This window comes from Heteronotia binoei, chromosome 6, assembly GCF_032191835.1.
Source record: "Heteronotia binoei isolate CCM8104 ecotype False Entrance Well chromosome 6, APGP_CSIRO_Hbin_v1, whole genome shotgun sequence".
Taxonomy (NCBI): domain Eukaryota; kingdom Metazoa; phylum Chordata; class Lepidosauria; order Squamata; family Gekkonidae; genus Heteronotia; species Heteronotia binoei.
Window position 1 is genome coordinate 101,470,861 of NC_083228.1, and position 288,358 is coordinate 101,759,218.

The window sequence follows — 288,358 nt, forward strand, 5'->3', positions numbered from 1 at the left end:
TTCTCTGCCAGCCAGCTGGCTAGCAGTGAGGAGAAGCCTGAAAAACCAGGGGATCTCCTCCTCGGACCTGAACTGGCAAGCCTAGATGACATGGGGGCATCACTGGCATGCCACTCCATGCTGGATGTGTGTGGCTGGTGTGACCATGGTCTCTGGTTCCCTTGCTATAGTAGGCCTGGCTCCTCCGATTTGGGTTTGGGAGCAGGGTTAGGTTTCCCAATCCCCTGGTATCAGTGGGTGAATCCCCAGTTTTCCAGGCTCCACCCTGCAGGCCAGAGGAGGAAGTCCCACCCCGGCAGCCACCATGTGCCTTTCGATCTCTACAGGTTTAGAAGCATACAAATACCTTGTGTTTTAAAATGTGTGTGTGCATCTTTAAATTTGAGCAGGAAGTGAAAGCTGCTTCAGGAGGGGCCAGCAGCAGAGCCACGTGTGTGTGTGTGTGTGTGTGTATGAGAGAGGAGTCTCTTTGCTTGCTTTCGTATCAGATGTCTTTGTATAGAAACCAGAACCAAAAATTGTGTGTGTGTGAGACAGAGCAAGAACACAGTCTCTGTGCTTGTTTTGGATTTGTTTAAGACGTCTTTGTATAGTAACCTGTCCATGGAATGGAGGAAAACTATACCTCTCTCTCTTTTCATTTGCCTGTGTTAGTCCGAAGAACTTGGTTGGAAATACAGCAGCTCCTGTGAATAATCCTGTGAGATCACAAAAGTGTGTGGTTGCAAACTTTGTTTATTTTGGCTGCTTTGTGTTCACTTTCATTTACTGAAATTGCAGCTGGTCTTGGGGACAAGGAAATGAGTATTCAGGGGAATTTCACTGCTGTATTTTTATTTATTTTAGGGAATGGAAAAGTCTCTTGGCTCCACCCCCAAAGACTTTGGGCCAAAGTCCCCAGGTATTTTCTGCGTTGGACTTCACAACCCTAGGCAGGGGTTTGGAATTTTTTCCCTCTGCTGAATGAGCATACCATAATTATTAGCTATAAACGAAGACTGTCTAGCTACATCCTTGGTCCTGACCTCAGCATTGCATCAACATCCAGGATTTAGGATAGTGCTGAAAAAGTTCTGGGTCTGGTTTACTTAAAAAGCCACTTACTTACTCCCATACATGCCTGCCTGCAGGATCAGAGTAATGGGGAAGGGGAGAGATTTGGAAACAGCATCTGTTAAAATCAGCTGTGCCTCCCAGTTTTTTCTTTCTTTTTTTTTTTAAAGGAAAGCCTCTATGTGTTTTTGGTTGCTGTGTTTTGTTCTCCCAGGAAGGAATGGGGCTGAGGTACCTGCAAGCCAGCTGGAACCAAGTCTGTTAACCCTATCCTTACTGACCAAATTAACTCTAATCTGCTCTATCCAGAATCTTTTCTCCCTGAGTCTTTTCCTTCATTCATGTTTCTCTCTTCTTTGACATCTACAGTGACAACTTAAAATTTTGAGCAGAAGATCAGAGTAAGGTTTACACTATTTTGTGGTTGCTGCCCGGGGTTGCGGTGGGAAAATTTGCTTTTGGAGTACCTAGGGCCAGTGGAGGGAGTCAGCAGCAGCAGAAGAAATGAAGAAAGAGGAGGAAGGTTGGATTTGTACACCATCCTTAAAAGAATCTCAGAGCTGTCACAATCTCCTTTCCCTTCCCCTCTCCACCCCACAACAGACACCCTGTGAGGTAGGTGGGGCCAAGAGAGCTCTGAGAGAACTGCTCTGAGAACAGCTCTGCTGAGAACTTGTGGCTGACCCAAGGTCACACCACCAGCAGCTACATGTGGAGAAATGGGGAATCAAACCCGGTTCTCCAAGATTAGAGTCCAAGCACTTAACCACTACACCAAAATGTCCCTTCTCATTCAGTCTGGTATCTGATTTTAATAATTAAATTGTTAGCTTGCCTATATATGGGAATGCATGCTTCTGAGCACATGCCAGATACCTTTTACTCACCAATAAATGCTCTGACCTGGATAGCCCAGGCAAGCTCAGTCTTGTCAGATTTCATAAACTAAGCAGTGTTGGTAAAGTCAGACTTGGATGGGAGACCTGCAAGAACACACAGACAGGCAACAGCAAGCCAAGTCTCTTGCCTTGAAAATCCTACAGGGTTACCACAATGTTCCCTCTAAGGTGAGTGAATGTGAGCTAGCTCACAGATTTTTAGCCTCCAGCTCGCACATTTTTGTCTTAGTTCAGGAAGGATGACCCCAGAGCATACTAATTTATGCAGTAGCTCACAACTTTAATGCCAGTAGCTCACAACTTTAGTGCCAGCAGCTTACAATGTAAAATTTTTGCTCACAAGACTCTGCAGCTTAGAGGGATCATTGGGTTACAATAAGTCAGCTGTAACTTGATGGTACTTTTCACCACCCAATACCCACTGCTTGCCCTTTAACAACAACCCCCCCCCCCGCCCCCAATTTTGGGATTAGAGCTAAAGGATTGAAGAGAGATAATGCTGAGGCAGGTTTAAACTCCAGAACTGTTCACAACAGAAAAAGTAGTACTTTGCTGCAAGAAGGCCAAAGAGTGGAAGGTCATAATATCCAGGTATTCTTAACCATCCTCCTCCCAAGAACATGATGAAGGGAGGGATTTTGAGCTGTCAAAGCAGAGGGGGGAACTGCAAAAACAGAAATCCTTGCACCGACTGGGGGGAAGAAAAACCTTTGGTGGATCCAGGCCACTTGCTTTACCTTGCATATTATTGTCAGTCACATTTTTGCATCAGCAAACATAATTTTCTAATTTTGTAAGTGTTCATTTGGAACTGCACGCTTTGTGTCTGGTTGCACATTAAAGGCGGGGGGGGGGAAGCTCACGTCCAGATCTTAACCGCTTTGTATGTCCCATTGACTTCAAGAGGGAACTATTACCACAAAAGCTGTCATTTGTCTGCCAAATGCATATAAAAATCAGGCACGAATCCAGTCAGCACAGAGGCTCCTTCGTAATGAGACACTGTTGAAATGGCCTGGGAAATGGCTGTGTGCACAGCTGGCTCAGTCGACTGCCTCTTTTGCACTCGATTGCTGAAATGCATTATTGTCATAGTTTCAAACTGAATGTGAGAGAGGTCATATTTTGGTGTTTTAACCAACATGGTTTAGTTATTTTCACAATCAACATGACCAACGGAAGGGTAATTTTTCCTACTGTCAGTCCACCCGGGCCATCAAATTAATCTCCAATATTGTTAATATAAGAATGACCATGTTTTCTCTTTGGTCTCAGTCTTTTAGGGAAGCTGTATATCCATGGCCTAAAACTTTTTTCTTTTGCCGAATCCTTTAGTTTTTCAAACATCCAGCCTCATAAAGAGTTCTGGAAAACACAAAAGCTTGCTCACTGTTTTGTGTCATTTTGGTTGGTCTCAAAAGTAGATTTTGTTGAGGTGGTTTTCTCTCACCCAGTGTGGTTACCTGGAAATTTTGTCCTCACTGCTTTAGAGCCTTAGAGCTTCTTGGAGCCTTTCTAGATGGTACATCCCCCTTCTGCCAATCTTCATTTTGCAAGTCCTACAGGAATGCAAACTCTGATGTATTGCCAGCGGTTTTACTTCTTTTCCCATGTAATGGACTCAGAAAAGCCTTGTTGCCAGGTGATGACATTGCTAGAGACTGGGAGATGTATTCTAGTACTGAATATCTGGATTTCCAAAGTCTATGAAAGTAGTAGATAAAGGTAAATAATCCCAAAGGCAGAAGAGCTGAAATAGTAGAGCATTAAGAAAAAAAAATCTTTCTCAAAGGAGCAGATATGATAGATTTGACCATCATTACAATGATGTTGCAGGCACTATTCATCAGTTTCCCAGGAGACTAGCACAACTATGATTCAGAAAACAACTGTCACCCCTTACAATAGCTGCTGTTTTATGGGGGACCCACCATTTTCCCAGCATTTCAGTGTTGGAATTTGAGTGCAGAACAAATGCAAGCGATGCATTACTGTGGATTCACTGCCAGGAACTGGTGGCACTTACAAAGACACTGCCACCCAGTAAATGATAGATATGTCAAATGTAGTTTCCAAAACAAGAGAAAATGGAATCAGGATTAAAAGGAGGATCTTTCCAGGGAAAGATGGTGGAGGACTGATTTTGTTTTATGCAACCATGAAAGAAGATAACCATAGTGTGTTCCTGTCAAGGAAATATATGAAATGGTTTGCTGGAAGGTTTAGAGTTTTTGTTTCTATACAGGGTCTTGATCATATCCCCAAAATGGTGCTGTATAGCAACAGATATTACTCCAGCTGCTCTAATTACTACACAGAGGAGCCACACAGAGACAATGGTACCTCTCTGAGCAGGTAGCAGACCTCCCTCCCCCCAGTCCCTCTTGGTGAAAGTCTTCTCTTCCACTCTCTCCTCTCAGGTCTGTCACACTGAAGAACATTTATGCATTTGAGTTTGGGAAACTTGCAGATTCTCACTGGTATGGCATGCTTGAGTAGTGGAAAGGAAATGCCACAAATGAAATGTAAATATTACTTCTAGCTTGGTCACTTGGTATTAGGTTGAAGTAGTTGTGAAGTTTAAACATTACTATTAAGTGACTGTTTACTTACTTTGTCATCATATCAGGTGTGGGAACATGGCTTTGAACAGGGGGATGCAAATTTTGATCCCAGACAATGTTCACAAGGCCAAGTAGCTGGAAAGTACTTTCTTTGAAAATAGCCTCTGTTTCTATGCTAAAGGCTTTTCCTACTGTGATTTCTTTTAAACATTTGCCAAATTTATCACACAAAAAGGCATATTGGCCATTAATATAGGTAAAATGTAAAGGCTTTAGTCAGAGATAGTCATTTTGCAAGGACCTTAAACATATTAAAAAGCATTTTTGCATGGCAATCACTTTGACATATACATATTCTAAGAACTAGAGTATGGTTCCTAGGATATATGTATTTCAAAAACATTGCCATGCCAAAATATGTGATTCTACCAGCTTGCCTTAGTGGAGGAAGTTTGGTTTTATGGAGGACGTAGAGTATCAACATTCAAAAGTGGATTTAGAAAAGGCTTTACTGTCATGTTCCCCCCTTATTGCTAACCGATGCACAAGAAGTGGACAGGGTGACCTAGCAACCAATAGAAACCCATGTCAAGAAGAAAGCAGAAAAGACTAATGGCAAACTGCCACGGGTGGAAAAGATAATGAACAGAAACCTTCATGAGGCCAGGTAATTGCTGCCTATTTCCAGCGGGGTTCTGATTAATTCAAGTTCCAGCCAGGTCAGGCTTCATGCTAGTGCTTTGCCTTTTTTTCTGTCAGTTTTCTGTGTGGTGCTGATCTTTGAGAACAACTGGGATTTTGATAGTTTATAGTACTGTAGTGAGTACATGGGAAAACAGTATGTAGTGCTTTCACCAGACAAGTTGTCTTTGAGACTACTGATGAATAGTGTATCAAAATATCATTAAATACAGGTATCTGTTGCAGGGGGTTAGTATTTTCTCAGCACTCAAAACAACAACACATTGTTGCTGGAAAAATGTGATATTATTCTCTATGAATCTAGTCCTAAACCTGCTCTCTGAACTCTTAAAGTCCAGTTGGATTCCTCTAAACAACCCTGAGTTTAACCTTTTACATTCTTAGTTATAATAGACAAACAAATCTTTTGAAAGTGGAAGCAGCTTAACCATGGTGATCTTAGGATCTCAGGTTAGAAGATGATATTTCAACAGTGTATTTAATGAGAGGATACAGGTGGCCTGTATAATTGCTGACATGAAGTTGAAGAGTCACACAGTTGCTTAGAAGATGAACTAAGACGAATTAACAGACTTGTGCATACCTATGGGTGGTGATGAAGACAGAACAATTTATAACGTTCCTTAGTTGAGAGTGATGGACAAGCAAGGAGTTCTCTTAGGAGATACCAGTCATGTTGAACCCTACCAAAGAAAATAATTGGATAATAATTGATAATTAGGTAGGCAGTAAAAAGTTGTCACTTCTAAGAATGGGAGGGGCTGCCTCTGAACAATGAAAAAGAGTGAAAAGACTAAGTCAGAATAGGCTTAACCAAACTTTCCTTTCTGAAGTTCTCGAATATTATTCTATCTCAGACTTAGTCATATTTGCCATGCTCCCTTTTCATACTGCTTATATTGCCTTACTGCTTTGCTTCTATTTTTGTATTCCAGTCTTTTGAAATACCCTATTGCTTTGTTTCTTTTTTATTTCACTATCTTTGTCTAAGAGTAATTGTACTTTCCCTTTTGTCCATGATTTTCCCCTGTTGGGGGTTCCCCCACTGGAAGGCTTCCATCTAGGAATTCCAGGGGAAGAAAAAGTAGCTATGAAAATTTCTTTAGAAAAGGGTATAAACATAGTGTAACAGAGGGCTTAGCTAAGCTTTCATCTAGATGGGTTAGAGACAGAATTGAGCAACCAGTGAGATATGAGGGAGGTGTGGACTTATGTTGTTGGCATATCATGCCTGTCCTAGAACCAGGAGGCATCTATGGTTCAAAAGCAGCTTTAAACCGGAGTCCCAGCATTCCAGTTATGGGTCAAACAAAAGTTATCAAAATCCTACAGGGAAGCTATGCCCTCCCTGTAGGTCAAAGGTAATTGCCACAAGGCTCTAAGACTATGTTCCCAACAGCAATAAAGGCAGAGTATACTTTCAAGCTTTTCCGGGAGACTAACAGTAAGACCAACCCTGCAAGGTTGTCTTGCAGCACTGAGAGTCAGAATAACAACTTAAACCTTGGATGAGCAGTTAGGTCACTGGATGTAGCTTTGAGACTTGAAAGAGAAAAGACTTCACGACAGCTTAATAAAGATAAATGATTTATTAGTGTGCAATATAATAAAATAGACAAGACTTGTAGGAAGGGAACAAAACAAGAAAGCCTATTCTTCACCAGACTAAATAACACAGTTATACATAGTTACCCAGAGTTCCAGCAGGCAGGCATGAGGACAATGCACAAAGTAGTCCAAAGCATTCAGCCAGGCACAGAGTCTTGATGACTGGTCGCCACTGACATGGAGCATCAGAGGTTTAGATCACTGGGTCATAGAGTGAAGACTGAGGTGTCTCTGACATGTGCAAGTTAAGACTCATCCAACAATGGTCACAGCATAGCTAAACTTATGCAGGGGTTTGATTAGCTGCTGGGCGCTTAGCAGCCTATCAGAACCAAGCAGGTGATGTAATTCCTTCATTAATTGCTATATAGTTAATTGCTATAGAGGGATGTGTGGCCTAGGAGTTCCTGCTACAACCCCCCCCCCCCCGTCCTTATTAGAACTCTTGTCTCAATTCTGCTTGCAGCTGAATGCAGGAAAGGATTGATTCAGCAGTGCAAAAAAAGGTTGTCATGTTAGTTTCTGCAAATGGGTCAAAAGTCCCACACAAAAGCACAATTTTAAAGAGGGAAACTTAATTGTTGAGTCACTTTCTTTGCCAATCCTCCTTTCTCTTTGTGAAACTATGTAACATTTATAAGCAGCTTGCAAATGATACCCTTCAGGAAGTTGTTAAAATTTGTAAACAACTTCCACATTATATTTCTATTCTCCTTTTTCTCAATATACAAAATATATAGTACTAAACTAACACAGTGGAGCACTAGGATGAAGTTTTCCAGCATGGCAAGACAAGACTTTTTGAAAAGGCACAGGGGAGATTTTGAGGAAATTGGCCATACTCTAGATTACATCAACGGAGAATCACACAGCAGCATGCTTACATTGTTCTCTTGGCTGCATTCCTAGCTTTCCTCCCTCCTTTGTGCTGCACAGCCTGTTTCAAAGTCAGAAATTACACTAAGGACTTCTCCCTTCCTGTTTTCTATCGTCCTTCCTGGTACACGCCTTCTGAAAGGGTTTTCCCATAATAATCTTGAGTGTTGCAATAAAAGCTCTCTTACTTATTGCTAATGTTAACAAATCAAATACAAATTCCACAAAATCTAAAAACCTATCACATGCACAAAGAACTAGCTGGACTCTGTCACTATTATTTGTTTTAAAAGTCCTTCACTTTTTCTTTATTGCCTCATAACAAAAAAGGGTGGGGTAGGAGAAATGGAACCTGGCCAGTTTATATAAGTCAAGTTTCTGACCCATCAAAATGATCTACTGACTTTAGCTGGTGGCTAAATCCTTTGTAATGGTTCCAAATAAATGTCACAACTAAATCACCAACATAAACAATCCCTACAAGTATACATAGTCACTGGGACATTAGTAAGCCCTTTGTTACAAAGTTTAACAATTCCACCTGTTAATCCAAAATGACAGAAACCACCAGGTCATATCTTCCCAGGAAATTTTTAATTAAAAAAAGATTCTTAGCTAAATCTTCAAAGACAATTTTAAAAGACTCTGATCTGGATCCATGAGTTAAGTAGAACTTAGAGAGTGGAGGCTTCCTGATTTCCCCTCCAGCTGTAGCCCACTGAACCCCACAACATTTTGCTCCTGAGGATCAGGGGACCTCATGAACAACATAGAGGATAAATTGCAGGTCTGCAGGTGGAGGATGGAATGTGCAGAAATGGCTCTCCATGACACAGATGCTCTTCAGTTGCTGGAGCCTTTCATTTGGCTTCTGGTTTCTGGCTGAGAGGGGTTAGACCAGGGTTGGCCAAACTTGCTTAAAGTAAGGGCCATATAGAATAAACACCAATGTTTGAGACCCTCAAGACACGAATAACAGATGTTTGAGAGCCACAAGACATGGGAGGAAGGGAAGGAAGAAAAGACTTTCCCAGTCCCCAGCTGGCTTGGCTTGGAGAAGTGATTTAAAGAGACAAATGTGTTCTCCAAGCTGGCTGATGGGATGGTGGGGGCTTTGAGAGCCACACCATGGGCGTTTTCCCACAGAACTTACCTCGGAGCGATGTTCCCCTTCACCGCGCAGTGTCTGCGCAGATTTCTCACCAACTGCTCCGCATAACCAGGAAGAGCTGCAGCTTTTGCGTTGCTAACGTAAACTGGTTTTTAGCGGTTTACATCTGCGATGCAAAAGGTCCGACACTTCCTGGTTATGCGGAGCAGTTGGTGGGAAATCCGTGCAGACGCTGCGCGGTGAAGAGGGACATCGCTCTGAGGTAAGCTCTGTGGGAAAACGCCATATGTGTGAAAGAGCCACATGTGGTTTCTGAGCCACAGTTTGGCCACCCCTGGATTAGATGCTTGTGGGCTGTGCTCTGCTTAGAAAAAGTTTCATTTTGTTTTAATTTTGTTTTCACTTTAATATTTTTATATTTATATTTATTTTGCTTCTAACTTCCTCCTTTCTCTATTTTAGGAGGTGGGGGGAGGTAAGGGTTTTAATAGGCAAGAAGTGCCTGGAGCATTCCTTCAGGATGTTATGAGAGTGCTCACAGGCTTGCAGCCTATAAATTGAATATCATAAATAAATCTCTAGGGCTTTTATTTTTATCTTATGCTATTTAAGCTTTTATCTATTTATTTTATTTCCTTTTGTCTATTTTAATTCCTTTTATTTCAGCTCTAGAGTTTTACTTTTGCTCCATTTTATTGAGCTTTTATTCTGGCTTGCTTTTTCCTTTTACCTCTGTTTTGTAGGTTTAGTGTTGACGTCTCCCACCCCTTGCCTATGGGAGATGGGCTTACAAGTGCCTTCTATCCCCCACTCATGTTCCTGCACTGTCTATAAACAAACAGCAGTGGTTCACTTCACATGGAATTATCCATAAAAAAATGTTTCCATTGTCTCACACCACTACTTTTTCCCATGAAACCTTCCTTTAAGAAACTTATGGCAAATCTCCTACCAACAAAGGGGAATAAAATCACCCTTAGGCATTATACACAGCCTTTAATTGATCTTTCCTCAGTAAAAATTGATTCATGTCCAAGCTTGATTCCAACAGCTAGGAATTCAGGCATAATAAAGAACTGCCTATGACCTAAAAAACTCTCCCACATTATCAAACTTGTTGAAGGATGAGTCCTTGGATAGGGCAGACTCCAGCCTAATGCAGTCTTTTTGTGTTTTGCCAAAAGTGGAACAGATTACCATCATTGATAGGTTAGAGAATCTTAAAAGAAAATTTGATGCTGATTACTAACAACCAGACCACTGATGGTATGGGCAATTCAATTCACCTCACTCCTGTAGAGAAGAATAGTAACAGTGATTTCTAAAAATTGAAAACCCAGCCACAATCTAACCTTATGAGGGAGACTAATTCCTGCCCAGGTAAAAATTCCTCCTGTGAAATACCCCCACATAAAGAGTTATCTCCATGTATCTTGTCTGGAAAGACAGTGGGAACTCACACTGTTCGCCTGGAACCCACCATCATAATTCACTCAGTTAACCCCAGTGTTGACTGAATTAGCCAGCCCTTGGCTTGACTATCTCCTTCCACAAGAATGTTAACCTAGAATGTGGCGGGCTGGGCTTCCAAGGTTTCCTGTGAGGACACCAGGACATTCTTATCCACTTTTGATATCATATTTATCCAGGACACCCGGATGGTGGAGGAGATACTGGCGTGTGGAGAAATGCCATCCTAGGCTAGGGTTATCTGTGAGTTGGCAGGAAAAGGCTGTCAAACTGAAAGAAGGTTTTGGGCCTAGTCTCTTCCTCTGGGCCCCTCCCCTCCTGTCTGGAAGCAGCAATTCTGAGGAGGCTCCCTAGAGAGACAGGATGTCTTGCAGGCTGGTCTCCCAGAAGGCTGCTGGAGGGAAAACCAGTTCCTTGGCGGGAACTGGGTTTTATATTAGTGATTTCTGGCGGGAAGCCTTCGGTTTGAGTTGGGTTTTGAGTTGGGTTGGTGAGTCTGTCTGTGCTGGATGGTATGGTCAGGGCAAATATTGTATAATAGGGAAAGAAGGAGCGTTTTCCTCTAGTTTTATTTATTTCTTCTGTTCACTATTTTAAAATGCCTGTATATAGTTGTAAATTTGAAATAAATGTTTTGTCTTTTTAAAAGGTAGTCCCTCTGTACCACATAGTTTCTCCAACCGCCTTAGACCACGCTACTGCAAGAGGGGAGTCCAGGGAAGGGGAAGGCATACAGTTGGCAAGGATGCCAATCCTCCAGGGGTCTCCCAAAGAAGAACTTTGGTCTCTGTCATAACCAGGTGCTGGGTTGGCAGAGGACCTTGAGGCCAGGCCTCAGAACTGGCAAGGGGGATTGGGAGAAATGTTCCTCTCAGTCAGAAACCCCTAAATTGAGCAGGTGGTGGCAGCGAGCCCTAGTGGCGGGAAGAGGATAAGCTCCCTTCAGGAGTTGGCAACTCAAAAGGGAGTTGATGGGACCGGGTCAGAAGGCAGAATTGGGCCAGTTCCGTCACATAGCTATTTAGCTTTCTTTCAGAGTGCATCTGTCAAGCATTAGATCTCAAAATAACCAGTTGTTGATTCTGAAACAAAGTATTGGTTTATTGATAATCCATTGTGCTCGGGTAGGCACCAGATTGGAAGTGATACAGTGTAATTCAAGAATATTAATTTTAAGGGGGCACATCAAAGGAATTCTAACACAGACGTGTGAAACTAACACTCTAGCTACTTTATCTGTTCTTGCGGTTTAGCAACATCCTGGGTCCAGGTTTAGCCCTGGGAAAGTATACCAGGAGACCTTATCTTCAAAGCCGACATTCCTGCATCTGCTACTAGTGAGAACTACAGAATAGGTTATATGGCTTTGATGTGCAGTACACTAGAATAACAGTTAAAAATACAGTTTTACAAAGAAAAGAAAACACATGCTTGACAGCATCAAAAGCCCTTTGGGCCATCGTTGAGGAGGGCTAGCATGTCCAATCTCTACAGCATTGCCCATCCATGATTCCAAAATGATTATGGCACAGGATTTTTAGTAGTAAAGCTGATACTGGGGTCCCATTCTGTAATTTTATTCACAGTATATATGCCACTTGCAACTTCACATGAATTGAATGATAACTGGGACTTGCTGGATGAAATAGTCAATAAAACTAAAAGCAACTTCCCAAATAGCTCATTCCTCTTAGAGGGTAATTTTAATTCAAGAATAGGGGCTGACAATGATAATGTAATCCCAAAAATGTATGGTCCTAACAATTCCTGGTAGCTTTGTTGGTCATTGAAAGTTGTAACAAATGCCAATGGTTCGAAGTTGGCCACTTTCACTATCCAAAGGAATTTAATACTTTTGAATGGCCACCAGAGAATCAATCCAGGTGGAGATTATACTTTCTTGGGCTTCAAGGGAGCTAGTGTCATAGATTATTTCATTGTTTCTTTTGATCTCAGCTCAATGACCTATTTCCTGGCAGGGCTGGATCTACATATTTTTTTGAGGAGGGGGGAAGTAAAAAATGGCACCCCCTTATATTTGGGAGGGACATCAGTGGGGTCAAATGCCATAGCATCCACCTTCCCAAATGGCCATTTTCTCCAGATGACCTGATCCCTGCCAGATGATCTGCTGCCCTAGGCAAGGCTAACTGCTGCCGCTCCCCCCCCCCCCAACACTGATAACCAATTTTTGAAAACAGATGAATTGTCATCATGACTTCCAGGTATGACACACACACACACACAACCAATTTAAAATCACTATTTTTATAATAATTGTGAGAACAAGTAAGACAACCATCCTTCATTTGCTTTCTCAACAGAAAACAGCTTTACACACAAATCACTTTGAATAATCCTGTGGAATCACCTTTCACATATAAACTTAAACAAATACAATCATGCTTCTGAATTGCAATCCCAGCCATTTCTGGCTTCAGTGGAATATATTTACTTGAAGGAAAGAACAAGGGATAAAAAAGAGTGCAATGAATGTTTAAAAGTCAACTTATTCAATTATTGCCATAGACCAAGGTCAGGCTGCTACATTCTAGAAGGCTGGCAGTATAATTTTTCCATTTAGAGATTTATTCTCTGAAAATTAGCCCCATTACTGCATATTCTCTCTCATACCCACCCACCCACCGAAAAGTGTGTATTCAATATCAGTATCTCTTTCTATACTGTTTCCTGCACAGAAACTCAGCATTTTCAAAATGATCCCAAAGCTGCTCCAATCCCTAAAGACTACATAATCAGAGTTGGAAGGGACCTCCAGGATCATCAAGCCCAACCATGCTGTGATTTGGACTGCAGCCAGCCCCAACTAACATGGTTCCTTGGAAGTAATTCCCACTGACATCAGTGAACTATTCCCACAGAAATATAGAGGTACAAGGGACCCCAAGTGTCATCTAGTTCAACCCCCTACACAATGCAGGGAATTCACTGTTATGCCCTTCCCTCACTGCCCAGCGGAAGGCAAAAAACAAAAACCCAAAAGGGTGTGTGGGAATCCCTGGATCTTAAGGAAGCTTTTTTTCTCTCTCTCTGGGGCATAAAGATCTCCTGAAATTTCAGCTGATCTCCAGATTACAGAGTTGAGTTCCTGTGGACTGTATAGCCTTATATCCCATAGAAGTCCCTCCCCCAATTCTGTCCTCCAGGATACACCCCCAAATTTCCAGATTTCTAGCCCAATGTTGGCAATCCTAAGCAACCACTTACTCACAAGTACATTCCTTATTAACCTGGAAAAGCTATTACTCCACTTCCATTTTTGTAACCAGCAGGGTGAAAGAGAGTCCTCACTTTGCCCTCAGTATATACACGGGAAGAGTGGGGGTGGGGGGCGGAGCAGTTGTGGAAATCTAACCTTTTACCCTGCAACAGGGATATAACTCATCCGTGACAAGTGATCTTTTCAAGTGCAACCTTGGAGGTGCTTTCACTGCTCTTTTACTCTCCTTGGCTGCTCCTTTTTTTTTTGGAAGTATCTGCTGCGCCCAAGCCAGAGAGGTCATTGAAGCCAACTGGAGCATGGAGTCGCAACCAGTTTATATTGCAGAAGGAAAGAGTGCTGGACAACTTGAGGCCATGAGCTGAGCTGAAAAGCCCCAGCCAGGATCCAAGAGCCTGGAGCAAAAATGGGGTGGGCACGGCCATGTCAATTTCCCAGTCCCTTGAGGCTTTCTTTGGCTTCAGCTTGCTGCCTTCATTTGTCTCTTGCTGCTCTTGGAGAGGGGGCAGGAGTCAATGGGGGCGGCCTCCCTAAGACGTAGGTGATTACCCCCCCCCTTGCATCTCTGGGTGGGATACAGGTGGAGGGTCACTCCTAATCACTCCTGCCTGAGGCTGGCTGCCCACCCGGTAATGGGCCCTCGTGGAAAACAAATCTGCCCACCCGGCCCACCAGTCTCCTGTGTCCAGAGTTATTGTACCTATAACCTTAACTATTCACATGTAAAAGTTAGCTCTATAACAGTGCTGAATCATATTAGTAATTGTGTTGTTTTGTTGTTGTTGTTGTTTTTAGTTTTGTTTTTATTCTCTATATGTATGAATCTGTAACTTGTGATAAGTATTCCAGCATAATTTTATTTAAAGACTGTACATTATAAGTGTTCATTATGTTGTTTGTATTGCAATATAATTTAATAAAATCCCTTTGATCTTCTTCGTGGTCTCTGTGCATCACACTTGTGGGATACTGCGCCTGCGCCGGTCCCCGATCGGTATCTGTAAGAAGGCCCGGGAATTTTCCGTGGTCGGCGCCACTGGGCATGCACAGGCGTCCCATTGCGCACGCCCAACGGCGCCATCGCGGTAATCCCGCCAGTTCCTTTCTGACCGCTGCGCGAAGAAGCTGCGTTTTCCTCGTGTTCCCGGTCGGTGAGCTTCGGGTTTTACCCTTTTTCCCCCTAGCCTCTGTATATATAGCCTGTTTGTTGTTTTCCTTAGAGTAGTAGTTAGTTTCTTAGTTAGTTAGTTAGTAAAAAAAAAAAAAGACTTTGTATTTTTCCGGGTGCGTGTTGTGGCGGGTCGCCCTCCGGGGCCTCCCCCCTGTTGTTCCCTAGCTTTTTTTCCCCTCTCAGAGGACTCTGAGAGGATCTTCCCAGTGACGATTGTCTATGGACAGTCGCTGGGGTTTTTTTAAGAGGTGCCAGGCCTGCGGGAAGAAGATCGCCCCTCCCGACGGCCATTCCCTGTGTCTTCTCTGCTTGGGTGAAGCGCACCGTGTGGAGGCCTGCCCACACTGCCTCCGCTTCTCCAAGCAAACCAGGAAGAACAGGGCGGCAAGGCTCTCGGCCGCACTGACTGCCTCAGCACTTCGTCCTCCGAAACCAACGGCGGGCCCTTTGGCATCGGTACCGAAAATGGCGGCCGCCCAACCCCCGACGGTCCCATTGGCCGATGCGATCTTGGTCGAGGCGGAAGCTCCGAGGGAGCAACAGCCCGTGAAACGAGCCCTCGAGGTGTCGGTCGAGAGGCCCGCGAAGAAGCGACGGGAGGAGGCGGGCCGAGAATCCTCCAAGAAGGTGAAGAGCAAGGAGAAGCGAAAGCGACCACGCTCCACTTCACCTTCCCCCGGCATGTCGGCACCGATCGCCATCGAGCCGCCAAGAAGGGTTCCTCCCTCTCCGCTGCGCAGCCCACCGACTCCAGGGGCCAGCGCGCATCGGCCGCGTAGCCCTTCAACTCCAAGGGCTAGCGTCCATCGGCCACGCAGCCCTCTGACTCCAAGGGCTAGCGCTCATCGGCATCGCAGCCCGCCAATCCTCGGGCCCAGCGCTCATCGACCGTGACCCCCAGCATCGGAAGTGGAGATCGACCTAACCCGTCGATCTCCATCGGTGGCATCCCGTCGACGGAGCGTCGACTCGGCATCGGATGTTGAAGCAACGACATCGGCCGATGTGGCGACGCCCGCAGCGCCTAAGCGCGTGAGAGAGAGGGAGCCGTCGGTCGAGCCTCGCCGCTTCCCACCGATACCCCCCTGGGAGCAGCATAGATGGCAGTCGACCTACCCCTGCTGCCCGCAGTACCATTGGTACCAGCCAGCGGAGCACCCGGAGTGGGAGCATCGGTCCGAAATGTCCTCGTTCTCCAGGACATCGCACCGATCCAGACGACCATCGGCATCGGTCTCGATCCCACCAGAGCGACGCGTCGCACCGACAGAGCCCCCGCACCGACCACCGCCGCCGATCCAGTCGCTACAGAGGGAGCCAACACCACCCCTGTCGGAGCGCTCAGAGCACAGAGAGTCTTTGCCATCGGGGTCGGAGAGCGACGGGGAGAGAACCTGGGAACCCTCGCCGGATCCCAACACAGCGGAGGACCTCCCAGTCTCGCCCTCTGAAGACCTGCGGTCCTATGTGGAGATGGTTAAAAGGATGGCAACCACCATTTCCCTACCCATCTCCCAGCCCAAGCCAGTTGTGGACGATAACGTTTTTGATATCGTCCAATGGGACACCTCCGCGGCTGTAGCCCTGCCAGTGACCAGGGTCATACTACAGGCACTCAAGGACCCATGGAAGAAACCATCCTCGGCACCGGTGTCCTCGAGGAAGCTGGACCATATGTACAAGGTCCAGGAGACGGGGGCTGAGTTTCTCTTCACGCACCCAAAACCGAACTCAGCCATCGTCTTGTCTTCCTCGAGGTCGCGCAGGGTGCATTCTGCCCCCCCTGACAAGGAGGGGAAGAAATTAGATACCATGGGCAGGAAGATCTACTCGGCGGGATCCCTGGGCGCGGAGGTAGCGAACTATGCGGCCTGCATGGTGAGATACCAGTACGCCATGTGGGAACAGCTGTCCCCCCTCCTGTCCTCCCTACCCGAGGACAAGAAAATGGCTGCCAAGAGACTGCAACAAGAAGGCCTGATGGTAGCCAAGCAGCAGCTAACAGCAGCGAGGCACATGGTGGACGTGTCTGCCTCGGCCATCATGTCCGCCGTCTCCATCCGTAGACACTCCTGGCTGAGGTCTACCGCCCTACAGCAAGACACCAGGGCGCTCATCGAGGACTTACCCTTTGAGGGGGACAGTCTCTTTAGTACCACCACGGATAACGCCCTGCAGGAACTGGATAAAAACCTGAAGATCTCCAGGAGCCTGGGGGTTCAGGCATCCTCCAGACAACCCAGGGCCAGGCAGTGGAGCAGATCCTGGACCAGGAAACCTACCCACAAGCCACCCTCAGACCAGCAGTGGCGCCCTCGCTCCTCACAACCCGACAAGCAGGCCTACTCGGGTAACAACAGAGGTCGCTACAGCACCCAGCCCTCAGGCAAGCCTAGGGGGGCCCGCCCCTCCAAGCAGGGACTTTGACTTTTTTGTCCCACGCATCGTCGCCCCCACCCATTCCACTATCCGCCTCCGCCCCTTCCTGCCTGCCTGGGAGCGGGTCTCCTCAGACAGGTGGGCCCTTTCCATCATCAGAGAGGGCTACAAAATAGACTTTGCTCAGATTCCAAACCAGTCCGTAGTGATTACCACCCCTCCCTCCCCGCCTCTGCTGGCGGAGGTGGCCAACCTCCTACAGAAACAAGCCATAGAGAAGGTTCCCTCAGGGGACACGGCGGGTGGTTTCTACTCCCGCTACTTCCTGGTTCCCAAGAGGGATGGAGGCCTGAGACCCATCATGGACCTTCGGAATCTGAACAAATTCATCCTTTACCAGAAGTTCAGGATGTCCACACTACAATCTATCCTGCCCCTCATCAACCAAGGAGATTGGATGGCCACCATAGATCTCAAGGATGCTTACTTCCATATCAGCATCCACCCAGAGTTCAGAAGGTTTTTGAGGTTTGCTGTGGGCCCACAACACTTCCAGTTCACAACCCTACCATTCGGACTCTCCACAGCACCCAGGGTGTTTACAAAAATGATGAGCGTAGTAGCTGCCCACCTCCGGTTGCAGGGAGTGATAGTCTTCCCATATATAGACGACTGCCTCCTGGTGGCCAGATCAAGGGAAGATCTGTCTGCTCGCATTACATCCACACTACGCCTTCTCAAGGCCCTGGGTTTGCAGGTCAACCTAGAGAAATCAAAACTCACTCCATCAAGGACAGTGCAGTTCATTGGGGCAGTACTGGACACAAACCTGCATCGGGCGTTCCTGCCCGCCCAGAGGGCAGAGGACATCATCAACACAGTGCAGTTGCTTCAAAGACAAGGGTGGGGCACAGTACAACAGCTTCAGCGGATGCTGGGGCTGATGGCGGCGACGACAAGCGTGCTACTCTTCGCGAAACTGAGGATGAGAGACCTGCAGCTATGGTTTCTCCGTCAGTTCCGCCCAACCAAAGACTCACCTCGAAAGAGGTTCACTATTCCTCCTACGATGCTCCAATCGCTCCAGTGGTGGGAGTCGAAGGACAATATCTGCCAAGGAGCGCCCTTCCATCTCCCGGCCCCCACAGTGACCATCACCACGGACGCTTCCCTGTGGGGTTGGGGGGCCCACATGGACGGACTGTGTGTGGGGGGCCAGTGGCCTCCCAAGCTGGCCCTGCACCACATAAATTACCTGGAACTGCTGGCGGTACACTTTGCCCTTCGTTCATTCCACCTGAAGCTGGCGGGAAAGACAGTGGCACTGCTCACAGACAATACCACCGCCCTAGCTTACATCAACAGGCAAGGTGGGACGGTGTCCCGTCGGCTCTGTGCACTCGCGATGGACTTGTGGACGGAATGCATCCAGCACGACATCTTTGTGAAGGCTGCACATCTCCCAGGGGTCCTCAACATACAGGCAGACTCCCTGAGCAGAGGGGGGGCCTCACCACATGAGTGGGAACTTCAGTGGTGCTTCCTGCAGCCAGTCTTCCAGCTTTGGGGGTACCCACAGCTGGATGCCTTCGCCACAGCAGACAACAAGAAGTGCCCCATGTTCTGCTCCAGAGGGGGGGGCTGACCCAGCATCCCTGGGGGACGGACTCCTCATCCCCTGGGAGGGCTGTTTTCTTTACCTGTTCCCGCCCCTCCCCCTGTTGACGAGAGTAGTCAGCAAGATAGCAACGGAGAAGCCACGTTGCATCCTGGTAACCCCCTGGTGGCCTCGCCAGAACTGGTTCTCCTCCCTACTACAGCTGTCGGGGGGGAACTTCTACCACTTCCCAGCGGAACCAGACCTCTTGTCGTCTCAGGGGGGGCACGTGCTGCACCACAACGTGCCACACCTGAAACTGACAGCGTGTCTTATAGACCCATAGAGTTCTCGGGCAGGGTCCAGGAGGTCCTACTAAATAGCAGAAAACCCTCCACCAGAGCGTCCTACGATAGGAAGTGGAGGAAGTTCTCGAACTTTATGGCTGACCGGTCAGGCACACCAAGGGAGGCAGGCCTGCCGGCAATCTTTGACTTTTTGCTGTCCCTAGTCGATGCAGGCCTAGTCTTCTCTTCCATTAAAGTTTACCTGGCAGCCATTTCTGCCTTTCACGAACCTGTGGGCGGATATTCCATTTTCGCCCACCCCCAGTCCAAAAAGTTTATGAGGGGGCTGTTTAGACTGCATCCACCATCTAAGCCTCCCACTCAGTTGTGGGACTTGACACTGGTCCTAGACATACTAACCAGGTGTCCCTTCGAGCCTATGGCCACATGCTCCCTGCAGCTCCTGTCCTGGAAGACTGCCTTTTTGGTGGCCATCACTTCCGCACGTAGGGTGGGGGAGCTCACGGCGATGCGTTGTGACTACCCTTACCTAGCCTTTAGAGAATCTGGTGTCTCCCTGGCCCCAGACATCAGCTTCCTCCCTAAGGTGGCCTCCCAATTCCATCTCAACCTAGAGGTTTGGCTACCAAGCTTTTTCCCTAACCCCTCCTCGGACGAGGAGCGTAGGTTGCACGCCTTAGACGTCAAGCGTGCCTTGCTCTTTTACCTAAAGCGCTCTAAAGCCTTTCGCAGGGACCAGCAGCTATTCGTCTCATACACTGCGCCCAGACTGGGCTCCAGGATCTCGTCACAGAGATTCTTGAAGTGGCTGACAGAGACCATCAAGATCTGCTATCTCCTAGGAAAGAGGCCGCTGCCGGGACCTGTCCGTGGACACTCCACAAGAGCGATGGCGACATCGGTGGCGTTCCTGAAGGGTGTGCCCTTGACGGATGTCTGCAAAGCTGCTACCTGGTCTTCCCCGCATGCCTTCATGAAGCACTACGCGCTGGACGTGCATGCTCAACAGAGGACTTGGTTGGGGACTGCGGTTCTACAATCTGCTGTTTCCAGTTGACCGTCTTCCCACCTCCAGGTATGCCTTGCTTGCTAATCTCCCACAAGTGTGATGCACAGAGACCACAAAGAAGATAGACAGGTTGCTTACCTGTAACTGTAGATCTTCGAGTGGTCATCTGTGCATTCACACTACCCACCCTTCTTCCCCACTGCTGACGGTCTCCCTTCAATAGGAGCTTTCAGCGGTCACGAAGGAACTGGCGGGATTACCGCGATGGCGCCATTGGGCGTGCCCAATGGGACGCCTGCGCATGCCCAGTGGCGCCGACCGCGGAAAATTCCCGGGCTTTCTTACAGATACCGATCGGGGACCGGCGCAGGCGCAGTATCCCACAAGTGTGAATGCACAGATGACCACTCGAAGATCTACAGTTACAGGTAAGCAACCTGTCTTTATTTTTTTAAAAAAAATAAAATAAATGTGTGGGGTCATAAAATAGTTGTTATCTTCAAGAAGAATCAACACTCCAACCTGAGCTGCTATCATCCAATCTGTTTATTATCTTGTTTGGGCAAATCATACTCTTCATATTTGCTAGATGCCTTAACTGACTGGCTTGAAAAGGGTGATATTCTGCTCAGATAGGGGTCAGGAGAAGTAGTCTGACCTTGAACCATTGTCTAGTTCTATATCATCTGATAGAAACATACACCCAGGGCTGGTGCCAGGCTTTTTGGTACCCTAGGTGAGGCTACAGAGGGAGAAAGGGAGTGGCAGTCAGAGGCAAAAATCCTAAAGAGGTCAAACTGTAAAGAGGTCAAATGTCCGAAGTAAAGTGAAGGAGGTGTGAGCAGAAGTCATTTCAAAAAAGCATTTTAAATGACAAGAGGTGGATGTCTGGATCCTGTGTCTAATCTTATTATCACCGCCAGGTTCAGCGTATTCCCTGGTGTGGAAACTGGGGGTTGCTCAGCTGCAAAGGAAGGCAAAGAGGACACTAGAACACAGCTAAATCCCAGACAATAAGCAGAGGAAATAACATTCAGAGAAGCTAAGGTGTGAGCCACCAAAGCAGTGAGGGTGAGCCATTTCCAGCTCTGTTGCGGAGCCCAAATGTAAATATCCCCGCCCCATTTCCTGCTAATCCCTGGCAATATCCAGTGCCATTTCAGACTCCCTTTCCTTTTTAAATAAAAGTTTGCCTTCTGCTGAAGAAAGAAAGATTCTCTCAGTAAATGAAAACATTGACCATCTTCTTTTATATTTTCTGAGAAAATTACTAAATATTCCCCACTGTGCGACTAGTGTGGCTCTCTATTCAGAACTCAGTCAACCTTCCCCTGAGGCAAGGGCTCGATTTCAAACATTTAGAATATTCATCATCATACTTGAGCAGGAAGGGCTAGCTGGCACTCCTGAAAGAAGACTCTTAAAAGTCAATGTGGTTTAAGACTGTCTTTGAGAAACTGATAGCTTTTGAGGCTCTGGTTTTCATGCAGCACTTGTTTTGGTGAGAAATTGCATAAAATCAATAGATCACCAAAGCTTGCCTTAAAAAGCTCTGACTTTAGAGCATGCCACATCTGTTCATCACAATTTTTTGGGATTCTACCTCCAAAATCTCTTCCCTGCAATTATTATCTGTTGTCTTCCCAAAGCAAGTTCATTTGGACATATATTCCTATGGCTTAGTTACCTTTTTACTTTCTGACAGGGATTCAAAAAGAACTCGGTTCCAATGCTCAACTCTGAATCAATGCCCAACTAGAATTGATTCAGATTATGATGTGTTTATGAGAGGCAGTTGCATTCTAATGTAAATTAGGTCTCCTTACTCAGAAACCCTGTTCAAGACTCTAGAAGATTTGTCTGCTCTTGCGAAAGAGTTCTACTCGAAACAGGCTTTATATCAATTGCCCGTTCAGCTGATGATGATTTTGAATGGAGTCCTACTTTAAGCTTTAGATGAATTTTTTCAGAATTTTTCCTGTGGATATTGAACTTCTATATCGTTATTGGAGGACTGCTCTTTGTTCATGTCCTGCAATGGCTTCTTATTGTTCATTTTGGAATTGTCCATGATACTGTTAAAGAATTGATATTTTTCTATCCTGTAGATGATTTTTACTGTATAAACATTGTTTCTATGTATTATTGTTTTGATTCATTGTATTGATTTATTTGTTCACAGTGCAGTTTGTGGTTTGCTTCTGAATTGGTCCTTAGGTAAATGATGGCAGGAATATTGGAAAGAGGGAGAAGAAGCTGTTGTGGAAGAAAAGAGTAAGAGGAACTTAAAACTACTATGAGGCACCTCTTAATCCATCAAGATGAAGGATCACTGCTATAGCTTGGGGTCTGCACACAGGAGGAGGCAATGTGGTGCCTCAGTTTATGGCACTTATTTCATGGCTGATACCAATATCATAGAGACTGGGTTGCTATCAAAGGCACTGAAAGGGCATGAAATAGGCTTGTCATCACAGTGTTCACAAATAACCTTGTGTTCCAATAAAACAAGAGACCTTTATGCAAGTCCTTGTTTGTTTGTTTACTGGATTAATACATCTATTTTTAACTGGAGTTAAGTGGCTTACAATATTTATAAAATACAGTATTTAGAAAGCATCAGAACCACAGGGGCTGATCTGTATAAGCATGCTATCTTCCCGCACTCTGACACAATTTTGCAGTAAAGTTTAACATATAAGGATAAGTAAACTGACCAACTGGAAATTATTAATCTGATCTAAACTGTCACTATTTTACTGCTTAGTTATAACCAGGCAGGTAAAAATATCTTAACTTGGCATGAAGCCTATCCTTCCTTGGTTTACTCAAGTTGGGGATTTCCAAATTCCCAGTCCAGACAAAAGGGATATTGTAGTACAATGCCTAAACTGTACAAGCATACTGGAAGGTACACTGTACTCTAAAATCTCTGGGCATACGCAGCAATACTTAACCAAGAAAATGGAACAAAACATAAGATCTGGGACATAAAACAATAATTAACAATGCAGCTTAACAACTAGCAAAGTTATAGATAAAGGGTAAAATAACTATTAGCTGAGGGAATCGTGTTGTGGGATTTCAAACAGAAGATGTTATTCACAGGCTACAGAGAATGGCATCCCTTTTTGGAACAAAGTAAAAGTTCTACACACACATGCATATAACAAAGGACTATTTTAAAGTAGATATGACAAAGCAAAACAAAGAAGTGAGGAGGAGAGAGATCAGGCTGCTTAAACTTTTCTGGAGGTTGAGATTTTGCTCAAACTCATCTTCCAGCTGCTTTCCCCCAGGTTTCAAATGCATGTTTATATGTGATGTAGCAGTCTGTGAGACCAATTTAGGCATTGATTTTGAGTGGGAAATGGATGATAAGGAAAGGGTTACAGCAATGTTTCCTTGTTCTTTTTCATTCTGGTGCCCTTCTTCCATATAGACCGAGAGCCAGTTTGGTGTAGTGGTTAAGTGCATGGACTTTTACTGGGAGAACAGGGTTTGATTCCCCACTCCTCCACTTGCAGCTGCTGGAATGGCCTTGGGTCAGCCATAGCTCTCATAGGAGTTGTCCTTGAAAAGGGCAGCTGCTGTAAGATTTGTCTCAGCCCCACTTACCTCACAGGGTGTCTGTTGTTGGGGGAGGTGGGGATGGTAAAGGAGATTGTGACCGCTCTGAGACTCTGAGATTCAGGGTATAGGGCAGGATATAAATCCATTATCTTCTTCATCTTCTTCTTCAGTAAGGTATGCAAAACTGAAGACCTTCACCGTATCAGAATGTCTCTTTGTATGATATATGCGTGTATACATCTATATCTATATATAGATATATATATTTTTAAAAAACCTTCAGGCAGCATGTTTCAGACGGGAATGTTCTTGCAGCTCTTGTAATCAGGACCAAGAGAGATCTTTAATTTTGCCATAACTTCAAGGACAAGTAGTTTAGTCAGCCCCATCACCTATCTGGACAAGCATTTAATGGTAGATATTATATACCTGGACTTCCAGAAAGACTTTGGTAAAGTCCCTCACTTCTGAGTAAACTTAGCACTTGTAAAGTAAGAGGATGGGCTATCTTGTGGATCAGAAATTGATTGAAGAATAGGAAGCAGAAAGTAGGAATAAAGAGATAGTTGTCATGATGGAAAGTAAGTAGTGGGATCCCATAGGGCCTGATATTGGGACCAGTGCTATTTAATTTGTTCATGAATTTTGTTTTGTTTTAAATCGACTTATTTAATTGTCATTCTAAGTATGGTAAAACTGTTTTAAAACCTTGTTTTAAAGTTTGGTTGAACAAGCCCCTCTCCTTTGTATATTCATTGATACATGAAATGTTGAGTCTCCTTTGTATCTATCATCCTCAGTGGCAATCTGGAAGCCTTCCTAGTTTAAGTGATAAAGCTCATTATATATCTGTTAAAGCTACTGGAAAGAACTTCCTTTCATTTCAAAGTAGCAAGTTGACAGCTACAAATAGGAAGACAGCCAGTATGGCACACTTCCTATTCCCTTTCAAACTTGGAGAACAGTCCTGGGCCATGAACAAGCTCTGTATATAAGCTCTGAACTTTGCTTGGAGATGCATCCAGATCCAACCAGTGTACAAATTATTGTATTTTTCTGTTCCTGACATTTGCATGTTTTCTGCATTAAACTTTCTAAAATGCTAAGTACATTTTTGATTTATCTTTTACAACAAATAACCTTTACTTTTAAAAATTATAAATATGTGCTTTATTCTCCACCTTACTGCTTCACCACTTTGGTTATGTATACCAGGTTCTTCCTGTTACCCCTGGGCTGCTCTTTTTAAGCACTGTTTTGGATGCTATAAGAGCCTTAGACAGGTTTTCTTGTGCTTGAAACTTAGATGGTGGTGGCTCATTATTGTGTTTTAAAGGATATGGATCTTGGTTGGGCACAGGAAGGACAATTTCTCTATTAATACAAAAATTTGTCCCTGAAAGTATTTTAGATGTTTCCAGAGGCCCTCATCACAATTCATAAATATTTGGAATTAGGGATGAACAGTCAAGAGGCAAAGTCTGAAAAATGCTAATTATTCAGGATGGTAAAAATCAAAGTAGATTGTGAGGAGTTCCACAAACACTTCTCCAATTGAACTTTAACTTACATATAAAACAATACAATAATTTGACATATACATTGATGGGATATGAACTGGCAGTGACTGATCAGGAAAGAACTCTTGCATCATAATGGAGTTCAATGAAAATGTTGATCCAGTTTGCAACAGTAATGAGAAAAAATGTTTTCAGCTTGGAAAGAAATGACTTAGTGGAGAAGCAGAGATTTACAGAACCATGTATAGTGGAAAAACAGAAACCCCCCCCCCCCACTCTCATAATAGAAGTCAAGAGCACTCAATCAAGTAGATTCATGATGGACAAAAAGAAGCACTAGTGCCTTGTGGAATTCACTGACAACAGCTTTAGTGAAGGTCAATAACTTTTATGGCTTTAAAACAGAACCAGACAAATACATGGAGGATAAACCCATCATTGGCCATGGTGACTCAATAGAGCAAATTAAAAATTGACAGGTCACCAGGCACATATGGCTTATACACAAATGTTCCTAACTTTAGTTATTTTATTTATATCCCACCCTCCCCGCCGAAGGCAGGCTCAGGGCAGCTCACAGGTTAGGGTCAAAATGACCAACAAGATAAAACATCGATAATACATAAAACATAAAAACAATATTAAAATATCAGTTTAAAAACAATATAACAGTAGATGCTAGTACAGTAATGAATTTAGATATGAAATGATTGATGTTATAACAATAATATTCAATGTCACTAAAACTGATCTCTGTATTAGAGGACTAAATTTTTACACATATACTAAAATAAGCCCTAAAGAGGCTTCAGCAAAGGGTAGTCCGCATTTATCAATCCTATAGAATGTTAACAAGCTTAAGGGTGACCTGGTAGGCATTGAATACTTGTACTTCCAAAAAGTACAAGTACTTTTGATAAAGTCCCTCACCAAAAAAACTTCTGAGGAAACTTAGCAATCATGGGTTAAGGAGACAGAACTTGTTTTTCAGAAAGTAGTGAATTGAAAAGAAACTAAGAAGTCATAAACCAACAGTTGTCACAAGAGAGAGAAGTGGTATGGTCATCTAGAAATCTGTATAGGCACCAGTGCTATTTAATTTATTCATAAATTATCTGGAAAATGTAAGAAAAGTAGCCAAGTTTGCAGATAACACCCAATTATTCAGAATGGTGAAAATCAAAATGGATCATGAGGAGCTTCAAGTCAATCTCTTGAAATTAACAAAGCAGTTAACAAGATTCCATGTAATTAAATGTGAAGTGACACACATTTGAGATTAAACAAAAATCCTTATATCACTCTGGTGGAGTCTGATTTGACCAGAATACAAATCTTGGGCTCATGGTGGATAGCTCGCTGAAAATGTCAACTCAGTGCATGGCAGTGGTGAAAAAAGCATACTCCATACTAGGATTTGAGAAAGTGACTGAAAACAAAAGTACAATTAAAATGATTAAGAGCTTAGGATACTTTCTTTATGAGGAAAAACTGAAGAATTGGGAGGTTTTAGTTTATGATGGATTTATGAAATTCTACAAAGCTTAGAGGAAGTGGTTAAAGAGAACTTTGCCTCTTCTTGTAAAATGCAGAACCCAGAGAAAATGATGAACAGCAATTTCAGGACAAAGGTAATACTTCTATACACAGTGTCTCCTTGTGGAGCTCACTGACCTCAGTAAGATGGCAGCCATGAACTTAGATTACTTTAAAGAGGATTAGAGAAAACCATGTCTCAGGCAAATTTTGGTGTGCATGGGATAAACCAATGGTCCATCAAGAATATCAGCCATGATGACTGAAAGGGACCTCCATGTTCAGAGGCAGTATACAAGTTGCAGGGGGAAAGGCAACACAGAGGAGGCCTTTTTGTCCTTGCTGTAGACCTAATGGGGTGGTTGGCTATTGTAGGAAGCAGGATGCTGAACTAAAAAGACCATTGTTCTAATCTAAAGGACTTAGTTTTTTGGATTTCCCTCTTCTTGCCCCTTCACACAACTTCACCTGTTTCACTTAATGGCATCACAGATTATTTTCACTTCCTCTTCCATTTGTCTGAACTTCTCATCATCTAGAAAGACAAACATTTCCCCAGTTACCTATAGCCCATATGACATAATCAAGCCCATTTACCAGTTAGCTGTATGCTCAGGTGTAAATTCTTGGGGAAATCCCCATAATTGCAAAATAGACCTGTACACACCCTTTGGTAAATTCCCTGAGATCTCCAGCAGGTGTTATAAGCAGGATGACTGAAGCTCAATTGATCAGATCAGAACAGCTACCTTTTACAGATATTCACAAACGGCAGCATGGTATTGACTGGCTTGAACAAGATTAATTTGCCCTTGGGTGTTTTGCTGGGCTTGGTGCTATTATTGGGCACTGGTAAAGGTGAGTAGTATTTCTGGAATCCTACTGTTCAATAAATCCCTGTAATTCTGTGGTATATAAACTGAAACATAAAATAGTAGATTCTCTGAGAGTTTTTAAAAATAAGTTGTTTATAACATTCTTTGCAACACTGCAAAGTCCAAACAGTGGAAAACAGTCCAAAAAGTGTACACTAGACAGGGCAAGAAATATAAATTAAAATTGTATTTGTTCTTAACTGCATATTTTCTCAACTCCAGCCCAAAGTAACCAAGATTGCTGCCTCTCTTATACCAAGGAACCTTTGCCTCTCAGGATTATTACTGGATTCACAAAACAGCTTTCCAGTGAAGTTTGTGACATCAATGCAATAATGTAAGTTAAATAAATGAGAAAAATGTATCAGTGAAGGATAATAATAGTAGTAATATCAGTGAAAGATAATAAGATAATAATTCACCAGTATTCTATGTAGCCCTAAAAATGGTAATCAAAAATTCATCCAACGAACTCTCCAACAGCCATACAATCCATTTTAAAACACACTTTTTGTGGATAGTCCTTAAGCCCCATATTGCCAGTGATTCTCAAAATGTGAGAAAGTATGTAAGCTGGTATTTCTCACAGTGTGAGAGCTCTGCTTGTAGTTTAACCTCTTTGGTATCTATTAAAACATTTGGTATATTTTATAGGTGTATTATTATAATCAGCATTTTTAGTATCTATCATTTCAGCATCACATTATTGTTCTTTTAAAAAAGTTGAATTTAGTAACTTTAAAGGACTTTCACATGATCACATATATGAATAGCTAGGCAACAAACTATTACACTGTGATGAATTCATGGCTGTTGTTCATTTGTCATATGGGAATTCTCAAAGAAGTACTTCCATTCCAAAGAGATTTTTCCAGTCCTCAGGCCACAATGGGAAAAATACAACTATTTCCCAATGTATAGCGGGGACCCATGTGATTTTCTGCCCAGAATGTGCAAGTGTTATTGAAAAACATTGATGACATCTATGATGAAAAGTAACACAAGTTTGTTTTTCTCTATTCATTTTGTGAAGGTTTTTAAAAATATTGTTTATATGGAGAAAGCTTTAGAACGTTTTCTCCTTCGTGATTTGTAAAACCGCCCCCCCCCCCCCATGCTTACCAAGTCACAGCTAATTTAAAAAATGAAAAGTGGTGATATTACCTGAACTGTCCTGACATTTTAAAAGTAAGGGAGAAATTCTTTAGGGAGGCATATATATTTCCAAGTGAGCTTATGAAATGAATGAACAAAAGTCTTCTGCCATTTTCAATCCACGCTATGGTGAGTAGACACTATGCCACAAGCCCTGGGTTAGTGCTATGCATCAGATCAGGTTTTTCATCTTCATGAAAACACCCTAAAAGCATTTTGAATTTTATTGAGCAATACAAAGACATCCCTTCCCATGTGCTCTACTAGTTAAAGCTCTGTAGAAGTATTTTTATGGAACTTATTATAATATCTTTTCTCCTACTGTGTAGTTTTCATCTTAAAAAAGGATGGCGAGCCTGTGCAAACCCTCAAGATGGTTGGGTGAAGAAACACCTCCACCGACTGAAGTAAGTTTCCTTGGCAAAAGTATGAAAACACTTTGTATACTATAACGTTAACCACAGAAGGTTGCCTATAATAGAGTGGTTGCCCACAAGGAGAATTGCTCTGCACAACTTTGAGATGCACTCTTCCATTCCTCACCTCTCCTTAAGCTCTCTTTTGTGACACGGGTAGCGCATCCCGTGGCAGGGGTTTGTGCTGTAGTGAAAAAAATTTATCATTATTTTTCAGCAAGAAGAGGAAAATGTCCAAGAAAATGTCACAGTTAAATGGTTTCTGAAATGGAGCACGAGGCAGAGCCTGAACCTAAAACAGGTTGGAATTCTTTCATTGTACACTGTTGTGTGCTTGCTGATTGCTAATCCCTGGATTGTCTGGAGCCTCCAAAAGTGATTCATATTGCATCATTAACTGTAAACAAAGTATCACTTAAAAGCTGCTTTGTTCACTAACATAGGGTCAGATTTTGTGACAAATGGATGGTTAAATTATATTATATACAGTATATGCCCTACTAAGGAAAAGTTCTCACCCCTTTTGTCATGTGATCCACATCTCAGTGCCCATCACCATTGCAGGCCAATGATAGTAAAGTATGTATTAATAGTAGTCATTCATAACATTTGATTGAATGTTACTATCTCTAGACTGAGCCTAATGTTTTTACTTACTATTCATATAAGAAATATCTATGTATTCATACTTTTGATAACAAGCTATACTAAATAAGACTGTTCATACAGAAATACTGGATGCATGTAGTGGAAGTATTTATATTAGAACATTTTATGTAAATTTGAAAGAGACTGAAATATGAACAAATAAACTTTTTAAATGGTTTGTGTTTTATTATGAATTCAGAAATTAAAGTGCCATCTCAAACAGGTCTGCTCAGAATCTTACCGTGGTCTATATAATGAGGCATACTCCCAGGAAAGTGTCATTAGGACTGCACTGCTAGGCCTCAGAACCAGGGCCGGCCCTGCCACTAGGATGCCGGCCTGTAGGGGGCGCCAAACTGGACGCCACTTTAAGAAAGTTTGAGCCGGAAGAGGCAGGTGGCGGGGTGCGTGAAAGGCTGGCAAAGTATCCAAAAGGAGGAAGGGGGAGCCGGAAAGGGAAGCAACACCTTCAGGGCTAAACAAGGGAGCCGTCCTGCTCGCCCAGTCCAGGCTCATCACCTTGTAGGGGGCGCGGTTGTGAGTTGAGGGCTCTGGCCCGCCAAAGAACAGCGTGGATGGACCAGGCAGAGCAGCGGCTTGACCATCCATGCAGCCGCTGCAGTACAAGGCGGAGAAGCTTAGCTAGTTCCGAGTACGTTGATAACTGCTGCCCCGCATGCAAAATTAACCTCCCGCTTGCAGGCCCGAAGTACTGAACCACTCCCCCGACCACAGAGCACCTTTTGTGCCCACCCTTTCACCCCTTTCCAAGCTCAGGTTCTACGCCTTCCCCTGCTCTGGTGGGGGGAGGGGAAACTCCGAGTCAGCTTCATGCCACACGCACTTTCCCCCCCTTTCCCTCCATCTACATGCAGGAAGAACATCCCTCCACGATCTCTCCCCCACCCCTTACTGCCAATAGATGAGCACCTCCTCCACTGACTGGCTTTTCCCGGTAGCTGTGCTCAGCTACTTCCTCTTTTCCCCCATTCAAATCCCACCCCCTCATTGCTTGAGTCCACTTCCTTCCCTCTGTGTGACTCTGAAGCAATGACTGTGCCCAGTGGCATCTGTATGCTGCAGATGTCGTGGAAATTCACCCAGCACAAGTGGGTCCACCTCTCCCTTCCCCTTGCCTTCCTAACTTGCCTGTGGCATCTAAAGACCAAAACAAGGTCTTATTCAAGGTATCCGCCTTGCTTCCGCCCCCCCCCCCCTTCCGTGCGTGTTTTCTGTATGCTTCAGATCTCCTGGGAGCAAATGAGTCCATCGTCCCCCTCCCCCTCTGCAAACTGCACAGCAACGTTTGAGTCCAGTCAGTGGCATCCAAACATCAAGGTTTCCTTAAGGTATCAGCTTTACTGTGCCTTGTTTCACCCCCTTTGTGTGTGTGTGTGTGTTTTGGATGCTGCAAATCTCCTGGGAGCAGCTGGGTCCTTCTAGCTTGTGTCTGTGCAAACTGCAAAGTTTGAGTTCAGTGGCATATGGAGAGGTTTTCTCCAAGGTATCAGCTTTCCAGTGCCTTGCTCTCCACCCCCCCCCCCCTTTCTGTATACTGCAGATCTCCTGGAGCACCTTCCTCCAGCAGCTTTCCTGTGCCTTGTTTCACCCCCTCTCTGTATTCTGTATGCAATACAACCTTCAGAAGTATTTATTTAAATGTAAGTTATTTCATTCTGCTCTAAGGTTTATGATTGTAGTTGCAGAGAGCCAGTTTGGTGTAGTGGTTAAGTGTGCGGACTCTTATCTGGGAGAACCGGGTTTGATTCCCCACTCCTCCACTTGCACCTGCTAGCATGGCCTTGGGTCAGCCATAGCTCTGGCAGAGGCTGTCCTTGAAAGGGCAGCTGCTGTGAGAGCCCTCTCCAGCCCCACCCACCTCACAGGGTGTCTGTTGTGGGGGAGGAAGGTAAAGGAGATTGTGAGCCGCTCTGAGACTCTTCGGAGTGGAGGGCGGGATATAAATCCAATATCATCTTCTTCTGCAGAGCACTGATTTTAATCACAGGGACTGTTGTTCCATTCTATGAGTTGTTATTTCCAGTCCCAGGTCAGTTATGCTACTCCCAGTGGCTGTCATTCCAGGCCCAGAGCATTTTATCTGGGTCCAGAGGCACTAACATTTATTCCAGCATAAATTTGCCTGAGCCAGTTCGAGCACACTTCACCACAAAAGGGCGAGCTCCGGTGAAAACAGAGCCCTGCTCAAACCATCCTCCTACATAGTTTGCATAAAACCTACCTGCCGCTACACTCCTGTTTATATTTGTCCCAATAAACTAATACGGCTACCCCCTCTGGAATCATAAAAGCGACAAGTTTTTTCCTTAGCTCCTGTTCTCCTCCCTTTCAGCCTCTGAGGCTGCACTAGACTCTGTGGGGCTTCCTTTCTGCGGCCGCAGCATGGGAGCCATCAGATGGGCACTTTACCCTGGAGTAAACCGTTACTTACAATGGGACTTATTCCTGAAGGAAAAAAACGCGCATAGCCTTACGCTGCAAGCAGCTGCTGTGTTTTCTTTGCTCCTCTATGATGCCACGGAGCGTTTTACCACTGAGCACCCCCTCCGCTGCCATAGCAACTAACAGGGGAGCCGACAACCTTCCCCCTGCCCCGGCTGCCTCCACACAGACAAGCCATTCTCATCTGCAGCCCTCTAAGGGCGGAGCCGGGTGGTCTCCAGCTGCGCCTGCGCGCTGTCGCGAGTGTCGGTTTGCTTGGTTTCTATGGCAACGTCACCGGCTCTGAGGCCTGGGCCGGTGGGGACAAGATGAAGCTGAAGCGGTTCTTACTCCGATATTACCCGCCGGGTGCGGAACGACGGTTCAAGGGTGGAGGGGAGGGAGGCTACCTGGGAGGATATTAAGAAGTGGGGAGGAAGAAGGATGATGAGGTGGGGGGAGGGCTGGAGAGGCTTACGTACTGGTTTTGGAGCAAGCGAAGGCAGGAAGGATGCGGATGGACAGGGAGATGAAAGAGTGAACTGTATTTTTTAAAAGTAACATTTATTATTTTCTTATTCTGATCTTCCTCCAGAAAGCTGCTAATAATCGGGGTTGGAGATCTCAGTATTACAGCTGCTCTCCAGACTACATAAATTATGTATTACTTATTTTAGAGCAAAGTAGGGGTCAAGTTGCACCTTTAAGACCAACAAAGTTTTATTCAGAATGTAAGCTTTCGTATGCATGCATACTTCAGATGAGGGGATAGGGTACAGTGGGCTGAAATACATGGGATACATGGGTTAAGAGTGAAAACTGGGTTAAGAGTGTAAACTGATACAAAGGATCAAATGGCAAAAGAGTGTAATAAATTGGAAGACCATTTGGTCTGGATAGCAATAAATGGTAATAAAAGTTGCCTGTTAATTGCTGTTGCTGAAACTCTAGGTAAAACAAAAGGACATGCATTTCCTAGTTCTTGTTCATCTAATTTACTTTTTAACATCATTCTATACGTTATAAGCATCACTCTAGTTTGCCTTTAGAAAAAAAGGATATATAAAATGAAAATGGGTTAAGTATATGTAATGATATAAACAGCCAATATCCCTTGAGTATGTCAATACAAAAAAAGTATTCCGATACACTATTATTAAAGAGAAATACATTGGAATACTGTGGATGTGTAGCTATACTCAGTAAGAGTTGGTTTAGCGTATGCAATGAGAAAAAATCAGTATCCCTGTTCAGTCCTGGGGAGGTGTTTGTTCCAAGTTTCATAATAATTTGTAATTCAGCAATTGCTGAATGGTCTTCACTATTTTGCCATTTGATCCTTTGTATCAGTTTACACTCTTACCCCACCAGCTACATGTATTTCAGCTCACTGTACCCTATTCCCTCATCTGAAAAAGTATGCATATATACGAAAGCTTACATTCTGAATAAAACTTTTTGTTGGTCTTAAAGGTGCAACTTGACTCCTACTTTGTTCTACTGCTTCAGACCAACACGGCTGCCCACTTGGATCTATTACTTATTTTAAACATTTGTTCCAATTCTGAGGGCAATTGCTGCTTTGGAAGGTGGGCTGCATGGCATTATGCCCTACCAAGGTCCCTCCCCTCCCTAAATCCCACTCTCTCAGGTTTCATCCTCAAGTCTCCAGGTGTTTCTGAACCCAGAGATAGAAATCCCAAATTAGGGTGACTTGCATTGTTCTCCCCACCTCCATTTTATTCTGACTATAGTCCTGTGGGGCTGGTCAGTCTGAGGCAATGCTGTAAATACAAAGAAAACAAAGAGCAAGAGTCACATAAGGTGAAGGGTTATTGGTGGGATTTAAGAGCTCACCACAGAGTCTGTTTCCAGTATAAAAGTTTACAGCCCTAACTAGGAACGCCAGTCTCAAGATGGGGCCTGGGGATCCCCCAGAATTACAGCTCATCTCCAGCCTACAGAGATCAGTTCCCCTGGAGAAAATGGAGGGTGGACTCCATGACATTTTACCCCACTGAGGTCCCTATGGCCTGATTAGTTGTCTTCCATCTGAAATGGAGCAACTAAGTACCTTTACAGTATTAAACCAAGATAAAAGCCACAAGTTATTTACACTGAACCATAGCAATTGCAATAGAGATAATAGAGTCGTTGGCTTGCTTCTATAAGCATCTCAGCTACATTTAGTAGGGTGACATGTGGGGTAGAATAAGTGGAAGGTATTTGCATTTGGAAATGAAATTTCAAATTAGTAAACAAATTGTTACGATGGTATTTCCTTTTGTACTCCACCAGTGGTTTCATATGTGAACTTTTGAAGGTGCCAGTGCAAACTTTAAGAAACTTTGATTTAACAGATACCTTTCTCAGAACTTCTTCATATCTTGATTTGCCTGTATCTTGTGTTGAAATCACTTAAATTACTTTCAACTCCCCTCTGAGCACCAGTTGGGATGAGAAAGTCCAGCCCCCCCCCCCAAGTTTACCCCCTCACCCTCTGCCCCCATATGCACCAGTGATCTGGGTGAAGGACAAAATCACCAGGATGCCATCGAGCTTTTAGAAATCTACTGTTTTAATCTGTATTATTGTATTGTTTTAATTCATAGACTGTTTTTATTTGTTCTACATCGCCCAGAACCTGGCTTAGGCTGGGATACGGCAATTCAGTAAATTGAATGAATGAAAAAATAAATAAATAAGTGGTTTAGGTCCAAAGCACTAGCTGCCAATATGTTGATGAGTAAACTAGGAATAACTTCAGTACTTGCATTACAGCTGCATTATGCTATTATTTTTCTGCAGTTTCTTTTCACATGTAAGAACATTCAGTTGGGGACATTAAATTGTTCTCATTATCTTCAGATTCTAGGCATTTGCTTTTTGTGGTGGAAAATGTAGTCAAGGGGCAACTGACCTATGACAACCTCATAGGGTGTTCAAAGCAAGAGAATGAGGTGGTTTGCCATTGCCTACCTCTGCAAATCAACCCTGAAATTCCTTTGTAGTCTCTCAACCAAGTTCCAACCAGAGCTGACTCTGCTTACCTTCCAAGTTCTGACAAGATTGTGCTAACCTGGGCAATCTACTTATAGCTTAGAGCACTGTGCTCCTATAATAACATGAAAATAGTCTAAACAATTATTTCTTTGTTAAAGATGCAGTGTCAGGAACTGATACAGTATAGTAACTAACTGTCATTATAAACATTTTCTGGGAATAAGCCTGACAGAATAGACATGATAGGAATTTGACCTGCCCAGGACTAATGCCTTACCGTTTGTAAGCCAAGAGTTGCAAAGTTCATTGTTCAATTAGCATTATTAATTAAGTGTCCTTAAGGCATCACTATCTCAGCTCCCACTTGCCAGGTAGAGATCAGTAAGTATTTTGTAGATTTAATATATTGCAGGAAGAAACTGACTTTTCCTTATGTAATATTTCTCTTTGAAGAATTCACATATCCTAATGCTCAAAGAGCAATATTTTGTCTCTAATAAATTGGATTTTCTACCCAAGCAGTACTTGTTTGGATTGCCATTGGATGAATGTTAGGCTACTAGAGTGGACTAACGCAATTTTACAATGGCTTTAAAGTTTTTTTAAAAACCAGTCTTGGTATCTAAGTTCTTTTTTTATTCTACTCAGCCTAAGAATAATTGTGTAGCTCTTTTAAACCAAACATTAACATAGTGTCAAACATCAGTAAAACTACCTCCTCTGTATAAATACTTCTGTTACTTCCAGAATCCTTTCTTAGTATAATTTTTCATCTTGTGAAAGTGAATTCCATGCAGTGTCATTGAGTGCTGTATAGTATATATAATCAATCATGTGTCAGTATTTTTTCATGCAAACAGTAAGCTTGGGATCTAAACTAGCTTCTTTTGGAAAGGCAAGCACTACATCCTGTGGCCTATTTGACATTTTTCCTTTGTATAGCAGGTTCTCAAGTCTTATGATGAACACCCTCAGTCGTTCGCTATGTGTTAGAGGGGAAGGCTTCTGCCTGAGGAACAGATATACAGAGATCACTTTCCCATATGCACAGTTCTGTGGGTCCAAGCCTGAATTTTGCAGCATGTCAGTAGAAACTGATGTGCTATCTGCCTGGGTCTGCTGATGTATTGAAATCAACAATTTATGAAAGTCAACGTCCCTTTTGCAGTGTTTGTCTGTTAGTAGTGTTTACTAGCCAGCTTGACATTGAATTAATAATTGTCTTGTTCTGCTTCTTTAAAGGCATTATTTTGGAATATGTTCAAGGTGGGGAAGTGAAAACCAAATCTATAGATTTGCTGGATCTAAGTGCTGCGTGAGTATTTTCTCTTAGCATAGATAACCAAACTGCATATTGGTGAACAACAATTTATTTTACTGATACGTACAAGTGTGCTAAATGTCTACAAAAACAGATTAAAGTCTTTTAAATCATAGTGCTGTCTAACCATTCTGTTCCAGAAAAGAGACATAAGTGTTTGTTTTCCTTGGAGAACTGGCAATATGACCATTAATTTCCTTGTTATGGCTGAAAATTCAAAGGCACATGGTTTGCATTTCACAACTGAGATAAAAGCATTTTCGGAAGCCATTAAATTTGTTATAATCAAGAACAGGATAGCAACAAAGGCCTCTGTAAGAAGATCTCTGGCACTGATAAGACATTTGAGATTTAAATATGAAGATACTAGTTCAGGGGTATCAAATGTCCAGCCAGTGGGACAGAACTGGCTCTCCTAGAACTTTAATCAGGCCCATGGGGCACTTTTCTCCCCTTCCTCCCTCCTGTCTTCACCCTTTGAAGCTCTGAGGTTGCCGAAATTCCCAGCTCCTTCTTTCTTGTCTTTGCAGACTGAAGCAGGAAGCAATTCTGGGGTTGCAAAGCTGCAAAGAAAATGTAGAACGGACTTTCCATTAAGGTAACTGCCCAGATAGACCACTCTGGGAGTAGTCTCTCTGGGCACAGAGACCTTAATGGAAAATCCATTCTGTGTTTTCCTTGCAGCTTTGTCTGTGCTGCAGTTTTAATGGAGTGGAGCTCAGTTTCACTTTTCAGTGTTTATATGGCCAGTTAGAAACTCCTTGCTGGAGTTGTGTGACCTTGCAAATAAAGGGTTGATGCTTTGAGCCAGCATGTGTCTGCTGAATGGACCTTAGAATTGTTTCCTAGTGAGTCCTCTAACCTGGGAACCCACAGCCAAAGGGGGATATTACACTGAAGAGCCAATGCCAATCTGAGTAGACCCCTGGGGTCATGGGGAGAAGCTTACAATGCCCAGCCATTTCATGTTTTCCTAAGCCCAGAGCATTTTATATCTTTGGTCTATATTTGTAGTTTCTGCTGTGATTTTTACGCTTTTTCTTGATGTTTTATTTTTAAAATTGCATTGCCATATCCCATTATTTCCCAACCTTTTCATTTTAAACAAAACATTACAAGAATTTTAAGTATGTTTGTATTTTAAGTTTTAAAAAAACCCTTTAGTTGTGTTTCTCTGTATTCTTTATAAAGTTTATATCTCCACTAAAAAGGTAAAGGTAGTCCCCTTTGCAAGCACCAGTTGTTTTTGACTCTGGAATGACATTGCTTTCACAACTTTTTCACGGCAGACTTTTTACGAGGTGATTTGCCATTGCCTTCCCCAGTCATCTACACTTTCCCCCCAGCAAGCTGGGTACTCATTTTACCGGCCTCAGAAGGATAGAAGGCTGAGTCAACCTGGAGCCGGCTACCTGAGAACCAGCTTCTGCTGGGATCGAATTCAGGTTGTGAGCAGAGGGCTCCAACTGCAGTACTGCAGCTTTACCACTCTGTGCCATGGGGCTCTTATATCTCCACTACCTGGCATTATATTTTATTATATGCATGGCATGGCCCCTCAAAGTCCCATTTATGTCAGATTCTTGTAACAAATGAATTCAACATCCCTGTTCTAGTTAATCTTGGTGCTGATATTATGGAGATATAATATGCAACTACATGATTCAAAGCCATGAAGAGTATCATCTATTGCTGTCCTGAAAGCTTTTCTGAGTTATATCCAAGGTGGTGTGGTAACCACACCAGTTCCTTGACCAGTTCCTTGACCAGTTCCGCGGGGCCTGCAAGACCGCTCTTTTTAGGCAAGCCTATGCTGATATCTGCTGAGTTGCTAAGAATAAGGAGCCGCCATCTACTATACGATTATGGAACCATCTAAACTGGCAGAACCAGCGCCAAACAAGTTTACTGCTGCCAGATTTATTCTATGTAATGAATTATGTATTTTAAATATTTTAACTTAATTAACTGGTTTTTATGTTTAATTTCTTTAATTGTTAAATTTTAAAGTTTTATCCTTTGTTAAATATGTGAAATGTTGTTAGCCGCCCTGAGCCGCCTAGGCGGGGAGGGCGGGATATAAATGTAAATATAAATAAAATAAATAAAAATAAGTAATGTCATGGACGAAAGAGAATTATTTATGTATTCTATTATAAGTATACCTAACGATGAGATCATTGATAATCTCATTGTCCTATAATAGGGAACAGGTGTACCACTCATAACAAGTCTTTGTTGGCTCCAAAGAGATGCTTCACCAACATAATTCTTGCAAAAATACTTCACAAACAAAAAGCAGTTTATAGATTTTATATTTCCCTTGTGATATTGATGTGCTTTAAACATACCAAAAAACTATTGTTATTTTAAGACTTCAACTCTTACCCTTCCATAATGAATCAAGAGAAACATAATTATAGGGTGCTGCAGTCACTCAGGCATATACTGAGGCTTGTCTTGAGTAAACCAAATATAACTTTATTCAGAACAAATGAAGAAAAGAACCCAAAGCCTTCACAGCAGTTTGCCAGCTAGTTTGCCCAGAGTTGTAAATAAAATCTGGTCTGGAACTGTTCCAGATTCTGGTACCCTGCAACTAATATAGAACATTTTTATTTATTTATTTAATAATAATAATAATAATAATAATAGATTTTATTTATATCCCGCCCTCCCCGCCTAGGCGGCTCAGGGTGCCTAACAACATTTCACACAGTTAACATAAATAGATAAAACTTTAAATTTAACAATTAAAAAGAAATTAGACATTAAAAAACCAGTTGATTAAGTTAAAATACATAATTCAAATTACATTAAATATATCTGGCAGCAATAAGATTGTTTGGCGCTGGTTCTGCCAGTTTAGATAGTTTATTTTTATTGAAATGGACTTATGCCTATTATGGTAACACCAAGGTATACCTTGAAGGACAGGTAATATTTTTGATGAAGTGTGAATGCACACAAAAGCTTGTACCCAGAATTAAACTTTGTTGAACTTAAAAGTGCCACTGAACTCAAACTTTGATCTATTGCTTCAGACCGACCTGACTATCTACCTGAATTAAACTAATCAATATTTTTGTACACGCATACTGAAGCTAATTCTGTCTTCTAATACAGCCCCTCTACATGGGGCTGCCTCTGTACCGAACCCGGAAGCTGCAGCTGGTGCAGAATGCAGCGGCTAGACTGTTGCTGGGGCTTCCTAAATGGGAGCACATACAGCCTGGACTGCGCGAGCTGCACCGGCTGCCAGTTATATATCGGGTTCGTTACAAAGTGCTGGTCATTACCTTTAAAGCCCTATATGGTCGAGGACCTGTCTACCTTAGGGACCGTCTCTCCCCATATGAACCCCAGAGAGCACTGAGGTCAGCCGGAAAAAACTTGTTGACTACTCCCGGACCGAGAGAGGTGAAGCTGCAATGTACCCGTAACCGGGCCTTCTCCTCTGTAGCCCCGAGCCTATGGAACCAACTTCCAGAGGAAATGCGGGCCCTGCGGGACCTTGAACAATTCCACAGGGCCTGCAAGACCTTCCTCTTCCGACTGGCTTTCGCTGACGAAGAAAGAAATTGCTAATGATAACCGCCATCCTAAAAGAACAGTATTAGCACTTTTATTAACTTAATTAACTAATTTTTAAACCTAATCAGAATTTTAATGTTTAAATGTAATTTTGTGTTTTTTGCTTTCTTTGTATAATTGAAATTTGTATGATGTTGTTAGCCGCCCTGAGCCTGCTCCGGCGGGGAGGGCGGGATACAAATAAAATTATCTATCTATCTATCTATCTATCTATCTATCTATCTATCTATCTATCTATCTATCTATCTATCTATCTATCTATCTATCTATCTATCTATCTAATAGCAAACAATGTTGCTGGTCTTTGAGAATACTGAAGTTAAAATTCCAATGTAAAATCTGCTGCTTGCTTTATAGTGTTCAATATAAGTCACCCATGTTTAAGCAGAAATGGTGACAATGAACCAGCACAGCTACTTCTCCATTGGTATCATTTAAACTAAGTGGCTTTAAGCTCTGTATATTTATGTAGTGTACACTTTTGCCAGACAATAAATTTACGGGAAAGGGTAGAATATAAGCCTACTAAATAAATAAATAAAAGTGGTACTTTATTATTGTATTTTAGTACAGACGTAGATGCCCTAGTAGAAGACATTAGAAAGGCAGAACCTCTTATCACTGCTTCACGGAAAGATCAGATTGTGCATTTAATACTGCGATTACAGGAGAAACTACGGCAACAGGTGGACCACAAGTTTTATCTTTTTAAGGTAAGAACAGTGTGAGAATTTTTGATATTTGTTATAGCTGTAGAAACTCCATATTCTGCAAACACTTTAAATATTGATTGAGAGCCAGTTTGGTGTAGTTGTTAAGAGCATGGACTCTGATCTGAGAGAACTGGCTTTGATTTCCCACTCCTCCATATGCAGCTGCTGCTGTGACCTTGGGTCAGTCACAATTCCCTTGGAGCAGTTATCTCAAGAGCAGTTCTTGAAAGAGCCCCACATACTTCACAGGGTCTCTTTTGTGGGGAGGGGAAGAAGGAGGTTATAAGCTGCTCTGAGTGAAGGGCAGGGTATAAATATAACCTCCTCCTCCTTTGATTTTACTATAAACATTGTTACCACATCTTTTGGTTTCATTGTACCTATTTCCTAGGTATTCTGCACACTGAATTAAATAAATAGGAAAGAATAGAGGTTTCTATGTGATTTGATTGGCAAATGATTTAAATAAAGCTGACATTTTGACAGGTGTACAGAAAGTAATGGATTTAATTTCAGTGTGTTATAAAGTTAAATTAGTACAGTCAGCCTACTCTGTTTGTACAGAGTGCTGTACTTTCCCCACTGGTTCAGTAGTCAGCTTGTCATGGGCCCTGTAATAGCCACAGCCTACATGGTTTAAGTTCACATATTTTTTTCAGCACAGAAAAAAAAATTCTATGGCCAGGGTCCACTGAATCATGCAATTAGCATGTCCAAGATGGTGCCTGTGTGTTTTATACTTGTGTTATTTGAAGAGCAACTCTCACCCCTGCTGACATATGGTTGATTCCCTTATGAAACCAAGGGCACTGTCAGAAGCAGTGTTTTCATGTCATGGGGAGGAGAAGTCCCTGTTGTTCAAAGAAAAAGAAATAAAAAATTCATCTGAGTATGCCCATCAGTATGCCTGAAGAGTAGGTCTTTAAATTTCAACCTTTTTTCACTTTTCTTCAGGTACATGGATCAGGAAGTATTAGTACACTTGTAAAGCCCTTTATGTGTGATACCCCTTCCCCATCAAGAATATTAGTTTTCATGTTGAAAAATGTATGACATATCACCAAAGCAGCCTGGCAAAGCGTGGCTGTTGGGGAAACAGGTATTTTGCTGCTGCTAATTGGGGCACATTTAATATGGCTGATATAAGTGTTTATTAAAACAGCTTCTGTTGTTTCTTATAAGGGACGCTTAATTTAATTTTTAATTTGTTTAATTTTTTAATGCAACCTATCCATATATGGGTGAGCAGGCCTAAACAAATTCTGACCTTTCAAGTGAAATGCAGCCTGATCAGCAGTATAGTGTGGACAGTGTTAGTATAAGCTAGTTCACACGTTTTTGTCTTAGCTCAGGAAAAATGGCCCCAGAGCAAACTAGTGTATGTAGTAGCTCACAAGTTTAATGTCAATAGTTAACAAAGGAGAATTTTTGCTCACAAGGCTCCACAGTAATCCTGCCAGTAATCTGATACTTGTTTCCCTTTGCAGTTTCAAACAGGCTATATGAGTAAGTTTACGGAATCCTTAGTGAGCACACTTGTAAAGAAACAAGAAGGTGGTATCTTTTGGACAAGCAACTCCTGCTTCAGTGGTTTTTCACCTAAAATTGTGTTATTCTCACATAAATATATTAATTTGAAGTCCTCTCAACAATAAAGTAAAAGAGAAGATGTGTTTTAGCTGATGGAACTGCTATGAGCAATCAGTTTTTATTTTAGAAAAATAGAAAGATATTGATTTGAAGATAACCATACCTTGTTTTTATTTTCAAAATTGTAGTATTTTAATAAATTGCAGTACCTCTTTCGTGACAGCAGATGGCACGATTGAACTATCATAACTAGCAAAATATGTGTTGATGATTTTAACAATGCGATAGAATGTTTGTTGTCTCTGCAGAATCTTTTTGATGAAAGAGATTAGCACTGTGGGTTTTTCAGTGCATGCAACAATTTTAGCATCTTAAAGATATAGTGTTCGCTGTGCATGTGGCTAAGTGGCTTATATTGGTATTGAAAGACAGTCTATTTTTATGTAACAACAAAAATATTTATATCTTGCTTCATTAATAAATAGTCTCAAAATGGCTCACAAAATTATTAAAAAGGTAAAAACAGCACATGAGAAAACAGCAGAAGCCCATTAAAACAAATAGCAGCAGATGAAATGAGAATTAAGACTTAAAATTGTATTTGGGAACAGAATGTTTATGTTTAAATCGATTTATACCCTCCCCCCCCCCCCGCCGAGGTGGGCTCAGGGTGGCTTACATTAGATCATAGTATACTATGATCGCAGTCATAAAATCAATAAAACCATTAAGCAATATAAGTTAAAAACAATATACAGTTGGTGCTAACAAATTAGATGTTACTCATATTCTCAGGACGACAGTTGTTCCAGAATTCTCCTACAGTCGACTTTCTGGGAGAGAGCGGTCTTACAGGCCTTGCAGAACTGAGTGAGGTCCTGCAAGGCTCTAACCTCTTCTGGCAATTGATTACACCAGGAGGGGGCTGCCGCTGAAAAGGCCCGATCCCTGGTGGTCGACAGTTTTGCCTCCTTCAGCCTGGGGGTCACTAGGAGATGTTGAGATCTAGATCTCAGCACTCTCTGGGGAATGTGTGGGTACAGACTGTCCCTCAGGTAAATGGGTCCTCGGCCATAAAGGGCTTTGAAGGTGGTAACCATCACTTTGTAATGAATCCGGTACACTGTTGATAGCCAGTGCAGTTCCTGCAGCGCTGGCTGTATATGCTCCCACTTGGGCCAACCCAATAGCAGCCTAGCAGCCGCGTTCTACACTAGCTGAAGTCTCCGGGTTCGTGACAAAGGCAGCCCCAAGTAGAGGGCATTACAGTAGTCCAGTCTCGAGGTGACTGTTGCATGAATCACAGTTGCCAGGTCATCACGGTCAAGGAAAGGAACCAACTGATGAAAAAAGGCGGATTTCGCAGTTGCTGCTATCTGGGCCTCCATCGTCAGGGAGGCCTCCAATAGCACCCCCAAGCTTCTGACGTTGGGCACCATTTTCAGTGGCACCCCATCTAAAGTAGGTAGGGGGATTTCCCTGCCTAGGCTGCCGCTACTCAGGCAAAGGACCTCTGTCTTTGTTGGGTTCAGCTTCAGTCGGCTCAGCTTAAGCCAACCAGTCACGGCTTTCAACGCCTGATTCAGGCTTTCTGGGACATCCTCAGGTCGACCATCAGTAGATAGAGCTGGGTGTCATCAGCGTACTGATGGCAACTCAGCCCATACCTCTGGACAATCTGGGCAAAGGGTTGCATGTAGATCTTAAACTGCATTGGGGATAGAATTGTCCCCTGAGGCACACCGCAGTTAAGCGGGTGTCTCCGGGACGACTCTCCCCCAATTGACACCCTTTGTCCCCGATCACATAGGAAAGAGGAAAGCTACTATAAGGCTATCCCCTGAATCTCTGCGTCAGCGAGGCAGTAGGTTAGCAACTGATGGTTGACCGTATCGAATGCAGCCAATAGGTCTAACAGTACCGTCAAGCTGCCTCGATCCAGATGCTGCTGGAGGTCATCCACTAGGGCGACCAGAACTGTCTCCATCCCATGGCCAGGGTGGAAGCTGGACTGGTGGGAGTCTAGGACGGAAGCATCCTCCAGAAAACTCTGCAACTGTAGCGCTACTGCCCTCTCAGTAATTTTCCCCAAAAAGGGTAAGTTCGAGACCGGTTGGTAGTGTGCCAATTCGGCCAGGTCTAGGGTGGACTTTTTTAGGAGAGGGCGGACCACTGCCTCTTTAAGAGACATTGGGAAAAGCCCTTCCAAGAGAGATCCAATTCATGGTTGGAAAAAGCCCTTCCAATTTACGATATCTGTATAGGATATCGGAGCTCTCCCTGGCATGCTTTAATCAGCCATGATGGGCATGGGTCCAGATCACATGTTGTCGGGCGTACAGTGGAGAGTATTCTGTCATCTTCCTCCAAACTGAGCGTTTTAAAACTATCCAAAGCTGGTCCGGAAGACAGGCATGGAGCCTCGAGTTCACATACTGTTTCAACTGTAGCAGGAAGGTTGTGTGTCATGAACTCTGATGAGGGGGAGCTGGAAGGGTTAACAGACCTGGAAGAGTTGCCAGCCAGTTCCTCATCTGAACAAACAGCAGTTGGCCCATCAATCACTCTGCAGGCACTCTGCAGGCCCATCAATCACTGTGTGTCAGCTGTTGATGATCAGTTTCCTCCAAGCTCTCCTCCCATCTCAAGAGTTCGAAGCAGGCTCTGGAAAGAACTTTCAGAGCAAAGACATGAGGCACGCCAGTGCTTCAGATCTCTCATCCCTGAGTTCTAGCAGAGTCACTGCCACCCAGGGAGCAGGCTGATTGAGACTCCCATATAGCTCTCACCCAGGACCTGGTAACCTTGTGGAAACAAGTCTATTCTCTGGCTTGCATACACGCTCCTTCCTGATCCTGACCTTGATTTCCTTGGCACCCTGACCTTTTGGCTTTTGGACATTGACTTCTGGTTCTGGTTTGTGATTCTGCATTGGTGACTTGGCTCCTGCTTGACTTCCTGGACTTTGACCTTGAACTGGCTTTGGACTCTAGCCTGCCTACACCCTGAGAACATGTCAGATTGCTTCCACCCACACACTCACTCCACAAGGTGGATGAGGAGGCAAGTGGAGGCTCTGGGCAGCTAGCAGCCTTGCTCACTCAGGTACAGCACCTCACTCAAATGGTGGCTCACCTGCAACAGCAAGCCATTGTCGCTGCCCCACCCAAGTGCCCGGTGCTTCCCCCAGAGAAGTTCACTGGGAAGGTGGAGGAGTTTCCTGCATTCCTGGCACTGTGCAAACTGTATATTGAATTACGTGCCAGAGACTTCCCCAACGACAAGACCAGCCCCAAGTCTGAGTGCACCCCCGGACTTGGGGCACCTAGCGTTACTGGCCAGGGCCCGTTCCTTGTACCGGTCACACTCAGCTTGCCAGACGGGCACTGGCTGTTCGTCTACGCCATGGTCGACTTTGGGCTTGCCCGCTGCTTTGTCGATGTGGCCTTTGTGAAGCAGCACAGATCCTGGTGCAGGACAAAGACACCCCGACCCTGGTCAAAGCCATTGACGGGTGCCTCCTCTGCTCCGGTTTGGTGACTCCAGATCCAACACCATCATGAGCAAGTACAATTCGATGTTGCTCGCATGCCCCGCTTTCCCCTCATTCTGGGACTCTCCTGGCTTGTAAAGTACAACCCCTTCATGGAGTGGGCACAGGGAAAGCTGAGCTTCAAGGACTCTTGTCCTCACCAGGCCCAGTTGGCTACCCTGACCGCTGCCACCCCGGATGCTGGTCCTCTACTTCCCCCAGCCTACACAGACTTTGCCGATGTCTTTGAGGAAAAGGGGGCCGACCAGTTCCCCCCGCACTGGCCTTATGACTGCGCCATCAATTTAGTACCAGGGGCACCCCTGCCCATGGGGTGGTTCTACTCCATGTCTGAACCGGAGCTAGCAGCCCTGTGGGACTTCATCACCAAAAAACCTGGAAACTTCATCGCCAAAAACCATAGCTATCATAATTCAGTTTAGAATACCAGCAATGACACCCTGATCTGGATAGCCCACTCAAGCCTGATCTCATCAGAAACTAAGGCCGTTTTCCCACTCACGTTTTACTGGCGCCACGACCATCCTGACGCCGGCGAATCTGCCTGGATTTCGCAACAGAAGCGCCGGCGCTCCCAGAAGCGCCGTCGCTTTCCGTCGCTAAGCCAGCGCAAACGTTTTCCTGCATCTTTGCGATTTCCGTTTGCGCTGGCTTAGCGACGGAAGTAGCCGGCGCTTCTGGGAGCGCCGGAGCTTCTGATGCGAAATCCAGGCAGATTCGCCGGCGTCAGGATGGTCGTGGCGCCAGTAAAACGTGAGTGGGAAAACGGCCTAAGAAACTCTCAGAAACTAAGCAGTGACAACCCTGGAAAGCACTTAGAAGGGAGACCTTCAAAGGAATACCAGGGCCAGGACACAGAGGCAGGTGTATCAAACTACCTCCCTGAAAAACATCCAGGCCCCAGTAGGGGGTTGCCCAAGGTCACATTACTTCCAGGCATGCAAGCACGTACTCACACTCACAAAAATGCTAAAATAAAATAGCAGTAATGACAACAACTTGGCAAGAACAAAATTAGGGTGTTGGGAAACAAACTAAAGCCCTGATACATTTGGGGAGTGAAGAGAAAGTCTGTAGTTGCCTAGCAATCACTCATTCTAGAAAGAGATATTTGAAACTGGCTGAGAGTTGAGGTCTTGGGAAGATTTCTTTTGGAGATGCCTTACAAAAGCTCCTTAAAGACTATGAAAACAACCTCTCTCCCTCAGTGAAGAATGTGCTGTGTCTTTCTAGGCCAGGTACAATAAACTAAGTTAGGCCAGGTAGCTCAATTGGATGGCTTTGCATAGACACGGTGGTGGCAAAAAAGTATCCATATTTTATCTCCATTTATGTTACAGATTTATTCAACCGCTTCATTGCCCAGAGGACTTAAGAGTATCCAGAGAGCTTAAGGGCCAGGGGGCAGGAGTGATGTTGGGGGCCCTTCTATTACCCCATATAAAGAGCAAAAATAATTAATTTAACCTGTTCCAGATTATATATAACCAGTACTTTAAGCAATTACTTAGCCTCAAATTAGCATGTTTAGTTTCTCACACAATAATATTTATCTCATATGGTATATTTACTTCATATCATTGTCACAATTACATGTTGAAATTCAGTGTCACCTTACATTTTTAACACATCATGTCCTCTTTTAATGGAAACGTTAAACAAAATATCAAGTATTCTGGTAAACTATGTGTTGGGGCAAAGGCCACTATATGCACTGGAGCAAAGGTGGGAGCCCAAGACAAACAGTCCATGTTGCTCCCTTCTACTGAGACTGTCCTGTCATTGCCTCTAGCTCTTTGGTAAACCACCGAGCAAGAATGTACTTGATGGGATAGTAAAGGATATTTGGGAATAACTGTGTGAGTTCCCAGGTCATCTCCTGTTTATTGGGAAATTTTAGTTCCTTCCTTCTTGTCTACCCAGCTCTTGATGATACTGCCAGATCAATTTTCTTGTCCTACATTAAGAACGGCCTGTCATTTAGCAACAGCGATTTGCTAAATGACGTGGATGGCTAACAAGACTGCTAAACTCCATTTTTTGATGGAATGGCAATGAGGTACCACTATTTCTGTTTGACCTTTCCTTTTGCTAATTTGGCCATCCTACTGCCACATTTTCTTCCCAGTAGTCACAGAAATAGTGGCACCAGTGTCCTCTTTGGGACATATCACTTCAAGGCACAGATCAAAAACACAGTTCTCCTAACCAACCCATCTTCCCCAATCAACTGAATCTTAGGAAGTAGAATCATACTTATATGATGGACTACTTAAAGCTTGTTTCCAGATAGCGAAGGACAAAAGTGAAATGAAATTAACACTGGTGGTGATCAATCCTTAGTACAGTGAGTTAATATAGTGATTTCAATTATTTAATAACTTGGGTCACACAGATCCTTTCAGTATTATTTCTTATTGATCAGGAATAGTTAAGGTTGTAGTTAATTGCCAAAAGGGCTGTTGTTACACTTTCACTTCACAGCACATTGATTCTGCCTGCAATAGCTCTTAAATAGGAGCATTTGCCCAAGCCAATGCTTTTCTTTGCAGTTGTTGGTTAATAATGTTTTCTGTGTCTCTAGCATAATAATTTGTTAGCACAGTGAGTATTTAGCACTTAGAGAAGCAGAGCCAATTAAAGAAAAAATCTTTAGGAGTTAACATTGCTTGCGGGGGGGGGGGCGGGGAGAGAGAGGCATCCTAGTTACATGGCTGGTGAGAGGAAGGGGAAGAGAAAAGTGTGAGAAGGTGCAGGAAGCAAGCCTTGGGGACCAAATAAAGAAAACAAGTACATGGCTTTCATGTATGATGCCCTCATAGGGATTTTTTCTCTTGTGTGCCGGACATCGCATATTCAACCCAGTAAGCAATTCTAACATAACTTGCTTGGGATATCAGTGTTTTATAGCTAAACCATGTTGCTATAGTGCATTGATTTTATCAAATTGAGCATGATTTAGCAAAAAACTCAGTGGGAAACTTATTTTATATTGAAATAAACAAACCACAACTATTGGAATCCACAGGACTTAAAAGTGCTTAATAGGGATGGGAATGAACCAGGCCCAGTTCATGGTTTGTGCACCTTGGTTTGTGCCATCCTGCTGTATGAACCTCCCAGGTGACTTTGGGAGGTCCATGTGGTTCGTGTTGACAGACACGCTGGTGCCAGTGGTGGTGCTTGGAGAAGGCATTTAAAGAGACCGTGGTCTCTTTAAATGCCTTTTCCAAACTGTGCTGTGATAGTGCAGCTTGCAAAAGCCATTTAAAGAGATTTCTTTAATTTTTTTGGTAAGTTATGGCACTACCACTGAAATGCCTTCTGAGTTCTCATGTAAGTTGAGTTGCAGTGGTGGTGCTGCTTGCAAAAGCCATTTAAAGGGAACCCTTTAAATGGCTTTTGCAAGCCGCATTGCATAACAAACCATGAACTTTGAAGCAATACTTTAAATGAAAAGGTTCATGGATGTTTGTGGTTTGTGAGACCCTACAAGCCACGAATCTTCACAGATCTCTATTTTCCTGGTTTATGCCCATTCCTAGTACTTAACTTTGATTGAATCATGCTCATTGATTGCAATATTCTGTATATAAAAAAAGTAGTCCCCTTTGCAAGCACCAGTCGTTTCCGACTCTGGGGTAACATTGCTTTCACAACGTTTTCACAGCAGACTTTTTACGGGGTGGTTTGCCATTGCCTTCCCCAGTCATCTACACTTTCCCCCCACCAAGCTGGGTACTCATTTTACTGACCTTGGAAGGATGGAAGGCTGAGCCAACCTGGAGCCGGCTACCTGAAACCCAGCTTCTGCTGGGATCGAATTCAGGTCATGAGCAGAGTTAAGGACTGCAGCTTTATCACTCTGCGCAGCTCTACTATTCTGTATACAGCTGGGTAAATGAAGGCAAAGGTTCTTAGGAATAGGAAAAAAACCACAGTAACAATTTTTATATATTTCAGGTACTTCGGGCACATATTTTGCCTCTGACTAATGTTGCCTTTAACAAATCTGGTTCCTGGTAAGTGCTGGCATTTAAATGCAAATTGTATCATCTACAATAGGAATGGCACATTGAAGTGTAAATTATATTTGGTGTGTTTTAAAGGGTCTCCTATACAGACATTCTAGTTGCTAAAGAGCAGTCAGTACGAGGACTGGAGAAGTTAAGAAAGACAATTTCTTAGTAAAACCCTCCTATTTTTTTTTTCAAATATCTTCATAGCCAGTAATATAGAATAATTTAGCAGCAATTCTCTCGAAGCTGTATTTATTTATTTTTGTCTGGGAGGTTCTTTCCCCTCCCACTTACTTAAACTCTTAAGTGTAAATTACCACAAAAACTCCCTTTGTATCAGAGTGATATATCACCATGGGCAGAAAGCAGATATAATAATATAGTTAAGACACAGAAGTACAGTGGAGCCCTTGGAGACTTTCAGTTTCCTGTAAATGGAGCTGCATTATGTCTCACTTTCAACTGTTGTTGGTGAATTTTGCTCCAGAATAGCAATTATTCTTAAGTAATGGTGTAATTACACCAAGCATTGGAATCTCTTATTTTCTAAAATGTTTAGAAGTACTGTTACTCTTTGCTACTGTCACTGAACTTGTAGACAACATGATAAAGACAAGAAGTGAGTTATAAAAAGATGCAAAGGAAAGCCATATAATACCTTTTGTTAGGACCAGTCAGATTGACACGTAGTGCAAGATTTTGAGATCAGTGTTAAGCTAGATGTTACAAAATTTTGAAAGATAAAGCGAAGAAAACAGATTTATTTATTTACGTTATATTTATATCCTGCCCATTCTATGCAGACTCAAGGCGGCTAACAGCATAAAATACACAATAAACAATAAGCAATATTAAAACAATGAAACAACCAAATAAATTGCAATGGTGCTACTTAGGCTACGGTGCTAAGGTACGATCTCGCATGCATTGTCTGATAGGTGCAATCAGGTAGTTAGCTTAGCTTCATTCTCTGGAAAGCTAAATTCTGTCAATTTCATTCATTCTTTGTTCCTTTGCAGAAATACAAGAAGCGCACCAAATCCATACAAAATTGTCTCAAATGCCATATAAGAAGTTCAATTCCTTTGCAGACTGAAAGCCATAGAAAGCATGCTATAACCTCTGTATTAACAATGTTAGAAATAAATTTAAGATGTAGCACAAGGCAATAAAGTCAAAGCCAAATTAGGTGGTATAACCTTGTTTTGAGAACACAGGCTTTACCCAAGTCTGCTTTTATTTCTTGGCTGAAATTAGGTATCCTTGAAGTAGAAAACATGATACAGTCGTATTGATCAATTCAAAATTGCCTCCATAAAGTCTGCGTAATATCTTTTAATGATGTGATGACATACCCAATCTCCAGACCTAGAAATTAGGGAATTAAATTTCATATCTTATGCATGTCTTTTGGGTGGTTTTCTTTTTTGTACTTTTATTTTTATAATTGAGCTTTGGGGACTGCTTAGTCTTCTAGTTCTCAGTAATGGTCATGTCTGGACTCAGGGTGCTACCTGGCATTTACTGGGCCTATTATGCGGGGATTATAGATCTGAAGGAACCACACAGTATGCTTGATGAAATCAACTAATGAACAGATTTGTTTAAGTGGTATGTGTGGCTTGGTTCTTTTAACTATTTTTGATAGGAACAACACCCAAATCTTTATAACACAGAGCCAATAGGCTTCTCCCTTTCTGGTGTTTTTGACAGGAACAGCATCCAAACTTTACCTACCTTCAAAGTACCTAGAGTGTGCCTAACCAGGAGAATGCCTAAGCTTTCTTCCATCAAAATTCAATGAACCTCAACTGTCAGTTGGCCAGCAGTTAAACTGCCAGACTCTTTCTCCCCCGCCCCCCTTCAGCATTCCAGTCCACAGTATGAAAGTGATAGCCTCAGGCTCTGGGTAAAACTTGAAACTGTGCACCACAGTTATGACCAACCCTATTGAACAAAGTAGGAGTCAAGTGGCACCTTTAAGACCAACAAAGTTTTATTCAGAATGTAAGCTTTTGTGTGCTCTAAGCACACTTCATCAGATGAGGAATCAGGTACAACCCAATTGACACAAACATAGTTCAAGCTGTCTTAAATGATGTTTTCTGTCAATTGGGTTGGTCATTGATTTCATTCTTGTTTTTTGGATTTTGCATAGATCAATATGGCTGTATAACTTTTTCTAGAAAGATAGCTATTGACTTCATTCAGCAATGGATTAAGTTGCAGGTTAAGGTACAAGAAATTGGGGTTTCTTAAAAATTAATAGTGATGGACAAACATCACCATGTTTCACTTGAAACTGTTCACATTTTATAAAACGCTCTGCAATGCTTGGCTGAAATTTGTAAGTGATTGATGGGACACTTGCAAACTGTGAATGTGTGCGCATACATACACAGATGGCCTGTCTCTATCCTTGCCTGACCCCCCCCCCCTTCTTTGTTAGTTCTCCCTCTCCCCAAGGCCTTATCTTACCTTAACTTTCTAAGAGAGATAAGAGCATTGCACAGTGCTCTTTAAAATTAGGATATCCATGCTTTGTTTTTTTTTTTTTCTGGTGGTGGTACTTACCAGTACTGTGCACTGGCACCTGGGGAGGGGGGATTCCCAAGTCCTAAGGAAGGAATCGGTGGAAATTGATGCAACCTTATGAGTACTGACATTTTTTTTACAGAAAAAGCACAGTGGATATCTGTCTTCCTGTTAGTTATTCTTCCCAATTTCCCTCAGCATGATTTCTTGCATGAGTTAAAGAAAATTATAATTTTGTGATCTGCAAAATGGAATCTGCTGAGAAAACTATAGTTCCTATCAACTCTAGCAGTCCAGTAAGTTCTGAGAATGTACACAAAGTGGCTTTTGGCTGGTTGCCTATGGGCAATGAATGCTGACAACTGTGCAGATGCAAATTCACTCAAATAGTGTTTGTTTTAAATTGCAAAATGATCAGCAATACAAGTGCTCAGGATGCTTGACTCAAGAGAAAGCAGACATTGTAAGAAGTATAAATTTGATTTTTTGATATGTTATTTGTGTGGATCACAACATTGCTAAAATAATTGGTGCTTGTACGCTCTAGCTTTATCACTGGAAGTTATGACAGAACATGCAAACTATGGGACACAGCATCAGGAGAAGAGCTTCGTACTTTGGAAGGACACAGGAATGTGGTTTATGCAATTGCTTTCAATAATCCCTATGGGTATGTAACTTTTCAGAATCTTTGAAATACTTTAGCAAGGCTATAAGTGGTGTGAGGAATGGGAATAGCAGTGCCTAAGAGTTGAAAAGAGCTTTCTGCTGGGGGGTGGAAATCCTAATTCCAAAGTTTGGGTTGCCTGTAGTTTTCTTTCACTTCCATGCTGGGGTTACATCTCTCCTCACACCTAGAATTATTGTTCCAAACTGTACAGGGTTCATTTATTAAGAAAGGGCATCACAGGTTCTAATCTATTTTCTTCCTGTTGACAGCATATAAAATTGACTAGGCATATGCTATGCTGAGAACTAGTGACAACTTGTTGAGTTCTTTATAGCCACAGATTGCTGGTATGGTTCATCAGAAATCCAGTAGACAAAGTTGTGAATGGTAGAGAAGCAGGGTATAAGATCTTACACAAATCTCTAGCAAACAAACGTGGATTCTAGAGTCAAAGCAAGCTTTCCAAAAAGTAGTTTCAGCCCACTGAAATTAATTGAAGGAATTCACATTTTGGAAATAGTGGCTTCCTCTGTTATCTAGCCAAAGTGATTTACATTTTGTAACAACAAACCCTAAGTCTGGTTAGTAAGTCTTTGCCAAGATTTCAAGAAATCTTCTAGAACTTCTTCCAATGACAGATGGGTAGGAAAATGGCCCTTGGCTGATAATGGCCTACCTTTTGTGTACCTTGTATTCTAATACAATTTATTAGATTGTCTGAAAAGTGTTATTTCTTTTGAAATCCATAAATCAATTTAGCTCTCTCAATAAATTCCATTTTACTTTTTGTTACTATTCAGTGGACTTAATTATTTTCTTCTCAATTAAAACATTTTTTTTCTTTTAGTGACAAGATTGCTACTGGGTCATTTGACAAGACCTGCAAATTATGGAGTGTGGATACAGGGAAATGCTATTATACCTTTCGAGGACATACTGCAGAGATAGTGAGTAGGCCTTTGTATAGCCAGTAGAACATTTCATTGTTATTTGTAGAAATACCTCAGTCTTCTGTATCTCTCTAAAATGGTCTGATTTTGTCTCTATTCCTTACTGAAACAACATTAGCAGGAGCAAAACCACAAGTTGTTATTCCAAAAAAAATACAGTGAAAAATGTAGCCAATTAATTAAGTTGAATTTGATAGATGTATTTTTGTTTTTAATTAGTGGTAACCTTTTAGCTGTTGCTAAAGTGTATTTTTTCTGGCTTGCAAAACTGCCTGATTTTAAAAATAAATTTCAAATTTTAAAAAAAATTGTCACATTCTGCCTTGACTTGTTCAGAAGTAAACTAGCTTCAATCTCCCTTCTCCGCAAAGCCAGATATTTCATATTAATTCTTACTTATTTGTAAAATTACGTAAATAATAATAATAATAATACTTTTTATTTGTATCCCGCCCTCCCCGCCAGGGCAGGCTCATGGGCAGGCTCAGGGCGGCTCACAGCATACGAATATAAAATACAATAAAACCATACATAGTAATTACAGTTACAATTATAAAATCATCATTAAATCATTAACAAATTACATTAAAATTAACATTGTGGTGCTATAACTTAGGTCTTTAATAAAATTCAGTGGCTAAAACATGTCCAGTGAGACATTCTTGACTCGGTATTAGGTGAAGGCTATTTTGAAGAGGTAGGTCTTACAGGCCCTGCGGAATTGGTCTAAACATTGCAGGGTGCGTACCTCCTCCGGGAGTTGATTCCACAGCAGTGGGGCTGCAATGGAGAAGGCCCGATCCCGGGTGGTCTTCAGTCTGGCCTCCCTTGGCCCAGGGATATTCAGCTGGTTCTTTCCAGCTGACCTCAGCGCTCTCTGGGGTTCATATGGGGAGAGACGGTCCCTCAAGTAGGCAGGTTCTCGGCCATATAGGGCTTTAAAGGTGATAGCCAGCACTTTGTAACGGACTTGGTACACCACTGGCAGCCAGTGCAGTCTGCGTAGACCCGGCTGTATGTGCTCCCATCTTGGGAGCCCCAACAGCAGCCTAGCCGCCGCGTTCTGCACCAGCTGCAGCCGCCGAGTTCGGCACAAGGGCAGCCCCATGTAGAGGGCGTTACAGTAGTCCAGTCTCGAGGTGACCGTAGCATGGATCACCAATGCTAGGTCCCGGCGGTCCAGGAAGGGGGCCAACTGCTTCGCCCGTCGAAGGTGAAAGAACGCGGACATGGCAGTGGCCGCTATCTGTGCCTCCATTGATAATGAAGGCTCCAGAAGAACCCCCAAGCTCTTGACCCTGTGGGCCGCTTTCAGCAGCACACTGTCAAAAACCAGAAGGGGGATTTCCCTTCCCGGGGCACCGCGGCCCAAGCAAAGGACCTCTGTCTTCGTTGGATTCAACTTCAGCCTGATTTATGTAAAATCAGTACATAACAGTATACCAATGTTCAAATAAAAATTTGTTTTGTGTATTTTTGATTCAAGAGTGAAACAGCTCAGATTTGAGCTGGAAAAAAATACAGAGGGCAACCAAGATGATTAAGGGGTTAGAGCACCTTCCCTATGAGGAACTTTTCCATTTAGAAAAGAGATGACTAAGGACAGACATGATAGAGATTTATAAAATTATATATGGAGTGGAGAGAGTTGACAAAATTTTTCTTCCTCACCCAAAATACTAGGATTTGAGGGTATCCAATGAAGCTGATGGGCAGTAGGTTCAGGACAGATGGAAGAAAATAATACTTTATACAGAGAGTTTTTAAATGAGGAATTTGCTGTCAGAGCATGTAATGATGGCCACAGGAATAAACAGTTTTAAAAGAGGGTTAGATACATTCATGGAGGATAAGTCTATCAATGATTGCTAGTCATGGTGACTGAAGGGAACCTTCACTTTCAGAGGCACTAAGTCTCTGAATCTCAGAGCCAGGAAGCAATATCAGGGGAAGGCCTCGGTCTCTATACCCTGTTGTTGGCCATCCTGAGGAATGGGTTGGCCGCTGTGTGAGACACGATACTGGGCTAGATGGACCATTGATCTGATCCAGCAGGGCTCATGTTCTTATGAGCAAGCATCTTTGCGAGCTTCCCTCATGGCCTCACATTACGAGAGATTTGAGCTTGGATACAGCAATGCTCAGGTGGAAACATAAATAGATTTAATGTAACTCCACTTGTGCAAGGTCTTGTGAAAAACCAAGGGCTAGCTTGAGGGTTTTTTTTTTCATGCTTCCACTTGTACAAGGATGCTACCGCATATGGAAATCTGTCAAGCAATAAAGTTATCGTTCCATGTTGCCTTTCCCCTTTCTTCATAACATCAAATTGACGTGTCATGATGCCATTAATGTCCCCCTATCCTGTCACAAACAGCCAGTGATGAGGAATTGGAGTATGGCAGTATACAGTACAGTATATGGCAGTATGTGATATCATGGCTTGTGTTGTGTTCATCTAAAAATTACAGGGTAAAACAGATCAGTGACAAAGGAGTAGCAGTTCCATGTTTTTTTGCAGTATCTAGACTCTCAGTTGTGCAATGAAATCACAGAATTCCAAAACACCCATTTCACACAGTTAGGTTCACTTGTGTAGTCTTACTCATCAGCTGTCATAGAACCTCAAACAACAAGGTCTGCAACTTCTTCATGCTTGAAGAATAAATCTTGGAGTTCAGCTACTCCATTGCAGTGATATGCCTTGTTGCTTACTTTGAACAAGATGAACCTTCCAGGCAGTTTTAATTAAAGTTTTTTTTACTGCCCTGGGTAGAGATAATCCCCATGCAATATTTCATTGTTTCAGTGTGCCCCCAACCTCTGTGATATTGCATAGAAGGCTAATTTTTCATGCTGGGTTAGCAATCTTTTAAGTAGTGCAAGAGCTCAAGCTCATACCCTGCTTCCAACATGAGGATCATTACTGTGCTTAGCTGAAAAGATGACTTCCAGTATTGCTTGTGTTTTAAAAAATCTGCTATCTCACCAATAAAGGGTTAAGTTGCAAAACAAAACAGTGGTGCTATAAACCACTTGTGAAAAATCTGCCATCTCAGGGTCTAGTCTGGAAAGGAAAATTCCTTTCTGATTCCTCGTCTGCACCACCAAAGAAGAAGGTAGGGACTTTGATCCTTTACAGATTTTGGTTTTCTTGAGAAGATATTTGAACTTCTTGTGTGATGAATGGGTATGTCCTTGTTGCTAATTATAAACCTGTGATTGGCTTAATTTTAGTGGTCTAGAATTACTAGCTTTGTACTGAAGCTATCATTCTTCCATTCTGTGCTTTCTACCCAGGAGCAAGGAGAAAAGCAAACCTAGATATTTATTTAAATAGTTTTCTTTCCTTTTTTATGTAACAGGTTTGCTTATCCTTTAATCTTCAAAGTACCCTGGTTGCTACAGGAAGTATGGACACCACAGCAAAACTATGGGATATACAGAATGGTGAAGAAGTGGTCACATTAACAGTGGGTTGCAGCTTTTTATAGGTCTTTTGGTGGTTTAATTGAAATAGCTATCATAAGCACATTTATTAATTACCTCTTGCAAAAATTAGAGGCTTAAAATTTCTTCCAGTGATGAGATCTCTTTGCAACTATGAAGCAGTAAGAAAGCATAAAGGAAGACCAAAAGCTGTGATTTAATCAAATATCTCATTTTAGCTAATTTAATGCATTATCACTAAATAGTAGAATGGACTTCTTTATTAATTAAAATGGTCTTATCATAATATACTTTAATATGTTCTCTGTACTCAGAAGCACTGTAAAATTACTTCAAGACTGTCTAGGATTACACAAGTGAAGGTCCTAGTAAATGCTTTATAGCTTATTTTTTAGATTACTTATTACCAAATGGAGCTATCCTGCTTAGAGAGAGAGAGAAGTCTCTTCTCAAAGAGGAACTAAGTAGTAAAGTGAAACCACTTTCTCCCATTACCTCTCGGTTCAGATGAAAGCGCTCTCATGCCATCTGTGCACCAAGTTAATGACACACAGTACAGTTCTTAGCAGAGTGACATCCTTCTAAGCCTTTTGGTGTAAACTAATGTGCTTGATCTAATGTACTCCCATTCCCAACAATCAGGAGGACTATGGTGGGTGAGAAGTAGTTGCTGACTCAAGTCATCTAGTCGTGACTGAGTGATGATTTGACACCCATGTCTCCTTGGTTCAAGTCCAGCATTATCAGTTATGTCAGACTTAGGGATGGGCATGAACCAGGAAAATGTGGTTCAGTTTGTGGCTTGTGACATGTCTGGTTCACAAACCATGAAATCACAAACTTTTAGGGGCCAAATGAACTGGTTTGGTTTGTGAGGTTCATAACCTGGTAAAATGGCCTCCAGCTGACTCTCCTCTACCTGCCCCTCTAGCATGGTAAGGATTGGATGTATGGGGTCTAAGTTATAGCTCACCAAAGAAGGTGCCCCCAGGAAAGTGCTTTCTTGAGAAATGACCAAACTAAAAAGGATCCATTCTTTATCCTTGTGTGGAAACTCAATTGAGATAGTAAAAAATTTCAAGTACCTCAGGGTTATGTTTACACAAAATCTCTCTTGGGATTTGCATATCCATATGTTAATGCAGAAGTTAAACTCCTCCTCTATTTTATTTTAAAAATCCTTTTATTGTAAAGGAGGGCAGTTTGTTCTAACACTTATGATCCTTTAAAATTTTTTTTTATTAAACTCAAAGAAAACTATTACAATTTTATATAGCGTGAGTATAAACAAAGTATTTGAAAAAAAAAAGTCTTGGATTCACATGCAAGATAGCATGAGTATTTAACATCACTTATGACCCTTTATAGAGCATTTATGCAATCAGTTGTCAGATATGCTGCTCTTGTATAGTATATACTGGTCATATAGCATGTCTTGATTTTTTTCAGGTCAGATTCTTTAGAAACCTGTTGGGCATTACATGACGTATCTCCTCCACACTGCAATCACAGCTGGGGTTTCCAAACTTGTCTACTATAATTTATCAGTCTATCATTACATTTCAGTTTTCCCTTTTCAAGCTGTCAATAGCTCCTGTTTTGTTTCAGTTGCTAATTTCAGATACCTCTATGTCCATCTGGAGTAGAAATGTAGATAAAAGACTTTCCCTCCCAATAGAATGACTTAAGGCAGCAAGGAACAGTACTAGGAAAGTAAACTGTAAAAAGTTTCAAAATAGGATCTTAAATGAAGATTGGTCCTTGGTATTAAAAGATGCAGATCATAAATGTTCTGCGCTCTTCTTCTAGATACTCTTCCGTGGTAATTTAGACTCAGCTGAGGTACAATGGAGATATAATACAATTCCAGCTGAGGAACACAAATGCCCTTATTGTCCGGATCAAGTAGACTCCATAGCTCATATTATTTTAGTATGCCCCCAGAACAATACCATACAAAACAAATATATTATTCCTTGGATAAACAGCTAATGACACTTTCTGGGCACTGCACTATCTGCTATCAAGTAGATGGATGAACTGCATGAGAGATGTGGAAGTTTTTCTCTTTATAGTGTTGAGGGAACTGACTATTCTCACTTTTTTAAAAAAGAACTGGGTGAATAGCTGTTAAATCTAGGGGAAAGAAAGAAAGAAAATATCTGAAATCTCCTTTCTATAACTTTCAGGGGCATTCTGCCGAGATTATTGCATTGTCGTTTAACACCACAGGAGACAGGATCATCACAGGTTCCTTTGACCATACAGTTGCTGTCTGGGATGTTGGCACAGGAAGGTACTGCCTTAGACCTGTTTTTTCTCATATATTGAGCATCAGAAAGTATTTAAGGCATCACAAAGCTTAGTTAAGACAGAAAGTGATCACTAAGCATATTACTTCTCTGTGGTACTTCCTAGCAACACATCTGGGCCTCTTTTGTTGGAGACATAACAAAACATTGATAATGTGAAACAGCATAGGAAAGCAGTGGTAGTTGATATATTCTGCTGGATTATACTTTCAGGTGGAGGGAAAGAGGAAATAGTAGGGAGAAAATACAGGGGGAAATGAAATGCCCCCCATAAGTCTTTGTGGGTCCTCCACTTGTTTTTATATATTACTGAATGATCAATATAATTACAAGTACACAATATGAATTACATAAAGTAATTATTTAGAATTGTTAACTGAGACACCTCTGTGTGCAGTCTATTAACTGAACATGAAATAAAGTACAAGCCTTCCTTACTAGATTCGTTTCATTGATTTCTTGATTGCTGCACTGATGGTTCTTTGTTGTAATATACATACACTTTACTTTATGGTCCTCTAGTACGTATTTAGTATTAGTGCTATATAGGGTCCAGTGCTTTGTAACCTATTAACCGGAAGAGACATCAATAGCTAATTTTCATGCTTCACTCAACTGAAAGCTGCTCTAACAGTTAGCTTTGGTGATATGTTAAAATTATGACTCTTGAACGTAGGCTCACTAAAATACTTGTTACATTAAAGAAAGCAGATCTCAACTGAATAGTCCTCAATGTGTCAGCATATATCACAAATCCTGATATGGGTATATTTAGAGCATGATGCCAAAATAAAATGACTGGAGTATTAGTATAATTTTAGGTCCTTTTATTAATAGTATCTGTATTAAATATTTTAGATTACTGGACGTTTGGGGAACTGATATGTTGTATTAGGCAGTTATCTTGAGCTCATAGAAATAACTGTCAGAGTGGGCTGTAAAGTCATGTCATATTCAACGTTGGTTAATTTCAGGTTACTCAGATAAAATTGGGAATTCCTTGTAATCGTGATATTTAGTAATGTATTTACTAATGTATTTAGTAATGTATTTACATGAAACAATTATACACCCTGATCCAGAGTCTCTTAGCAATGTAACAACAGGAGTGCTTTCTTATTGCCTGTGCTTTTGTGTATATCCAGTGCTTAATAATCCCTTTTGGTACAGAGAGGCTGCTCATTGGATAGATTATTGTTCTTTTACCAAGTTAAGAGTGTATTCAGTTTTTATATGATTCTTTCTTGTACCTGCATTGTGTTTGAGTAGAATATGTTTGACTAAGATCTGTTTCACACTTGGAATGCCATGAAGTGAGGTTGAAGTGTATGATTCAAATATGCAGGGGCTATGAGTCTGGAAGCTACAACAAACTGGAGATTCCTGGCACCTAGGTACGAGGTATTCCAGTGAATTGGATCTTCAGACTTGTACTGTATAAACACTGGTGTATCTATGGTGAATACTCTTGCTCTATGGTGCACATCAGACCTGTTGCTCTTGTCTTTAAACTTCTGGAAGGACAGACCATGTTTGTATGGTATGTGTGTATCTTTGATTTGAAGCAGATACACCATTTGAATTTTTATCCCCTCTTCTAACAGGAGAATGCACACTTTAATTGGCCATCGGGCAGAAATAAGTAGTGCACAGTTCAACTGGGATTGTACTCTTATTGTGACTGGATCAATGGACAAAACATGTATGGTAAGAAAGTGGGATTCTTATAAAATATGTAATTTGTGTGTTGCTGTCCATGGTGCGGAATAGACACACACACACCCTTGATGAAAACATTACTAAATAAATATACATAAGAGGCTCTCTCAGTATACAAAGTGAGAGATTTAAATACTTAGCATATCTGAAAATCAATTTATTGGTACTTGTTTATTGAGCTACTATTGAAATTTTTACTCCTGGGCTGCTCAATGTGTGTCAGAGAGGCATCATATGATCAATTTTTATTTATCTAGTTCATTCACTGTTTGAAAGTGAACCATGCATTTGTGGTTGATTAATGACACATTGCTTTGTCATCTAAATGTATAGGAGCCCTGGCACAATTATAGTGTTATTAGAACAAGTTTTTCTTGTTGCAGGTTAGCTAATGTCAGCAGTTTTGCTACAGATGAGGAGATTCCCACATTTCTATTCTGTTAAGAATTTATTTCCTCTCCTTAAGATTATATTTTGTTAAAGTTTGTGAATTTTGACAGTGTGACATCTGAAATTGAGAGGGAACACTCCAGATCCAGTTTTTCTCAGGGTTTGAAAAACTGGAAATAATGGAGGGGGAAAAATAAATCCAGAGATGGTTCTATAAGTGCCTCAATTAAGTCTCAGAAGTTTGTATTTCTGGTCTCTCAGTGAAGTGAGTGAAAAATGGTTCCCTGAATTTCTGGATTGCTTCTGAGAGCTTGAAAGCGTACACCTTTATCGTAAAAGTAAACCAATCATGTAGAGAAACTACCAGGTGCCTGGATTGCTTGTATAAGAAGTAGTCTAGTCTTTACAGAGACTTAAATGCCAGGATTGAATCTCAGACTCCAACTTGGTTGGCAACATCATTGTCAGTTCCTTGGAATGGGATTTGATCCAATGAGCAATTGGATTTTGAATCATTCCTAATATTTGCTGGGGAAACATATTGGGATATGAGTTGCCTTCTTGTGATTCTGGGTCAGTGTAATATGTAGAGTGATCAGATGCAAGAATGGAAGGGTTTCCTGAATTCAAGCCAACTGAAAGTTTGTTCTACCCATAAAGGATTGAGAATATGCCCAGAATCCCCTGCAGAAGGTTCTGAAATCTACTTTCTGGTTGAGTATGTGGAGCTATGTCAGAAGTCAGGTCCCAGACATGTCCTGTTTGACACATCGAAGTTTCAGGAGGCTCATTACTCTAGCATAGTAATCATTGTCAGCATCAGTATTCTCTTGTCATTCTTTGTTGGCTAACCTAGGGTGGCCAGATCGTCCCGGTCACCCGGGAATGTCCCGATTTGGGGCCCCAATTCCCGCCTCCCGGGCTGGCTATACCGGGACCATTCAAAATCCCGGTTTAGCCAGCGGGAAGGCGGCGGGGAGGCGGCAGGCCGTGTGCTTGGGCAGGGAAGGCGGCGAGGGAGGGAGCGAGAGTCCCTGCGCCTGCGCACGGTGGTGTGGCGGGCTCTGTGCATGCGCGGGGCCAGGAGAGTGGGCGGCGAATGGCCCGCCACACCGCCGTGCGCACGTGCAGGGACTCTCACTCCCTCACTCGCTGCCTTCCCCGCCCGTGCGCGCGGCCCGCCGGCTCCTCTCGCTGGCGTAGGGCCCCGGCGGGCGGCGGCGGGACAATGGAGGCGGCAGCGCTGCAGCGGTGGGCGGCCATGGCCGGAGCGGGAGGCAGGCCAGCGGCGGCGGCGTGGCGGGAGGCCCCGGGTCGGTGGGCTCGGCCGCCTCCTCCTCCTCAGCCGCCGCCAGCAGCAGCACCAGCCGCCGCTGCGCCTCCTGGCCAGCCCGCCTGGAGGAGAGGCCCACCGCGCCCTGCGAAAAGGTAAGGCCCCCCCCCCGACTCCGAGGCAGGCAGGGAGGGAGGGTCCGAAAGCGGCGGGGGGGGGGCGGCTGGCGGGAGGGGGCGGCCGGCCTTCCTTCCTCCCTTCCCTCCCTCCTTCCTTCCTCCCTTCCCTCCTTCCTTCCTCCATTCCCTCCCTCCTTCCTTCCTCCCTTCCCTGCCTCCTTCCTTCCTACCTACCGGCCCAGAGCCGCAGCAGCAGCAGCAGAACGATGCCGCCTCCCGGGCCCGCCGCGGACGCCCAGCCGCCCGCCAGCAGGAGAGCAGCGCGCCGCCACCGCTCGAGCGATGGGCCCCGCAGCCCCCCGAGGACGCCGCCGCCTCCTGCCAGGCTGGATCGGGGCCGGTCCCTGCTTCTTGGAGCATGTGCAGAGTGCCGGCGGTGGAAGGGAGGGAGGGAGGCCTCGGCGGTAGCGAGGGGCGCCGGGCGGCAGCAGGCCCTGCACGATCCAGGCGGCGGCGCCCCGGGCTGGCTGCAAAGGGCCAGGGTGGCCCAAGCCGCTTCCGGACCCCACAGACGATCCCAGAGCCAGGACACGCCAATTTTGCAAAGAAAGACTCCCAACTGCTTAAAATGGAACAAGATGCCTTAGCCAAATTCCATGGGTCTTTCTGTGCGACTGGGTGGTTGGGGGGCGGGCGAGCTGTGTGTGCAAAGCCGCATTTATCGAAGAAAATTCTTCCGCCCGATCCCCTTCTCCCCCTTCCCCAATTCCGCCTTTGCAAGACGCACGGGGGAGAAAAACACTCACCCACCCCTAAATGTTTATTTGATAAAGTTTCCTCCACCTCTCCCTTTTCCTCCTTCCCCACTTCTCTCGCGCGTGCATGCATCCGGCCAGCAGCCCGGGGTTTTTGCATGCATGCTCCCTTGCCCCCCTCTTTCTCATTTCCATCCGTGCCTCTTCTTCGTCTTAGTCCTGGAAAGCACAGAAAGGAAGAGGGGGACGTCTCTGGGCGACAGCGGCAGCTCGCTTTGCATTTCCAGCCCCCCCCCTCCACTTCTGCAGGCTTTTCTTCTTCTCCTCCGCTCCGCTCCCCCCCTCCCCCGCCTTCCCTTTCTCCTCCTCCCCCCTCTCCATTGAGAGCCCAGGGACGCTGCCTATGCGGGGCTTTTGTTGCTGCCGAGAGCGCAGGTTCCCATGCGATGCCGGGGGGTGGGTAGAGCAGAGGGGTTCCCCGGCATGGGCCTTTCCTAGCCCCCCCCCCGCACGCCCCCCTCATGAGGAAGCCCTTTCTGGAATCTCCCCGGTTGAATCGGTATGCACTGCCGAGAAGACTTTACTAAAACACACCCCTTTTTCTACTGGAATCCTGCAGCAAGGATTCTCTTTGAACGCTACCATCTATGCCTTGGGGGCACCCAGCCCTGGAAATGCAAAGTTTGGCAAAGGGAGAGAAAGAAGCCAGGCTTCTCTTCCTTTACGTTCATTCCAGGTAGAGAAGCGGGCATGCGAAAGAAAGGTGGGCTCCCAGTTCCTCCTCTGTCTCTTGCCTCCTCCAGCCCTGAAGGTTCTTCTTCTTTATCTGCCTTCACCAGCTGGGCTTCTCCTTCAGTCCTTCTTACAAGGGGTGACTCTTGCATTTAGAGGGTGGGCTTTTAAAACTCATGGGTGGCAGGTTTGGGGAGGGGGGTCTTTCTTTTCTTTATATTTTAAAATTCTTGTTAAAAAAACTTTTGTGTTTGGTAAAAGCATTTGGCTTGTTGGGATTTTGAATTGTGGCTTGGATCTCTGGATGTTTGCTAGAAAGGTGTGTGTGCGCGTTTGTGTAAATGAGAGGCATAGGAAGCAACCAGGGATCATGCTTTTGGACAGGGGTTGGGGTAGGCAGAGAAGATTGGGAAGAGAAGACAGTCTTGGTAACAATTTTTTTTTGTTTTTTTGGCACTATTGTTCCATTACACTTGAGATGCTGATTGCTATGAATAATGATGTCCAAAGTGGAATGAATGAATAATGTCCAAAGTGGAAGCAAATGCATTTTGAATAAAGAGGTGTGCATTTGAGTCCCCCCCCCCCTTTTGGACACCAAACTTCATCATTTATGGTTGCAGTTTGGTCAAGAGCCATAAATGGCTCTTTACGGATCAGGCTGTTCCAACTCTGCGTGCCATCAGTGACATATGAGGAAGTGGGGGTGGGAGACTGACTTATTTCCACAACTGTCTGGAGTTTCTTCGGATTCCTATCTATGCTTGCGTTAGAAACCATGAATTGCATTAATGCCCCAATGTTATAGGTTAAGCTATAAATCAGCTACTTAAACTGATTTACTGGGTGTAATCAAACGCGAGTTCCTTTTGAAATACATGGCTATGGTTCTCTTCTGTGTTGCATGGGCACAAATCCTGATGACTCCATAGGGACCTATGGCTGCTGTATTAATTATAGAACAGAATTAGAGTCCAGTGGCACCCTTAAGACAATCAGAGTTTTTTATTCAAGGTATATAAGCTTTTGTGTGAAAGCACACTTCTTGGTTTTGGCATTTAGTAAGAAAGGCAATAACATCTGTACCTGTGCAAGTTTTTTCTTCTCAAGGCTGATGGGATTCCATTCCATGCGGCTTAATGAAGAGCCTTCCATGAAGATAGATCCAAGTGGGCAGCTTTGGTATGGTTCTTATAGGGTTGCCTAACTCCAGGTGTGGCCTGGAGAACTCCCATCTCCAGACTATCCCCAGTTGAGGGCAGGGGATCTCCTGGTTTGGAGGACCATCCCCTGCTTCAGGGCTATGAGAAAGGGGGGAGGAGGGAAATGTCTGCTGGGCATTGTATTATGCCCTGTGGACACTGGTTCCCATAATGGAGTATAATGGGTATAATGGAGAATCGATCTATGGGTATCTGGGGCTTGGGGGCACCTGTTTTTTGAGGTAGATGCACCAAAATTTTGGCATAGCAGCTGGTGCTATGGAGGGCGGAGGGAAGGGTGGCCCCCACCCGGCTCCGTTGCAAGAGCCCACCTGGCCCTGCCTTTCCTGTCAAGGTCACTCAGCCCCCACACACTCCTCCTCCCCCAGGGAGCCCATTTTGCTGACACAGGCATTGATTTTAAAAAATGTATTCCCATTATGCTGCCCACAGTGACCTGGCTACTAAGTGAGCGGTTGAAGTGGATTGGGAACCAAATGACCAACCCCCAAACAAGAGAGGCGAAAGGTGGTATCGGGAAGGAGCTCTACAACTCAGCACCAGGAGAAAAAAAAGACAGAAAGAAATTGGAGTTGTCGTGTGCCATAGAAATGGGGGGGGTGATGTGATTTGTTTGAGAGGGCAGCTGTATTGGTCTGCCAAAGAACAGCTAGAATCGATTTGAGCCCAGTAATGCCTTAGAGAAGAAGATGATGATGATGATGATGAAGATGATATTGGATTTATATCCCGCCCTCCTCTCCAAATCTCACAATCTCCTTTATCTTCCTCCCCCACAACAGACACCCTGTGAGGTGGGTGGGGCTGAGAGGACTCTCACAGCAGCTGTCCTTTCAAGGACAACCTCTGACAGAGCTATGGCTGACCCAAGGCCATTTCAGCAGCTGCGAGTGGAAGAGTAGAGAATCAAACCTGGTTCTCCCAGATAAGAGTCTGCATACTTAACTGTGACACCAAACCAACAAGATCTTGGCTGGCCCAAGGCCATGCCAGCAGGTGCAAGTGGAGGAGTGGGGAATCACACCCACTGGGGGATCCACACCCCGAAAGTGATGAAGGTGGCGCAGATAGAGCCAACAGAGCAAACAGGACAAAATAAATAGGCTGCATTATGCAGCACAGTTGAGAAAGTGCCTTATCCCATATACTGATGAAGTATATACAGGATTTGAGAACAAAATTGTTTCCGGCGGTGATATTTGGGGGATTTTTGGGGACGTCACAGGAAGTGCTGTGAAGTCACTTCCTGTTTCCGGCAGTGGCATTTTGGGGAAATGATGTCATTTGGGGGAAGTGATGTCACAGGAAGTGATGTCACTTCCCGTTTCCGGCAGGTGACGCGGGGGAAATGATGTCACAGGAAGTGGTGTCACTTCCTGTTTCCGGCGGCGGCATGGCATCACCGGAAGTGACGTCACCGGAAGTGACGTCACTTCCTGTTTCCGGCGGGGCGCGCGCGCTTCGCGCGCGCACCCCTGCCTCCCCCCCTCCAAGGTGTCCCTGGCTAGCCTTCAGACATTATGGTCACCCTAGGCTAACCTCTTATCCATTTCTCCATTCAACTGAAAATATGTGTTGTTTGCATAAGAACATACTAAGCTCTGAGAACATCCAACATGGAATACTGCAGGGCAACTTTGTCTGAAATAGAAGCATAAGTATTTTATTGATTTTTGGGCTGTTGATCTTGACCAGATGGCTCTCCAAAAGAGCCACTAGAATTAAATAAATTTCAATTGATACCTGACTTGGACTGATATCATTTAGCATGAAATATTTGTTATTCTACTCTGTGCCAGCCATGTGCACATATAGAATAACAACCATAATGATTAGAAGAAACATCAAATAGTTTGGTCAAATAAGCCTTTGTTTGCTAGAATAATTTAACTATATAGTTGCCTTCTGCTCTGTCTAAATTACAGCTGTGGAATGCTTTGACTGGCAAACGTGTGGCAACTTTAACAGGTCATGATGATGAAGTGTTAGATGTTTGTTTTGATTATACTGGACAGCATATTGCAACTGCCTCAGCTGATGGTAGGTAAATTAATTCATCAATTATAACTTTGTAGCTTGGTAGCTGGCTAAAAAAGCAACTGTGGGAGAACAAAATGGCTCTTCCTTTCTGTGCTGTAAGATTCCTTCAAATGGTAACTCCCAGTAATTTGCATGGGAAGTTGCACCTGATCTGTCTGAAAGCTGATTTGAATATTATGGGCCCCCTGTAGAAGCCCAAAGACACCTTTTGAAGCAGAAACAGTTTGACAAGATGTTGGGAACAGGTTTGGGACAAGCAACATGGAGAGTCTTCATAATGGCACTAACAGTTGCTAATAATGTTTTAGTCTTTGTCCCTTTTGTTCAAAGAGTACAGAGCTCCAGAATCTTTAGAGCACATTTGATATGAACATTATGTTAGTAAATTTCTGAGCCTTGATTTCTTGTGTCCCCTTCAAAGTTAGTTACCTGTGATAGGATTAGGACTAAGTCCTCATTATTGAGGAGGGTGAATGCTCCCAACAGAAAAACCCTGTATTAATTTAATTTCTTTTTGTATGAAAGCATCAGCAAGAGTTTACAGTGCAGAAACAAAAAAATGTATTGCAAAACTTGAAGGTCATGGAGGAGAGATTTCAAAGGTAAGCAATATGATCTTGTAGTTTTTTTTCTCAATAACCTTAGTTTACTAGTATGAGATTATAGCATACTTCATGTGGGACTTCTGCTGGTTTATAAAATCTCCTGCCAATTGAGGGAAAGTTTTACCATTTGACTTTTCCTTGTAGTGTTTTATTCTTATATGAATCCACATGGTAGAAGAGCGCAGGGATTGACAATTCTCTGATTAAAGTGTTAATTCAGAAATAGTACCCTTGCTTTTTGTGGCTAAAATTCTACCATTATTTATATATAGATGTGTCTGAGTGATTTTGGTGGAATTTTAACCTGAGTAACTAAGGTGAGAGAGCAGGGTCTGAGAGTTACTGTAAATTGCTGCATTAATCAACTAGTTTTGTTTTATAAATATAAGACAGACACAGGTATATGACACAAGTGTAGCATCTTTGTTATATATGTTTGCACACACACACTCACACTCCATGCATGGAAGCTGGAACTAAGCTAGTTGACAAAGCATTACATATATCTATTTTATTTTCTTTGAAGCATTTTTATCCTGCAACTGGCCTCCACACTCAGTTTTTAAGGTGGCCTAAATAGTTCAATTTGACCTACAAAGAAGTAAACACAAATATTTATATCAAATAAAATATATGCAGAAACCTCAGGAACAGGAAGGACAGACTTGTTTCTGGAGTTCAAGAGGCAGTACCCCTCTCTGTATATTTGCAAATTTTTAGAGATTTGGGCTTGTGCTGGTTTGCATTTTAGATGATACAGACAAGTTTTAATACCTTGCTGAGAGAGTAAAAGAAATGTTAGCATCTGTGTAATGAAATTTGTTAGTTACATAATCAAATATTGTAATGCCGAGCTAATGAAAGTATTTGTGAGGAATTAAAAATGTTAATATAGCTTATATTCATCTAAAGACTCTAAAAATTCATGAGAACCATTTTATATAAAATATTCTCTGTGAATTGAATTCAGTGAGGAGAATTGCCACATGTGCTATTAAAATACAGACTATAAAGAGATGGTTGTAGAATACAGGAAGTGTCTAAGGTTTTTTCTCTTTCATATGTTTTTTAAAATTGTTTACCAAAAGTGATTAAGTCACTTTCTGTATCTGTTCCAGTACTATATTTGTATAGAGGTCAACCAGATGTTTAAAATACATAATTGTTTTCCAGTAATCTGTAAATGAATGTAAATGTTGCCCTTCCCATGCCTTTGCAAGATAAGTGAGTTTTATCAGTGCCTCTCTTAGCAACTCCTGCATTCATTAACCAATTATTGTGCATATAAACAAATGGAAGGCCAAATGGAATTCAGGAGCTGTTATCCCAGGATAACTGACAGGGCCTGCATGAGTCATGGTGGGCAAACTGAAAGAATGTGATGGCCCATCTTGCCACTGAAAAATAATTGTTGTCTCTTTTAAAAGATCTGCTTCAATCCTCAAGGCAGTCGTATCCTTACAGCCAGCTATGATAAAACTGCTCGGCTTTGGGATCCTCAGACAGGACAGTGCATTCAAATACTAGAAGGCCACATGGATGAGATATTTTCATGCGCTTTCAATTACAAAGGAGATATAATAATTACAGGTAATGCTTCAACTAGAAATGGTCTTACCAACTTTGGGGTTTTAGACCACAAAAGCAGTGTGGAATAAGTTGAGTTGCTCCATCTGAAATTGGTTCAGATCTTTGCAGGGATCTGGAGAACTCAGAATTAAATAAGTAGAAATTTATTTTGGAACAGGGCAGTAGCCAAACAATTGACTGTATAGTTTTTGTCCTATTGTTTGCACACTTTTAATGAGAGGATGCTGAAGATTCTGCAACTGCTTTTATTTGTGACCTAAATTTTAGCAGTATCTCATTAATCCAGTGATTACCTCTTAAGATTTTTGGAAGTAAATAACAAAACTGTTTATCAAGATGTCTTCACTGGAGATATCAGAGACTGATGGTGCAATCCTATGCAGACTCAATCCAAGTCAAGTCCCATGGTTGACTGGAGGGTAGCCATGTTGGTCTGCAGTAGAACCAGCTAGATTTGAGACCAGTAGCACCTTAGAGACCAACAAGACTTTGGGGATATAAGCTTTTGAGAGTTAAAGTTCCCTTCTTGAGACTGACTGGAGCAACGGTGCATAGGCTTGCATGTTAATCTAGGACTATCTTCACCCAAAGCATATACTCCACTATCAAACTAGACCATTTTTCCCCAAGAAAAGATGTAGCACATCTAGGTGCTGCAGCAGTGGAACCTAGAAAATTGGTTTCCATTAGGAGGGATGGGTGTAAATATTATTGATCCAGCACATTGCATAAGGGTTCTGAGACCCATAGTTTCTCTTCTGTGTATTATGTGGGGACTCAAAACAAAATGTTGCAGATTGTTCACAGGATTCTCCACATGTACCCCTTAAATTTAGTCCTATAAGTAAATTGCAGTATGGGGAATTAATTATGAAGCTGACTGAGAGCAAGCTTTTAAAAAAACCCTTGCTTTTAGATCTCTGCTCCCCTGTAGTTCCTTCTGTAATGTTCCACCCCTTTATTCTTTAACTTTGCTTTTCCCTTTTATTTAATTCCGTCCTTCTTCCCCCTCCATGTGATCACTTCATCATCCCCACTGCATCCTTTATTCTCTCCACATCCCTATCATGCCATCTCTTCCCTCTCCCCCATTGCCCACAACACTCCTATTACTTTCCAGATTCTCTGGCCCCATGCCCACCATTTGTGTTCCCCTCTCATCACTCCATTATCATTTTTTTTGGCAACATTCCTTTCCTTTAGAGTTTTCTACCCACCATCGTCATCTTCCCCAAACTCCCTGAACATATTTTCTGATCTCACATACTTAGCACTGTCCTTCCTGTCTTTCCCCACAGCATCACTTTCTTCCTGTTTCTTGGTTCCCCCTTTTTAACTTCATCCATCCATCTCTCCCTTCAGCTGTTTTTCAGTACTCCTTCCTTAACTGCCTAATTTGATTTCCAGCCTTTGAGTGCTTTCACATAGTGACTGCAAGTGGATTTTGCTATTCTTACACAGTAAAAATCCAGTTGGAAAGCACATTATTTAATGTGTGTGAATGCACCCTTTGTCTTCAACCACCATTCCCTCTGTAACCTTTGCCTCCAATCTTCTTTCCTCCCTCTTTCACTGGTTCTCGCCATACTTCAATCCTTTAACTTCTCCACCAGTTGGCTCCTCCATCCTTCATGTTCCCTAAGTCCAACACTTGCTTCAATTACACATAATTTCCCCCATGCCCCACACCGTTACCTCTCATCACTTCTGAGCTTCTTTGACATCTGAGGTAGTTTGGATGACTAAAAGGGCTGAGGATAACAACTGCATATCTTCTGTGTCAGAAGAGGCACAGGGGACTCTTCCAGCAGCTACTCTGAGCCCTGAGGATGTCTTTGCAGTGCGGGCATCACTGGGTTGTAATTGGGTGGGAGTTCTTCTCTAGGATCACTTCTGTGGCTCTAAAGATTTAAGAAACCAGTTTTCATCTACTCTTAGTGCCACCTCATTAAGGCTCCATTCTTGACTTTTGAGGCAATTGAGATCTGGTGCCATTTTGGTTCCCTGAGCCATTAAAACAGATGCCCAATATCATGGACCTGTGAAGTATCGCTGACACATATGCAGGCTGGACTAAACCCTTTCTATAAAATAATTTCCTAGTATTAGTGTGTCTGTGTGAGGGTGAACTAGTATTTTCTGCATTCTGTGGGTTTCCCCTGTATATGCAGAAACTTCTCTCCTTGTACCTGGCCCTGTTTTTCTGATTTCGTTATCCACCCTGACACTAGGGCCGTTTTCGCACTTAGCGTTTGCTCCCCTTTTTCCGCGGCGCAATTATGTCCAGAGCATTTTTCTCGTTTTCCCACTAGTGACTCTTTGCGGCGTCGCCTTCCCTGAAGCCCCGGCTCAAATCGTTTTCCCACTGGCATCGGCTTGAGTCCGATGCCCTGTCAATCATTTTTTTTTTAAGCGCAAGTCTGGTCGCGTAATGACGTACTAACGTACTAACGTAACATCGAGCTGCTGCCTCCCCTTCATTTCTTGGACAAACCGCATCACGTGTGCTGCTGCTGCTTATGGATTGGCTGCAGCTGTAGAATCCTCCACAGCCCTTTATGTATTAACGGAAGCATTCACAGTGGAGAATCCTAGCACTAGATTCCCCCCCCCAAATTCTGAAGCACTAGATCCCCCCCCCCCAAATTTCCTCCGCTCTCTTTCCCCTCCCCGGCTGGCGCTTGCAACGGGGACCTGACTGATTCCTGCTGCCAGAGCTCCCCCCCCCCGCTCCATTCTCTCCTTCCCCTTCTGTGGCGCGTGTGAGGAGCTCGGTCGCGTCTACTTTCTAACCGAGCGGAATGTAGCCAGGGAGAAGAATGCAGGACTCCAACCTCCCATTTTATACATGGCGATTTTGTGCAGGTCCAGAAATCCTGGTGGCACAGCTGAGGGAGGCATTCCCTTCTTAAAACACACACACATGGACGCTGTGGCCCGCACCGGCACTACATTCCCCCCCCCCCAGCAATGGTCGTTTTCGCATTATCGAGATAACGCAACAGCGGAATAATGCAACTAAAGTCAATAATAAAAAAAAATTCTAACGAAACCAATTGAAGTGCCAATTGAGGCTATTCCAGGAGGGTTTTTTTTTTTCTATTTGTTAATTTCGAAATATCGCTATTACGCAAAACTGTGAAGTTTAAAAAAAAAAAATGGCCGTGCCGGCACTTTGGGGAAGCGCCGCGAAATGCTGATGATTGGCCAAGCGGGTGGATGGGGTGGGAGGACGGAAAGGGAGAGGGTGACGCCCCCAAAGCAGTCGATCCGGCGTGGATGGATTTCGCACAGGAAACTCCGCTGAGTGGATCCGGAGTGGATCCGGAGGTTTTCGGAAACTCCGGCAACTTGCTGAAAAACATACTCCGGCGTAAAATCCCTGAAGCGCCGGAGCAAAGCGCAGCGCCGGAGCAACATGTGCGAAATCCAAGAGAAGATCCGGAGGTAAATGGGGCGCTACGCCGGAGCAAACGCTAGTGGGAAAACGGCCTAGGCCTTCAAATCAGATATAGTAAAACTTACACAAATGAAATCCATTGCTAATCTATTAATTCTTCTTCTAGGGAGCAAGGATAATACATGCAGAATATGGCGTTAATTAAAGATGATATCTGATCCAGCTTCCTAGCAGCTTTCATGTGATGAATTTCTTACAAAGTCAATAACCAATTGAGGCCTTCAAAAACCAGTTTTTGCCTTTTAAAAACTTGCTGAAGTAGATGTTTTACTGCATTCATTGATGTTATCAAACTACATTGCATGAGCCATTAGTTAGCACTGAAATATAGGCTAGTGGTTAAGTTGTGACAAGCAACATTGCTTTTCTTGTAATGTTTGTAGGCCAGATGGAATGGGTGGGAGGTAGGAGATGCATCATGCTGTTATTAACTGTGTACTATGTATTACTTGGATACCTCACATTTATGGTTGGATAATTGTTCTTACTATGAATAGTTTTGTTTAATAAATATGTTTGAAACATGGCATATGAAAAGATTGCATCATTATATTTAGGATTTGGGGAATTAACACACACTTTGAAAGCTGATTTACTTTTGTTGCATTATTCTACTGTGTTATGGAAAATTATTAATTTATTAGTACTTGCATAATGGATTTGTAGCATGCCCCAACCTGAAGGCTTAGAACAGGGGTGGCCGAACTTGCTTAACATAAGAGCCACATAGAATAAATGCCAGATGTTTGGGAAGGGAGAAGCAAGGCAGGCAGGCAGATAGATGGGAGAGGGAGCGGTAAAAAGAAAGCAACTTTAACTTTAATGCCTTTTCCAAGCCACCTGCTGGCTTGGCTTGGAGAGGGGATTTAAAGAGAGAAATGCCTTTTCCAAGTTGGCTGACAGGACAGTAGTGGCTTTGAGAGCCACACAATATGTGTGAAAGAGCCACAGTTTGGCCACCCCTGGCTTAAAGTGAATTTCAATATATACAAGTCTAAATATCAAAATGAACCAGTTACAGGAAATAAGTAAAACATAGCAAAAATTAACACTTCACCCCATTCCACTGGGAGTTCACTTCTGAGAGATGCTAATTCCTCACCTTCAGATCATACACTATGAAGTGGTGTAACAGAAGGTGAATACAAAAAATAAATAAATTATTTGAACATGGAATATTTTTTGTTAGCTGTGAACTAATACTACTTCATTGAAAATACTTTTATTAACATTGTTACCAATTATACTGTCTGTTATTGGTTCATTGGAGTTCCCCGGTCCATAGTGCAAAATATTACACAGACTTATGTATGGGTGGCATCACAGTGGCATAGTGGAAGAGAGGGATAAAATCCCTCATTTCATCTGGTAGTAGCTGCCGGCATGAACCCTAAGTGCCTGATTGCATGGAGGCTGAGTTTGCTTGATCTTTCCCCAATTTTCACAGAGGACAGAATCATCAGGTGCTGAAGCAGAGAGTTTATTCATGTTAGAGATTATCTGTCTGGCGAAAAGAGGGTCTCACTGCTCTTCTGTCATACTGTTGCAGAGCTGCTCCTAGCAGAATGAATAAAACAGAGCTGTTTTTTTTAAAATCTTCAATTTCTTTTTATTGTTAAGCAAAATTACCTTTGTGTAACTCAGCAAAGCTCTTTCTAGATCCAGCACAATGGGAGAATAGGAAAGCTGACCTTAATACAGTTCTTTTGACGGGCACCATATTAACAACTTCTAGGCATTGCTGCTGCTTTGGGCCCTGTTACTCTACAGCAATGCCATTTTTTTTTAGTCCTTTGTCCTCTTCAGTTATGGTTAAGAGATTAACTCAACATATTTATCAGAATATCCAGAACCTTTTTTTTGTATGGGTATGAAAGCTTGTTTTTAAATGCATTTTTGAATCAAAAACTTCATGTACCAAGCCTGTTTGCTGTATTGCCCTGAAAATGTCAAGCCAATTGAAATATTGTCTATCCTGACTTTCCTGTGCAGTTTCCCCTAAGGATTGTCTGCTATTATGCATGGTTTTATCTCCTGTAAAAGCTGTGAAAGTCTTACATGTGAGATCTGCTTCAGAGTGAAGCATTGGCTTCATTGCTTTAGGCCCTGGAATGTGATGCTTCATTCGTTTCTACAATAGGCACTCCAGAAAGTACAAAAATTGTTTTCTTGAAAAAGAAGCCCTTAGCTTAAAGCTACTGAAACATTTGTTTTGTTAACAAAGGCCTAACAAAAGTTTGCAGTCTTAAGAGGTGTGGAAGGATTCTTCTCTCAGTTGCATAACTAGAGCCCTGATACAAGTTTTGAGTCCACTTAGTTCTTCACAGCTTGCACTATGTTCATTTCCATCAAACGCATCCATTTATTTTGATCAGAACCAGAGAAGCACCGTTAATTGTGGTGTACATGTGTTTCCTTGGCTGTGTCAGGATGCTCTAGCTAAAACAAGCCTCCAGGATGCTTGTGACCTGCTAAGCCTAACAACTAAGGTATAGTTTCCTATTAGGTGCTCCAGTTTTTACTGCCCCAAAAAGAGACAGAAGGTTTATGGAGCTCCTGGCAGGATGTCAGACATGGTTGGTGAAGTATATTTTGCTTGGTTAATCAGAGATCTGAAATAATAGGTCTTGATTCTTATATTTTAAAATATTTGACTTTTTTGTATGTCATTATATGAATGAAAAGGCTATTAATCCTTTTAAGATTCAACCTCATTTTCCTCTTAATCCCCAGCCACATTTCAGTACCGGGGGAAGGCGGGGGGGACAGTAGTTCAGATGAAAGTGTATTTTCAGACCAAGCTGATCTGCTGGCTCAACCACAATATCTGTTCTGCGACAGATTAACACAGCCTTCCGGAATTCATGTTCAGATTCTGCATTTTTTGTATTTGACCTCTTGTGTTCTAAACCGGGCCTTTCATGAATTTACCCTCAGTAACTTCAAAATGCATAATAAAGATATATTGGTAAATTTAATTACTTGTTTTATAGATAATCCAATAATCTTCAAGAATTCTGGATGTTCAGCACCTTTGAAAGGTAAAACCTTCAGGGGGGCTTGACACTCCAGTTCCCTTTATTTGTACAAATTCTGAAACAAAGTTGGCTTTAAAAAATCATTTTTGTCTGAGACAGATTTTGCTAAGTAGACGGATATTATGGCTTTATTCTTTGTTATATGCAAAGAACATTAGAAAGACAAAGGTGACACAATGTTAACACAAATTTATTTCAGGTCAGGCTGCAATACTAAGAAATGTACAGAAAGGAACTTCATTACACTGTTACACATCACCTATGTAATTTGTGCTTTGTAGGATAAGTAAACATTTATTTTACCACTGCAAAACATCTGAAAACAGACAACTGACCTTGTCCTAAAAATAAATATCCTTTCCCCAACACATGATTTCTACTTTTAATTCTCCAGTGTATTGTATTGTATTGTAGATTTCAGAGAGGTACTGAATGCATACAAGTTTTGGTGGGCAACCTAGTTGCAGTTCAGCTAAAGTCAGTGCTTAAAGTCAATGGCCTTTGTGTGAACTAAACCTTCACTATTGTAATTGTATTCTCAGCAAAGTTGCTTTGAACACTTAGGACTCAATTAAAATTCTGGCACCTGTCTTCATTGCTGAATATATGAGTAAGGGCATGCATGCATGGAAACTGATTTACTAGGAGAACTAATAGTGGTAATTATGGCTCTTATAATTTATTTGAAATTATTTCAAAAATAGATGCAAAATTATTTTATTTCTGGACATATCTCAGAATCATATAAAATAAAAGATGCTTTTTATATTTTTCAAGCGCTACACAATCAAAAGATTAAGGTTTACGTTTCTCAAAGTAGCAAATACAAAATATGTGGTAATTCCAATAGGTTAAAGTAACTGCATTCTGACTGCACTAGCAGAGGATATGGACAATCTGAAATGGAGATATTTTAGTGGCCTAATTAGCTGAAGATTTTTACAATGATGGGATTTCCTTTCTTGACTGTAAATTAAAACCAGTCTCTTCAGCAGGTACCAAAGAATATATAAATGTAAGTATGAAAACAGCTAATTATCTGACAATCTAAGTTGCAAATTGATAAACATATAAGAACTTTTGTATGTAACCTAAATATTTAAAATCCAAACAAGATATTCTCTATAAATAAATTATGCTTCAAAGGTATTATTTGTATAAAACCCCTCAGAAATTAATGCCCATACTATGAAGGTGCAATGTATTATTTTTCAGATTGGCTTAAATTAAATTTAATAGGCTAAGTCTGCAAGCCTATGAACAAGACTTGGGAGTAAGTTCTATTGAACTCTGTGGGACTTGCTTCTGGGTAAACATGCATTGGACCAAGCTGTAAACTTTTAGTAAAAATGTTGAATGCTTTCCCCCAAAACAATTATCTTTATTCAAATATTGTAAAGAACTTTACAAAGGACACAAATCATCATTACAGATGAAAATGCTTGAGGTATGAGGGTACAAATACTTCCCCATAGCATCACAACAAGTGGAGCTGCATGTGGGTCTCAGTTCTGTTAATGGGCAGTCCAGGGATCTGTTCACTGGAGCAAAGAGTCTCAGTACTGCAGGTAAAAATAACAGGCAAGTTTCAGAGACAATCTGAATGTTTTCTTTGTCTCTGTGGAACACAGATATCTGCTGAATGGCTACGGACAAGAGCTCAGATTCCTTTTTTTCTGCTCCTCTGCAGTGATTTGAAAACCTAATTACATAGAATTCACTGAGAGACGCAGCCTCCTACATAAGCATTTGGTTAGTGTTCTGCAAATCACTTCAGTAGTCAGGCTACAAATATTAGGGATCTCCTGCTTGCCTTGCTTACAGTGATTTAAGGATCAGTCAATACATATAGCTGACAGATACTCTGATGACAGGAAGTAGGCGTTTGTGTTCAGCTGTCACAACAGGTCACTCATTTAAAATGCACACCCAATGTCTTCTACAACAGTACATTCTAAAATGCAAGGTGCCAGCCCCCCAGCCTGACAGAATGGTCTTTCCCTTTCTCCGTGTGCACCTCTGAAACTGACTCATGGTGTATTGCCAGAGTTTGTGTACGTCTTGCTCAGTATATTGTGCTGATGTTTTGAAAAAGGGCCACTCACAAACCACTGCCACTTAAGATAGATCACAAATGAAAACGAGTATGATGACGGTTTCTTATCCCAACTCAAGAAGCCAGTCAAAGAGGCTTGGAGTCAACTCTCCCCTTTCTTCATGGAGCTGGCAGAACTGCACCACGGCATGAAAGATATCACCCACTTTCCAGGACTTCTGATGGACAAGCCGCACAACATCTAAAAACTGGAGGAACAGTTTTACTCTTAGAATAGGTTTTATTCAATACATTTTTTTTCCATTTTTGCAATAATGAAATAAAGCCTGCTGGCTCACATGTGACATTAATCTTTCATTGCTCATTGACTTTAAGTAAGGCCATGCCTGTGTGAATGAGTTACCATAGCTTAATCACTTTTCACTGGAGCCAGTTCATAGACTCAGCTGTTGATCAAGTGATTAATCTGAGTGGCCAAGCAATAGGAAAGCAAGTATGTGTGTATGAATCACTTTGAGAGATAAGGTATGAAGATGCTGCTACAAGGCAAATATAAAATGTTGGCCAACAAGGAGATGCTCTTGCTTAGGCTGCCCTAATATTTATAAGACCTTGTGGTTCTCAGATGACAGCGCTGGAAAGGTGCAGGTAGATAAGGACTCTGTCTTGCAGGCACACATGCTTCCAAGGGTCAGCACCGGCTGATCCGCACACTTGCATGCAAATCTAATGGCCCACACAATGCACACATCTAAATTTACACTCTTGCAGTATACTATGGTGCCAAGTAGTTAAGCAGGGAATAAGCCTGCATTGAAGCTGATCATTTGGCCACTGGTTTCCTACAAAAATTCAAATGAGGGGGGGGGGATAATCTCCCCTCTGCAAGTCTCTTGTATTACTCTTTGTAGAACAGGCCTTTGCCACTTTCCATCATCTATCTATCATCTATCTATCTATCTATCTATCTATCTATCTATCTATCTATCTATCTATCTATCTATCTATCTATCTATCTATCTATCTATCTATCTATCTATCTATCTATCTATCTATCCACTTCATTCTTTACACTGCCCTTCCTCCAAGGAGCTCAGGGTAGTGGTCATGATTCTCAGCTCTTCCACTTTATACTCACAATAAACCAGATGCAAGGAACTAATGCAAGGTCACCCAGTGAGCTCTGAGGCTGAAGAGGGATTGGAACTCGGATGTGCCCTAGTCTAACATTTATACACTAATTGTCATGCCAAATTCTGTCTGCCAGCAATGTGTGGTGACTCATCAGAAGCTCCAGAAAATCCAAGAAGTCTCTTGCAGCCAAAGTTAAATCCAGAAGGGACAATAAAGTTGTGTTATAAAACATTTTTTTATTACAAAAAATTCCTTTACATGTTCAAGCAGCTGGAGAAAATCTTGACCTGGTCCACTTTTGTGCTTTGCTATTTTGTTGAGCTGTGGGGGCGTTGTTGTGCCACACATTCAGTCCTAGCTTTTCTTCTGACTTGGCAATGGAAATCAAAGCCTTTTCATTTTTCTTGAATTTCACAATCAATATCTAATTAAGCTTCTCCTTCTGCATCACTCCTCTTCTTCAGTGTATGAGAAACTATAATGTCTTCGTAACAAGTTGGGCTGTTAGCTATTTGCATATGGCATTCCAGACTCGGAACACATATTTTAAATGCGTTCAACTAGGCATGTGATTTCCAAGGGTAGGCTTGCTGACAGGATGTGTTTCATCACTCTCTGGGGTATGTGTGTTTTGCAGTTGGCTTAGCTGTTTACAAAGGCATATGGTAAAGCTGACAGCTGCTTCTATAATGCGATACAATTTGGGCAGTTGCTACTGAATGCAGCTTAAATGATGTTTATGATTCCCAAATATTTTCCCTTGGAAAATACTAAACAATACCTCTGCTGCTCATAACGATAAGCTCAAGGTTTTATAAGACGTGGGGTCTGATTTTATGAGCTGCTTGTCTTGGCACAGGAGCACACAGGATCCTATGCAAGGTCTTAGCAGGGGTGCTACATTCTCCTCTTCTAAGATGGCAACAGTGTGGCTCCCTAGTCCTTGTGTGATACAGATGTGCAGTTTATAAGTCACCGAACTGGAGGCAAGGGGGAGCAGGCTTCCCGCTTGCCCCCTTTCATGGTGTTCTATTTGGTTATTAAAAAGCTTTACACCTCACCTTCTATTTCAGCCCACAGTGTCTAAAATCAGGGTTCTTCAACTTTTTTCAGCCTGTGGGTTCATTTGGAATTCTGACGCAGCATGATGGGTGCAGCAACAAAATGGCTGCCTCAGGAGGCCGAGTCAGCCACAAAATTATTGCCACAGCTTAACAGCAGTAACACAGTGTAAATCCTTGTGCTGTGGAAGTAGCTGATGCCAAAACAACATTTTGAAAAATCTGCATAGCCAATCAAATCTCCAATAGTTAAATAAATGACAGCAGTCTAACTCCTTGCTTGATTTACTGCAAGAAGCCAGTCTATGGGATCATTGTGTCCTGCCATTGTGACCCCCAGAGGTTTTGCGGGTATTCTTATGCAGGACAAAGTAATTCTAGATTGTTTTAATGTGAAGCCATTTCTAGAGTTTGCATGATAGCAGCATGGTTCAGTAGTCTGACTTGAACTGGGGACACCTAGGTTCAAATCCTCCCTCAGTTCCCTGGATGGTCTTGGGCCAGTCTCTCCCTTGCAGCCTAACCCATCTCACAAGTTTATTATGAAGATAACGGGATAAAGTACAGGGATGACACCTTGACCTCCTTGGAAGAAAAGTGGGATAGAGATGTGAGATGTATCTCAGTGATGGTTGGGTAGCAAAATCTAAAGATGAGAATTGTTACCATTCTGACCCAAAGAATATCTGAATACATGTTTTGCCCTTCTCATGATATCTAACTGGCTGGTCACTTGTGGATGACAAAGGCAAGGTTGGGGTCTCCACTTACTTGGATGCTCCCCAGGTATGCAGAAATATATTGTGTTGTAAATTAAGGAACAGGAAAAATAACCTCCAAAAAGTGTCATACCAAGGGCAAAAATGTTCCAGAAAAGATAAAGTGTTGAGAGCATCTATATGTAAAAGGAGGCAAAAAGTTGTGGGTGTGAGGAGGGGAGATTCTCAAAACCTTAAGAGCTTAGAGAATCTTGGAGGGGGCAATTTTCAGCAGTAGGATTTCCTAGTGGTTCCTCCCCTCCTGCAGTTTTTCACAGGCCCTGAGCTTGGGTTACCTGAATGCACATTACACAGAACTGAATGCAGTCTTTCAATTCATTTCATTCCTTCCAATTTCACAATTGCTTAAAAATTCTTATAGGTAGAATACTGCAAGATATACACCAAGAAAACATGAAACCATCATTTCCACTAGCACTAAAAGGCATTACCTTTTCAATTCTATTTTCCTGAGATTTCTTAAAATAGATAATGGGGATTCCAAGCTCCGATGCAGCTATCCACTGAAGGGTAGCACGTAGTTCTACATCAGGGCACTCTGGTTCCAGATCGAAGTTTACCACCAAGATATTCTTTTGCTTATTGGCTGTTTCCACAGATAAACCAACAGTACATTCTGAATAAAGAGTGAAATTAGAACTTGTATTCAATGAAGCCAGATGCTTGAAAGCCAATTTACATCCCCGTGTCCTATTAATGACATTTAACTTACCCTCTTCTTTTTCTGGTTGTTTATTACAGAATGTGTTTTCTTCTACTAATTCACTTGAAAAACAAAAACAACAATAAAGATTACTGTCAATCACTTAAGAGCACAGCAACACATTCTTTTAGGACAGCTGAAATAATTTCAGAAGGAGCCCTGAGATGTCACAGTCTCTCTCACCCCTTCAGTAAAGTAATGACACAACTACCACCCACAGATTCTCTAAGTCTAAGGGCTTCTGCATACCCAGGAGACAATCTCCAGCTATGTATAAAAATCTTAGTTCATAAATTGGGGGGGGGGGGGGGAGACTACCCTAAAATGGCTCAACAAAACATGACCAAGTTTATTGCCCCCCTTAAGCATAACACAATGAAGGTAATTAAACAAGTTTTTTTTGGGGGGTGGGGTGGGGAGATAAACCAGAATAGAGGGAAGGAATTGACCTGATTGAGTTTCTAACAAGTTAAGTATTGTAGGGGGGCAGGTGGAATTAGGGTTGAGGTATGTGTAATATGAAACATTCACCCCCTGTTCCTAATTCTCTCCCCCGGTACAGGATGTTAGAGACTATTAAGTGTTCAGTCCACTTTGTAATTAAGAGTCCTCAAGAGATTTATTCAACAAGAGGAAAAGTACTCCTTCCAACTAATTTTACCTCCCCAGGATGTTTTCAGTCTGTGAAGATGACAGAACTCCACCCAAACAACAGCCTCCTAGCATTGGATGTGTGTGAATTAGGGTCAGGGGCTGAACTCTTAAGTATACATCCCCCATAATTCCCCCTCCCATTTAGGATAGGCAGGAGAGTTAAAACTACTTTATTCAGTATTGCTTATGTCTGGGGGTAGTTCCTCTTTGCCCATCTCCAGTCCACAACAATCTATAGAATAACTGCACTTTCAAACAGCTGCACTATGGAAGGAAAATTTCCCAGTCTTTTAATTCTCCTCCCATGATTTATCATGAGCGCTCAATGTTTTACTAGACTAAAAGGGACTTCTATGTTGCACACAACGTACTTCAAACATCATTCAGATCCTTAGTGGTTAGGGTTAATTCCCAAATTCACATGATGGGGGTGAAACAAACTGGAAAAACATGGCTTGTTTCAATGCTCTGGCCAAGGAAACTGAAGGGAAACAATGACAAATGAACAAGTGATGCTTTCTCCCTTTCATTATTATTTCTCTTCCCATCCACCCAACAACATTTATTGTGATGAGCTGGATAGTTTTTATACTACTGTTGCTGCTTCTGTTGCTGCTGCAGGGTGGTTCCAGGCTGCTTGTTGGGTTACCAGCCAGCTTCTGGGCAGGTATTTCTCTCTGACCTCTGCCTTCTGCCACCTAGGTGCACACTGCAAAATGTAGCCACCACAATGAGCCTCACACGGGAAGGCACAACCTAGGGACTCAAGGGCTCACTGAGGCAAATGGCCTCTGACGCTGTGGGAAGGCAAGCCAGAGTTCCTCTGCTGCCCTATTAGATGGCTTGCTGGAAGCCACTGATAGCAGCCTGGAACAGCAGCAGCACAAGCAGCCACTCAATGTAATACAATAAGAATCTGAGGGTTTTTTGGGGTGGAGTGGGAGATCGAAAAGGGGAAAAGGGTGAACAAAAACAGTTGACAAAAATGGATGTGCTAGATTCAAGTTGGTAGCACCTTGGAAATCAACAAGATTTTTGGGGTCTAAGCTTTCAGGAGTCAAAGCTCCTTGCATCAGATACAAATAGGAATACAAATCTCTGAGGTGTAAAGATTCAGTCATCTCTGTTCCCACTTGTATCTGATGCATGGAGTGTTGACTCTTGAAAGCGTAGACCTCCAAAATTTTGTTGATTTCCAAGGTGCTCCAACCAAGCTCTTTGACTGCAGACCAGCACACCTACTCCTGAAAATGGATGTGTAACAAGAAAGGTGACAAAAAACAGATGACACTGTTGACCCAACAATGAAAGGGGGGAAAAACCCTGCCCTTCCCTATTTAAACATTCCTTAGCTGGGTCAAGTCTGTTCCAGCAAACTAAGGAAGAGTCTTGTGGGGCTTTCAAGGCTTTTGATTCCAGCATATGTTTTTATAGACAAAAGCCCACTTCTTCAGATACCATGAGTGCCTCTTCACTATGCAGTCAGTTATTTTATGTTAACTTGTGAGAAGAAGAAAACAGCAGGATAGGGGGACATGAAATGCAGGGAGTACATAGCAACAAATAATCATGCAAAACTATTTAGAAAATTATTTTGAAAATGTAGATGCTACCTCTACAGAAAACTGAAATCTAACCAGGAAAAACCACAGGGAACATTTATTGGTTATGTTAAGCTAGTTGACATTTGAAATGGATGGGGAATTATTTACAGACAGCTGCCCAGTAAGCAAAACTAGCAGTCTCAAAAAAAAAGGGGTGGGTGGGGAATGGAGAGGCTTCAGATTATACACAAAGCAGTCTAAGCATACCTAAGCAGTTTTTAAGATCCCAGCCTATATCTACAGTCTGTAACTACCACCATTTTCAAAGTTACCAGTTGGCTTTCTGAGTAAGACCAAGCCTTTTCTAAATGTTCACCCAGATGCATGTGCATGCTGTAGAAAACTGGAGAAAAAGTTCATCACTGGGTATATCTCAGCTTGAAAGTTCCTACACAAATCTTAAGCACTGAGGGAGTTATGCATTTCTAGAACTGCATCTGTCAGACAAAGATTCCTTGCCTAGTTTTCATGGTTATGAGCTTCAGCTCCACTGACTGGAATGGAAGATGTACACATCGCTCTGTATGGATTGCAAGGCATAAGATTCAGAGGGAGAGATGCATGGTGTATAGCATATCAAGGTTTGTCATTCTCACTATAAACCACTCACCAGTGCATTTCATCATGCTTCAGAGTGTTAGAAATTTTAGGCATGTATGCTGCACATCTCTTGAGACCACTAGCCAATGTAGTAGAAATAAACTCATATACTCTGGGAGTGTTCTGGGTTACATTTGTTTCACAATGCGAATGGAAAGACTTGCCTTTCTTCATCTTAAGCTGATTTGGTCTAATTTGATTAACATTGGTCTGCTGACATTAACATCTCTTAAAGCAGGGAAATCAATGTATTTGGTCTGTATTGTATGACCATAATTCCAGCTCTATGGGATGGTAATATGCACCCAGAATCACTGTATAAACAGAATTTCAGGTACTACAGGATCAGGATTTGTGTCTGCTGCAAACAGCTGTTGATGCCAGGCAGAAATTGGCAGCTACTAGCCATTGACAGCAATAAATGAAACTGCAGCTCAGACTGCCAATTGAAAAGCCACTGAGTTTGTATCAAATACACGAGGCGCTATTGCATTCATTTGCACTGTGGAACACACTGTAAAATTAATGTGAAAGTGATGGGTATTACTTATTTCCATCAGATGGTGATTATCCATCCTGGAACAGCCTAACCATAGGCTTGTACTTGTCACTGATGGGACTTGCTAGGCGGTTAAACAGCAGCTGGAAAGCAGCAGGATGAACAATGAAGGCATTTGGGGTTGTTTGGCACATTGTTAAATGATGGAAATGGTTTCAGCTGAAATGGAATAGCACTTCCAAAGATCAGAGGTCACCTTGACAGCTACTTACTGAAGAGTACGAGAAGATGACATGTTTTCCTGATAAATTTCCAGGTCCATAATGCCAAGACTGCTAGTGGTGCTGCTGTTGCCATTGCTGACGATGCAAAAGTTTAAGTATTAATGCCAGTCTGCACCAGCATGCACTTGAATACACTGTTAACCAAAGTGACAGACAGAACTGCTGCTGTTCTGCTTCTCAGACTGAGGGCATACAGTTCTTGTCCTAGTCTGCAAATCATTACCAGTAAAACAAAAGATGTGGACGTATTTACTAAAAATACACAACCGTTACACATCTTATGATTCTATGAACTGGCAAAGAATGATTCTATGAACTTGCTGATGGTCTGGTTATGGCAAAATGGAGATTCCATTTCAGTCCAGTCTTACACAGGGGGGAAAACACACTATGAAAGGTTGATTCATACATGCCCATGTATCACTCTGGCATCTCATCACTTGATGACTTATCACTTGATGATCTGCAGCAAATACGTGCACTGCATATATTGAAAAGCACTGTTTTGGAGGTTATATGAAAACTCTGTGATCTGTGATGGCTGTTTCACATATATGCTGGTCTTTCACTTGATCATCAAGCAGTTACCAGGCTTACATAAATTCACACTCTTACACTGTCCTCAGAGATGCCTACGAGCAAACTCTCAGAAATTTAAATACCTCTGAAAGTGGAAGTGATGAGGAGATGAGGCAAGGGACTTCATTGCTCAACTTTTTACTGACTAGGATCCTAAGACCAAAATATAACCATTTGTTTGGATCAGGGCCTTTAAAAAATTATTTAAAGCAGAAATGCACAGAAATGCAGTTTCGCCTGGTTCAGTGTCAGGGGGTGTGGCCTAATAATGCAAATGAATTCCTGCTGGACTTTTTCTACAAAAGAGCTCTGGTTTGCATGGAGTAATTAAAATCAAATGAGCATCAAAAGGAACAGTTGGCTAAATTATTAACCTACATGTGACTTCCTGACAGTGAAATTAGTCATTGTTTTCTTTGGAAGTAAATACTTATAGAGGTGGTAAACTTGGTTTCTTTGTTTAGGGTGCAGCAGCAACACAGATTTAGCTTGAATATGAGTAATCTTTACCAACTGCTGAGCAATGGGACAAGTTGCTGGAAAGTGAATTCTCTTCTACAGGCTGAGCAACTATAGTAAACTCTGTCATAATGTGGTAGCATGCATCTCATCATGAACACCGCTCTTGGCTGCTTGTGATCACAAATAAATGACAATACAGGGGTATGAGGCAGGGAAAGAAGAAACCTTGTGTTCTTCATTTGTTATTCAACATATGTTTTTCAGTCATGTCCATACCAATAGAGAAAGAGACAGGTAGCACAGAGTAAGACGTAAATGATCCAAAAGTGTGTCTATAAGATGGGACAGACAACAATGACCTCTATGTGCTTGTCTGAGGATGCTCTCCTTGAGGAAACAGGAAGCGGTTGCTTGGGACTGGGCTACAATTTCTTTGCATGGTTTCTGAATACTTTATACCTCCTGCAACATTTTGTGAAATCTAACTCCCCATACATTCTAACAACATTCATTTTGAGCAATCAAAATATTTGCAAAAGTGTTTCTATCCTTTGCAGATCAAAGGGCATGCAGCTACCTCATAGATCTCTCGCTGAATTGCAGATAGCTGCTCATATCATCAGGATTGTCCTCATCGTTTGCCAGTTGACACCAGCTGCTGCCAGTGCTTTCATCACTGCTGCTAAGAGGCACTGGAAACTCCTCCATGGCTTTGGCCTCTCCTGAGCTGGCTTCAGGCTCTGGGCAACTTCTCATACCCAAACTGTTTTGATTGAGGAAAAAAACAAACAGGAATAAGGTGCTGCTGATGAAGAAATGGAGGTTTCTAAGAAAATGTTTTCTGTTTCAAAACGCTGTTGCATCATGAACCAAATATCTTCAATTAGTCTTGATTTTATAGGTTCAAAAATAACAATAATAAAAACTACTGATTTGTAGTGCATTTTTTTCACTGGCCAAAATAACCCACGTATTCCATGGGGAATAGTCTTCCCATTAGCCTGGCCGCAAGCTGGAGACTGCACCTTTAGTCAAGTATATGTGTGGATACTTCATTATATGGTATGCTGATTTTCACTAAGCAATTACCCAACACTGCACCTTAAATTTTCCATATTTCCTAAAATGAATTTCAGAAAGGAACTTGGAGATAAATAACAACAGAAAATCAGTCCATAAAATTCACTGTATGACCTCCTACACACCGCTGGAATACAGGATGACTTCTATTTCTTAGCAAGCAAGAGAGAAGGGTGGGAGAAAGGGAAAGGACTGTTGGATGAATGGGTGAGGCCACTGCAGCTGCACTTTGTCCTGGGATATCTGAAGATTTGAGCATCATCTGTAGGTGAGGACCTGCCACACTACAGAGACATGAGTGAAAGCTGTTCTACAGAACAGGCTGCAATGCACATACTAAAAGAAGGCATGCAGACAGAATAATCAGGTCTGTCTCTTTTCATAGGATAAAAAACACAGTTTAAAAATTTCTAAGCAATAGATTAAGAAAATATTTTCTTGAACTGCCATGCATTTGAATTCACTATGCAATCCTGAGGTGTATTCTTAGCAAGCAAGAGCAAAACCTAAATGATTTTCAGATAAGAAATGCCCAGCATATTTCAATTCACAGCTTTTTTTTTTAATTTAAAATTTTATTGCAATTTAAAGTTCAGTTATAGTTACAATTACAAGTAATAACATTCACAGTTCTAAATAACTCTGGGCTGGCTCGGCTACAAGGCAAACTAGGTGATTGCCTAGGGTGCTGGAAAGTTGGGGGCACTGAATTGGATTCCCCTCCTCCCAGTGCCCCAGGCAACCGCCTAGTTTTGCCTGCCTCCTCTGCCCACCCATCACCGCCCCTCCTTCCCCTTCTTGTCCCTTTGCCTCCCCCCATCATACCCCAGGGCGCTGCGCCGAGGTGTGGTGCCTGCCTACCCCCTCCTTCCCTTCCCTTCGCCTCCTCCCCACGCAATCAGAGCACACCGTGCCTGGGCCCTGCTGGCTGCAATGCAGCACGTATCTTACCTTTCAAAGGATGCACTGGAGAGCCTTCTCCAGCTTGTTCTCTGAATGGTAAGAGACACACCATGTTGCGGCCAGCAGGGCCCAGGTGTGGCATGCTCTGATCATGTGAAGGGGAGGTGATGTGAAGGAAAGGGAAGGAAAGGAAAGGAGGGGGTGGGCGGGCGTCACACTTGGGGGTTACAATGGAGTGCGGCACTGTGTTGCGGCGCTGTGGGGAGGCGGCAGGGGGGCACCTGCCTGCCCTTGGGCTGACACTGACCAGAGCTGGATTAATAATTCTGTAATGATAACAGAGTAGAGTCTAAGACAAATTGAGGAGCCTAGTGAATAGCACTTACTGAAGAAATTACCAATAAGAACTGAATTTTATGCTATGAGGGTAAAGTGGAAGATATTGTGGCTGAATTGAAAGGAAAAGGAGAAGTATCTGTTGTCCAGACAGCTAGGAAAAATAGCATGATCTGTACCATGTTTGCTGGACATCTATCCGCATATATCTATCCGCAGCTTGTGCATAGCTATAGCGACAGATTATGATAGACATGCAAATGTGGGTTCCCCCTCCCGTATGTTCACATAAAAACAGGATATGGCCATAAGAAAACTGATAGCATAGCTAACTTGAAAAGCAGAATTCTATATGCTGCAATGATCTGGTAAATTGAATTCTGCTGTTGGGGGTGACAATGGATATATAGACAGAAATGTGGGAAGCACTGAGTATGCATTTATCTGTGTGTGTTTTTCTGCCTGCATTTCTGTGGGCATTCCCTATATACAAAGAGGCGTTGAACACCACACATTTCTCATCCAAAGGGCCCCACATCTCTAAGTGTAACATGATTCTTACCTGCTGTTTGAAAAGGACGCCGTGTGCCTTTCCATATTTGCCTCTGAAGGCTTTTCTTTGTTGAATAGCTCCCTTGTTTCCCCAGAGGAGAAGTTAACTTGAATTAGGAGATCTGGGCCTTTATCAAGGTCTTCTCTTTGATCAGTTTCTATCTGAATTAAAGGCACTTCCCTTAGGCATGCAGAGGAGCTAGTAAGCTTTGTAGGAAACATTCCAGGGGCTGCAGAATGTTGGCTTTTCACATCTAAGTCTATCCTCTCTTCTTTCAGTTTAGAGCCTTGCATTCCTTTTGGGATAGAACTGCTTTCTTCTGAACTATCTCTGTTTGTAGAATCTTGATGGATGGCAATTAAAGTTTTCCCACTTTCAACAATATTTGCAGCTAGCCTATTTGCATATAGTTGGACATGAGGTGGAGAGTCATGGGGATGCTGTTCAGACTCTGTAACCTCTTTTTCATCCACAATTATTTTGTTCTTGCACATCAGAGCTTTGATGGAGTTTGCCCAAGTCTCATGGATCAGCATGTCTGTTGCTTGATCAGACCTACATCTTTGGTACAGGTAAGAGTCTGATTTGCATAGCCCAGAAGAGGATATGGTGTTGACAGGCTGTACACTTAAAGAATCCTGGTGACTGTTGCGGGAAAAACCATCTAATGAATTAGCCTTAATGGGCACATTAACTGTTAACCTTGAAGCTGAGGATCTATCAGGCATTGAGGACTGCCTAAAACAAAAAGGGGATCGCTGGGAAGGAGGAAATAAACTGCTATTCCAGTCCTTTGAGTTTCTTGCAGAAAACACATTCTCTTTATTCTCTTTTTCTATTTCTTTAAGCATGTATCTATAAAACTCTTCCGTTATGCTTTCTGTGCTCGATTGTTTAGATGGGCAACTCGGTCGGACGTTGAGGTGGCCATTTTTCTTGGAGGCTTGTTGCAGGGCAGAAGTTAAGATGTTATTTGCATTTTTCCCAGCGTAGTAGTCAAGTAACAAATCAAACTCTCGGCCTTCGTTTTCCATCTGGTTGACCATAAATCTTGAAAACTCATCTGTAATGCTTTCACAGCTAGACTGCTTAGAGATGGAACTTGTTCTGCTTATCGGCTGCCCTAGGGTGTTCATGAGACCCAAAGTATTGACCGACCCTTTGGAATCTGAATCCTCTTCAGGAATGCTTTCACAACTAGATGCATTGACTCTATTCCACCGGTCACAGTGCAGTCTATTCCGAGGATGGTTTGGGCTCTGCCACACATTATCAGTCATAGAGAGTTCAGCTAAATTCATAATTTTAGCAGCCACTTCATTGGCAAAACTAGAATCTGGTGTGTCATCAAGATTAATCGATTCATCCACTACTCTATTCATAAGCCTCTCTTTTAGCTCAGGATGCTCATCTGTTTTTCTCTTGATTTCACTAAGCCTAGGTGGCCTATGTTTTCTCACAACTGATCCATTTGACTGTGTTGTTTCCTTCTTCCTTTTGATGGTCCGGCATGACAAAGCCTGAGGCATCAAATATTCACTTCCCCTCTTCCATGCACAGAACCAGGGTTGCTTACCATTTGAATTGTCAAGGCAAATGGCAGCTATTTCGGTTGCCATGGAAACCACTGTTTCTGCCAATTCCTCTGCAAAATCTGTTATGCAGTATTTATCTGTTGGGTGATTCAACTGTAGCAGAGGTTGGGAAGGCAACAGACCTTGATTACCCAACATGGACACACTGAGCTGGGTTTCACTCTGCCATGTTGCATCACAGGTGTGCTCTTCCTGACTGTCTGTACTGACTAGAGCACTAGAAGACTGCAATTCTTGAATACCATGTTTGCATTCATTATCAGCTGTGGTATTTCCCTGGCCAGTTAATGATCTGAGTTCTTTCTTAATTTGATTATCGCTGGGATTTGTGGATTTGGAACAATCTCTTGTAGTTCTTTTCACATACCTCTTCTTGGGGGATGTCCTCCCAGTAGGTGAACTATGACCACTAGATCTAGGGGACAGATCTGTATGAAACACAGCTGATTTCTGAGCAACTGCCGCAACTCCCCTGTTGATAACTTTAACTGAATTTGTTAAAGAAACAAGATCCTTGTCAAGAGTAGTTCCAGGGGAAGGTTCATTATTGGAGTAGTTTGGGGACTGCTGTAACACATTATTCATTGCTTCTTTTGGTTGATTGTCCGTTACTTGCCAGCTGAAATTTTCTTCAGCACAGTTATCTGAATATTCACTAAGCTGTGCAATATCACTCATTTTCTTACAAGTGAAATACAGCACATTAAAAAGCAGATTGTTTGCAGTTGCAACAAAGAGATCTTGGCTGTTCATGCCTATGCTTCTTTCTGAACTGGAGCTACACTGCTTCTTCCTGACCTCTTCCACAGAGTGCCTCAGAATAACATTAGACAAGTTCTGGGCAAGTTCATCGACGACAGTTTCATCCAAGTGTGGAATTGGTGGTTTTCTTGCCGCCTGAACTATTTTTCCATTTATGGATTCCATAAACTCCCCTATATTTTTGTACGTTTCTGGGTTTGTTAGTACTAAGGATGCCTCTTTGAACAATGCTTGTGCAATGCTACTGTTCAGGTTCTCCATGCTGCTCCCTATGGCTATACTGCAGTGGAGAGTAATGGCTGCTGACGCCTCAGCAGCAGATAAGAGTCCAGTTGAAGTGACAGGATATGTGTCATCTTTTTTTTCACCAAGACCACACACAGCAACAGCACTCGCTACCTGAGTCATGCCACACAAGGCAGATGGAAAAGAATAGTCCACAGATGTACAGTTATTGAGGCCTTGGGGAGGATATGGCTCTTCACTGCCAACCATATCATTTTCAAAGTCTATTGGTTCCTGTTCGCTGTGAAGTTTCTCTGCAGCATGTGGGCTTGAAATAGTACCAATGACTGTAGCTGCACAGGCCAAGGCTACTTCCAAAGTACTCTGCGTACTTCCACTGGAGGTGCTGTCTTGGACTGAATCTGCAACTTCAGTAGGACAATCTGTTTCAGACTCAGGACACAGATTTGGTGAGCTAGATCCAGGCCACTCAGACACATTTTCAGAACCATCTGGGCTTTGAACTATGACAATTTTGGGAAGTTGGTTCCACGGCCGGGAAGCCATGTCATCGTCTGTTGCACCTGTGGTTGAAGTTAAGGAGCTACCAACAGAGATGCTGATGGCAGCCTCTTTCGTAAAAGCAGACTGAGACAATCTGATGAAGGCATCCTGAAGTACAGACTCTGCCAAATTTGTAGCAAACTGACCTGCAGTTTCTTGTTCATTTTGCATGGAAGTATGAGGTTTTATTTCATCTCCATACTTTGATGTGTCTAAGTGACTGTTTTGTTCTGCTGTTGCATCATCCAGAGAAATCAATTTTTCCTTTGCCATTATAGCCAAAGATGTGTCTTCTGATACATCAGAGTTGTCTGTGTCACCCCTAGAAGAGTCTTCCAAGTCATCTGTATTTGAGTATGGCTTAGATTTCCCAGCTACACTAGCCTTCCCGTGTAGCTGCTTGGTGGCCTTACCAACAGTTTGTAAAGCACTGTCTTCACCCCCGACATTAAAGTCTTCCTCAGATGAACTTGAAGTCCTATCTGGAGCTGTGCTGCCTTTGTTATCACAATTTTCTTCTAAAGTGAATAGCAATCTGGCCTGCTTACAGTCTAGGATTTCAAGTCCTTCCCCTTGATACTTTTTGAATGCTGCTGAAGGTTCTGAGACATTTAGCTTTTCCTGATCTGGGAGAAAGAAAACAATATGTTAGTCTTTAGCTGTCCAGATGTCTCTTCCTGAACAGTGAGCGTTACAAAGTGACATGAACTGGAGAGTGCAGCCATCATGTACAATGACTCCACATATATGTATCATGAGCAATGATATTTAATGCCATGAAAAACTTTTATCTTGATTTCATTATATTGCTTTCAAGCAGCCATTAGAAATCTACATCAATGAACATCCAGCATTATTTCTACAAACATAGCAGCCCTACATGCTTGACTGCCAGACTTTACCATTTTTATACTCTTCAGCATCATTCTCCTCATCAAAGTGTTCTGATGCTGTAAGAAAATCTTCCTCTATTGAGGACACTGAGCAGTTGGTATCATCCTCAGGCTTTAAGATGCTGGCCTCTACATGCAGCTGCCTCTCCTGAATAAGCTCCAGCCCAATCAGGAACTTGTTTATTTCAAAGATGATGCAGCTTGTGCTGTTCTTTCGGTTTCCTCTTGCACACTGAACCAGACAGACATCTGCCGGCCAAGAACACTGGGGAGGGGGGGGATAGAGGAGAAAAGAGTTATGCAAGCAGAGAATGTTTGTTAAAAATGTTCACTCTCTCTAAACACTTCCTGCAATAAAAATACTTGTAAAATTGGCTGGATGTCTGTAGCATGCTGTGGTGTTCCACTTTACACGGGGCAAACATGAGGGTGCCAGGCTCAAGAGGTTTCAGGGAAGCAATATACATGTCTGTGTTATTTTTTTTTGTTACCATTTTGAGTACTTTTCAAGCTACAACCTTCTCCATTAAAAAAAAAATCAAAGATCATTATGTCATTTACAAACCCACTTGCCGATCATCTGATAATAAGGCCCAATCCATGTAAAGTTTGTCAAGACAAAGCCTCATTAAACCCATGGAACAAGTTACCCATGACTAACTGAAGTCCCTTTACTTTCAATAATACAGCTATCACTAACTGTATCTGGATCAGAACCATATCTGTAATTGCACTGTAATATAATTTAACAAACTGCATCGTTACAAAAAATACCAATGAGCAGCAAACCAATGTAGTGCCATCAGCCATTAACTGGCATGCTTTGATGCCCTCCTAACCAATGACTGAGGTAGAATTTGATTTTTTACACATTGCAAGAAGCTCCCTATAAAACAGATAAGTAAATTAGAAGTACACATGCATCATGCCTTATGCTTAAACCTAGCTAAAATTAGAATAAAGCCAGATAAGGAAAAGGTAGATTTGTTATCTAAAATGTAGTTAGTTGACGAAGCATATTTGTTTTATAATTAGAAGTTAATTATATATAATTTAAGTGCAGTGTGTATTTGGGTATATGTCTCTTCCCCACCTATATTTGCTGTAAGGATAAAGTCCTGTGGATTAAACCTTACATATTTTGGATTTGTGTACATGCTTATAAATCACACATATATAAGGGGGTAGCAACAAATTTGTTATATATGTAAACATGTTGTTCTCTTTTTACACACTAATATTTTGTTGTAGTCCTAATTAGAATTCATTCTTCTGTGTTACTAACATAAGAATACATGGAATGTCTGTTAGAATGTGAAGGCATCAAAAAACCCCTTAAAGTTCATACCTGGGGTACTTCAAAATCAGTCTGAAGGTTCCCTGATGTTAATCCACTCAGCAGGATAATCTCATTCTCTTTTGGTGGTTGTACTTTCATAGAGTTGATAAGCTTTGGAAGATTTGGGGAGACGCTGATCAATCTCTGTAGTATAAGAAAAATGTGACAAAGAATAACCCCACTTTTTTACCAGTTGTGCAATCATGTGTGTGTGTGTGTGTTTTAAAATGCTGGTTTCCAGTGTTCCACAAAGTTAACTGAAAGACAAATTCACAGCTCTGGACAAGACTGTTAGATGAAAATACAGCTCAGGATGGAACTCCCTTTTCTAAAACATGAATTTAAAAGAATATTTCTAGCTCTGACGTGGGCCTTTGTGATCTGGTCTACATTAAAATCTCAGTTTCAAAGACATCAAACTCTTTGGTAAAACTCAGCACAGAATGTAGCAACTCTACCTAATCTCCCCAAATCCTTTTCCTGTTCCATTAGCAACCATCATGAGATGATTCATAAGAACATAAGAGAAGCCATGTTGGATCAGGCCAACGGCCCATCAAGTCCAACACTCTGTGTCACCCAGTGGCAAAAAAATTTATATACACACATACACTGTGGCTAATAGCCACTGATGGACCTGTGCTCCATATATTTATCTAAACCCTTCTTGAAGGTGGCTATACTTGTGGCCGCCACCACCTCCTGTGGCAGTGAATTCCACATGTTAATCACCCTTTGGGTGAAGAAGTACTTCCGTTTATCCGTTTTAACCTGTCTGCTCAGCAATTTCATCGAATGCCCACGAGTTCTTGTATTGTGAGAAAGGGAGAAAAGTACTTCTTTCTCTACTTTCTCCATCCCATGCATTATCTTGTAAACCTCTATCATGTCACCCTGCAGTCGACGTTTCTCCAAGCTAAAGAGTCCCAAGCGTTTCAACCTTTCTTCATAGGGAGAGTGCTCCAGCCCTTTAATCATTCTAGTTGCCCTTCTCTGGACTTTCTCCAATGCTATAATATCCTTTTTGAGGTGCGGCGATCAGAACTGCACACAGTACTCCAAATGAGACCGCACCATCGATTTATACAGGGGCATTATGATACTGGCTGATTTGTTTTCAATTCCCTTCCTAATAATTCCCAGCATGGCGTTGGCCTTTTTTATTGCAGACGCACACTGTCTTGACATTTTCAGTGAGTTATCTACCACAACCCCAAGATCTCTCTCTTGGTCAGTCTCTGCCAGTTCACACCCCATCAACTTGTATTTGTAGCTGGGATTCTTGGCCCCAATGTGCATTACTTTGCACTTGGCCACATTGAACCGCATCTGCCACGTTGACGCCCACTCACCCAGCCTCAACAGATCTCTTTGGAGTTCCTCACAATCCTCTCTGGTTCTCACCACCCTGAACAATTTAGTGTCATCCGCAAACTTGGCCACTTCACTGCTCACTCCCAACTCTAAATCATTTATGAACAAGTTAAAGAGCATGGGACCCAGTACCGAGCCCTGCGGCACCCCACTGCTTACCGTCCTCCACTACGAAGACTGCCCATTTATACTGACTCTCTGCTTCCTATTACTAAGCCAGTTTTTGATCCACAAGAGGACCTGTCCTTTTACTCCATGACTCTCAAGTTTTCTAAGGAGCCTTTGATGAGGAACTTTATCAAAAGCTTTCTGGAAGTCAAGGTAAACAACATCTATCGGGTCGCCTTTGTCCACATGTTTGTTCACCCCCTCAAAGAAATGTAACAGGTTAGTGAGGCAAGATCTTCCCTTGCAGAACCCATGCTGAGTCTTCCTCAATAACCCGTGTTCATCAATGTGCCTACTCCCCCACCTGAATATGAAAAGAAGACCATCCTTTTGCGGTCTCATTATACACCTGGCTGCCTGAAACCTTGTGCAAGGCAAAGCTTTTTAAAAAGATTCCCAGGGGACTGGTGGTGACCACACAACTAAGCATGTGATGAAACTATTCACAAAATTCACTCATATCTGAAAAGCCTCTTTATATAGAAAAACTACGCCTTCACTACATGTCTTTAGACAAGGGCTGATCTGGGAGCAGCAGGTAGATGTGTGTGGTTTGCTGTATTTCTGTGGTTGGCTCCTCTGATGTTCTATTCCAACTCTTCATAATATCCATAGAGAACTAGGAATATATGTATTCCATGGATTGTCCGAAATGTGGGAAATTTACATATAAATGCTGACAATTCCAGGTGAATTTTGTGAAACATCTGAAGGTAAGTATTTCCCCACTTTTGGAAAGACATCACATGTAATGTGATGACTTTCCAAAAGTGGGGAAATGCTTACCTTCACATGTAATGTGATGTCACCCCAGAGTCAGAAACGTCTGGTGCTTGCACAGCCTTTACCTTTTTTGATCATTCATTGCAACATATACATAGCACCTAGTGCATTCCTTTATTGTTCGGATTGACAGCACTGTGGGGAATGACTTCTTTGATTATTGTTTTGCTTATTTTTTGAGATTTTTTTTAATGTGGGGTACAAAAGGGAAAAAGGGGAAAGGGACTATAGCAGCGCCCGCCTCACGTCCTTACTGGATCTCTTTAATTCAGTCTCTTCGGGGTATTTTACTTGTTTATTTGATGGAAATATAATTCACTTCATAGGGGACCACAGCAGCTTTGTTTGTTTTCCCAAAAATATAGGCTCTCGAGAACTTTGACTTAAACCACAGATTTATTACAACACAAAGTCTTTAAACTGGGGATATGGGAGATATTTACACAGGCTAACACGTTGCTCAGTTGTTTCAAGCTTTACATTAATTTTTTCTTCCTTTGAGTCTCTCTCAGTTACACAGTTCACAGTTTCCCTATATCTTGCTCTCTCCACCTCTAGCAAAGGCTGGCCTCTTGGGAATGATGTGCCAAGTCTCACCCCTCGACTGGAGTCTTTCTCTCAGCCCTTCTGGTGTCTCAGACCCACATCCACTCCCTCAACCACCTCACTAGATCTTCAGAGTTGTCTATAGGTGTCTGTGACCGTTCAGGTCTTGACTGACTCACACACACTCAGCCCTCTTGGCTGGTTTTGTCGAGCTTGCAGTCTCTGGAAGACTTTCCCGTCACTGTCTCAAGCTCCTTCACAGGATCAGCTGTCCCCTCAGCCTCTGTCAGGCACGAACTGACCCTCTCAGTCTCTGTCAGGCTCCACTGACAGACTTCTCTGACAGGCACCTTCTCTGTCAGAAGCCAACTTGACTGACTGCCTCAGCAGTTTCTATTCTCAACTACCCCCTCCCTGAGAGCTCTGAGCACTTTGCCCCCACCCTCAGGTCACCTGACGCAGCCCTGTGCGTCTTCAGTTTATGGTTAACCCATTGCTTTCCGTCACAGGGACAATATAAATTTATAAGTAATTTTCAAACATCACAAGTAGTTACATACAAGTAAAATCAACTGTTTTCAGTAAAAACACATATTTCAAATGTGAGAGCAAATAGTAAAACATCATTATTATAGTATTTTGAGGTGAATTATCTATTTAAAAGAATAAACAAGAACATTCTTAGTTGCAATATTTTAGTGCTGAACTGCGCCTTTCAAAGCATGGTTTTTGAAAAGAAGTCTTCAGCTGAGCCAAACCCAAACTTAGAGGCTGGAAGATTCAATACAATGTTATCTTACCCTTATATGTTCCTTTAAATCTTAGAAACAGAAGAATCATGAAAATGCCTATCACGATTCCTCAAGTAAAGTCTCTCAGTCTTGTCTCCATGTTCAAACAAACCATTTTATATGAAAGAGGCTCTTAGTTTCTGGAACTGTATATTTATATATTTGTATAGATATGAACTGCCTTGGAATAATTCTAATGGAAGAGATATTGAAGGTTTTCTAAGAAGCTTACACATTTTTCCAGTAAAATACTTCAACATTTTTACTTTAATTTCCAATTTGTAGCACTGTTACAGCTTGGAAATTTCCTTACATAAAACAAGCAATCATGGTGAAGTGGTTAGACTAGGACTGGGGAGATGCAGGTCTGAATCTCCATTTTGCCATGGAAGCTTGCTGGCTCATCTTAGGCTAATTACTCTCTCTCAGAATAGCTTATCTCAGGGGCTTGAGGTGAGGATAAAATGGAGGAGGGGAGAATGATCTTGCATGCTGTTGGAAGGAAATTAAGTAAAAATATATACAATCACAGTAAAACAATAATTTCAATTAATCCTCAATATGGGGGAGGGATCTAAAACTACTGCATTTAATGACAGTAAGAAGAGAGCAATTGAAAAAAGCCAAGAAAATGACCTCTGGGTGGTTTTGTTTAGAGTTCAATGACAGAAATGGTTGGATCTTTGTGTGTGTGTGTACAAAACTATTATTGGATTCATCACCTCAGTGGTTGGAGTGATCCCCCATTTGCAGCCATCAACAAGTGATAAAAATAATTATTGAACGAACCACACACACATAGTACACAGAAAAGAAGTTTATGAAAGGAAGTGTGAAAATTTTCAGACATATAAAAGGCCATGAAAAAGAAAAAAGAAGACAAATTACATTCACTGTATCTCCAAATGTCAGGAGAAGAATAATGAGATAAGGCAACAAAGAGATTGGTGAAACAAAATTCTGAGGAAAACTTTTAGCTATGAGCAGGTTTGGATGTAAAAGAAAACCATAATACCATCTGTCTTGAATGAATGAATTGATGAAAAGTATTGCTGTATAAATAGACTTTTTTTTGGTTAGGTCCCAACTTTGATAAAGTTTCAAGCGAAACAAGCAAGGAGTTAACAGTTTGTCTTCCAAGTCTTCCCTGGGCAGGACACTAAAATTGTATGAGTTCTTTACTTTAGTACTACTTTGAAAAGAAACAGCCATATTGAAACTTTTTCATCTATAATCTTGGCACCAGAAGAGGTTTTTTCCTCACCTTTTTTTTTTTTTTGGCATTCTGGCTTGAAGAAAATGGACTTATTTGTAATTGTAATATTCTGAAAATTTTGTATGAGACGTTTCGAATATATACTGTATTGAAACACTTAATGAAATTACTTACAATTTGTTATTGATGTTGGTATAGTCTAACTTGTTAATTAGAGTTGCGTTCCTGATAGTGTTGCAGCTCTCAGAGACCTAGTAGCGCTTCCTTCCAGTTGCCAAGATACCTGGTAGTATTCTGTTATCTTCTTCTGGGTCCTATTTTATCTTACTGGCTGCAGGGATAGGGCAAAGTGGAAACGCCTCCAGCTGCAGCACTGAGCTCCTGTTGGTGTTATCAGGCATATGGTGCCCTGACCTAAAACGATGGATTTGGAGGACTGTATTGCATTTTGGCCTTATTGGGTTGATCCCCAATGTGTGGGCCAGTTTTCATTTGATGAGATATCCATACAAGTGCCTTAGACAGCTAATGGGCTTGCAAAAGGGCCATGCTCACATTACCTCCAAGTGGGGACTGTGCACATGATTGTTGCAACCTCTGTCATCATAATATGTTATTTTCTTTGAGCCTGGAAATTATTGAGATATCTGTTCATTCTTCTGTTTGTTTTTTCTTATAAGTAATCACAGGCTTTTTGTGTACCATGAATATTATTTATGTATTAGCACAGTACTTGCCTGTTTCATGTGTTCCTCTTCGCAATCACCTTTGCCTACATCCAGATTCACAAAGCATACCTGCAAGCAAGAGAGAAAGAGGGAAAGAAAAGAATGGATAGACTCTCAAGGCCTGCTGAAGATCTGTAAAACTTCTAATAATTAAAAATATGTTTTATAAACAGGGCTTTTTTGTAGCAGGAACTCCTTTGCATATTAGGCTGCACCCCCCCCCCCCCCGGGATGCAGCCAATCCTCCTGGAGCTCACAGCAGGCCCTGGAATAAGAGCCCTTTAAGCTCTTGGAGGATTGGCTACAGCAGGGGTGTGTGGAGTTCCTGCTACAAAAAAAAAGCCATGTTTATAAATATGTTCAGCAATTTGTCACTTCTAACACAAAAGATAGGATTGTCTAAGGCAAGCTGTTATTTGTTTGAGAGAAGAGCATTGGAAAGAAGGAAACTAAGTTAAACTTTACATTTCTGATACAGGATGTTTGCCTGCCACCTAAAGAAGCAACACATAAGGAAGGTCACTTTGTATACACTAGGGGACTTTGGTGGGTGGACACTACTCTGCAGCAACATCTACTTCCAATAAGATAAACAATAATTTGGTAACAGCAACTTGCTGTTTGGTAGTGGGAGCTGACCCCAAAGTTTGAACCTTTAAGCTCCCAGGAACTGATAATTTCCTGTGATGCTTTGGCAAAGACCTTTGCTGAAAAAAACTCTCAAATTCATTCTGATTTGGATGCTGAGAAAGTAGAAACCCCCAACACAACACCTGGTCCTCTTATGGATCACTTTGAGCCAGTTACTGTGCTGGATACTGCTAGGATCCTGAGATCTGTTAAAGTCACCACTTGTATGTCAGACTGCAATGAATACTTAAAGCATGTAAAGAACACATCAGTGAGTCCCTATGTTTCATTGAAAGTTAATCAGATGCTGATGTATACACATCTTTCCTTGTGTCCTAAAACCAGGCAGTCATTCATCAGTTACTTCAAAACCCTTTGGAGAAAAATGGCCACATCACCCACTTATTTGGTGGTTTGGTGCAGTGGTTAAGTGCATGGACTCTTAACTGGGAGAACTGGGTTTGATTCCCCACTTCTCCACATGCACCTGCTGATCTGACCGTGAGTCAGTAACAAGTTCTCACAGAGCTCTTCTGCTCAAGAGCAGTTTCAGTCAGAGTTCTCTCAGTTCCACCTACCTCACAGGGTGTCTATTGTGGTGAGGGGAAGGGAAAGGAGATTGTAAGCCACTCTGAGACTCCTTTGGATAGTAAAGGGCAGGGTATAAATCCAATCTCTTCTACTTATTTAAATTAATGGAGGGAGAGGAATAGCTCCTTATCCTGTTGTTATGGCCTCATAGGATGCTTCTGGGGGCCTAGCAGCACTTAGTGGGCAAAGTCTTAAACCTGACTGAGAAGAATTCACCAGCATTAGGAGCACGGGGCTGCAGTGACTACAGAGGCTCGACCTTGCCATTTTGCCCAGGCACTTCCAAGGTGAGGCAAGAGATTCCAAGTTTTCCTTCCCTCCGCTGTGCCTAAGACAGGCAGCATGGGAAGATCTCTTTGCTACCATGTGACTCATGATATTTGCTTGGCGGATGCACAGTGGAGAGAAAGCTTAAGCCTCACTGCCCCGTGACAGTTAAATCCTATGAAATAGGTCTGAAATGCTTGGTTTGACTGTCAACATCAACTGGTATTTGAGTTTTGCCATTTACCTGTGCTGAGCTGAGCCAATTCTGAACAAAATTAGATAGAGGGCACTGGAAGATTTGAAGTGGTGCCGCCCCCAATGCCCCACCACTGGCTATGGACCTGTGCAAAGAAAACCAACTCTTCTGCAAAAAAGCTGTTCTACCAACTTGAAAACTTAGAAGATGGTCTCCTACCTTAATTCACCTAACTTGGCCATGAGGATCTATGCTATTACTACCTTCAGGCTAGACTACTGTGATGTATTCTAAATGGGTCTGCCCTTAAAGACACCTCATATTGAAAATGGCGGCGGCGGCGGTTGAAGCTTAAGACGCTGGAGCTCCCGCCGGGCAGTCAATAACAACACAATAAGACTGAAATAACTGACAACTGACAATTGACCTGACAATAGCAGCAATCGAAGAAACAGCAATAGAAACATCAACGGAGTGAGAAACGAGGAAACCTCACCGGCAAACGCGGAGGCAGCAGCCGGAGACTTGCCTGGCCTGGTGCACCGACGGAGGCGAGGCGCGGCCGCGGCCCGTCGTGAAACGCAGCCCGAGAAGACGGCCGGTGAGTCCGGAGTGGGAGCTGGTCGAGGGCGCCGTGAATGAACAGGCGCGGAGCGGGAGCCAGCTGAGGGCGCCGAGGGCGCCGTGGATGAGTTGCGGGCGTCAGTTGGAAGGGCTGGGAGTAGTGATAAGCCCCTGGGGAGTAGAGGGGCCGAGGAGAAACGAGCGGCGAGTGAACCCCAGGACGAAGGTTTGGCGGGCACCTTTAGGCACCGCCTCCTGCTCCCCCCTCCTTTTTTGTCATCCTACGCCCAACCACCCATCCATCCATCCTTCTGTCTGCAAGCGCCAAATAACACACTTGGCTCAATAGCCTGGGTATCCCCAATTAGAGAAGCCCTATACGGGGCTCAGGGGAGCCCAAGTTGCGTGCTGAGTCAAAAAAGATCAGAGGCGACACAGATAGAAGCTGTGCTCCCTGGCCGGACTAATCAAGAGATCGCAAGACGGACTTTGCCCCCCCACCCCTCTCTTCAGATCACCAGGCTCAGATGCCCGAGCGGCTGAATCAAACCCGAAGTTGGGACCATCTGCATCTGCACTTTAACATCATTGGGACTAACTTAACATCTTGCCATTACCAGCACCTGCACTTTAACATCACCAAGACCACCACTGGGACTGAAACTGTAAATGTTATTAATGAAGAACATCTATGGGCAGTGTGCAATTTGTCATCCTACCCAACAGACTATCTGGACTCACACCCCACGGATGAACGACGGCTATCTCACTAATAGAACCAATTTTATTATTGTTAATTAATTATTGATTATTTTACCAATCAATTAGCGATTGACTTAATATTTAGATATATATATATATAAAAAAAAAAATTTTTTTTTTCTTAACTTATTAATTAGGATGGGGGGTGGGAGGGATTATTTATTAATAAGTTTAGGAATTAATGAATTTATATGAATTTAAACTAATTGGTTGTAAGATGGATTGGGAGGGCTAACTAAATTAATTAATTTAAGACATAAGTAGTGGGTCTATTAGCCGGGAACCGGAGGGGTTGTGGTGAGGAGGGTAAATTGAAACGGCAGGTGCAAACAAATCGGGGGAGTGACACCGGTGGGTTTATCTTGGGTTCATTTTGGTTTGGTGCAGATGTTTGGCCAGGGGATTCCAGTGCTCCTGGGGAGGGGAAGATATGACGGTGGGAATAGACAAAAATATAAGGGAAGGAGACAGAGACGAAATGGTGCTCGGCCACCTTCCAGTCTACTTCCCATCCCAATGGTAGCAGGTAGTGGGACCAAGAGGAAATGCTCGCCTCTGTCATTGGTGTTATGTAATGCCAGGTCCATAAATAATAAGACCGCAACCCTTAGGGAGTTTCTGCTACGGCAGAACATGGACCTGGCTTGCGTGACCGAGACCTGGGTGAGGGACGGGGAGACAGTAGCCCTCTCCCAGATGCCCCCCCCGGGATACTCGGTCTTTCACCAATCACGGATGAGCGGGCGGGGGGGAGGGGTAGCACTACTCATACGGGAGGATTACTCCTTTCGGGCTCTCCCGGATCCAAAGATTGATGGGATTGAATGCACCGGTCTGGCATGGGATGTTGGAGAGGGGTTGGCGGTTTGGCTGGTGTACCGTCCGCCCAACGCACCAGCTAACGCCTTACCATCACTATTGGAGGCAGTGGCGGGCTGGGCGTTGGAGTACCCGAGGCTTATGGTCCTGGGTGACTTCAACGTCTATGCCGACGACACGGCCTCCACTCAGGCGATGGACCTAGTGTCGTCCATGGCGACACTGGGACTCTCTCAATTTGTCACGACTCCCACGCATCAGGCCGGGCATACATTAGACCTGATCTTTGCAGCCGGGATTTTGGTGAACGATATCGCCGGAGAAGCGGTACCATGGTCGGATCACCTAGCCCTTAAGGCCCGTGTGGGGATGCCGCCCCAACCCTGTATGGGCGGAGAGCCTATTTTGGCTCGCCCTCGGGGCTTGATGGACCCGGAACGGTTCCAAACGGCCCTAAGGGATCCCTGGCCCACTGGCAATTCCCTCGATGACCTGGTGGAAATCTGGCAGGGCCAGCTATCCAGGGCTATCGACGAAATTGCACCCCGGCGCCCTCTGCGCCCTTGCACGAAGCTGGCTCCATGGTATACCTTGGAGTTACGCCAGCTGAAACAAGGGCTCAGACGACTAGAGAGGCAGTGGAGGCATACTCGGGACGAAGCAACGAGAACATCCTATAGAACGTTTATGAAGTCTTATGAGGTGGCAGTCAAGGCTGCAAAGAAAGATTACTTTGCAACCAAGATTGCATCTGCAAACTCGCGCCCAGCACAATTATTTAGAATAATTGGGGATCTTACAACGTTGCCACAAGGCAAACCAAATGTTAGAGAATTAGGAATAGGCTGTGAGGCATTTGCGAAATACTTTGCAGATAAAATCTCGCTGCTCCGCCAAGACCTGCCTACCACATTAGATACAGTGAGTGAAATTGAGGCCCCGTGCCTGTCTTCAGGTTTAGTGCTGGACCACTTCGACCCACTCAGCCTGGAGGAAGTCGACAGAATCCTCTCTGCTGCTCGCCCGACAACATGTGATCTGGACCCTTGCCCCTCCTGGCTGATTAAATCTTGCCAAGGGGAGCTTAGATGCCCTTTACGGGACATCATAAATAGATCCCTTTTAGAGGGGCATTTTCCAACACCTCTGAAAGAGGCTTTGGTCCGCCCTCTCCTGAAAAAAGCTACAGCAGACCCGGCCGAATTGGCGAACTACCGGCCGGTGTCCAATTTACCGTTCTTAGGTAAAATTATTGAGAGGGCCGTGGCGTTGCAGCTACAGGGGTTTCTGGATGACGCTTCTGTCTTAGACCCATGTCAGTCTGGTTTCCGGCCGGGCCATGGGACGGAGACGGTGCTGGTCGCCTTAGTAGATGACCTCCAACGGCAACTGGATCGGGGCGGCGTTGCGGTACTGATGCTGTTAGATCTGTCGGCTGCATTTGATACAGTCGACCATCGGCTACTGACGCGCCGCCTCGCCGACATTGGGGTCGAGGGGTTGGCCTTGCAATGGCTTTCCTCCTTTCTCCTAGGTCGGGGACAGAGGGTGGCTATCGGGAGCGAGCGGTCCCGGAGGCGCACACTGGATTGTGGGGTGCCCCAGGGAGCAGTTCTCTCCCCGATGCTGTTTAACATCTATATGCGCCCCCTTGCCCAGATTGCCCGGCGGTTTGGGCTGGGTTGTCATCAATATGCAGATGACACCCAGCTCTATCTACTAATGGATGGCTGGCCCGACCCCGCTCCAGGGAATCTCGACCGGGCATTACAGGCTGTAGCGACATGGCTCAGGCTGAGTGGGCTGAAGTTGAACCCAGCGAAGACAGAGGTCCTATGCGTGGGTCGCGGCGCTCTGGGAAGGGAAATAGCTCTCCCGGCCTTCGATGGTGCGCCATTGAAAGCAGCGCGCCAGGTAAAGAGTCTGGGTGTTTTACTGGAGCCTTCATTATCGATGGAGGCCCAGATAGCAGCCACTGCCAAGTCAGCATTCTTCCATCTGAGGCGGGCAAGGCAGTTGGCCCCTTTCCTTGAGCGCCGGGACCTCGCAACAGTGATCCACGCAACGGTCACCTCAAGACTAGACTACTGTAACGCCCTCTACTTGGGGCTACCTCTGTGCCGGACCCGGAAATTGCAGCTAGTGCAGAACGCGGCGGCCAGGCTGTTGTTGGGACTCCCGAAACGGGAGCATATATGGCCGGGACTACGTGAACTGCACTGGCTGCCGATTATATACCGGGTCCAGTACAAAGTGTTGGTCGTTACCTTTAAAGCCTTATATGGCCGAGGACCTGCCTACCTGAGGGACCGTCTTTCCCCATATGAACCCCAGAGAGCACTGAGGTCAACGGGGAAAAACTTAATGACTATCCCTGGGCCGAAGGAAGTTAAATATCAGAGCACCAGAATACGGGCCTTTTCGATCGCGGCCCCTACCCTATGGAACCGACTCCCCGAGGAGGTGCGGGCCCTGCGGAGCCTTGAACAGTTCCGCAGGGCCTGCAAGACCATCCTTTTTAAATCAGCATATTCGGACTGCTAAGAAAAATGGTAATTAAAGATCCGCCAATGCGGTCCAAAGATCTATACCGCAGTATAATTGTATCTACTAGACTGGTTTTTAATTTAATGTTTTAATGTTTTATTGTTCTATAATGTAATTCTAATGTTTTATTTATTATGGTGTGTTTTTATGGATTGCTGTTAGCCGCCCTGAGCCTGCCAAGGTGGGGGAGGGCGGGATATAAATGAAATTAATAATAATAATAATAATAATAATAATAAAAAACTCCAGTTGGTATAGAATGCCATAGCCCAGTTATTATTGGCTGCAAGCAGAATCAGTATTTCATTCCGACTCTGTAGACATTCCATAGTTTACTGATCAGTTACCAGGCTCAGTTCAAGGTTCTAATTATAAACCTACAAAACCATTAATGGCATTGGACCCATGTACCTGCAAGATTACAGCTCCTGACATGCTTCTCTGTGACACCTTTGCCTTTGTGCAGCCTTCTGAAGGTGCTACGTTGCAAGGAGATAAAATTGACAACTGCTAACCTACTTTCTCTGTGGTCGCTCCCACATTATTTCACTTATTTACAATATTTGTGTTCTGCTTTTACAAGGGGAACCAAGGCCCTTGTGTGCCTTGGAAGGTCTCACAATTCTGTTGTTTCACAAAACGTACAAAATAGAATTGTTCAGAAAGGCATTTCAGTAGAGAGAGTAGAGATGTGGTGTAATGGATCAGCTCAGGAAGTGATCTCTGTTAAGGATAATGCTTTCCCCCCTCCTTCCAGCTCTTCAGTCTCAGTCCCATTACATGTTATTTTACTAAAAATCATTGCTGACTCAAATGTTACCATATTTTATAATCTGCTCGCTGTTTTACTCTGAACTTTTGACTGTTTTACTTGGAATTTTTGCTGCTGCATTCAAATGTTGTTATCTTTCAAAATCCCAGGGAGTAAGGCAGATTATAAATGAAAATAAATAAATAAATACAAATACTTGGCAAACCTTTAAAAAAATCTTGACTGCTCATATATTCTCTCTAATTTCAACGCAGATTAGTTTTTGGGAATATGGATCGTTCTGGTCCTAGGATAATGTCTTTTTATACTCTGCTAGTGCCACTGGCTTTTGGCGGAGGCAGCAGACTTCAATCATTTTGGTCTCCCCTGCTCTTGGCCCCTTTCCCAGTGCCTGCTCTAGGATATTATCTGGGCACTGGAGTCTTTTGGGCACGTCTTTTCTGCCTGACATGAGGCATGGATTTCTAGTATGTTTTTTGCTATGATCTGTTCTGCCATCTATTTTTCTCATTATGTTTTTACAGTTTTGTTGATGAGTTTTTATTCTGTAAACCACCCTGAGCCCACTCATGGGATAGGGTGGGGCATAAATTAAATAAATGAAATGAAACTGCAATCCTCTATTGTGGATTGGCATTAGAGTATCAAGTAATGAAATATTGTTAATATGGCCTAACATAACACAGATTCATAGTACAGCATGGTATACTAGGAAAGAAAGACAATGGACAAGCACAATGGGACCATGGTGTACCAAGGGGAAATCAGAATAGAAAACACTGTGATAAACAAGTTAATTATATATATCCAATAAAAACGTTTTGAAACATTATGCTTTTATCATAAATTATTGCAAATTAGTCAATCAAAAAGTACATACAGCTAATTATCAATCTATCACACACACACACACACAAATATTGCACATATAAGAGAATTCATTAAGTGAAGACAAAATCAAATCAATTAGGAAATGGTTGTTATCAGGGGTGGAATTCTAGCAGGAGCTCCTTTGCATATTAGGCCACACACCCCTGATGTAGCCAATCCTCCAAGAGCTTACAAAAAAGAGCCTTGTGAGCTCTTGGAGGATTGGCTACATCAGGGGTGTGTGGCCTAATATGCAATGGAGCTCCTGCTAGAATTTCACCCCTGGTCGTTATGCATTATTGGAAACTTGTGCTCCACTTTTCTGGTCGTGTCAATTATGGAATTAATTTTCTGTCAGGTTGTAATATAGTTTTGGGTTTTTTGTCCACGATATTGGGATGTATATGAAGAAAGTGAGTTTTCTTGTATGTGCAACATTTAGTTTATCAATCAATCAATCATCTATCTAGGTGATAGATTGATAATTGGCTATATGTACTTTTTGATGATTGTCTAATTTTGCAAAAATTAACATATGACAAAAGCACAGCATTTCAAAATTACTTGTTTATCATGATGTTTCCTATTCAAATAGGCAATGAGGCAGGACAGTCCACAGTTCAACCCTATGAAGCTATCACCCCTTTCAACAGAAACCTGTGATTAGTCATAAGAACATAAGAGAAGCCATGTTAGATCAGGCCAATGGCCCATTCAGTCCAACACTCTGTGTCACACAGTGGCAAATTTTTTTTATATATATATACACACACACACACACACACACTATGGCTAATAGCCACTGATGGACCTCTGCTCCATATTTTTATCTAAACCCCTCTTGAAGGTGGCTATGCTTGTGGCCGCCACCACCTCCTGTGGCAGTGAATTCCACATGTTAATCACTCTTTGGGTGAAGAAGTACTTCCTTTTATCCGTTTTAACCTGTCTGCTCAGCAATTTCATCGAATGCCCACGAGTTCTTGTATTGTGAGAAAGGGAGAAAAGTACTTCTTTCTCTACTTTCTCCATCCCATGCATTATCTTGTAAACCTCTATCATGTCACCCCACAGTCGATGTTTCTCCAAGCTAAAGAGTCCCAAGCGTTTCAACCTTTCTTCATAGGGAAAGTGTTCCAGCCCTTTAATCATTCTAGTTCCAGCCCTTTAATCATTCTAGTTGTCAGATTATGATATGCCATAAGAAATGTAATGACATAGTCAGAAAAGGGAGTGCCTGTCAGACAATGAAAAGGATTCATTGTGTTCACTGTGTGCCAGTGTCACAATTTAGGTTATGTGCTAGGCTTTACACAAAAGCTCAAGTCTATGTGATATGCTCCTATTGCATGCACAAAATATGGCCATCTGCAATGACAGGCTGTGTAGCAGATGGAAACATTCAGCCTTCCTAGGGAAAACCCAAGAAAGGGCAAAAAGGAATTTTATTTGTCTTTTAAAGGTTTGTTTCCCCCCTTAGTTATGTAATTTCCCTACACAAAGAGCATAACATATTCTTTTTAAATGAAATAAAATATTTACTGGTTGTGTGGTACATGCCATTGTAACTATGGAAGCTTATGTAAGGACATTTCATCGGAAGCCTTTTCCTCCCTGATAGAAATGTCAGTGTAATAAAATATTACAAAGATCCCCAGATTTATTGCTGTACTTGCCTAAGTATTCTGGGTCTGGTATTAAGTAAATTGTTCACAAGCACATAATCATTTATGGTTATCTTATGTACAAGTGTAACCATCATGAATGACAGTGATGCGCCACTTAACCTGCTTGACTACTGTCTAAATAATGTTCCTTTCCAAAATAATACATTTCTGTGATGGTTCCTCTACACTTACAAATACAAATGTGCCTTCTTCTCCATAAAGACTGACAACTACTATTCTAGTGTGTATATTCCCTAGGTGGGCAAGAGACTTTTTCAGTGAAGAAGCCACATTACCCATTTTAAATTGTACATGTGGGGTGAGTGCAATTCTGAGTACACTTACCTGGAAGAAAGCAGCATTGAACATAGAGGGGCTTCCATCAGAGCAGGCATGAATAGGATTGCACTGTAAATCATACTAACGATGTATATATGTTTTCTAGGCTTCCCAATCCCCAAGTCCCAGTGGGGGATCCCCCGTTTTTACAGGCTTCTCTCTGCCCCCAGCTAGCTGGCTGGCAGGGGAAGCCCCGCCCCCCCACAATCACCATGTAGTTTTAGAGCTCCTGCAGGTCCATTTTTAAGATATGTGCCTTTAAGGCTGAGCAGGAAGCAGGAAACAGGAAGGGCTTTGGAGAACGGCCCCTCCCTTTGTTTTGCTTTCGTTTTCAGATCAAGTAAAGTTCTGCAGGAACAAGACCCAGTAAGTATTTGTGTGTGTGAGAGAGGGAGGGGGCAGGGGATTCCCTGGTTTGGAGACCCTCCCCCTGCTTTAGAAAGCGTGGGTGGGGAGGAAAATGTCTACTGGGCACTCTTATTATTCCCTATGGAGAACGATTCTCATAGGGAATAATGGGGAATTGATCGATGGGTATTAGGGGCTCTGGGGAGGCTATTTTTTGAGGTAGAGGCACCGAATTTTTAGTATAGCATCTAGTGCCTCTTCCCAACCCCCCCCCCCCAAGTTTCAAAACAATTGGACCAGGGGGTCCAATTCTATGAGCCTCAAAATATGGTGCCCTTATCCATTATTTCCTGTGGAAGAAAGGCATTTAAAAAGGTGTGCTGTCCCTTTAAATGTGATGGCCAGAACTCTCTTAGAGTTCAATTATGCTTGTCACACCCTTGTTGCTGGCTCCACCTCAATGTCTCCTGGCTCCACCCCCAAAAGTCTCCTGGCTCCGCCCCCAAAGTACCCAGATATTTCTTGAATTGGACTTGGCAACCCTAATGTTTTCCCATATTTACACTCTCTGTGATTCAAATACATGCATATGTTTTCCCCCTCTGTCCTCCCACCTCTCACTCACCCATGCATGCAAAAACAAGGATTTGTGCCTTGACAAATATCTCAGCTAGCCTTATGAGTTTGTAGATGATTAATAAGCCAATCAATCCTATAAAAACCAAGATGGGGGCCTAGGCTGCTGTTAATAAGATTTCCATGGTAGCAGCAATTTAGTTCCATACCTCTCCACTTCGGCAGACAGGATTTTCCTCCTTAGTTTGGAAGAAAATGGGCCAGCTTCTTAATGTTCTGTTTATACACCGACAAACATTAAAAAGTCACAGTTCTTGTAGCAGAAAAACACAAACATATTGCTCTGCAAGCAAAGATATGTTCCTGGTTTCCATCTGAATTCCTCCTATACAAAAAAGAACTTTCTTGACTTCTCTGTTCTGTCACATGTATAATACCTTGGGCTGCCTTTTCTTCCTTATTCATGAATTGTTGAAATGTACAAAGAGGAAATCCCACCTTTCTCAAATCTATCAGCCAGACGCTGGAGTGATATCTGTAATCATGAAGTAGACCATATAGCATATTTAGGGGGACTTGGTAAGAATACTGTTTTGGCAATCAATATTTTGAACCACCTGAACTATTTGTGCCCCAAATGTCTGTCTGACCAAACCGAATGTAATTGCTTCCTGTCCTTTTTGGTTCTATACCACATTCTACATTTAATTAACTAGGTGATTTGTGTTTGAATCAAATAAGAGTATGTGCTAGTTCTACTCTCCTACACAAATACATTGGTCCCAAGTGTCAGAACTTGGATGAACTTCAAGCGATTCCAATACTTGTAGCAAGTTAGGATCTTTATTTGAGGAACAACAGTACTATAGAAACGAAATAACAGTAATGGCGCATCTGGGCAGTTGGTTACATTTTATGCCCACAGCAAAGCATAATAAAACAATAAGTCACACGAGATCAAGTGAGAGTCTCTTCTTCCCAGCCATCGTTATCAGCAAAGGAGGATGCCCCCCTATTGCGAAGGCCAAACGGCTTGGCTTCAAAGCGCACCTGTGACGTTGAGCAGAGACTTTCTGCCGCCTGTCTTACCCCCTGAATATTTTGCATAGCAAAGGACCTTGGGTCAATGACCGCTGTCAGGCACTCTAATTTATAACATGGAGTCAGTTCAGTCAAGCAAAGCATGTAAAGTTACAAGTTCTGACATACTGCCCCCCCTAAGCTCTTCGGCTTGGGCTTGTGTGGGTACAGTAGGTGAAACTTTCTAAGCAGTTGCGGTGCGGATACCTCACTAGCTTTTACCCATTCATCACAGCTAGGAGGAAAGTATTTCCATCTTATCAAGTAGTATAGTGCCCCCCTTTGGACCTTAGAGTCCAGGATTTCTAGCACCTCATGGTGACTCTGACCCTTCACTATAGTCGGAGGCGGCTCCGGGGGGCGAGGATGGAATTGCGTAGCTCCAGGATCCTTTCGAAGAAGGCTGCAATGAAAAACAGGGTGGATCTTACTCAGGGATTTGGGTAGTTCTAATTCCACAGTCACTTTGTTAATCACCTTCTTTATTTTGAATGGCCCTAAGTATTTCAGTGCGAGTTTTTGACACCCCTGAGGTAAGGGCAAGTTCTTGGTGGATAGGAACACAGTTTCCCCTTCTTTCAAATCCCACTGAGGGGCGTGTTTTTTATCAAAATGCTTTTTGTACTCCCTTTTCGCCTCCTCCAGGTTTTCCTGTATCACTTTCCACCCGGTTTTTATTCCCTCCCACCATTGCTGACACGAGGTGGGTTCAGTAGGTCCGGTGGGGAGGGGAAGGTTTGGAAAGGGCTTCCCCTCGTACCCATTTACTACCTGGAAGGGGGAGGTTTTGGTAGAGCTATGAAAACTGTTGTTGTAGCCGTACTCGGCGAATGGCAAGAGGTCCACCCAATTTGTTTGTTGGTAGTTAATGTAACACCTTAAATATTGTTCTAGAAGCCCGTTCACTCTCTCAGTCTGTCCGTCCGTCTGGGGGTGGTAAGCTGAGCTAAGCCCCTGTTCGATGCCAGCTAGCTTGCAAAACTCCCGCCAGAAGTTGGCAACGAACTGAGGCCCGCGGTCGCTAATGACCTTCTCAGGGAATGAGTGTAGCCGTACCACGTGATTGAAGAACAACTGGGCCAGTTTCTTGGCTGTGGGTAATTTTTTGCACGGGATAAAGTGGGCCTGTTTTGAGAAGGTGTCCACTACTACCAGTATCACCATTTTCCCTTGGGAAGGAGGGAGTTCTACTATAAAGTCCATGGAGACCACGGCCCAGGGGCGGCTCGCGGTTGGGAGGGGGACTAAGTGGCCTGGCGGCTTCCCCCCCCGGCGCTTAGACATGATGCATGTAGGGCAGGCCAGTACAAATTCTGAGACGTCTTGTTTTAACTTTGGCCACCAGAATTGTCGGGTGATCAGATGGAGGGTTTTTACATACCCGAAGTGCCCTGCCAGGCGGCTGGAGTGACTTTGCTCTAGGATTTCCTTTCTCATGGATTTGGGCACGTAAATTTTCCCTTTGTGAAGCCACAGTCCACCCTCCCCTTGTTCCAGCCCTTCCGGACGCTCTGCGCCTTCCAGCCCCGCCTCTGAGGCTAGTCGTTCCGTGGGGAAGGGAGCGGGCGCGTCGGTCTTTTTTCCGGAGCGAGTGGTGACCCCCCCCGCCACGGCTGAAGGAGGGACGAGAGAATCAATTACTTCCTCTCGCTGACTGTCATGTTGGGGCATGCGGGATAGAGCGTCGGCCAAGAAGTTTTTGGTTCCCGGGATGTGCTTCAGCACAAAGTCGAATTTTGCGAAAAACCCCGCCCACCGAATTTGTTTGGCAGTCAATTTACGGCGGCCCGTGAGTGCCTCTAAGTTTTTGTGGTCGGTCCAGATCTCAAACGGGACTCGGGCCCCCTCCAACCAAGACCTCCAAGTTTTCAAGGCGAACATTACTGCGAAAGCCTCTTTGTCCCACACTGACCAGTTTCTTTGTTCGTTTGAGAATTTGTGGGAAATGTAAGCACATGGACGCAGTTCCCCCTCTTCATTCCTTTGCATCAATATGGCTCCTACGGCGACGTCGGAGGCGTCGCATTGAACCACGAAGGGTTTTAATTCATTGGGGTGAGCCAATATCGGTTCAGAGGTGAAGAGCTGTTTAAGTTCTTGGAAAGCTCTGTGGCACTCTGGCGTCCAGACCAAGCGTGCCCCAGGTTTTTTCGCTGCCTCCCCCTTCCCTTTTGTTTTCAGCAGTTCGGTGAGGGGGAGCATCACCCTGGCGAACCCCTTAATGAATCCGCGGTAAAAATTTGCGAACCCGAGAAAAGATTGTAGCTGCCGTCGGGTTCGGGGTGGTTCCCAATCTAGAACTGCTTGGATTTTGGCTGGGTCCATCGCCAATCCCTCCCCCGACACTCGGAACCCCAGGTAGTCTAATTCCGTTTTGTGGAATTCACACTTAGACAGTTTAGCATACAGTTTGTTTTTACACAACGTGGTCAGCACTTTTCTCACTAGTGGCACATGAGATTCGAGGTCTTTTGAATAAATAATGATGTCATCAAGGTACACCACCACCCCCTTGAACAGAAACTCCCTTAGCACTTCATTGATAAAATTCATAAAGACCCCCGGCGCGCCCTGGAGTCCGAACGGCATTACTAAGTATTCAAACTGTCCCATGGGAGTGTTGAATGCCGTCTTCCACTCGTCCCCCTCCTTAATCCTTACGCGGAAGTACGCGTCTCGGAGGTCGAGTTTAGTGAAGATTTTCCCTTCGGCCACTGTGTTCAACAAGTCTCTTATCAGCGGGATCGGATAAGCATTGGACATAGAAATCCCGTTTATCCCGCGAAAATCAGTGCAAAGCCTAAGCTCCCCATCCTTCTTCTTACGGAATAACACAGGGGCTGCGTGGGGGGCCGTGGCGGGGCGGATGAACCCCCTTTTCAGATTTTTGTCAATGAATTTTCTCAGTTCCGCTTTCTCCGCCCATCCCATTGAGTAAAGCTTGGCTTTGGGTAAGGTCTGCCCAGGGATTAGTTCGATGGCACAGTCCGTGGGGCGGTGCGGGGGGAGCTCGTCCGCTTCCCGCTCACTAAATGCTTTTTTCAAGTCCCGGTATTCCCTGGGGATCGATCCCACCTCCTCAAGAGTGAGGCAGAGTCTCTCGTTCTGGGGAGGCGCTTTCGGGCCCCACTCGGGCCTCCAGTGGTGGTGCTCGCACCGCCAATCCGGGAACCTCACGATTTGTTCAGCCCATCGGATGTCCGGCTGGTGTTTGGCTAGCCATCCGGACCCCACCACCACGTCGAACGAGCATGAAGGGGCTATGACGAAAGTCTCTATGCCCCAATGCTCCTCAGTCCCCACAGGGGTTGCCTGGGTCTCTAGGGTGCACGGTTCCCCCCGCATGGTTGACCCGTCCATCTGTTCGAACTGAATGGGGTGAGGTAGGGGGGATGTCGCTAACCCAAGGGCTTCCACCAAGCGTGGGGTGATAATGTCCCTGGTGCACCCGGAGTCAATCAGGGCTCGGGCGTGCATAAATCTCTTTAAGTTGGGGTTCAAAAGTGTGACCGCCATAAATAAAAGCCCCCCAGAAACTCTCACCGTTAGTAGTGCCGGCGTTTTGTCGACCTGCTTCGCGGCACTGATTAAAGCAGGTCGCTGTCGTTTCCCGCCGACTCCTGGTCCCAGGACTCCTCACTGGACTCTTCTACGGTGGTAACTTCCTCGTCAATCGCCAAGGATGTGGCGACGGTGCCCCGACTGGGCTCTTTAGCGCGTCCGCCTTTCTTCTTCGGGGCGGTGGGCGCTGGCTTGGAGGGCGTCGGGGTTGCTGGCGGTTTCACCGGGCAGTTTGCCGCCAGGTGATTCGGGTCCCCGCATCTGAAACGCTTCCTTGGGGTGGTTGAGGGGGTGGATGTTGTGGGCCCGCGCTTGCCTTCGCCTTTTCCCGGGGAAGGGCTCGACTTGATCCCCTTCTTTCCCTGTTGTTGGCGCCGCATTCCCACATGCTGGAGGTCGGTCTCGACTTCCCCGGCGAGTTGAATCCACCCCACCAGGGTGTCCGGTCTCCCTTGGTGGTAACACCGATCCAAGATGTTGGCGTTCAGGCCATTCTTGAACGCAGTGTACTTCATTACTTCGTTCCAACCTCGGGCCGCTGTGCAGTAGCCCATGAATTCGGTGGCATACTCACGCGTGGAGCGGTTGCCTTGTTCTATTCTTTGGAGGGCCGCCACGGCTTTCTCCTCGCGCAGCGGGTCTCCATACTGGCGCAGCATTGCCTGTAGAAAATCGGCCACGGTGGCCAGCTCGGGTTTTCGGCCAGTATAGAGCCCTACGTACCATTTCTGAGCCGGTCCTCTCAGTCTGGAAGCGATGTGGGCCACCCGGCTGGCTTCAGTGGGGTAGCCTGCTCCCCAGTGCGTAAAAAAGGTGTTGCATTGAATGGTGAAGTATTCCACCGCGTCTCCGTCCCCATCGAAAGTCATTTTCAGCTCTCGGTGCCCCCCCCGTCTCCCCCGACCGGGGCGACCGGGGCAGGGATCACTGGGATGACCGGCCCACCGACCGGCGGGGCCGGAGGTCCAGCCGGGGCCCCAGCCGGCGGCCCTGCTGGCGGCCCCGCTGGAGGGCCAGCCGGAGGCCCGACCGGCGGCCCGACGGGTGGGCCCGGCGGGGGCCCGGCGGGAGGGCCGGCCGGCGGTCCGGCTGGGGGGCCGGCCGGGGGCCCCGCTGGCGGGTCGGCCGGTACTCCGCCAGGAGGGGCTTGTCCGGCCGTCACTATCCCTTGGAGCGTGCGAATCTGGTCGCGGATCGCTCCCATGTTCTGCTGCATTTCTTCGGCCATCAGGGCTCGGGATGCATGGACCTCATCGTGGATCTCTCTCACCCAATCGTACAACTCGTTGCGCAGTGTTCGGATTGGGTCCCCTCCGCCCTGGGTGCCGAGGCCCTCGTCTCTGGGCTCATCCTCGTCCCCCTCTTCCACGCCCGTTGCTAGGGCGCGGTAGCGCTGTTCTGCTGCCTCCATGGCTGCTGTGGACTTCCTCGGGCTGTAAGTCCGTTGAGGGAAGGCGTCCACGGAGAACGGCGCGGGGACTTTAATCTTCCTCCTCGCCCCCGTTACCTTCGGGTCGAGGGGTGCTTCGTCGGGTGGGAGGTTGGGCTCTCCGTTGTCTGGTGCCAGTGCCGCCATCGGCCAGGTTGCCAGCACAGATAAGTCCAAATAAAATGATTACTGTTATAATGTCAGAACTTGGATGAACTTCAAGCGATTCCAATACTTGTAGCAAGTTAGGATCTTTATTTGAGGAACAACAGTACTATAGAAACGAAATAACAGTAATGGCGCATCTGGGCAGTTGGTTACATTTTATGCCCACAGCAAAGCATAATAAAACAATAAGTCACACGAGATCAAGTGAGAGTCTCTTCTTCCCAGCCATCGTTATCAGCAAAGGAGGATGCCCCCCTATTGCGAAGGCCAAACGGCTTGGCTTCAAAGCGCACCTGTGACGTTGAGCAGAGACTTTCTGCCGCCTGTCTTACCCCCTGAATATTTTGCATAGCAAAGGGCCTTGGGTCAATGACCGCTGTCAGGCACTCTAATTTATAACATGGAGTCAGTTCAGTCAAGCAAAGCATGTAAAGTTACAAGTTCTGACACCAAGTAACAAAAGATCCCCTGTAGTCAGACATGATGATCCTAAAAAATTTATTTCCATTAGATACTGTTTACCTGATCCCAAGAAGGTGTATCCTGATTACAACGATTTTCAATTATATCAAGGCCAGTTGGGGGTTAATTTAAGAGAATCTAAAGTTTTGACAATCTCAAGAGCCTGTGCATGCTTAACAGGATTCTTTAATTGTTTTCATGGAACAAAGAACCCCATAAACAGCCTTTGACACTTTAGCATCAGAAACAAGTTGTCATGAAGGCAAGCGTTAAGAAACACCAGCATAAATCCTTTTGGAGGCAAAGGCCAACTTTCAGGGTTTTTCACATCCTGAAAACTAATTCTGAAAACAATTGCAACCACTACCGATATTTAAAAAAAAAAAATCTTGCTACAAACTACACAATAACCTGGCATGAAACCAGTCACTTGCTACCTTCTGTGGAACACTGCTTATATTAACTGATTTCATGTAAGCAGTGGCTGTCAAGGCAGTTCTTTAGTGATATCCTACCCAGCCCATTAACTTTGCTTAGGATATCCTACCCAGCCCATTAAGTGATATCCTACCCAGTGATATCCTACCCAGCCCATTAAGTGATATCCTACCCAGTGATATCCTACCCAGCCCATTAACTTTGCTTAGGATTGCCCTGTAAAAGCCTATGCTGTGGATTAGAAAATATCATCTCAGACCCTGCCTCTGTCATGGGCTCTCTGGATGGCTTGAAGTAAGTCACTGCCTTTCAGCCTCAGTCCCACAACTGTGATATGGGGATTAAAAATATCAACCTACCTTAAATGGCTATTATATGAATTACTGACTCATTCCTGGGCATTTATTTTAGGTTTTAAATACTATGTTCTCAACCATTTATAGTGGCATGACATTATGTGTAGTTCTTTGAACATTCCACATTGCTATGTAAAAATCGATATACTTTCAACCATTCTCAATGAAAAGAACAGAATGATGTGCTGGCATACTAATTGCTTTTTTCATATAAACAGTGCTTCCTAACAGTTGTTAGTTTCTTCACCCAGTTGGTTAATTTAGTAAATGTACTGTACATATGCTTAAAATAATACTGTAGCAGATACATTGAAATGTGGATTTGTGTTGCCTCTGTACCGAGTATAATGGAACAGGAATGGATTCTGTATTGCACTGCAGTACGTTGATAACAGAAATAAGTGGATCAAAGCACCCGTGGAAAGTATATCCTGTTAAGAGATTACTAGCATATATTTATCTAGGGTGCTGCACCAATTCATTTCATTTATTTCCATTCAGCGTTCTACCAAAGTACCACCAAACTATAGAAGGACCCAGTAGAAAAAAATACTGCTTATATTGGATTCTAGGACAATGAAGCTGACTTTTTCCCCCCTTAAAAGTTGATTTTTCAGGTAACTTCAGGGACCACAGTGCTGATTCAAATACTACAGACAGACACGGTTCATTTCCAGTGCTCATGGATTTCACTGGAAGTAAAGGCAGTCCCATTTTAGATATTAAAACTGAACCAGGGAAACCAAAAATATAAAACATTCACAATTCTGCTTTCCTTGGTCCCTTTTAAAATTTTGAAACAACTCTTAATGTGTCGAAAATCAAAAGCTAAAGCTTCAGAATCCAGAATGCCAAATTCTGCTTGTGTACTGGAAACAGAATAATTTATACCGAAGACAAGAACATAAGAGAAGCCATGTTAGATCAGGCCAATGGCCCATCCAGTCCAACACTCTGTGTCACACAGTGGCCAAAAAAAAATTGGTGGCTAATAGCCACTGATGGACCTCTGCTCCATATTTTTATCTAACCCCCTCTTGAAGCTGCCTATGCTTGTGGCCGCCACCACCTCCTGTGGCAGGGAATTCCACCCCGCAGTCGACGTTTCTCCAAGCTAAAGAGCCCCAAGCGTTTCAACCTTTCTTCATAGGGAAAGTGTTCCAGCCCTTTAATCATTCTAGTTGCCCTTTTCTGGACTTTCTCCAATGCTATAATATCCTTTTTGAGGTGTGGCAACCAGAACTGTACACAGTACTCCAAATGAGACCGCACCATCGATTTATACAGGGGCATTATGATACTGGCTGATTTGTTTTCAATTCCCTTCCTAATAATTCCCAGCATGGCGTTGGCCTTTTTTATTGCAAACGCACACTATCTTGACATTTTCAGTGAGTTATCTACCACGACCCCAAGATCCCTCTCTTGGTCAGTCTCTGCCAGTTCACACCCCATCAACTTGTATTTGTAGCTGGGATTCTTGGCCCCAATGTGCATTACTTTGCACTTGGCCACATTGAACTGCATCTGCCACGTTGACGCCCACTCACCCAGCCTCAACAGATCCCTTTGGAGTTCCTCACAATCCTCTCTGGTTCTCACCACCCTGAACAGTTATTTTTGCTTTATCTAATATATTATTCATTTCTGGATACAGGGTACAGTTTAGTTTTGAAAGAAGGAGTAACAGCTTATTCTGTGGACAGTGTTTTCTTTGGTTTAATAGCCTACAGGCATAGTACTGCAAAAGTTTGAGAGGACAGTGAGTGAGCTGATGGCATGTTGGAAAGTCGGTCAGTAGAGCAAGGAAGTTTGGGTGAACATAGTGAACTGAGAATCAGTGTGGTGTAGAGGTTAGAGGGTCCAATTAAGATCTTGGAAACTGAAGTCTGACCCTCCCCCCTCCTCCCCCGCAAGCTCACTGGCTGACTTTGGGTCAGTAGCTCTTTCTTAGTCTAACCTACCTTACCAGGCTGTTGTGAAGATAAAATGAAGGAGGGGGAAATAATGTTGTAAGCTGCTTTGGTTAGCAGTACAGCAGGATGGAATTATATAAATAAATAGGGGTATCAATGAAATAGAGTCAAAATAAACAAAGACTGGATATGAGGGGCACACAAAACATACAGGAAAGTTAGCCTGCACATGATATAGCCACAGGATTCTTCATACATTATAAAAAGCAAGGAAAAGTACTAGTTTATACAAGCCCTGACAGAAGAGTGGTTATGGGTCTGCCATCAAGAGAATGCAGGGAAAATGAGGGAGGCTTGAATATACCTTATCATCAGCACCAAGTCACTGTATATTGCCTTCCTCTGCAAAGTCTTCGTGATCTCCCATACCAGTATCAACCAATACTCCCTCTAAGCTGTGGAGTCTAGCTCACACAAACTCAGCTTAAAGGGAACACTGGTACTGACCCTGCTTAGCTTCTGAGATCTGATGAGACTGGGCTATACTAAACCATTTTACATCCCTCCCATCCACTTATACAAATGCTGAATACTAAGATGAATACTAGTATTCCATAAATGAACAAATGTCACTGAGGTGGCAGATTCTTTGGTGGCACTTAGCTATTTCTAAGTGGACAGAACATGGACTGAGCTACACACTTCTTCAGGGTCTGTGCAAATTCTATACTTAAATGCATAAGTTTGTGTGTGTGTGTACATATTCTTTGTTTTAAGCTAGACTGATCCTATCAGATCTCAGACGCTAAACAGGGTTAGCTCTGGTTAGTACTTGGATGGAAGACTGCCATGGAGGTTCAAGGTAGATATCCAGAGGCAGGCAATGGCAAACCATCTCTGTTTGTCTCTTTGCTAGAAAACCCTATGGAATCACTGTAAGTCAGCTCTTTCCACCACTTACTTCCCAATATGCTGAGTAGGATTTACGCTTGCGCAAGTGAACATAACATTCTTGTCTTAAAAAAAAAGAAAAAAAGAGAGAGGGAAAAGACTCATACATATCACAAGAGCAAAATCATATTGGAGACAGATACATTCATACATTTAACAAATCGGCTTCATAGCCCAGATGGCAATGATGCATCTTTTAAAGTAGTGCAGCACATAAATAAAAATATTCTACTTTGTGTGTCAGGTTTGGGCAGATAAAAAGGAACAAGTTGGTAACTTCCTTTGTGCTCATCAGGGATATTGTTCTCAATATCACTGCAACAGACACGGATTTGATCCTTACATTGGGTTGGATCCAGAGCAAAATGTCTGCTCGTGCTAGAGCTCTTGTGCATGTAGAAATGCATCTAAAAGACTGCAGTAGCTGCTTGCACTAAGACTGATTTCGCACTCACCCTACGCCGCTCTGACATTCCTCTTTTCATCACGGCGTCCTTCCAATTTCCCACTATCTGCCCCGGGGCTTCAGCTTGCGTTGCCGTTTTTGCACAACAAAGAGAAACCGCTAAAAAACAGTTTCTCTTTGCTGCGCAAAAACGCTAATCTTTGCTGAAGCCCTGTGGCAGATAGTGGGAAATCGGAAGGACACTGCGCTGAAAAGAGGAATGTCAGAGCAGCGTAGGGTGAGTGGGAAATTGGTCGAAGACTAAATTGTTGTATTCCCGCTTGCATTTTTTCTCATGCAAGATCTTCTGGAAACAGTTCCTGGGCCCCATAAAGACAAAAGGGAAAGAGCTTGGTGTTGCACATTCCAAGCAAGCAGAACTGTGCTTAGGTGCATTTAGTTTCTTGCTTGTACACTGTAAGATCCAAGACACTGGTATGTAGGCAAATTTGAAATAATTAGTGCAGAGAAGCTTCTCTTGATATGATGACTTGCTTTAATCTTGATACTTCGGTATTCCTGCCAAATTGATAAAAACTGAAAGATACAGCTGTTGATCATTCTCCTCCCCTGCTTACCATAGCCTCACGAAGGCACTGCTGGGCTCTCGGCAAAACATAAACTAATAAGCTCACTGTTTACCCTTGGTTTTAAGAAACTACTATATAATTTGTCAAACCAAAATTTATTAGCAATGAAAATAAAAAAGGAAACAACTGTATAAGCTGCTCCCCACCAAACCTTAACCCCCTACAGCATTATATCCTTGCCCCCCCACCTAATTCTTATGAATGATTTGGACCCAGGTTTTCCTGCTCCTGGTCTGAAACTATTACACCACATTGCCATTGTGTATGTGGAAAGTGCCATCCAGTCAGAGCCCAGTTACAATAAGCCTATAGGGTTTTCAGTGCAAGAGATTTAACAGAGGTGGTTTGCCATTGTCTGCCTCTCATATTCATTTTTCCTCTCCTCTCCAACATACTCTCTACACCCCAGAAATCTTCATAGAATTATTGTTTTTTCCCTTTATTTCTCATTATTCCCTCTACTAAGCCTGGCTCTACTCTCTTCTCTCCCCACCCCCACTTTTTTGCCTGGTGGAGCACAGGAGGAGAGATGGTCTCACAGATACGAAGGTCCAAAGCCATGAAGGGTTTTGTATGTAATATTTAGTCCGTTAAACTGAGCCTGGTAACAGATGGGCAGCTAGTAAAGTGACTGAAGAATGGGAGTAACATGCATGTGCCAACTGGAACACTAACTGGACTTTCCAAATTGATTCTGAGGGAAGACCAATGTTCAGTGCATTACAGTAGTCTAGTCTCAATGTCACTGTAGTATGGATGCAGGTGGCCAGATCATCTGTATCAAGGTAAAGAGACATTTTTTGAGCTTGGCTGAGTTGGAAGAAAGCCGTTTTTGCAACTGCATTAACTTGCTTCTCCAGCAATAATGCTGGGTCCAGTATAACCTTGAGTCAACAAGGGTCAACTGAACCTCATCAAAAGTGGGGGAGTATAATGTCTCTCACCTTTCCAACCAGCATTACTTTTGTTTTTCCAGGGTTTAGTTTCAGTCTGTTCGCTCTTAGCCATAGCTGCTAGGCAGCAATTTAGAAGCTCTACTGCATCACCAGGAGATTTGGATAAGGATCTATATAGCTGTGTCTGATCTGCATGCTGATGACAGCCAACCTCAAAACTATTAATGATTTGGCCTAAGGGCCTTACATAGAGACTGAAGAACATGGGAGATAAGATTGAACCCTGTGGGACCCTACAGAATAGGTCCCACGCTGATGATAACTGGTCTCCAATGGCAATTCTTTGGGTCCAGTTCATGAGGAATGATTTGAACCAGCCTAATGCACAATCCCTGATGCCTATTTTTGCCTCCAAGCTCCTCAACAAGATGATATCAAACAGCAGATAAATCAAGTAGGAGTGACAAGGAGGCCTGACCTTTGTCTAAATTTAGATGATGACCATCAACTAAAACCAGCAAAGCTGCCCCTGTCCCATAGCCATGAACATATGAAGCTGCCTTATACTGAATCAGACCCTTGGTCCATCAAAGTCAGTATTGTCTTCTCAGACTGGCAGCGGCTCTCCAGGGTCTCAAGCTGAGGTTTTTCACACCTATTTGGCTGGACCCTTTTTTGGAGATGCCAGGTCTGAAACGAGACTGAAAAGGGTCTAGAGTAGATGAGTTATCAAAAAGAAGATCCTGAGCTGGCCTGCTACTGCTCTTAAATCATTTTGCCCAAGAAGGGCAGATCAGAGACAGGATAACTGGCTACAATGTATGTTCTGCTTATTTGACAATAAACAATTCACTGAAATGAAATTTGCAATTCTGAAATAATACTGATTTTCCCACTATACAGGCAACTGTTCCCTTTGCAATCTTAATCTGACAGGATTGCATTTTAGAATGGGAGTGGCACCAAATTTCTAAAAAACATGGAAGGATGGAATATAAACAGTGCACATATGCTGAATCCTTCCTCAACATGCTTTTCCCCCTGCAACAGACTGTTACCTTAATCATCCTTCTTCCAGTGTAAGTTACTAAGTTTTGCAAGTCCTGAAGCACTGCAAGGGAAGTAGGCTTGTGAAAGAAATGTTTCAGAGCACACCCCCAAGAACCCCTCTCATACACAGCTTCTGCTCCTTGGGCTTTATTTGGCAATAACCCTACATAGGGTTACCTCAGGCTCTCATCTATCTAATTTGAGGAGCAAGCAGGCAGATTGTGTCTGTTCACACTGAATCCATAACAATTATACCATATCCATAACAATGATACTTGGAATGTTTCCCAATTAATATTCTAATCTTAATTTTGTTGATTTAGACTTGAAGTAAATGGATTCAATTTAGATATTAGAACAGAGGGAGGGAGATCAGACACTTTGTATAAAAGTGGTTTAGAATAATAATAATAATAATTTCCCCACAGTATCGTAACTAAGTACCAAGCAACTCCAAACCATCACTCCCTTGAGTATCTTCAACATCTGGATGCATATCTCCTGTAAAAGCTGAAGTCAGCTAAAGACTGGGAACAAAAATACTATTTTACATTATATTTCTTTTGGGAAAAGCAAAATGCAACTCCATGAACCATTATGGGAAAGGCAAAAGCCCAACTTTCCTCAAATTTAGTTTCAGCATTTCATTTCAGAGAATGAGGCATCATTTCTGGTGCCTCTTAGGATAATGCAAAATGGTGTCTTCAGCAGATTGTTACAAGGTAAGCCATCTGCTCCTCCAGTCTATAGAACAGCACTGTTTGTGTCGATGGGTATCAAAGTGCTGAGCCACAAACCTGTCAAGTCAAATAAAGCACACTTAGATTTTATTAAACATATTCTGCCAATTCACAGGCAAACGCTAGGGAACAGATGTGCAGGCATGTGCCCTTTGATGAATCTTGGCTTTGCAGGGTCTTGATGATGGATTCTAGAACTCCAGAAATGTGCCTGCCAGGTCATTATAGGCAAGTACTCAACACCATTTGCCAAGACTTTGTCAAGGCCAGGATGCCAAGCAGCAGAAAGATTTCCCTCTCCTAAACTCTCTGATAATTGCAAAGAACTCAGGTGAAATATTACACTGAGCTTTGGAGCAGCATTAATGGGACAAAATGAACCCATTTCCATTCTTCCACTACCCCAAGCATGACAACATGGACCCCAGAGTGGTCAGCTGCAAATTAACTTTACTGAATCCCAAGCTGTTTAACAGGCACACAACAGATTAAAGGAGTTCCAGTTCTGGATAATAACACATTTAAAAAATAATAATCTGTGGGACTAGAATAGCCAGTGCCCCCTCACTCTGGAGGGCAGTTGCAACTGCCTGGTAGTGGAAGGATAGCTAGTTTTGCTGACTTCTGGTTGCATTTCTCTCCATCTCTCTCCTCCCTTTCTTCTGCCCCACACTAAACAGCCATGGCAAGATGTTGGACCTGTTTATATTGCAGAAACCTACACTCTCCCAGCTGCAAGCTGCAATTGATGCAGTTGCATCACACCTTATGATGCTCCTGGAGTGGTGCTCCTCATGGATGGCACAGGAACAGATATGCTTATGAGCCCAGGGTTATGATAGCTGTGCTATTCACAACCATGGAGAAGAAACTCAGATATCTCCCACACTGTTTCTGCTGCTCCAAAGCTTGGAGAGACACTGTCTTCCCTTCAGGCCCTATGATTATGCCAGAAACACTGGAGAGGGAGAGTTAGGGATGGTGCCTATCAATAATGACTTGTCTATTTACATAAATCCAGATTGTAACTCCTTAACTCAGGGCTTTTTTTGAGCAGGAATGCACAGGAACACAATTCCAGCTGCCTTGGCATCAGGGGGTGAGGCCTAATATGCAAATGAGTTCCTGCTGGGCCTTTTCCTACAAAAAGTCCTATGTGAAACAATGGTGTCATCAGGGTGTGTGGCCTAATAGGCAAATGAGTTCCTGCTGGGCTTTTTTGACCAAAAAAGCCATGCTCTAACAGATACTATGGCCATTGATCCTACAACTAGTAGGTTAAATTAAGTAAGTATATGAAATTTACTTTTATGTCAACAGTAACCACAGATCTGATTACTAATTCCATAGCAGGGGTGAAATTCCAGCAGGAGCTCCTTTGCATATTAGGCCACACACCCCTGATGTAGCCAATTCTCCAAGAGCTTACAAGGGTCTTTTTTGTAAACTCTTGGAGGATTGGCTACCTCAGGGGTGTTTGGCCTAATATGCAAAGGAGCTCCTGCTGGAATTTCACCCATGTTCCATAGTAAATATATAGTTCATGCTACTAATACCCAGTTGGGCAAGTTCATATTAAGATCAAGCAGAATACTTGCTGCAGTGGTGCAGAGTGATATGCCACACAGGGCTTTTTTTGAGCTGGAACACACAGGAATGCAGTTCTAGCTGGCTTGGTGTCACAGGGTGTGGCCTGATATGCAAATGAGTTCCTGCTGGGATTTTTCTACAAAAAAGCCCTATGTGAAACAATGGTGATGTCAGGGGATGTGGCCTAATGTGCAACTAAGCTCCTGCTAGGCTTTTTCTACCAAAAAAGCCCTGGTGCTACATTACCAGTGGCTATTTTTCCTTGTCAGAAGCTGCACAGAAGCATCATTATTGCACTGGGTGAGCAGGGGTTATGGTAGACATGAGAGGGGAGCTCATTTCTGTGCAGCTATTTTGCAGTTCTAGCAATTTAAAACATTTCACTATGTATAAACATCCCCTTCATATGTTACCAAAAGCCAGGGGTTGTTTTGAAGAAAAATAGGTGGTGCTCATCCAGGGATTGTTATGCAGCTGCATATACTATTCAATGGACAAGGAGGTGGAACTCTCAGAAGGAGGAGGAGGAACTCTCAGAAAGGTTCAGGAGATACGCTCCTGTGAGCTCCCACTGAATCTGAGGCCTGCCAAAAGCACAAATCACTTGTACTCTCTTTTGTGATCCCTCAGCACCTTTTAATGTGGTATTTTTAAAAATGTACATCTAGGATTGCCAGGTCTGACTCAGGAAATATTTGGGGACTTTGCAGGCAGAGCCAGGAGCAAGGCTGTGAGAAGCACAACTGAACTCCGAAGTAAACTCTGGCCATCACATTTAAAGGGAACACACTCCTTTTAAATAAATGCCTTCCCTTTATTTGAAACAATGGAGAATGGAGGAACCTTTTGGGGGGGGGGGGCTCATAGAATGGATCAATACCCATGGATCAATTATCCATTATACTCTATGGGTACTAGTCTCCATAGGGTATAAAAGAGAGCCCAGTTGACATTCAATCCCCTCCCCCTGCTTTCTATAGCCCTGAAGTGGGAGGGGGGAGAAGGCCTCCAAACCAGGCAATCCCCTGCCCCCAACTGGGGATTGGCAACCCTATATCATAGATACCTAAAAAAAGTAATATGTGAATACAAATATGAGTTTAAGTATATAGCTATCATAGTGACAGACTTCACATTTCTGGGATCCAAGATCACTGCAGATGGTGACTGTAGCCATGAAATTAAAAGATGTTTGCTCCTTGGGAGGACAGCTATGGCGAACCTGGGCAGTATAGTAAAAAGTAGAGACATCACCCTGCCAACAAAAGTCCATATAGTCAAAGCGGTGGTATTCCCAGTAGTAATGTATGGCTGTGAGAGCTGAACCATAAGGAAGGCTGAGCACAGAAGAATAGATGCTTTTGAGATATGGTGCTGGAGAAGAATCTTAGAGTCCCTTGGACAGCAAGAAGATCAAATCAGTCAGTCCTAAGGGAAATCAACCCAGACTGTTTCCTGGAAAGTCAGATGCTGAAGCTGAAGCTCAAATGCTTTGGCCACCAAATGAGAAGGGAGCACTCCCTGGAGAAGATCCTGATGCTGGGAAAGACAGAAGGCAAAAGAAGAAGGGGATGGCAAAAGATGAGATGGCTGGACAGTGTTACTGATGTAACAAACACGAATTTGAGCAGACTTCGGAGGATGATGGAAGACAGGAGGGTCTGGTGAGACTTTGGGGTCGCAAAGAGTCGGACTCGACTGTGTGACTGAACAACAAAAATCATACTTTTAGCATGGCTCTTCTTCCAAGAAATGTAAATGGTTGTCCCTTTCTCTATTTTACCCCTGAAACAATTTTTTAAGCCTGAAAAGGAGAAGGTGAGAATAAAGTGGAGATTCAGGACCTGTAGAAGTGGGGATAATTCTGTAAAAGCAGTTTCCTTTGGCTGAAAGCTGAATCAAATGTGTTGGGGAACCAATGGAAGAATGTTGTAAACCACTCTGAGTCTCCACTGGGGAGAAAAGTAGAGTATAAAACAAACAAACAAACATTAATAATGCAAGGAGAACAAGAAACTGGCCCAGTGAGAATAATGGTTAGGGTTGTCAATCCACCAGTAGGGGTAAGGGATCTTTAGTTTCCATTTCCAACTACTGCTCTGAGTGTCAATGGAAGACAATTTTTTTTTTAGTTTAAAAAATCGCCATCAGACTGATGGCATGACATCACTTCTGGCAGGAACCTGGGAGTGACATATCTCTGTAGAAATCACTGGAAACTCTACAGTAAAACCACTTCTAACAGCCACCTTTCCATGTCCCCATGATCTCCCACCCTATTAATGATTGAACCAAGTCTCTCCAATTCTAGTCCAACCACTACATTACACCGTATAATTATCAGAAAGCCAGATTGGCTGAAACTGCCTGTGGAATACAAAAATGGATTTGTTGCTATACCAGCCCTCAACCTGAAATCCACTTCCCTTAGTGAGCTGGCTTGGTTTCCTTGTATTAGATTTTTGGTTCTCCATCGAACTTGGTTCAGCTTTCAACTAGAGTCACTTGCTTTTACAGATATCCCTAATGATCGTGAACTGACAAAAATTATTTCCAATTCACACTAAAAACTATAGGCACATGCGAAATACAAAGGAAAATTGGAGACAAACTGCTCTGAAGGAATGATATGCAGGTTGTAAGGGTAAAGGTTAAGGGTTATGCAGTTTACTGTACACTATTTATATCCTTGCTTCCTGGCAGATGGTGTTGTAACCTTGAATTGCAGGACAGGAAGACAGAAAGTCTGTCACAAAAGTGGCTTTATAGTACTTTCTTTATATAGGTCAACTGTTTCAGATAAACAGCTATCGATGCCTCTTAAGTACCGTAATAAACATTAGCCAGCTGGTCTGGAGAATAGGATTAAGTTTGTTACTAAATTAGGATTCTCTTAAGTCACAGTGCACTGAAGACAGCAAACTGAGTCCTCAAAAAGAAGAGAATCAACCATAGCAAATCCACCTATCCAATTAAGAGGCCTCCAAGAAGCATACTGTATGTTTCAAGGTCAGAAATAAGGAGGAGCTATGCAAAGCTGTGCAGTTGGATGGAGTTGATGGGGAAGTGAAAGACTAGTAAGAATTCTTGAGAGGAAACACGAGTATCTCCTTAAATCGTATCTATTTTACATTGTGGCATTAAATGCCCTTGATTTCAACAAAACATACCGCAGAGGATTAGATTGTTAGTATATGAGTTGAAGATTACTTCTTAGATATCAAGTTTATGAAGTTCTGTTAAAGTAAATGTGCCTGAGGCCAAAAGGAGTAATTATCTGCAGAAATGAATTTTATACATATCTTGCACTATATTGAGTTTTGCAGTTTTTGATTCTGGATGACCTAGGGGTGCCATCTCTGGGTTGGGAAATACCTGGAGTTTGGGGCAGGGGGGAGAGTGGCTTTCTGGAAAGGAGGGACTTCAGTGGGGTATAATGCCATAGAGTCCTCCTTCCAAAAGATCTTCAGCTACCACCTTGAGGTCAGCAATCCCAGGATGATCAGAATGGGTTTCTAGTCTATGGCACAGACATTGTTATAGTAAATATATTGTTATAAATGTGTTCCAGAGATTTTTGAAAGATTCTTTTACCAGGCAAATCTGAATCTATTATTTCCCAGTTTTTTCCTCACTATATTAGAATGCACAGAGCATTGACTAAACTGGTACAATTGGGGGAAAAGAATTAATAACAGCTATATTTATTTATTTATTTATTTATTTATTTATTTATTTATTTATTTATTTATTTATATTAAGATTTATACCCCGCCCTTCTCATCTAGGTGTCTATATAGAAGCAAGGGAAGATAATTTTCAAAAAAAGTGTTCAAATCCTTTATCTTTTATCTGTGCATTTTAAATAATTCTCTATAGGCATTTTGCGGACTTGAAAGCAATAAAGAAAAATGATAAGACTCATTTTAAAAGGCAAATGATTTCACTAAACAAAGATGTCACATGAAAACATCTCATAAGCTTGGCTGGCAGGGATGCTTAATAACCTGAAATCTCCTGCTATGATGGAATCTCAGAGTGTGCAAGTTAAGAAGTAACACTAAAGCAGAAGTACTACTTGCTTCAGCCACATCCTATCACCAAATACTAATATGAAAGCACTTATCCAAGAGCTGTAGAATTAATATGAACTATCCTATGGACAGTTTTAGGGAGCATTGCCATTGCATATCCGTTTACATTAAAAACTAATAAGTCACCGGGTCCGGATGGCATACATCCGAGAGTTCTGAAAGAACTCAAAGTTGAACTTGTGGATCTTCTAACAAAAATCTGTAATCTTTCATTGAAATCTGCCTCCGTTCCTGAGGACTGGAAGGTAGCAAATGTCACCCCCATCTTTAAAAAGGGTTCCAGAGGAGATCCGGGAAATTACAGGCCAGTCAGTCTGACTTCAATACCGGGAAAGTTGGTAGAAACCATTATCAAGGACAGAATGAGTAGGCACATTGATGAACACGGGTTATTGAGGAAGACTCAGCATGGGTTCTGCAAGGGAAGATCTTGCCTCATTAACCTGTTACATTTCTTTGAGGGGGTGAACAAACATGTGGACAAAGGAGACCCGATAGATGTTGTTTACCTTGACTTCCAGAAAGCTTTTGATAAAGTTCCTCATCAAAGCCTCCTTAGAAAGCTTGAGAGTCATGGAGTAAAAGGACAGGTCCTCTTGTGGATCAAAAACTGGCTGAGTAATAGGAAGCAGAGAGTGAGTATAAATGGGCAGTCTTCGCAGTGGAGGACGGTAAGCAGTGGGGTGCCGCAGGGCTCGGTACTGGGTCCCATCCTCTTTAACTTGTTCATAAATGATTTAGAGTTGGGAGTGAGCAGTGAAGTGGCCAAATTTGCGGATGACACTAAATTGTTCAGGGTGGTGAGAACCAGAGAGGATTGTGAGGAACTCCAAAGGGATCTGTTGAGGCTGGGTGAGTGGGCGTCAACGTGGCAGATGCAGTTCAATGTGGCCAAGTGCAAAGTAATGCACATTGGGGCCAAGAATCCCAGCTACAAATACAAGTTGATGGGGTGTGAACTGGCAGAGACAGACCAAGAGAGAGATCTTGGGGTCATGGTAGATAATTCACTGAAAATGTCAAGACAGTGTGCGTTTGCAATAAAAAAGGCCAACGCCATGCTGGGAATTATTAGGAAGGGAATTGAAAACAAATCAGCCAGTATCATAATGCCTCTGTATAAATCGATGGTGCGGTCTCATTTGGAGTACTGTGTGCAGTTCTGGTCGCCGCACCTCAAAAAGGATATTATAGCATTGGAGAAAGTTCAGAAAAGGGTAACTAAAATGATTAAAGGGCTGGAACACCTTCCCTATGAAGAAAGGCTGAAACGCTTAGGGCTCTTTAGCTTGGAGAAACGTCGACTGAGGGGTGACATGATGGAAGTTTACAAGATAATGCATGGGATGGAGAAAGTAGAGAAAGAAGTACTTTTCTCCCTTTCTCACAATACAAGAACTCGTGGGCATTCGATGAAATTGCTGAGCAGACAGGTTAAAACGGATAAAAGGAAGTACTTCTTCACCCAAAGGGTGATTAACATGTGGAATTCACTGCCACAGGAGGTGGTGGCGTCCACAAGCATAGCCACCTTCAAGAAGGGGTTAGATAAAAATCTGGAGCAGAGGTCCATCAGTGGCTATTAGCCACAGTGTGTGTGTGTGTGTGTGTGTGTATATATATATATATATATATTTGGCCGCTGTGTGACACAGAATGTTGGACTGGATGGGCCATTGGCCTGATCTAACATGGCTTCTCTTATGTTCTTATGTTCTTAAAGGTTTGGCCATGGTGGACAGAACAAGGTTTGGAGCCAAAGCAGCAAGGAAGAAGTAGTTCCACTAACCGTTTGTGATAGAATCTGTATAGTACTGAGTACTACAGTCAGGTCCGTAGCTACGGGGTGGGGCAGTCTCTCTATTGAAGCCCCCCTTCCCTCTGTAGGACCCCTCCATTGGGAGGGAGAGAAAGTGAGAGAGAGAAAGAGCGCAGGAAGAACAGTGCGGCCTTGCGTTTAAAGCCCACCTCTGTTTGTCTCAGCAATACCCTGCAGGTTCAGCAGCAGCAGTGAGCCTCCCTCGTTCCGGTGCCCCACTGTGCTCTGGGGTCCACTGCCACTTCCCTGGTTCTGCCACCATGTCTCAGCCCAGCCTTGTCCTCCTCCTCATTGTCCTCCTCCTCCCCCCAGTACTCAGCACTGGAGTGGTGACAGCTGAGTGACCAAGGAGTTTGGTCATTCTGCTGTCTTGTCCCCTCCAATAGAGCCACCAGCTGCTGCTGCCACCAGTGCTCTTTTCCTGGCCGGCAGTGAGCAGTAGTTCTAAGCTGAGCTCTTCTTACTTTGCTGCCATGGCAGCAGCCAAACTGCACCCGAGGCTGGAATGGAAACAGCCCCAGCCGCTGAGGTGAGCTAAGTGGCGGAGCTCTTCAGCCTCTGGATTCCAGCATTCCCTGCCCCCCACCCCCACTGAGGAAGTGAGTGTGACTTTCTCAGGGACCGCAGGCAGGAGGGAAGGTCAGCTGCAGAGAGAGAGCATAAAAGAGAGAGTTGGGGCCGGGTGGCTGGCTGCTGGAAGAAGCAGCCAAGCCCCATGGCCCCCCCACCCAAAATTTTATCCCCTGGGCCCCCCAACCCAAACATTTTTTGCTACAGGCCTGACTACAGTACAGTATTCTTCCATTTGTACAAGATATTATACAACTTATGACACATTTTCTTCAGCAAATCTTTTGATTTATATTAATGGTTTTGCACAGCACTCTAGTATCAAATGTAAAATGAGTAGAAGCTGTCTTCCACACGTAGAAAAGCACTTGGGGATCCAACTGACAGAACATATCAGTTATTCCCAAGATAGGCCATAGGCGTTTGGATACTTTACACAAAATATTACAATAAGGCCTCCCTTAAATTATTTATTTATTTATTTATTTATTTATTTATTTATTTATTACGTTCAACTTATATCCCGCCCTCTCCGCAAGCGGACTCAGGGCGGCTCACAACATCATGTCAATACAGTTAAACCAATAAAACATATAAAACCATAATTTACATATTTCAATTTTTAAAAACATGTTACAATTTTTAAAACTATTCTATAGTGCTGCATCCGTACAATATAGGCGGCATTGAATTCCGAACAGTGATCACTGGCATTCTATGTGATGTCCGGTGGCAGCCCTCTTTCCGCCAAGCATCGAAGGCCTGCTTGAACAATTTGGCCTTACAGGCCCTGCAGAACAGCAGCTCTTTTGGAGCTGCTGTACTTAGCAACCCCTGTTCACCTTTCCAGGTTGACCTTTGCATTTGTGGAAACACATCCTCAAACATTTGTAAAAACTCCCTACTTTTATGGTTTCCAGTTCTACCCTTATTGGAGATGCAAATACCCAAAGCGTTTACTGGAGTCTACTAAGAAAACGTCATGATGTGATTTCACCCCATGGGTCGGTAATGACTCAGTGGTTGCACACTGAACATCCATAGAGAACTGCCATAGGCATTTGCTTAACTTTTGGCTGGACTGTGGTGACCATTCCTTGCTACCATTAACTGGATTTACTGCTCATATACCCACACTTCAAGCTTGCCACCAAACTAGCAGTTGTCTTGCATTGAATGACACAGATTTTCCATGTGTACCGATATTTTACCCTGACCTGGATAGCCCAGGCCAGCCCAGTCTCATCAGATCTCAGATCACATCAGATCTAAGCAGCTCAGCCCTGATTAATATTTTGATAGGAGACCACCAAGGAAGTCCAGGCAATGGCAAACTACCTCCGCTCATCTCTTGCCTTGAGAAAATCCTACAAGATTGGCCATAAGTCGGCTGTGACTTGATGGTATTCTACCACCATTAATATTTTAAATGAATGCAAGTCACCCACCATGGTTTTGGAAAATGTTTTTTTTTTTCAAACCTCTTTCAAATATTGGGTTTAAATATGCTTAACTCTTGGCTGGACTGTGGTGACCATTCCTTGCTGCCATGAACTGGATTTACACTGCAGGGTATTAAACAGCATTGCATTAGACAAAACTAGGGCTGCCAAAAAGCCGAAGAAAAATGTCCTGTCCCTGTACTAAAGCTTAACATGTGGAAATTGAAAATTGAAACTTTTCACAGCATGCAGGTAAACAACATCCATTGGTAAATAATATCCCAATAAGCATTTATTAAAAGGAACAGGACATCTTCCCCCAAATGACTGACACCCCTAGGAAAAACAGGAATGTAAGCAGGGAACTGTATACTTCAATATACTTTTAATAATTTCCAAAACCTTACTTGAGTTCCTTTAGATTTTTTCCCCTTGTTCTGCCATTTTAGACTTTGACATTACAATTTTTAATAAAAACTGATTCAGCATCCTGCAAGTATGAGTGTGGTGACTGGTTCAATTACTTAAAAAAACTAATGCATGACCTCCCATGTTTCTGAAGGAGGAGACTCACAACATCATCCAGCTGTTAACAATGTATTATGAATGTAATGATATTTCTGCCCTTCCAGCAGTTACAATTAAACTCTTAAAATAGGTAGTGAGTCATGTTAACTATGGCTCCCAAAATGTTGAACTATATGGAGCCTCTCTCTCTCTCTCTCACACACACACACACATTTACTTACTGAAAAGGAAAATATGATGCATTAATATTCCCCCACCCATTCATACCTTAACAAAAACATAAAAATCCTGGTTTTGCTTAGGTCGCTTGGCAATGAAGTGTTTCTTCTGCTTCAGTTACTGAACCATAATCTTAGTACAATCCCCTGAAGCAATAACTAAAGATCATAAGCTTGCTGATATAAAATCATGGGGCAAAGGACTGTGTTTTTAATAAGCCAACAAGCATTAGGTTTCATTATCTATACCAGGAGTGTCAAACTCTTTTGTTAGGATGGCCAGATCAGATATAAATGAGACCTTGTTGGGCCAAGCCATGTTGGGCCAGGCCGTGTGTGTCCCTATTTAAGATTAAGTAGCAGAGATATAAATTTTATAAAGAACACAGACAAACACAAGTACATTTTTTTTTAAAAAAAAATTAAAACATGCTTAAGACATTAGAACTTGTTGATCTTAAAGGTGCTTCCTTTTATCTCTCCCATGGAATCCAGAGAACTGGGCAAAGGAAGCTCTGGCTCTTCCCTTCCTTCCCCAGGGGGCCATGAGGGGGAGGAGCCTCAGCCAATAGTAAGAATTGAGGCTTGGCTCAGTAGCTCTGCTGTGCAACTGAGGGATCCTGGCAAAGCAAGCTCTCCCTCCCCCCTTCCTCTCCAAGGGAGGAGCCTCAGCCAATGGAGAAATTAGAGACTTTACTCTGTAGCTCCTGTGCTAATCAGCAAGCCTTGCAAAGCAAGCTGTGATACAGAAGGAAAGGGGGGGGGGCGAAGGACGCAGATGACAGCCAGTTGCTTGGGGGCCTGATTTGGCCCCCGGGCCACATGTTCACCACCCCCCCAATCTATACTGCTTTCGTCTTATGTGCTCCCTTTGTTGGCAGAGAAAAACACTAGAAAGGAGTTAGCTGGTTAGTGTAAAGAAACCAGATTTTTTTCCCCTCATGACACCCTCAGTGAATTATCCAATTTGTACTGTCCCTTGTGCCTCCCAATACTTTTACTCCCTTGCCCCTACTCACCTACTGCTCCTCCTCCAAGCTAGTATTGAATCCTAACTGCCTTCAGTTCCAGTAACTGAGGAGGTAGATTGGACTACGTCACCTCACTGTAAAATTTCTTCTGTGTATAAAACTCCCCGTAAACAGAAATATACCACTGCAGGAAACTTGCTAAAATAGAACTTCCCCCCTCATATGCTAGTTGTTTTTTGTACTTGCAGGGAGAAGACTTTTATTTTTTTTAATGCAACAGAGCATTAAAAATGTCACCACTCACTAAAATGGTACATTCCAACATAAGTCAGGCTTGCCAGACCCTAGGTCCTGGCACAGGACCTCCCAGTTTTGCAGGCTCCTCCCTGCCACCAGCCAGTTGGCCAGTGGGGGGAAGCCCTGCCCCAACTGCCATGATGTGCCCTTATATTTCAGCAGGTTTAGAAACTTGCTAACTGCTTATGTTTTGAAAGAGGTGTGTGTGTGCCTTTAAATCTCAGTGAGAGTAAAGATGCAGGGGGTGGAGGCAAGCAGGCAGAGACAGGTGACTCTTCCCAGTGAGTGTGAGAGAGAGGAAGAGATAGTCCAGTCTTTCTGTTTGTTTAGCATTCCTTTCAGAAGTCTTTTGCATAGTAAAAGGGATAGTAAAGAGTTAACTAGAACCTGATTATGGGATGGAGTTAAACTCCACCACCTGCACTGTTCTGCTCAGTACTTTCATTCTCCTCTGTTAGTCTGAAGAAGTTGGTTGAAATCACACCTTGAATTCAGCAAGAGCTCACAGGAGCACAGTTCCTGAATCTTTCTGATGGTTCTCCCTCCTCCTCCTCACTTACCTTGTCCATTGAGTAGTAGGTGCAGCTTCATAACAATCCCTGAATTAGGAGAGTGGAAGTCAGCCAGCCACCAGGAGCTTTGCCACACCCCTAGCAGCCCTCATTAACCCCTGGAGAAGCCCGCACCAGCCTTTCTCTACTTCTTATGTGATTTTGGGTGGTGGGTGGCTTGCTGACCTTTTGACTGTGGAGGGGGGCAGCCAAGGAAAGCCCCAGGTGAGTGAGGCTTGCTTGGGCTGGCTGGATCTCTAGTCAGCCCAAGCAGGTCTCGCATGCCCGGAGCTCTCCTTTCTTGTGTTGGGTTCCTTTTTCCGGGGGGGGGGGGTTGTGGCATATGCTAATGAGTTATGCGAATGAGCTCCACCACCTATTTTTCTACAAAATGACCCCTAGTCATCCAGCAACTTCCCTGAAAAAAGTACTCCAGTGAGATCACAAAAGTATGGGCTTGCAAACTTTATTTTTACTGCTTTGTGAGTGTGTGTGTGTTCACTTTCATTTAGCAGAAATACAACCACTGGGGAACACTTTGAAGGCAAAAAAGAGTAGGAGGAATTGAAGACTGTATTCAGGGGAACTGTACTGCTGTATTTTCATTATTTATTTGGAATAGGAAAGTCTCTAGTTCCATCCCCAAAGTCCCCAGATATTTCCTGAGTTGGACCTGGCAACCATACTTCATAATATAAGAGTAACAACAACAAAAACTCAGAACAAAGTCAAAATTAGCATATTTAATAAAAGTATTAAAACGTTTACTGCATAAAATGTTTTCTATATCCATACTTGTTTGATAGTACACAGATAGTACACTTGTTCAGGTTGATGGTTGGCATTAAATATACACCTAATATTGGAGTTTATCTGTCATTCCTCTGATAAGGTTTTCATTTGAGAATGGAATTTCATAGTTTGCCTAGCAATTTATTGAATTTTTAAAATTCTGAATATATATTGATTTCAGGTTTGCCCTTTCCCCTTCACGGGTAAGAGATCCCCTGCCCCCAGCTCAGATTTCGCATTCCACTTTTGTGAGAGAAATATAATGATAAAAATTGCAGTTGGGCAATGGCATGTATCACTTCCCAGGAAAACCTGGAAGTGATATCAGCTCACTCTAGGAACCACAGGAAATTCTATGGTCTTACATAAAATTTCAGGTGATTCCTATCGAGGCATGGCAACACTTCCATGTCCCCTCCTTAGGGGAGGGACGGTGGCTCAGTGGTAGAGCATCTGCTTAGGAAGCAGAAGGTCCCAGGTTCAATCCCTGGCATCTCCAAAAAAGGCTCCAGGCTAATAGGTGTGAAAAACCTCAGCTTGAGACCCTGGAGAGCCACTGCCAGTCTGAGAAGACAATACTGACTTTGATGGACCAAGGGTCTGATTCAGTGTAAGGCAGCTTCATATGTTCATATGTTCCAGGTTTTTTCCCAGAGGTGATGTTACACCATCAATGACACCCCCGTCCATGTTCCCTCTCTCTCCCAGTGGCTGGAAACCCTAATTGATTTTGACCATAATGTATGATGTAGCATTATAAATTCACAATGTTTTATAACTACAATATAAACATGTGAACTCAGGATTTTACAGGGTTCTGTACTATGGCTTTAATCTTTCAAAATCCAATTCATTGGCAGGACATGCCACAAGGACCTGTGATAAGGTTGCTAACCTGAGGCAGTAATACCAACAGCTGATCTCCAGAGCACAGAGATGAGCTCCTCTGTAGTAGATGGCTCCTTTGGAGGGCAGACTCTATGGCAACATATCCCTGCCGAGCTTCCTCCCCTCCTCTTCCCAAACTCCACTGTCCCCAGGAACACCCCCAAATTTCTCAAGCTGGGGTCAGCAACCCTATTCTGTGAATATCTCTCACTTGTAACCTCTTGTTCATTTAATATAAAATTAAAGAAGAAGAAATTGGATTTATACCCCACCCATTACTACCCAAAGGAGTCTCAGAGCATCTTACAATCTCCTTTCCCTTCCCCTCTCCATAACAGACACCTTGATGTAGGTGGGGCTGAAAGAACTTTCCCAAGAACTGCTCTTGAGCAGAACAGCTCTGAGAGTTATGACTGACCCAAAGTCACTCCAGCTGTAGCATGTGGAGGAGTGGGGAATCAAACCTGGTTCTCCCACCTAAGAATCCACATTCTTAACCACTACACCAAACTGGTTCTCAAAGTGGTATTCAGTCGCTGAAATTATTCCTAGCATGTGAATTTCAGATTATTATTTTTTTAAATCTTACTGGTACTGGTAAACTTCATTCTGCTGAGGAAAACTACATACATTCCAGCTAGACATTAATTTAATTTTTCCACATTTTCATTTTAACATTACATTTGGTCTTAAATCTCAACTGGAAATGTCAAAGCTACCAGGGCATGGTAGGGCACATGCTACCAGGGCACAAACACATTTGGCTCATTGTTGTGTCTGTCCTTGCAAATTGTTAGATTTTGTTGAGGCAAGTATATTTATATCCTCACATGTCAGTTTTAAAAGATGCACACACACTAGTGTAAGTGTCTGTAAAAACAGAAGCATCTTCACACCAATTGCTATGAACATCCTATGTGAGTCGTGAATCATCAGTACTTGTCAACTTGTTCATTTGTTCTAGAGTCATCAATTCAATTAATTCAACAACTTAAATATATGTTCTCAGAGCCCTAAATACCACTATATAATTCAGAGACATGAATAAATTTTTATATCCATTTTTTCCCATCACTCCATTTTCTGGTTTTAACTATCACTATTTTAGAACAATCTTAACTTATTTATGATTTACCTCACAATGATATTGACCCCACAGATAAAGCTCTGTGGGCAAAACAAAATACAACTTCTCACTTCTTACTTAGTAACCATATTGTTCAGGAGATACTAAATCAGTTAGGTGATATCTATTTCAGCAACTTCTGTGGGTGTTGTATATAATTTTTTTACACATCCATCAGGTATAACATTTCAGAGAGTTGCTGTTTTTTTATATGAAGATTCCTCCCCCTACCCCAAACTCTAAGGTTATTCATATTGTTTTCCTCATGCAGCTGTGAAGAAAAGTCTTCTTCTCTGAGGAACTGTGTGCCTCCACAGCAGAGTGGTGAGGCTTGTGACCTGCCAGAGAAAAGAACCTATTTAAATATTTCCCTGTGGTTCTTTTGTAAATTTTTGAGACACAGCCAAACTATTCCTGTCACAAACAGCTGATCCAAATTACCTCCATGAAAGAAGACATACCCCTTGCTGAGAAACTACATAGAGCTCTTGATAATGGATACGTGCTTTGCACGCCTTTTATATTGTTCCCTAAATGCATCTTTCTCTTTAGTAGTATGCTGCAGTGTAGATACCTAGCGGACACAAACAACAGATGTGGTGTGAGCCTGTGCTTCAAGTATGTAACTTTGGAAAGCAAGTAAATAAAGGAGAAAGCTTGGCCAGAATCCTTCTGCTTGATATCTAAGCCTTTTTCAGTCATGTACTGGAAACCGGGCAACTGCACAGAGAAAGAAAATGCTATATATGGTTCTCCAACTAGTCATGACCACCATTTTGTCTGAAAGGGGCAACAGACACATTTTCAGTCTGGCCATTCGTGTCCAAAATCCTTTTAGGCACAATGGCAATTGTATGTATTAGGACAAGAGTGGCCAAACTGTGGCTTGGGAGCCACATGCTGCTCTCTCACACATATTGTGCAGCTACCATCGAGAGGAAGCAGACACAAATGTACTCCCCCCTCCCATGTGATTGCTGGCTTATGAGCATGTACTCTACACAGAGCACTATTCCTGTGATCAGGAATACTGTTGTTTTTAACATTCCAATCACTGGGATGGTGCCTGTGCACATACACTTCCAATGTGCATGGTCTCTGTGCTCATGACTTGGTGATCACTACTAGGCTTGTGGCAGGACACATTCATACTCAGTCTCCCTCTATGCATGGTGATCTCCATGTCTGCAATGCTGCACATAGAGGGCTACAGTCAGTGCTAAGATAACAAGAATTTTCAAAATATCTCATTAGCTGGGCTACTTTTTCTAAAACTTCTTTTTCCTATTGGATCTATTGTTCATGCTTTGGTAAATCTTTTGCTTTAGACCTCAGAACTTTGAGTCAACTGACTCCAGAAATATAATTTTAGAGAACACCTGTAGTAGATGAGAGTAGGGTTGCCAATCCCCAGGTGGGGGCAGGAGACCCCCCCCCCCGCTTCAGGATCGTCAGAAAGCGGGGGGAGGGGAGGGAACTGTCTGCTGGCAACTCTATTATTCCCTATGGAGATTTATTCCCATAGAAAAACATGGAGAATTGATCCAATGGTATCTGGGGCTCTGGGGGGGCTGTTTTTTGGGGTAGAGGCACCAAATTTTCAGTATAGCATCTAGTGCCTCTCCCCAAAATACCCCCCATGTTTCAAAAAGATTGGACCAGGGGGTCCAATTCTATGAGCCCCCCAAAAAGGTGCCCCTATCCATTATTTTCTATGGAAGAAAGGCACTGAAAAGGTGTGCCGTCCCTTTAAATGTGATGGCCAGAACTCCCTTGGAGTTCATTTATGCTTGTCACACCCTTGCTCCTGGTTCCGCCCCCAATATCTCCTAGCTCCACCCCCAAAGTCCCCTGGCTCCACCCCCAAAGTCCCCAGATATTTCTTGTATTGGACTTGGCAACCCTAGATGAGAGATAGTTTGAAAGAGCATTCCTGCTTTCTGGATTGCAGGAAAATTTCATTGAACTAATTGTGCCATGCATTCCTTTTATGTGTAGATCAAATATCCAAAGATATGCAATAGTATCACAGAAAGCCAGTTTTTGCGGTTGCTCTTCAAAGCTCTGACTTTGTATGAAGGCTTTAAATTACTGCCTTCTATGCAGAGCAGTGCTGAATTAATCATCAGTCATTATTGTGGCAAAGTATATTCAGGTTCAGAACTGCCCACATGCACTCCTGGAATTCTGATTGCTGGTTCCTCACAGTTGATGACTTACTGGAAACTCACATGAACACTGTGACAGCACACTTGCTCCCATAGTTACATGATATTTTTATGGGTGACTCAATCTTGAGTTATGGATAATTGAAAGACAAAAACAGAACCATGAGGCACTGTTCCACCCAACCAAGTTCCCCTCCTCAACTTATGTTGCTCCAGTTGATGCCTGTGGTCCATGAGTTGTGTGTGTTCTACAGACAGTAAATGACTCAGGGATGACTTATTTAAGCAAAATGTGTCAAGTAAAGAATTTACAGCAATATGCTCTTTGCAGAGAATAAACCAACTCGCTGGAAGGTATTCAGACTAATTAGTTGGAAGAAATTGATAGAGTGCTTGTCTCAGGCTACACTTTGTGGATGCCAAAACTGTGTTGGAAGGGGGAAAAACAACGAAAGAAAAAACAGCTACAAAGGGCAGAAATGAAAACATTGGACTGTGAGGTTTCATTTTTCTTGTAATACCAGGCTCAGGGTGGGAAGAGTGAAAATATATCGATAAGACAAAGAAATTTTGATGTTTCTCTTGGAAGCACACTCAGGACCTTCCCATGATAGTTTCAAGCCAGCACTGCATATTGTGACAGGAAAAGAGCCACCCAAATACCGTATTTTTTGGACCATAAGATGCACCCCCCCCCAAAAAAAAAGTGGGGGGGGAAAGTGTGTGCATCTTATGGAGCGAAGGGACGATAGGACGTACCTTCCTCCGGGGGGGGGGGGCGGCAATCCGCTGCCTCCGCCTCCGATCCCGGCGCTTCCCCTGCCTCTGCCTGCCTGGCTCCAGCTCTGCTTCCAGCAAGCGCTGGGATCGCTCCACGCTGCCCCACCGCAAACCTAGCGCTTTGCGAGCGCCGGCTGCGGAGGGGGCAGCGTGCTTCCTCCATGCTAGTCTGCCTGGCTCCAGCTCTGACGCTTACAGCAAGCGCCAGGATCGCTCCCTCCGCCCTCCGATCCCGGCGCTTGCTTTAAGCATCAGAGCTGGAGCCAGGCAGACAGGCACGGAGGAAGCACCCGCCCCCTCCGCAAACCCAGCGCTTAATTTATATAAAAATAGGTTTTAATTTATAAAAAATGACATACATTTAGTAAGTGCTGTATGAAATCATTCTTGTCCAGCAGCTCTGATATGTATATGGAGTATTTATGCACACATGAAACTTTGTGCACTAGAATCCCATTCCTGGAACACTCACTACTATGGGACACCATTTGCTTACACAGACTTTGGAGCTCTAGACTGCAGTCATCTCTTATATGTTCAGCCAGGAACATATATGTTCTCTTATATATATATATATATATATATATATATATATATATATATATATATATATATATATATATATATATATATATATATATATATATATATATCTTATATGTTCAGCAGGAATGCAGTTCCGGCTGGCTTGGTGTCAGGGGGTGTCACCCAATATGCAAATAAATTCATGCTGGCCTTTTTTTCTACAAAAAGCCCTGTGTTCAGCCATTACTGGAAAACATCTATGGTCCCTTTTGTACAGGCTCTTTAACTCCCTTTGGTTTCTGAAGTAAAATATATGTTGGAAGATTTCACACACTTTAAGGATAAAACCATCTTTGGGTACTGAAAAAGGGCTGCCAGATCTGGGTTGGGAAATACCTGGAGATTTTGAGGGTAGAGCCTGGGAAGATCTCAGCAGGGTATAATGCCATAGAGTCCGTCTTTAAAGCATTAGCAAGAGAGCTAATCTTGGTTGTCTGGAGATCAACTATAACAGCGAGAGATCTCCAGGTACCACCTGGAGGTTGCCAACCCTAGGCATATGAATATTTGTGATTTCCACACAAATCATGTGTTTTTTGAAGGGGGATGAAAGGAAGCAGAGCAAATGATATCTTTGGTGTACTTTACATGATTAGCAGTGAAATCCTAAGCCAAGTTGCATCCTTCTGCTAATGATAAAAATGAAAGAGAATTGGTTGGTGCATTCAAAAATGGTCGGTATGTAAGACCACCCTACTATATAAATGAATACTGTTTTCTCTGTCTTAATGAACAGAAAGTGTAAGTGGTTTGTTCTGTTTGGCACTCCCATCAAGTTACATGTGTTTCTGAAGGAAAAAGCGATTTTCCTCTCAGTAGGAATGTTTATATTCCTCAAGCGGATACATTTTAATGAGCAAGTTTCAAAGTTAATACAATAAGAAGTATTTCTATTTCCTTTCAGGGCTAGTGCTACATAGGTCCCTTGCATATGGACTCTTTAAACCTGCTCTGGCTTCTGAAGACAAACAATTAAAAAAAAGAAGAGTTTCACACCCTTAAGAATAAAGCGCAACAACAAAAAAACTTGGATCAAATCATATCTTGGAAAACCTAGATTAAAGCTTCATTATGTTGGTCAAAGACAAAGAAACAAATCTATATGATAGTGTTTACCAAGGCCTGTTTACCAGGGACAAACAAAATGACACAAATGGCATGTAACTTCTCTCAAGATTTTTTATTAATCTAGAAGAGAAAAGGGGGGGGGCACATTTCAGGTCCTTATCCCCCCCCCCCCCCCCGCCTTTCTGGTTGCGATGATGAAGCAAGAGCATTAGTCCTTTAATAATATTTGCAGGCCCCGAGGCAGACAAGTTAATTTAGGAAAAGAAGGCTGCAGAGTTTCAAATCAGCACTGGGCAGAAAAGCAGACTGATAGCAACAGGGCCCGGGATGATAAGCAATCACAAGACAAAGGTCGTTTTCGCACTCACCTCCAGCCGGCGCGACCCCCCTCTTCACCGCGCAGCATCTGCGCGGATTTCGCACTAAATGTCGCGGAGCAGCCTTTTGCACCGGAAACTCCCGTCGCAAAAGCCGCTCAAACGTAAATCGCCAAAAAACAGTTTGGCGTTTGCGCGGCTTTTGCGACGGGAGTTTCCGGCGCAAAAGGCTGCTCCGCGGCATTTAGTGCGAAATCCGCGCAGATCCTGCGCGGTGAAGAGGGGGGTCGCGCCGGCTGGAGGTGAGTGCGAAAACGACCAAAGAAACCCACAGTACTATTTGCAGTGTTTGAGACATACTGCACACTTAGAAAAATGTCTCTAACCAACATTTATTTTATGAAAGGCAGCAAGGAGTATCAGACACCATGGGGATAAGTGGATGGCACAGTTGTGCCTTGTAGTTAAAGAATATGCTTTCCATAATAGTGAAGATGTGATGAAAGTCTGGATCTTAGTGGGGTCCAATTCAAAAGAAATTACTGCAGGAGGAAGCACTAAAAGTAGAATGTGCATATGAAAAATCCAGAGTGCAAACTAAAACACTACCAAGAAGTGTATGAGATCAAGAGACAAGTGATTCATCACTAGAGATGGAAAGGCATGGCAAAAAACAGAAAAATGGGGGGTTCCCCTAAAAAAGCTGTTTTTTCCCCTAAAAAAATGAAAAAATGGATTATAGAATTTTTTTTACAATGATAAATATGTGTATGACAACGTGTTAATATATTTAATCCTCCATGTAAAGTTTCAAACCATTGCAATTCCTGTACACTGAGGATAAGCAAATGCTGGAATACAACTAAAATACCGAGAAAAGAAATACTGAGGATACAATTCTCAAATGTAAGAGAAAGATGCATTTCTGTCTCCAGAAGGCACTGCAGTTGTCACAAGAGAAGGAAAAGGTTTTCAGTTTCCTTTTTGCTTGTGGACTTCACCTTGTTGGTGTATTTGGTGAATCCAGGGCTTTTTTGTAGAAAAAGCCCAGCAGGATCTCATTTGCACATCAGGTCACATCCCCTGATGCCAAGCTAGCAGAAACTGCATTTCTATGCATTCCTGCTCAAAAAAAGCCCTGGGTGGATCTGTTTCTGCCCTCTTAGCTAGGCCTAAAAAGACTGCTGGAAAGTAAGTTCCTTATAGTTCAGGTGTTCTTTACATTCCAGGACCTTGTAGTTCCATTTGTAGGGTTGCCAGGTCCAATTCAGGAAATATCTGGGGACTTTTGGGGTGAAGCCGGAAGACTTTTCCATTCCAAATACATAATAAAAATATAGCAGTGCTGTTCCCCTGAATACAGTCTTCATTTCCTCCTCCTCTTTTTTGCCTTCAAAGGGTTCCCCAGCAATTGCATTTCCACTAAATGAAAGTGAACACACACACATACACTCACAAAGCAGCCAAAATACACACTCTGCAAGCCCACACTTTTGTGATCTCACTAAGGCACTTTCCTCAGGAGAGTTGCTGGATATAGCAGTCGGCTGTATTTCAACCAAATTCTTCAGACTAACACAAAAAAACCAAAGTGCAGACCAGTCCAGGTGGTGGAGTTTTCCTCCATACCATAATCAGGTTCTTAGTTAACTCTTTACTATCCCTTTTACTGTGCAAAAGACTTCGGAAAGGAATGCAAAACAGAGAGACTGGGCTCTCTCTTCCTCTCTCACACATTCACTGGGAAGAGTCACCTGTCTCTGCCTGCTGCCCCCACCCCTGCAGCTTTAGTCTCACTGAGATTTAAAGGCACACACACATGCTTTCAAAACACAAGCAGTATGCGAGTTTTGAAACCTGCTGAAATATAAAGGAACATCACGGCTCATGGGGCAGGGCTTCCCCCCACTGGCCAACTGGCTGGTGGTGGGGAGGAGCCTGCAAAACCAAGGGATCCTCCGCTGGGACCTGGGTCCTGGCAAGCCTATCCATTTGTAACAAAAAATAAAAATAAAAAAGTAAATCGAATCTGTTATTTTCTGAAGAAGCTTGTCACAACTTTGGGTTGTCATTTCCCAGGTGTGGGTGGGGTTTTCTCTGGTTTCCGGGGCTTTTGCCCACCACTAGCTGAGAGAAAACTCCACCCCCAAACACCAACATAATGGATCAACCCTACGCTGCTCTCTTACTTATGCAGTGACACATAGCTCTGGGATAAAAGCTGGGAAGGAGGGCCTACAAAGGGTGAGGCACTTAGTAATCCCCTCCCCTCCTGCACTGATTATTGTGCCAGGAAGGCCAGCTAGGAACATGCAACAACGCTCAGATAGAGGGAGGGGTCCTTACACTTGTCACTTTCTCCCTTATATCCTTGGCCCGCCATTGTGAGCAGTTGGCCAATTGGATGGAGGGAAGTATTCTCACCCTCAATCTTGCTCTCGATATCCCCCCCCCTTTTTTGTGGCTTGCCAGTGTAACCTGAAGATGAGCTGCATCACAGCCTCAGGTGGTAAGTGGCTGGGAACTTGGGAAGCTAAATTTGGTTATAACTATCCCCGCTTTGGCAGGCTCACCTCATGCCCTTAAGCCACCCCAGCTTCCCTTGGGCTCAGCCTCTCCTCTCCATGCTAACACCTTTGGGGTCTCTCTCTCTCCTTCTCCCTATTGCTTCAACATCTCTGGAAATTTTACATCTCTGTCCATCAGACAGACAAACACTTGGTACTAAAAGGTCTAAGCACATATTGGCCAACTGCTCAGGGAAAAAAATGTAACTGAAACTTTGCATCACTTATATTTCAGGAGTCTGTAACTCAAAAATGTCTTGGTAAGTTTACAGGTACATTAAATTCTGCCCATATTTTAAATACTGGCATGCATTGCCCAGATTCCGTCATATTTCACAGGTTCGGCAGCTGTGGAGTTTCCTTGTCCTGAAAGTGTATTCATTTTGATTTTGGTGTAATTAATTGTCACTTCTGATTTATACTAAAAAATGCCAATAAATATTTATGCCGTGCATGCCATCTGGTTCTTTCAGCACAGTATGCTAATAATTAGCTGGGAACCAGTTCTATATACCTCACATCATTCAGGTCACAGTGAGCCCTGTACTCATGATAGCAGCAAAATCATGCCACTGCATAAACAAAAATCTTGAGGAAGTCTCAATTGGGCTGCTGTTTTTAAGTGCTTTAGTGAAACTCAAGGATGATACCATTCAACCACCTGGTGCTACAGGCCTTACCGCAGCTAGCTGGCCATAGGCCCAATTCATACAGTCATGGTCATGCATGTATTATAATTCTATTATTGTGTGGACAGGTCCAAAAATGACCTCAAATACACTTTGAACAAAGCACAACAGAAAAAAAAACCTAGGTAAGTGTTATGGAAGAAAATGAAAAGTTTGTTATATTTGAAATATGTTTTCCATCATACATGCCCTCATACCCACTGTTTTGATAAATTTCAGACATTGAGGTTAATGCACAATACAGTAATGCAAGTAACACCCTAGCATGTGAAGCAAAGCTAAGCAGCTCTGCTGTATATGCTTTTTAAACTGGTTATGATTTTGGTCAGCAACTCATTTTTTTAAACAAGAGTTGTAATCCAAAAATGGGTGAAGAGACAGCAACAACAGCTTGTTCCGCTCTTTCACTAGGCTTACCAGCTCCCAAGTCCCAGCAGGGGATCCCCAACAGCCACTATGTACCTTTAGATCTGTGTAGGCTTAAAAGATGTCTGCAAACTGCCTGTGTTTTTTACTTTAAATCTGAGCAAGAAGAAAGCTGAATGGGTGGGGCAAGTAGGCATAGCCATGTGGGTCTTCCCAGTGACTGTGTGAAGCATGTGAGAAAGGAAGCGAAGCCAGCAGAGTTCCTCTGTTTGTTTGGAGGAAAATTCCACCCCCTAGGCTGCTCTGCTTTCATTTTTTTTGTAGTCTGAAAAAGTTGGTTGAAATACAGCAGATTGTTACATTGAGCAACTCCTGTGTGTAAACTGCCCCAGTAAAATCACAAAAGTGTGTGCATACTGTGTTTATTATGGCTACTTTCTGAGAGTGTGTTCGTGTGCATGTTCACTTTCATTTAGTGGAAGTGCAGCTGCTGAGGAACAAGGAAATAAAGACTGTGTTCAGGGAAACTGTACTGCTGTATTTGTATTTATTTATTTAAGGAATGAGAAACTCCCCTGACTTCACCCCCAAAATCCCCAGATTTTTTCTGAGTTGGGCCTGGCAACCCTATCTTTTATAGAACACTGGAATGACTGGACTAAGGCACACAAAGGGAGAGTGCTGACAGAACCTCTGTTGCTGCTCACAATAAAGGACATTAAAGAGTGTATTACTCAGGTCTCAGTATTCAAAAATTCTTGAAAGAGGTGATCAGTTAATAGGCACGGGGACTAGATATGGGATCAAATTAAGTCCTGCAAATGGCATTGTAGCACCTTTTTACTGACACAGAAGTATACTGACTCTGCCATGGCCCTTGAAATAAGGCACAAAGAGCCACTGGTAGATAAACTGGGCTTCTAAATATTCATCTGGAGAATAAGTACTGTGTTGACATGACTATATAGGGAAACTTTGTACAAGATGGGGTTTTTCCCCACCTTTGAGGCTGCAAATGATTAACACATGTATGGGAGCAGAGGAAGCTAGTAAATTATTGTAAGTTACAAATTCTTGTAACACTACGGACTTATTTGCAATCCTGTGATGCTACCTCTTTATATTAGAGATTTCCAGTGTGGTCTGAGAGTTACTAAGGCATTGATAATTTCCACAGGGGCAACTAAGACACCATCCTTAAGAAAGGCCTTTAACTTTATTATTGTCGCAATTTTAAATTTCCAACAGTTCTGTTCTTTTGTGAATATAATTAAGGTGTTTTAAAGACTGAGTAGTAAACTGAGGATTAGAACTAAAAATACCTCTGCAATAATAGCAGCTTATGTGCAGGGGGGAAAAAACACACAAAAAGCAAAGACTGAAAGATTTTAACAAGAGCTGGAGTCGCATTCACACTCAAAAAGTCAGAGCAACACACCCCTAATTCCCAGCCAGCTTCCTAAGTACGATGAAAAAAGCTTGAAAGAAAGACAAGGGTACTGGCAGGCCTCCAGGATGTACAGCACACTGATGGCTCCTGCCTGTAAACTTTAGTTCATTGTTATTCCTGAAATATCCATTTTTTAAAAATAAGAAATCATTATACCACTGCTTGATTATAGCTAATTGGAGTATAGCATTAAGGAAAACACATCTTAAAAATAATCATATTTGAGGCAAAATTTCAGTTCTGCATTATAAACTATCAATATATAAAATTCTCAATATGGCCCTGTTGTAGATACTTAAATCTGGAGACTGAGGCCATGGACCAATCTTTCCTACAAACATGAGAAAAACTCTAAGTTAACAGAAAAATTGGAAATATAAGAAGTATTTTCAAAATACATTGGGATTAAAACCCTTCCAAATGACAAAACCACTGTCTGTAGCTTTAAGAAACAAATTCCCTCAGTGGCCATTGCTGGGCAACCACAGTATTATTGCCAGCCTTCATGCCTTGATTTCTGTCAGTGAAAAGCAGAGGGGAAGCCACCTGGCAGCAACCACTGGGCAACTTCTTACACATGACTTCCATGTAGGCTTCCCAATCCCCAGGTCCAAGCGGGGGATCCCCCAGTTTTACAGGCTTCCCCCCGCCCCCAGCCAGCTGGCCAGCAGGGAAGCCCCTCCGCCACAGCTACCATGTATCTTTAGATCTCTGGCAGGACCTGCAAACAGGTCCAGTTTTAAAATGTGTGTGTGTTTAAATTGGAGCAGGAAGTACCTCATGGGGAAGGGTAAGCAACAGCAGACCTTGTCAGAGTGCAGCCCCTCCGTTTGTTTTGTTTTCATTTCAGACAAGTGAGTGTGTGTGTAAAAGAGAGCAGAGTAGCCCCTGTACTTTCCAGACCTTGTGGTGGAGGCACCAGAGACAGTTAAGCGTATGTGTGAGTGTGAGAGAGAAAGCGGGGGGAGGGGAGGGAACTCTTTTTTTCCCTATGGAGACTTATTCTCATAGGAAATAATGGAGAATTGATCTGCGGGTATCTGGGGCTCGGGGGGGGGTGTTTTTTTGAGGTAGAGGCACCAAATCTGCAGCATAGCATCCAGTACCTCTCCCCAAAATACCCCCTCAAGTTTCAAAAAAGATTTGACCAGGGGGTCCAATTCTATAAGCCCCAAAAGAAGGTGCCCCTATCCTTCATTATTTCCTATGGAGGGAAGGGATGTGCGGTCCCTTTAAATGTGATGGCCAGAACTCCCTTGAAGTTCAATTATGCTTGTCACACCCTTGCTCCTGGCTCCACCCCAATGTCTCCTGGCTCTACCCCAAAGTCTCCTGGCTCCACCCCCAAAGTCCCCAGATATTTCTTGAATTGGACTTGGCAACCCTACTTCCATGACTCACCCAGGCCCAGCTGTTTCAATAGCAGCTACCCCATGCAAGTTAATATGGTACAATGGCTAGAGTTTCAGACCAAGATCTCTGCCATGGAAGCTATAATCCCCATTCTGCCATGAAGGGTTGCTGACTAACTCTGGGACAGTCATACACTTTTTGTCTAGCCTAACTCTCAGGGTTGTTGTGAGGCTAAAGTGGAAGAAAGGAGAATGAATTAGGCTGATTTGGGTCCCTATTGTGCAGTAAGGCAGAATATAAATGAAGTAAATAGATAAAGTTGAAGATAGGGGACAGATGAAAGGTAGGTAAGATGGTGCGTGGGAAAGAGAAGGAAACAAGGAAAGCAGGGGCTATGAAGCTGCCAGGAGGAAGGAAAGAGAAAATTAGCATGGGGAGACGAGTACAGGGGAAAGTGAAGTGCCCCTGAAAGTTCCTACAGGTTCCCCATCACGCAACTGGGCCCAATCTGGCCCATCTGGTACTATGCAAAATTGTGCCTGGATGGCACCACACAATTGGGCCTGGTCCAGTGTGGCTGGCACAGCACAATTGGGTGTGGCCTCATTCAGCAACTGACACCATGCAACTCAGCAAGAGTTCTCCCATGAAGAGGCTGCTGGAGAGTAAAGGAGAGAAAGGTGAATGGGGGGGGGGGAGAAAATGGTAGGTTAGCTACTGGGTGGGAAAGAAAGAAAGAAAAGGGGAGAGCCTATGGTGTCTACCAGGGAAAGAAAATTGGAAATAAGTGGAGGAGGGAAAAATGAGGTTTATCCAATGAATACTCATAGGTGCCCCAATTGTTCATTTAACAGTTTGCTTTTTAAACTAGTGAAAAGCAGGCAAAGTATAAGCTCCTGCGACAGAGACTATAATGTAGAAAAGTGTTAGTTCCTCTAGGTATGATCAAGTTCTATTATACTAAGTATACTCAACCAAAGAAAAGCAGTGACATGAGAAGCAACACTGAAAGACAAGTTCACAAATGTTTGCATGATCAAGATACCACTAACCACTGGTTATCAAAAGGTTCATTAACTGCTAGTCTTATCCTTTCTCCCTAGCTAGTCCTGTTTTTAGATCAAGACCTTTGAGAACCTGCCTCATCCTCTGATCCTCCTGCCTGCGTCACCTTTTCTCCTACTGAATCCAAATACAATACTATGAAAAAGGTGCTGTTTTTTACAAACTTCTGCAATTCGTAAAAATCGCTGCAGGGTATCTCAAAATATAGCTCAGGTCACTCTGAGATTCTTCAACGTGGCCCTCCAAAATGGGAATCATGGCATGAACAAAGTTCCAGAAGACACCTATGTTGGTCCTGTAGAATCTTAAAGAACAAGATTTTCTGGATATGAGTTTCTGAGGGTCAAAGCTCTGACTAAGGGAGCTGTAACTCTTGAAGGCTCATACCCTGCAAATCCTGTTAGTCTCTAAGGTACTACTGGACTCAAATATGACATGAAGAAAAATGCACGTGTGAACCAGTCCCAACAAAAGAAACCATAAATAAATATGGATTAGATCATCCTAACCACATTTTCAATTAATAATTGACTGCTTTTTTATCTCTAAGTCATGGTTTTCAGTTAAGCTCCTTTCCCTTTCTTCTACAACAGGTCAGCTTTTCCAAGAACTTACTGAAGTGTAGTTCCTTTCTAACTTGTCTTCCACAAGGCCAATTCGACATGGTGTCCTCTGATTCTGGAGCCAGTAGTCAGTTGACTCTAGTAAGCTGTTGCTGCACAGGACCTGTTGAAACAAAACAGTGTTATGCAAGCAGGAGACAAATTTAAAATGAGAGAATTCAAAAATTGTATATAAATGTACTGCAAAGCAGAAGCAGAATGAGGACAACTTTTAAATGTAACATCATGAACATACATGTATAAGGAAGTAGATTTTGAGCACAAACATATTTTATTTTCTTACTAGGAGATATATAATAGACTTTCCTTTGTATTTTGATATATTACCTATCTGTTAAAAGTTATAGTAAGCAGGGCTTTTTTTGAGCAGGAACGCAGTTCCAGCTGGCTTGGTGTCAGGGATGTGGTCTAATATGCAAATGAGATCATTCTAGACTTTTTCTGCAAAAAGCCCTATATGTAACAATGGGGATGTTAGGGGGTGTGGCCTGATATGCAAATGAGTTCCTGCTGGGCTTTTTCTACCAAAATATGTAAAAGTGGTGAAACATAAAATATTGAATATGTAGTAACAACAAAACTAATAATGTAGTTGCAAAATATGAAGTTATGAAATTTAAAATGTTGAATATAAAAGTACTCCAACAGAAATAAGGACCATTGTATTCTATATATGATCTCTTCAAAATTATAATGAAAGGGATGTTTCATTATAATTTCAAAGGAGAAATGTTTTCTGTTTTCTGTTCTCTGTAATATATAATTACCCTTGATTTATACAATTATGCTATATAATCTCTCTTTTTCTTTTTGTATCCCCTCTATAATATTATTTTGTTTTCTAAAATAAAATATATATACAAAAAAAAAAGAATTTCATAGTCTTTCTTGCACTTAAATCATGAGGCTTGGATCCTGCATTACTGGTGGTCTCAGAAAAGTTTCATAATGACCACCAGAAATGATCAAGCAATTTAAAGGGATAATGGAAGATTAATGCTCTTGCTTTGGACTAATTCACAGACTGAGATAAACATGACAATGCTCATTTAGAATACCAGTGATTTATTACAGATATGAACAGCACTTAATGGAAATGATCCAAAGCCTTGCCAGCCTTAGACATTTTAACAGGTGAATGAGAAATGGAATACTGTCCAACCAATTCTTCTTTGGATTTACTTTTCAAACCAGTCACTGCAGTTTCCAAGTAAAAAACACTCTGATATGAAATGAAAAATGTGTTATTATGGGAATAATGTGCTAAGAAAGTGGCATCTGCTCTCCAAGATTTTAGTCTAAGGGTGACATTGATAAAGAGAAGGGAATTGTTAGTGTTTCATGTTCTCTAAGCAGTCATTAACCTACCATTATCTAGGCTCTTATGATCAGCACAAGATGGATTGTACCCTATATATCTCTAGGTCATCACCTGATCCCCTGCTGATTATTTTCCAGCTCCTTCCATTTCTACTTGTGATTTCTCTTTACACTACAGAATTGATTCTGATCCCCTTTTGCTTAGAACTCTGTCTCTATATTGTTTGAATTTAGTATTTGTTAAGAACTCAGTTTCTGCCATGTTAGTTATCTTATGCCCAGTATTCCCAAAAAACCCTGTTAGTCCTTGAGAACTGAATCACCATTTCTGACATGTACTGGGAGTCTCAGTTGCTGCTCACTCACCTTTCACAGCAGATCTACAGAACAGCAATGAGGGCATGATCTATTCTATTACCATAAACTGCCAAAACAGTCAAACCAGACCTCATTGGCCAGAGCAGGAAACAGCAATCATGGCAACACCACATTACCTGAGAGATAAGAGTATCTATCTGTGCTATGGCAAAATTGTAGTCCAGTAGCACCTTTAAGACCAACAAAGTTTTATTCACAGTGTCCCTTTGTTGGTTTTAAAGGTGCAACTGGACTCCAGCTTTATTCTATTGCTTCAGATCAACACAGTTGCCCACCTGGATCTGTGCTTTGGCAATGAGTCTTGTGATGGAAGCCATGGGAGAGCTGGGCCAAGAAGTTCTGGATAGGCCTATATAAGCCTGACTTGCAGGTGAGTTGGGGGACATAAGTAAATCCAGCTGGATCAGACCAGGGGTGCATCTACTGGTCCACCATCCTGTTTCACAAAGTGAAAAACCACTTACTTTGGAGGGCCAACAACAGGTCATAGAGGCTGAGACCTTCCCCTGAAGTTGCCTCCTGGCACCGGTATTCAGAAAGGTGTATGTATGAAGTGCCATCAATTCACTTATGGCTTCCCTATGAATTAATGACCTCTAAAACAGCCTATTGTTAACAGCCTTGTACAGCTCTTGCAAACCGAGGGACATAGCTTTCTTGACTGAGTCAATCCATCTCACATTGGTTCTTCTTCTCTTCCTACTGCCTTCATCTTTTCGTGGCATTATTGTCTTTTCCAGTGACTCTTCTCATAACATGACCAAAGCACAATAGCCCTAGTTTTAGCTTTTAGGAAGCGTTCAGCCTTGATTTGATCAAGAACTCATCTATTTTGTCTTTTGGGCAATCCATGCAATCTGTAAAACTCAGTTCCAACATTATATTTCAAATTACTTAGCTTGGTTCCACAGAGTTTTTCTCCCAAATTGCTAGAGCATCCAGGAAAACCAGAGTTTTCCTGGCAGCTCCTAGAGTGACCGGCACATGACATCACTGGTGTGATGATGTCACCGGCAACGTTGGGCGAGAATCCCCCTGCTGGCCAGGGGGTTGGGGACCCCCAAAGTGGGAGAATCCTGGGAGCTTGGCAGCCATAAAGGCAGGGGCTCACTTGACTTAGATGGCTGGCTCTGTGTCATTAAGAGGGCTGGCTTGGGTTGGATGCTGAAGTTTTGGATCTACACTGTGGTGATGCAAAGTGTGGCTTCTCAAGTTCCTGAGCAGCATTTTGGCTCCTGCAAACTTTGACTGAATTGATTCTCTGGGGGCCTTGGAGGTTCTCCTGTGGTGTCAGGCAGTGCTTTCCTCAAGGCTGGAGGCTACCTCATGTGCTGTGTTTGCAAAAGCAGCAGAGCCCAAAGAAGGATAATAGTCTTCTGAAGCTGTGTGGTTGGTTCTTTGAGCATCACAGGTTGGAGAATCAGTTTTTGGCCACTAAATTACATTTAAGTCAGGTTAAAAGGAAAGTGTAGTTGTTTGAGGTCATGAAAAGCAAACAAGCGAAAAAACATCTATGAATAAATAACACTGTTATGTGTGAAGCTGTATTTATTATAGCTGTATTTAATATTGCAATTAGGCTGGTATCTTAGGAACCAGCACTTATGTTATAATTGTTCCATATAAATCCAAGCTTGTTTGTGGTACCTTTCTATGACCCTCCTTGGTGTTTGCCCTGATTGCAACTTGGGAGGTTTAGTGGGAGCTTACTGCCCAGCAGGTTTAATTGTAGGCTTTCCTATCATTTTCTTTAAAGAGGCACAACTGGGTTTATTTGCTGCTACATTCTGTAAACTTTCAAGGTATGTTTATGAACAGCTCTTCTCTGTAAGGAATGTTAATAAATCAAAAGTACATTCACAGTTTATAAATACACACAGAGAATCATAGAGTGGGAAGGGATCTCCAGGGTCATCTAGCACAATGCAGGAAACTCACAAACACCTCTCCCTAAATTCACAGGATCTTCATCGCTGTCAGATGGCCATCTAGCCTCTGTTTAAAAACCTCCAAGGAAGGAGAGCCCACCACCTCCCGAGGAAGCTTGCTCCACTGAGGAATCGCTCTAACGGTCAGGAAGTTCTTCCTAATGTTGAGCCGGAAACTCTTTTAATTTGAACCCATTAATTCTTGTCCTACCTTCTGGGGCCACAGAAAACAATTCCACACCATCCTCTATATGACAGCCCTTCAAGTACTTGAAGATGGCGATCATATCACCTCCAGGCTTAACATCCCCAGCTCCTTTAATCTTTCCTCATAGGACTTGGTCTCCAGACCCCTTGCCATCTTTGTCGCCCTCCTCTGGACCCGTTCTATATACCTGGTCTATATTCTTCTTAAAATGTGGTGCCCAAAACTGAACACAATACTCCAGATGAGGTCTTACCAGAGCAGAGTAAAGCGATACCATCACATCACGTGATCTGGACACTATATTTCTGTTGATGCAGCCCAAAATTGCATTTGCCTTTTTAGCCACCGCATCACATTGTTGACTCATGTTCAGCGTATTATCCATTAAGACCCCTAGATCCTTTTCACACATACTACTGCTAAGACAAGTCTCCCCCATCCTATAACCATGCATTGGATTTTTCCTACCTAAATGCAGAACTTTACATTTATCCTACCTAAATACATTTAACTTTACATTACATTTACATTAAAATTCATTTTATTGATTTTAGCCTAGTTTTCCAGCCTGTCAAGGTCATCCTGTATCTTGTTTCTGTCTTCTTTTGTGTTTGCAACCCCTCCCAATTTAATATCATCTGCAAATTTAATAAGCATTCCCTCTATTTCCTCAACCAAACCATTAATAAAGATGTTGAACAAAAACAGCATACTCAGGACTGCTACAGCACAGAAATTGTTTCCAGATTTTGATGTAGTAATTCAGAGCAAGTAGTGTCAGTTATCAAATAAACAAATGTTGCAAGAGTGTTAATGTTTTAAGTATATTTGTATTTTAAGGGGGGAAACTTTAATTGTGTTTGTCTGTGTCTTTTATAATGATTATATCTCCAGTACCTGGCATTACATTTGATAACACCTATGGCCCAGCCCAACAAGGTCCCATTTATGTCAGATCTGGCCCTTGCACCAAATAAGTTTGACACCCCTGATCTAGAGTCTCCTCCTGCCATCATGACACACCACAGCCATTTTGAGATTTTCCCACCAGAGAAAATTTGTGATGAAGCATGGAGAAAGAAGTTCTGGTGGCAGAATCATGGCTGCTCTTATGGGAGCCTAACTAGGGACTATTTCCAGCACCATCCCACCTTAAATTGCTTTTGCAAGCTTGGACTCCAAGCAGCCAGTTTACGCACTTCCTTTCACCTGGAAGTGAACTGGAAATGGGTGAATTCACTGCCTGGACTCCATGCACCCACAATACATCTTGCATTCCCTTTAAATGGCTTATGCAAACTGTGGTGCATCATGAACCGCACAGACCATGACCCAGTTCATTAACTGGAAGTCTACTGAACGTTGTGAAACCTGTGAACCTTGAACCTATATGGACCTCCATTTTTTTGGTCCGTGCCCATCCCTAGTAGCATTTTTCATTGGACAAGGAGGTAACTTGACTTGTACTTTTTCTGTTCTTCTGACTGGATGATTTTTTGCCTTTTAACATTAGCCACTGTAGTGTAAGGCAGCTGCCAAAGCAATAAAGGTAACAGCAGGAATACTAAAACAGCAGCAGCAACAACACTTCATAATGTTATTTATTGTTTCCCTGCAGGCTTCTGCACTACCAGATTACTTTCAGAGAAATGGCAATTTGCATGGACCTGCATGCATTAATTCATGTAAATTAATGCATGTTTGAAATAGGAAATCACTTAACATGGAAGCAGTGCTAGAAGGAAAAATGGTCAGTTGTTCATGGTAATGAGAATAAGATGGGCTTTTTGTTAGCTGTTTACATGGAAGCAGAGTTAAAAGTATGGCTTCATTATACTGAAGGTTTGAGTTTTGAAGCAAAAATTATGGGGTTTATTCTCCTTAGTGGCACTGGGCAACCTCTTATTTCTAAAGTAGGCTAATACATACATATATGCTGGGTGTAACTGAAGTAAATAAATAAATGAACTATTGTACTCTAGCTCTGCAACCAATGCTTGGCATGTGCATTTGTTAATGTTATGTTCTCCTGGGGCCTGCTGGTAACTTTACATGTTATGAGAGAGTATAAACACCATGGATTAATGAACATAGAAAGATGATCCCATACTCCATAATGTATGAGCCACTAAAGAATTTTTCAAATGAGGACAGAAACAACAAACTATTTATGAATATAACTATGTAAATAAAATCCTTCATTATTTTAAAGCAAAATGGTATAAAGATTGCACTCACAATTTCATACACCATAATAATTGAATATTTATTTTTTAATAACCCACAGATAATGCTAAGCGTTTAAAAGCCAAACATTGGAGTGGAGAGTCTTAATTCAAAGAAGACTTTTCCTTTGGGAATATTCACTAGTCTTGCTTGATATAATCCCATAATTCCTGATTTTTATAGTGAATTCTCAGATCACCTAAATGAGAAGTTTCTTTTTCTCTTCATAAGCTACTTGTTCTTTCTTAATTGCTTCAGTAAAGGACAAGAAAGAGACATCTGTATTCCTCCTGAAACACTATTTGAGTTTTAAATCTTAAAGTTCAGCACTGAAGTGTGGTGCTCAGGATGACTGTGGAATTTACTTCCTTAAAAGTCGTGCCCAGAAGAAATCATAGAAGATTTGTTTTGCATTCAAGAGGCTTAGGCATTTTGATTTCGAGTTGCGTTCTCATTATTGATTGATTCTGCAGGTTATGAGGAAATCACCACATATTCTTATCAGCTTTTGAAAAAGGCAAGCTCCGAAACTGGCTCACTTATCGATATACAGTTAAGCTGACTCAGAGTGGACTGAAGGAATCTCTGGATAGACAGCGACTGCATATTTCTCACTTACTGTTGGACTATCCTGAGAACCAATGCTATATTGCATGCGCAATGTAACATTTGTGATGCTTTGAGCGAATGTATGGTTATGTTTTAGCAACTGCATTTGGTATAACCACAGCTTTTCGGTAGAGAAAGCCCATCAGGAACTCATTTGCATATCAGGCCACACCCCTGATGTCACCATTGTTCCACATAGGGTTTTTTTTTTTTTGTAAAAAAAGACCAACAGGAACATATTTGCCTATTAGGTCACACTCCCTGACATCAAGCCAGCCGGAACTGCGTTCCTGCTTAAAAAAAAACAACCCTGGATATAATAATACTCTTTATTTGTGCAGTGCTGGCTTGTTATTTGTTTAGTTTCCTGTCCACTGTAGCCTGATTGTTGTTAGTATTCCTTAAAAACAAAACTGCATCTCTTAAGAACTGCTTAATGGCAGGAATTTGGGATGCAATGTCTTTAGGGATACCTTCAACTTCAGGCTGGTCCCAGGATTTGACAGTCCTTTGCTAGATGACTGTGTGATGCCACACTACACACTGAGAGCCATCTTAGATCAGATGCACACTCACATATGCATACTGACTCTCCCTCTTGGAAGGGGGAGCAGAATTGAATTCTTTGTGCTCCTTTAAGTCCTGTGAGCTCCAGCAAGACTAAAGTGAACATGAAAGACCATGCTTTTCTTCTTCCCCATCCCCAAGAAATGAGGTCATGCCAGAAATCCCTGCAACATGAAATGAGGCTCTCCTCTAGAGCTCTGGCAGCTGCCTAAAGATGCTGACTGCTGATTTAAGCTTTGCTCAATCCCTTTGATTCTCTGACCATAACCCCAACCCCTTCCCAACACTCAGCAACCTGATCAGATAGGGTGATACTCTTCCCATTCTGCAAACAGGGAACTTGACTGCATGCTTTCTGCAAAAATCATCCCTTAACAGACAATTATTATTTTAGATTATGTACAGATAGTCCATTACAAAATTCATTTGCTTCTCATCAAATGTGAATGCAAACATTTAGCATAAAAACCTTTCAAATCCCCTGCTACCAATTCCAGCTAAGGTTGCCAGCCTCCAGGTGGTGCCAGGGGGATCTTTTAGGATTACAACTGTTGTCCGTGTGACAGAGATCAGTTCACCCAGAGAAAATAGCCATTTTGGAAGGTAAACTCTGTGGTATAGTACCCCACTGAAGTCCCTCCCCTCCCCAAACTCCACCCCCAAATCTGCAGGTATTTCCAACCAGGAGCTGGCAACTTCACTTCCAGCTGTTTCAAAAAAACATGGGACATGATCTAGAGAAATCTGTGAGCACAGCCCTTCCATGTATGCAGTCATACATATATGTTGACTTTTTTATTTTCAGTGACCACCCCTTAAACCTCAATGGATTGTATGATTGTTGTCTATTACAATGTTTGTTGTATGCATCATCTTGCTTTTACCATCTTCCATCTTCATATTCCAATCTCTTCATTGTTTATAGAATGCCATGGCTTAGATAGTTTTCTGATTGCACTGGAGCTTGACAATCAGGTCCATCCCCCTGGATGTGCAGTTGGCCAAATGGGTACAGGTCACAGAAAGCAAACGAGAGCCACTTGGCTGAGCCAAGGCCGGTCTCTTGCTCTCCCCTTCCCCTGACCACAATAACTGCTCCAGTTTAAGGTTATGAACAGACCTTGTTTTCTAATTCTGTAATCTGTCCTACTCAGGGCTTTTTTTTAAAGAAAAAAACCCAGCAGGAACTAATTTGCATATTAGACCACACCCCCTAATGCCAAGGCAGTCGGAACTGCATTCATGTGCATTCCTACTCAAAAAAAGCCCTGTTCCTACTGCATTGTTTATTGGATATCTAATGCTGTCTGATTAAATTTGGACATCTATATTAATCAGCCTTGAGTCCAGGGATAAATGCAGTAAACATGTAAATAACAAAGTGCTTCAAAACATCACTGATACCAGGTTTGTAAGAAAGTTTCCCAAGTATATTTAGTCTGAATGAACATTATTCTCCAGCAATCTGTCAACTGGCTTTTGGGACATAAAAGTGCTCTAAATCCTGGGGGAAAGTATCATCCAAGCTGAGGCAGAGCAAAGCCTGGATCCTTCTATATTAAAAGATCTTTAGTCCTGGGAGAAGGAATTAGAACACACAGCCACTGGGACTCATGAATGGGGGCTAATATATTGGGATTTGGAGAGGGTGAAAAAGAAGAAACCTTTCACCCTCTCCAAAATTATATTTTAAGATGTTGTAAGTGACTTTGAGCACCTTTTTGTCAAAAAGTAGGATAAATTAGTGACCCCAAACTAGGGATGCCAACCTCCAGATGTGACCTTGAGATCCCCTGGAATTATGGCTCATCTTCAGACCACAGAGAACAGTTCCCCTGGAGCAAATGGGTGTTTTGGAGGGTTGATTCTTTGGCAATATTCCTCACTGAAGTCCCTTTCCTCCCCAGACTCCACCCCCAAGTCTCCAGGAGTTCCCCAACCTGGAGCTGGTAACCCTAGCCCCCACCAGCAGACAGAGGTGACTTGACAATCCTACCCAAAGTACATTCTAGCAGTTTAGGGAATGAAAGCGCCTAGGGTAGGTGAGGGGGGAGAAAGAAAAAAGCAGCCTGTAGATTCAATACAACCACATATTTGTTAAGTAACTAATCTTACAGATGGTGTATAATGGATATATCCCTAGAGAGGCTTTACTCCACACACAAGACAGCAGCATATTCTCACAGAATAGTTTTAATTGCTATGGTTAATTACAGTTTATCAAAAAGAGATGAGCTTAGGACACCCAAAATAAGATGAGACATCAGGGGCTTGTTTATTGCACTGAAATGGGCAGTGAAGCAATACTGTAGCATCTCATAGGCTACCTAATGGACTCCATTTCAGCCAGGAATAACTATTCAAAAGTAAAAACAAATTGGATGACATGCTTAATTTATTCTCTGCCAGTGCCAGTCTATCACAAATAATGAATATATATTTGTACAACCCCCCCCCCCCCCATTAATGTACTATAATATGGGAGGGAAGGTAATGGGACAGTGGTGGCTTATAGGGTTGCCAATCCCCAGGTGGGGGCAGGGGATCCCCCGGTTTGGAGGCCCTCCCCCCGCTTCAGGGTCGTCAGAAAGCGGGGGGAGGTGAGGGAAATGTCTGCTGGGAACTCTTTTATTACCTAGGGAGATTTATTCCCATAGAAAATCATGGCGAATTGATCCGCGGGTATCTGGGGCTCTGGGGGGGTTGTTTTTTGGGGTAGAGGCACCAAATTTTCAGTATAGCATCTAGTGCCTCTCCCCAAAATACCCCCCAAATTTTAAAAAAGATTGGACCAGGAGGTCCAATTCTATGAGCCCCAGAAGAAGGTGCCCCTATCCTTCATGATTTCCTATGGAAGGAAGGCATTGAAAAGGTGTGCCGTCCCTTTAAATGTGATGGCCAGAACTCCCCTTGGAGTTCAATTATGCTTGTCACAGCCTTGATCTTGGCTCCACCCCTAATGTCTCCTGGCTCCACCCCCCAAGTCTCCTGGCTCCACCCCCAAAGTCCCCAGATATTTCTTGAATTGGACTTGGCAACCCTAGTGGCTTATGATAAAATCACAAAGACTTTTCAAACATTAACATATCTAATCTCTAAATCCTGCTACCATTGAAATGCAGGCAAATCATATGCATTTTAAGTATGTTTATTTGCGTGTAAGAACATAAGAGAAGCCATGTTGGATCAGGCCAACACTGTGTCACACAGTGGCCAAAAAGGAAAGGAGATTCACAAGTGGGGCTAGAAGCCCTTCCACTTTGCCCCCCCTAGCACCAAGAATACAGAGCATCACTGCCCCAGACAGTTCCAATAATATGATGTGGCTAATAGCCACTGACGGACCTCTGCTCCATATTTTTATCCAAACCCCTCTTGAAGCTGGCTATACTGGTAGCCACCACCACCTCCTGTGGCAGTGAATTCCACATGTTAATCACCCTTTGGGTGAAGGACTTCCTTTTATCCATTCTAACCTTACTGCTCAGCAATTTCATTGAATGCCCACAAGTTCTTGTATTGTGAGAAAGGGAGAAAAGTACTTCTTTCTCTACTTTTTCCATCCCATGCATAATCTTGCAAACGTCTATCATGTCACCCCGCAGTCGACGTTTCTCCAACCTAAAGAGCCCCAAGTGTTTTAACCTTTCTTCATAGGGAGTGTTCCAAACCTTTAATCATTCTAGTTGCCCTTTTCTGGATTTTTTCCAATGCTATAATATCCTTTTTGAGGTGCGGTGACCAGAATTGTACACAGTATTCCGAATGAAACTGAACCATGTGTTTGTGTGTGTGTGTGAGACAGATAAGAGAGAAAGACTGAGAGATTGAGATTACACAGATAATTAAGCATGCTGTTAAGGAACAGCATTAAAAGCCTGGATACAGAGATTACTTTCACGCATAAGCACTAAAATAGGAAGTGTCATTGAATCACACTTCCTATTTCCAGGCATCTTCAATAAAATTCAAAGAAAGGGGTGTGTGCTCCCAATGTGAAGACAGCATATGCATCTTCTAATGAGAGAGATATACAAGCCCTTTTTTGTTAATGCAAAATCAGAAAAATGACTCATTCATCCTTCCAGTTTCTTTGCTGGTTAAACCATCTGAAAGCATGAAGTTCTGTATAAACAGAAGATACTGCAGGATACCAGTGCAGTATTCAGTGCTGGATACCTTTATCTATGTAGCTGACACAAGCAATCAGCTACATACATAGATAAGAGGAAAACAATGCAAAGCTTACAGACAAAGTTTGATCCACTCAAGCTTGTTCTCTGGAAAAACTTTTCCATCTCTTCTTTTGAAAACAAGCCCATAGATTTATTTACCACCATCCATGGCAGCACATGCCAAAAGGGAAAGAGATCCAAGGACTTTATAGATCCTACAGGCCAAATGTTGTCTATCCTAGATGATACAAAAACAGAGGTGAAGCTTGAGTGAGACAAAACCAAACCAAGACCTTGATTTCAAGATGTTCCAGCTGGACTGGGAGGGCAGAAGCCCTGTTCAGAAGTTACAGCAAACACATATAAATCTGTACATTTAATTGTTCTGTGCATGTGCACTGAGTAATTCTCATGTTACAGTCAACACACATACCCCAAATGTGTGACACAAACTCCAGATATGTTCAGGTACTGGCCTCTGGCTTCATCTGTAAAGTGGCAGTGAATCTTATCACTCAGGACTTTTTGGGGTGGGCAGAAAAGCCCAGCAGGAACTGATTTGCATATTAGGCCACACCCCATTGATTCCAAGCCAGCCAGAACTGCATTCCTTTGTGTTCCTGTTTTAAAAAAGCCCTGCTTGAAAATATCTAGACTGACAGAGCTTGTACGTTGAAGAGATGAAAAGCCTAAAAAAAAAAATCTGTAACAGCTGGCAACCTTTTAAAAGTTTTTTGAAACAGATTTTTAGCTTAACTATAAATGTCTATAACTGTTCTTCCTTCTAAGTATTGTTTGCATTTACATACTTTTTAAATTTAGAAAATCAGACTTGCAGCATACTCCTATGCATGACTGCATAGAAGGAGAGACTCATATTGGTTTGGATCCAGACTACCATTTTGCTAGCATAAGGACTTCTACCTGCAGAGTCCTATTTTCCCAGCTCCCCCCCCCCCCATGGCAGTCCCAAATTCCAGTACTGAAACTCCAGCCTACTCATCCACATTCCTCCCTAGAATCTCCAGCTGTGTGAAATTCATGGATGGTTCTTTTACACCACAGGATTGAACATTAACCCAAAATATTTTTTTCAGCACATACAACCAATGGCCAAAGAAAGAATGGTAAATTACTGCTAGGAATCCAGATGCCAATACTGATTTTTTCATTTCATTTTTACTTTAGCTGCAGTTTGCACTTTAATTACTGTTCAAATAAGAGCTAAACAGCACGACTGAACAGCTGACAAAGAACAGTACAAGTTTAGCAGGACATTACCTTCTTACATGCTGTGACAGAGCTTCCCAGACTACTTCCTGAACTGTCTGTGCCACTACTTTGGTGCTCTGAAACTTCATACATCAGTGGGGATTCAAAGTTGCTGGAGAAACAGAAAGAGAGAAAGGACAATGATTTATAGCATAAATGAATCTAATATATACTTCATTTCTAAAGACCCGACAAGCTTAAGAATACTTCAGTTTTTGCAATTGTCCTAGATAATAGCACTAGTCCAATTATTAGATCTACTCTTTTTAGAAAGCAAGTTCTAAAATAACAACTCAATGTGCATTTTAAAAACTAGAATACAGAGACCTTCATTGGACATAATAGCATCTGCCTGCCTTCCACGGTACAGTAGCTGTGCTCTTTTCTCCCTCAAGCAAGCAGTTCTAGGGCGTGAAATGACATACTGGCTGCACTAATTCAACTTGACAGATGTCAACGTAAAAGAAAATGCATTCTGTATCTCTTCCTCATTACAATCTGTTTCATACTCAAGAAAGAAGGTAAATTTCAGCAATTCAGTTGCAAAGAATACAATGGGAGGGACCAAATTTGGGAACAGGCAGCATCTTCATGATTTCAGCCAAAGAATGCTTAATATGGCACGTATTGCACATTTGGCACATATTCCCAAAGTGTGGAATACAAGAAAATGTGTGGATATAAAGGACAAATCATTAAAAAACAATCATCCTCTGCCACAGCATCACCATGCAGTGTTGATGCTAATCCTAAAATGTTGCTACTGCTGCATTAATGAGAGCTCGTGAAAAAAAGACCTCCAGCTATAAATCATGATCACTGCCAAATTAATGAGATGTCTCGTATCTTCAAGCATATACTAATGCTGGCTACATAATGATCACACAATAGCCATGGTGGATCCGAGGAGGTAGCCTACAGAATCTTGCTTAGTGCTAAATACTCATATTCTATCCAATTGGCATACTTTTAGGATGTTCTTCCTCTTGCCCTGATATACTTGGAGAATATGTTCCATTCTTTCCCAGTCTAGTTGTCAAGCAATGTATCCCTTTGTTGCTTTACTGCTTTCTGTACTCGCTGAACACATTTGTCCATCCTCTTGTCCTTCTAGTGCTTTGAATCTTAGGTATTCATTCCTTTTCTTGACTTTTCAGAACATACTTTTTTTCATGACAGACTGAGCTATTCTCAGATCCTGATTTATACTTGGCACCATATTTCAATATAGTATCAAGATCCTAATTAGTTATTACCAGCAAGGCTCAAACCTGCTATTGTGAAAGAATCTTCTTTTTGTTGGGGGAAATCATGAACAGTAAGGGTGACCTATATGCGACAGTTTCATGGTTTTTTAAATATGGCTTGATAATACAGAAAAAGGAGAGTATCAGGTCTTATGTCCAAAAGAAAAAATAGCTATATAGAGGAGGAATTCAGAACTTTAACCAAATTTTTATACTGAAATGATCTCACTGGGGAAAAGGGTCTTGCATAACTGGCTGCAAGCAGTTACTAGCAAACCTCCTGATGGCACCTGTTTTGGGGGTGTGTTCTGGCCACTGTGTGACAGTGTTGGACTGGATGGGCCATTGGCCTGATCCAACGTGGCTTCTCTTATGTTCAGTCAAGCAGGGTTCTATACTTTGTCCCCATGTGCCCCTTTGATTGGAGCAATTGTGTATATAAGCACATGGAACACCCATAGTTTACACCCTTAGTGCTAGCCACCCCAGTTTCTTCTGTCCTTTTCAAGCCACAGAAAGTATTAATTGTGATAGGTTCAATCTAAATACACACTGCTTTTACATCTTTGTATCTGGCCAGCCACAACTACAATTTAGGATTTGCAAAAATAAATTTGATTTGTAAACATAAATAAACTAGGAATAAGCCCCATTGTAAGAATAAATACAACAGGCTCTAGAAAGATGCTCTGAGCAAATGCCCCAGCCTTGGGCACTCGGTCAATTTGCTGTGGCATCATAGCTTGATGATGATCATGCAGATGCTGAAGCTCAACATTCCTTTCATCTGCAGTGCATTGTTTCCACCTTTTCCTGTCATATTCAGCCTAGCAGCATTTAATATCAGCATGTGCTTGAGGCATGTTCTGTACTTTTTAGCCTGGCCAGGCTGTGTTATGGTATACCATAGAGTATGTGCCTCAAGGCAGCTGTTTTCTGTAGGGGAACTGATCTGACTTCAGCTTTCTATCTCCCCACCCCTGCAGACTCTACCTAGGAAAAGTATAGTCCAATTTCGCACTAGAGCTTTAATCCTGGTTTAACTCTATCCCCAAACTGACTTTCTACACTAGAATCATAGAAACCAACTTTATGACTCTATGATCCTATGGTTTTAGTGTAGAAAGTCAGTTTGGGGACAGAGTTAAACCAGGATTAAAGCTCTAGTGCAAAATTGGTCATAGTTTTTTTCCACAGTGTGGACCAAAGTAGGAGAGAAGCGACTTCAGCAGGGTATTATGACATAGAGTCCACCGTGCAAAGCAGCCATTTTCTCCAGGGGAAATTATCTCTGCCATCTGGAGAACAGCTGTAATTCTGAGTGATCTCTAGCCCCCACCTGGACATTGGCAATAATGGTTCCACAGGAAGAAATGTCTGGTTTGGAGGGTGCAGTCTATGACTTTGTACCTGTCTTAGGTCACACTCCTCCACATACCCATCCTCTCCCAGACCCACCCCTCAAATCTCCAGGAATTTCCCAACCTGGAGTTGGCAACTCTATCTCCTTTCCAACCAACCATCAACCTACCTTTATCTGCCCTTCTGATTTCAGCTTTCCATCTCTTCCCCCCTCACTGCAGCCTCTACCTAGGAAAAGGACATTCTTTCTCCACAGTGGGGACCAAAGCAGCTTACATCATTCTCCACTCCCCCTTTTAATCTGCACAACAACCCTGTGAGGTACATTAGGCTGAAAGTCTGTGACTGATACAAAATCATGGTCAGCTTCCACATCAAAAATCTGGGTCTGGCAGACCCTGCTCTGAAGTGTTAACTGCTAAGTCACACTGACTTTCATGGGGAGCTGTTGCTGAACAGAAGCAAGAAGCCAGGCCTTATTGTCATGCCAGTCAGGAGGCATCAAGTCATCCAGGCCCAGGGTAGTCAAACTCCAGGTGAAGCCTGAAGATCTCCTGGTATCACAACTGAACTCCAGACAACAGATCTCTCTCCCACTGGAGAAAATAACTGCTTTGGAGGGTGGACTCTATGGCATTATGTTCAGCTGAGGCCTCTCTCCTCATCAAACTCTGACTTCTGTAGACTCCACCACAAAATCTCCAGGAATTTCCCACCAACCTGGAGCTGGCAACACTAGTTAGGTCTGATCCAATGAGTTCCCCCTCAAAGGCCAAAATCAGCCTGTAAAGGGTCTCTCCCGCATTCTGCCTTTTACTGAAAGAACCAAGCTTGGTTGCCTAGCAACAGCCAGTGCCTAGCAGTTTCCCCAGTGGTCCTATCTTCATCTGTCCTGGACCTGAAGGGTGAGGTTGCTCTTTGAGCAACATATGGCTCAGCCAAAAAGAGGGTAGGTGAGTTGTTCCCAGTACAGCTAGGTAGATAGACATATAGATAGACAGACAAATATTGATATGATAAACTGGATATAACCACCCCCAAATTAAGAGCAATTTCTTTGTTTGCACTAGCTACCCAGAAAGGCTCCCAACACTACAACAGAAGCCACCAGAACCAGGCGGAAAAGGTGAGTGGAAAGAGAAGTGTAGTCACAGCTAGCATGGCGGGGGGGGGGGGGGGAGAATCCTACGGCCTCTTGCTGGCCCCATGGCCTCTGCCCCATCCTCTATAATGGTCCTGCCATTACCAGCAACAACAGCCATCTGCCGCCTCCATTCTCTTCAGGCCTTCCAAGTGCTCATGACAGGCCCCACAGCTCTGATGCACCCTCACACCACACCACACCACACCACACCACACCACAGGAAAGCATAAGTTGAGTGCTCTCTGCTGCCCCCTTGCCACCCACTGATCCCATCAATGAAGTTCTGCCTTCTGAACCCTGATCCTTTTCCAGCCAGACGGCCCCAGCGGACTCCAATGCCTCCTAACCCGTGCCTCTCCCACCACTACAATGGGTTTCCTGCAGGCCCATTTCAGCCATCCACCCACTAAGTCTAACAAGGCCTACCTGGTCACAGCCAAATGACCCTACACCAGGGTCTGGAAACCACATTCAGAGCTGCCTCTCTTGCTCACTGCACTGATGAACTTGTCACCTTCCACCAACAATGCTCCAAGACTGCACTCTTCACTCCTCCGTCCATTTCAAAGTTATGTTCACCATTCCTGGGCCCCATCTCAGTGTCTGGCCAATGGCCAGCAGGTGTGTGGGGGGGGCTTGACTATGCCAGGCTACCCTACTGGTTTGCAGAGTCATCACACTGGGCAGTGAGGGGATGCAGAGACTGTTATTGCCCTCCCGCTTACATTGCTTCGATGCCTTCTGACTTCCTCCCTGATATACATCCTCATGCGCTTCACAAACCATTTCAAAATTGATGTATTAACTGTGGGAGTTGAGATTATTTCACAGCTTCACATGGTCTATCCAGATCAATATTGCCTACAAGGTCTCTGGGGACTTTCACATCATCCACCACTTCATCTTTTGGATTCTCAGGATAGTTATCTGATTTCTATAACTGACATTTCCATTTACTCTGACATCTTAATTTTTTTACCCTTCTGTTATGTGACCCTTCCATGATTGCTGACTTCCTCCTATGACAGCCAGTGTGACTTAGAAGTTGCCAACTTCCTGGATGTTTGAGGAGAGGGGGACCTCAGATAGGTACAATACCATAGACTCCACCCTCCAAAACAGCCTCCTCCTGGGGAACTGATGTTGCCAATCTCCAGGTGAGGACTGGTGGTCACTCAGAATTACAATTTCTCTCCAGATGATAGAGATTATCTCCCTTTGAGGGGGGTGGAGTGAATGCCTTCACTTGGGTGGGTAGAAAGTGGGGGGGGGCACTTGCCCAGACCTTCTTTCTAGAGCCTGTTGTATTTTTCTCCACAATGGGACTTATTCCTAGTTTAAAAATAAATGAATAATGAATTACCTTTTTGTATGGTGAGAAAATAGATACAACTAATTTAATATTGTTTAGATCCCAAAGTGATAACAAAAATAATATAAATGTATGATTGTCTACTTTTTACTCTCCCAATCCTTTAAATACATTCATTTATGCCCCAAGTCTATAAAACACTGCATGGACCTCATCTCACAAAAAGTTAGTGTTGCCAGCCCCCAGGTCCCAATCGAGGATCCCCTGGTTTGGGGGGCTTCTCCATGTGATGGACAAGCTGGCTGGCAGGGGAAGCCCCACCCCTAAACAGCAATGTTTCCAAGTGATGTGCCTGATGTGATGACACCACCCAGAAGTGACATCATTGCATTGAGAAGTTTCTGGTTTTGGGGGGGCCAAACTCTATGGTTTAAGCCCAATTTTATCATAGAGTTTGTTCAAAAAACAGAGCCTCCCTCCTGTGTGACATCGTCACTCACCCTGGAATGCCTCCCAAATCCTCCCACCAGACCGATGAGGGGACTTGGCAATCCTACAGAATGTACTAGAAAGGTCTTAACACTGGTGCAAAGGATTCAATTGTGAAAGGCTAGTTCCCTCTAACCATAGCACTGATAGACTGATGATCATTTTATGCTCACTGCCACATAATTGTGTTACATAAAAGATGGATGTCACATACTTTTTTTGTGAGGTGTGTGAGTAGAGTTACCTGGAACTGCTGGGAGACTTTGCATGATGGGACATGATGGAACATTTTGTTGACATCAAAACCCAGAAGTGACATCAGTAAAATTCTAGGATTTTACTGATCTATGAGTACTACAGAGATTGACAAAATCATTGAGTACTGCTGACATCACATCCAGGTTTTAGCCAGAAGTGATGTCAAGCAGTAACAGGGTCCAAGAAGCAGTAGAAGGAACTCAACTGCCATTGTGGGTAGCTGGCAACTCTATGAGTGAGAGCTGGATAGGTAGTGTTTGTCAAGAAACTGGTCTCTTTAACCAGTTTCTTGTACAACTCAAATAATGGCTCAGGCTGAGGCCTAGAAAAGAGGGAAGTTTCTTTCTCTAAAACACAGCTCAAGCTGCTTGTAGCTTCAGAGACTCAGATAAGGGAGATAGAAGGTAACCCAGGTGCTGGTCATACCATTAAGCCTGGCAGTTTCAAGAACACAAGAGTCTAAAAGGGTGCATTCCATCTTGTTAGTGCCTGAGTTCATGGGTGGGAGGTGTTTGTTAATTAAACCCAGAACATTTGGTTTAATTGGCAAACCCATCTGACGGTCAGATCATCTGGTTAGCAACAGGCCTGATGGGTCAAGTGATAATATTTGCTATATATTTGAATAGTTGACATTTGATTGGTTGAATCAGGCCAATGCAGGTCACTGGGCATATAGGGAAGTTCTTTCATTCTGTTTCTGAATTATATTTGACTTCGGGACATTTCTTGTTTTGTGTGGGTCCAGGGTTGCCAAGTCCAATTCAAGAAATATCTGGGGACTTTGGGGGTGGAGCCAGGAGACATTAGGGGCGGAGCCAGGAGCAAGGGTGTGACAAGCATAATAGAACTCCAAAGGGAGTTCTGGCCATCACATTTAAAGGGATGGTACACCTTTTAAATTCCTTCCTTCCCTAGGAAATAATGAAGGATAGGGGCACCTTCTTTTGGGGCTCATAGAATTGGACCTCCTGGTCCAATCTTTTTGAAACTTCGGGGGTATTTTGGGGAGAGGCATTAGATGCTATACTGAAAATTTGGTGCCTCTACCCAAAAAACAGCCTCCCCAGACCTCCAGGTACCCACGGATCAATTCTCCATGATTTTCTATGGGAATAAATCTCCATAGGGAATAATAGAGTTCCCAGCAGACATTTCCCTCCCCTCCCCCCGCTTTCTGACGACCCTGAAGCGGGGGGAGGGCCTCCAAACCGGGGGATCCACTGCCCCCACCTGGGGATTGGCAACCCTATGTGGGTCATACTAACCAGAAACGTTGTCTTGGACTTTGGAACACTATTGGATTCATTCTTACTGGCAAGGCTTTTTTTTGTAGCAGGAACCCCTTTGTATATTAGGCCATGCATCCCTGATGCAGCCAATCCTCCAAGAGCTTAAAGGGCTCTTTTTACAGTGCCCACTGTAAGCTCTTGGAGGACTGGCTACGTCAGTGGTGTGTGGCCAAATATGCAAAGGAGTTCCTGCTACAAAAAACCCCCCTGCTTACTGGTACAATCTGAATCTTGAACCAATGCTTGTAAATGTGCCAAGTTTAGATTTATAGCACTGTTATTTTTATCCTCACTCTTCACTGATCTTTTATTGACTATTTCTGCACAATTTTAAAATAAAACACTCATATTTTGTGAAGTTCTTGAATTCGGGAGGCTTCAGTCTGGATCTAGTACTTTAGCTTTCATTGGCTACAGCTACTAGATTGTTTTATGAAATTTACCTTGTAAGGATCCTACCTTGCAAGGCTGACTTTCTTGATCTTGTTCCCAGGAGGGATGGAGGCTTTGTCCTTTGGTCTCTGGCTGTCTGGCTAGTGAAAAGGGGCTGGCGGTGGTGTTATCCTGGGGTGTGAGGACTCACACTTCAGCTTTTTTGGTTTTGTCTTGCTTTTTCCAAGGGATCCTGGTTTGGGGTCCCTTAACAGTGTTGTGCTATTTGTTTGCATCCTATGAACATTCATGGTCTTCAGAAACTACAGAGTATAGGTGGCCAAACTGTGGCTTGGGAGCCACGTGGCTTTCCAAGCCCCTACTGCCCCATAGGCTGGTTTAGAGAAGGCATTTATCTCTTTAAATCACTTTTCCAAGCCAAGCCAGCCAACAGCTTGGAGAATGCATTTAAAGTTAAAGTTGCTTTCTTTCCATGTCTCCCTCCCTCCCCTCATCTATTTGCTTTCTTGTCTTGCAGCTCCCAAACATGTGATGTTTATTCTACGTGGCTCTTACATTAAGCAAGTCTAGCCACTCCTGCTATAGAGGCTGGTACAAGTATCTGTCCAATTTTCTAAAATTAGGATCAAGCATTAGATGTAGTAGCATAGCACAGTGCTGGTACAATTGTTCCTTATACTATTCCACAATATCAGTGCCTATACAACTGATTGTCGGGGGGGGGGGGGGTTGTGTCTATATCCTAACATTACTGTGCAGTTTAAAAATAAACAGAAAGGATAAATTACAAAACCAAATAACTGTAGTATATCAGTCCTGAATGTGATAAAACCAGTCATCTTTGAATATATTCTGAGATCATACTATCATTTGTTTGAAATCACACATGATTTCCCTGGCAAAGTAAAATTTAATCTGAAAACAAAAATCTGCTTCTCTGATGCAGATGATCTTGTAGATGATAGGGAGCCTAAAATGTCAGTGTACATTGTGAGTGACATTGGGGGGGGGGGGGGAACCAACAGGCTACTTCTCAGCCTGAAGAGCAGACTGACATTTAATTCTCTTGTCTTCAGGGTCACTAGAGAGTTAGATGCATCTCAGATATTCAAACCCCAAAGCTATATAACTTTTAAAACCAGCTACTTTCCCCACTTGTAAGAAAGAACAGAAGATAAGAGTACAAGGTATGGGCCAAATAAGTTATTTGAGATAAAAGTTAAGACCTGAAAAGGTATAGCAGGTTTGTTATCTTTGGTCTCCAAAGGGATTAGAAGAACAGAACATTGACTTCAGATTTCACGCTTTGTGTATCCTGTTTTTTCAACTCACTGGCACTCTCTTTGCTATTTATACATGAGCTTCTAATGCTGCACTGGACAGTGGCACAGATGGGGAAAAGCAAACAAAACAGTGGCTTAAGCAGTAAAGACAGCACCACATACATAATTTTATCTATGCAGCTCTACATGTATGCCCAACTTGGTTCATGCATTATCAGCACTGGGAAGGAACATTCATGAAAAAATAACTACAAAATAGGACTCACACACTGATCTAGCATGCAAGAGAAAAGATGGTAAAGATTTTTTTTAAAAAATAATAATACATTAATTTGCACATTTATTTATTGTTGCCAATGGCTGTAGTGGGAAGAGTTGTAGGGATGAAGAGTGGGAAGAGTATTAGAACTTTCCAACCCAAATAAGATTTACCCCTATGTTGAGCTTTCTTTCTTTCTTTCTTTCTTTCTTTCTTTCTTTCTTTCTTTCTTTCTTTCTTTCTTTCTTTCTTTCTTTCTTTCTTTCTTTCTTTCTTTCTTTCTTTCATGTTGACTGGGGGAGACAGCACAAAGTCTTGACAAATGGGGTCTCCACTGTAAGTTGCTAAAGCTTTCCTTTTATTCTTGAAAAGGAGCTCCTAACATGATTTGTTTATGCAAGTAATGCAAATTATCCCCTGCCTTCTCTTTGAATTAATAATCCTTTCTTAACTAGGATTAAATTGGAGGCAACTATGTGTGAGTATTCTAAAAACAACTTGTTGAATGGATACTCTATTTTGGCAACTCTAACAGCAATGGTATACTTGAATGCAATTATATACTGCTTTTCATGCATGGTTTACTTTAATCAGAAAGTTAACTTCAACTGTTCTTTAATCATAGAGGAAATCTAAATGGTTGAGTCATTAATGAGACTTTTGCTTCACACATAACGCTCTTAATTATTCTTTAATTGATTCTTTAAATCAGTTTACAAGTTCTAATATGTTGATTTTTAAACTGAGGCAGCAGTTTCCTTAAATGTCCAAGAGAGATGACAGAAGAGTCAAGACCAGAACATTTTACAGACCCAAGGAAAACTATGCTGCACAAACAATTCCCTGTCAAAATATATATTCAACATAAAATATTTATATCATAAATCCTGGAAAAACAAAGTGGTTACATGCTTTTATAACCATCTAATATAAGAATTAAATTCTACAATGAGTAGTATAATCCAAGATTGTGTGGTCCTCAGATGGAAGTTCTAGAACATTTTGAAGGATATTGCATTATATCAACCACAAAATATCACGTATCTTATGCTGAACCTCAGTGTGCAAATTGAAAAACCCATACATGTGGTCAGATACAGAGTGTAGCATGTGCATACCATCTGCATCAACCCTTCCAGGTTAGCACAAAAATGCTACATCACACACTCTCAGCTGCCACTTTGAGTATTGCTTAACAGCACAAACCAGCTGGAAACTGTGGCCCGTAGGAGGAAAAGGGAAGTGCAGCCACATCTGCCAGGCATGCATGAGTCAAGCAAGTGGGGGTTGAGAAGTGGGTGGGAGAAGCAATAGCAGCTACTGCCATTACCCCTACCCCCTACTGCATGAGCCAGGCAGGTCGAGGTAGCAGTACTGAGCCAGCGAGCAGGGTTGGATATGTGATCTCCCGCAGACACAAGGCTTTTTTTTAATAGCAGGAACTCCTTTGCATATTAGGCCACACACCTCTGATGTAGCCAATCCTCCAAGAGCTTACAGAAGGTCCTGTAAGAAGAACCCTGTAAGTTCTTGGAGGATTGGCTACAATAGGGGTGTGTGGCCTAATATGCAAAGGAGTTCCTGCTACAAAGAAGCCCTGCATAGACATGTGACCAAGGCACTGCAGACAGGCAGACTGACCAGTGAGTGAATGAAGCTGTGTTAGGAGAAGTGGCACCACCACAGAGCCCTGTTCCATGTACCACCTGCCACCACTGCATGAGTAAATGAGCAGTGGTGGCAGGCAGTGTGCAGGGCAGGGTTTAGCAGCATTGCCTTGCCTGCTGTGCCACACAAAGAATGAGCAAGGAGTTGAGCACCAGGGGAGGCAGGCCACTGGCAAGAATGGTGAAATTGTTGGATAGGTTGCTGCACTGTAGAGTTTGGGAGGGTACTGTATGGACATTCTGCCTAGGGCCCACAAAAACCTGATGCCAACAATGCACATTTTTAAAAAATTATTTATTATTTATTATTATTTATTACTTTTGATTTCTATCCAACCCTCTCCACAAGCGGACTAAAAGCAGCTAACAGTCAGTTCAGATATATAATTACAATTTAAAACCAATAAAATATATTTATAGTTAAAACATTTTAAAACATTTTATGGTGCTGTACAACTACGATATAGGCGGGATCTTTCAAAAGGTCTGACAACTGTACATTTGTTTCATCTACAACAACAACAGATATCACAACACAAAGTCAAGCAACACCTTATACCACAAGACACAGGACTGCAGAAAACAGTGAAAATCAAGTTTATATTGGTTATGCCAACAGTAAAAGTAAAATACAAAATGCATTCCATTGTAACAGCAGCATCTAAATTCTTCTCAATGTACTCTCCTTCATTTCCCAAGCTCTTCAAGGTTTCAGTCTGTTTAGGATGAAAGAGCACTGCAAATTTATGGAATCTTTGTAATATCTCCTTGTTTGCAAGTATCCAAGTACAGCTTAGTGGAACCAAAAAGAACAGCACAACTGTTAATCCTATCACAGTTCCCCCAAAATAACAGGAAGGACCCCTAAAATCCTGCTCAAAACCTCTGTTTTCAGCCGGACTCTCATTATCTGCAGATTCAAGCTTGTAGCAAACACTTTCTGTGACCATCCCACCAACTCTGATCAAATTACAGTGCAGGGAGACTTCCAGACTATTGAGGAAAACCTATTCAGACTCCCTGTACTCACTATATCGTTTCTATGTTATTGTACTTCTTATTTGGAATAGTGAATGTAATGTAATTTGGAATGTTAGCTGGGAATGCATTTCTCTCTGGTGACAGAGACATAACACTGCACAACTAGTCACCCCACCTTAAAGAAAATAATGCTGTTAATTACCTCCATGCTTGAGAGGAGATGAATGGAACATAACTACAGGGTCTCAGTTAATTCGGCATTCCACAAGTAAAAAGGGTACATTTACACACCAACCTCCAATTCTGAAATATTTACTTGCTTCATTATGCCCCCCCCCCAAAAAAAAAAAATTAAATCCAAATACAGACCATATAATCTATGGTTGTTGTTCCTGTTTGGCCCTTATATCTGTTGAACATCATTATTATGTTGTATGCAGAACTTTTTTGTGCAGGAATGCACAGGAATGCAGTTCCAGCTAGATTGGTATCAGGGGCTGTGACCTAATATGCAAATGAGTTCCTGTTGGGCTTTTTCTTAAAAAAGGCACTTGCTAAACAATAGTGATGTCAGGGGGTGTGGCCTAATATGCAAATGAGTTCCTGCTGGGATTTTCTACAAAAAATGCTAATTTGCTGGTCACTCTCTACTTATATGTACAGTATGGTAACTTCCATTTCACTGTATCTGAAGAAAAAGAAGACTGCAGATTTATACCCCACCCTTCTCTCTGAATCAGAGTCTCAAAGCAGCTTACAATCTCCTTTATCTTCTTCCCCCACAACAGACACTCTGTGAGATAGATGGGGCTGAGAGAGCTCTCACAGAAGCTGCCCTTTCAAGGACAACTCCTGCGACAGCTATGGCTGACCCAAGGCCATTCCAACAGCTGCAAGTGGAGGAGTGCGCATAGACACAAAAGTTTATACCTTGAATAAAACTCTTTTGGTCTTAAGGGTGCCACTGGACGTAAATTTTGTTCTGTTGCTTCAGACCAACATGAATCTATTCCTGTGCTCTTGTCAGCTAAAACTACAGTGATAAGAGGCTTTGGTCCGCCCCCTCCTGAAAAAATGTACAGCAGATCCGGCCGAATTGGCAAATTACCGACCGGTTTCTAATTTACCGTTTTTAGGTAAAATTATTGAGAGGGCAGTGGCGCTGCAACTACAGGGTTTTCTGGATGACGCTTCCATCCTAGACCCTTGCCAGTCTGGCTTTCGCCCGGGCCACGGGACGGAGACAGTGCTGGTCGCCTTGGCAGATGACCTCCAGCGGCAACTGGATCGAGGTGGCGTGGCGGTGCTGATGTTGTTAGACCTGTCGGCAGCGTTCGACACGGTCGACCATCGGCTACTGACCCGCCGCCTCGCCGACATAGGGGTCAGGGGGCTGGCCTTACAATGGCTTTCCTCCTTCCTCAAAGGTCGGGGACAAAAGGTGGCAATCGGGGGTGAGCTTTCCCGGAGGCACACACTAGATTGTGGGGTGCCTCAGGGAGCAGTTCTCTCCCCGATGTTATTTAACATCTACATGCACCCCCTTGCCCAGATTGCCCGGAGTTTTGGACTGGGTTGTCATCAATATGCGGATGACACCCAGCTCTAACTGCTAATGGATGGCCGGCCTGACTGCGTCCCAGTGAATTTAGACCGGGCACTGCAGGCCGTGGCAACTTGGCTTAGGCTGAGTGGGTTGAAGCTGAACCCGACGAAGACAGAGGTCCTTTGCGTGGGGTGCAGCGCTCTGGGAAGGGAAATACCTCTCCCGGTTTTTGACGGTGCGCCGCTGAAAGTGGCGGGCTGGGTCAAGAGCCTGGGAGTCCTACTGGAGCCTTCACTATCAATGGAGGCCCAGGTAGCGGCCACTGCCAAGTCGGCATTTTTCCACCTGAAGCGGGCAAGGCAGCTGGCTCCTTTCCTGGAGCGCCGGGACCTGGCAACAGTGATCCATGCGACGGTCACCTCAAGACTAGATTACTGCAATGCCCTCTACATGGGGCTGCCTCTGTGTCGAACCCAGAAGCTGCAGCTAGTGCAGAACACAGCGGCCAGGCTGTTATTAGGACTCCCGAAATGGGAGCATATACAGCCGGGGCTGCATGAACTGCACTGGCTGCCAGTTACATACCGGGTCCGATACAAAGTGCTGGTTATTACCTTTAAAGCCCTATATGGCCGGGGACCTGCCTACCTGAGGGACCGTCTCTCCCCATATGAGCCCCAAAGAGCACTGAGGTCAGCAGGGAAGAACATGCTGACTATCCCTGGGCCAAAGGAGGCAAAATTACAGAGTACACGGGCACGGGCCTTCTCTGTTATAGCCCCGTGCCTTTGGAATCAACTTCCGGAGGAAGTACGGGCCCTGCGGAATTTGGACCAATTCCGCAGGGCCTGTAAGACCATTCTTTTCAAGCAGGCTTTTGTAGACCTTGGTAGGATGGCTATTTAATCCAGCAACGATTTATCTAGTGACCCCTGCCATAATATAAGTACAGAATAACATCAGGAAGATCACCGCCGTTTAAACTATGGAACGACCCAGACAGTTGGAACTGGTTTTTAGATCGTCGTTTTAAATTAATGTATAATTTAAATGTTGTTTTAAATCACCTTATATTGTATATTGTATAATTTTATTGAACTGTTGTTAGCCGCCCTGAGCCTGCCTAGGCGGGGAGGGCGGGATATAAATAAAATTTATTATTATTATTATAAGCTCATTCATACCAAGGATAGCAAAATCTACAATGATACTTGATGTGATAACATTTTAATCAGATTGTCTACTGTTGCCTATGAGGAAATATGAAGTGTGCACATTCATGGTTTTTATCTTCATTCATGAGTATAGAAAATATGTGTGTAAAATGCCATCAAGTTGCAGCCAACTTATGGTGACCCTTGCAAGGGGCTTTAAAGGCAAGTGAAAAACAGAGGTGGTTTGCCGTTGCTTTCCTCTGCAGCCTTCCTTGATGGTTTTCTTTCCAGGTACCAACCCTGTTTAGCTTCTGAAATCTGACCAAGATTGGGCTACACCATGCTGCCTTCCCTCTCTTGTAAAAATATCTACACATTGGAGTCTGTGTTGTAGTCAGTTTATCTTAAAACTCCTAGCTCAGATTAAAATTTGTTACCTTAAATATTTTGTGGACTATGTTGCTTGGATCTATTCCTCTATAAAAAGTAAGTTGACTCATTTTTTTAGACAAGTGCAAGGAACTGGGATAAAGGAAAGACATGGAAATCTAAAGTGTTTGGGGTATTTTTCACCGTGCTTTTCATTAAGGATGGACATGTTTATTGCTTTAGTGTTCCTATTTAGACATGTTTATTGCTTTACCCCATTAAATCTAAACAAATGGTTGACCCTATGAATTTTGCTTGTTATGCTGTTTGGTCTTCGCATATGTCAAAACATCATCATTAAGTTGTATGCTTATTTGCTGTTACCTATGTAGAGCCATCCATCTCTATATATGAACTGTTAACCTCCATTCAAACATGCCTGAGGAAGTGTGCGTGAACACAAAAGCTCACACCTTGAATTAAACTATGCTGGTCTTAAAGGTGCCACTGGACTTGAAATTTGTTCAGCCCACAACTCTGTAAGGTTTCTGAAATTCTCAGAAAGTCCAAGTCTGCCGAGTCAACATTGTTCTAAGAACAATCAACAGAATATTAATTCAAAATCTGCAAAGAATTTTGTTATGTTTTATTTTCAGGGTATTGTGTGAGTTTTAACTGTAGCATGGATTTAATTGTAAAACACCAACAGGAATAAATAGTTGCATTTGCCAAAGTATTCCCTGCATGCAGCAGCAGTTTTCTTTGTTGCAAATGTTAAGATTATGGATCATAATTAAAAGATTAAAAACAGTGGGTATCAAAGAGGGTTTATTAGCTTTAGAAAAACAATGATCTCACCACTCCCAGCACGCACTCCCTGCTGCTATTCAGCCAGCTGGGGGAGGGGAAATGGTGCCAAAATAGGGGCACATTCCCCATGTGCCTGGAAGTGATATCAGCACATCACTAGGGGATGCTGGGAAAGTTTTGGCATTTAGGCAAAACCATACAGTTTTGCCCAGATGGCAGAGCATCCTCAATGCTACACCTATGTCACTTCTGGCATGCACAGGAAGCAATGTCAGCATGTTGCCAGCAAGAGCCTCCACCACCCAGTAAGTCCCATCCCCTACCAGTTGTCGGGGGAACCTAGCAGTACTACAAAAAGCAGAAGGCTTATTCTTTTAAGTTGGTTTCAGGAAGGTAGCTATGGTAGTCTCCAGCAGAAAAGTCAGATTTCAGTCTAGGACCTTACTCACCAACAAGCTTTTCAAGGTGTAAACCTCTGAGAATCAAAGCTTCCTTTATCAGATATCAGAAAGCTTATGCCTTGAAAACCCTGTTGGTCTCTAAGTTGCTATTCGAATCTGGCTTTTTCTTATCTTTCATCTTTCTGAGAAGGAACAATACTGCTTCAACCCTATGACCACTCAAGATACCTGTCACTACATTCCAGGAGGCAAGACTTCCTGACAGTCCAATAGTCAGATATAAAACTAATATAGGTCCTATTCTAAATGTATGAGTAGGTGTTATACCTTGCTTTTTGCTACCTTAAAGAGTCTCAAAGTGGCTTACATTCACTTAATAATTCCATAATTACATCACAATCTCCTATTCACTTCCTCTCCTCACAACAGGCACTTTATTGGGTAAGTGGGGCTGAGAGAGCTCTGAGACAACTGCTCTTGAAAGACCATCTCTGAGAGAACTATGACTGACCCAAGATCACCCAGCTGGCTGTATGTGGAAGAGTAGGGCATCAAACCTGATTCTCCAGATTAGAGTTCACTGCTCTTAACTACTACACCACAGCTGGCACTGGCTCTTTGTACTGCTCTGTTTTTCAATCTGATTTGTACTTACCGTATTTTTCGCTCCATAAGACGCACCTGAGTATAAGACGCACCTAGTTTTTAGAGCCGTTTGTGTGAATTTAGAGGCATTTGTGTGATTTTTTTGCAGTATTCGCTCCTTAAGACGCACACACTTTTCCCTCCACTTTTTTGGGGGGGAAAAGTGAGTCTTATGGTGCAAAAAATACTGTAAATAAATTTTAAATGTGGTGTTAAATGTGATGCGGGCTGAGGGTTCTGAGAGAACTTTGACTGGCCCAAGGTCACCCAGCAACCTTCCTGTAGAAATCCTGGAAAATCAGACCTGTTTGCTAGATTAGAGCCTGCCGCTTTTAACCACTGCACCACACTGGCGGAGTAGGGATCTGAGCCATGACCTTGCTGGACCAGCACTCTAAGGTAACAACATCATGCTGTATCAAGGGCAAGGATAAGAGAAGAGTAAGTGTGCGCATGTTTCACTGCAGCTGCATTTGTGGACTTTTTAAAATTAACATTGTTTGGAATCTTGAGTTTTGTTCACTTCTAACGATGTGTATACTTCAATGAAGGCACAGATGGTTACTCAAATACACATCTATAAATACCTCTAGCAAATGTCTGAGGTTTGTTGTGGATGCAAACTCCACACAATGTAAATGTTAGCTTTGTCCTAATTCTGCAAGATATTTAGAACACAAATTAAGGGAGCAGAACCCTAGTTCTCAAGACTATAAAGGTAAAGGTGCAAGTACTAGTCATTTTCGACTCTGGGGTGATGTTGCTTTCGTAACGTTTTCACGGCAGACTTTTTACAGGGTGGTTTGCCATTGCCTTCCCCAGTCATCTACACTTTCCCCACAGCAAGCTGGGTACTCATTTTACCATCCTCGGAAGGATGGAAGGCTAAGTCAACCTTGAGCCGGCTACCTGAACCAGCTTCCGCTGGGATCGAATTCAGGTCGTGAGCAGAGGGCTCTGACTGCAGTATGGCAGCTTTACCACTCTGCGCCATGGGGCTCTTTTTCTCAAGACTATGTCCATGAACTAATTATGGAATTATTTAGTGGATGTGATTAATAAAAGTATTTACAGAATCCTAAGTCTTTAATTTTCCTAAAACCTTCACTAAAGTGTAACTTTCTGATTTTTTTTTTAAATGTAACATCCCATTGCCTTCTTTGGATGCACATAATGGTTTTTGTTTTTTTTAAGATCTTGCTAAAATTCTTTAGTAGAATTATGTGATGCAAAAGAACCAGCTTTATGTTAGATGTCATATTGGGGAAAATATAGAATAGTGTATATTGAACGGAAACTCGGGCCACTGGAAATGGAACTTAATATATGTTCTTTCATTCTTCGTCCTGCAGACTCTGAATGTATTTACTCTGTTCAACAAAAAAATATATAACACTCATCTTGCTGACCTACTTATTAATGGCAATAAGATACATTTTATAGAACTGAAACAGTACTAAGCAAAAGCAAATCATGAAGCACTGCTGAGTTGTTAACTCTAGGTTAGGATTCCTGGAGATTTGGGGGTAGAGCCTGGGAAGGGCAAGATTTGGAGAAGGGAGGGACTTCAGCAGGGTACAATGCTATAGACCCCACCCTGCAAAGCAGTCATTTTCTCCAGGAGAGCTCAGTAGTTTGGAGATCAGCGGTAATTCTGGGAGATTTCCAGGCACCGCTTAGAGGTTGGCAACCTTAAGAACTGCACTTTTTAACCATTTCTCAAGCCATTCTCTCTGGCCTGGCATAAGAAACATCCAGTCTACTTTGGATCCTGAAAGTTCTCTGCAAACGCAAACCTACTCATTTCAGCTGGGCTTGTGCTGATCAGTTTAAAACATCAGGAAGAAATAAAAAAGCAAGAACATGAACATGGGTAGAAGGCTAAATCCAGTTCAGTTCACAAACAAAAGAGTAGCCGTGGTTCATATAGCAATTTAAAAAACCCCACAAAGCGCAATTGGACCTTAGGTCTAGTTCTCAGAACCAGCAGATGAGGAGGTAAAACTGTCTTTCAGCTGTCCTATTTCAGCCTGTACGTGAGGATTCACTTGACTGAACGGTTCGCCACCTGCTGCTCTGCTTAAATGCTTTAGTTTAGACTGAGAGTCAAGCATTGTATACTCATTTTATATTGTAGAAGCCAGATTTTAGAATTGTTACTTTTATATTATAGAATTCAGATTGTAGAGTTGTTACTAACCCAGAATTAAATGTGGGCACATCAAAGTAGCAGCCCCCACCTTTCTTCTTTCGCTTTTACTAACAGATGCAGGAATGTCTTCTTTGAAGATAAGACCTCCTGGAACTTGTTCCCAGGCCCAGCCAGGCCTGAACCCAGGATGTGCTAGTCGCAATATAGATAAGGAACCCAGCGTGTGAATTTCACACATGAATGTAGAATTGTTTATAGAACCTTTGATGTGCCATTTTAAAGCATGTATTCTAGTGCTACAAAGTATCAGTTCCAGTCTTCAGCTCGAATGAGCCACATGGATTATCAATAAACCTAACTTTGTTTCAAAATCCAAGGACTGGTTATTTTGAAATCTCATGCTTGACACTGAGGATCATAACAGGCCCATCAACCTGTGAGCTTCAAGGTTGAGCAGATATTTAAATCTAGGGTTTCCTGGTCTAAGACTTGCACTTCAACTATCACACAGCCCCGGCTCAGAAGTATGGATTTGCATAGCCCTTACATCTAACACCACTGGTAATTGTCCAATACTGTTAACTGGAATCAGATTATACATGAAAGTTGACATCTACCTTGAGGCTGATGTATAGGTTCCTGCAAAAATGAATGCCAAAACCAGTACTATCTGTGATAAACTTTTCTGGGACCTATAAGAGGGCTTTTTCAGCTGCTGTTCAAAACAGTGAAACTGCTTCTTGATTTGTGCCATCCTTGCAGGGCTTCTAGGGTAAAGTGAAGATATTATTATTTCAGAAGGCATTTGAAATTATATGAGCGAGAGAATAGTAACTGTCACTGAAGAAGAAGAGTTGGACCAATTCTGCATTAGCCTTTGTCCTGGTCTTGTTCTCAGCTCTCAAGTTTGTGTGGAGCTGAGAGAAAGCACAGAACACACAGCCCTTTTCCAGATATGCCAATGCAAAATCCAGAAAACAGAGTCACTGTGAGGAACCCTACCGAGAGGGGAGTAGGGTTGCCAGGTCTAACTCAGAAATAGCTGGTGACTTTGGGGGTGGAGTAAGTAGACCTTCCCATTCCCTAAAATAAATAAAGAAAAATATAGCAGTGCAGTTTCCCTGAATACAGTCTTCATTTCCTTAACCCCCAGCAGCTGCATTTCCCCTAAATGAAACTGAACACAAACACACTCACAAAGCAGCCAAAATAAAACAGTTTGCAATCTCACTGGGGCAATTTACTCACAGGCAGTGTTCCCTCTAAGCTGAGTTAGCGTGAGCTAGCTCACAGATTTTTAGCCTTCCACTCACAATTTTTTTATCTTAGCTCAGGAAGAATAACCCCAGAGTACACTAATTTATGCAGTAGCTCACAATTTTAATGCCAGTAGCTCACAAAGTAGAATTTTTGCTCACAAGACTCTGCAGCCAAGAGGGAACATTGCTCACAGTAATTGTTGGATGTAACCATCTGCTGTAAGTTCTTCAGTTCTTCAGACTAACACAGGGAATTCAAAGGTTCTAGTTTACCAGATAGATATTTAAATATTTATTTAAATATTTATTTACGGAAAAAGCCAGCATTCTAAACAAAACGTATATCTATATGTATCCATAAGAACTATCTGTAAAAACATGATAAAAGTCTTATGACATTATTAAAGTTGAGAAATATGCAGAAATGGCCATTAAGACAATCATATTCTGGCATTTTAAGCTACTAATAATTTTCTCATCCTAAAGGCATACCAACCAAATTTAGCTATTTTAAGAGTTTACTGTTTAATCTCTATTTTACTATGCAAAAGACTTCTGAAATGAATGTAAAACAAATGGAGGAACTGCACTGGTTTCCCTTCCTTTCTGTCAAGCATGCGGGTTCAATGACGAGTCGAAGTTGATACAAAGACTACATTTATTGATAGACCGATATTTTCAGTGTAACAGATTCTTGAGAGTGATGCTGCCAATACGTTGATACAATACTTTTAAGGCTTACTTCAAAAGGATTCCAAAGGGTGGGGGTGAGGGCTAGCTCTCACACATAAACTATCATAAATGTCTACATTTCCATAATGTTATCAGGACTCTGTCCTTGCTTTCCCCAGATGTGTCGCACTCCCTTTCAGGAATGTATGGGAAGGTGCTGATTACTTCTTCTCAACTTAGTTTCGTTTCTCACTACTTCTACTTTGTAAGCAATAAAGCAGGAAGGGGGAGGGAAAAGAATAACAAAGCTAGCAAAGCTTGGTCCTCCATGATACTTCACAGACCAGGGTTATGGAGGACCCTACAACAATCAATTATCAATGGAATTTCACCATGCTTGACACTTTCTCGCAGCTCACTGGGAACAGCCACACTGTTCTGCCAGCTCACTCCCCCCCCCCCCATTCAGCTTGTCTCCTACAGAGATTTTAAAGGCACATCCACCTTCCAAAAAGCAAGCCGTTTCCAAGCTTCTTCTAGCCTTCTGAGGTGGAAAGACACCTTGTGGCTGTTAGGGCAGGGCTTCCCCCACCAGTTAGCTGGCTGGCAGTAGGGAGGAGCCTGCAAAACCAGGGGATCCCCTGCTGGTACCTGGAACTGGCAAGCCTGGAAGGGAGGCAAGTGCTAAATGCAGAATTGGTCAAGGTTTTATACTTCACTCTTCACTACCCAAAGGAATCTCAGAGCAGTCTTCCCTTCAACAAACACCCTGTAAGGTAGGTGGGGTTGAAAGAGCTCTGCGAGAACTGTGACTGACCCAAGGTCACCCAGCTGACTGCATGTGGAGGAGTGAGGAATCAAACTCAGTTCTCCAGATTAGAGATCACTGCTCTTAACCACTACACTACAGCTAGCACTGGCTTTTTGTACTGCTTCTGTTGATTTGTAGAATGAAGCACATGGGAACAGTCACATCAGTAATTCCCAATGTACAAGTCTCTGGCAGCCACAACGTATTTTCAAAATGTATGAAAGAATTCCTACTTGTTATGTCAACACTCAGATTTCACTCAAACACAAGCTCGAAACACAAGTTAGAAATGCTAACTTACCCATGCTAAAACTGTCTTACACTCCCTTTATTAATGCTAAGCAGCCTGAACAGAGTGGAAGAGCATTCACCAACACATTACTAGTACTACCCCCAATCTAAAAACAAGTTTTAGGAAAAGTCAGTTATCCTAAATCTGTTTCTCTATCATGTATTAGATATAGAATATTGGGAACTACCCATAACACACATATGTTTGTAAATTACAGAGCAAACTCCTGTTTAAAAAAGATGTCCTTGGCTGTCCAGTGGGATTTCATGGGGGGGGGGTAGTTGAGTATTGTGTGTGTGTGTGTACATACATGTGAGCCTGGCAGCCATGGCTAACTTCTGGTGCTTGGACACTCAGAGAGGTGACTTGCTATTGCCTGCTTCTTTGTCCCAGCCCTGGTATTCCCTGGAGGTCTCCCATCCAAGTACTTGCCAGGGTTGGCCCTGCTTAGCTTCCAAGATTGGGCTTGCCAGGGCTATCCAGGTCATGGTGGAATTTCAAGGTTGAACCAGCTATCCATCAGCCACAAGCATCAGCCTACAGATGACTAAATCAAACTGCACACTACACATGAACACAAGCAACACATCTTTCCCCAGTGTGGTGGTGATAGTTTGTAGCCAATCTAATGATGGCAGATATGGCGCATAGATCATCAGTAAAACTTACCCAGCAAACCTTCCAAGAAAAACATTTGGATGAGTAGGGAGGAATATAACTCTATGCCAACTAATTCTATGCATCGTTTTTCACTAGTTTTAACTATTATGAATTATTCTGAGTCATAGCCCATGGGACCAAAATCTAAGAAACAAACTATGTTTATTATTGGTAACAGCTTTGACTATGCATATTGTAAGCAGCACAAGTTTAGAAGCAATCAGACCCTTTGAAAAACTGATATCAAATAAACAGATTGGAATGGTTTACAATCACATTATTAATTTACAGAATCTTTTGAAAGAAGTCCATGTACCAATATAGTCTAACATCAGTTGAAGTTGTAGAATCAACCAACTGCATTCTTTGTGCAATATGTAGCAGCCTTGATATTCTATTAGAAAACTCTTCTTCAGAGAATATGGCAGAGTAAAAAATGAAATCATTATTCAAATGGTGTATCACAGTTACAACATGTATGTAACGAAAAGAGTTGCCAGGATTCAGCCAGCAACCCTCAGCAGCATTTTGAATGTGGGGACTGCACACTAGTGTCACACTGGCATTCCTATTAAAAATGGAAGTGACATCATGGGATGTTCTATGGTTTGCAAAAACTGTGGTGAAATCCCAGAGTTTTGTGCACATCCTAGAGCATCCCATGAGATCACTTCCAGTTTTCATCAGAAGTAGTGACCCAGGATGGTGTAGTGGTTAAGAGCAGCAGGCTGTACTCTGGAGAACTTTGATTTCCCACTCCATATGAAGCCTGCTGGTTGACCTTGGGTCAGTCACAGTTCTCTCAGAACTCCTACCTCAGAAGGTGCCTGTAATGGGAAAAGGAATGGAAGGTGATTGTAGAACACTTTGAGACTCCTTAGGATAGAGAAAAGAGGGGTATAAAAACCAAATCTTCTTCTTCTAGTGTCACATGCCAGCACAAAGCTCCACAATTTGCAACCATTTTCTTGTGCTGGCTTTTCAGGTGCTGGTGGGCAATGCTGAGATTTGTTGAGAGGTATCCAGGTGACCTGACAAGCCCAGTATCAAATAATTCCTCATGTGCTAAAACATGAAAAAAGAACATAGAAAAACACAGAGCTAGATATCCATAACCTGATAAACATCAATGAGAGGTCCTCAGAATTTGATTTGCCAAATAAAGTATGGAAGACGGCTAATAGAATATGAATAGGCTTTGGCAGTTGTGCAGACCTGTTGTTTAAATTGGACAAAATATTAGGACCTGAATGTGATTGTGGTGCAGCCCACCAAACTATTTTCCATCTCTAACAGGAATGTAAGTGACATGCTTTCCAGGGAGATGTGATAGAGCTCTTTGAACGTTCCTCAGCTGCAACTGAGCAGACTGAAAATCTAGATATTAGTATTTAGGGCGATTGCCCAGTCTGTCTGCATAACTGCTATATCTGCTTGGTTACATATTTTATATTATTGTATACTTCCTGAATGTAACTCTGCTATATGATAAATAAATACAGCTAAATTCAAATAAGCCATCGTAACACAGAACATAAACTATCTCTGTAGAATAACAAGGGATTTAAAAAGGCATTGCTATTTTCATTTTTAGACATGACAATTGCTGAAATCATTCACTGAGACCAGAGGTCATTAAAAATGCAACTAAGACAAGACAGAACACAACTGAACATCTGCCTCTAATTTGCACTTTGAAGATACATGTGCTCCAAGGCAAATGAGATATTGTTTCTATTGCCACCTGCAGTTCTGGTCCTAAACTATAAAGTCAGTTTTCAAACATTAGGACCAATTTCGCACTCACCTTACTCCATCCTCACGTCCGTCTTCTCTGCATGGTGTCCTCCCGATTTCCCATTTGTGTCGGGGCTGCACCAAACATCATGGTTTTCGTGCAGCAAACAGAAACCACTAAAAATCAGTTTCCGTTTGCTACGTGAAAACTGCGATGTTTGCTGCAGCCCTAACGCAAATAGTGAGAAATCGGGAGGACGCCACGCGGAGAAGATGGATGTGAGGGCAGAGAAAGGTGAGTATGAAATTGGTCATAGCCTACTATAATTTTGATTCTATAGGCAATTATCCCTGAAAACTAGCCTCTTATAATTTCCCGATTATTTGGAAAATATCCCCTAGCAATTCTGCTACACTGAAAATAATGTTATTCACCACAGATACAGGGCAGCGATATTGTGACACTCCCCTACACACCTAATCTATTATAACCTGCATGACAAGTAACTCTTTCCATCTCCTGGAGAGGAGGTGGCTGAGAGGTGATATGATGACCATCTTCAAGTACATGAAGGGCTGTCATAAAGAGGATGGTGTGGAATTGTTTTCTGTGGCCCCAGAAGGTAGGACCAGAACCAATGGGTTGAAATTAAATCAAAAGAGTTTCCAGCTCAACATTAGGAAGAATTTCCTCAGTGGAACAGGCTTCCTCGGGAGGTGGTGGGCTCTCCTTCCTTGGAGGTTTTTAAACAGAGGCTAGATGGCCATCTGACAGCGATGGAGATCCTGTGAATTTGGGATAGGTATTTGTGGGTTTCCTGCATTGTGCAGGGAGGTGGGTTTGGACTAGATGACCCTGGAGGTCTCTTCCAACTCTATGATTCTAGTCTATGATTCTTTGTAAGGGAATCTTTTTCCAGTCTGGAATACCTCCTCTTAGATCCTAGGAGTTGGAGTAGACTCATGGGTGAGGAGGTACTCTGCACATACTTTTCTCCTTTAATCATCACTAAATGCGGGCACAGAAAACAGGTACAGATTACAACCTCAATCGGCTTGATGCAAATTAAGCCCTGGCTAGTGAAATCATTCCATGAGCCAAAAAAAGTGTTCTTAGTATCATCTATTCATTTATACTTTGTTCCTATTTTAGTAAGGGATACAGGAGGAAAGCAACTCTACTGGGCGGACACAACTTGTAATCCAGCATTCTAAACAGCCTATCAACCATGTATTTGACCTCCAGATACGTGATAGTTCAACTGTTTTTGCTGCCCTGGCAAGCAATTAAAAGCAAGTTTACTGAGCCCTTGGAAGATTGACACACATGGCTAGAAGCTTGCATTCAGCTTTGGAATTACAGGTTTTATAGGCTTGCTATACACAGATTGTTAAACAAAATCATACACAGTTTCTCCAGGGTACAACTGAAATGCAGCAAACTTGTTTTCCGTAATTATTTTACATTTCCCAGGCAAGCAGTAAGAACAGGTTGATGGAGCCTTTGGTGGCCTGATATATGTCAGTGATTTGAAAAAAATGCACTCATTTTCTCTATTAGACAACTCAAACGTGGCAAACATGCTTACACTGTTACACTGCATGATAACATCTGAGGTGCCATCCTAATCACAGTTCCATGCAGAAAGGTGGGTCTGGCTTATGCACAGCAATAGGCAGGAAGAAGGTCCATATTAATATCACCATGTTTCAGGGGAGGCCAGTGCGGAAGTACTGTTCCCCTTCCCCTCAAAATCACAACAAATTCCTGCCTGAGAGTCAAATTAGATGTTACATATTTTAGAGTCAAGTATGGGTTTTCCAGGCTTGACTTACTTTCCTCCTGCAGCCACTGAGCAGCTGTGGAGACTCTTGTTTAAAATAAAGGAAAACCCGACTGAGCTGGAAACTATGACCCAAAGGGTGATTAACATATGGAATTCACTGCCACAGGAGGTGGTGGCGGCCACAAGCATAGCCACCTTCAAGAGGGGCTTAGATAAAAATATGGAGCAGAGGTCCATCAGTGGCTATTAGCCACAGTGTGTGTGTATATATATAAATTTTTTTGCCACTGTGTGACACAGAGTGTTGGACTGGATGGGCCATTGGCCTGATCCAACATGGCTTCTCTTATGTTCTTATGTTATGACATGGGGAAAGGAGGGGCCCTTGCCTTCCCCTTTATGACTTTTCCCTGCATGAAATGATACTTAGGGGGAATTATTTTCCCTTTTTGGGCTGCTCCATATTCACAGAATGCTACGTGTGGCACATACCCTCCCAAGCTATTTGAAGTCGGAAGAGGCAAGAGTACCTCCTCACTCTATGTAACACTTCTCACCTCAACTGGATTCTCCTTTATTTTTAAACAGACAGCCCCAGCAGTTGCTGTGTGGCTGCTGAGAGAGGGTAATGAATGAAGGCACTTTTTTAAAGAAAGTAGTTTGGCTGTGTCACATTTGAACAGGGACCCCAAAGCTAATACCTTTAGACAATACACATTATCAACCTATTATCAGCTCTTACATGTTACCTGTCCCTCTTGCCTGTCTGGCCCTGCTCCAGAAAAACCACAAGGCTCAACAAGGCATGAGTATTTGCACATGGTTGGCACACACCACTTCATATTCAGTATCTCCCCATTCACAAGTAGACAGATCCAAGTGAGCAGCTGTGTTGGTCTACTTTGTTCTACTGCTTCAGGAATCAAGTTGCACCTTTAAGACCAACAAAGTTTTATTCAGCATGTAAGCTTTCATGTGTGCACACGAAAGCTTACATTCTAAATAAAACTTTGTTGGTCTTAAAGGTGCACTTCACTCCTACTTTGTTCCCCATTCACAAGTGATCATTGCCATGTATGGCAACAGTACCTGTGACGGACTCAGGCCCTTAGCCTAAGTAGCTGAGAAACAGGCTTACAGCGATTGGCTGGAACATTGCCCGAGCAATGGAAAAGTATCCTTTTGAGGTTTGCTCAGCAGAAAATCACCTCAGGATTTTTAGTTTTAGCCCAGGGGTCTTTGAGAGAAGTCTTCAGAATACCAGTCTGAAGTGAAGACAGTGGGCTTAGACCGGGCAGTTGTAAAACCAACTAGACAAAGGGCTGAGAGCGGCCAGAGTGGCTGAGCTCCTTGTGGCAGACAGAGCTGAGTGGACTCTGTCTGGAAAAGGGAGTTTTCAGACGGTTTGAAACTCTGAGGGAGATTTTGCCAGCACATCAGGCAATCTCCAAGTACAAACTAGATCACACAATTATACACTGAGGGGAGAACTGGATTCTGGGGGTCAGCAGAGGTACCCAAGACTCAGCCCAGAAGACTAGCTGTGGGGCTGAGACACATTGGAATTGAGGGGTGCGAGTCCTGGAAGATAGCTAGTGTGAAAGGGTCTGTGAGGGAGAATACTGACACCAGTCAGGAGTTCTCTATGTCGGTGTGGAAGAGTGATTGAAGTTTGTTATTTATATGATTTGGCACTGTCTAAGTTAGGGTAAAACATCTGAAGAAACAGCATTCTGAGTGCTTAGAATGCACAGACAGCCTGTGTGAAGTAGAATCTAGTGGGACCCTGAAACCTGCCTGGTTTATTGTTTATTTTAACGATCTTCTGCCAAAGTCTTGTTATATTTTTACCTCAGCCTGAAAAAGTCTCTACTCTCTGTAATTATTTTATTCTTCCAACCACCTGCCAACTGATTTGCCTTTTAAAATTGAACAGTTATAATCAATATTATTTAATCCCCCTCCTTGCCTTTTGTTACCTAATAAATATTTTGTGGTTGTTAACGTTAAAACTGTCTGGTGCCAATTATTAAGAGTTCTGATAGGATTTCTGGGAGTGTTACTGAGGGACTGAGGGAAGGTGACCAGGGAGAAATTTACAGTGGTCACCCTCCCGAGTAAAGCCTCTGGCTGGGCTCCCTCACAGTACCAATCTCGGGAAATTCCCACAAGAAGGGATTTGGTGGGAAAAATTCTGGAAACAGTTGAGCTGGATTTTTTGTCCCAGCTGATGGCTGGGAAATCTAAGGAAGAAGCAAGAAAATATTGGATGAAATTTTATGCCTGGCTAGATACTCAAGACTTTTAAGATTCTTTGGTGTGAACTTTTATCTCTTTTTTTCCTATACACTGTACTATATGATAGCCTATACTGGATTTGTCAAAATCAATAGACATTATAACTAAAAGATTTATAACAAAATACTATAACGTTTATGATATATAGTTTAGATATCAGCCTGAAGGCCACCCCCACCAGCAATTCAAATTGCATGGGAAGAGTGGCAGCCACTGCCCTTCCCACATGATTTAAAGAACCCGCCGACCAGCTGGTCAGTGGGCTCTTTAAATGGAGGGGAAGGCTGGCCCAGCTGCTTCCACTGGTGCTCCATGTGATTGGAAGAGTGCCCAGCAGCAGGCGCTGGCCTTCTGAACAATTTAAAGGCCCCACCAATCAGCTGATCGACAGGACCTTAGCTGGGCATGGGAAGGGCAGCGGGTGCTTCTGGGCACCCTCCTGCACAATTTAAATTGTCTGGGAGGGAGGGGGTGGCCCCCACCCTCCCAGCCTAGGGCACCGGCCCTGGATGTGTGTGTGCACTTGTGAAAATAATTATCTTTCATTCTCATCTTCAGCTCCTTAACTATAGTAGAGTATGTGCCCACTTAAAACGAAAAAAATATCCAAAGTAGCTGAAAAAGAAAAATAATACTTCCCTTTAAAGTCCCTGATTCATAGAGAATAGGTTCATCAATGGCTACTATCCAGTGATCCAAGAAAACCACCATAGGTAGATACAGCAAAACTCTAATACCAGTGGTAGGAGGCAACATCTATACCATTTGTATAACTCCAGGGCAACAGGCTGGCCACTATGTAAGAACATAAGAACCTTTGGTGGCCTGATATATGTCAGCGATTTGAAAAAATGCACTCATTCCTTTGTCTGAAGAAGTGTGCTTTTAGTACATGAAAGCTTACGTTCTGAATAAAACTTTGTTGGTCTTAAGGGTGCTGCTTGACTCCTGCTTTGTTCTACACTAGCCTATGTTCCTCTGGAGGTCCAACAAGAGGGCACAGAGGCCGAGGCCTTTCCCTGATGTTGCCTCTTGGCTATGGGATTCAGAGGTTTAGTGCCTCTGAATGTGGAAGTTCCCCTCAGTCACTATGGCTAGTAACCACCGATAGAACTATCCTATATGAATCTGTCCCTTTTAAAGCTGTCCATGCCTGTGGTCATCACTACATCCTCAGGCAGCGAATTCCACATTTTAATCACTTGTGGTATAAAGAAATATTTCCTTCTCTGAAACAGAATACTGGACTGAATGTACCAGTAGTCCAAACCAGCAGAGCTCTTCTTATGATCCCATGTTTAGTTTCACCATTAGTCAGTTCCTTTTCCTATGCCCCATATCAATGAATAATTTGGATGGGTTGCTTGCTTGTGGGTTTCTTGTTATTCTCATTGTAAATATAAATCTAATTCAACTAGACTCATAAAATATCTAAATTACAGATCTAGCAAATTTTAAAATAGAGGACTTACTTAAATTACAGTAATGACAACAGAACGGAAAATGCCAGCCTATTTAACATCCATTGGCCCTCAAACACATGATCGATGGCTAGATTTACCTCCTTGGTCCTAACAAAAGACCACTCATTTTTACCTCTGATTAATCAATTTCATAAAAAAATTGCTTTCATAGCTCATGTTGTGAAAAAGGAACTAACAACACTACATCATTACATTTGATTTATGAGGTGCTATCCAAAGGGCCATTTACCAGAGCTTGCAAAGCAAAGAAATTTACATTGTAATCCAAGACAGAGTTATTCCAGTTTCAATTTACTGAAATGAATGGACTTAGCTTGGAGTAAACACTGCACAGGATAGCACTGCAAACGGCAGTTTAGCCATAACTTCTTTACACCTGGATGTCTGCTGATGGAAGACTATTATTTTTACTAGAACGGCTAGTTACAAAATTGTTGATGTACCTTCATAAATTCTAGTTAAATACTGCCGACAAGTCGCTGTTAACACTGCGTGTATTGTAAATCCATCTTATCCGAACCAACCTAGGGCTTGCAGGTGCAATTCACCTCCCAGTGGTGCACACTAGTCAGCATCCTACATTTCTTTCAGGATACAGCATTTGACACTTGGTCCTCCTTACATTCTTCTGGCAATACTGCACTAATGCTAGAAGGTGGGGTCTTACCGAGGTGAATAGGATTGTGTTTAACATTGGCTTCTGCCCCTCAGTCCCCATAAACAACTAATTGCATCATGCAGCATTGCATCACAATACTGACTGACTGTTTGGACTAGAACATCTTCTGTTTCTTCTATTACTGAACCTTGGTGCAAATCTGAGACATCTCTCTGCATCTATGCAATGCCATGAGTAGTGACACTACATATGATCTGACTTTTTGCCTTTCATGATAACCTGTTAACATCCTTTAGTTAAGGACAACAGCTTCCAGAGACAATAGAGAGCCAGTTTGGTGTAGTGGGTAAGAGTGTGGGCTCTAATCTGGGAGATCCAGGTTTGATTCCCCACTCCTCCACAGGCAGCTGCTGATGTGACTTTGAGTCAGTCATAACTCTCTCAGAGCTGTTTCCTTAAGAAGAGATCTCTAGGAGCTCTCTCAGCCCACCTACTTCACAGGGTGTCTGTTGTGGGGAGGGCAAGAGGAAGGGTATAAATCCAATCTCTTCTTCTTCACTTCACTGTGCAACTGGGTGTCAGTTATCCCAAACTGAACAGATAGGCAAGCATTTGTAGTATCATGGTCTGTGACCCTGTGAAGGGGAAACAGTTTATGCACCTCATGCTGTACATTTATTGGTTGCTGCAGCAAATCTTAGAATCTGGGCATAACTCATTTAAACCCTAATACTGCAACTCCATTGATCTGTGGATCCAGCAAAATTTTTTTCACCAATACCCTTGAGGAGGTATTCACTGTAAGAGACATTAAGTCTTCATAGGTCTCTGTTTATAAAATCAGTTGTAACACTTCTGCTTTCAAAGTTTATATTGCAATTAGATCTTTTCCAGGACAGGAGGAGCAAATCAATGGAATCTTGAGCAGATTTCTACCACTTTAAATCCATAGGACTACCTGGTAAATTACAGGGTTTCCCCTCATGAGAGCAAGTACAGAAAATTATATAACTCAGATTTCAATGCTGATAAAAGTTTGCACGTAGAACTATGTTACAAAGAAGACATGTATAAGCAAAGCAAAATTGCAAGAGCCTGATAAAAAAAAATGCTATTTAAGTCACCAGTGACTTTAAAGGGATTAGTGTACACTGATGTTAAACATATTTAGGGACATTAAACATATTTAGAGGGATTTGAATCCATGTAGTAAATTTATGTGCCAAGTTAGCGTAAAGCCAAAAAGTATGGCTTACTAAATTTGAATCAAGTTCTTCACAGTTTGAACAGAAGTAGTTAAACATTCACATTGTTTTTGAAGTGTATTTGTTGTACAGTTGATACACACAAGAGTCATAATGCATGATGGGAATGATTTGAAAGATAAGTACACTAACAGAAAAAACATGTATGTGCACCAGTGAGCTGATAACTGCTCAGAGTCATTCTACCATGTGTAATGTGTGAAGGAACCTGAAAGAGGGAGAAAGGTTATCTGTCCTGATGATGTATCCTATCAACAGGACAAGCAAATCATGGTAACAATGACACTTCCTTTCAAATCCATGAAAGCAAAATTTGTTTAGGATCTCCTAGACACTTCTCATTGTTTTCTCACTATTCGTTTTTGTGGTAAAGTTAATTCTAATTCTCCGAATTATTTCTAAAGAAAAGACTTATGGATAATGAGTGAACACAAATTGAAATTTCTTCATTTAAACCCCACTTTTGTTCCCTATGTGTACTCAAAGTGGCTTCTCAAAGCGGTTTCTCTTCTATTTTATCCTCACAACAACCCTGAGAGGTAGGTTAGACTGTTTGTGACACTGGTCCCAAGGACACCCAGCAAGCTTCCATGGCAAAGTAGGGGTTTGAACCTGGAGCTCCCAGATCCTAGTCCCATGCTCTAACCACTACATGAAAGTGACACTCCAATGCCTTTGTTGTCAAAGATGAAAGCTAAACCACACTGAAAAGCAAAGTGATTGGGGAAGTCTTCAACAGCTACATTTCTTGCTCCCCTTATCAGTTTTGCACACATAGTGGAAACCAACTTGAACTTATATGTTCTTCTGTTCAGACATGAGACACATTTTGTGGAGGGCAGACAGTGTCCTGTATTTACCTCCTGTTCAATGAATTATGATGTATATGAATGAGATAGATGCTGATCATTAAGAAGGAATGAAGGGTCTCAAAATGTGTTTATTTTTAACTGTTTCTCAAAGACACAACTTAACCTCATATAATGATTTTCAGGTTTGATAAGCTGTGTTATCAGAGAGGAAGGGAAATGAAACTATTGCTTTAGAATGCCATAAAGCCATCACTCTTTGTAGTGCTTACAATGTGTGTATATAGGTCAGATAGAGATGGATGTAGGCCACTCCAAAAATATGCATGCCCACTGTGTTAAACAAAAACACATGACAGATACATTCAATAACAGGTTAATGTTTCAGAATTCCTCCCTCCTCTCCTGAAACAATTTACACAAAATATTGCTGGATAAGAATAGGATATTGTAAAAAAAAAATAAAAATCACAATTTTTTTGGTGGAAATGTCTTGCATAATCATCAGAAGGAACTTCTATAATGTTGACTTTAAAATATGGTTTGCTTGAACCAGCTCCATTTTCAACAACCCATGAGAAACCATTGAAAGCTGTAAATCTCTATGAACAACATCCTGCTGCTATGCCCTTCACACTTAAAAGGAATGTGTGTGGTACAAGAACTTAAGGCTACCAAGTCCTAAGGAAGCAAGACGACTCATTTAAGAGATATCATGGCTCATTCTCTATAAAAATAAAAAGACAACGAATCGTGATAGTATGCTATACATTCCAGTTAGGGAAATGTCAGCTGCACATTTGTGATGTCCTACTTCAAAGCCATTGGAGAATCTGATAACATTTCATTTGTGTCCTTGCCTACTTAATTTTACAGCAGGGCTCATGAATGTACATCACAATTAGGCAAGCATCCTGAAAATTTATGATTCAGGACGAAGACAAAACCCCCTCCCCCAGACATTCATTTAAACAATTTGCTAGAAGATCAAACAACATCACAGAACGCAAGTTCCATATAATAGCTTAGCCATTTCCAGGAGTGCTCACCCTCCTAATAGATTATGACACATCCGCCCCCCGCAAAAAAAGCATTACATGTAACAACTACAGGCTTGCTTTGCTGAACTGTTCCGCTTAACCTGCTGCCCCTTCTCCATTTCCACGTGTTTTGCGGTGAATAATTACATTTTTCCAAGATCCTCTACAACGCAGCTTCCTGTCATCCTCACCTCATGTCTAGGTAGTAGGATAAATTAACAGATTTATGAAGTCACATTTCCCTGGAATCATCTGGTACGGTTTTTTTTTTAAAAAAAATATTCTTCGGAAGGAGAAATAGAACATGACTGGTCGGGCGTAAAAATCCCCTTCCCGTTGAAGAGCCGCCTTCTTAGCGTTGGCAAAGGAAAGAGCGAGGTCGGTATTAGCTAGCTTTTTAACTAAGAAGATGGCCGATCCTTTAAATACACCACCTTTCTCTTCCTTAAATCACATTCCCATTCACTGTTCCAATGCTCTCTCCCTCCCGTCGCCGTCCCCCCAATACACGGAAACCTTACCGTCCCCCCTTTTTCGCGTGTTTCCCCCACCGATCTCCGAAAACCTGACGAGCAGCAAAGTACCCTTTCATAAAGTCTGAAGCACTCGAAGACTTCCACGGGGGATTGAGGAGGTGGGAGAAGCCAAACCCCAAGTCCCCTCCGCCTGGGCTGATGGACAGGAATCGAGCACGCGAGGCAGGCGAGCCTCCTCCAGGGAGGAGTTGTCAGCTGCTCGGAACAGAGAAGTGGGCAGCAGGGGCAGAAGCCGCATCCTTGAACTCCCGCAGCCCCCCTCGGCTACTCTCAGGGACTGGCAGTCCGAAGCCGAAGCAAGGAATCCGGCAAAGATGAGCGAGTGGGAGGAAAGCGCAAGGGGAAAACAGAGCAGCCAGGTTCTTACCTCGAAGGAACCCTCAGCAGGGAATTCGCAGCCATGGCAGGAGGGGAAGCGCTGCTGCAGCAGGAGACAGAAAGAGCCAACTCGGCGCGCCACTAGTTTTTGTGTTCCACTTCCAGCTGCTTGGCTTTTAGTACACCTCCTCCCTCCAGTCCTGCCCTCTGCAGCCTCCTCCTCCTCTTCAGATCCGCCCGCTGCCCCCTAAATCGGAGGAGGAATCTGGCGGAATCACGTGGGGGTCGCCAACTTCTGGCTGCAGGATCCAAGGGCAGAACGCGCCATGAAGCAGAGAGTAAGGAGTGGTACACAAAGTTTGGTCCTCCTAAGATATTCTTGGTCACGCGTTCCTTTAAATTCATAGGATTTTGCTCCTTTGTTGAAAATGAGCAGATCAAAAACAAAACAAGTCTAAGGAGAGTTGTATTTGGGAGCCCAATCCTGAATAATTTGGCCTACAAAATTGAAGGGAATTACTTTTAAATGAATCCAAGCCTAGGCAAATACATTTGGGAAGAGTCCCCTTCCCAAGTGAGCTCAGTGGAACATACAAAACCTAAGCAGGTGTCTTGGGAAGTAAGTTCTGTTTTATTCAATATGGCATATTCTTTGGATTGCAACTTTACTTGTCGTTCAGCATGCTGGATCAGGTAGGCTGTATATTGATAATAGCTGTTTTATCATAGGACTATGCTGAATATTATGCTTTCTCAACAGAAGATTGAAAATATCTACCAGTGGTGGACTCAGAAAGCCCCAAAGCTTTTTCACAGTGGTGCAAAAAAGAAAGAAAGAAATTCTTATTTCTTTCCTTGGCCTCCAGTATGGCCTCCAACATAAGGAATTCCTGTAATCAAGACATATTATTTGTAATATGCTCCCTACAACTCTACAAATAATAAAGATGTGTTCTGTTACTGCTACAGAGATACAGCTGCTGCTCAGTAATTGTGTGAAACATATTGAGCCTTGCCAGACACAATAGCTGTGATTTCTTTAAGCTAATGGGATCTGCCATGGGATCAAGAAGATTGCAGACAAAGATTTAAAGCTTTACAGTACAGTGCGTTTGTATGTGTGCATGTACACCCCCTTAAAGGTTAAAAAATGGATGCTTTGAAGGCAATGGCAAACATTTTGAGATTTGTAGATTTCAAACATTAATGATTCAGCTGGATTCCTATAATATTGCCAGCTTCTTAAGAACTGTGGCTGTTGCCAATAGACCCTTATCTAGATCATAGCAAAAATATTAAAAATTGAACTGTGGGGAGGATCTAGTAATGCACAAATTCAGTATGACAGACCAAAGGGACTTGGACAGTACTCGGAGCCTCTAGTTCGCTCACTGTATCTAATATGGCTGGGCAGTCATGGCGGAGTGATTGGACCTTGTCTGCAAAAAATTTCGCAAAAGCCTCACAGCCTATTTCCAATTCCTTAACATTTGGCTTGCCTTGTGGCAATGTAGTAAGATTCCGGATTATCTTGAACAATTATGCTGGGCGCGAGTTTGCGGCCTTGATTGCAATCTCATAGGACCTCATAAATGTCCTATAAGATGTTCTAGTCACTTCGTCACGGGTGTGTCACCATTGCCTCTCTAAGACCTTGTTTTAGCTGGCGCAGCTCCGGGGTGTACCACGGAGCCAGCCTACTCCGAGGCCGTAGAGGGCGTCGAGGTGCGATCTCATTGATGGCCCTGGATAGTTGAGCGTTCCATATCTCAACCAGGCCATTGAGGGAATCGCCAGAGGGCCAGGGATCCCGCAGGGCCGATTGAAACCGTTCCGGGTCCATCTGGCTCCGCGGGCGAGCCATAATAGGCTCGTCGCCTAAACAGGTTTGGGGTGGCATATCTATACGAGCCTTAAGGGCGAGGTGGTCCGACCATGGCACCACTTCAGTGGTTATATCGTCCACCGTAACCCCGGCCGCAAAGACCAGGTCTAACATGTGACCGGCCTGGTGGGTGGGGGCTGCAACAAACTGAAAGAGTCCTAGTGTTGCCATGGATGACACCAGGACCGTTGCCTGACTAGAGGTCAGGTCATCAGCATGGACGTTGAAGTCACCCAGGATCACCAGCCTTGGGTGCTCCAACGCCCAGCCTGTCGCCACCTCGGGTAGGGACAGTAAGGCGCCGGCTGGTGCGTTAGGCGTACGGTATACCAGCCAGATCGCCAATCCCTCTCCAGCCTCCAGTGCCAAGCCAGCACATTCAATGCCTTCGATCTTTGGGGCCAGGAGCGCCCTGAAGGAGTAAGCCTCACGTACAAATAATGCCACTCCTCCCCCCCGCCCACTAGTCCGCGATTGGTGAAAGACCGAATAACCTGGTGGAGCTGTTTGCGAGAGGGCTAATGTATCTCCCTCTCAGACCCAAGTTTCGGTCACGCATGCCAGGTCCATGTCCTGTTCGATTAGGAACTCTCGAAGGACAGAAGTCTTATTATTAATGGACCTGGCATTGCATAACGGAGGCGGGTTATTCTTCCTGGCCCTACTCCCTGTCACCATTGGGATGGGACACAGATTGGAGGGAGAGTGAGCACTGACCTGTCTCGGTCTCCCTCCCTTATATCGTCTGCTCCCACCGCCATACCTCCCCCTCCCCAGGAGCACTGGAATCCCTAGACCAGCCATTCCCCACTGGTGGTTACCGCTGTCCTGGTCCACACTGATGCACAGTAGTCACAACGCTCAGCTTTGCAGCAGCATTCTACACATCTGGATGGGTGTTAGCCAGAACTACAGACGAGCTTCCAGCTGCTCCTTGTGTGCCCAGTCTTGGCCACTGCAGTGGAAGAAGCCACGCCACCATGAACTGTACAGGCAAACAGTTTCCAGCCTGTTTCCATGAACCAAAGGCTAACACCACCAGAATCCATCTTGTTTTCCTGACTCCATATCCAACAGTTGCTTCAACTTCTGCATAAGGCAATCAAGCTTATCTTAGGCATGGATCCTGCCAAACTGCCTAAGCCTTTGTCTAATGGAACTCAAGACAAAGACTGGTGCCAAGAAGAAGGCTGAACAAGAGGAAGACCATCTTCAGCCAGAGCCAAGTTTCTTTGTGTAAACCGGGTGTTTCCTTAGGTAGCAATTCGGCCATCTATTGTCACCTTTTTAGATAAGTTTGGTAAACTCCAGCACACCTCCACCCAGTAATTTCCTCCGTTCTTTTCCCCATTTTGGAGCCTCACCCTGGTTCATTGCAACCTGAAAGTCCAACCAGGTACCCCTGGACCAAGCTTGTTCATTGGTCAGACATGGGCACCCAATTAGGTGCCACCAATTAACTTGCTATTGGCTACTGCAGAAGTCCAGCCCTTATGGTCACTGCAAAGCCTCCCCTTTTCTGAGGACATGTACCAGCTGACCACCTGTCATCCACCCCTGTACCTCCCATCCCCTAAGGGCTCAAGGTAGTCTTTATAACCTGTGACACAGCTCCCCACATGTGCGCTTCTAGCAGTATCCCAATTCCGCTGTCTAGATCCATCCCCGATTCTAAGGCCAAGTTTCGGGTCCCCTCTCCCACTTCCTCGCTCATCGCCATTGGAGCCTTCCTTGAAGACTATGATCGGTAAATATCACCCTGTTCGTCTACCCATGTGTTTCTCTATCTCTCTCTCTAATTTTCTTAGGACTGTATGTATGATTTTATGAGTATTTGGATCTTGTGTGTGTGATCTATAATTTTCTGGAATAAATTGTAATTGTTTTACTTAATTAGAGTCCCTAATTTTTTTAAACATTAATTTCTGGACGTGGAATTCTGTATACACAGGTAAAAGATCCTGATTAAGCCAGGTGCCCACCTGACAATTCCCCATCCTCGTTTTGAGGGCATTTTGGCTTACAGAGCAGACACTACAGAGTTTCAATTGGCTCAGTTCTGGCTGGCTTAATGTTTTAGAATGCTTTTCTTCACATCACAGTTTGTGTGTTTTCCATGAGAATGGTGAAACCCAGCTGCTGTACACTGTGTTATTTTGAGTTGTTGTGGGTTGCTGCTGCTTGGCATTCAAACTGGTGTGCTTTGTTCAGAGCATCCTAATGATGTCATTTACTTCCAGTGTGTCCCACTCCTTTGCTCCAGTCTTCACCAAATTAGGTTTGTTCCTATCTGTTTGGAAAAACTGCAGTCAAAGTGTGTTTCATACTGGGAAGGTGTTTTGAAAATCTCACTCACATTTCCCTTGCTTCAGCTTCCACCTCCCCCCATAGCCACCATTTCCTCTCTGTCATTGGAAAGTTTTGAGGGCTCTTAGAAATCCATAATTATGGATCTCTGTGGCATTTTAATGTTCAAATGATCTATTACCAGAATATACTAATTATCCTGAATTCGCACCTTCCATTTTTTAAAAAGTAAGTCTCTGGGCCTTTTTGTTTTGAAGTTACCTCCACAATAAAAAGGATTAGAGACTTTTAAAAAACAAAAGTAAAGAATTCACAGGATATTTCCTATTGCAGATTGTTGTAACATAATGCTATAGTGCAATAACAATTGCTGGTGGCTGATAAAAAATGCATAGAAAATGGAGGCTGAGGGAGTAAAGTGCGCACAAACGTCCTGTGTAACATTTTGTTGCCAGTGCAAATTCTTAAAATCTTCTGCCTAGTTTTATTTCCTCTCTAACACAGACATCTAAAAAGAAATGAGTGAAGCAGGTTGGGAGCCTACAAAATGAAAATTGGAATGTTGTTCAGTTACTCTTTGAGAATAAGAAAGGTAATGAAAAAGAAAATGGGACAGCTTTCATCAGACAGAAAATATGAGAATATTACAATTTTGATATTTTAATTTTTATAATAGCTTTCTTGGTGATTTGCTGTTTACTTAGAAATAAATCCAAGCGAGTACATAGGATTGCAGCCTTAAACATGACAGAGCCTATGTTCATGCACTTTTAAAATAAAATATTGTGCCTCTGCTTATCACAATCAATAAAGCTAAATGACTGGCAAAACGGTACAATTTATGACAGCACCCTACTTTAATCATAAATGCTCTCTTGCATTCATTCTCTCATCCCTCCCTTAGGGCCTTTGTTAACCAGTTGTAACTTCTACTTGTGAGTGCTTTCATTTCTTCTTATGATTGCTTCAAATATAGCTTTTTCATTAGTATGGAAAAACATGCACAATGATATGGGAGAGAGGGCTAATGTGTTTATTTAGCCTCTAGTATGTTTATGGTAAGACAGGTGTTGGTCATTTATGTTTATGACAGGTGATGGAAAAGATATCCAGGCAGGAAAAACATCATGAGGCTTGTCAGCCCAGCGTCATCTTCTTTGGCAAACTATAACCTTCAAATGTTCTGCTTTTGATTCTTCCCATGCAGTTCCTGGTTATGGTTCTTCTCCAGGTTCTACTGCTTTCTCTGTTTCTGTGGATCTCATAATCTCTCCATCACTGTAGTTTGAACTAATCAAACTAATTTTCACTGATAAACCAATCCTTGCCTCGTTTTTTGGATATTTTAATCCCATAAAATGCACTTTTAAATTTTGTTTCCCTGATCTCAAAAACAGTGGTAAAGTGAAATGCTTTCCAGGGACAAGTTGACCCAAAGAAACAACTCTTTATTTGCAAGGAGACCATTCCAGCAACCAACAGCTTCAGCTGGCCAAATGTTGGAAAGAGAACATGTTTAAAATTCTGTGATATTTAGTTTAAAATGAAAAGATGGGGGAATAGTGAGATTTAGCAATGCAGTTTTAAAAATAAAACAAAAAAGCAGAAGGATCACAGCAGAAATTAAAAAATATAAAATGCTATGAGTCTATTAAAACATGGAACGGCTAGGCATTGCAATCTTCTCCCCGCCCCAGGTCTACTTGCATTGACAATGGCTCTCCAGTGTAATATGCCCCTTTGGCTGTGGGTTACCAGGTTAGAGTACTCACTAGGCACCAGTTCTCAGGTCCATTCAGCAGAGATAATCTGGCTCAAAGCATCAACCCTTTATTTGCAAGGAACTGGCCATCTCCACTTAGGCTTCCCAACCCTTCCGCCCTGGCGGGGGGACCCCGGGATTTCCACCCTCTTCCCCCGCTCCCCAAAAAAATGGAAGTGGGGGAAGGGGGGAAACGGCGCCGGGGAGCATGGCAAGCCCCTCCATCCCGGAGCGGGCGAGGCCGCCGCGCCACTGCCGCCCCCTCCCTGCCCACCGCAGCTGCTCCTCCGAGATGGGCCCATCTCGGAGGAGCAGCCAAGAGGCGGCAGCAGCGCAGGCAAAACCAAAGAAGGGAAGGGCGGAGGCAGGCCAGGAGCATGGCGAGCCGCGAATCCGGGCCCTTCTAGGACCCGGACTCGCGGCTCGCCACGCCCCCGTCCCGCCTCCAACCCCCCTCTGATTCCACCCCAGAGACGGTGTGGAGCGGGCGAGGCTGCCGCACCGCTGCCGCCTCTTCTCCGCTCGCCATGGCTACTCCTCCAAGATGGGCTCAGGTTGAGCCCATCTCAGAGGAGCAGCCACGGCGAGCGGAGAAGAGGCGGCAGCTGTGCAGCGGCGTTACCCGCTCCAAGATGGGGCGGCTCGCCACGCTCCCCGGCGCCATTTCCCCCCCTCCCCCCTAGCTCCACCCCAGTGTCTCCTGGCTCCACCCCCAAAGTCCCCAGATATTTCTGGGGTTGGACTTGGCAACCCTATCTCCACTCCATTTGAAACCATTGCAGAATACAGACAAAGCTGCAAGGAAAATATGGAATGGATCTTAAAATCCAGCAAGGAAAGGCAGGAAGAGCCTTAAAGGGTCCATCAAATAGCCTTTGAAGCTCCCAGGCTGAAACGGAAAGAACCTTAGCCTGGAAGCTTCAAAGAGCTTGGGAGCTTTAAGAGCCTGGGTGCTTCAAAGGGTAAGGACAGGAGGAGGGGGGGGGAGAAAAGAGCCCCGCAGGCCTGATCAAAGCCTTGGGCAGGCCAGATCCGGCCCGCAGGCCGAGTTTTGATGCCCCTGATTAGCCTCTGTTTGAAAACCTCCAAAGAAGGAAAGTCCACCACCTCCAAAGCAAGTCCGTTCCACTGAAAGTTCTATCAATTTCTGTCAGAAAGTTCTTCCTAATGTTTAGCCAAAAACGGTTTTGATTTAATTCCAAGCCATTGGTTTTGGTCTGAACTTCTGAGTCAGCAGACAGTGACTCTGCACCAATGTCTGTATGACAGCCCTTCAAGTACTTGAAGATGGTTAATATATCGCTTCTCAGTTGTCTCCTCTCCAGACTAAACATACTGAGCTCCTTCAACCTTTCCTCATAGGACTTGTGTGTGTGTGTAAAGTGCCATTGAGTCACAGCCAACTTATGATGACTCCAGGAAAGGAGTAAGTGACAACCAGAGGTAGCTTGCCATTATCTTGTTCTGCAGAATTTTCCTTTGGGCCTAGATAGACCAGTCTATGTGGTCTCAATTCCAAGTATCAACCTCACGTAGCTTCCGAGATCTGATAAGATTGGACTATGCCATGTTGCCTTCCCTCCTGATGAAACAGGGTTCAAATTGATTGGCCATACAGAGACAAGCAGCTGAAAAAGAAATTAAGTGGAGAGTTAATGGGTTATGTAGGGCACCTGCATTGTGTCATTCCTTGGAAAATGAGACTCAGGAACCTATTTTGTAAATTCAGACGCATAGAGGAAAGTATCAAGCAAGACTGCTTTCACTTAGTGAAGGCTTGCCAAGAAACAGTGACCTTTTTCCAGATTTGAACTTGAAAGGATAATTCATGCTTTTGTCACTTCCCGACAGGTTTGCTAAAATACATTCTTTATTAAGCTGCCCTTTAAAACTCCTAGAAATTTTTGGCAAAGCTGAAAGTCAGTGCTCATTTACCTAGCAATATTCTGCCATTTCTGCAGAACCAAATTGCACAAATGCACTATTTAATCCAGAAAATGTGGCGCAGAAACAATTGCTCTTCCTATGAAACACAACAGAGGCCAATTATTTCTTTGGAAGGAGAATCGTGAGATTTTTTTAATAAAGTGGGTTATAATGTCATTCTCTCCAAATGCAATGTTTTCTTTTTGTTCATTCACTAAACATTATTTAGTAAATATTTAGAAACTTAAATTGTTTAAGACTATATCTGCAGTACAGTCTTTAAACTGGTTAAAAATCATCCCCTTTTCCTTGGGAATGGGGATAAATAGTGATCGCCAGTAAAAAAAAAAAAACATCACCAAACTACAACTCCCTCGATTCTTTGGAGGAAACCATAACCATCAATTGATGGTGTATACCTGCACCGCCGCCGGAAACAGGAAGTGACGTCACTTGCGGTGACATCACTTCCGGTGGTGTCATGCCACCGCCGGAAACAGGAAGTGACATCACTTCCTGTGACATCATTTCCCCCGCGCCACCTGCCCAAAACAGGAAGTGACATCACTTCCTGTGACATCATTTTCCCCGCGCCACCTGTCGGAAGCAGGAAGTGACATCACTTCCTGTGACATCATTTTCCCCAAATGACATCATTTCCCCCAAATGCCACTGCCGGAAACAGGAAGTGACTTCACAACACTTCCTGTGACGTCCCCAAAAATCCCCCAAATATCACCGCCGGAAACACCAAGATTATTTATAGAGAGGGAAAGGGGGAAATAAAGTTAAATAAAACTCTTTTTTTACTTTTTTCAAAGTGAGAAGACTAGAGAGAACGGGTTCCACGCTGAGAAGCCAGTCAGATTCCAGTGAGATTCCAGTGAGACTGTGCTGCATAATGCAGCCTATTTATTTTGTCCTGTTTGCTCTGTTGGCTCTATCTGCGCCACCTTCATCACTTTCGGGGTGTGGATCCCCCAGTGGGGTGGTCTCCCGACTCCCTCCGCCGGCTGTTTCTGATAGCCCTGCGCCCCCTCTTTCATTTGATATGTGTCCCGTGCGGGTGCCACCCTCCCGCCGGGAGATGCCGCAAAATGAGCCCCCTTGAGGCTTATGGCGGCAGGGCTCGGGGGAAGCGAGCTAGACTGCTGTTCTTTTGAGGGGTTATAGAGTGTTTCGAGCCCGTCCCTGTGGCATCAGTCCCATCGTTGTGGGACCCAGGGGGCCGGCGCAGTGGCAAGCCGAAGCAGCCTGTCACTAATAACACAGGTCGAGATGCAGGACAGGAACCCGGAAGTGACCGACAGGCTGCTTCAGCGGGCCGCTGCGCCGGCCCCCTGGGCCCCACAACGATGGGACCAATGCCACAGGGACGGGCTCGAAACACTCTATAACCCCTCAAAAGAACAGCAGTCTAGCTCGCTTCCCCCGAGCCCTGCCGCCATAAGCCTCAAGGGGGCTCATTTTGCAGCATCTCCCAGCGGGAGGGTGGCACCCGCACGGGACACATATCAAATGAAAGAGGGGGCGCAGGGCTATCAGAAACAGCCGGCGGAGGGAGTCGGGAGACCACCCCACTGGGGGATCCACACCCCGAAAGTGATGAAGGTGGCGCAGATAGAGCCAACAGAGCAAACAGGACAAAATAAATAGGCTGCATTATGCAGCACAGTTGAGAAAGTGCCTTATCTCATATACTGATGAAGTAAATACAGGATTTGAGAACAAAATTGCACCAGAAGACACAAACACAAAGCTCCCTTACACTGAATCAGTGCTTGGGTCCACCAAAGTCAGTATTGTCTACTCCAGGGGTGGCCAGAGTTGCTTAACAAAAGAGCAACACAGAATAAAGGTCAGATGTTTGAGAGCCGCAATGCATGAACATCGGATATTTGAGAGCCATGGATGGAAGGAAGGAAGGAAGGAAGGAAGGAAGGAAGGAAGGAAGGAAGGAAGGAAGGAAGGAAGGAGGGAGGGAAGGAAGGAGGGAGGGAGGGAGGGAGGAGGGAGGGAGGAAGGAGGGAGGGAGGGAGGGAGGGAAGGAAGGGAGGAGGGAAGGAAGAAGGAAGGAAGGAGGGAGGGAGGAAAGGAGGGAAGGAAGGAAGAAAGGAAGGAGGGAGGGAGGAAGGAGGGAGGGAGGGAAGGAAGGGAGGAGGGAAGGAAGAAAGGAAGGAGGGAGGGAAGGAAGGAGGGAGGAAGGAAGAAAGGAAGGAGGGAGGGAAGGAGGGAAGGAAGGAAGAAAGGAGGGAGGGAGGAAGGGAGGAGGGAGGGAAGGAAGGCCGCCCCCTCCCGCCAGCCGCCCCCCCGCTTTCGGCCCCCTCCCTCCCTGCCTGCCCTGCTTACCTGCTTCCAGGGCGGGTGGAGGCCCGCGCGCGGGGCCCGGTGGCGGAGGCGGCGGAGAGGCCGGGGAGGCGGCGGAGAGGCCGGGGAGGCGGCGGAGAGGCCGGGGAGGCGGCGGAGAGGCCGGGGAGGCGGCGGAGAGGCCGGCGCTGGTCGCTGGAGGCCCTCCAGCAACCAGCGCCGGCCTCTCCGCCGCCTCCCCGGCCTCCGCCTGCAGTGGAGGCCCGCGCGCGGGGCCCAGCGGTGGTGGCGGAGGCCGGGGAGGCGGCGGAGAGGCCGGCGCTGGTCGCTGGAGGCCCTCCAGCGACCAGTGCCGGCCTCCGCCTGCATGCGCAGAGCCCGCCCACAATCGCCCTGCGCATGCGCAGGGACGCTCCCTCCCTCACTCGCCGCGTTCCCTGCCCGCGCGGCCCACTGGCTCTCTGGCTGGCTAAACCGGGACCTCTAATGGTCCCGGTATAGCCAGCCCGGGAGCCGGGAATTGGGGGCCAGAACCGGGACTTTCCCGTGTGACCGGGATGGTCTGGCCACGCTAGTTGTCAACCTCCCAATATTACAACTGATCTCCAGGTGACAGGGATCAGTTCGCCTGGAGAAAATGGCTGCTTTGGAAGGAGGGTTCTATGGAATTATACTCCTTTGAAGTCCCTCCCCTCCAGAAACCTTGCCTTGCTCAGGCTCCACCACCAAATCTCCTGGTATTTCCTAATTCAGAGCTGGCTGTACTATAATTTTAATAAGCTACATTTTATTTTTAAAAAATAAGAGTTCATTTGTGATCTCAATATTTGTTTGGTTTCAGTATCCAACAGGCAAAGTTCAGCAGGCTCATTTCCTGTAATTGAAAAACGTCATACATATATTTATATGCTTTTAAAACCATGCTGTTTTTATATACAGGTATATTTCTTCAAGCACACATCCTGTATATAAAACATAACATGGCCAAGCAACCACTCTTGCTAGTGACTCCAGGCATACTTGTTTGAAGCTTTTCTTTTTTTCCTTCTTTGATTATTTTTACTGCAGCTTTATGGCCAGCACTTTCTCTATAATCAAAAATCTTTTTCCTCAGAGATGCTAGTTGCTGTTTCCTATTTTCACCATTAGATGTTATCTCACAACTTATCCATCCTTTAGAAAGCTGCATATCCACATTCTTTTCTGTGCCTTAGCATCCAACATTTTTGTACACTGAGCAACGTAACTTGCTATCATGAAAAAATAACCAATCATTTCCCTGCAAATTCATTCTTCTGCTGTCCAACAACTGGGCCAGAAGTTTTCATTAACTTCAGAAAACGAAGTGAAACTTCCTGAGTCTCTTATTGCATTTTGAAGGTCCAAAACTGAATTATTGGGAGTTGAAATTCCAGCTGGATTGATTGATTAAATCCTTGACATTGATGAACAATCTTCAGTTGCTTTACATTTCATTTTAGCCTTCGTAAAATAGTCCAAAATCCTTTTAATGGTTCTCAGTTATCACATGGTTCTCACACACACACACACACACACACACACACACACACACAGGTGACAGCTCTCCCCCCGCCCTCAAATTTGCTATGCTCCCTCATCTGAAGAAGTCTACCATTGCTGCCATTGCAGAGTGGCTCTTGCTCCTTACAGTCGCTCTCACTAAGAGGGAGCAGCAAAGACCATGAGAATCTGGAAGCCAGAAGGCAAAAATGGTGGTTGGCTGTCCTGGTAGAGCTGTTCTGCCAGACAGAGCTGGCAAAGGGTGTCCCAAGCTCCACCCCCACCATGCCGGGGCACAATTGGGGGAGCTGGCCAAGGATGGTGCTAGGAGTGCCCTGCCAAAGCCACATGGGCCTCAGCACAGAAGAGGAGCCAGCTGGGGAGTGCAAGAAGTAGCTTTGCCTCAGGCCTGCTGGGGCTGTAGTCCAAGCCATGGTCACTTGGGAGTCAGCACAAGAAACAGCAGCCATTGGGTAGGCTACAGTTGATTTTCTCCCTCCTACTGGCATCCACCCCAGACTCTACCTGGATTTGCAGCCAGCACCTCACCCTCGATGAGAGCAACAAGTTTCCTGTACTGTCTACTGGGCATTCCTTCATTTAAATCTTATTTTTACATTTTTATTTTAATATTTTTGTGACTTCACAAGTGACATCATGCTCCCCCAGCCCCTCATGAACTCCAGAGAGTTCATGAAGAAGAAAAAAAAAGCCCTGGCTACATCATCAACCACTAATAGAGGGAAGGAAGTTCCATTTAAATCAGTAGTGCTTGCTTCCAAAAAATGTACCTGAGACTGAATGAAGAAGTGTGTTCTGCGCCTCTCTATAGACTAAAAGATGACCAATTCTCCTATCTTACTGGGGTTTCTCCAAAATCAAGGTTTCTTGTCAGGCTGAGATTTGTTAAGTCAGCATTTGCAGGAATAATGTCCCTGTTAATCATATTATGAGCCAGTGTCTTTATTCTTCAGTAAGCAGTGTCTTTACTCCTCAGTAAGTTCCAGTTACAGACAGAAAAAGATAAATATTGCAATATAGTTTATGGAGGAACTGAGCAATATTTCCCATGACTCTCCTTTTTGGCATACATAGATACATTTAAAAAAAAAATCTACCTCTTCAGACCCCATCTGTGCAGATGGTAACAAGGGACATATTTTTTGAAAGTAATCAGTATTGCTTCTAGTTCTTCAAGCAGAGAAAGGCTCCAGCTGTTCAGCCCAGGAGCCTGCCCTTGCCATACTCTTCTAGTGTCCCTAATTATAGCCTGATTAAACTTTAATGACGTGGTTACTCTGATAATATACCAAAGGCTTTAGTAGTCCCCAGAGATTATCGATTACTGACAAACCTATCTAACTGCAGGACAGTTTAACTGCTATAGGAATATAGATGAGCCCAGTGGTGATCCTGTAATTCTTCTTCCACCTGTTGTTGCCAAAATGGATGCTACTGCTTAGAGAAAATATAGCAATATTAAGTTTACATATACTGGGGGATAAGAACATAAGAGAAGCCATGTTGGATCAGGCCAACGGCCCATCAAGTCCAACACTCTGTGTCACACAGTGGCAAAAAAATTTATATACACACATACACTGTGGCTAATAGCCACTGATGGACCTGTGCTCCATATATTTATCTAAACCCTTCTTGAAGGTGGCTATACTTGTGGCCACCACCACCTCCTGTGGCAGTGAATTCCACATGTTAATCACCCTTTGGGTGAAGAAGTACTTCCTTTTATCCGTTTTAACCTGTCTGCTCAGCCCACGAGTTCTTGTATTGTGAGAAAGGGAGAAAAGTACTTCTTTCTCTACTTTCTCCATCCCATGCATTATCTTGTAAACCTCTATCATGTCACCCCGCAGTCGATGTTTCTCCAAGCTAAAGAGTCCCAAGCGTTTCAACCTTTCTTCATAGGGAAAGTGCTCCAGCCCTTTAATCATTCTAGTTGCCCTTCTCTGGACTTTCTCCAATGCTATAATATCCTTTTTGAGGTGCGGCGACCAGAACTGCACACAGTACTCCAAATGAGACCGCACCATCGATTTATACAGGGGCGTTATGATACTGGCTGATTTGTTTTCAGTTCCCTTCCTAATAATTCCCAGCATGGCGTTGGCCTTTTTTATTGCAAACGCACACTGTCTTGACATTTTCAGTGAGTTATCTACCACGACCCCAAGATCTCTCTCTTGGTCAGTCTCTGCCAGTTCACACCACATCAACTTGTATTTGTAGCTGGGATTCTTGGCCCCAATGTGCATTACTTTGCACTTGGCCGCATTGAACCGCATCTGCCATGTTGACGCCCACTCACCCAGCCTCAACAGATCCCTTTGGAGTTCCTCACAATCCTCTCTGGTTCTCACCACCATGAACAATTTAGTGTCATCCGCAAACTTGGCCACTTCACTGCTCACTCCCAACTCTCAATCATTTATGAACAAGTTAAAGAGCATGAGACCCAGTACCGAGCCCTGCGGCACCCCACTGCTTACCGTCCTCCACTGCAAAGACTGCCCATTTATACTCACTGTCTGCTTCCTATTACTCAGCCAGTTTTTGATCCACAAGAGGACCTGTCCTTTTACTCCATGACTCTCAAGCTTTCTAAGGAGCCTTTGATGAGGAACTTTATCAAAAGCTTTCTGGAAGTCAAAGTAAACAACATCTATTGGGTCTCCTTTGTCCACATGTTTGTTCACCCCCTCAAAGAAATGTAAGTGAGGCAAGATCTTCCCTTGCAGAACCCATGCTGAGTCTTCCTCAATAACCCGTGTTCATCAATGTGCCTACTCATTCTGTCCTTGATAATGGTTTCTACCAACTTTCCCGGTATTGAAGTCAGACTGACAGGCCTGTAATTTCCCAGGTCTCCTCTGGAACCTTTTTTAAAGATGGGGGTGACATTTGCTACCTTCCAGTCCTCAGGAACGGAGGCAGATTTCAATGAAATCCTGCCTTAAATTCTGTGGGGGAACTGGTCACTCTGGCTGGATTCATTTTGAAAACCCATTTTTTTTAATCAGTACACTATTATCTATATATTTTTGTTTTAAATCTGTTTGTACATAATTAATTGGAGGACGCTTCCGTCCTTGACCCACTTCAGTCCAGCTTTTGCCCGGGCCATGGGACGGAGACGGTGTTGGTTGCCCTGGTAGATGACCTTCAACAGCATCTGGATTGGGGTGGCTCGGCAGTGCTGATGCTGTTGGACCTATCGGCGGCGTTCGATACAGTCGACCATCGGTTACTGACTTGCCGCCTCGCCAACGCGGGGATTCAGGGGCTGGCCTTGCAGTGGCTTTCCTCTTTCCTTGAAGGTCGGGGACAAAGGGTCGCGATTGGGGGGGAACTATCCCGGAGGCGCACACTTGATTGTGGAGTGCCCCAGGGAGCGGTTCTCTCCCCGATGTTATTTAACATCTATATGCGACCCCTTGCCCAGATTGCCTGAAGGTATGGGCTGGGGTGTCACCAGTATGCTGATGACACCCAGCTTTATCTGCTTATGGACGGCCGACCGGTCTGCGCCCCAGAAAATCTGGACTGGGCACTACAGGCCGTGGCTGAGTGGCTCAGACTGAGTAGACTGAGATTAAATCCTACGAAGACAGAGGTTCATACCGAGTCCGGTACAAGGTGCTGGTCATTACCTTTAAAGCCCTATATGGCCTGGGACCTGCCTACCTGAAGGACCGTCTCTCCCCACATGTTCCCCAGAGAGTACTGAGGTCAGGAACTCAAAACCTCACCATCCCCGGGCCTAAAGAAGTCCGTCTTAAGACAACCAGAGACAGGGCCTTTTCTATAATGGCCCCTACATGGTGGAACCAGCTGCCGGAGGGCCCTGCCAGACCTTACTCAGTTCCGCAGGGCCTGCAAGACAACCCTCTTCCGGCTAGCCTACATCTGACTAGGAAATAAATGTAGCTTATTAGACTCTTGCTAATTATATTGTATAGATTTGATGTTAAGATTTTAAGGTTTTTAGGTTTTAAATGTTCTGACTTTTTAAAATGTTTATATATGTAAATGTCAATTTAAATTCTGTTTTATCGTTTGTTGTGAGCCGCCCTGAGCCATTTTTATGGGAAGGGCGGGATACAAGTCATAGAATGAATGAATGAATAAATAAATAAATAAATTGCTAAAAAAATAAACCCATACAGATTTTAAAATAATGTCATTCTCCCTGATTGGCTTACCTTCCCTTACAATTGAAATTTAGATTGTAAAATCCTCAGGACAAACTTAGATTATAAAATCTGCTTTACTCTTAAGCAAAATAAGTTTCAGCATGGTTTTATGCATATTTACTCAAACTCAAGTCCACTGAAGGAACAGCAAGAGAAACTGTTGAAGAGCAGAGGAACTGTTGAAGTCTCCAGGTTTTTTTCCAACACAGACCTGGCAACCCTAAGGAAAGGGAAGATGATTCTAAGCTGCATTGCGACTCCTTGGGGTAAAGAAAAGCAGGGTTTAAAAACCAACTCTTCTTTGTCTTCTTTTGAGGAAAAGGTAGATTCTCTGTTGGGTCAGATTTCCAAAGGTTCCTGACTCAGGAACCACACCATTTCTTGGCTTAAATCTCAAAACACAGCCAGGCCTTTCTCCACCCAACTACACTACTGAGAGCCCGTTTGGTGTAGTGGTTAAGTGCGCAGACTCTTATCTAGGAGAACCAGGTTTGATTTCCCATTCCTCCACATGCACCTGCTGATGTGACCTTCAGTCAGCTGCAAGTTCTCACAGAGCTGTTCCTCTCAAGAGCAGTTTCTGTTAGAGCTTTCTCAGCTCCACTTACCTCACAGGGTGTCTGTTATGGGGAGGGGAAGGGAACAGAGATTGTAAACCGCTCTGAGACTCTTTCTGGTAGTGAAGGATGTGTTATTTTTATTTTTAACTTTTTATTTGTATCCCGCCCTCCCCGCAAGCAGGCTCAGGGCTGCTCACAACATGTAAATACAGTATACAATAAAACCATGTGCAATCAGTTATAAATTCATATACAATTTCAGTTATAAAATCATCCTTAAAATCATTATCTCCTCCTCCTTCCAGTTTAACTTGGCAACCAGTTTAGTTTAGATGTAAATAAGAATGCTGACACATTTTGCTGTTATTTAAAAGCTATGCCTCCTCTGAATTCTATGCCTTCATGTTGTTGCATGTATAAAACAGACCTCAGCTGTGAACATGGGACATCCATAAGTCTTTCAGGTATCACTGCAGTTTTTATCTTTTTCTGCTGATCTGATGGTGGTTGATTTTCTGGACCTTGGCTTGGTAGATGCTTTGGAATTGGAGTATTTCCCCCAAAATCATCTTGAGCCTAGATTTCTCTTGTAATTGTTCAAGTGAGCCTTTTGAGGTCTGACGTTTGTCAGGAATTGACTGGATGCCAGCTAGAGTTTGTTGTAATAAAAGAGGGATTAGTTATCGATGTCATGAAATATTTGGATATCTGAATTACTGTATTGTGATTTTAAAGTCTGTAAGCTACTTTGAGTCTTGTAACATTGGAGAAAAGTGGCACAGAAATACGTTAATAAAAAAAATTAAATCTGAACCAGCACCTCATCCCTCTTTGTGAATGCTCTGCCTTTTCAAAAATAACTACAGAAGTTCTTACGGTTCATTCCTGTGCAGAATTACTCCAGGCTAAACCCATTGAATTTCAACTGGAGTAACTCTGCATAGGATTTCATTATTACTTTCATATATCCTTAGTCGCTTAGCAATAAATGTAGTATTCAAGTGTATTATGTAACTGTTGCTTTCAAGATGACAGCAAAAATTCTTTGTTGTCCAACAAGTTGTTTTAAAAGAAAAACACTGGAGGATGTGGTTAATGTAGCATGTAACATGGGAAACAACTGTTACATTTTCATTCATATGATGATGCTTGTGAATGTGACTATTTAATTAAATTTGGCAAATTAGTATACTGGTAATGTGTACAGATGCAGAAAATATAAAAACTGATTTAGGGCTCTGAGGGGGCGATCTTGAAAGTGATAAGGATTTACCTCCATTAGTTTTGTATCAACTAAATTATTGCTTTAAACAACAGACACACTTCAAAACGTTTGAGGAATGAAAACAAACCAAGGTGACATAATAGTTTATCTGCATAAAAATGTGTTGCCTATTGATAGTATCAAATAGTCAGCTGTTTAAAAGGTTTAATTAAGCAGGATAAAATTAGATCCTGCTTCATCCACTCATCCAGTTTCAATTCCGTGGTTAAAACAATTTTATTGGTAACATATGGTAACAAATCTATTTTTTACATCTTAATAACTTCTTTTATCTACCCCATATATTACTTTCTACCCACCCCTCCCCCCGGTACTTGACCCCCGCCGGTGTTATTTACTTAAAATGCTAATATTTAAAGGTACCCTTAACTATTAAAACAAAAACTTATATTTTTCTTCCTTCTAAAACTTAATTATTATCAAAAATTGTCCAATGTCCTTTTATTTTCCACTCTTTTTCTACATATCTTCTAAACTTTTTTCACTCCATCTTAAAAAGTTCTAAATCATAGTCTCTTAATATTCTTGTTAATTTGTCCATTTCACTCCATGTCATAACTTTTATAATCCAATCCCATTTCTCTGGTATTTTTTCTTGCTTCCACAACTGCACATATAATGTCCTAGCAGCTGAAAGCAAGTACCAACTTACAGTTCTATCTTCTTTTGGAAATTTTTCCATTTGTAATCCCAACAGAAAAGTCTCTGCAACTTTCTTAAATTCATATCCCAAGATCTTAGTAATTTCTTGCTGAATCATCTGCCAATACTTTTTTGCCCTTTCACAAGTCCGCCACATATGGTAGAAAGAACCTTCATGTTTTTTACATTCCCAACATCTATCTGGAATCTTATTGTTCATCTTTGCCAATTTTTTAGGAGTCATATACCATCTATACATCATTTTGAAACAGTTCTCTTTAATACTGTGACACGTCAAAAGCTTCATAGAATTCTTCCACAAGTGTTCCCAAGTTTCCATCTGTATTTCTTTACATTAATTGCCCATTTAATCATTTGAGATTTCACTACTTCATCCTCTGTAGACCATTTTAACAGTAATTTATATTTTTTTGAAATTAATTTTTCATTGTCTCCAAGCAGAACTTTTCCCATTTCTGTTTGTTCTTTTCTTATTCCTTCAGTTTTGATATCATTATCCACCAAACTCTTTATTTGTTGCATTTGGAACCAATCATATTTATTATTCAACTCTTCAGCAGTTTTCAGTTCTATTTTGCCACTTTGTATTTTTAATAATTGATTATATGACATCCACTTTTCTTTACCTATCTCAGCCGTTATTTTTATTACTTCAGCTGGCACTATCCAGAACGGTTTTCTCTCGTCCCCATTTTTCTTGTATTTCATCCATGTATTTAGCAAGTTATTTCTTATATAATGGTGAGAGAAAACGTCCATCTTCTTTTTTCCATAATACAAATACGCGTGCCAGCAAAATTTATTTCCGTGACCTTCCAGCACTAAGAGTTTTTTGTTTAACAGCGTTATACATTCTTTTATCCACACTAAACAAATTCTTCCTGATATAATTTTAAATTCAGTAGTTGAAATCCACCTCTCTCTTTTGCATCTGTCAAAATTTTCATTTTGATCCTTGGTTTCTTCCCAGCCCACACAAATTCTGAATTTTTTCTTCGCCATTTATCAAATTGTTTACTTTCTTTCACAATGGGAATAGTTTGAAACAAATACATTATACTTGGTAGAATATTAATTTTAATTGCAGCTATTCTACCCAGCAATGACAAATTAAGTTTGTACCATTTTAACATATCTTCATCCATTTTACGCCATAGCTTTTCATAATTATTTTTAAATAGATCAATATTCTTCATTGTTATCTCCACACCCAAATATTTTACCTTGGAGGTGACTTCACAGCCCGTTAGTCTCTGTAATTCTTGTTGCTTATTTAGTTGCATATTTTTACATAGAAATTTTGATTTTTCTTTATTAATACAAAGTCCTGCCAACTCCCCATATTCTTGTATTTTGGCTAACAACAAAGGTGTGACTTGTATGGGGTTTTCATTAATAAAACATTATATCATCTGCAAATGTTCTATATTTGTAAGTAAATCTTTTTATTTTTAATCCTTCTATTTCTTTATCTTCTTGGATCTGCATCAGTAATATTTCTAGAGTCATTATAAACAACAATGGGGAAAGCGGACAACCTTGTCTTGTACCTTTGCTAATTATCATATCTTCTGTAAGGTCTGCGTTTATATATAGCCTTGCACGTTGTTCAGTGTATATTGCTTTTATCATTCTTATAAAGCTTTCTCCCAACTCTATTTTCTCCATTACTGCAAACATAAAGTCCCAGTTTAAATTGTCAAATGCTTTCTCTGCATCCTTTTCTGGATGTCTTTCATAATATTCTACAATATTTACAACAGTTCTGATATTGTCTCTTATTTGCCTTTTGGGAAGAAACCCCGCTTGATCTTCCTTTATAAAATTTATCAAATGTTGTTTAAGCCGTTCTGCCAAGATTATTGTATATATTTTATAGTCATTATTTAATAGCGAAATTGGTCTATAATTTTTTACATTCGTGGCATCTCTATCTTCCTTTGGTATCAACGAAATAACAGCTTCCTTCCATGTGTTTGGTATTTTCCCTTTTATTCTTATCATGTTCATCAACTTCTGCAATTTTGGTGTTAACTCATCTTTAAAGGTTTTAAAATATTTAGCTGTATACCCATCTGGCCCAGGTGCCTTTCCATTTTTCATTGCATTAATTGCAGCTTCAATTGCTATTTTTTCAATTGGATAATTCAAAACTTTTTGCATATTTTCTATTAAGGGTTCTATTTTTATCTTTTGTAGATACTCATCCATCTTTTGTTTCTTTATTTTGACATCTTTAAACAACTTGGCATAATACTTAAAAAAATCTCTTTTTATTCCCTCTTGGCTAACCACCTCTCTTCCATCTACCACAATTTTATTAATAATTTTATTTTCTCTTTTTTTCTTCAGTTGCCAAGCCAAATACTTTCCAGGTTTATTTGCTCCCTCAAAAGATATCTGCTGTAGTCTTTCAAATTCCATTCCAATTCTTTATTTAACAAATGTCTCATTTGCCTTTGTAATATTGTAATTTCCCTTATAATTTTCTTTTTCCCTGGCCTTTTTCTCAACTCCCCTTCTTTTTTCTTTATTTCATTTTGAATGTCCAACAACTGTTTTTCTTTTGCTCTCTTATCTTTATTATTCAAGGTAATCAATATTCCTCTCATTACTGCTTTATAGGCATCCCAGACCGTCTGAAATTCTATATCCTCTTTGTCATTCATTTGAAAGAAAGTTTTAGTTTCATTTTCTAGGTATGTAGGCTTCCCAATCCCCAGGTCCCAGCAGGGGATCCCCCGGTTTTACAGGCTTCCCCCCTCCCCCAGCCAGCTGGCCGGCGGGGGAAGCCCCACCCCCACAGCCATTATGCACCTCCATGAACAATTCCCATAAGGAATGATGGGGAATTGATCCGCGGGTATCGGGGGCTCTGGGGGGGCAGTTTTTTGAGGTAGAGGTGCCAAATTTTCAGTATAGCATCTAGTGCCTCTTCTCAAAATGCCCCCCCAAGTTTCAAAAGTATTGGACCAGGGGGTCCAATTCTACGAGCCCCAAAAGAAGGTGCCCCTAGCCTTCATTATTTTCTATGGAAGGAAGGCATTTTAAAAGGTGTGTTGTCCCTTTAAATGTGATGGCCAGAACTCCCTTGGAGTTCAATTCTGCTTATCACACCCGTGTTCCTGGCTCCACCCCCAATGTCTCCTGGCTCCACCCCCAAAGTCCCCAGATATTTCTTGAATTGGACTTGGCAACCCTATAGGTATGTCACTATTTCTTTATTCTGTAGTAAATCTTCATTCAATCTCCATCTTCTCAACTTCTTAGACAATTTTGTAATCCACATTATTGGGTTATGGTCAGCCCCAATTTTAGGTAAAATCTCTATTTTCCTTGTTATAAGACTTAAATCTTTAGTGCCCCACAACATGTCAATTCTTGCTGAAAAAAAGGTATAGTCCCGCACTTCAGGGTTAAATTTCCTCCATACGTCCTCCAAATTTTCTTATTTGACCAATTCAAAAAAAGACTTTGGCAATTTTCCTTCTTTATTATTATTTCCCCCCCCAGACCTATCCAGATAGTTCTTAATTGTTCCATTAAAGTCTCCCATTATCAAAACTTGGTCATACATCAGTTCATCAAATTGTTGCATAATGTCTTTTTAAAAAGCATCCTTTGCACCATTAGGCGCATACAGTCCCAATAACAACGGGTTTTTTGCATTTAATATTATTTCTACTGCTACAAATCTTCCATCTTTATCTTTAAATACTAATTTTGGCTCCAATTCTTGTTTAATATAAAAAATCACTCCCTTTTTCTTCTGTTCAGCCAATGAAAAAAATTCTAACCCCAATTGTTTATTCCATAAAAATTTGTAATCCTTTTGTTTAATATGCACTTATTGTAATCAAACTATATTACAATTTTGCTTTTTAATCCAATGAAACGTTGTCCTTCTTTTTTGTGGTGAATTTAGTCCATTTACATTCCAAGACAATAATTTGTAATCCATCATGGTGCAAATTCTTTATGTTCTTCATAAAATCTACGCAGTTCCTGTGCATTTGTAATTGTGATTCTTTTCCCCTGGAGTTCAAAGCTCAAACCTTCAGGTATTATCCACCTAAACCTCATTTCATTGTCCCGTAATTTTTCTGTCAGTTTTTTACATGTTCTTCTATCATTTATCACTTGCCTTGGCAACTCCTTCATAATTCTTACTCTGCTGCCTCCCACTATCAATGTCTTTTCAAAGTTTTTATTCATGATCTTTCCCACCATTTCTTTTGTCATGTATCTTATGACAACATCTCTTGGTAAATTATTTTTCTTGGCATAGATGGAGTTCACTCTATACATATAGTCATACATATTTTTAGTCTCTTCCGGATCTTCCTCTAAAAATTCTGCAATTATTTTTATTATATATTCTTTCAAGTCACCATCTTCCTTTTCAGGTACTCCTCTCAGACATATCTGAGTCTCCATCAATTTGCAGTCATGGATTGTCACTTTTTCTTGCATTTTCAACAAGGTGGAATCATGTACTTTCATTCTCCCTTCTACCTCCTGCACTTTCTTAGATGTTTCCTCTGTTTCCTTTCCGAGATCTTCCATATCTTTTTTAATCTCTTCAATAATTTCTTTTTTTGATGCAGTTATCATCTCTCTCATGTCTTTCACCATTCTGACCTCCACTGCCTCTAATTGATCCTGTACGGGTTTGCTTGTGTTCTGACATTTAAAAACACCAAAAATTTTGATCTCACCAATTTCAAATTTAACTATCAGATTCAAAAGATTAGAGCTTGCTTTTTATAACGAGCCTGATTTCGTCGTCTTCAGAGCTTCCCAGGCCGAGATATTAATTTTTAAAATTTTTAAATACTTCAAAATGGCGGTTGTGACTTTTTGCTGCTCTCTGCAACTTTCCCCCCTTTTTCTTTTAAAGGCTTCTAAAGTCCATTACAAACAATATGTCCAATAGTATTTATCTTCTTGTCATCATCTCAATTAATTCCAACAATTTTTAATGTCCCGAACACTTTAAAAACATTATTTTAATTTTGATCTCCAAGCAATGGCCGCCGATGTTTCTCAATGGTATTATAGTCCTAGAGTAGGCTTTTCATCTGCTACTTCCTGCTTTACTTGCCACCAAATCTCGTTTTCACTGGTAAAGAGATCTCACGATGCTTGACGTACTTCCTGTGTTGATTGTATATGCTGCAGGTCTGTGACGATGGTGCTCTTTTTTCAAAACTGCAAGTAGACCAAACAATAAATTCCTTTCCACTTTTTAGCACTGTCCTTTAAATTTACAAAGTCCAAATTTCACCTCTTCCTCCCTTCTTCTTCCAAGCTTTCTAGATTTCCATTTCCCACCTTCTGAATTTATTCTGTTTAACTGTAAATAGTCCCGGAATGAAAGATAGTAATCTGTACCTTTTCTGCCAATTATCCAGATCCACACCAATCTTGTGTAGCTTTAGATGTTTAGCAAAGTCCAAGAAGGTTAGGATTCTGTCGAGCTTATGTCAAATAAATGACTCTGAGAACTTTTGCAGATGATTAAAATGCAACTCTTCTCCGGAGACCCCTCAAAGCCTCAAAGGAGCCCCCTCCCCCCGGGATTCCCTTTTAGCCAAGGTAAATCTCCTCAAAGTTTCCTGTGCATATCTTGGACTAATCTCTAACTGAGAAAAGTAGGCAGTAGGCATTAATTTGCCTTCCACTACCCCAAACAGAAGTTCCAGCCTGCTCCCCTTATGAGAAGCAGCTCAGCTCGGCATTTTCCTCCCCTGAAAGCATCCAGTTTCAATTCCGGATTGTGTGAGGCTTAAAGAACCATAAAGGAGGCCAGCATCAATGTACCTATGATTACCTGAGTGCCTACAGACTCATTCTACCAATGGCTTTTAACAGACCTGTTTTTAAAAATTGTTAGTTTGGGTCTTGGTGCACGGGTGTATGGTATACCATATACATCAGTGTGTTCACAACAGCCATAAGTCAATGAACCCTTCTCCAGTAAAACATATAAACCTTGCTTAGGTATTCATTTTGTTTAAAAATGAATACATCGAGTCTGAAATCAACATTGTGTCCACAGGTTCTCCAACCACCATGCATCCATGTGATCATTTTGCAACTTTCTGTCTGCACAAAATCTTCATTTCTGCAGGGTTAGATCTCAAATGTGGGAAGCCAAGGCAGGCTGCTAGTGAGTGGAAACCAAGTGAATACATGCCTGCCACCTTCCCCCCCTATCGTTACATGGTTAAACGCTATAACTACTAAGCTGTGGCTCAGCAGTGAAGGTCCTAAATCTAATCTTTGTTATTTCCAAATAAAGGAACTCATATAGGAGATGTACCTGGAATCTCAAAGAAGTGCTGTCCGTCAGATTAGATAATACAGAGGTAGATGGACCAGACAATATAAGGCACTCCATATGTCACTCTGCATTCATTTCATTTTGGCACGTAATGAATTTTTGCACAAGGCTATAGTCTAGTATCCAGAAGCTTCTTAAAGTATAACCAAGGAGATAATTTGTGACTTTCTTCAAACAATGGATGCACTATCACAATCAGCCAGTTCCTCTGCTGCTCAAGAAACATCTACAAGTTTCTTCGGGTGTGTGGACTTACTTGTGAAATTATTTGGATCATGGAATTTGATCTGTCTGTGTTCCTTCTCCTTTTTTCATGGACCTGCTTCCCTTCACCCTTACACTGGAGATACGTGTTTTAGGATCACTGCTAAGAAACTGGAAACATAGGTACAGTATGTTGCTTATCTCTCCCCTCATATATATTAATCAAGAAGAACAAAACTGGCTATTGTAAGTCTGCATAATTTGTGATCCACTGGACTCATGGCAAACCCCCCTCCCCCTCGCCATGAAGGTCAGCCATGTAGGTGTGAACTATGAAGCTGCTTTAGTGAGACCACTAGCCCATCTATTCCTGTATAGTGCATTTTGATTGGCATCAGCTCTAAGGCAGCTCTTTCCCAGCTCTGCTATATGAGGTACACTAGGGAATGTGGACCTTGTGAACTTAAAGCCTTGTGAATGCAAAGCCACTGAGCAATGACCCCTTCTAAATATAGGGAATTTTTAATATTATTCTGTCAGACCATAACACCATGGCTGAAAGCAGGATTGGGGCGGGGGAGCAGGTGTCATGTTGTACAGAAAAAAACAATTATTTACTAATTCATGCCAAGTATGTTATTTCTAAGTGTTTGTTCATCCATACTTTCTCCTTCCCCCCTTCTTCCTTTTCCCTTTCTTTCAGTAAATGCATAATAAATCTCACAGATTCTCACCAACAGGTCTTATCAGCAAGTAGAGAATATGTGAGAAACGTAGATGTTCACATTCCTTAGTAACCAAAGAGATAGTTGTTAGTAGCCTTTGAACCTTCAATGCAATTTGCATCTTTATGTTATTCTTTTGAAGTTATCTGTAACCCTGCCTTTGAAGTAGCCTTTAAGAGACTATGCAATGTGGAGATCTGTATTACTTCCAAGGTTTCAGTCCTTGGAACAAGTCATGGAGTTTCAATAAAACAAGTCTTTAATTTAAAACAAAAGCTTGATTATTTTGAAATATCAATGCTTGACAATTCAGACTTGAAAATGGAATACGTAAAGAGCTATACTGCACAACTAGTATGGATACAGGTTCATGTAGTCGTGATTAAACTATACAAGATTAAATAATTTTTAAATGGTTGAGGGTTGTTTTTTTTTGTCATGCCACATTTGAAAGTGAAATCAAACATTTTCACATGGGATGAAATAAATTTCTTAACTGAGGTTCTAAAAACTTCAAACAAATTTACTTGAAACTGCCTTTAATATGTCAGTAGAATAAAACTTTTGGCTAGCAACAAAGGTGGCAGACATCAGAGGTAAGCAGGGTTCAGCACTTCCCACGCTACTCTCATCTTTTCATCACTTCCAGATCCCACACACAGCAAAGTAGGCAAATATCAAAACAGCAGTCCATAAAATGGATGTAGTGCCAGTTTTGTATCAGTGCTTCAACAGACAAATCTTGCTACTTGAGCTGAAGTATCAGGAGTTCAACTGCAACACATTTTATAATTATGAATTTGCCTCCCACCAGAGGAAGCTCTTTGACTGAGATATCACCAAGGTGGTTGTTTTTCATTCAGAAACATCTGCTAGTCAGCACATTCTTCAATGAAACAGATGTACTGGCTGCTTTCAGACATAACAACAAGCCATCCATGTATTTATTTAAGGCATTTATAACTGCACACTTCCATCAATGGATTCCCTTTGGCAGTTTGCAATAATCCCATAAACAACAATAAAACAAACAGGGGGGAAATTGTATTGCTTATATGGGTTTTAATTCTGCACTTTATTTAGACTTTTTAATAGAGTTTGTATGTTGATTTTTATATTTCTGAAAGCTTCCTTGAGAACATTATGTGTTGAAAGGCAGGACAGAAGTATTTTAACAAATAAATACAAATATTTTTTTAAAAGTTTTCAAAAGACCAAGTGAAAACAAAGCAAAGAAAGATTTGTTTAGACGCCAATCAACAGCATAAAACCAACCTTAAACAAAGTTAGAATAAAACTAAAACAAGAGGCAAATTCAAGATTAGAACAAATTAATACAAAATAAGGATCATGTAAACCTGAAGCAAAATGCTGAGTCAGAAAGACATCTCAAGGAAAGGCTTGGGCAAAAAAGTATAGAAAACATAGCCCCAGTACCAGACAACAGTTGCAAGGAAGGCATTCCAGAGCACTGTACCTTCATCTCCACTCATCTCACTTGGAAGATCATTTATGCAACTGGATAAAGTATTGAATTTTACAACTCATTGTACTGGATTATTGATTTTTTAATTGTCTATTTTTATATATACAATATAGTATGGATGGATTACCTGTATCCTAATTTCTGTATTGTTATGTCTTCTGTATTGCTCAGCATAAACTCTGTTAGGATGTTGTTTTGGCTTTCAGACGTTGCTTATGCTCTGCTACTTATTTGTAGGTGAGGCAGCAAAGAAGAGAAAATACCATCTCATCTAACTTCTCTACCAGCTACTTGTTTATAACTTTGTTTTGCTCATCAATTAAGATTTAAAAACAGTATCTCCTAAGAAATGTTATTTCCTTGATAGAAGTATTCATCCTGTTTGCGTGCTCTAAAGGTTTGAAGGTAGGTCTGTTGTCATCATTCATAGTATTTTGACTTGTTTTCCCTCCCCACACATTGCAACATTAACTGTGATATTTTGTGTTCTCCTGGAGGGTGGAGTTTCAGCTAAATTGAAAAATATTTAGGCAGGAATTGAATTCTAAAGCACTAACGCTATTATATGGAAAACACCTGCATGCATATAATTCCTTTGTCCAAAGACAGTGTTGGATTAATAAATAATGGTTGGCAGAAGGCCCAAACTAGGACCTTTTTACTTGTCCTTAACATTTCACATCAAATTACAAAGACAGAAACTGATATAATCTAAAACCAAAGCGGTAAACAAAAATGGGTGCTTCTGGACAATCTTCTGGCAAATGAAGAAAGCTTAGTCAGAGCATTTCTGCAAATTTCAAAGCAAGAAAATAGTTCTACTTTGGGCATATTCCTGAAGCTAGGTATTTGAGGGCAAAAACGCTATTGCCCTTTTCTCTTTTTTGTGGTAAATTAGTTGGATGGTTCATTTCCCAAGAGTCATCATTGCCACACATCAAAACAAAGCAAAACTTTTGTGTATATGTGCTTCAATATTTGTAGCAGTTCTGATAACATTGGCGATGAATATCAGTAGATCTTGAGCAGCTAGAAGATGCTAGTGACCACAGAAAGCTCAGAGAACTCAGAAAAAAATATAACAAAGGGAGTCCTGTAAAGACTGGAGTCTTGGCAAATCTTTAGAGCAGGCATGTCCAACTTCGAACAGGTCGTGATCCGGAGGAGGTACGGGCCCTGCGGAATTTGGACCAATTCCGCAGGGCCTGTAAGACCATCCTTTTCAAGCAGGCTTTTGTAGACGTTGATAGGATGGCTGTTTAATCCACCAATGATTTATCTAGTGACCCCTGCCATAATACAAGTGTACAGAATAACATCAGGAAGATCACCGCCGTTTAAACTATGGAATGACCCAGACATTCGAACTGGTTTTAGATTGTTGTTTTAAATTAATGTATAATTTCAATGTTGTTTTAAATCACCTAATATTGTATATTCTATATTGTATAATTTTATTGAACTGTTGTTAGCCGCCCTGAGCCTGCCTAGGCGGGGAGGGCGGGATATAAATAAAATTTATTATTATTATTATTATTATTATTATTATTATTATTATTATTATTATTATTATTATTATTATTATTATTATTATTATTATTATTATTATTATTATTTTTCCAGACAAAAGTGCTGGTGATCTACCACCATGAAAATTAAGTTTCAAATTAGATTTTAACCCACCAAAGTTGGGTTCCACTCCCCCCCCCCCCATTTACAATGCACATTCTGTCATTTACTGGTAAGCAAAATAAGCAAAAACAAAACAGAGAGATGAAGATCCAGAAAGAACTGTGAACAGTTTTTCTTAAATTTTTATTGTTATAACTTTAGCTGTCTTAATAACTTTAACTTTTATTGAGTAATTTGTGTTAAATGTAGGTTAAGTATTGATCCAGGCTGATCTTACACAATCTTTAAAACTTCACTCTTGCTAAATAGTGAGACGTCTGAGCCTGCATTTCATCCACCAGCTTTTTGAAGTTGGGTGAATATTGCATGACGGCCAGTCTCAGGGAATCCTAGAGATGTTCATCTGTCATGTTGGAATGCTGTGTACTCTTTGTCATTTTCAGATGGGAAAACGCAGATTCACACAAATAAGTTGAACCGAAACAGGAGTGTACAGCTTCACTGCATCTTCTCAAGTTGGGCAATTTGTCTTTAGGCACTAGCTTCCAAAACGATTCTTGCTCAGCACGGGTCTTGAGAAAAATTCCATTTTTAAGGGTTACTATTTCATTTTCAAGAGATGCCTTGTTCAATGAGTAATTTTTACTGATAGCAACTGCAGTTTCCTTAATGTCCATATCTGCTTTGAATGGGTATGACAAGTACTCCACAACTTTTTCAATTCTTTGGAAGTCACAGAATCTTTTTTCAAATTCCTGGATAACAGAGCAGATTTCTGTCACATACTTCTCATTCTGAAAAACAAAATTTGGATATTGTCCCATATGGTCCTTCATATTAGGAAAATGATCCAAATTGTTGTTTGCAAGGTCAGTCATCATTAGCTCAAATTTGCTCTCATAGGATGAAACTGTACTCATCATCTCGCCAATGCATTTGGTTTTACCTTGTAGTTCAATGTTCATATCACTTAGTTTGCCTGTAAAGTCAGCGAGAAGTGCCAGATCACATAACCACTCCTCATCTTCCAACTCTGCTTTGTCATCTCCCCTCTCCTTCAAAAACCTTCTTATTTCATTCAGCAAATCATGAAATCTTTGCAGAAATTTGTGCCTACTTAGCCACCTTACATCTGTGTGCAAAATGATTTCCGCTGCCCCTTCATCAAGAGTAAGATTGAAAAGCCGTCTTTGAAGTGATCTTCCACGAACTGAATTTACAATTTTGAAAGTGATGTTGTGACAGCAGGCCAAGAAGGAAATATTGGGAAGAGTATTCAGATTTATGGGAAAAGAATGTATTAGGATTCAAGGATCAATAGAGATAGGCCTATAAAGACATGTCTGAACTTGCCTAGTTATTGGCTCATTAAAGCTTGCTATAATAAAATACTTTAGCTTGGGCTTCAAGCGGAGCTGGAAAGTAGGTGCAAAGATAACTTTGATGCAAAAGAGGACTTGGTAGGAACTGAGAAGTTAACATGAGCGGAACCAGCAATGGTTTGTGGTGAAGCACAGATGGTTTGTGGTTTGTGGTTAGGGTTCCACACTAAAGGGAACTAATGGATGGTTGGGTGTAGTACTGAAGGCCTTGGGTGTCTTCAGTTCCTTCAGTGTCATCAGTTCCTTAAATATAATGCCTATGCAAATGTAGAAAGTATATAGGGCCTGTGTGCCCCAATGATCTTTGCTCAGACGTCCACCTTGGTCTGGCCCCGCACGTGTGTATCAAATAAAGCTTGGCTGTTTTCCTGACTTCGCCTCAAGCCTCCTTTGTCATAGCACCGGCTTTAATTGACAAAGCGGGGTTTTCCTGCAACAATGTCCATGACAGTCTTTGTATTGAGTCTCTTGCTTGCCAAAACTTGCTGGTGAATGATGCAGTGGTAAGAAAGGAAATCTGGAAAGTCATCATGCTGTCTACAGAGGCCTATGAAACCGATAACCTCACCTGTCATTGCTCTTGCTCCATCAGTCGTGATGGAAACAGGTATATACAATAGAAGATTACACTTTTTCATAAAAGAATGGAAAGAGCTGAATATTTCCTGACCAGTAGTTCTTCCTTTTAGAGAAATCATTCCAAGTAGTTCTTCTTTAACACTGAAGTCTTCAATAACCATCCGGATAAAGACTAGTAACTGAACTGTGTCTCTTATGTCTGTTGTAGATTCAGTTGGAGTGAGAAAGCAACACAAACTGAAACATCCTCCAACAATTGTTCAGTTGTGTCTCCACACATCTTTTCTATTCGCCGCATGACGGTGTTTCTTGACAATTGTACATCTTGAACAGCAGCTATGATCTCTTTCTTATTCTTAAATCCTTCAAAAAGATTGTCTGCTGCTTCAAGAAAACAATCTTTTACAAATTCTCCTTCATTGAAAGGTTTGCATTTCTTTGCGATCAGATTGCTGACCTTGAGGGATGCCATGGTTGCATTGACCGAATGTGACCTTGGCTTTGCCATCAACTGTTGCTGTGCAGCCAATTTAGATTTAAGTTCTTTGAGCTTCAGTTTACGAATTTCACTTTTGGGTGGAAAATCAGCATCAAACATCTTCCTATGCAGAGCCTTATAATGACGCTCCAGATTACCCTTTTTGGGCAAGGATACTGTGGCATTACAAAGTAGACAACAACACTTGTCTTTCACCATGATGAAGAAGTAGTCCATTTCCCATTCGTCATGAGTGGTAGGTTTTGCTCTTCTTTGAAATACTTTTCTTCATTATACTGAGGTGGCTGGGGTGTTAAGTTAACACTGGCTGAATCTGGTCCAAAACTGTCACTGTCCCAAAGTATTAAAGATCAACAGGAACTGAAGACCTCGGGATGATGCCAAAACCACACATGCAGTTCTAAAAGTAAAAATAAGAATTCATCATACTGGCACCAATAATCAAATACCACCACACCAAACAATCATCAAAAAAACCCAAACACCTGTCCAGCAAACCATGAGACCAAGTGGGGCTGGTGATCTACCTCTGACCCCTCCGCGATCTATTGGTAGATCGTGATCTACCTGTTGGACATACCTGCTTTAGAGGCTTAGTGAGGAAACTGGAACTAAACCAAAGCTCACTCATTTTGTAAAGGTTAAAATATTCTGAGGAAGAAGCAAGAGAGGTACTGGACTTCTTCATTTGAGTGTTCTTGTCTAACAGGAGAGGTGTATGTTCTTTTACCATATAGGATATTGGAGAAACGTGCATATCCTGTGACTGAGACCTCAAAACATCAGAAAAGGGTAACATATATCACTAATGCTTCTTCTAGCATCACTTCTGTGGAACATCCAAAATGGTTTACCAGTAATAATGAGGGAAGGATTTTGTACATAATCATAACAGTTTCCATTTCAATACCTGCAGGTTTTATTTCTGGGAGGTTTGGGTACTGTAAAACTGAATTTCCCTTTTTTCCAACTTACCAGGGAAAACTAACAGCCTATCATAAGATTGATATGGGAGATTCGAGGCCTGTGGCACTTCCACCCTATAGAGTGACCGGTCCGAATGCCACATATGTACAAAAAGAGGTAGAGGAAATGTTAAAGATGGGACATTGTGCCATCTATAAGTCCTTTGGCCTCTCCTGTAGTACTGGTACCAAAGCCTGATACATCTATGAGGTTTTGTGTAGACTATAGGAGGTTGAACCAAGTTACTGTACCTGATGTGTACCCCATGCCACGAATAGATGAGTTGGTGGAAACAATTGGAGCTGCCAATTATATTTCAACTCTAGATCTAACCAAAGGTTATTGGCAGGTGGCTATGGACCCCAAAGATCAACAAAAGACGGCATTTGTAACCAAAGAGGGACTCTTTGAATTTACAGTGCTTGCATTTGGGTTAAGGAATGCTCCCTCCACGTTCCAGAAGTTAATAGATAAAATGTTAGTGGGACTTAAAGAGTTTGCGCTTGCATATTTTGATGATATTGCTATTTACAGTAACACCTGGAAGGAACACTTACAACATTTAGCAATTGTATTCCAACGAATTAAAGATGCGGGTCTCACCGTCAAGGCATCCAAATGTCAACTAGCCATGCAGGAGGTAAAGTATTTGGGACATGTGCTAGGAGGAGGTAAGATCAAAGCAGATTGGGGAAAGGTGCAAGCCATCCAAGAGTGGCCCAGACCCCAAACGAAAAAGCAAATAAGAGCATTTTTAGGAGTGGTAGGATACTACTGTAGATTTATTCTGGAGTTTAGCACAATCGCTGCATCATTATGTGAGTGTACAAAAAAGAAACACCCTGATATAGTAATTTGGACTGAGGAGTGCCAAAAGGCATTTGGACATCTGAAGGCAGTGCTCACAACAGAGCCAGTATTACGCACTCCTGATTTTGCAAAGGAGTTCATCCCATTCACAGATGCATCTAATGTAGGTATAGGTGCAACCTTAAGTCAATCTGGAGAGGAGGGACAGTATCATCCCATCCTATATTTTAGAACGGGAACAACACCTCTCAGTTATCGAGAGAGAATGCTTAGCCATTGTATGGTCCATAGGTAAGCTGAAACCATACCTATGGGGGAGAAAGTTTACAAACCATTCCCCCCTGAAATGGTTAAATCAGGTTAAAAATACCAACAGTAAATTGATAAGGTGGAGTTTACAGCTCCAGGATTACACCTTTGACATTCAACATATACCAGGGAAGCAAAATGTAATTGCTGACGCGTTGTCCAGAACAATGTAACCCTGAAAAAATTGGTTTTGTATTGTGACCTTGCTGAAGTTATGAATATTTATATGAAAGAAAATGTACATAGTTAGTGATATGAGGTTATAACAAAATGTTTAAAGTTATACCAGGAGGAAACCCAAGTAAGTGTGGCCCACATGTACCCATTGCTCAGCAAAAGACTGAGACCTTTCGCCTTGCGCAGTTGTTCAGGAGGGAGGGACATGTGACGGAATCAAAGGGTTAATGGAGAAGCTGAGGACTCAGAGAACCCTGAGTCATGTGACCCAAAGGTGGGGGCCAGGGGTGCTCAGAACTCTCAAGTCCTGAGTGACAGCTAACGGCTCAGAGGTTAACTGTCAGGAAGGAAAAAACGGTTGGAAAGAGGGAGCTGGACTCAGAGTGTGGTGAGAGAGGCTGGGTGTGAAGTGAAGCTCTACCTACACTCTGTGAAATCAGCCAGGTGGCTGAGTATGAGGCATATCTCTAGGTCACAAGTGTCCTCTAAGGAAGAGGAAGGTGACAGAGAATTTCTAAGTGGAAGACCTTAGTGGTCACAGACCTATGATACATTGCTCCTAGGAGTTTATAAGGTGGCTGAGGGAGAGCTGTGGGTCTGAGGGAGTCAGGAGAGCTGGGGCTTGTCAAACCAGATGACTCGAGGGACCAGGCACTCAAAGCCCAAGAGGCCAGCCTGATTCAAGTTTAGGAGAGTGGATGAATAGAAGAACTATTTTCGACTTAAATATACCCTGAAATACCTCAGAGCATTGCTGGAGGGTCTAGCCGACATACTGTATAGGAAATGTTATTCCTACAAGATACAAACTAGCCTCTGTATATACATCTCATCCCCCAGTTAAAGCCTATTTTGTAAATAAAGAACTATAGTTTGCTGTTACGTTCTCTGGTGCCTGTGTGATTGGGAAAGACTTTAAATCTGCAGTGGTCCCCTGCTCATTTACTGTATCAGACCCCCGAAGAGACTAACATATATTTAGCTGCCGTTGCTGAGGCAGGAGGTGATAGCCTGGCATCGCCCTAGTAGTTGTGATAGCCACCAAGATGACAGGCTGGCCTCCACTGGCTTTCTTTTCCAGCTCTGCTTTTTTTAGTGCAAGGTAAAAGACCTACAGAGATCCATGTGAAATGCAGAATCACTGTGTGGTGCAGAATCAGTTCAGGAGTTCAAGTAATCTAACTATGAAATATTAGCCAGACAGTCCTTGAATCAGCTTTGTGGCTTAGTGATCTCGCTGAGACAGAAATAAACAAGAGGCTTGTCCAAGAGCAACCTAACATTGTTGTTCAGTCGCACAGTCAAGTCCGACTCTTTGTGACCCCATGGACAAAGTCACGCCAGGCCCTCCTGTCTTCCACCATTCTCCAAAGTCTGCTCAAATTTGTGTATGTTACATCAGTAACACTGTCCAGCCATCTCATCTTTTGCCGTCCCCTTCTTCTTTTGCCTTCTATCTTTCCTGGCATCAGGATCTTCTCCAGAGAGTGCTCCCTTCTCATTTGGTGACCATAGTATTTCAGCTTCAGCTTCAGCATCTGACCTTCCAGGGAACAGTCTGGGTTGATTTCCCTTAGGACTGACTGATTTGATCTTCTTGCAGTCCAAGGGATTCTCAAGAGTCTTCTCCAGCACCACATCTCAAAAGTATCTATTCTTCTGCGCTCAGCCTTCCTTATGGTCCAGCTCTCATAGCCATACATTACTACTGGGAATACCATCACTTTGACTATACAGACTTTTGTTGGCAGGGTGATGTCTCTGCTTTTTATTATACTGCCCAGATTCACCATAGCTGTCCTCCCAAGGAGCAAACGTCTTTTAATTTCGTGGCTACAGTCACCATCTGCAGTGATCTTGGATCTCAGAAATGTGAAGTCTGTCACTACTTCCATGTCTTCCCCTTCTATTTGCCAAGGTGTGATGGGACCAGATGCCATGATCTTAGCTTAACATTAGGCTGAAGAAAAAGTACTCTGGGGTTGAAGAGAGCACAGTGCATTTCAAATGTCAACATCCGTTCTTTATTTAGCATGTGTGAAGGGGTGAGGCTTATTCACATTTTATTTGGAAGATGCATATCTAAGGTCTGACATGTTGTATTCTATAGAGCATGAAGAGATGAGAAGTATATGGAAATATAGTGGATACATTAGGATCCCAAAACAATGGCAGTTCTCCAATACAGGACTGTAGCGGGGCAAGTCTTCCCAGTGTATGGTAATGAATGTATTTACTGTCCCTAACTTGCATCAGTTTTCTGGTATTTAAAATATTCCTTACTACAGATGATTTGAACAGATTCATGTAATTTGAAAGCCTTTTCCATAATCTCAAAGAATTAGAATAAACTAACTAGCTAGCTGCTTTGAAGAATGTCATGGTGGAAGAGCAGCCTTATTATGGTCACAATGCCACCATTGCTAATCTTTGTCAGTATTGAATGTCTCCTTTTTTCTCATCTCCAGTGGTGTCTCCATTATTTTTGACATATTTGTTTGCAAATATTAAATAACATCCAGGACATACATTTCTCAATGCATCTAAGAGCTGTTCCTAATGATTTCTAGCTGAACATGTGATTGAAATGATTTAAAAACATAATCATTCAACTGGATTGACAGGTTACTCTCAACCAATCTAGAACAACAAATCCTATTAAGTGCTTCACTTACTGAACAGTTAAAAATAGTTCAGTCCAACTAATCAGCTTTTTAAATAGAACATATTAAGCTTGGGGAAGCTTGGACGCTATTTAAAACTATAATCCTAGAAGCTCAGATAAAATACATACCACAAGTTAGGAAAGGCACAAACAGGCATAAGAAAAGGCCTGCATGGTTAACAAACAAAGTAATGGAAGCTGTAAAAGGTAAGAAGGACTCCTTTAAGCGGTGGAAAACCAGTCCAAGTGAGATTAGTAAAAGGGAACACAGGCTGTGGCAAATCAAATGCAAGACTGTGATCAGGCAGGCAAAAAGGGACTATGAGGAGCATATTGCAAAAAACATAAAGACCAACAATAAAACTTTCTTCAAATATATTAGAAGTAGGAAACCAGCCAGGGAGGCAGTGGGGCCCTTGGATGAACATGGGGTAAAAGGATTACTGAAGGAGGATAGGGAAATGGCTGAGAAGCTAAATGAATTTTTTGCCTCCGTCTTCACTGTGGAAGACGAGAACTTTTCGCCCACCCCAGAACCACTAATTTTGGAAGGGGTGTTGAAAGACCTGAGTCAGATTGAGGTGACAAAAGAGGAGGTCCTACAACTGATAGACAAATTAAAAACTAATAAGTCACCAGGTCCGGATGGCATACATCCGAGAGTTCTGAAAGAACTCAAAGTTGAACTTGTGGATCTTCTAACAAAAATCTGTAATCTTTCATTGAAATCTGCCTCCGTTCCTGAGGACTGGAAGGTAGCAAATGTCACCCCCATCTTTAAAAAGGGTTCCAGAGGAGATCCAGGAAATTACAGGCCAGTCAGTCTGACTTCAATACCGGGAAAGTTGGTAGAAACCATTATCAAGGACAGAATGAGTAGGCACATTGATGAACACGGGTTATTGAGGAAGACTCAGCATGGGTTCTGCAAGGGAAGATCTTGCCTCACTAACCTGTTACATTTCTTTGAGTGGGTGAACAAACATGTGGACAAAGGCGACCCGATAGATGTTGTTTACCTTGACTTCCAGAAAGCTTTTGATAAAGTTCCTCATCAAAGGCTCCTTAGAAAACTTGAGAGTCATGGAGTAAAAGGACAGGTCCTCTTGTGGATCAGAAACTGGCTTAGTAATAGGAAGCAGAGAGTCAGCATAAATGGGCAGTCTTCACAGTGGAGGATGGTACGCAGTGGGGTGCCGCAGGGCTCGGTACTGGGTCCCATGCTCTTTAACTTGTTCATAAATGATTTAGAGTTGGGAGTGAGCAGTGAAGTGGCCAAGTTTGCGGATGACACTAAATTGTTCAGGGTGGTGAGAACCAGAGAGGATTGTGAGGAACTCCAAAGGGATCTGTTGAGGCTGGGTGAGTGGGCGTCAACATGGCAGATGTGGTTCAATGTGGCCAAGTGCAAAGTAATGCACATTGGGGCCAAGAATCCCAGCTACAAATACAAGATGATGGGGTGTGAACTGGCAGAGACTGACCAAGAGAGAGATCTTGGGGTCGTGGTAGATAACTCACTGAAAATGTCAAGACAGTGTGCGTCTGCAATAAAAAAGGCCAACGCCATGCTGGGAATTATTAGGAAGGGAATTGAAAACAAATCAGCCAGTATCATAATGTCCCTGTATAAATCGATGGTGCGGTCTCATTTGGAGTACTGTGTGCAGTTCTGGTCGCCGCACCTCAAAAAGGATATTATAGTATTGGAGAAAGTCCAGAGAAGGGCAACTAGAATGATTAAAGGGCTGGAGCACTTTCCCTATGAAGAAAGGTTGAAACGCTTGGAACTCTTTAGCTTGGAGAAACGTCGACTGCGGGGTGACATGATAGAGGTTTACAAGATAATGCATGGGATGGAGAAAGTAGAGAAAGAAGTACTTTTCTCCCTTTCTCACAATACAAGAACTCGTGGGCATTCGATGAAATTGCTGAGCAGAAAGGTTAAAACGGATAAAAGGAAGTACTTCTTCACCCAAAGGGTGATTAACATGTGGAATTCACTGCCGCAGGAGGTGGTGGCGGCCACAAGTATAGCCACCTTCAAGAGGGATTTAGATAAAAATATGGAGCACAGGTCCATCAGTGGCTATTAGCCACAGTGTATGTGTGTATATAAAATTTTTTTTGCCACTGTGTGACACAGAGTGTTGGACTTGATGGGCCGTTGGCCTGATCCAACATGGCTTCTCTTATGTTCTTATTAAGTGTTCATTGAGAGAAGATGACCTGGAACACTCAACTACCCAAAGACTCTTTGAAGAATGAAAAGCACAGAGATGATGGAGATGTCATGCCTACCAGAGATGGCAATAATTGAACTGCTTTGCAATTTACATCTACGTCACTCCCATATAAATATTTAAAGCAAACAAATGCATAGGAGACTTGTCCTATGGCTTTCCCCCAGCCATGTAAACTCTCACCCTTTTCTGTGTCATTTGATGAAGCTGGTCACACTTTAATTCAAAGAGAGCTGGATCAGAACTTCCCCTTTCAAAGAGTAACAAGAAAGAGCTAACTAATCAAAATGTCTTTCCCTGGCACCTCAATAGCTTCTGTATTTTAACTGTATCTTAAATTAACTCTTAACCTTGGAAGATGAGCCTCTTTCAGAATCAAAGCTAGAAGCAAGCTCCCCTAGAGAGAAAGTCAGTTCACACAAAGCCAGTATGATTAATTTTCTCTCGGCCAGAACTATATGAGATCAATCACACTAGTGCAAATCCTAATAGGATATAGCATTTAGGTGATCTGCAAGGGAGCAGTGGGATTAGAAGAAGACTTTTGAGCATCTAAGTGCAATGAAAGCATAGTTACAAAGGTCCATCTTGCAATATGAGGCAAGGAAGGTGCACCTAAACCCACTTGTCAGGAAAGATCTAATTGGGTGGATTGTGGGTGATGAAGAGCAAAGTGTATAACTTCAGTTTGGTAGAAATGTAGCCTGGAAGGAACCTCGAAGGAATTTTCTGCATTAGATCTGAGACTGGGTATGCACAGCATTAATGGTCAGCTTGCCTGTTAAGTTATGAAGACTGATGACTGATCAGTCAGAAAGACATTTTCCCTCCACTTGGGAAGCAATTTCCAAATTTAAATCAACAGTGGAGAGAAAAGATTAAAACAATTCAAACAAATGTGAGAGCCAGTATCATGTAGCAGTTAGAATGTTGGAACTAGGTTAGATTCAAACCCCAACTCTGTTATGAGGGTGACCTTGGCCAGTCATTTGCCCTCATCCTAACCTACCTCACAGGGTGATTGTGAGGATAAAATTTGTGGTGGGGAGAATGCCACCCTGACCTCCTAGGAAGAAGGATAGTTCAAAAATAAATATAGCCAGTGAGCTATATTTTCCTTGAGAAGGAAAAACAAGATAATGTGGGAGGGAAATGCTTTTATTCTGAAGGCTGTATATACGTCTGCTAAGGGGTTTGGTCTACATCTGAAAAACACACACAGTGCTCCTTGAGCATATATCTGTATTAAACAGAAGTAGTTTTGAAAATTTTATTCCTCACCTTTCCTACAATGTATTAGGAACATAGGTTTGTAATGTACCAACATTTGGCTGGAAAATTTTAGTGTGATGTGCAGGCAATCTATCCTGTCTTTTGCCATTCCTCCATGGCCCCACCTATGATTTTAAGTAGGGGTGTGCATTCGGTTCAGCTGAACTGCATAGACCACCGAATCACCCCTGATTCGGAAGTATATGGCACCGTATACTTCCAAATCCATTTTCAGCCCATTAAACAGCCATATACAGCTCCCCGTATACTTCCGTATCAATATTCGGAAGTATACAGAAGTCAATGGAAAAGGCGGGAAAGGAGCTTCTGCAGCCTCAGGGGAGCTGCTTGCTTCCTTTCCCGCCTTTGGAAGCCTTTCCCCGCCTCTCCCATAGCCTCCCTGGGATCAGGGAGGGAGGGGGAGGGAGAGAGCAGCCCCCAATCCAAAGCATGCATTTGCAAAATGCATTGCAAATGCATGCTTTGCAGGGCTTTTGTGCAGCTGATGGCTGGGCTAATCCCTCAGCCATCAGCAACATTGTTGTTATTTTGTTCTTTTGTTTACTTGGGTATCCAAGTAAACAGTGTTCTCTGGCCAATCACAGAGCAGTGCTATTTTTTGAAACTGCTCTGTGTAGGGTCAGAGAACCTTTTTAAGGAGTCTGCCTGCCTGGACTCCATTCCATTGCTGTTGTGTTGGTGTGTGAGAGAGATTGTGCTGCGCTGGCCCTTGGCCTCAGCTGCTGCTGCTCTCTCTCAGCCTTGCCTGACCTGTCTTGAGAAGAGAAGACGTCTAAGGTAAGACAGTCTTGGGGTTCTTGTTTTTATTTTAGTTAGTAAAAGGACTTTTTAAGACTCAGAGTCCCTTTACTTATCCAGATTTGGGTGGGTGAGTACTGGGTAGCTTATTTGGGGTTAGGGGGTTCTGCTGGGGGTGGGGGCCTAGGGTGGGGTAAGGGGTTTGCCAATTTGCCCGTATCTTACTTTAGTGAGAGGACTTTTAAAAGTGCAGTGTCCTTTTACTTTTCTTTATTTGGGTGGCTTGGATTTCTTGGGGTTAGGGTGAAGGTCTTTTTTGGGGGGGAGGGGTTGGTAAAGTTCCTGTATTGTTAAAAGTTAAGTTTTTTACTGTTTTAAAAGGATTCTGTGTTTGATTTGTTGCTGCTATGTTGTGCTGCTGTTGTTCCTTTTCTCTTCTGGTTCTTGGTGTGGGGGGGGGCTGTTTGGCCTAATTTTCATTGTTTAAAAGGCCACTTTTTTAACAGTTGCGTTTGTTGGCCTTCTGTTTGAATCTATTCTCTATTGATGCAGGTTTTGTCATCAATATGCAGATGATACCCAGCTCTATCTGCTAATGGACGGCCGGCCTGACTGCGTCCCAGGGAATCTGGTTGGCTTAGGCTGAGTGGGTTGAAGCTGAACCCGACGAAGACAGAGGTCCTTTGCATGGGTTGCGGCGCTCTGGGAAGAGAAATTCCTCTTCCGGTCTTTGATGGTGCGCCGCTGAAAGCGGCACACCGAGTTAGGAGCTTGGGAGTTCTACTGGAGCCTTCATTATCAATGGAGGCCCAGATAGCAGCCACTGCCAAGTCGGCGTTTTTTCATCTGAAGCGGGCAAGGCAGTTGGCCCCCTTCCTAGAGCGTCGGGACCTAGCAACAGTGATCCATGCAACAGTCACCTCAAGGTTGGATTACTGTAATGCCCTCTACATGGGGCTGCCTCTGTGCCAAACCCGGAAGCTGCAGCTGGTGCAGAACGCAGTGGCTAGGCTGTTATTAGGGCTCCTGAAATGGGAGCACATACAGCTGGGGCTATGCAGACTGCACTGGCTGCCAGTTGTATACCAGGTTCTCTACAAAGTGCTGGTTATTACCTTTAAAGCCCTATATGGTCGAGGACCTGCCTACCTGAAGGACCGTCTCTCCCCATATGAACCCCAGAGAGCACTGAGGTCAGTGGGGAAGAACCAACTGACTATCCCCGGGCCGAAGGAGGCAAAATTAAAGAATACTCATACACGGGCCTTCTCCATTGCATCTCCACACCTATGGAACCAGCCCCAGAAGAAGTGCGGGCCCTGCGGAGCCTTGAACAGTTCCGCAGGGCCTGCAAGACCTTCCTCTTTAGGATGGCCTTTACCTGACTGAATGACTGATGGACTCGTCTTAAGTGATTCCGCCATCATATATACTTTGCATCTAATAGAATAGCACCAGAAATGTTAATTTTAAATTGGAATGTTTTAAGATAAATGTTGATTTTAAAATTTGTTGTATAACTCATTGTACAGACTGATTATGTTGTTAGCCGCCCTGAGCCTGCTTCGGCGGGAGGGCGGGATATAAATAAAATGTTATTATTATTATATTATTATCCTCCTGTCCCGTTGTCCCTTTTCCTGGTTCTGGTTTTGGGGGGCGGGGTGTTGTTGACTGATTTGGCCTGAGGTTTCTTATTGGTGAAAAGGCCACTTTTTAACAGTTTTGTTTCTTGGCCTTCTCCTGTTGTCCCTTTTCCTGGTTCTGGTTTTTTTTTTTGGGGGGGGGGGGAAGCTGGCACCTGGGTGAGAGACCCAGAACCAGCAGACTTGTGCTTGGCCAGCTCTCCCCATGTTGTTTGGGGCAGGGCTGGAGAGCTGGCATCTGTGGATTGTGTGTTCTGTGGCAGGGAAGCTGGCACCTGGGTGAGAGACCCAGAACCAGCAGGCTTGTTGTGCTTGGCCAGCTCTCCTTGTGTTGTTTGGGGCAGGGCTGGAGAGCTGGCATCTGGGTTTGCTGCAGCCAGGTCTGCAGAGCAGACCTTGAACAGATTGTGTTTTGTGTGGCAGTGATGTTGGCATTGGCAACTGGGTTTATATCAGTTCCAGGCCTGCAGGGTTCATAGAGTAGATAGATGGATGTAGTGCATTTGGGTCATTGATTTCAATGGCCCATAGGGTATAATGGTGGGATAGGGGCACCCTCTTTGGGTGCCCCTGGAATAGGACCCCCTGGCCCAATCTTTTTGGGACTTGGGGGGTTTGTAGGGAAGAGTCCCCTGCAGGTCTCCTGCAAATTTGGGGGCTCTCCCTCAAACCCCCTCTCCCCTCTTCCAATATACCCTATTTTGCCATTGATTTCAATGGCCATAGGGTATAATGGGGCCGTATATTCGGAAATAGCCGTGCATCTACCGTATACGTGGCTATTCCGAGTACAGTAATTGGAAATACACGGTATTCCATATTTTTTGGCCCCATGTATTTCCGAATCCGTGTAATTCCGTGGGGGTTTTTTTTGCACTTTGTTCAAGTCCTGGTAGTTCATTTGATACTCCAATGCAAAGACATCCAGCATAGTTAGACTACTGCCATGTTCTTGCACACGGTTCTGATCTGTATAGAAGGATGATGATGCACTCTGGGACAACTCTAATTGCACCATATACTGAACGCTTTTTCAGTGGCCTAACAATTTGTCTAGCAATTGAGAATCAAATTTAATGCAGTATTTCAATTTCTTAACAAAGTTACTGGTAAAGTTAAAAAACTTTGGAACACTGCAACCTAAACTGATCTCTGCAGGTCTGACAGACAATATCTTTGTGTATTAAATGACTTATACAGTATACCAAATTGGTATTTAATTTCTTTGATGTATTAAAATCATGCCATTCACTGCAAACCCAGATTCCCAATTGTAGCATACGAATCCCCTGTGTTGAATTTCAAGTTACTCTAATAATTCTGCCCTCAGCATTATGTGGCACTCACCAGCAGGAGTCCTTGAAAATGACCATTTTAATTGAAACTTCCCTTGAAATGCATTTGGGTTTATAGATACCAAGATCTAGCTCAGCATGTGAAGTTCTGAAGTGCTGCACTGTGCACTATATGGAAGGGAGACGTAAGGGACATTTCTTTACTAATGGGGCAAAGTTATGTATTTTTAAACAGTATATTCTTAATAGGCACAACAAAACAGCAGGTGGTATTCTCTTCTTACTCTGAACGTCATACCACCACCTTCAAATTATACATGTTACAGATGAAATATGTGTAAAGAAACTAGAGATGCAAGAGTTGCAGTCTTTGCGCTGTTGAATCCTGCAGCACTTATGCGACTGTTAGCCCTGTGAATGGTTGTTTTTGCTGAACCCATATAGTTCATAGGTTCTGTTTGCATGATTACTGAAATACCAGAATGTATGCCCATTTTATTTTATTCACACTAAAGAAGAAAAACACAAAAATTGGCATGGAATCAGCATGCAGGAATCATGCAGGAAAACATGACTCTGTGAATTAGCCAAAGAGAACACCACAGTTGCCCTGATGAGGGCTGAGCATGCTCCTGGAGCTCACAATATTACAAGCAGCTACAAGTAAAAAAGGGAAAGGGTAATTCTCACTTTCAAAATTTTTATCAAATGTTAATGTGAATGCTGGCACTATTTCACCCTCCTGTGATGATGATGATGATGATATTGGATTTATATCCCACCCTCCACTCAGAGTCTCAGAGCGGCTCACAATCTCCTTTATCTTCTCCCCTCCCCCCACACAACAGACACCCTGTGAGGTGGGTGGGGCTAAGAGGACTCTCACAGCAGCTGCCCTTTCAAGGACAACCTCTGCCAGAGCTATGGCTGACCCAAGGCCATTCCAGCAGGTGCAAGTGGAGGAGTGGGGAATCAAACCCGGTTCTCCCAGATAAGAGTCCACACACTTAACCACTACACCAAACTGGCTCTCAGTTACACAGTTCCCAGCTTGTCTTACTATAGCATTAGACTAAAATGAAAATTTTAGGTGAAGATCAATAGGCTTGTACATGACAATTATACCTACACCTGAATTATTTAACAACACTGATTGATCAGATGATATGAATTTTCACATTCTTGTAATCTTATTCTATGTACAACAATCTCAACTGAAAATTGGGATGGAGGGTGGGTTGTAAATCAGTGCCCTGATCATCATTCTTTGATCCCTGTACAGTATATAAAGGTAGTTGTTTCTGACTCTGGGGTGACGTCGCATCATGACATTTTCATGGCAGGCTTTTCCCGGAGTGGTTTGCCATTGGCTTCCCCTGTCATCTATGCTTTACCCCCAGCAAGCTGGATACTCATTTTACCGACCTCGGAAGAATGGAAGGCTGAATCAACCTTGAGTGACTATCTGAACCCAGTTTCTGCCGGGATCAAACTCAGGTCATGAGCAGAGTTTGGACTGCAGTACTACAGCTTACCACTCTGTGCCACGGGGCTTCTTATACAGTATAATGCTGTGCAAATTAATGGATTTTTCCTTCATTCCTCTTTTCACTCAGTGGAACATAATGCAGGGAGCTGGCTAGAAATGGAGAATTGTAGAAATCATCTCCTTGCTCCACTTGCACAAACAGGGTAGTCATACCATCTTCAAATTGCAACCCCCTCACCATACAACTTTTCAGGTGTAAAAAAGAGAAGTTCTACAAGTTCTTCATGCATGGTTCTCTGTATATGGTCAAAGGCCAATAAACTATTTAAAAACATAAAGTTCTTACAGCATTTGCTCCCCAAGTCAGAATGAAGAGTCGGACACTAAGCATTGGTATAAATAATGGGCCACTTTATTAATCATAATAGCAAACGGCAAGGGCACCCAAACTGCGGCTTGGTCAGGGCTAGGGGTCTCAACAGACCACTCCCCTGCCATTCGCGGGCGAGAGACCCAGCCCCAACGCCAGAGCTGTATGACACAGCTCCTGCCAGGCCGGCCCAGCAAGGAGGCATGCCCTAGAGGGTCCAACCACCAGACGCACGTCTCAATAGAAGGCCCCCTCTAGTTGAGCCTCCAGGACGGTCTGCATTCTTCCCACCCTGGGTCACCAAACCCCAAGGTTGATCATGCCAGACCCCTAATTCCCCAAAAGGGGGATGCTTTGTAGTCCTCCCCTAGCCGCATAGTACCCTAAATCCCTAAAAACCTGCCACTACTAAGGCCAAGTCTTTACTTAGAGGCTTAGCACCCACCAGGAGACCCAAGGCCACCTGCAACCCTTGCCAAAGATCTCTCAAGAAAAGCATATTACCTTTTCTGAGAGATGTACCCCATCCTCCCTGTAGAGGTCAGGAAATTCCGTAGAAATGTCTGGATGGGGTAAATAGTGGCCCAACCCCATTTCCAATGCCTCCCTAATTTCCTTATTAGCTTTGTAGCATGCCCTCTCAATAGCTGCAGGGTCCCACGCACTGCGCCAAACAAGGCGAGGAAGCATGGCTGACCAAATTATAGTGGTCCCAGGCCATCGCTCCCTAATGCACTGAAAATCCTCCTGGGCCTGCCAGATTAAAGCCTTGCCCTTTATTAGCCCAAGATCATTACCTCCCAGGTGAACAATTAAAACCTGAGGAGGAGGACCCACACTACCCTGGAATAACAAAGGTAGAAGGCCCGGCCATTGAAGACCCCTGCGCCATTGCCACTAATACAAACATATTGGCTGAGTCCCAGCTGAGAGCCGACCGAAGTTCTCCGTGCCTGATGAGCGGCCCAAAACACGTGGCTATGGCCACAGATGAGAACTCGGCTCCTCTGGCCAGGAACAACAGCATCTAAAAAGAAAAAAACAGTCAAACAAGAACATAACCAATAACATTCCAACAAACAAGCAAACTTAGGGCCTGAGCAAAGGTTGAACATAAGACTTGCAAGCCGATGAGCGCCAACGGCCCAAGCGCTGAATGGAGGAAGAAGGATACCCCAGGGCGGCAGCTGTCAAGGCTGCCCCAATTCTAAAGGAGTGGGTCCCAAACCGCACCCCAGGCAACCCCAGCTCACCTAAAGCCCGTGACGTCACCGCCCAAAACTGATGCTTCGTCAACGGCTACCATCATTGTGGCAAAACAAAAACCCCTCCTTGGGCCCCTGGACTGCCAGATAAGCAGCCAATGCAGCAACTGGGGTCAGCTCAAGCTCTGAACAGTTACCCAACTCAATCATGGTACCTTTTAGAAACTGATCCGTCTTAGAGTGATGGACAGTAATCACCACATGACCCTCAGATAACCTCACATCCCGCAGCAACAGAGCCTTACCAGAAACATCGTTTCTGGACTGTGTCACCAGCTCACTTACTCTAAGGGCCCCGAAAAAGGCTACTAAAGACATGGCATGAAACAAAAATGCTTCAAAAGAAGAAGCACACACCGTGCCCCAAGCCCTCTTCAGGCCGCGAAGAATCAAAGGAGACATAGGTTTTCACGTGTCCACCCTAGGTCCGGTCTCTCTGGCCTACCCCTCCAGCATCTTTTGAAGACAAAAATCATCTGTTTCTTCCTTATAACCCAGGGCCTTACTGGCAAAAGCCAATGCAGACAGGCGCCCCCTAATGGATCGCATGGCCAATCCCTTACCTTGAAGTGAAACACAGTAATGGAGCAACTGCTCCATGGGAGGAGCCAAACGATGTGATACCTTACCTCAGCCCTAAAGTCTTCAAACTGACGCACAGCCCGTTCGTAAGACTTACTGGTGCTAGGTGCAATGGCTAGGCCTATTGCTCTGCAGGCCTTGGCTCTCCAATCAGCCACAGCTCCTGGGGCATTGGCACCGCCTCTCCGTCGGCATCTGGGGCCAGCTGATGAAACGTCTCCGTCTGTTTACGAGAGAGAGCGTCAGCCACCCTGTTACCCCAGGAACATGCTTGGCTAAAAACAAAATGTTAAGCCGCAGACAACGCAGAGTGAAGGCCCTCACCAACCTCATAACCCGCTGAGATTTGGATGAAAGGGAATTAATGACATGGAGTACCGTCATATTATTGCACCAAAAATGAACAGTGCGATTGGCCATATCCTTTCCCTGCAGCCAAACTGCAACTAGAATGGGAAAGAACTCGAGAAACATAAGATCTCGATTCACTCCTACCTGCTTCCAGGAGTCTGGCCAGCTGTCCAAGCACCAGTGTCCACAGAAATAGACTCCAAAACCCAAAGACCCAGCAGCATCAGACATGACCTGAAGCTCAGCTTCAAGCCTTATGTCCTCTCTCCAAGAAAGAGATTCCATTAAAGGACTCCAAAAATTCCTGCCAAACCCTCAAATCTTCCCTAATACTGCTGGTAACCCGTGTTCTATGCTGAGGCAAGCATAGTCCTGCCATAGCATCAAAGAGCCTTCGAAGAAAAGCTCTCCCAGGGGCAACCACTTTGCAAACAAAGTTAAGATGCCCAACCAGCTGTTGCAACTCGAGCAAGGTAACCTTCTTTTTAAGAAGGAAGGAATGAATCCTATTCCTCAACTCGACTATTTTTTGAAAAGGTACCCTGGACAGCTACGGTGTGCTACGGTGTCAATCTCAATCCCCCGAAAGATCAGTTTTTGGGCCAGACCCTTCTTTTGCCAAAGGAACCCCAAGCTCTGCGGCCAGCTCTATAAAGCCAGACAGCAGCTGCTCACAATGCCCAGTCCTCTCTGGACCCACAAAAAGATAGTCATCCAAATAATGAATGATCCTGTAAACCCACTTTCTCCCAAACAGCCCATTCCAAGAATGTGCTAAAACACTTGAAAGCTGAGCATGATACAGAGCAGCCCATTGGCAATGCTTTTTCTATGTAAAATTGACCCTCAAAGGAAAATCCCAAGAGCTCGAAATCCTCGGGATGTACTGATAGAAGGCGAAATGCAGATTTAATATCGCATTTTGCCAACTCTGCACCCACCCCACAGTGTCTCACCATGGCAACAGCCTGGTCAAAGCTGGTATACCTAACTGAGCATAAATGCTCAGGAATCCCATCATTAACAGAATTCCCTCTGGGGAAGGAAAGATGGTGAATCAAACGAAATTCACCCGGCGCCTTTTTAGGCACAACACCCAATGGGGAAACCTTAAGGTTATGCACTGGAGGATGGGGAAAAGGGCCCAAAATCCTGCTCTCGGCCAACTCCTTGGCAATCTTATCTCTAACAACTTGCTCTAAGCCCATAACAGAACTAAGATTCCCAGACATAAATGGAACCCGAGGCCCCTGAAAAGGGATCCTAAAACCAACCTTAAAACCCTCTAGCAAATAAACGCTGTCTGCCCTTTCTGAATACATAGACAGCCAATGCTCAAGAGGGCCCGCCTTTATCATACTGGGCCCCTTTTCCAGCCTGATAGGTTCCTCCCCCCCCTCCAAGCTTCTTTGAATTCTTGCACCCCCGGGCTTTCGGGCAATTATTAAAGGAGTGGGACCCACCACACATGGGGCATTCATGCTTGAACTGGCAAGCCTTCCTGCTACATACTCCCTGAGAGCCGAATTCCCAGCAGAGTAGGCGGGGTTGAACCGCCTGCCCCGCTGAATTGCAGGGAGAACCTGACGACGCTGAGGAGGTTGCAGATGACCTATTCACCAAATGACCGCTATCAGAGCAATCACCTAAATTTGGTCATGCCGGAGACATGACCTGCAGCCACAGCTGCTGATGAATACGGTCCCACTGAAGGAAAGGATACAAGGCCGTCCTCATCTGAAACTCCTCGTCATACTGCAGCCATGCAGGGCCGCTAAAGGTCATGTACCCCTTGTAGATTATGTCCAAGTATTGAATAAGGGCAGCTGCCCTCAAAGGCTGTGCCCGAGCAATCACCCCAGCGTAAATAAAAAACCCCGGAAGCCAATTAGCCCAGGTTCGAATCACTTTATGCTTTTTTAACTTTTCTTTTTCATTTTCATCTAACTCCTCTTTATCCTTTTTTCCCCACTTCCCGGAAAAGGAGGGAAAAAATGTCCACGTATTCTCCCTTTAAAATTTTTCCCTCGCAGGAAGCAGATGGTCTCCCAAAGGCAAGGCTACATCCCTGAAGGGCAATGTAGTAAAAGGGACCATCCCATAAGGAGAAAGGGCACCCCAATTACCCATAAAAGCACCTGCCATACCTTGCTGCTCCACACCTGGCCACGCCCCACAAGGGCCACATTGTCCATTTGGCCAGACCCAATTTGAGAACGAGCCTGACCCAGAGGGGGCAGCCAACCCAGAATTCACAGCAGGAATGCCCTGCCCAGCAGTCAAGGCAGGACCCCAAGGTCCCCACGGCCAGCCTGTCCATTATAAGATTGCCAGTTTTCCCCAGCCTTACTCACAAATCCAGCAGGAACCAGCGATGATCCAACTCATTAGGTTACCTGAAGATAACCCAGATCCCACATCTGGACTGCCGGGACCCAAGGCACTGCCAGCGACGAATGCACCAGATCTGCCCTTAAGGATAGACCAGGGGTCCTCAAACTTTTTAAATAGGGGGCCAGTTCACTGTCCCTCAGACTGTTGGAGGGCCGGACTGCCATTACTGTACAAGGCCGCGGGCCGTCAGTTCTCCGTCTTCTGCATCTCCCTTCCCCACACCACACACCCCGGCCTGGGAACTCACCTCACCTCGGTATCACCTCACACTCTGTCTCCGCCGCCTCAGCCCAGTGCCGGAAGTGTGCGTTGCTAACGCGAGTTTAGGTCGAACGTCACTTCCGGTCTGATTTTGCCATAACCCGGCGGGCCGCATAAACGTCCTCAGCGGGCCGCATCTGGCCCACGGGCCGTAGTTTGAGGACCCCTGGGATAGACAATCTGGTTAATACGTTTGCTTGGAGCCCCCTTTTTGAGGATCTATTCCCCCCCACCCCTTCTGAAGAAGGAATACCCGTTGCCTGCTCCAGAGCCTGCAGCCTTTGCAGAATATTGTCATTAACAACCACATCTTCCTCTTCGTCAGATGAGGACAAGGTGGGTGGAGGCCTCTTGACATGAGCCTTAGGGCCCTTAGGTGCCAGCTTTCCCCCCTTAGACCTACCAGACCCCTTTCCACCAGGCATCTTGATATCCTAAGACAGCACTTCAAAATGGCTTCTGAACCAGAGCCTCCTAAAATGGCTGCCCTCCCTCAAAAAAGAAAGAGAACCCAATATGGCCAACACCCCAGACGATTGCAGGGAAGCAAAATAGCTAACCCAATCAAGGCCACACTCCCCTTAACTCCCGCTGGGAGTCCCAGCCCTCAACAAAAAATCCCCTTCCCTGTTAAAAGGGGGAGGAGAAGACAGGCCACCTCCGGCAATGCAGAATTAAACTGCAACAACAGCCCTATGAAAAGCCCCACAAAAAATCCCCTTTCCTATTAAAAGGGGAGAAGGCAGGCCACCTCAGGCAATAACATTAAATTACAATAACACTATGAGAAGCTCCCTCAAGCCGCCACCGCCAACCCCAGGAGCACATTCCACTTATCCCCAGCCGAGCCAGCCTCCAAGAAGACCCCCGCCACTGAAACAGCCACTGCCGCAGCCACAGACGCCCAGACCCCGACGTCAGAAAACGAGACCTCCTTCCAGCGTGGAAAAAAGCACTGCCCAGCACACACGCCTCGCCCGGACCGATCTTGTCCGGGACTGAGCAGGGAGCGGAGGTCTGGCCATTACAACGGCCTGGCCCTGCCCCCTGAAATACACGCCCAAATGGGCCGCCGCTGTCTCTTCCCTCCAGGGAGGCAAAAGACTGTCCATGCAGCCTAGCAGCGCTGCTGCAGGCTGCAGATGTTCAATTCTCAGTAGTTGCTATTTAGTAGTTGAGAGCAGGTTTGGTGTAGTGGTTAAGTGCATGGAATCTTATCTAGGAGAACTGGGCTTGATTCCCCACTCCTCCACTTGCACCTGCTGGAATGGCCTTGGGTTAGCCATAGCTCTTGTAGAAGTTGTCCTTGAAAGGGCAACTTCTGGGAGAGTTCTCTCAGCCCCACTCACCTCATAGGGTGTCTGTTGTGGGGGAAGGAGAAAGAAGAGATTGCAAGCCACTCTGAGACTGATTCAGAGGAAAAGGGCGGAGTATAAATCTGCAGTCTTCTTCAAATCAAACTGAAAACGGAGTGTGTTATTCTAGTATTTCTTTTGCTAAATCTACTGTGCATACAAATTCTTGCCCTAAACCTGACTCATGCAAGCCAAATCAGTAAGTATGGACACCAGAACTTCCTCCTAAGGAATTACACAGCCTTCCTCCTTTTCTATTTTGAATCACAGTGCAGCAGAAAGTTTTCTAGTGTACCTCTAACTTGAGCAATTGCGCTATATCCATGGCACAATCTGAACTCTATGGGGCATTGTGTTCCTTCTCACCCTACTGCAACACCAGTGTTGATTAGTTTTAAATTAAGATTAGATAATTTTAGATCTAATTAATTTTAGATAATTAAAGCTTACTAAAAGTCCATAAGGAACAAGCCACAATATCCTAGCATGGGGATGTGCAGATTTGGTCTTTATCTTTCCCCCATAATGTTTTTTGCAGATTGCTCTAATAGAAACTGTTGAAAGTACACAGACATTGGGGGGTGGGGGGCATTGTTTCATAGAAACGGAGAACTCAATCTATAGGTCCACTTCTTGACTCAATTGCTGTTCACAGAATGTCAGTATTGAACTCTGCACATGCACACACACCATCAAATTGCAACAACCCTAGCAAGGGGCTTTCAAGGCAGGTAAGAAGTAGGGGTGTTTTACCATTGCTTTCCTCTGCAGAAACTTCCTTGGCAGTCTCCTATCCAAATACTGCCCTGGCTTAGCTTCTGAGATCTGATGAGATCAGGCTACCTTCATTCCCTGATATCAAACTGCATTGCTCCTAATGCTGATCAGGATCCCTCTTTAAGTAGGAAGTGGAATTCCAGGAGCTGATTAAATATTACTTCAGCTTCATGAAGTATCATTCCAATGTCCCAAGCACGTGGCCAAGAGGTCTTTCACAAAGGTCCTCCCAAGCACATAATGACATCTCACTAAGAAGAGGTGATGGGGGATCATACCAACAATCAAACCCTGTTCATGAGCTGGATCATATAAATGTTGCCTCAGATGCATAGGAACCACTCACAGAAAAGCAGCTCTCATACATCTGGGAGTCTCTTGGTTTTGGTTAAGGGGAACTCTGATTAGCATTAACCATATTATTAACATTATTAGCATAATTATTAGCATTAACCATATTATTATTATTATTATTATCATACTTCCTGAAAAGAAATGGACAGTAGGGGGAAAGTGTACATGTGGCTGAAATGTCTCCCATATTGTGCTACAGCTAACAAAGCTAACATCCATCACCACTCTAAAGACACCATCTAAAAGACTCACAATTTCAAACTAGTGATTTGTTGTAAAGTCACCTCTGAGACTTGCTAACAATTTAAATCAAAAGCCTAAAATGAAATCCACAAAATCTTTAATAGCCTTGAATGTGTTTTTTGTGTGTAGGTGTGAAGCAATTCTTCCTAGAAGGGAAAGTATTCATAAATAAAAATCTCTCATAATTACAAAAGCAAAAGCCATTGCTTATTACTGTATTTTTTTTAAAATAGTCCTCAGTGAACCTGATATGTAACATGCCACTGTAAAGAGAAGTGTGTGGGTGTTTTAAGATAGTAATTTATCTTTCAAAGGAAGTAAGGCTAAAATTAATTTTAAAATAAGTAAATTAAACGAGGCATCGGTGAACAACAAAAAATGTTTTTCTATGGTTTCCCATTACCTGAAAACATATATATATATCACTAATGTTTCAAGAAAATAAAACCACCATGGACTTTTTAGGGTAAGAAAGTATAATATACCCTTTCAGCAAACAGTGGCCAGTGGTTTCTATGGTAATTTGTCCCAATTGCCTGCAGTCTCACTGTAAGGATGGAGGGACACATTTGCCACCCTTGGGGGAAGAGAGGAAGATTGACAGCCCAATGGGCTTGTGCTTGGGGGCGGGTCTGGCTGCAACAGCAGTGCGCCTTCCTCGCTTGTGCCAGTCTCCATCTGGTGATCGGTCTAGGCAGGAGAGCTTTTAGCTTGCTCCTGCCTAGATCTTATCAGTTTCAGTTGTTTTTTAGGCGTTCTTTAAGTGAAGATTAGGTGGCTGGGCAGGAACATTTTTACTTGCTGGCTCTGGTCTTGTCAGTTCCCCTTTTCTTCCGGCTTTCAGACATTTTAAGAAAGATGGGGGGCTGATCGAGTTCATGATAAGGCAGGGTAGGAGCACTTTTAGCACGCTTTTGCTTCATGTCAGTTTCCTTTGGCTTCCCGGCATTCAGGCTTTTCAGTGGAGATCAGGTCGCTGATAAAGTCTGTGAACTTGATTTTAACTGCAGTGTGTTGCTGAGGTTCGGGGCTGCTGTTATGTCTCTGGTGAATGCAAGGACGTGGATTGGATTTTACTACCATAACTCAGAGCAACGTATATTTTCTCCTGAACTATTCTTTTAATTATTGTATTCTTATCTTCTTAGCACTTAAATGGAGAATGTACAGTTTTTTTGCTTGCAGCAACAACAGTTTCTTTCCTCCAGGTCCTTCAGAATTTCACAGCTTTGTCATGGCATATGTTTATGTTTAATCTCGGGAGATTTTGACAATTTGTTTGAATGCACTTCTTGTTGTGACCTCCACATTTGCCACCTCACCAGCATATGCTCATTTTTTGTTATATGACTAAAATGAGGAGATAAGAACCAATGTAAGAATTATCCTTGAGAGAAATCTAATTACTCATAGAGAAGATGATGGAGACACATTCTGTTTCTAAGTCTGTAAGAAGCATCAGTCTGCAATAATACCACCTGCTGACTACTTAAGAGTTCACACTTGGTAACACCTAGGCAGAGTTTGCATAACCTATTAAAGTAGTCAGTTGTTTTCCCAGTCATTGTTGTACTACTGTTTGTGTAAATAGACTCTGAGGGGCAGAACTAGGCACAGCTGATCCAGAATCTCCACATAGAAATAAAATGCATTACTGCATAACTGTGGCAGCCTCTCTTTGAGATGTTGTGCTTTTTGAAAATTGCCATGGCTGAATATATTGGGTTGGATCCAGCATAAAATTTCTGCTTACACTAGAGCTCTTGTGCAAATGGAAACGCAAGAAAGAGACCGGTAGCTGCTTGTGCTAAGTCAAACATCCTGTGTCCTGACTTATGTTTCCAATTGCACAAGACTTTATGCAACCAATTTCCGTGCTCTAAAATTCTAGGTTGCACAAGATCTCATGCAAGAGGAACTGTGCTAAGTCTACTTATTTTTCTACTTGTGCATTAGTGGATCCAATCCATAGGTTCCATGTAAAACCATAGATTCATAGAAGTGGCCCCTCCATAGAATCCTCTCTAGATTGCTAACTTACTGGTAGTCCTGAACATTCCTACCACATTGGGATCTGAAGTGTTAACTTTTATCCCATAAAAAGAAGAGGAATCCAAGGCATAGACAGAGGGTTCAGTAGAGTCTTCAACCATGAAGCTCTGGGGAACTTATATCTCTAAAATTTACCCCAAAGAGGATCACAAACTCTTGCCTTTGAAACTATCCTTCCCTCCTAGGGAGGCAATTGCCTTTGTCTGACTTGTTTGCAGGAATGGCCAGTTAGTTCAGTTGGTTAAGAGATAAGTGCTATTAACTGCAAGATTCTTGGTTTGATTCCTTATTTGGCAATTTTGTTTTTAGAAAAAAAATGGTTTTCTTTTAAATTGACTCTGGCCACAAACATTTCAAATGCCAGGATAGTGCTGTGGAACCTGCTCTGGGGCAGCAGCAGCCTTTTTCTTTTAAAGGTTTGGTCCATTTCAATATCTGGTTTTCCCCTTTTGTCATGTCATTTCCAAATAACAAGGGGAGGGGAGGAGTGAGCTCAGGCATGCAAAACCAGGATTTTTCTTTCTGAGCAGGAACGTGCAGGAATGCGGTTCCGGCTGGCTAAGTGTCGAGGGTGTGGCCTAATATGCAAATGAATTCCTGCTGGGCTTTTTCCTACACAAAAAGCCCTGTGCAAAACACTTGACATCTCCACCTCCCATCCTTGTGAACCACTTCCACCAAGCAGCTGCACAGTAACTTCCCAGCTGCCTCTTTGGTCAAGTGGTCAGCATCGCCTCTTGCTAAACTTTTAAAGCATTCCCTTTCAATGTTTTTTCTCCTCCAGCCATCCCGAATTAGTGTTAAATCCTTGACTACTGATAAAAGGGGGGGGGCACTAATGATGATCCCACAGTAAATTCAGTTGGAAAAATCTCCTATTTCAAAAGACACATCCAGTGCAAAACTAACCAATCAGAAGAGATCAACACCCAACACTATTCAGGTTTCTCATTGGTATGCAGCATATCGACGCCTCAATTCCCAATAGAAATCAGAGGGGGGTGGGAGTGCAGAATGCATGCACAGTGTTCAAAGTAAACCCCGACCAACTAAACTTCAGTGAAAATCAGAAGCAAGCACTGTGTGCAGAAAGGGTCAGGGAATGACTGAAGGTACCAGCCATCTCTCTCTCGGCTTGGCTTCGCGAACGAAGATTTAAGAAGGGTGCAATAGTCCACGTCTACTACAGGCTCGCTGGTGGCTGACAAGACCAATGCGGGACAGGCAGGTCCGGCCACAGTGGCTGCAGGGAAAAGTCTGATTTAGGGTTGGTGCTGTAGCAGTGCGATTCTTCCTCAATCTCCTTTTGTCCTCAAGACCAGCTATGCGTGCGTTCTCAAAAGAAGAGACAGCCTGGTGGATGGTGTGCCTCCATGCTTTGCGATCTGAGGCTAGGTCAGACCACTGGTGATGGTTGATGCGACAGGTGCCAAGGGATTTCTTCAAGGAGTCCTTGTACCTCTTCTTTGGTGCCCCTCTATTTCGATGGCCGGTGGAGAGTTCGCCATCTTGGGAATCTTGGGAAGGCGGTGGTTTTCCATCCTAGAAATATGCCCTGCCCAGCGCAGCTGCGTCTTCAGCAGCAGTGCCTCGATGCTGGTAACCTCCGCCCGCTTGAGAACTTCAGTGTTGGTCACAAAGTCACTCCAGTGGATGTTGAGGATGGTGCGAAGGCAGCGCTGATGAAAGCGCTCAAGGAGTCGCAGGTGATGACGGTATAAAACCCACGATTCGGAGCCGTGGATGAGGGTTGTCATCACAACCGCTTTGTAAACACTGATCTTTGTGCCTTTTTTCAGATGCTTGTTGCTCCACACTCTTTTGTGCAGTAGGCCAAAGGCACGGTTTGCCTTTGCCAGCCTGTTGTCGATCTCCTTGTCGATCTTAGCATCTGAGGAGATGATGCACCCCAGGTAGCTGAACTGCTGGACTGTCTTCAGAACTGATGCACCCACAGTGATACAGGGAGGGTGATAATCTTCCTGGGGTGCAGGCTGGTGGAGAACTTCTGTCTTCTTCAGACTAACTTCTAGGCCGAATAGCTTGGCAGCCTCTGCAAAGCAGGACATCATATGCTGCAGAGCTGATACCGAGTGGGAGACGAGTGCAGCATCATCAGCAAACAGTAGCTCTCGGATGAGTTTTTCCATTGTCTTGGAGTGGGCCTTTAGTCGCCTCAGGTTGAACAGGCTGCCATCGGTGCGATAGCGGATGTAGACACCATCGTCATCATCTAGATCTACTGTGGCTCTTTGAAGCATCATGCTAAAGAAGATCGTAAAGAGAGTTGGCGCGAGAACGCAGTCTTGCTTTACACCTGTGCCTATTGGGAAGGGCTCCGAGAGGTCGTTGCAGTGTCTGACTTGGCCTCGTTGGTCTTCGTGTAGCTGGATGATCATGCTGAGGAACCTTGGGGGACATCCTAAACGTTCCAAGATTTGCCACAGGCCTTTCCTGCTAACGGTATCGAAAGCTTTGGTAAGGTCGACAAAAGTCACATACAGAGCCTTGTTTTGTTCCCTGCATTTCTCTTGGAGCTGCCTGAGAACAAATACCATGTCGGTGGTGCTCCTGTTAGCTCTGAAGCCGCACTGGCTCTCTGGGAGGAGTTCTTCTGCAATGGTGGGCACCAGTCTGTTCAGGAGTATTCTGGCAAGGATTTTGCCTGCGATGGAGAGCAGGGTTATCCCTTGGTAGTTGGAGCAGTCTGACTTTTCCCCTTTGTTCTTGTATAGGGTGATGATGATTGCATCGTGAAAGTCCTGTGGTAATTTGCCTTGTTCCCAGCAGGTGACAAGTACTTTGTGAAGTGAGCTATGTAGTACTGTGCCCCCATGCTTCCAGATCTCTGGTAGAATTCCATCAACTCCTGCTGCCTTGCCACTTTTCAGTTGCTTGATGGCTTTAACAGTCTCTTCTAGAGTGGGGATCTCATCCAACTCTGTTTTCACTGGTTGAAGTGGGGTGAGGTGAATTGCTGAATCTTGAACTACGCGGTTGGCACTGAAGAGAACCTGAAAATACTCCAACCACCGGTTCAATATGGATGCCTTGTCTGTGAGGAGCACTTGGCCGTCTGCACTACGCAAGGGACTCTGAGTCTGATATGATGGACCATATACTGCCTTCAGGGCTTCGTAGAACCCTCTTAAATCACCAGTGTCTGCACACAGCTGGGTTCTCTCAGCAAGCTTGGTCCACCACTCATTCTGAATGTCTCGAAGCTTGCACTGGAGGTTGCTACATACAGTGCGAAAGGTTGCTTTTTTCCCAGGACAGGAGGGCTGAGCAAGATGTGCTTGGTAGGCAGATCTCTTTTTCGCCAGTAAATCTTGGATCTCTTGATTGTTCTCATCAAACCAGTCCTTGTTCTTCCTTGTGGAGAACCCGAGGACTTCTTCAGAGATCTGCAGGACGGTAGTTTTTAGGTGTTCCCAGAGTGCTTCTGGAGAAGGGTCTGTGGGGCAACTGGGGCAACTGGGGTCCTCAATTCTTGACTGGAGTTTTGCCTGGAAGGCAGCTTTAACTTCGGCTGACCAGCCATACTACCCTATGTAATTGCCTCTTATGGTTCTCTGCAGGGTCTTCTCTTCTTTGGACACCAGACATTGCCTGTTCCAACATACTGGAGCTGCTGGGTAGGATGATTTTTAAGACTGCATCTTCTTTTTAATTTTAAACTGAGATTTTTTTTTAAAAAAAAACTTCTTGGTTTTTCTAGTTCTACCATCTTTGTAACTACTTGAAGGATCAACATAGCAGTGTTAGAAATTGCAAACAAACCAGCAACACAATCCTGTGTAGACATATATATGCCAGAAATGCATAAAACAAGTTAGAACAGAAAGCAGTGAAGACCCCTGGGAGTTTTTCAAATGAATCTTAAGAGGCAGCAAAATAGATTCACTACAATGAATAATTCATCACATATATATGTGCGAAAGCACCTTAAATTTTGTCCATGGGAGAATATAGCTATATCAAACTGAAGAAATAAAGTACTGGCTTTTCCTTAAGTAGTGTAGTTCTCATTGTTGTGGTTAGAACTTTAATCTATGAACTAGGTGGAGCTAATTGGATTATTTACCTACTATATACTAAAATTTCTTATTTTTACAAAACTGGATGGCAAAATTAGTAGTGGCTTTTTATTTAACCAGACCAGTGTAATGAAACTTAGCAATTGTCCTTCCTCATCTATTGCACATATTCAAGATCTGTAATTTTAAATTATACCAGACTTCTCTGTTAATGATTCACTGAATGAACAAAACCCACCAGCCATGTATTCTGGGCTCTGAGACACTTGACTCCCCCCACCCCACTGTTGAAGTTCCAGGCAGGCAGAACATTCTGGAAGTTTAACAAGTGGTAGGTTGCCAGTTATGGCTGCTGGGTTGTTCAGTTTGCGGGTCATGGTATATAGGCTTGTTTTAGATTGTGGGTGGTGACAAAATCCATGTGGTATCAACTAAATTGGAACAAAACAATTTTGTGTTGGCCAGTGTTTGAGCTTACCAGAACTCTTAATTAGGCTGAATGTTACAACATTTTAAAAAGATAGAAGAGTAGAAGGTAGAATTCTTAGGCATCCTTTGTTGAGATGGCAGAAGGCAGTTACAGCATGGTGCTTTTAGTCAATGACCAATTTTATACTAGGCTTGTTCTGAGTGGAGAGCCCTTTTGCTCCCAGGCGCTTCTCTCTGTTTTCTCACAAGCTACCATGGAGCTGCAAGTTGGCACGCCCCTTTCCCACAGCAAGCAAGATCCTCTTACAAGTGGTTTCTGCTTGCTGTGGGAAAGGGGTGTGCCAGCTCACAGCTCTGCAGCAGCTTGTGCGAACATGGAGAGAAGCGTGAGGGGCAAAAGGGCTCTCCATCTGGAAGAAGCCCTAGTGCAAAATCAGTCAATATCTTTGAATTTTTCTTCTATTATTGAAATACAGAAACACCATATTCATTCAAAAATCATCTCTAATTGGACAGCAGTCCACTCTGAAGAGGGAAAAGAAAGTACCTTACTTTCCTGTCTGTCTAATATGCTTATGCTGGCCCCACAGCAACACCACTTAAGACAGCACACCATGTCTTCCAGAAGGAGTGTTACCCCACCCAGGACAGTCCTACAGATCTAGGCCACTATTTTCTTGCCTGAAGAAACTTCAACTTGTTATCTTTTATGCAGTCTGAAAACATGTCTGGTATCCAAAATATATTGTCCCTCCTGGCTTGGCCTATTTGGAAGTGCTGGAAGCTGACCTGCTTGCAAAAGCAGGTTCATTTTTCAGCTCTTGCTCAATTTGACTCTTGCTGGCAGCCAATTTAGTCCAAGGTAAAGTGGTAAAGCTGCAGTACTGCAGTTGGAGCCCTCTCCTCATGACTTGAGTTCGATCCCAGTGGAAGCTGATTCAGGTAGCTGGCTCCAGGTTGACTCAGCCTTCCATCCTGCCGAGGTCGGTAAAATGAGTATCCAGCTTGCTGGGGGGGGGAGTGTAGATGACTAGGGAAGGCGATGGCAAACCACCCCGTAAAAAGTCTGCTGTGAAAACGCTGTGAAAGCAACGTCACTCCAGAGTCAGAAATGACTGGTGCTTGCACAGGGGACTACCTTTACCTTTTTACTTCTTTCTGATGTACCTTTGTGTTTAGAATAAAGTTACCTATGATGTCCTTTCTCTGTGACCTTTCCTTCAGTTGAGAGCCTAGAAGTTATACTAATCTAGCATTATTGTCAGAGAAGCAAATTACTGCATCTGCTTTCTTCCATTTTCATTTAGCCCAAAAAATGGCTCCCTAAATTGACTTGTCTGATCTGACCCTGTGGATCCACACCATGGTAACCTCAAGGATGTTTATTGTAATGCATTTGTCATGGGTCTGCCCTAGAAGTCATAGGTCTGCCTCAGCTACTATCAGCAGCCAAGTGAAGTATGCATATGACACATATTCAGCAATCATGCCATTAGTTATCTGGTTTCCAGATTTAATTCAAGGTACATGTTATCTCCTACAAAGCCCTTCATGGCTTTGGACCCACATATCTGTTGGACCACCTCTCTTGCTGTGTTCCACATGAAAACTTCACTCATCTGAGCAAAGCCTTCTGAAGGTAGCTGTACTGGCCCCAATGGGTCTGCTGCTGGCAGCAGGTAGAAGTTCCATGGGACAAGCAGGCAGGCAGCACCAGGTAGCCACTCACAGCAAGGGTTCAGGCAATAGAGTGGTCAAGAGACAGTTCAAGGTTCAGGATTCCAGAAAAGGAGTTGTCAGGCAGCTCAAGGTTCAAGGGTTCAGAAGTCAAATTGTCCAGGGTCCAGTCTGGGTTCAGAGCAACAGAGGTTCCAGTCAGAGGGTCGGGATACAGCGTAGGTGGTTATGTAGAAGTCATATCCACAATTAGCAGGTTAGCCTTGCCTGGATTTAAGCTAGCTCTCCCTGGGCTGTTTAGCCACTGCTAATTGTGGCACACATCCCTGCAACTGCTCATCTCCTGCTTAATCTGGTGACAGGTGTTTGCGATTCATCAGACACTCACTTTGATGGGCTCTCAGGTCTGATCTCAACTAAGGGTACCAGCACTGAAGAGGTGTTATAAGAACACTGTGCCCAGCCTCGTCTTGTCGTGGGTACTGGGGACCCTGCAGAAGAAGCTGAGCCTGCGGAAGAAACTGTGCCCCTGCCACCTGCACCAGTGCCCCTGCCTCCTGCTGGAGAAGATCCAAGCCCCCCTGCCTCGCCCTCTCGGGTGGCTCGTGTGCGTGACCGCCTTCGTCAGGACTTCAGGGATTGGAGGAGGGCAGCACGCTCACGAGCAAGATGCTCCGTGAGCCCTGAGTTTTGAAAGGATTCTGGCCCTTCTAGGAGTGAGGATGCTTGAGTCTCAGCAGGATCCTGGCTGCCTCTCTGAGCCAGCAATTAGCCCAAATGGGCAACAGACAGCACAGGGCTATATAGCTGTGGGCTTTGGGAGGAGGCTTTGTGGAAGCAATTAGTCACTTAACTGACGTTCTAGCAGCCACTTCAGCTTTTGACTTTGACTTCTGGACCCCCTGACTTCGGCTTCTGAACCTCTGACCTGCGATACCTGGACTGTGATTTGGTTTTGGTGCCTTGGACCCTCTTTGCTCACCGGCTACAGACCTTGGACTGCCCCTGGACTTTGCCTGACCCGGCCCCAGCCCGTGACACGTCTTCCTGCTCGACATCTGGATGCTGGCAAATCACTTACAGCTGGAGAAGGGGGCAGATCAGTTACAGCTGTTGTTAAGAGCCTGCATCTCTTGTCCTGGAAGACTGGATGTTCCTCCTCCTCTCCAGAGGAGGTTTTGTTATCAGGCTGGTCATTCATCTGGTCAGGCTGGCTATCAGAGTGACATACAACAGTACCACTCTGCAAATGAGTAAGATCAACAGCAACCCATACCCAAGCATTCTCTGTGACTCTCACCTTGTGGAATGGCCTGCTTCGGGATATCAGGTAGGCTTCCATACTGGTATTACTGTGTAAAACATAAATCTTCAGGAGTCATTTTTATTGAGGAAACAGGGCTATAATGTAGGAGGTTAGGTTTGCCAGACAGTGCCTGGCAACTGGTGGGAGAATGTGGAGGGGTATAGTGTTGTGGGATAATTTGCTTTTTAAATGCAGCCTTGTGTACCTACCATAAACTCTGCTGGAAACTCTATGGCTCTTCTGATTCCACTGATTCCTAGAGCTACCCCTTTTCACTTCCTATATGAATTTTTAGTACACACATGAGGGTCCTTTTCCCTCTTAATTTTTCTCCACCATCACTCAGAGCAGTGGCAGGCATCAGAACCTGGGGCTTGGCAGCCTAAGGAGAGCACATATAAAGGGGAAAGGGTTGAAAATGAAGAAGAGCCAGTTTTTATACCCCACTTTTCTCTACCCTAAGAAGTCTCAAAGTGGCTTACAAAATCTTTCACTTCATCTCCGTACAACAGGCACCATGAGTTAGGTGGTATGAAACAGTTCTGATAAAACTGTGGCTGCGGTCACACTCACCATTAAATCCATCCCTAACCTGTCGCTATTATAACCCACAGCTTTTTTACAACGAATTTCCTGATCAGACATCTCTCCATCCTTCAGTTCTAAGCAGCGTTGGTCCTGTCGTTGGTTGATCAGAGGTCTCAACTGGACCTCATTTTTTGAGATGGCATTCCGCACTCGCGCAAGCACAGTACCATGGGATATCGTGCTTGGCATTTTTTTTAAAGGTGCCAGAAAAGGTGGGTGATTTGCCCCTCCCCCCCAATTTAAACACCTGGCCAGGGAGGGGAAGCCCAGGAGTTCTCTTTGCTGTCTCCACCTGGCGGGGAGACAGCAAAGGTGGGTGATATTCCTCCCCCCATTTAAACACCCCGCCGTGGTGTTTAAATGGGTGGGAGCACAGGAACTCTCTTTGCCATCTCTCTGCCTGCCTGGGAGAAGGCAAAGGTGGCCGATCTGCCTTTTCCTCACATTTAAACACCCCACCTGGGTGTTTAAAGGGGGGGGGTAGGAAGCCCAGGAACTGCCTTTGCCATCTCCCTGCCTAGCAGGGAGACAGCAAAGGTGGGCGATCTGCCTCTCCCCCCCCCTCCATTTAGGAAAGGTCCCCTGTACAAGCACCAGTCGTTTTCGACTCTGGGGTGATGCTGTTTTCACAAAGTTTTCACGGCAGACCTTTTACGGGGTGGTTTGCCATTGCCTTCCCTGGTCATTACACTTCCCCCCCCAGCAAGCTGGGTACATATTTAACCGCTCTCGGAAGGTTGGAAGGCTGAGTCAACAATTGCTGGCACAATGATATCATTTGGAGTGGGCTCTCACAGGGAAGCGGATGTGTGCTTGCGACAAGTCGGCTACAATGGAGCGTTCAAACATAGAAAGTACATGCAGGAGTCATTGGAAGCATTCTTATTCTGGATTTAATGTACTATCAAAAAAGTCCATGTCTCAGTCGTGGCAGTTCGGGACATGAACAAGCCAACAACCATTGCCAGATGCTGATGTTTGGACAACCGCATAAAATCTGACATGCATCTGGCTTTCATCCATGCCCATCTTGTCTGTTTATGTGCGTCTGACCTCGGCCTGTGACTGGCTTAAGGCCACCCAGCAGGTTTCCTGTGGAGGAATGAAAAATCAACCCAGCTTCTCCAGATCAGAGTCTGCCACTCTTAACCACTGCATGACACTGGCACACTGGGTTGTAGCCTATCGCACTGTTGTATTTAGGGCTTTTTTGTGGGAAAAGGCCAGCAGGAACTGATTTGCATATTAGGCCACACCCCCTGATGTCACCACTGTTTCACATAGGGCTTTTTGTAGATAAAACCCAGCAAGAATTCATTTGCATATTAGGCCACACCCTCTGATGCCAAGCCACCTGGAACTGTGTTCCTGTGCGTTTCTGCTAAAAAAAATATCCCTGGTTGTATTTATTATCTTGCTCTTTAGTACATTGTCTTCTACTTTGTAATTCATTCTCTACATCGTTTATGATATATCTTATAATTTTTGTTTGCATTGTTTTTTAATTAGAATTCATAATTCTAATTTCTGGCCCTGCTGGTGGACCCAGGTTTGGCCACTGTGTGACACAAAATGTTGAACAGGGTGGGCTGCTCACCCAATCCAACATGGTTTCTCTTGTTCATATGTCCTAATTTTATAATGCTAGCCTTACTGCATTGTTTATTGGATATCTTATGTGACTTGATTGCATATTTTTTATATTTTTAATCCACCTTGAATCTAAGGGAGAAGATAAGATTATAAATAAAGTAAGTAAATGAATAAACTCACAAGGCCAAGGGGAAAAGAGTCTACAACCAGGTTTGTTGTGTCTAGACTTCAGTTTACTGACAACTCCTTGCTGAATAGGGTTTTTTAAAAATGTGATTGTAATCAGCATTGCCATGGGTTTTATTACAATGAGCGGGCTTTGGAGCCAACTTGAACGGAAAAGTAATATAAAAAATATGCTAAATGAATTTAGCATTTAAAATGTATTATTGCAATACTGTTGCAAATGTATTTTTGCAAAGCATTCAGAAGATACATTTAGTCAAAAATGTGGCAGTAGGTTATTAATTGGAGGTTACAAAAAAAGAGAAAAGTATACTTCTGATATTGTACCCTATGCATTTGTTTCTAAGTCTACTTCAAAGCACTGGTTTTAACCTTGAAAGCATTTGCCAGCAGATCAAATGTACCCCAGTTATTTTCGGGGGTGGGGGTAGCTGTGTTGGTCTAAAGCAGCTGAACAAAGTTTGAGTCCAGTGGCACCTTTAAGACCAACGGAGTTTTTTTCCAAGGTATAAGCTTTCGTGTGCAAGCACACTTCTTCAGATACATAATTCTTCGGATACAGTGTGCTTGTACACGAAAGCTTATACCTTGAATAAAACTTTGTTGGGCTTAAAGATGCCACTGGACTCAAACTTCATTCTGGCATCCTAGTTATACAATTTTTGCAAGGTAATTTTTAAAAAGCAGTCTTTGCCAGTTGTCATGGCAGTTTGCTCTCATGGAACTTTTTACCTCCCTCCCAATTAATTTACCATATTACTTAAAGAACATAAGAGAAGCCATGTTAGATCAGACCAATGGCCCATCCAGTCCAACACTCTGTGTCACACAGTGGCAAAAAAAAAAATATTATATATATATATATATACACACACACACTGTGGCTAATAGCCACTGATGGACCTCTGCTCCATATTTTTATCTAAACCCCTCTTGAAGGTGGCTATGCTTGTGGTCGCCACCACCTCCTGTGGCAATGAATTCCACATGTTAATCACCCTTTGGGTGAAGAAGTACTTCCTTTTATCCGTTTTAACCTGTCTGTTCAGCAATTTCATCGAATGCCCACGAGTTCTTGTATTGTGAGAAAGGGAAAAAAGTACTTCTTTCTCTATTTTCTCTATCCCATGCATTATCTTGTAAACCTCTATCATATCACCCCGCAGTCGACGGAGAAGATGACCCTGACTGTAAGACACACACAGCTCTAAGAAAAGTTATACACACACACACGCACACACAAACACAATTATTACTAGATCTAACTATAACTTGTATACTAATATAAGATGACCCCTCCCTTTCTTTGATGGAGAAAAACTAGTCTTACATTTGAGTAAATACAGTATCTACCCAGAAACCTTGTTTGATTGCATAGTGGGCAATGAAAATATCGCTTGCTGCATGAGCTTATCTGGTTTGTCTCTTTCTCCTGAGGTTTGGTAATTTGGTTATTGTAGCTGATTTCTATTATATAATTGAATTATAGTTTTTGTCTTTTTGATTTGGCATCTTTTATATTGTTTAAATGTAAAAGAAAACTGTTGGACACCTCTTGAGCCTTTGAATGATAAATAGGACAAAATTATTAAATAAAAATAATTTATTTGTTTATGTCAAACCATGAATCCTGATAGCATTTATCCATGCAAAAAAGTGACTCATTACAGTAATCCTAGATAAATCTTGAAATTGTTCCAATGCTGACAGCTCAATTAGTTTGTTTTCCCAAAAGGCAAATTTGAAACCAACCTCTAGTGATTCAAAACAGCTGCATCAAGAAAGGGCTTCTACATAAACAGATTATCAAATTAATGTAGGTTACACAGCCTAAGTTAGTAGTGTTAATTATTCATAATATTTCATCAGTTCTGTTTGTAACGTAACCTGATAGTACCTGTTTAATTGACCCTTTTAACTGTGTACTTTAAGAATTTTGCCTCTGGCTCATACAGGAGTACAAATGTTTCCTATAAATCTGAATACTTTCCCTTTTGCACAATGGGGGAAATACTTAAAATAGCTGCAATGGAAAGCAATTTAACAAACTAATTCAGGTTAGAATGGTGAGACAGGCACTATATGCTTCACTGCAGCTTTTAGGACACCATTGCCAGAATTCATATGTTCCAATAGCACTATTGTTAATTGTCTGATGTCTATACTCAGTATTATCCTAGATCTGCATCATTAATCCTAAACAGAAGGTACAAATTTTTCAGATTTGCTAAGACACGTGCAGGGCTTTTTTTGAGCAGGAACGCACAGGAACACAGTTCTGGATGGCTTGGCATGGCCTAATATGTAAATGAATCCTTGCTGGGCTTTTTCTGCAAAAAAGCCCTTTGTGGAACAATGGCAACGTCAGGAGGTGTGGCCTAATATGCAAATGAGTTCCTGCTGAATTTTTTCTGCCAACCCCCCCAAACACATGTAAGACAATGTTACTGAACTAGATTCCCACTTAATCTCTAAAATCTTTCTCTTACTAAATGGATTTTGTGGTGTGTCTTTCAGTATGTTCTCCTCAGGCTGACATCTGATGGAAATGTCTTCAGTTCAGTTCAGTTCTCACGTTGGAAGTCAACAGCACTGCACACATAGCAAGCAGATTTGGCTTTTCCCCCCTTGGGGAAAGAGCAAGGAAGATAGCAGCTGAATATTAAGACTAAAAGAACATTCAGTTGTGAATTCTTGCTTAAGAAATCTGTTCTAGGATAACTACATACATTTTAAATAAAGTTCTAAAAAGACAACCTTGTAGGATCATTGACTGGGCTACAAGGTTTTGACCAAGATTTGAAATACATAAACTTCTGACGTCTTTCCAGTCAAAAGAGTGTTATGTGGACTGAACTGTCATTCTTCACACAGCCTTGTGGTTTAGTGGTTACTGTGTTGCTTTAAAGTTGTCAAAAGAGACTTCTGGTTTCCATGTGCCTGTTTTATGAGGGGGAGTAACTTCCGAATACCAGAGCTCTGCAAAATCTCACAAATGTTTTAAAGGTTCCATTGCACCTTATTGAGCTACTGGGAAAAGGCAAGGGATACATAGTGCTTCAAACCTGCCCAACCCTTTGCAGAAGGAAGCCTAGGGGGCCTACCAAGCACTGTGGGAATCATCGCCATGACCCCGGAAACCACCCCAGCAACTTAGACTCAGAGTAGGTTTGCCAGTCCCCAGAATCTAATATTTATTGAATGCAATTGTCAATTAATTTAATAATTTGGCAATATTAATGAATGTTAGTAATTTTTGTCACTATAACCTAGGGGTTGTGTTTTTTGTATATTCCTTAGTGATGTCTCTTGCTGTATCTCAGTCCCCAGGTCCTGGCAGGGGATCTCCCAGTTTTGCAGGCTCTTTCCCCACCACCAGCCAGCTGGCCAGCTACCATGTGCCTTTCCACCTGGGAAGGCTTAAAAGAAACTTGGAAACGCCTTGTATTTTGGAAGGTGTGTGTGCCTTGAAATCTGAGTAGAAGCAAAACTGAATAGGGTAGGGTGAGCCAGCAGAACTACGTGGGTCCTCCTGATGAGTATGGGGAACTGTGGGAAAGTAAGAGATCCTCCGTTTGTTTTGTTTTCATTTTAGAAGTTGTTTGCACAGTAAAATAGATAGTGAAGCTGAGCCACTGTTTGTTTTGCATTTATTTTAGAAGTCATTTGCAAAGTAAGATAGTGAAGCTGTGAGAAAGTAAGAGAGGCTCCATTTGTTTTGCATTAGTTTCAGAAGTCATTTGTGCAGTAAAGAGTAAACTAGAACCTTTCATTTCCCTTTGTTAGTCTGAAGAATTTGGTTGAAATATAGCAGATAGTTACATTTAAGAACTCCCCTAAGTAAATTGCCCCAGTGAAATCACAAAAGTGTGGGCTTGCAAACTTTTTATTTTGGCTGCTTTTTAAGCGTTTGTGTCTGTGTGTGTTTTTGCTTTCATTTAGTGGATGTCCAGCTGCTGGGGGATGGGGAAATGAAGACTGTATTCAGGAGAACTGCGCTGCTATATTTGTATTTATTTATTTAAGGGAATGGGAAAGTCTCCTGGATACACCCCAAAAGTCCCCAGGTATTTTCTGAGTTAAACCTGGCAACCCTAACTCAGAGTCCTCAGGGGAAGCACCTGTGGAACCAAGGCCATTGGTTGAGGAGGACCAGTAGGAACAGGAAGGGCTTAATATGGCAGAGGTACCCCCAGATGATGTGTCAGAGGATACCCTGTTGGAACCTGCAGGTAAACCCTTGCCGCCCAACCCTAAAGTAGTTACCAGGCTTCCACTGCACAAGTCTCAAACTCAGGTCCATAGACATCCCCTCCCCAGACCCATTCCCATTCTGCAGAAATTGCAGCAACAGAAGACCTGGACTGAAGTGGCCCCCAAAAGGTAGGCTGTGTGAAATTCCACCCCAAAGCCATGCAGTGAGAGTGATACTTCCCCACAGGATTCTGGCCGAAGCACAATGCAGCCACAGGATCTTCTCAACACCTGCCAGTAGTACAGCTGAGTCGTGTTGCCTCTCAAGTCTATTTAGGCTGATGAGCAGGAAGGCTGGCTTGCTGGATCAACCAGCCTGCCATGTGCATGTCTGTGTCCCTTGATGCCAGTGCCTTGTCTTTAGTACCTGTTGATGCTCTCAAGTCTTACTGTCTAGGCCTGAAGGAACTACTCAGGGCCTGCCTGCAAAATTCAGGATAGTCATCACAACATGTATGAGAATGGCCATTAGGTAATGTTCTCTTGTCATCACCATTCTAGGAAGTACTAGGCTGTATTATGCGCATAGTGTTCAATGATGCCTGTAAAAAAAGAGATTCAAGAAAACATTAGTCATTGTCAGCTGAACTGTATTTGGTTCTCTAGATTTTTCTGCCTTGATATTGTGATAGGATATTGTCATTAGGTAATTAACATTTTATTGGAGTTTTCCAATGCAAAAAACAAACAAGAATGCAAAGGAACAAGGATGTAAATAACATTGTAAATAATATTGCAGAACAGGAAATAATACTGATTATAGCTAAGAAGTATGTATAAACAAACTGTAAACTGTATTGGACAAGAGGGATATTGTCATTAGGAAAGTTGTGATTGGTAAGAATTCAAGCATGATTTTTTTTCTTTGAGCAAAACTGATGCCCTTTTGGAATTTTTTAATATAGTATGTACCCTGGGAAATCCTGTCAGGGGTGTCCGTGTGATCCTTCCCAACATATGGATTAAGGCAGGGGTGTCAAACATGCAGTCCAGGGGCTGAATCAGCCCCCCTGATGGCTCCTATCAGGCCTCCGAGCAACTGGCTGTTATCTGTTTCCTCCTCCCTATATCTTGCTTCCTTCTGCATAACAGTTTGCTTTGCAAGACTTGCTCAATAGCACAGGAGCTACAGAGCAAAGCCTCTATTTTCTCAACATGGTGGTGGTGGTGGGGGGAGAGACACAGGTTTGGACATACAGAGCACATTCTCACCCCCTGACGTTTCCCAAATTTTACTGAACCATGAGCAGCGTGGCCATAGCTCAGTGGCAGAACAAATGCTTTCACACACAAAGGTTCAGCCCCCAGCACCTTCAGTTAAAAGGACTGGGTGGGTGTGATTCACTAGCAAGGAATGGCAGATTTTATATGCAAAAGGAAGGGTTCTGTACAAATCACCAGTGGCCAAAGTGGATATAAAAGGCAGAGTTCACTACCAGCAAGATAAATGTCATCTTAAACTTTGGAATCTGGGCCTGGGTCTCTAACTTGGTATGAAATTGGCTGCCCTGGTTTGCTGAGATGTCTTTGAGGATGTTGTTTATTGCTGACTGCCATACAAATACTTCATCAACAAATCATTACAAAATTTTCTTGAAGTGCTTAAAGGCTATCCATGCTTCAGAGAACAATCTGCAGGAAGCCATAGAACATGTGGATGCGCAGTATTACAAGCTAGGAAAGCAATAGCAAATCATCCTTTCCCCAAGGTAGCATTTTTCACTCAGCAGCCCACACAATCAAGAAAATCATGTGTAGCAACCAGAAGGCTGAAACAAAAGAAGATATACTATGATCTCCATTTCCTGGAAAACCTCCTCCAAAACAATTGCTTCTATTACAAGTTATGTCATGTTCTTCTTTTATTATCTCAGGGAGGCATTCAATCCACTAATAAAACCACTGACAGTTGAAATCAATTGGACATTATGATTTTTAAGATGTACCCATAAAATATGTTCTGTGCATTTGGAACAATTTGAGCTAGGAACTAAAGAAATGTGAAACGAGGTCTGTGGACCCTATGTACATTTACTCAGAAGTCAGCAAGGCCCATTTGAGCTTTTTTTTTGGAGGGGGGGAGGCAGTAAAAATACCTAACATATACAATCTCATGAATCATGAAAGAAGTGTGTTTTGTTTTGAAATAATATAAATAGCTCATACCACAGTAATGTGCTTTCAACCCAAGAATGTCCCACTACAGCGCTGGTAAAGTGTATTCATTCAGTCCCTGGGTTTGGACCTTGAATTTCCTCTGAATCTGGTCTTTGCTTATTCCTTAGCACAGGGAATGTATGATGCCCAGTATGATGCCCGTGAGTGCCATGGCACCTGCTGATACCTTTCCTGGAGCCTGCCAAGTGTTCTCAGACAGCGAATGTGGCCATGAGAGATCTGATTTTCTGTGCAGATCCAATAAAAAATAAAGATGCTTTGGCAAGGATCTTCCCTGGGTGATTGAATATAAGCTGTGCATAAGCAAGAATACATTTCAAAACAGTATGTTCATTTAAAAAAACATCCTGCTAAGCAGAGCTTCTGCCTGAAATGTTGCAGAGTTACTATCAAGAGTTATGTATAACCTCATTTCCTGAAGTTTTTCGGGCTCTGCCTCCTTCAGCAGCAGATCTAAGATGACCAAGATGGCGGCGGTGGAGGAGCCCTAGCGTTAGAGCTCCTTGAGAAACAGCTCTCCCCGCCATACAAGCTAAGCCAAGCTACTCGTTTCTACCCTTGACGGAGGGACAAGCAGCTGAGAAGGGGAGGTGAGGATTTAGAAGACCAACAATCTGTCCTCCCCCCCCTGAAACGAACTAACCTGCCTGTGGTGCTCGGGCCGAGTCGCGCCGCGCCGCGGAGTAGAGTGGGAAGGCGGCGGCATCAGGACCTGCTGTGGGCGGTGTGTGCCGCAGGAGAAGCGAGCTGAGCCAGCCAGGGCCGCAACCGGGCGCAACTGAAGTGAACGCGGAGGCGGAGGAGCTGAGCCGACCGTACCGTACCCGGACATCGTTGAGGCAGTCGCGGAGGCCTGAGAAGCGGAGCGGGGGGCTGGAGGAGCCGAGCTGCGAGCCTGAACTGTGAGCCGGGGGAGATAATAGAAACGCCGGACTAACTGTGGGACCTATCCCCCTCACCCCCTCCCGTATGGGACTTTGACTGGGAGGAGTGTGGGACGGACTGGTGACTGAAGGGTCTGAAGAACATTGGAAGGGCTGAATTGAGTTGCTGACAGGCGGATTAGGGCGGAGGCCGTGGGACGAAGGGGACGCGGAGGGCTCATACCCACCGGGCCCCCTGAGTCTGCACAGAGAGTTGCCCGAGTCTGCCGGTCGGCCAGTCGGCCATATAACCAACATAAGAACATTCCAATGACCCTTACCCAGCTATCTATTTTTCGGCAATTCCCCCCCCCCCCCTTACCGCTCGACAAGAAGCAGGCTCCATATGGATACCAGTACGCCAGAAGGAAAAGGATAAGAACACGGCAAAAATAAGAACACTGCACTCATAGGCATTAGCACTTTAAAACCACTGCTTAAAGGCATTAGCACTTTAAAATCATTGCTTGTTACTCAACTGTTTACATCCCCCTGTCCCCCAACCCCCACCCCATCAGATCTGAACTGCCAATTGAGAGATATTATTTATTATTAGTTGTGGTTTATAAGCTATTTAAATTGGAAATTATTTACTGGCTAAAGTGAGAGTTGACTTATAGCGAATTAATTAAGGAAGAATTTATTGGGAGGGTTTTTATGATTAAGGAGCTTCTGAAATTAAGAATTGATCTGTGGCAAATTGATTAAGGAAGATAATTATTGGGGAGGGTTTTATAATTAATAAGCCTGTAGATTAAATTAATTTAAATTTAGCTAATAATTGTTGAGAAGTTTAGAGGGGATTTAGTTAAAATAGCTGATAGTAAATGGCAGATCAGTCAAAATAGATCGATCAGCTGGAAGGAGGGGGCGGAAGAGAGGGTAGTTGGACGGTTCCATCAATTTAAGGGGACATTAATTGGAGATGAATGGCCTGGGGATTCCAGTGCTCCTGGGGAGGGGAAGATATGACGGTGGGACGAGGCAGCATTATAAAGGAAGGAGATCGAGACACAACAGTGCTCGACCCCCTTCCAGCCTTCGTCCCATCCCGACGGTGACAGGTAGTGGGGCCAGGTTGAATTACTCGCCTCCGTCACTGGTGTTATGCAACGCCAGGTCCATTAATAATAAGACCTCGGTCCTGCAGGAGTTCCTGATTGAACAGGATATGGACCTGGCTTGCGTGACCGAGACCTGGGTGCGCGAAGGGGAGACGGTAGCTCTCTCCCAGACCGTCCCCCCGGGATACTCGGTCTTTCACCAGTCACGGACTAGCGGGTGGGGGGGCGGGGTGGCACTCTTCATACGAGAGGCTTACTCCTTTAGGGCTCTTCCGGCTCCAGAGATCTCGGGTGTTGAATGTGTTGGCCTGATGTGGGATGTTGGGGAGGGGTTGGCGATCTGGCTGGTGTACCGACCGCCTAACGCACCGGCCGGCGCCTTACCATCCCTGGTGGAGGCCGCGGCGGGCTGGGCGTTGGAGCACCCAAGGCTTTTGGTCTTGGGTGACTTCAATGTCCATGCCGATGACGCGGCATCCAGCCAGGCGATGGACCTGGTGTCATCCATGGCGACACTAGGACTCTCCCAGGTTGTTACAACACCCACCCATCAGGCGGGACACATGTTAGACCTGGTCTTTGCGGCCGGAATATCAGTGACTGATATTGCTATGGAAGCAGTGCCATGGTCAGATCACTTTGCCCTCAAGGCCCGTATGGAGGTATCACCCAAAACCCGTTTAGGCGGAGAGCGTATTTTAGCTCACCCGCGGAGCCTGATGGACCCGGAACGGTTCCTAACGGCTCTACGGGATACCTGGCCCACTGGTGATTCCCTGGATGGTCTGGTAGAGTCCTGGAACAACGGGCTCTCCAGGGCCATCGAGGAGATCGCACCCAGGCGCCCTCTGCGCCCCCGCCCGAAACCGTCGCCTTGGTTTAACCGGGAGCTGCGGCAACAAAAGCGGGGGCTCAGACGACTAGAGAGGCAATGACGGCGTACTCGAGACGAAGTGACCCGAGCATCTTATAGAGAGAGTTTGAAGGCCTATGAGATGGCAATCAAATCCGCAAAGAGAGCATTCTTTGCGGCTAAGATTGCATCCGCAACTTTGCGCCCGGCACAATTATTTGACGTAATTAGAGGACTTACTACGCTGCCGCAAGGCAGGTTAAATTCTACTGAATTAGAAATAGGCTGTGAGGCTTTTGCGAAATTTTTTTCGGATAAAGTCGCATCACTCCGCCCCGACCCCCCTGCCAGTTTGGAGACAGTTAGCGAACCTGAGGCCCCGAGCCTGTCTTCGGATTATATACTGGATGGCTTTGACCCCCTCAGTCTGGAGGAAGTTGACAGGATTCTTGTATCTGCTCGCCCAACAACTTGTAAATTAGACCCATGCCCTTCCTGGCTTATTAAATCTTGCAAGGGGGACCTTAGATATTTCGTGCGGGATATCATAAATAGATCCCTAACGGAAGGGCACTTTCCAACGCCACTTAAAGAGGCTGTGGTCCGACCCCTCTTAAAAAAGCCATCTCTAGATCCGGCCCAATTGACACACTATCGGCCGGTTTCAAATTTGCCCTTTCTGGGTAAACTTATTGAGAGGGCAGTGGCGAAGCAGTTACAGACCTTCCTGGATGACACTTCCGTCCTCGACCCATTTCAGTCCGGCTTTCGCCCGGGACACGGGACGGAGACAGTGTTGGTTGCCTTAGTGGATGACCTTCAACGGCATCTGGATCGGGGTGGCTCGGCGGTGCTGATGTTGCTAGACCTGTCGGCGGCGTTCGACGCGGTCGACCATCGGCTACTGACGTGCCGCCTCGCCGACGCAGGGATTCAGGGGTTGGCCTTACAGTGGCTTTCCTCTTTCCTGGAAGGTCGGGGACAAAGGGTCGCAATTGGGGGGGAGCTGTCTCGGAGGCGCTCACTTGATTGTGGTGTTCCCCCAGGGGCGGTTCTCTCCCCGATGTTATTTAACATCTACATGCGGCCTCTTGCCCAGATTGCCCGAAGGTATGGGTTGGGGTGTCACCAGTATGCTGATGACACCCAGCTCTATCTGCTGATGGATGGCCAGCCTGTCTGCGCCCCGGAAAACCTTGACCAGGCACTACGGGCCGTGGCTGAGTGGCTCAGACTGAGTGGGCTGAAGTTAAATCCTACGAAGACAGAGGTCCGTTGCTTGGGCCGCCGCGGCCCGGGGAGGGGGATCCCCCTGCCGGCTTTTGATGGTGCGCCGCTTATGGCTGCGGACAGGGTCAGGAGCTTGGGGGTGCTGTTGGAGCCTTCTTTAAAGATGGAGGCTCAGATAGCAGCCGCTGCCAAGTCCGCATTTTTTCATCTTAGACGGGCAAGGCAGCTGGCCCCCTTTCTGGAGCGCAACGACCTAGCAACAGTGATCCATGCTACGGTCACCTCAAGGTTGGACTACTGCAACGCCCTCTACATGGGGCTGCCCTTGTCTCGGACCCGGAAACTGCAGCTGGTGCAGAATGCCGCGGCCCGGCTGTTATTGGGTTTCCCAAAGTGGGAACACATCCAGCCGGGTCTTCGGACTCTGCACTGGCTTCCAGTGATATACCGAGTCCGGTACAAGGTGCTGGTTATTACCTTTAAAGCCCTATATGGCCTGGGACCTGCCTACCTGAAGGACCGTCTCTCCCCACATGTTCCCCAGAGAGCACTGAGGTCAGGAACACAAAATCTCCTCACTATCCCCGGGCCAAAAGAAGCCCGCCTGAAAGCCACCAGGGAAAGGGCTTTCTCCGTTATGGCCCCCCTATGGTGGAATCAGCTGCCGGAAGAGGTGAGGGCCCTGCGGGACCTAGCGCAGTTCTGCAGGGCCTGTAAGACGACCCTCTTCCGGCTAGCCTATACCTAGCCTACATTTAGCTAGGATAATAACTTGAGGAAACTGGCCAGCCATCTGTTTATAGGAAATTGAATTACTCTGTTTTAATGTTTTAACTGCTTAAATTATTTAACTGTTTTATATTTGAAATTGTTTACTTTGAGTTTGACTGATTGTTGGAGGCCGCCCTGAGCCATTCGTGGGAAGGGCGGGATATAAATCCCAAATAAATAAATAAATAAATAAAAAATTTTGTGGTTGCGCCCCCCGCCCTGTGTCAGAATTCCAAAGGTGCCAACATGCTCAATAAGATTGGGGAAAAGCCCTGACCTGGATAGCTCAGGCAAACCTAATAACATCAGATCTCGGAAGCTAAGCAGGGTGACTCTGGAAAGTACTTGGATGGGAGACATCCTTGGAAGAGGGGCAGGGGCACACTTTATTCAACCACCTCTCTGAATATTCTGCATGCCCCCAGTGGGTCAGTCACCAGAAGTTTGCCATGACTTCCAGGTGCACAAAAATACAATACAAAACAAAAAGATTGGGAAGGGAACTCTTGCAGTAGCAAGTGGATAGGACTGCATCCTTAGGCTGATTTTTCTCAAACAGCAGGCCAGCATGCCTCATGATAGCTCCTTTACCAATTGAAAGGAAAAGATTCAGAGAACAGTTTGTGAATTGGCCTAAAGCATATGTGGATATAGGACTGGCTGTGTAAAGCGAGAAAAGTAAAAACCACTGCCACCACCACCTGAATGGGCTACCTCTTTTGTGTGCCTGTAGGTCTCTGGATCCCACCCTTCATATAAAAATACAATGTGCTTGTCTCTGTTGTGTAGGTGATCTGGAAATTCTTGGAGCTCTCCACCAATTTTATACTCAGTAGCAAAGATGAACAGTGTCTGAAGCACAATGAGCATTTAACAGAGCAAAGAAACACTGATTTGGCTAGAATTCTTTGAATATCTGTGTGTTGGGGGGAGGCACCTGACAATTTGACGCTTCAAAATAATCACCAACCAAGCAGAAGAATTCTGAAATGCAATTAAGAGATGGCTTCCAACAATTGCATTTATATTAAGGATTGTGCCTAATGAGACATTGTAAGTTGTCTTTGATATGTACTAAATAAAACTACTGACAGCACATTTAATTACTGCTCATAACCACCAGCACCTGCCCACTGCCTTACCCATAAAATAGAGGAGGATTTCACATTGGGCCTCAGAGCCTTTGTTTCCAGCTACTTCAGAGTCTATAGCAAATGCTGTTTTGGAATGGCATAAATAATGCTGCTTGTTTTTAAGTACAATGTTCATGACAGATTAGTAATTAAAGAGCAATTTCAGTTTCCATCAGAGGCCTATGGAAGAGGGAGAAGGGGAAGAAGCAACCTGCCTGAATGAAAATGATAAACTCACCTGCAAAGCCTGTAATTTCCAGCATTTGAAGTGAAGAGTCAAAATCATTTCACTTGATTTCCTGCTTGCAGCTGGTTCCATGTTGGAATAGAGCTCAGAGTTCCTTTCCAGGAATTGAGCCTGCATGTTCTGTTCAGTTCGTTATTGTTATAGTTTTGACCAAACATACATCACAATTTATACAATAAACAACATCTATATGACAAAATATAACCTAATAGAATTTAAACTTGGTTACAATACAATTTCCATAGCCTAAGTATCGACACACAGAATTTGGCTAGTTGGCATGTAATCTTAGGGTTCTTATCACATAAAAGACAATCAAACTTAGCTTTTTCAGTAAAACTGAGAATCTTATCCAATAATGGAGTATCGCATAGCTATCATAGAGCTGTCCTTGAAAGGGCAGCTTCTGGGAGAGCTATCTCAGCCGCACCTACCTCACAGGGTGTTTGTTTTGTGTGGGGGTGGGGAGGTAAAGGAGATTGTAAGCCTCTCTGAGATTTGGAGTGTAGGGCGGGGTATAAAACCAATATCTTCTAATAATAATCTCCTCACAAGCCCCCTCATAACATGGGCAGCTAAAAAAATATGCTGTATGGATTCAAGCTCTTTTAATGAACATGTGTACAATCTTTCAGAATAGGGGATTTTCTTACACCTACCTTCCAATACTGAGGAAGGAGTGGCAGAACTTGTCAAAAGTGTATGAATCTGAATCTATTTACTTCCAGCAAAGTCAGGTAGGCTCCAGGCTTCTCAATGTTTTTAACATTCAAAATCACATTAAGGCTTTGTAAAATGGAAATGCCCATTTGTTATTCTATAGCTTGAATTCAACCAACCTCTTAATCTGTTCAGTCCACAGGATAAAAGCTCATAACAGGAAAGCCCAATTTTATTTATATGATTTTGTGCAGCCTTCAACCAATTAGATTGATAGTTATCATGGATTATCAAAGGGAATAAACCTTGGAGATTAAGATGTCCCTTTAACAACAGGTAAATAGAATGCACACCCTAGCTTCAAATCTTATACCTTCCTCCAGAGCTTTTTTTTTATAGCAGGAACTCCTTTACATATTAGGCCACACACCCCTGATGTAGCCAATCCTCCAGGACCATACAGGGCACTTAGTACAGGGCCAAGAGAGAGCCAGTTTGGTGTAGGGGTTAAGTGTGCGGACTCTGATCTGGGAGAACCTGGTTTGATTCCCCACTCCTCCACTTGCACCTGCTGGAATGGCCTTGGGTAAGCCATAGCTCTGGCAGAAGTTGTCCTTGAAAGGGCAGCTGCTGTGAGAGCCCTCTCAGCCCCACCCACCTCACAGGGTGTCTGTTGTGGGGGGAGAAGATATGGGATGTGGGGCTCATGCGCTTGAGCCCCCAGACCCCACAAAGCCTGAAGACAGAAATGTGGGTGGATCACGCATTTGGCATATCAGCCTGAGCTGCCCACATTGTGTCTGAAAGGCTAAAAGGGCGCAGAATCTTACACTCGTATTCACGCTTCCTTTTGCTGACACATGTATTCTTGATAACTGCTGAGCTGGTATTAGTTTCTGTAGACTAGGCAGACACAACCTCATGGTAAAGGGGGGTATGTCTTCCGGTTAGTGCTTTTGTCTGTTTGATGCTGTAAGCTGGTTTATTTCTGGCGCAACTGATGCAGAGATTAAAAAAACCCTTGCTCAGAGAGGCAAGGCAGAAGCATTTTCTCCTCAACACGCGTGTTGTGTGGTTCATTCCAACAATGGGAGATTGTAAGCCGCTCTGAGTCTCTGATTCAGAGAGAAGGGCGGGGTATAAATCTGCAGTTCTTCTTCTTCTACTGTAGACTCCAGGAGGATTGGCTACATCAAGAGTGTGTGGCTTAATATGGAAAGGAGTTCCTGCTACAAAAAATCTCCTGGAAATAATAATGTTGATATTTTACTGAATGGAGGACTGTGCCACTACAAACAACAAGTAATGGATTCCATCAATGCACATGCCTTTGCATTAAGCCCCTCCCCATCTATATTTAACACAAGCACAGCAAAGAGAAAGAATCTCACCCCTCCCATTGGTTATTTTATTTGCAGAGAGGGTTTAAAAAAAATTGGTGAACATTCCAAAATGTGACTCTTCTGGAGTGTGTTCACACTACACTAAATAATATGTCTTGTAACTGGATTTTTGCTATTGTTACACAAAATCCATTTGCAAATTGCATTATTTAGTGTAGTGTGAACACACCCTATAATTCTACATCCTATTCCGCCAAATCATTATTCTGCATGAGTGATCCAGGCCTCCATGCTGAGCCACTTCTCCACTCCATAAACCTATGGTGTAAGCAGAGACATAACCAGCACAATGACATGACATCACAAATTGTTTGTGTTAGATGCTACCATAGAGAGACTACACACAGAATAGCAGCAGTTCCATGAGCTAAAGGAGCATGCTAGTAGATGGTACAGGGTACATCAACAGGAATAACTCTTGGAAGGCAAGTCTACCTGAAGGGATTTTTTTACAGTTCACTGCATAATTAGGAGTCCAGATTCTGACCGAACTTTTGTGCACTACCATAGTACAAATAAGCTGAATTTTTCTTATTTTTTCAATGGAAATAGAATGACTAATGTTGATGAGTTCATCTAAATATATTTCTATAAGTTTTTAAAGCAGAAAATTGGCCTGAAATGTTTGATGCAAAGAACCGTACCACTCTGAATTTCTGTGATAAATTTCCTATGAATGGGCTTGTGACTAACAATGTCATTTAAACTGATTTACCAGGATTTGAAATTTAGTCTTTGATGTGATGGTGACATACATTAAACATGTCACTACTTGTTTTAGGCATATACTTCAGTTCCAGAAAATTTTATAATAATGCATTTCTTTTTTTCTTGGCTATTTTTGAGTGGGGAACTATGAGCTGAAAGACCCAGCAGCATGTGGCTGGAAAGATGTAATTCTGATTAGTAAGCGAGGTACTGAAGATGAAGATGCCTCTTCTTTTGAACCAGGTTGAGAGGTGGCCCATTCCATGTATAATTGCTTGTCACAACCATTATGTCTTCCTTTCAAGTGCACGCTGAAGTGACAAATGTAGAGGCATGCTCATAAAAAGAGTCCTTGAAAATAACTTTAAAAAAAAAGAAGTGCTGTCCATTCACATTATTTTAAGAGTTTGAAATGAGAAAGGCTCTTTTATATTCTAAATCATCAGGACTGAGTGCTGGCATAGAGCAAGAAGTATGAGGTCCATTTAATTATCATCATTTGAAAACAAATTATGGAATTTCTGTATTCTTTAACTTCTCATCCATATTTCATAATAACCAGTCTCTCCTTTGAGACATTATTACTAAATGATAGAAGGGCAGAGATTATCAGAATGGCCTCGTCCTTTCCCCGGTGTAACACTCAGGAACCTCAGCAGCGCTGATTATCTCTGTTCAGAACAGTTTTGGATATTATTCACTGGGATGCTGCTAGTGATTGAAAATGTTCCCCATAGAGCTGGTTCATTTCCATTATAATTACGTTGGACTTTGGCATTGGTATGAAAATATGATTGGGAGACTAATTGAAATATCATTGTTTGACTCCTGATATTTTGAGGAATTTGACTTAGTGCTAGTTATGAATCAGCCAATGGGTATGCCAGTTCAGTGTACATTTTTGACTCTGACGAGAGAATGCGTTTCATCTCTTAGACAATAGGCACTGTGAGATGTAATAGGTGATGAAGAATATATGTCGATATGCAGATGATGTTATATGAATGATAATAGTGATGCTACAAGTCTTTAGTGGAGATCACATTGTCTCATTGCATACCAGTATACATTTGATAAAGGATAGAGTGCCAAAGTAAAAGGTCAGCACTTACGGTCAAAAAATCCTCCATATGATAAGGACCAAGCCATCCACAGCAGTGTCCATGCATGCAAATCAGATCTAGAAGCACTAGATCATATATTCAGTCCTCCAGATGCAATCATGTCTAGGTCAAATCATGTGTTGTGAACAGGGGTGGAATTCTAGCAGGAGCTGCTTTGCATATTAAGCCACACATCCCTGATGTAGCCAATCCTCCAAGGACTTAGGTAATCCCCTGTACAAGCACCAGTCGTTTCCAACTCTGGGGTGATGTTGCTTTCACAATGTTTTCATGGCAGACCTTTTATGGGGTGGTTTGCCATTCCCAAGGCTCTTTTTTGTAAACTCTTGCAGGATTGGCTACATCAGAGGTGTGTGGCCTAATAGGCAAATGAACTCCTGCTAGAATTCCACCCCTGGTTGTGAACTATAAAAAACTCTAGGGCATAAACACTGCGTTTCTGTTGTATATGTGCTTAGAATTGTATGTAAGCTGGAGTTCTTGCCTGGCTCACTGGGGCCTGGCAGTTGAGGATTACAGTCCTGCCAGTTGTGTACCATGTTCGCTATAAGGTGCTGGTTATTACCTTTAAAGCCCTATATGGCCGAGGACCTGCCTACCTTAGGGACCGCCTCTCCCCATATGTTCCCCAGAGAGCACTGAGATCTAGTTCTCAAAATCTTTTAAAAATCCCTGGGCCAAGAGAGGCTAGATTGAAAACAACGAGGGAGCAAGCCTTTTCAGCAATGGCCCCCCGATGGTGGAATCAACTCCCAGAGGTGGTGCGAGCCCTGCGGGACTTGAATCAGTTCCGCAGGGCTTGCAAAACCATCCTCTTTCAGCTTGCTTTTAAGATAGAACCTGGCTAAATTGACTTGTAGCCACCTAGCCATCTTATACATGACCGTGAACTGTAGCACCTTAACTATTAACTTATAACAGCTGTTTTATCTATTTTAATTTGATCTATAACGGTAACTTAATTGTATTTTAATATGCTTTTGTCTCGATTGTATTTTATTGAAATCATGGTTGTCCCATGTCTGTGAGCCGCCCTGAGCCTGCCTTTGGTGGGGGAGGGCGGGATACAAAAATAAATTTACCTTACCACCAGATCGCCACTTCCACTCCTTCCCCGATCACCGTAGCAGAGGCAGGGGCCCAGAGCCCCGCCCTTCAGGCGGAGCCGGCGGTCATGGAGGCCCGGGAACCGCCGGTTGAGAGCGATACAGCGGCAGCCCCTCCACTCACCACTGCTGCAACTGTGTCCACTTCCCCACCCCCTCCAGGGCTCAGGCGGTCCACCAGAGAGCATCGCAAACCAGCCTACCTCAAGGACTACGTCAGCTAGGCTTGCGAACTAAGGGGGGAGGGATGTTGTATATGTGCTTAGAATTGTATCTATAAGCTGGAGTTCTTCCCTGGCTCACTGGGGCCTGAAGAACAGAGCTTGGGGGACTCGGGAACAATAGGCAGCAGGATCCAAATCCTGCTGCCCTGCTCCAGTCAAGAGCCCCCAACTGATTTGAATGGTCCAGTCACAGGCAGCATGGGAACTTTGGGTGTGTATATATAGGGGCCCTGTGGCCCTAGTTTTCAGTCTTTGTAGGCAGCACTATACCATACTGTATTCAATAAAAGAGCTATGTTCACTACCACCTCGTCTCATTAATGTATAGAACCCACTATATTATAGTTTCAATTATTCACATCAGTGTACAACCAATGGAAAATGATAAACTTGAGAAGTAACTGAATCATATGATTAACACTCTGTTCTTTCAGCCCTTTATACTTCCAAGGTATGTTTCTCCTACTATTATAAGCTGTTACAACATGATTGTGGGTACTTTCTAAGTTACCACTATGTGAGAAACCTTCTAAGCCAATTTTTAAAGTTTGCCATAAATTTTCTTCTTTTTCACAGGTTCATTTTCACATTTTTTTGTTCTTTTTTGCAGTCTGCAAAATGTACTGTCATTTTGCCAGTCAAAATTGTTTTAAAACCATACAACACTGTGAAAGTTATGATGGAAGCTAAATCTCTCCCCACCCCCCTGTTTAATCTTCACTGAACCTTTAGAGGAAATGACTAAAGGTAATGAACTAAAACTTATTTTGTGGCAATATTAGGAAAATCAGTACAAATATATTTTTCAGGGGAGGGCAGAGACATATATCCAAACAATGGGTTGGACCCTGCCAGTTGTTATAATACGGAAGAAAATCCACTTTTTACTTCTCAAAAAGCTATGCCAGGGATCATGGGACATACATGGACAATTGTCCATATGAGACAGGGTTGCAATGACAAAGGGACTAGTTTTTTCTTCTTGCACCAGTGAAGATATGAAGAACAGTGGTTTATTTAGAGTAAGGGAGGAGAAGAATGGGTCCCTGTGTTGCCAAAAAAAATTCAGAGATGTTTCTCTCACTCTCCATGCTGCATCGTATTGGAAATCAAGGAACTGTCACCTTGTTGCTTAGTCAACTGGGCATCCCTCCCTTTCTTCCTAGTATAGATTAGGAAGACAGGATTAGCAGCCTAGTTGCTGGCCAACATAGCAATGCTATTTTTCCTCCCCTTTCTTACAAGGGCAATGAGAGCAATAGTACATAGTTCTGGTTGGCTACATGGTTTTGTGGCATTATATTCATTTTGTGATTAAGATGAAGAAGCCAAAATGTTCTGAAGAGCAGCAGAAAGGCAGATCTGTAAACAGGCACAGCAGAATCAATCAAGATACAGTGGCAGAGCAGTATGTAGTTTTGCAACCAGAAAGTACTACTCCCATTTAAAAAAACCTCTACAAGTTTAGCCACCTTCCTACTGCCTGGTGGGAAATCAATTGAACGTCATCCAAGCAACTGCAAATGACAATAGTTAAAGACATGCATTCTTGACAACTTGTATGCCATTGATCAGAAAGCAGATACAAAAGGCTTTACATTCAGAATGCCTTGGATTTAGGACATGGTGGGTATCAGCTGATTCCGTCAGGAGATTGTGCCATTCTCCTGCGCACTCTGAAGATGTCTGCCAGATGGCACTCTGCAGATGCAGCATTGGTGAATAAGTTAGATTTCTTTGTCCCTTTTTAAAAAATATGCTCTCAAACTCTGCATGCCATGTTTGGCTGGATTCCACCATCTCCATCCTATCATTCAAATAAATCTCCTTCAGCATCTTAGAAAACCAGTGCACAACATGAAATATATTCAGTGGAAGGTGACACTTAGAATCAATTGTATAAAATTGTAAGGGAATTCGCCATTCAAAGAATTCAGTATTTCAAAGATGAACCAACGATCAACAAGGACATCAACAGGAAAGCATGCCAAGTCAGCTAGATATTATTCAAGAACATACTGGAATCCTAATGGATTTTCTGATAATGATCCAGTCATCTTGTCTCCCACATCTGTGGAATTATTGAGAACTCTTCTATTCCCCTCTCAGCAGGTAATGCTCTGTACATTACAAAGAGGCCACACAACATTCTCCCACCAGCAAATCACCATCCCCTAATCCAGTGCAGAAATCAAACATATGTAATAACGTTGTTGAGCCAAAAGCATGCTGGACGGCAACATAATTGTTATGACAGCATAAAGTCTTGGGCCATGTATGGAGATTTCTGTCCCATCTATGTACAATTGAATAACATTATAGAGTATTTTTTATGCTGAATCCATTTTTTTTTAAACCAGCATTATTTTGTGTCTAGACTAAAATGTCTCTGCATTTTGGTGAAAGCCTGTTTGGTTGTAATTAAATGCACAGACTCTAATCTGGGCAAACTGGGTTTGATTCCCCACTCCTCCACATGCAGCTGTTGGGTGACCTTGGGTCAGTCACAGTTCTTTCAGAGCTGTTCTCTCAAGAGCAGTTCTCTCAGCCCCACCTACTTCACAAGGTGTCTGTTGTGCAGAGAGGAAGGGAAGGCAATTGTAAGCAGCTCTGAGACTCTGAGTGAAGGGCAGCATATAAATCCAATCTCCTCCTCCTCCTGATGATGCGCCTGCTAACTGCATTGCCTTTCCAGGCAAGCATACGGCTGGCATTATGATAGGGTCAGGGAGGATTCCAACAGAGTATCTTCATAATGGCAGCTTTCTCATGCTCTGATGATCAGCAAATCAATACATGAAAATTCTTTGTGTGATGTAGTCTTCTGGTGATTCACCTGCATCTCATAAACCAACGAAGGCTTTTTGCAGGCACTATGGAAATAGGCTTCAAGATGTGAGCAGGCCAGTGGCAATCTTGGAAAGAAGAATTGCTAAGGGTGGGGGTTGATTACAGCCTGTATTGAATTTCCTGTACCCTCCATGATATCAGCCAGGCTAGAATTTCTTGCTCTGTTTGTTTCAACAGGGCAAAAACAATTAAGTCCCATCAGGCAAGAAGGCAAAGCTTAGCCCTCCTGCAGTGGGTTGACATGATCTGCTGCAATCCCTGACCATGCAAACCTGTGTCCCTTCATCTCTGATGTGTAAAGCTGCCCTCAAGGTTCCTCCTCAAGCAATAAACGTTCAGTTTCCCTGTTTCCCCACTTTGCTGTCAAGTATAAGTCTTTTAAATTTTGAAAAGTATTTTATCAACACAAAAATAACTACAATCATACAAATAACAAAATCATATTATATATGAGCATAAGCATAAACAATAATGAATAATCCTCTGCAACTTTTTATCATTTTATTTTTTAAAAGTTTAGTCTTCGTTTTCAGCCAAATATTGCTGCATTTTATTTTGCTTGTCATTTCACTGAAAACAATGCTTGTACTTGGTGAAAATGCATATATACTCATAGAGGGTATAAAACTGGGAAAAGGCTACTGATAATGATTCATAATAGAAGCTTAGTCCACAAAGACTGCATGGTGGCATGGGATAGTAACAAACAAACACAGAAATTCAAAAGAGGTTCTATTTTAGCACAATTAAATGATGCTCATAAACAACTTGTAAAAGAAAATAGGCATTATGTAGCCAACTCTTGCAGAAATTCTTTTGTTCATTGCTACACAAAATATTGTTCAGCATGAAAAATGAGGCAAGTGATAACAGGGGAAATGTTTTTGGATTTTTGCACTTAAATGCAAAGCACAATTCCACAATCCAGTCTAAAATAGACACTCTTCCACACAACACAAAATATATGGATTGGTCCGTCCAGGATGAATTAAGTGTTATATTGTATGAATGTTCTGCTGGTGAAAGTAGATCTTTCCTTACTTTCCCCTTCTCTCAGCAGCTTCCTATGACCCAAACCAAAAAAGCATTGCTAGTTAATAGAAAATGCCTATGGAGGAAAAAAACATGCTGGGGGGTGGGGGCTACAATACAGAGGAACATCAGATAAGATTTCTCTTCCTCCCTTTTCCATCACTGGAACATCAATAAAGTGCAATCCATGTCAAATAGTGCCCTTACCTTGTTAGTGCATGTAACATTTATGTGCATGAACCTTGTGGTGGTGGGGGTACATAACAAAATTCCTGAATATATATAAGTAAACTGCTGTTTCAGGTCATTATTATGATTCTCCAGAATGTTAACACAAATCTGAGATTCTTAGATATTATTTTGGGAGGGGGGCTCACGGACCAATCAGTGTTTTCTGTGTGTGTGTGTTCAGGCACTGCTAGCAGACTAGAGCATATGCCTCTGTTTTTCTTTGATACTACTGATTTCCTGAGCAGCACCTTTATCCTTTCCAATCAGATCCTTGCAAGAGAGGAGCAAAGAGCACTTACAGTCAATACCTTTTGGAGACAAGTCCCAAAGAGGTGCAGTTCTCTTTTCCACTTTCCTTTGTCAGAATGGAATCCTTTTGTTCTTTGCATGTCTTATGGATGGGAAAATAGAGACCTGGGGGCACGCTGTTCAGGAGGTTGTAGAATCTTGGTCCAATTTGTCTGGAGTTCTTAAGAGGGCAGGTAGCACTTACTCTGCTACAATTTTGGTGTCATCTGGTTGAAAGCAGCCACTCTAGCATCTGGGAAAATCTTCCCATAAATTCATTCATTTC

The 288,358-nt window shown here is 43.1% G+C and overlaps 3 protein-coding genes and 1 non-coding gene across 4 annotated transcripts; 3 read left to right on the forward strand and 1 right to left on the reverse strand.

Moving 5' to 3' along the window:
* Nucleotides 1–27,298: 27,298 nt before the first annotated feature.
* On the forward strand, nt 27,299–29,887 carry CCL20 (C-C motif chemokine ligand 20). The gene is made up of 4 exons (XM_060242248.1): nt 27,299–27,475; nt 27,715–27,829; nt 28,977–29,054; nt 29,281–29,887. Exons 1-4 carry the CDS (start codon nt 27,394–27,396, stop codon nt 29,327–29,329), a joined length of 324 nt encoding a protein of 107 aa, XP_060098231.1. The 5' UTR covers nt 27,299–27,393; the 3' UTR covers nt 29,330–29,887.
* A 2,500-nt stretch (nt 29,888–32,387) lies between these two features.
* On the forward strand, nt 32,388–74,295 carry DAW1 (dynein assembly factor with WD repeats 1). The gene is made up of 13 exons (XM_060242249.1): nt 32,388–32,522; nt 36,399–36,471; nt 40,640–40,784; nt 49,891–49,949; nt 53,029–53,151; nt 53,999–54,098; nt 57,467–57,574; nt 59,741–59,847; nt 61,468–61,570; nt 68,000–68,114; nt 68,640–68,716; nt 70,147–70,309; nt 73,876–74,295. The coding sequence occupies exons 1-13, from the start codon at nt 32,483–32,485 to the stop codon at nt 73,908–73,910; spliced, it is 1,248 nt and encodes a 415-aa protein (XP_060098232.1). The 5' UTR covers nt 32,388–32,482; the 3' UTR covers nt 73,911–74,295.
* A 3,872-nt stretch (nt 74,296–78,167) lies between these two features.
* On the reverse strand, nt 78,168–201,223 carry SPHKAP (SPHK1 interactor, AKAP domain containing). Its single transcript, XM_060242250.1, has 12 exons — nt 201,109–201,223; nt 166,718–166,820; nt 154,018–154,128; nt 101,088–101,147; nt 95,482–95,616; nt 94,143–94,398; nt 90,104–93,866; nt 87,800–87,985; nt 86,170–86,256; nt 82,550–82,602; nt 82,269–82,453; nt 78,168–79,111 (listed from the first exon to the last, which is right to left on the reverse strand). The coding sequence occupies exons 1-12, from the start codon at nt 201,141–201,143 to the stop codon at nt 78,968–78,970; spliced, it is 5,118 nt and encodes a 1,705-aa protein (XP_060098233.1). The 5' UTR covers nt 201,144–201,223; the 3' UTR covers nt 78,168–78,967.
* TRNAP-AGG (transfer RNA proline (anticodon AGG)) lies at nt 139,413–139,479 on the forward strand. The gene has a single exon. It is a non-coding gene; the product is annotated as a tRNA-Pro (tRNA).
* Nucleotides 201,224–288,358: the final 87,135 nt, after the last annotated feature.

Excerpts from the sequence above, each read along its gene's own strand:
- CCL20 (XM_060242248.1), top strand. The coding sequence starts at position 27,394 with ATGGTATTGACTGGCTTGAACAAGATTAATTTGCCCTTGGGTGTTTTG. Across the intron at positions 27,476-27,714 it reads ATTATTGGGCACTGGTAAAG|CCCAAAGTAACCAAGATTGC; the intron begins GTGAGTAGTATT and ends TCTCAACTCCAG. Across the intron at positions 27,830-28,976 it reads TGTGACATCAATGCAATAAT|TTTTCATCTTAAAAAAGGAT; the intron begins GTAAGTTAAATA and ends CCTACTGTGTAG.
- DAW1 (XM_060242249.1), top strand. The coding sequence starts at position 32,483 with ATGAAGCTGAAGCGGTTCTTACTCCGATATTACCCGCCGG. Across the intron at positions 36,472-40,639 it reads TTGCTGGATCTAAGTGCTGC|TACAGACGTAGATGCCCTAG; the intron begins GTGAGTATTTTC and ends ATTGTATTTTAG. Across the intron at positions 59,848-61,467 it reads TGGGATGTTGGCACAGGAAG|GAGAATGCACACTTTAATTG; the intron begins GTACTGCCTTAG and ends CTCTTCTAACAG.
- SPHKAP (XM_060242250.1), bottom strand. The coding sequence starts at position 201,143 with ATGGCTGCGAATTCCCTGCTGAGGGTTCCTTCGAG. Across the intron at positions 94,399-95,481 it reads CTGATTTTGAAGTACCCCAG|TGTTCTTGGCCGGCAGATGT; the intron begins GTATGAACTTTA and ends CCCCCTCCCCAG. Across the intron at positions 86,257-87,799 it reads TTCAGCGAGAGATCTATGAG|CAATGGCAACAGCAGCACCA; the intron begins GTAGCTGCATGC and ends TTGCATCGTCAG.